Source organism: Elgaria multicarinata, chromosome 4 (assembly GCF_023053635.1).
Source record: "Elgaria multicarinata webbii isolate HBS135686 ecotype San Diego chromosome 4, rElgMul1.1.pri, whole genome shotgun sequence".
NCBI lineage: Eukaryota > Metazoa > Chordata > Lepidosauria > Squamata > Anguidae > Elgaria > Elgaria multicarinata.
In genome coordinates, this window is record NC_086174.1 from 127,077,670 (window position 1) to 127,366,027 (window position 288,358).

Genomic DNA, 288,358 nt, shown 5'->3' on the forward strand with positions numbered 1-288,358 from the left:
AAATCAACAGATGACCCAATCTGATTCAAATTTGGTATGCTTAAAGCTCTCCTTAATATCTATTACTGTGCTAATTTGGATGTTTCTATCTTTAAAGCTTACGGAGATATAAGCATTTGTTTATTTTTTTCATATCCTGCTCCTGCGCCCCAGTGGCCGCTCGGAAGATACGCTCAAAAACTAGTGGCTAAATACAGCGAGGCTTTTCCCTTTATAGCACAATTAAAGCAGGATGCATGGGAGTACTTCATAGTCAAAGCGGATTATAAGGTGGAAAACTTCGGAGTCCTTTGCACGCAATTCGCAGTGATTGCACAGTAGAACCCTGGTGTGATAAAGCTCTTAAAGGGGTGGGGGTAGATGGGCATGGGAGGAGCAGGGGGAATGTGGCTCTGTTGCCCTTCCTTAGCAGTTTCCCCACCCTCACGCCCATACAGATTGTAGATCTAACCGCGCACTGCATGGTCCAATGTCTGCTGAGAAGGAAGAACCATCCAAAGGGGCGGGGGAGGAAACACAGGAATGCTGCAGTCCTAGGGTGGAGAAAGGCTCACTGAACTCAGTGGAACTTAACCTTTATATTTATATTTATATTGTATTTTATATTATGGTTTTATACTGTTGTTTTATACTTTGAATGTTTTTAATTTTTGTGAACCGCCCAGAGAGCTCCGGCTATTGGGCGGTATAGAAATGTAATAAATAAATAAATAAACTGGTTCCCCCCTGTGGAATCCATTTTAATTGGCTGAGCGCCGTTTCTGCAGACAAGGAGGGTGGGGATGGAGCAGCAAAAGCCCGTTCAACCAGCTCAGAACCACCCCACCCTCTTTCATCAGCAAGCACACGTTCAAAGCACACGCTCCCAGCAAAGGACGTAATGCGAGGACAGCAATACATGGGGCGGAAGGGCGCTTTAATCCTTCATGGAGGAAATAAACCAGACTTTCCCCACTCTAGAAAAATGTGAAAAATGCAGGGTGGGGGGGGGGGGAGGCAGAGTAACTACAGGATACGTACAACGTCATGTGAATACCGTGCTTGAAAACAGCAAACCAGGCATGACGAGAGTGCGATAAAATGCTGGTGTGATGGAGTTCTACATGTTCATTGACACTCTCAAAGAATTCTAGAAGATTAGTGAGACAGGACTTGCCTTTGCGGAAGCCGTGTTGATTCGTTTTCAGCAAGACAGGCCCTTCTATATACTTACTAATTTTGTTTTTAATAATGCTTTCAATCAATTTTCCTGGAAGGGATGTTAAGCTAACTGGCCTGTAATTTCCCAGATTTTATCTGTATGCTGCCCTAAGACCCAATGGTATAGGGCGTGATACAAATGTTTCAATAAATAAATAATAAATAAATTAATGCTTATAAGTAAGGAAGACTGCTGTTTGATTTCGTAAGCTGGGGCACTTACTCACAGGGAGCTGTTGTGTTCTTTGTGGGCTAGACTGTGACTCTTGGAAGATCAGCATACTGAGACAAAAGAGGCGTGAGAATGAAAGAAATTAAAAGATGAACATTTCTAGACTAGGTGGACACCGCCCAATGTAACAATACCTAAGGGTTTTCATGGAGATCAATGTGCGCCACATAAGTACTTATAAAACCAATGAAATGTGGGGTGGGGGGGGAAACAACCTTTCACGTTGTGAGATTTGCTATATGCATAATATTGCTCTGTTTGCTTAGTCATGTTCACAGTGTTGATTTAGGGACCATGCCCAGCAGTATGAGAAATATAGAAGCTGAGTGAGACAGTTAAAAATAAGCAAATCTGGGTGCGGTCTAATCTGTTGCTAAGGTGGAATATTCAGAATATTTAGAAGGCTCAAGGCGAGGCAGAGTGACTGTGCTGACCTTTCCCACTCAATTGTATTTGTGAATCCAGGAAAAGGTTGGACTGTGTTTGTACAGGCTGAGAAAAGTATGTGTTCATAGTTAACGTTGGTGGTCCCCACCACCACCTAATTTCAAAATTAACAATCAAACTGAAATGCCAATCAAATAAATGGTCATTCATTGGATTGGCATTCAGTTTAACCATTCATTTCAGATAGTCATTCATCATTCAGATTGATAACTGGGACTAGAATGTTCAAGCATATAAGACCCACTCTGGCTCACTTGCATTGGCTGCCTGTATGTTTCTGAGCCCAATTCAAGATGCTGGTTTTAACCTACAAAGCCTTACACGACTTGGGACCACAATACCTGATGGAACACCTCTCCCGACATGAACCTACCCGAACACTACATTCAACATCTAAGGTCCTCCTCCGGGTGCCTACTCCAAGGGAAGCTCCAAGGGTGGCAACAAGAGAGAGGGCCTTCTCTGTGGTGGCCCTCCAACTGTGGAACAATCTCCCTGACGAAGCCCGCCTGGCACCAACATTGTCATCTTTTTGGCGCCAGGTCAAGACTTTTCTCTTCTCCCAGGCATTAAGCAATATGTAATGAGCCTGGGTCTGTTTTTTTGGCTCATCGTTTTTAAAGTTGTTATAGTGGTTTTAAATGTATGTGTATTTTGCTTGTTTTTGTGGTTTTTAATATTGTTTTTAAGTGTTTTTATCTTATGTGAACCTCCCAGAGAGCTTCGGCTATGGGGAAGTATACAAATGCAATAAATAATAATAATAATAATAATAATAATAATAATAATTCAAATAGTCATTTAATCATTCAGACAGTCTTTAATCTCTAGTACTTGCCTGTACTTTAGAGGCTTTTAGTGTCACGCTCAGCCATTTTATTCTAAGTGACAAACCACAGCTATTCAGACTGCTCTCTAGGAATAGGGTTGTCACACCTGTATTCCCCATTCCACTTAGGATAAACAGCAGCGGAGTGGGTGGGTGGGAATGATCTGGGACAGAAAAATGCAGTGAAGGGGAAAGGAGAGCACCCTTTCCAGCCCCCAATGAGGAGATGCTGCAGCTGCTGAGACGCCAATTTTATTGCGAAATATCAGACTTTAGTGTTGATCTCCAGCTTGCAACCTCTTCAGGTGTAGAGCCACTCTTTTAAAAAATATATTGCTAGATTATCTTCAAAACAGATGTCTGCAAGACTACTAGAAAATGAGTAATTCCCTTCTGTCTGAGAAATGTGTCTCATTAGCATCTTATAATCTCTTTGCTGCTGTAGAGTAGCAGGAGTGGAGTAGGAGGGGAAGCGATTTCATTGTCCCCCTTTAGCAAACAACACTGTGCAAGTAAGGAAAGTGTTGCTCAAAGGCCATTGCAAACTTAGTCCTTAGGAGTGACCCTGTACGTAACCCATGTTTCTACTTGAAGACACATGTGCAGGATAGAGGGGCCACTGCACAACTTCCGTGTCTTTAACAGCCCCAGGGGAGACAGAAATTCAACAAGTACTTGTCTCTGACTGCCTCATCAGCTTAGCTTCTCAGTTTTCCTTCCATGAAGTGGGCATTTTGATATGCTTTTGGGGGTCAAATATATGGTTTGTGGTTTAAATCCATCCTAGATTCTTCAAGGTGTTTTTTTTTTTTTTTTAGCAAGCTACTTGTCCTAGGCAGGCCGCCACTGCAGCCATTTTATGATTAGCTGCACCTCACGTGGCAGCCATTTTGGGGTCGTGTCCATAACAATTTCTCAAATTTCCAAATGTGCCCATGAGCCCGAGAAAGATGGGAACCCCTCTGCAATGCACATCCTTCATGTACAGGAAAGGGAGAAGAGGGAACAGAGGTAGGCTTTAACTTGTTTGGGGAAGGCAGTCCCTTCTGGAAATGGGCCAAAATGTATCTCTTTCATCTAGATTTCTACCTCTAAAGTACCTTCCCTAAGAAGGTACTTCTACCTAAGAAGGTACTTCTACAACTCAAGTACCTTCCTTAAGAAAGGCAAATAGCGTGATTTGCCTTTCTTAGGGAAAGTATTTCAGAGAGTTGGGGCGGAGCAACTGCAGGCACTCTTGGAGGACACTGATCATCTAGAGCCACTCCAGTCTGAGTTTCGACCTGATTATGGGAATGAATCATGGTCGCCTGATGGATGACCTTATCAAGAGAGGGACAGGTAGAATGCAACCCTGTTAATTCTGCTCGATCTCTCATTGGCTTTTGATACCATCGACCATGATATCCTCCTGGATTGACTCTGCAAAATGGGTGTTGGGGTCACTGTGTTACAGTGCTTCCAGCCCTACATATAGGGAGTAACATTGGGTGACCATTTCTCGGCCCCTTGGTTATTTATTATTTATTTATTCAAACTGAATCTGAAGCCAAAAGCCATGGCAAGTGGTTCCTGAGTCCGGAAGATAGGCTCATTGCCTGTTCTAGATGGGGTTGCCTTTGAAAGATCAGATTCGTAGCTTGGGGTACTCCTAAATCCATCACTGTTGCTGGAAGCCCAACTGGCTGTAGAAGCTTGGAGTGCCTTTTACCAGCTTTGGCTGGTTCACCAGCTACTCTCTCTCCTGGAGGCTGTCTTGACAATGGTGCATTGGCACCATGACCTCTCAAAGCCCTGTGTTTGCACTCCTGTAGGGTTGTCCCCACATGAAGGAGCATGCGTGGGGTCTTGTATCCATGGGAAGGAGGAGGAGCCACTCTGTTGCATCTTCTCGAGCTGGCGGGGAGCTCTGGCTTAGCTCGCCTGGTCACACACACCCCAATCCCATCGCTTTCCATGGAAAACAATTGCTCTCCTAGCAGCCCTCCTTCTCCCTACCTCGTGCAGCTTGAGTTCCCCAAACGTGGAGGCGTTCCAGCAATGATTCAGCTTGCTGCCCCCCACTCCTGCCCGGCTGACGGCAACAAATCATAGGTCCCAATTGGCAAGCCATGCCTCTGCTGCAACGCCAGAGTAAAAGTTGACAGACACTGATGAGCCAGCGGTGCCTTGCTCCACAGAAAAAAGTCAAGGTATATCCCTGACTTTTAAAAATTCGGACCTGGAATGGATCTACAATGGCTGCTGTGGCTTATAAATGACCTAGTGCCACTGTGGAGCCACCCTGGGGCTTTCCCCATGTATAGACCACCACCCCTGAACAGGGATAGCTTGGCCACAGTGGTACAGGTGCTAGTAACCACAAGACTGGATTACTACAATGCCCTCTATGCAGGGCTGCCCTTATTTTATTTATTTATTTATTGCATTTTTATACCACCCAATAGCTGAAGCTCCCTGGGCGTTTCACAAAAACTAAAACCAGTCAAAGTATAAAACAAACAGTATAAAAACACGATATAAAATTCACATTAAAACTGCTCTGGAAGCTGGAGCTAGTGGTATTCTGGTGGGTGTGTTTTTAAATAATAACTTTTAATATTAATATGTTATTCTTTTATCTTCTTATCTTTTATTGTTCACTGCTCTGGAATCTGTGGAGCAGTATATAAATGTTGTAAATAAATAAAAGTGGATAATCTGCTACTGACTAGTCTGCTTAATGATGAAATATTTCTGTTTATATTTATTGTAATCATAATGTTTTTTATTGTAAGCCACTGTGAAGTAAATTTGAAAATGGACAAATATGAGAGAGAGAGAGAGAGAGAGAGAGAGAGAAGAGAGAGAGCGACTGGAATAGTCCCACTGGCTCTAGAACTAATCCTTGGACTAAAAAGAACTTAGGACATCCCAGGTCAGTGATTTGCTTAGCTTAAGGTTGAGAAAATCAGGATGGTCCTTGGTAAATAAATATAGACAATTGGAGATAAATCTATAATGACATATGTTTATAGAACATAAGAAGGGCCGTGCTGGATCAGACCAGCACTCTGTTCACACAGTGGTCAACCAGCTGTTGACCAGGGATCCACAAGCAGGACACAGTGCAACAGCACCCTCACACCCATGTTCCCCAGCAACTGGTGTATTCAGGCCTACTGCCTCTGATCCTGGAGGTGGCACATATCCATCATGACTAGTAGCCATTGGTAGCCTTCTCCTCCAGGAATTCATCCAACCCCCTTTTAAAGCCATCCAAATTAGTGGCCATCACCACATCTTGTGGTAGTGAATTCCATAGTTTAACTATGTGCTCTGTGAAGAAGTACTTTCTATCTGTCCTGAATCTCCTACCAATCAGCTTCATGGGATGACCCTGGGTTCTAGTATTATGAGAGAGGGAGAAAAATGTCTCCCTCTCCACATTCTTCACACCATGCCTAATTTTGTACACGTCTATCATGCCTCACCTTACCCTAGGGGATCAGGGCAGGGTGTCTATAAGGCTAGAGCTTGGTCAGTCAGAAGTCAAGGAGCACATAATCACATCCTTAACAGTTGTGATCTCAGAAAAGTTTATTTTAGAAGAAATGATTTTTTGTATAGCATTACTGCCCATGTGCTTAACTCAAGCTTATATATGGTTTAGTCACTTGTCACATTAATAAAGAAAAGAGAGCAAACCTCATTTCCAGTACATTTATTCCAGTTCTAATGTGTGATTCATCAAATAACCAGAGGATATTAGTGACATAACAGTGAAAGAAAGGCACATAGTACTAAACACAGATCATTAGGGCATTCAGATATGTTAACTTCTTTTCATCTTATCTTAATATAATAATTTCATCTTCTAGTAGCTAAAATAAACCTGTCAGCCAGAATCATGATTTGAGTTGACATACTAATAGGACTTTTTAGTTCTCGTGACTCCGTGTTTTTTTTAAAAAAAAAATCTTACACAAAGCCTCAAGAGCAACGTTAGGTTTAAGCAGCAGCCCACTGGCAACACACTAATTCTGCTTTATCTGCTAAATATACATCTCACTCATTGCTTGCAAGAAACATCAGAGTGGATGTTTTCACCTCCTGCAAGAGTCCTGAAACATCTGGGCCTAATGTGTCACATTACTTTATGTCTACTCATTTATTTATTTATTTAAAACATTTCCTGGCCATCTTTCAAGGTGGCTTATAACAATAAAATACATAAAATATTAAAAGCAATAAAATATAAAAAAACATTAAAAGCAATAAAACAGCAATTAAAAAAATAAAACCAGCAGGAATAATATGTATTAAATGTGTATTTCCCATTTTCATGGTTTCCCATACAACTCCTATATAACATCTATAATTACAAAGAGTGCTTGGAATTCTTGAGAAAACCCAGTTCTGTTTTCTGAAAAAGGAACAGAGTATATCTTACCCCACTGTCCTATGCAACTTTACTTCAATGGTTCCTTCTCCTTTGCAAAGCACTCCCTAGAAAAAGCTTTGGACCACGATACCTGATGGAACGCCTCTCCCGACATCAACCTACCCATACACTGTGCTCAACATCCAAGGTCCTCCTCCAGGTGCCTACTCCAAGGGAAGCTCGGAGGACGGCAAGAAGAGAGAGGACCTTTCTCTTGTTGGCCCCCCAGTTCTGGAACAATCTCCCTGAGAAACATCCTAGTGTATGCAAAGAAGGTAGATTTTTGTTTTTGTTGTTATTGTTGTTTTTTACATGAGGGAGCATTCAAATGTACAATCCCCACCCACTGTCTGAAATGGTACAGTCCTATGAAGGCTGTATCACATGGTTTCTCTGAGTGTGCAAACCAACCCATAGTCATAGATTAAATGGCTAGATAGCCCTACCCTAGGCCTATCACTCCCTTTTTCTTTAGGAAGTGAGCTATAAATGTGTTTTTCACATGCTTTATTGTGTTTATAGACTTGGGTCTTGTCTATACGGTTTGTTTACCCCGACCTAAATGCACAGATTTGTGTTTTAGGACACATGATGCAGCTGTCCATTCGCAGTAGTGCTGGGTTTTTAATGCGATAATGCGCATGTTCACATTTCTGATTTACTGCGACTTTTCGATCACGTCCAAGTTTGCACTGTGTTATGGTTATATGCCTTTGGGGGAGTTAAATCTCATTTTGACAAGTGAGCGGAGCTTTGAGGGTAGGACAACGTGACTGACCGATTTCCCACCTATTGGCTGCCTCATTCCTTTGCACTGTTTTTACTTTGATTGCTCTGCTTCTGCTGCCTCAATCCTGTCTGTTATATGAATCTGCGGAGCTCTGCATATAAAATTTATAGCTTCCATCGTCTCTACTACGTAGCATCATACCATCGTATATGCGTATATGCGCATGTGCGCATTTATAACTGCACTATAAAAAATATATCAGGAAATAAATCGCTGTTGCTGCTGCAGTGTGATGTTCTTTACCTAGATTTGAATCAACGGAAATTCAGGTTTATATTTAATGAGAAGCAATCCTGTTGTCGTATAGATGGGGGCTTGGATTCAAAGGGCCTTTTGTATGAATGACAGCCATTTCCCTTTGTACAGGGGGGAGCAAGGTTGAGGACCTCCACTGACTCCTCCCATACCCCAGCTGCAGTCCTCAGCACTGTATTCCATACCATTTCAGGGTGAGTGGCTTTGTGTTGAGGGGAAGGTGCTGAGAGGCTGCAGCAGAAAGGAGGAGACAGGAAAGCCCTGTTGTACAAGCAGAAATCTGCCTGCAATAGTTTGGATTCAAGCCAAAGATAGCAACAACACTAGGCCCAAGAATGCTAAATTATGCTGTTTGGGGCTTGCTTTCTGAGTTCTGAACAATGTTGATGGTCTGTTTTACCATGGTTGTGGATTGTGGAGTGCACTATAGAGTGTCCCAGGCTCTGTCTTTCAGTTTTGGAGATTAGAGGGCTTGTGAGGTTTGGAGCAGCAGCAATGACTGTTTTCTCAAATTGCTCCACTCCCTGTCAAAAGTCCATTTAAAAAAACATACACACCCTGATGCTTTCTAGTTTATGCATAAGATAATCTTCTTCTGATGAAGCAGAAGCCCTGGTTTGTTCTCATAAGAAAACACTGCTGGTGAAAAATATTTCACAGAAAAAGAAAAATACTTGCTGACCTGAGTTTTCAGCAGCTATGCAATCATCATGACCTGGATAAAAAGAAGAAGTTCCAGTCAGCACTTTCCATTTTGTATGGATTCCATTTTTTGCACTTCCTTTCAAAGTAGCTCATTTTTCTTTTAAGCTATTCATTCCATAAGTGACAGAAATAGGGAGAGAGGAAGGGAGGGAGAAGACAGAGTAGCTAAAAGAGCTAAATATTCTCCTAACCTCTACTATGGAGAGTTTCTTTTATATAAAACATTCTCCAGCATATAACAGTGGCCTTTGCTAGACCTAAGGTTTATCCTGGGATCGTCCCGGGGTCATCCCTGCCTGCTCCCGGGATATCCTGTGTGTCATTTACATGAACAGGGATGACCCCGGGACGATCCCGGGATAAACCTTAGGTCTAGCTAAGGCCAGTGTGTCTGTGTGTGTGTGTGCGTACATCTCGGTGTGTGAGGCCATGGCTAGACCAGGCCTATATCCTGGGATTGTCCCGGGGTCATCCCTGTTCATGTAAATGACACACAGGGGATCCTGGGATCAGCCAGGGACGACCCCGGATCGATCCCAGGATATAGGCCTGGTCTAGCCATGGCTAGGGTGACCATATTTGGGAAACCAAAAAAGAGGACACCTAGTGTGTGTGTGGGGAAGCAGCTTTCTGAGTCCTGCAGAAAGTACGTTATTCCCCCGCCACCTTAAAGAACCTGATTGGAGTGGAGGAGGGGAAAGGATTTCATTCTGCACCACCACCATCCACTCCAATTGGGGCCTTTTCTATAATGTCCATGAATGACCCACTTTCCCCTTTAAGACCTCAATTGGAGCTCAGGGTGGGGGAATGATGTGCCTCAAGAAAGCATGTCATTCCCTCCTGCCATGCTAACGGCAGCCTTAAAGAGGAAGGTGTGTCATTCCAGGACATTATTGAAAATTATAGGAAATCCCCCCTGACACCATGGAAAGAATAAAAACCAGGACAAATCCGGGGAAATCCTGACAGTTGGTCACCCTAGCCATGGCCTAAGTGTATATGCCCTTCTAGGTCTTATCTCTACCTTCTTTTATCTGGAGTGCTTTCAGACAGATGGATCCTCACACTACCAATAAAGGACATTGTGCAGCAATTTTTCAACAGTAAGAAAAAAGATGGAAAAAATAGTGGGAAAAACACAGGAAGGTTGTAAATGGAAGATGTTGAAGTTGATTAGGTCCCCTGCAAAATTCTGTGAATTGAGCTGGTTGATTGCACAATAAAAACCTTGTCTGGAAGCAGCACTCTTAGGCCCTTTCTACGCTTAAGGATTATCCCAGGAAAACGGAGGGATTGTCCCTGCCTGCTCCCGGGATCCCCTGTGTGGCATTTGGATGCGCAGGAACAATCCAGGGACGATCCCAGTTTATAGGGCTGGTGTAGTCATGCCCTTAGAATACATTTATTATTGTATTATTTATTTGTTAGGTTTGATTTTTACCGCACCTTTCCAACCAAAAAGTGGCGCTCAAAGTAGCTAACAATCATAGGAACTAAACATTTTAAACCATCAGTTATCAACAGTTACATTTGTATCCCACTCTTCCTTCCCAAAGCTCTGGGTGGTGTACATGGCGCATGGTGGTGTGATTATCTCTTTTTATTTTAAATATCTGGCTTTCAGAGTCTCCCTTTTTCAGGCATTGCCTGAGCTGCTTTGAAATCATGGAATGTTCTTGAACATTCTAATTTCTGAAGTGAAAGTCTTAGTCATCATCATAAGCTAAAAAAAAAGGGAGGGAACCACAGAAGAGAGAGGGAAGAAAAATTAATAAAGAACATAATAATAATAATAATACACACAATAATAATTTGCAGCACCCTTAATATAAAAAGAAAAAGAGGGGGAAAAGAGGATAGAAGACATAGGATGTTGACTAAGGTTTTCCCTAAGAATTGAAATTGTGAGAGGGGTGTTTGAATTTTCAGGGGGATGAGACCCTTTGCCCTGACAAAAGTGGATCTAAGCTATATGGCAGATAGTAATTTTAAAAAAAATCATAATCATGACAATTTTATTAGTTTGTTTTAATTTAAGTTTGAATTAAAATTAACAATATTTTCCATCCGTCCTGAATGCACAACCTTAGTTTTCAGTCACTTGTCACGTGCCCAGTCATTCCAAACTTTTGGCTCATATATTCATAGTTTATTCACATCATGAATGAGAGAGTTTTACATTTAAAGGTGGCTTAAAAAGAATTTTAAGTAAATGAATAAATAAAAATCTGCAGATAGAAGGCAACTATAAAATTATATTCAGCAATGAACCATAAGCAGACAGAGATGAATTCCTGCTTTGTTCATTCCAGGAAACATGCGATCAAAATTATTCTTATTTTCCCCCACTAGAAAATGACAACACTGCATCAGACAAGTTGATCTCTTGGATGTGAGTATTTAATAATAATAATAATAATAATAATAATAATAATAATAATAATAATAATTTTATTTGTTACCTGCCTCTGTGTGTGTGTGTGCTTGTAGGGGATTCCCTGATGTTGACAATTCCTGGAAAGAACTGGCAGGAAGTGAAACTTCTGTAGGAACTTATATCATCCTTCCCCAACCTGGTATCCCTCCAGATGTAAGCCAGCATGACAATGCTGGCTGGGAATGATGTACATTGTAGGCCAACACATCTGTTTGGAGGAGACTGCCTTATATAGAGCCTAGCGGTAGGACAGTTTGGAGGAGACTGCCTTATATAGAGCCTAGTGATAGGACCGGACAGAGCTGTGGGCTTTTGACAAGAAGCAGTCATGCTGGAGAAACAGAGAACGTGTGGTGGAATGTTCTTGCAAAACAATAGGGAATAGGAATTGATGTGCATTGTCATAATCCTGTAGAGAGATGCCATATTCTTTTTTTATTTATCCATCCCTTCCAATAAGTGTTTTTCTTTGCTTTTTATGCAAGGCATCACCCCTGAGGTTCCAGAACCGTCTTCAGTATTTCCTGGGTCGTCTGAAGTGACCTCTTCCTTGGGGACATCTGGCTATAAAAGTTCAAGCTCTTCCTCTGATGAGGAATTCCCCAGGGGAATCATCATCCTGGGGAGAAACTAATTTGGTTCACATTTTAATACAAGGCAACCTAATTTGCACTTCCAGAGCTTATACAGAAACCGGAACTCAAGGATCAAATTTTCCAAATGTTCCAAATTTTGTGATGCAGTTCTCTGATTTTTTAAAAAAAATGCATTAGAGGAAAATGCATACAAAAATGTGTATAAAAGCACATTGGGACTGTGTCAAAATGTATGCACTAAGGAGAAATGTGGACAAAAGTGCATATGAATTTTCATGCAGACGTTTTACCCCAAAATTTGCAAAGTGAGGTGGAAATGGGATGGATCGAACGTGTGCTACAAAGGATTTGAAAGTTGTAGAACCCAAAATACACAGGTTACTCCCTCCCTTGCTATTAGTACTGCTACTATTTATATAGCACAATCAGCATGCATGGCATTTTACAGCGTACAAAAGGAAAGTCTCTGCTCCAAGGGGTTTAAACAGTCAACGTTCTTGACATGGAAAGCATCAGAGAAAGGAGAGGGAAGTTGGCAGAAAGGTAAACAGGGACGTGGGTGTGATTGTTTCAGTTTGACATGCCCAGGCTTGGGCACATGCTGAGTTAGAATAGCGTATAACTGCTAGAGCATTGTGCCAAAAGCTTCATGAAAAAGATGGGTTTTAAGGAGGGATGTAAAGGAAGTCCAAGAGAAGGATTCATGCTGGTATCATGGAAGGCAGTTCCAAGCATATGGGTTAGCAAGTGAGAAAGGACACAGCCTATGAAAGAATGTGTCATGTAATGTGAGCACAGTGAGAAAGGCCAAACTAAGTATAATCTAATTAGTGAAGTGTAATGGTTAGAGTGTCGTGTTACAGTTGGGGGAGTTGCAAGCTCAAATTCCCACTTATCCTTGATCCTCACTGGATGACTTTGGGCCAGTCACTATGACCTCCATCACACCAGTGATTTAGTGCAGTCTCGCCATGGCTGGTGTGCGGATTTGCAGCAAGGTACTCACATGATGCTGTGCCTGTCCTACTGACACCCCACTTCTTCCCCAGCCTTTTCTGTCTTTTTCTAGAATGCCTAAAGTCTGGATCATTTTCCCTAAGCGTGTTTAATGCGCCCTTAAGCCTCTGTGTAGTGCTGTACTCTCACATTTTCCTTTGTTGGGGGCGTGTGCTGTGACGGGAGCCTTGCTGTTGGCTTGAATGGATTTATCAGGTCCTGGCATGGAAAAACAATCTCTCCCAGCGGCTGGCTCCAAACCTCAATATAAAACCCAAACCTTGCATTCCAGGCTTGAAAGCGTTTTTTAAAATCCACTGAATGGCTTCCATATAGTTGTAAGTTAAAATACGTTTCTTTTCTTTTCTTCCTTTCTTTTGGTGCACTCCCTCGGATAGTTTAATTTAGCTTGCTCAAAAGTCAGTTCTTAACAAAACAAAACAAAGAACAGATATGAGGAGGCAAGATAGCAGTGTTTACAGAGAAGTCCTAATTCACTGACTTCACAGGCATCTCGAATCAGATACTCAAGGTTGAGCCGAATTAAACAGACTGGTGTTAAAATGTTGAAAAGTTAAAACAGCAACTTTAAAGATTAAAAAGTTTTAAAAAGTTAAAAGTTAAAACAGCACAGGAGCATTTTCATGCATGGCCCTGGAGAGTCGGAAACCAGAAGTTTTTTAGTACAATGCTCAAATCTCTGCACAGACAGTATTGTACTTCCTTGATGCCCCCCAAAGACTCTGACTAAAGGGTCGTCCCATTTTTGTCTGGCAAAAAGGCAGTCTGGTTGAAGTACTCATCTGACAGGACCTATCTTGTTAAAGGGGGGAAGGAGAAACCAATGAACTGGCGGGAGAAAGAGAAAGGACGAGGTGGAGTGGAAGCGAAAACAAGCGAAAGAGCATGAGAGGTAAAAAACACGGAGACAAAGCAGGGCGGGGGGAAATACGTGTGATGGAGCCCTATCTCTCACTCTAAACTACCTCATAGGGTTGTTGTAAGGATAAAAGGCTGGGGAGCCATGTATGCCACCTTGGATTCTTTAAAGAAAAAGTAGCATTGTTCTAGAAAATCACTTCTGAAACTGCTCTACATCTAGTGTGGAAACAAAGTACTAACTTGTAATACCCAGATATTTACTTCTGTTTTCACATATTCTGGTTCCAGATCTTAACAGAATTGCTACTATTTTTAAGCTGAGTCATATAATATTCTACAGTTTATATCTTGTGCAGCCGGTTTTAGAATCCATGAAGAAGAAACTCCGAAGTAAATCCAACTGGAAGTATAAAACGTGCAGAATTTGTTTCTACCACTAAGAGGCGCTGCTGTATAACACCTTACTTCAGTACACATTGAGTGTGGGTATAGCAATGGGGAAATGGAACATGATTATATATGTGCTCAACAGTATCACATTTATGATAGGCAGGAATGAACAGATTTCCCCAGTTGCAATCCATAATTGTGCTGTGGGTTTGCCGTGCCCTACAAATTGCTCCTCTTGCCTTCTGGTCTGACTTAGAGAATTCCTAAAATTAATTCTGGATTGGTGCATGCACAGTTTGCCAAAGTGCATCTCAGTTCACATCTCCTTTTTTCTTACCATTTACCAAGGCGCACACATGCACACACGCGCTTTGATTAAATCCTAGTGCAAAAAGGAATCTAGATGCGATAAGGTGATTGCATCAGCATTTATATTTGCATTATGACCTGGCACCTCCCATCAGCCCCAATCAGCATGGCCAATAGTTGGGGCTGATGGGAGCTATAGTCCAAAACATCTAAAGGGCAGCGGGTTCCCTATCCCTGATTTAATCCCTTTGTTCAGGCCTATCCAGTGGAATTTTAGGATGCTTTTAGTATGCTTTTAGGATGTTTTAACAATGTATACTATGTTTTTAATCAGTGTTTTGTGTATTTTATACTTACTGTTGTTCCCTGCCTCAATCAAAATGGAGAGGTGGGTAAGAAATAAAATCATCATTATTATTATTATTATTATTATTATTATTAATCAATGTGCAAGTGTGAGCTGGAGAACCTATGTAACCTGTAAAGAAAAGAAGAATACATTGTAGTAAACTGCAAGGTAAACTTTATACTTTGTAGTAGTATAAAGTTTACTACTACTATAATAAACTTTATACCTTGTAGTAAACTGCATGTGTGCGATGGGCTGAACAAAGACCAGAAATCAAATATGGAAGAATAACGAATGCATTAGTCTGGTGTTGTTGATCTGCTTTTTCACTTTGTTGGGTGAGTAATGTAGTCTTCAGAATTGCAGATCAATACATCTACAGTTTACGCTACAGACACACAAACATATCAATAATGATCTACAGCCTATCCTGGACAATGACACTTCCCTCTCACAGGCCTTGGATTATAGGCCTCATAACAGAATCTGTAACCTGCAATCATAGACACAGGAACCAGATCCTATGGCAGACCCAGGTGCCGACTTTATTCCCGTGCCTACTATGGCAACACTGTTACAGGACCTAATAATGTCATCCACAACTTCAGGGGTTCGTACTTCTGTTCATCTCCCAATATGATAAATGCCACCAGTGCCTCACTGCATTCTAAATTGGACAAGCAGGCCAGTCTCTATGTGAAAGAAGGCATAAACACAAATCTGAACACAGTTTGGGATCGCTAGGTTAGGTTTGAGTGGATCCCCGCCCTCACCTCCATTCACTCTGTGTAGCAGCATCTTGTGTGCAAGGAAGAGGCAGGTAGGCTTGATGCCTTGCTATGCCAAACTGCACAAAGCTTCATGTTTCAGCTGTAACCTGGGGGCTAAATTGGGGCAAATGCACACAGCTGCCCAAACCTAACGCCCATTGTGGTTCCACGTCAGTCTACCACTCTTTGCTCTCAGCAGGTTAAATACTTTGCACAAAGCTGTGGATCTGCCAGTTAGGCAATGGCAGCCAGTCAATTCAAAATAACCATACTTTAAAGGCTGCCATGTTTTCTTGGAGCGAAATGACTCTACACTCGCTTCATCTTGGGAAAATAAAGTGGTCTGTCATTGAAACCAGTTTATGAACCTTAGCATAGTAGTTTGGAAACCATGTACCCAAATGGAGCCCTACGAAGAGGAATTCCCATCCACCCCCTGGCAAATGGGTGACTGAGCCACATGATCAGCCTTGTCCACATTATATGTGTGCCCCTGCTGTGTGGGATTGCATGAGGTGGAAGTAGCTCCCACACTGCTGGGTGGCAGCATGTGTGAAGAAGGCTTGAGCATAGAATACAGAAAGCTGCCTTGTGGTCCTTTGCCTTCATGCAGCCTGTGATTTGGAACCAGGCATCCTATCAACTCAACACTGTGTGCTAGTCCACACATAACAGCAGCCCATGGTTTAAACAAACAATGGGTTGTTGTGCATTAGAGACCAGAGTTGTTATGCATTAAGGTGCACTGCCTTCAGTGCACCCACCAATTCTGCTTTTAATCAACAACTTACAATTGCCAGCTCATAGATGGTTGAGTGTGATGTGCAAACCCAGACCACTGGATTGTTTAGGGTCTAAACCACCCAGTTGTTAACCCAACAACAAATCATGGTAAATGTTGCTTGACTCCATTTCCTATCATCCCCGACCATACTGGCTGGGTCTGATGGGAGTTGGGATCCAACAATACCTGGAGGGCCACAGGTTCCCTACCCCTGCGTTAAAGGATCCATTAAGAAATTGGATGTGAAAAAGTACAGAAGAAACAAATTGAAAAACTTGGGAGGGAGATTAATGGTGGTATATGTTGAACCTCTCAGTGTAGTAGGAAAAGTTATTGCAGATTAACTAGAGATGTGGATTTAATACATACCAGTAAATCTACATTAAGTCTCTCATGTGGTCTTTTATTTATCCTTGAGAGTGGATTGCGGCCTATTTCTTTAACCTTGTTACAATGTGTAGACTAATCCACTAAACCATTTTTAATCTGAAGTGAATGTCCACATGTGGGATAGAATACAGATTAATTGGTTTGATTCAGTTGCAGAAAAAGTATAATAATAAAAAAAAGCTATTTGTTTTTCTATGTGATATGCATTTGGTAATCTTTCAAGGAAAACTAGCCTATGTTTCCTACCCTGTGTTGTTGTTGTTGTTGTTGTTGTTGTTGTTGTTAGTTTCGTTCATTTGAGGAACTCCAATGTTATGATTACAGCAAATTACTAAAAAGTGTGAACAAATAAGTACCCAAGCCCTACCATTTTAAAATACTCCTTACAATGTAGAATTCCTTTAAAGACAAAAACCACGGCTGTACATCTTCATCTTCCCTAGTTTAAGGATTTATGCATTTGTCAATACAAAGAGTTTGGTCTAAAGAGTTTTCAATAATAATTAATTGATGGTCTGAAGTCTGTATTTGTGAAACCACTTGGATTTCCCAAGAGTGTCGGCTAAAACCACATCGCCCTGCTGTAAAATTAATCACGTCTATCTTCTGGTTCAAGCATTGCCAGTCTTCCTTGTTTTCCTGATTGCTGTTATATTAGAACTGAAGAGTTCTGTTCAAAGGGGGAAATGTAATTACAACTCATTCTGTCCTTTACAAAACAGAATTCCCCAATATTATTTGAACTATCTTCAAATAGAATATTTCTTTACATAACATCAAGTTCCCTCCTAAAGTAAGTTACATGAGAATTTTTGCTGAGGTTTCTAACCATGCAAATTGCTGACACAGAACAAGTTTTTCCAGTATTCTGGGTAATTTCTACTCCTTTCCACACAAATAATCAAGCTGCCTTGTACTTGAAAGCAACACCCACACACCCCACAGGTATTTGAAAGTAATACATCAGTAAAAATATTTCAGAAAAAAAGCCAGATCATGCCTTGGAAGATGGAGTCCATTCACTATGATTTCTATTTAAGACAACCAAATAAGATCAGTTTTTTATTAATATAAAATGTAAGGGCAATATCCAATTTTGCATGAGTAGAGGGCAAGCTCACACAATAGATATTTCTTGCCCCCTGATGTATGCCCTCACCTAACCTAGTGATCCCAAGTTGTGTTCAGATTTGGTGCAAGCACAAACTGCTTAGCACCTAAGAGAGACTAATCCCATTATGTCTCCTTCAGGACGATTACATCTGCAGATTGACATACATACCAGCATACACTGTATGCAATATGTTTACATTTGATAGGGAAGGCTTCTAAGTGACCTCCATAAACTTACACTAGAGTGGTCATGTGTCCTACTTTACAGAAGACCGTCCATCATTTTGAAGGGCTGTCAGCCCTCTGTTTGAAGTGCCCTGTGAGCAGTTAGTAGAACCAGGTCAGCAGACTTTGGCCTTAGCTAGACCTAAGGTTTATCCCGGGATTGTCCCGAGGTCGTCCCTGCCTGCTCCCGGGATATCCTGTGTGTCATTTACATGAACAGGGATGACCCCGGTGATAAACCTTAGGTCTAGCTAAAGCCTAAGAGTGTCATCAGATGGTCCACGTGGTCCACCTCCCGCACGACTCCCGCGCCTTCTGCTCATTTTTCCGTCACAAAAAAAGACCCGGAAAATCCGATTTTGGAGGGATGTAACGAAACTTGCTGCCATTTCTTGCTGTGTGCAAGTAAAGCAGCACACTGAATGGGCCACATGCTCATTGCTTGATTCCTCTTTCTTCCCTGTGTGAAGAAAGAGGAAGCTGATCACCCCTATTGTGGGACAGAAGCAGGAGGCAAAGCGACGGTAAGGAGATGTGATTCCCCCCCCTTCTGATGATTCTCTAAACAGGCACACAAGTCACCTGGAAGTGTACTGCAAATACTTTATATGCAAATTTGATGAACAGGTTACCTCGGGTAATCTCAGTCAGAATTATAAGGGGAAACAAGGCCAGGATATGCACTTCGTATTAAAAGGAGATAACAGCAGGTACAGCACCATAAAGCCAAACTATACGCTTAGTCCTAGTTAATCTAATTCCAAACACATCCCTTGGAATCCCTAAAGCCAAATAGTATTAGATGAACTTCTGCATGAGGAGACTTTACTGCCTATTAGCTGACATTTGCTTAAACCATCTCACTTCTCTGCATCTTAGGATCACTATCTCCCACTCCCCACCCCAGCCTCATGCCTGTGCTTTTAACAGCAGCCTGACATACAGTATATAAAACAGGAGGGTGTTTTTTCCTATCATGGAAAGCTTGAGGTGCATCATTTCTACAGAACAGAATGCACATTTAAATTGTAATCTTATGTATCCTTATATGGGACTAAAGCCTATTGAACTGAGTGGAACTTTCTTTCAAGTAAAGAGGATAAATAGATAGATGATAGATAGATAGATAGATCAGAAGAAATGCCAGTAAAATAAAAAGTCAGCTACTTTACAGCCCCTTAATATTTCCTCTGTGTTTTAGATCTTCCAGTTCTGAACAATCTCTTCTAAACAAGCAATGTTTCATATAGAGAAATTCATTCAAAGAGATCACAAGGGAAGTATCCGATGCTGCTGCTGTGCTCCCACTGTTTCTGTTGCCCTAGCAGGACACACCGTGAACGCAACAGGAACTAGCACCTCTGACAGCAACTTGGAAATGACCAGAAATGCTCATTTCCAGAAGAGGACAGATCAGCGGAACTCCCTCCTTCAAGGTCTGCTGACTTTCCCCAGTATTTCCACTTGTATTCAATTGCTGCTAGTTCTGCTGGTTTCCTGTTGTGCTAGCAGTGGGTATTGCTACCACGTGAGCAACATTGAATACTGCCCAGAATATTTATAAACAGTCACATTTTGTTTCCAAGAGTTCACAACGTCAAGTCAAACTATAATAGAGGAGATGGGCAAAAGATTAGGTCACCTGTACAAACAAATCAGGGCCATGCTATCTTTTTTTGATTGCACAGCTTCAAGATTTGCTTTCAGATGGTTGGCTCCAAGCACTACCAAGTATCGTGCAGCTATCCTGTCTTGTTTCCTCACCTCTTCTTTCATATCACATCTTTTTCTTCTGTTTCAGGGGTCCCCAACTGCTTTTTGGCTCGGCAGGCACATTTGGAATTTTGAAGGAGTATCGTGAGTGCTCTCACAATATGGCTGCCATGAGGTGGGCTTGCACATTCATAAAATGGCCAACAATGCAAGCATGGCCAGTGACAAAATGCTTATTACTCAGAAGGCAAAACTGGTGAGACAAAAAGAAAAATAACTTCTCCAAGGTCCTAAGGACAAAGCAGGGGTGGGGACAGAGCTCCAAAACATGAAACCACTCTTTTGAATCCAAATACAAAGGCCAGCACTTTGTTGCAGCATATCAGCCTTTCAGGTAAAAAATGATTAATTTTAAAAATTACACAGGGTTAGGGGCCTGGTAGGGGCCTAAAGAACTATCCACAGTAACCATGCTGTAGACACCAGGAGTAGCTGCACAATAGCTACTCAACATGGGAAGGTTACAAATGGAAAAGGATGTCCTTTGGGCCACCCTGTAAAGTTCCATGAATGAGACAGTGCTATTGTACAACAAAAAACTCATCTTGGAAATATATATCCAGGGGCTGTCTATACGCAAGAATAGCCCCGCCGTGGCTGTGGATCTGTGCTAAATCAGTTATACAATGCAGCTGCAGCTTTGCAGCCACCATAGGGTTTTCCTGTGAAGCTGCGCATTGAAAAACTCGGGGACTTATCCCTGACTTTTTCAACGGGAGTGATGTCAGTACGGCTCTTCTGCTGTCTGCTGTCGCTCTGGGGCCAATCCAGGGGCAGTCCCTGGTGGAAGGTGACTGGCGATTGGTCGCCTTCCACCAGAAAGTGGACAGGGGCAGCTCCGGTACCCAGATGGCTGCCAGAAATCCCATGTTCCCTCATCAGTGTCAGGATTACTCGATGCAACCCCAGGAGACAAGAACTGTGGGGTTTTGGAGGCTGCTGGCACCAAACCTGGAGCTGTGAAGAAAGCCCCCATGTTCTAGGACATATGGGTTAAAATGTTTTCCTTGGATTGTTGATCAAAGTTCTCCAGTTAGGAGACTGATTTAATAGCCAATTAAAAAAACAGAATGTATTTTAGGCCCCCGGCCAACATGTTAGTGGTGCTAACAGCAGTATGGATGCATAAATACGAGGTAAGCAATTAGGCAGCTCCTTTGCCAGTTTACTAATCCCACATCACTTGGGGTGAGAAGGGTCAGCATGATTAATCCAATTGAAGAGGTGACGATACTGAGGTAGAGAGGCCAAACAGCTTTTCCTAAGGTGCTAGTAGCCTACCAAAGAACTCTGTGTGGCAAAGACAGGATTAAAAGCAGCTTCTCCCGTGCAGTCCTTTGATTGCCTGTGTAATGTTCCCATCAGACACAGGGGCTATTTTTACTAGCACACTTACAGTTGCAAAGCTGTTGAAAAACAGCCATGGTGGGGCAATAGTGAGAAACCCAGTTACTGTCTGCTCAGAAGACAAAAGCCTTTTCAAGCAACTTATCTGTGTATACACAACACATGGATTGTGCGTGTGTGTGTGTGAAAGAGAGGAGACTGAGGATTGTGCCCACTGCCCCTCTTCCTCCATGGGAATTGATTTAAATCTCTGCACAAGCTATGTGTGCATAGGCTCTGCATGTCGCATCCGTGGCCTGCAAAATACAGGATGCACAGCACTCTGATGGAGCTTATGCATGTACAGCTTGCATGCATGCAGGCAGGCACTGTTTAGAGGGTCAGATCAACAGAGAGCTTGTGCAAGAGGTTGCACCGTTTGAGATGGTCAAAACCACTGCCATCTGTCCCACCCACCCCTCTGCTCCGGCATTGACCTGCTAGCTGCTCCCATCCTTACCTCTTTAAATAGTTTTTTTACACCTGTGTTAGCAGTGGCAGCACAGGAGCTCCCAGAATCTCCAGGGGCATCTCACCCTAGGGATGGGTGGGTCTATGGATTTCAATCTCATCAAAGTTCTTGTTTTCCACCACTGAGCTCATCCGCTCTTAGTTCTGTACAAGGTGTGTAGTTTCCCCCTCCCTGCATAGAAATCGATGCATATTTTTGTGTTTCTTTTTTCAACTGTATGCATTTTTGTATGCATATCACCATTAACTAAAGCGGGTTTGTGCACATTTTAGAAATGTATGCAGTGTTTTTTGCACATTTTTCAAATGTGTGCATGTTGTCAAATTCTTATTCTTTTTCTTTCGTGGAGCAAATCACAAGCCTGGAAATATGTGGATTTCTGACTGCAGATTGTGTTCAGTTCTATATTTGGTTCCAAGAGGTGTCAATACTTGGGTTCTTCTCTGGGTCCCCGTCCCCCCCCCAGCATCGGTAACGGAGCAAATGACCCACTGAATTCAGTGGGTGTAGAAATGCATGAGGTTACGCTGAAAATAGTTAATTAATGTGGAAGATTCAGCATCACCTAAAAAGCACGCTGCCTGTCTGTAGGTAAGTCACTGCTTCTTGGCCTTACATACTTTACAAGGTAGCTTTATGGGCAAAATGCTATTGTGAGCTCCTTGGGGGGGGAAATGGGCTATAAATGTAACAAAATATTATCCAGGTATTAGTCAATATCATATCTGTAGGTTTTGCTTCATGAAGCCAGGGGAGGGGGATAATTTGGATTACAGAAATAGGTACCCCAGGGAAAGGGGGGCGGTCTCCCTCCACTAGCTCTATGACTCCGACCCAAATTGGGGTACCTGCAGTTGCCCTTTAAAAAACAGAGGCAATAGTGTCACAGATCTCTCACTGACCTGAGAGCTTGTTAAGGGGGATGAATGTGTATATCCCTTTGGAGGAATGGCACATGTGCTTAACTCTTTCTCACTGAAGCCAGTGGGATTTCAACACTGGCTGAACCATTTCCAATTATGATGATCCATTAAATAGAGATTCCATCTTCCTGAACATTAAAACTCTGCATTCCTCTCCTGCCACATACCATACTCTAAGAAAGGGATGGGGAACTTCAGGCCTGTGGTCCCAATTAGCTGTCCTGGGGTTCCCCAGATGGCCACTCCCATTTTCTTGGTCACACTGCTTTCCCCCAATCATTTGCTAGATTTCCAGCTTTTATAAGGTTTCTTTCCCATTCTAAAAGGTCAAAATGCCTCTCCTAAAGCTTAGTTACTGGCAGTAAGAGCTTAAGGCTAAAATGTGTGTGTGGGGGGGGGGTTGCCCTTGGCCCCACCCACCACTGGAATGTGGACATTGAGAGACTCTCTGAAACTAAATTCAGCTCTCTGGTTGGAAAAGGTTCAACACCCCTGCGTTAAGCCAACCTTCCCTAACCTGGGCCCCTCCACATGTTTTGAAATACAGCTCTCCTGTCAGCCCCCATTAGCAAGGCCAATGGTTGGGGAAGTTGGGATTTATGGAACAAAACATCTGAAGAGATGGAGGCAGAGGAAAGCTACTCTAGAAGTTATTTATTTTAGAAAACACTTTTAACATTAAATCCCCACCCGCATGCCAGTTTTATGTTCTACTAGCTGATATACCCAGTGTTTACCAGGTCTATGAATAACTTTAATATTTTGAACCTAACAATGATTTCTGTAGTCCACTGTCTTCCCCAACTGTTCCAAGAGCATTTTGAAATGAAAAGGAGCAACTGACAATTCTGCTGGAATTCAGAGCATTATTTTTACCTCAGAGATTCATACATGTCCTCATTTTAAAGGGATATGCAATTTTTCCACTGTAAGCCTATGCGGCAGGGTCTTGCTATTTACTGTGTAATCTGTACAGCACCATGTACATTGATGGTGCTATATAAATAAATAATAATAATAATAATAATAACAGCCTACAATCCAGTTTACCAATATGAAGTAAAAATTACAGCAATTGATGATATCTGATTTTGGCTGTCTTGTTGCTAGGCTCTTTGTAGGCTCCAGTGCCAAAGCATTGGGGGAAGTGCCTCAATCATGCTTTCTATTTCACAATGGCTGTCAAAGACTGGTAAGTCTGGCCTCTCACCCAAGGCATGCTGGGGCTTCTGTCCAAGGCATGCTAGGAGTTGTATGCATGAGCCTATGTTTTTATTAAAAAAAATTAAAAAATACTTAAAACCAAACAATTCATGTTTTTAGATTTTTTTTCCTATGTTGTACAGTCAGACCTATCAGCATACCAAATTTCAAGTTTCTAACTCATCTGGAAGTGGGTAAACATTTCTGGACATACAAACCTGCATACATTCTTTCAGCTTTATAGGTAGAGATTGACATCTCAACATTCAGTTGGTGTGTTCCTGTCTAAAATGCATGGCCTTTTTGGTTTGGAGAGCCAGGACTAGTTCTCAGACAACTCTGTCCAAGTTACTGCAGCTGCAACAGACCATGAGTCAGGCAAAGCGTAGTCCCCAGAGAGGAGAAAGGCAGAAAATGTTCATATTGTTCATTTTCCACTGCCAAATGCCACGAAGCATCAACTGACTTACTTCAGAGCTGGAGCTAAATGATAAATAAACCAAGGTCCCTTGGGGAACTGTATGCTTTTCTGGTAATTGCTATCCTGACTTAGACCTGTGGATTTACCCTTCTTGTTTTAAATCAGAAAATCTGCAAACATTTTTCTTTCCCTCTCATTGCATCCTCTATTTCCAGATGCAATGTCTGCTTTCCTCTATGTACTGCAGCACAGGACTGTTTAGGGAGTTGAAAATGGAGCTCACAGTCCAAATCTGCATTCCTTATCAGGCTGACATAAGTAACTCTGGGGTCCACTATTTCAGTTCAGTTTCCATTCCTGCTTGGTTTGTTATGGTGTTCAACCATTTCTGCATCATTCAGTCAATAATAACTTCATTTTCTCTGGGGTCTATTTTTAATCAGTTTTTATTGGCTTGGTGGGAGTGATCATGAAGTCTTGGAATTACTCCTTTGTACAAGCTGAGGATGAGAGGACATTTCAAAGAGAACAACTCCCACCTGGTTTCACTTCCAAATCTGTGTTTACCTCCTAATATTACTGTTTGTTTCCCCACCTTCTCTCCAAAGAAATAATTTCATCAAAGCAATTTGTGACAACCAGGGTGCCCATTTGCACAACATCAAAAAAGAGGACAAAAGAGGACACCAATTTGCATAACATTCACATTTAGAAATAAACTGCTATAATTTAAATAGAAGTACATCTCACCATAGTGAGATGTGTTTCTCACTGACTAAGTGCCAAAACAGATATTATTTTAAAATGTAGCTATGTCTTCTTTTCATTTTTACTTTAAAGAGGGCACACAACCCTGACCTGAATTTTAAGAGCCCCACTATGGCCCTAATCCAGATTGGGGTGTGTGTGTCTTGCACCTACTCTAGAGTAAATCTGAGGGGAAGAGAGATGAAGCTGCTAAACACACATTTAAAATAATGATTTGGTGGGGGCATGGAGCAGCCCATGGTTTGTTGTTGGATTAACTCTTAAATAGATTTTCTTGTTTTAGAAATCATGAAACAACACAAGAATGGGGCTTTCCTGGACTGTTAACTGAAAACAGAAGTGGTTAGTAGCACACTTATTTGCTACCACATGCCTTTGCTAGTTCTCATGTTAAACAACCCAGGAAATGTCTGTGATGTGCAAACTGGCACGAAGTCTATTTTGGCCCTAGATGACCTCTATGCCTGCTCAGTCTGCTGTCCTGTTGCTGCTGTTGATGGGCATCCTCAAGACTCCTGCTTTCCCCTTTATGGCTTTTTAAATTTAAACCAGACATGGATTGAAGGACACATTCAAATATAAAACTGTCCTCTGATAGCACTCCATAATAGAGGACTCTCCTCTGTAAAGTAGAACGCCAAACTGAGATTCACAGAAAACCGAACTGCAAGCCTAATACTACTCTTGCATTATAGTCCTATGCAGATACAGATAGAATATATAGAACGAGACTGATTTGGATATAACATGCATTGCACACCCCAAGAGGAGACTACAGGCATATAGATGTACAGTTTGCAACAGGCCTGTACCACTTGTCATCCATGGTGCTGAACCTGGCTAGCATCAGCAGCACACAGGATGCTCATCTAGCTGCCAGGCCATAGCACCCTATTGGGTCCCACCACTGCATGGATGCCTGCCCCTCCAAACCAGCCCTGTTCCTTGGATTCCCCACTTTGTGCAGCTTGAAGCCACCATTTCAGCTCCCCACAATATCCCTCTCATAGTATTACTGTAATGCATGCTGGGAAGTTAAAATGTGGTCTGAAGTTGCCCAGCGTTGGTTGCAGAGCTGCTGCTGTTTACTACTGGTGCTGCCAAGGCCAGGAAGACCCACTAGGGCCCACCATTGTAAGAGAGGGCCTAACAGGCACTTCATGGTAATTGAAGGTTGCCACTGGATTCAACTCCTTGTTTTTCCTGCCTGCTCTGATTTTCAAAAATAGTGGCATGGCCAAGAACCTCTCAGGTCACAAAGCAGGACTGCTGGGATACATTGGGCTCAGTCAGTTCAGGCTGTGAAGGCCTGTATTAGAATCAGAGCCAGCCATCAAGGTATATATAAGAAGAAATGAGAATGACTGGATTCATACAACATGCTAACCAACACACAGTGGTTGAGTGTGGGTTGTTGTTGAACTGTGGGTTGTTTGTTGAACCGTGGGTTAGCATGTTGTCTGAACCCAGGACATTTTCTGCAGGATGGCTTGTCAACTATGCAGTGTGACTTGTTAATCACACTGAACAACTCAACAACTAACCATGGGTTCTCAAGGTGGCTTGTTTGAGAAAAATAAGCCATACTGCATCGTTAACCCTGCAGAAAATATCTTGGGTTCAGACAACATGCTAAACCATGGTTCAACAAATAACCCACAGTTCAACAACCCACACTCAACCACTGAGTGTGGGTTAGCATGTTATGTGGATAGCCCCAATGTGTGTCTGTCTGTCTGCATCAAGACCCTGAGACTTAGACACTTGCAATGTGACATGCGTACTAAAGAAACCTGTGCGATTCAGGGTTATTTTGATTTTAAAATGAATTAGAGATGCAATCCTATACATGCATAGACTGAAAAATGTCCTATAACTCCGAGCTTTCCTCAGCCAGTTCGGAATGCTGGGAGTTGTAGGATGTTTTTCTGTCTAAACATGCATAGGATTGCACACTGGTTGATTTTAATTAATTTAAATGTGTCTATGTGGTAACGCCCGTAGTGACATTTTCAGTCACTAGGGGCAGATTACCTAACCAGCGCATAGCTTCGCAGTCGATACAGTTGGAAGCCAAGGGGGATTAGCAAACTGAGGGATAGAGTTATATATCTTCCTCTCCTGCATGAAATGACAGACTCCTCTGTTAGGGGCTATAAACATACACCATGACAGGGGCCATTCTTAGGAGTGCCAACAGACCAGCCCTGGCACAATCTCTCTTGCCACATGAAGTGGAAAAGAACATGTGCTACTGCCACATCACACTGTTTCCTCTGACCCCAATCCTGCCACATTGTAGCCCCTAATTGCACCTCTCTTCTCCCATCCTCCTTCCTGTGCTCAGTGCTTCCTTATCTTTGCCATACAGAGCTATGCGGCTGGAAGAAGCAGCCTATTGGATCTTGTGAGAGTCCCACAGCCACGTCTTCTGGCTGTGCAACTCTCAGTGAGGGAAGCAGGGGCCGCCTGGAGGTGGTGGAACGGGCAGGGGCCCTCCTGGCAAGGACAGGGAGGAGTGACACAATTCGCTGCTCCTTCGCCTGATGCAGGCGCCTCACCCTGCGTTATGGATGAGCTGGCCCTGACTCAATCAGGGTGGGCACAATGTGTCCGCCTCTGGCAGCTATGTAAACTTGCTTGAAGGCTTTGCTGTATCAACCTAAGGGCTATTCCGACCCATGTGAAACCAGGTCCATTCACTAGTACTTAATGAATGACGTTTTCTTGCCCTGTGGGCTTTCCTGTCATGGATGCCACTTGTTTCCTCCTGAACTCTGACTGCACTGGGAGTCTGGAAGATTCCTGCTCAAGAAATGCTCCCACACCAGCATGTTGTCTGCTTGTGAAACTAAAGAAAAAACTGCTGAGTTTAGTCTAGCTATTCATTTCATCTTAAAAGTTGCTTAAAAATCTGGCTCGGGAATGCAAGAATGTTAATGTGGGCCAATGAGGAAAACACTCTTGGAACAAAAGCGCAATCACTTTAAATAGACAATCTCATGGAAATAATAAATGCTTTGGACCACAACAGAACAGCTTTCTTAACAATACCACTTAGACATTAGAGACATTAGGGTAATTGGTTTTACATACAGCTGATCACTGAAGATATTGGATCACTTTGCAGGAGCATGTTGGAATATCTAATCAGAGAAGAGTTTCTTTAATAGGCAGAGCAATCCTATACATTCAAATTACCACAGGTACACCAGAAGAATGGCTGCAGTATCTAATACATACACAGTCAAGAAGCAGAAGGCACACCACTAAAACATCTCCAAACAGCACAAAAATGGCAGTCAACCCCTCCATGTCCATGGATACACTGTCCTGGTTCGCACGAGTGCAGGGTGGTTAACAAGCCACCATGGCTTGTTAAGCACCATCCACATGCCAGTCACATGCTGGATGGATTTGCATAATTACACTCACTGGTGTAGCTTCTCATGTAGTTGTCCAAGCTTAGACAGAGTGACATTACTGCCAGTCCACAGGCATCCATACAGTCAGAATTTGAAGTCCCACGATGCTGCTCACAATTTATTTATTTATTTATTTATTTACTAAAACATTTGCATCCCTCCCTATATCACTGGGATCTCACGGCGGCATACAGATACAATCAGAACAATGTAAACATAAATATACACAGCTTAAAACATATAAAACTGTTAACAACTAAAACCAGTAGAAATTTTAAAAAAGCAATAAAAACAATTAATTAACACAATTAAAACTATGTGTGCCCATGGAGAATTTAGCCCTCAAAGGCTTTGTTAAAGAGTCATGTTTTAACATGGAGCCAAAATGAAGCCAGTGTTGGCGCTAGTCGGGCCTTCAAGGGAAGGGTATTTTGGAGCACAACACACAGCAGGGAGGAAAGAGAGCCCACACAACACAACAGCCAAATTGGACCCTGAGCAAGAAGCCTGCAGAGAGCACACACAGTCCTCCTGGGGTAAGAATTCAAGTCCCACTGAAAGGGGAAAGGTCTCTTTTGACAAACAGCCAAAAGGGAGAGAGGGACTAAACTTCAACACTCTCTGGCCCATCTCCACTGCAGCCTTTAAGAAAGGCACCAAGAATGACATAGTGCAGCATGACAGATGGCCCAGATGTCATTGTCTTTCACTAGTAGCCCTCCAGTATTTTCCCACCACCACGTCTTCCATCTTTTTTTCTTAACAAAGAAAATATATTAAGGAGAAAAAGATGAAATTGCTGTAGCAGTAACTTCGGACAACTGGGCACGTGAAATGACTGATGCCCCTGGAAGTTGATGTGCATCTCAACCATTTGCATCACCAGATGCATCCATTCAATTCAAAAGGGCTCAGATTAGCATTCATTACAATATGGACTGGGCTTTGCATGAAGATACAGAGCAGTGTACGCATTAGTAACACAGAGAGATCTCTGTATAGTACGGGCTAAAGTATGCCAGAAACTTTAACTATTATGGTTGCATTTCATTATTATTTTTGTAGCATCCTTTACACTGCAATTCTATATGTGACTACTCAGAAGTACGTCCCACTGATTCCAATGACACTTATTCACAGTTAAGTGGGTATAGGAGGAATGCACCCGTTAATCCTTAAAGAATTTGAGCTTTAGACTCCAAAGGTATAACTGCAGATGTAGTTAATACTTGCTTCAAGCCCAGTCATGTAAACTCTAACACGTCTACTGTTACATCATATTAAAATATCAATAAATATCTTGAGAAAATAAAAGGTAAGGCTATTCCTTTGGGATGTGCTTGATCCAGTAACTGACTTGCTCTAACTTGTTCTCTCTGTTTTATTCCTTCACAATTTTTCACCTATTATATTCAACTTCCTGGCACTTGGGCAGATGACCTAAACGTTTTTATGTGCAATGTTAAAACTATCCGTAAATATTAGAATGGCTTGCAAAGCATATTGTAGCAGCTCCACATTAAGAAAAAAGAAAAGAGAATGATTTATCATGTAAATCAATTTACTTTTAAAAAATAATGCATTTTCAATAAACCTTCTTTCCCCCTTTTTCCCATTCAACGGAATGGAAAATATATTGCTGAATTCAAAGGAGATGAGAACTAGTGTATATAGCAGCCTGGTGTACATCCACAGCAGAAAGAAGTGGCAAAATGTTGATGTGGTAGAATGGACTAAATCACTTCCTACTGCAGATATATAATAACATTTAAAATGGTCACCTAGGTGAATCGCTCCCTGAAAATAGAAAATCAGCACAGTAGACAAGGGGCTGGCCTTGAACCTTTTCTTCCACTATGTTAGTTTTCTGTTTCCCAGGCATTCCAAAGTGGTATGTCCCATGAGGAGTCTGAAATCCACATCCTCAGAATTGTGCCATCTCATCCCACATTAATTAAGAGGGGCAGTTAAGAGGGGCATGGGTGTTGTTGTGTCATTTGGATTACAGTGCTGGAATGTTCCGCCATTTATAGTGAACAGATGAACTTATCTGTAGATTTCTTTGGTCTAACAATAATAGCGGTATGGCCCTGCCTTTGCTGATGCTACTTTTGAAGGATGGTGCAGGACACACATAGAAAATTGTTTATAACAGTAGTTATAATGCCATTAGAATTCCATCTTTTAGAAGCTGAAAAAGCACTACAGTCATTACATAAGCAGCAGTCATAATTGCTGCAGTTCAGCCAAAATCAATTCCATGTTCAAAAATGATCTCTCGTTATCATTGGTAAGGAATAGCATCATATTCACACGTATCCTGCAAAGCATGAAAGCACCCACTTAAAACAAAGGACCTCAGCAGCCATGTGCCACAGTAGCCATCTTCAAGCATTTGGTAGGGATGTCAGAGAAATCTGCAATAGATTCCAATGAGTTTAGATCTCTATGAATCCGACCTGAGGATTCTGTAGAAGACCAGGTTTTTCATGGATTCAGTGGACCTTCAGACCAGTTTTTCACTTTGGGGCAGTAATCTGCACTAATGCGCATTAATGCTAATTTGCATGTAGGATGGAATTATGGTTTTAAAAAATCTGATTCCGTCAATGAGTGGGTGACGGGATGACAAATGCCTGACAATCCATGGGCAACCCATATGTACTACAGGGCTTATTGCCACATGTATTAATAATTTATTTATTTATTACATTTTTATATTGCCCAATAGCCAAAGCTCTCTGGGCAGTTCACATTGCTATAACTGCCAATCAGAAAGCAGAAAAATATTACTATGTGGAATTTAAACCCTCCCCCTGCCCCCACCTGCATGTGGTGGTCCTCACACTACACTAAAGTTAAAAAAAAAGTTAGGATCAGCTTCATGCTACACATTGAACATCGCATGTAGTTTAGCATGTGGTATATGGAGGATGCCAACTGTACAATTCTCCTAATATGAGAATGATGGCAATCATACAATTTCTTCATCGGAAATAAGGATGTTCTCTCTTGCAACTCCTGCCCATCTCTCACCAGTATCTGCCTTAATTTCTGACATTCTATTTTTGTCATCTCGACTGTTAGCAATGTCATTGCAGCTCTGAAATGACATTTGCTTGCTTATCTTCAGGAATCCACCCATTTTATAACTTACTCAATCTAGTTATTCAGTAACATAACAACATGCTGGATTTAGTATTCAAATAGTCAGCAACACATGAAGCTCCTGATGATAACTTCAGGAGATGTTTGTGGCTTCAGTATATAGTAGAGCTAACTAACTGTGTCTTGGGATATTCACACATGGGTCATTTAAAACACATATACTGCAATGGTTTGTGCACATGATTATTTTTATTTAGATTCCATTTGTAAGCCTCTACAGGATCATACATAATTCTAATGTATTTTTGCAACGGATTTCAGTGTCCCTACTAATTAGCTCCACAGCTGCCTCGATATTTTGCAGGAGTTCCTGTTTTTATTACTGTTATCCGGTGGCCTATTTGATTTTTTGGTTGTTGTTTAGTCCTCCCCTTAGAATCCAGCTGCATTTTTTAAAATGTATATGGCAGATTGCCAAATTGCCTCAGAGTTTGTTTTCATAATCTGGAATACCCAAGGTTGATTCAAAGGTTGATTGAATCAGCAATCCAGTGTTATGTGGGATGGGAATTGTCCAACCTTTCTACCTACTACTTCTGGCTGTAACCATGTTGCCTGGGTGTCCTTGCAATTTCCCCAAACCAACATGCTGCACATGCCTATCATTTATGCTACATATAGTGTTTTTTCTTCAGCTGGAAAAAGAGCAACAATAATGGCGGAAGTCTCCGAAACAACCAGGTAAACAGCAATTGATAGTTAAAATGTGTGAGGCTGTGATTATATACAAACTTACTCAGTGACTGCAGCAAGTGAGGAATACTCATTTTAAAGAAGATATGATGCCACCTTGGTTCTTCTTATTTTCTGGGTGGAAGCAACTCCCATAATTCCCAGATGAGTTGGAGAAGTTTGCTGTGAAGCATTCTGAAATACCAAATGATGGGAGCAGGAAGTCTCTGCCATTGCTTTCATGATCTCCTTAAAACAGGGTTGCACAACAGTGGCCCGGGAACCATATATGGCCTCCAAAGGCTTAACTGTGACCCCTCAGCATCCTCTGACCCACCTCCACAAATTCCCCCCATCCAATTTCCCATTAATTGTACTATTGTAGTTGCAGTCACCGCCACTTCGCCTACTACCAATTGCTAGTCTTCTCTCCACCCCTTCCCAGCAATCCTGGTACAATGCTGGGAGTTGAAGTCCAAAACATCTGGAGATCTACTTTCTGTCACCCCTATCCTACACCATTTTCAGTCACACATCCAAACTGATGTGTTTGGAATGTGGGCTAAACAGATGAGGGTGCAGAGTCATGACTGTAGAGAGCACGACATGCTGCAATAGTTAGATAGCTGACTCAAGCTGCAGCAGCCTAACCCGTATTTCTTCGTCACCACTCGACCCAGTTTCAGCGATTGTGATGTGATGCAATAAAAGTGAGCTGACTTGCAAACTCAGGAAGGGCCAAACTCTGCACAGATCTATCCTGGCAACCAGGCTTGCTAGGTAATGTTTATTAGCATGAGGTTCCGTTTTGGGTGCTGCTCTTGTTACATTGAGTTAGGTTGGATCCAGGATCTGTCTTTCCGCAAGAAGAACTTCTGCCTGATTTGGGGGGTTCCCCACATACCAAAGCTCACCCATTCAGCAGGGTTTCCTGACTGTCTGTAGTATTTTCTGGGGATGGGAAGGAGAGGGTGGGAACTCCATCTAGACTAGCACAGATGCAGCATAAATCTGGATCCAACCCAACTTCTTCTTGCAGACTGTATGGGGCGTACATATTCAAACGCTTCACAAAGTTGTAAGGATAAGTTAGTATAGGTAGTATTGGCAAGGGTGCTATCTGAAGATGCATTCTGATTCATTTAAATGACTAATAAAATGGGAGATGCATTTCCTGATGCCCATTTCTTCCTCCAGTCCTTTAGTCCATGAGGAAGAAAGGCAGATCAAAGGACCCATAAGGGAATGTGCAGGGGAACCTAGAGGTACTTAACCTTCTGCTTCCTCAAATGATCATGTGAGTAAAACCCGAATACAAATAGCATTTTTAAAATGTGTATCTGACCATTGATACTGATTAAAATCCTATGTAAAAATGTACTTAGATTTACAGCTAAACACCAACAGGGGAAATGTGATCATCAAGCAGCAAAGTCCCTGGCAAATAATAATTAACTAAATTAAAATACACAGTTACTCCCACAAAAACATTATTTAGTTTAATTAATGGCTTTGCTGGATGATCTGATTTAGACCATGTGTACCGTGTTAATCTCTGAGTTTAACGTTTACTAGTCTCTGTGTTATGCCATATGATAATTAGTCATGAAAAAGACCAACCTTATTTGCATGAGTAAAACATTATCTCTCTCAAAAATGCTGAAGGCAATCAATGAAGCTAATGAGATTTTATGTGAACCACCTGCTGATTGCATTCCCTTAGATCAAATGGCTTTGATGGAGGTAGGTAGAACCTTTAATTAGGTGCATAATATTCATGTAAATACCCAACTGGGCAAGAAAATCCAGGTTGCTAACATGAAATAAAACATGTAAGTAGTGAACCTAACAGCACTTAGATGTGGAAAGAACTATGAAGTACAGCCACCAACTAGAGGCTTAGGGTACTTCCAGACCAGGCATTTACTGTACAATTGCTCACAGTATGTTTTCAGGATGTCCAGGGCCAGATCTACACTACTGCTTTAAAGCGCTTTATAACTGTTATATAGCGCTTTAAAGCAGTAGTGTATAGGGTGACCATATTTGGGAAACCAAAAAAGAGGACACCTAGTGTGTGTGTGGTGAAGCAGCTTTCTGAGTCCTGCAGAAAGTACGTTATTCCCCCGCCACCTTAAAGAACCCGATTGGGAAAGGATTTCATTCTGCATCACCACCATCCACTCCAATTGGGGCCTTTTCTATAATGTCCAGGAATGACCCACTTTCCCCTTTAAGACCTCAATTGGAGCTTGGGGTGGGGGAATGATGTGCCTCAAGAAAGCATGTCATTCCCTCCTGCCATGCCAATGGCAGCCTTAAAGAGGAAGGTGTGTCATTCCAGGACATTATTGAAAATTATAGAAAATCCCCCCTGACACCATGGAAAGAACAAAAACCAGGACAAATCCGGGGAAATCCTGACAGTTGGTCACCCTAGTAGTGTAGATCCTGCCCAGATGACATCATCTTCAATTGCTAATCACCTTGTTTTCCCACTACTTTTTCCATCCATTTTCTTACAAGAAAAAAAAAATCTGTTAAGGAGGAAATTACAAAATATATGTATATTGTGTTTTGATTGGTAGTGCTTGGGGCCTTCCATCTATCCTGTGCTTTTCTACTCACAAGTAACGCCTTTTTTTAGGCAATGCTGTTAATCCGCTGTACCTACTTTTGTTTTTTGTCACAGTATTAAGATTGGGGCTGTACATGAAAAGCTTTTCTTTTCCTGCTTTTCTGTTATATAATTGTGGTACAGCAGAATTATTATTATTATTATTATTATAGTGCAAATACATGTGAAAAAAGCATTTTCTTTCGCTTTTACAACACCAAAAACGCTTTTTTCCTGCTCTAAAACAACTTGCTGAAAGTGGTCTTTAGACACAGAAGTGAAGCTGGGGGGTCACACTGCCAAAAGAACCTGTAAACAACCTAAGTAGGGATTGACACGTGTACAATAAATGCTTTGTGTAGCCCACTGAGTTTAACTGGGCTTCCCACATAATCGGTATAGGATTGCAGCCTTAGGGTGTGTTCCTCTGCATATTTAGACAGAAAACGTCCTACACTCCCAGCATACCCCAACCAGCATGAGAGTTGTAGGACCTTCTTCAGTGTAAAACATGGATTGTCCCCTTAATGTATTACAGCCTGCTGAGGACTTCCCTCACGAAGGACTCTTCTCCCTCAGCTGTCACCACCAGTAGCCATTCCAGCAGGCTGAACTGAGGAGGATGAGGGTGAGAGGCCTCTCATCCTCCTAAAAGAATTAATCCCCCCTCTTCCCTCGTGTGTCATGTCTTTCTAGATTGTAAGCTTGCGGGGCAGTGACTGTCTTGTTTAATTTACTGTTTGTAAGCCACTCCGGGAGCCTTTTTGGATAAGGAGCAACATGAAAATACTTCCCGTAATAATAATAATTAACAAGAACAATGGTAACAAGTTAGCAATGATTATCCCAATTACTCGGTGTTCCTTTGGTCTGTTACTGCATTATATGATGTGATAGATGTGCAAATATATCAGAAAACTACTAATATTAGAAAGTAGTGGCCTCACTAAACCTTGCAATTCAGAAAAGGGAGACTGACGGCTTATTTATTTATTGTCCCTTGCATCAGCTCTATCAGTGAATGGCCATGATAAATGAGTCGCCTGATTAACAGTGAGTAAACAGGGAAAACAACCCTTAAAATGGATTTCTCTTTTAAAGTTGCATTATGGCTGGCACTGAAAAAGAGATTGACAAGATCTCAAAGTAATCTATTTATTGTAGTCAGTTTGAGAATAGATGGTCTAATGTTCTTGCTTCGGAACCTTGTCCTTTGTCCCCATTTGTGTTATCATCCTCTGGAAGAGGAAAGCTAAAGATAGTTACAGATTAGGTAAAGCATGTCTGACTAATTAAATGCATGGAGGGGGCAATCCTATGGCTCCTAGACAATATGTAGGGATAGGGGTTGGAGGCAGGATACTGGGAATCCCTCCCTCCACGTTTGGAGACAGCATTCCAACCTTGGAAGGGGGAGTCAGAGATCTGACACCCACACACACCCCTACCTACCTTGAACCAGCATGGAAACGACCGTGCTGGCTCACATCTGAGGTTAGACAAGCCACCTTTGAGAGGGGGGAAGGAGGCTTTCCGGTGGGCAGGAAGGGAGGAGACTGGAGAAGCCAGGAGACAAGCTATCCTGAGGATGTGCCAGCCTCCTTCCCTCCACCTCTAAAAAGCCCATCTAGCATAAAATGCAGGCCAGGAGGCCAGGGAGGTGAAGATTGCCTCTGCCGCTTCTCCTGCCCTGCATTGGAAGATTGGAAGCCTCAGAGTTCAGGTGGGGTGTGTTAGGAGTGGGGGAGAAGAAGAACTGCAACTGCAGAGGCCTGCTCTGTGCTGTCCCCCCCACCTGTTTTCAACATCAGCTTACCAGCTGTTCCATCTTCCTCTTGCAGGTACTTAAGGGCAAGGCTGCCAGAGGCAGCACCTATGCGCGTGCCTCGACATCACGCTAAGTGCAGCACACTTAGTACACCACACTTAGTACCACATAGAGGAGTCCACAACCGACTTGCCCTATTTCCTCTGCGGACATCTCCAACGAGTTCAAGAGAGCAACCAGCAGCAATTTGCAGCATTGGTACAAAACAGGGCAGCGTGTTTGTTAACAGGGACTGGCCAATGAGACCCCATCACATCAGTCCTTTTCCAGCTTCACTGGCTGCCAGGCCAGGTCCGGATCCGATTCAAAGTGCTGGTAGCCCTAAATAGCTTGGGGCCGGGTTATCTGAAGGAATGCCTCCTCCCATATGTACCTGCCCAGACCCTAAAATCATCTTCAGGGGGTGCTACTCCATGAGCCTCTGCCAAAAGAAGTGAAGCAGGTGGCTACCAGGAGGAGGGCCTTCTCTGCTGTGCCTCCCTGGCTGTGAAATGAGCTCCCTAGAGAGGTTCACCTGTCACATATGTTATAATCCTTTCGATGCCAGGTGAAGACCTTTTTATTTCCCCAGTACTTTTAACAGTTTAACATCTTAGTTTTTTCGTTTTGCTGTTTTAAATCTGCATTTTAAATCTGTATAAAGCTCTGCATTGCTGCTTGGTTTTATCCTGGCTGTGCTTTTATATTGTAGTTTTATATTGTGTGTTTTATACTGTTGTTTGTTTTATACTTCATGGTTTTAATTTTTGTAAACCACCCAGAGAGCTTCAGTATAGAAATGCAATAAATAAATAAAGGATGCAGTTGATTTCACCCTAAGAAAAAATAAGCTCCAGGGGTAGAAATTATTAGAATACGTTTACAATTATTGTAGTGTTCTTCAAACTCAATTCATTGTCTTCAAATTCAATTCATTACCTTACCTTAGCAACCAATTACATGGCATGATTACTGTTCTCTGACATAAGAGTTGGACAGGAACGTACTGAGGGATTTATGGACTGACAGAAGAACCCTATCCTTCAGATGGCCAGTCTCATCCTGAGACTTGCAAGCACTGAGTGAGATGTGGTTTTTGACTTGGTGGTGCTCTGTGTGGAGTGAATCAGGACAGGTCCCCCCCCCTGCTTTTTCCTGCATCAGAATGCTTTTAGTCTATAATTTGTTCTCTCCCAAATATGAACTTAGCAGATTTTGCTCAAGTATTATAAAAAGCAACTAACTGAAACAAAATTCTCACCCATCAACACCAGCCAAATTAAATTGGTTCAGCTATTCCGTGCAATGAGGGGACCATGTTGTACCTGCCTACTATACAGTTGTTACAGATGAGGAGCCCAGAGAGAGAGAGAGAGAGAGAGAGAGACCCAAATTAACCATTAATATGGCTGAATAAACAGGGATTCAAACCTCCACATCCAAAGCCGTGGATCTGGATAGATGAATCTGTTGGTTTCAGTTTTTCCCACATGCTTTTTTAAAAATATATATCTTAAGTTCTTTTGGTCCCAAATATGGAGAACTCTGCAATTTTTTAATAAATTCTTATCAAAACTGAATTGAAACGAAATTCTCAGGTGTTGTTAATGAAGTAACAAGAAGCCCCAGAACTTCTGCAATTCAGTGTCTTCATCTACCCCTACCCCTCATAGTGCTGTCTGAAGCAGGTCTCTTCGCCCTGCTGCATGGCAGGAGTGGCACTACCCAAGGGTGTTCCCACATGGCTTGCCCTCATTAACTAAAGGGTTAACACCCCATTGTGCTGCTGAATTTTAAAAACAAAACAAAACCAGACTGTTGGGAGTAGGGTGGACACTTAGAGATAAACTTTGCATGTGCTGCAAATTTATAAATACTTACCATCATTTAAATAGAAGTATATCCTGCCATAATGGGGAAGACTGTGACCAGATGACCTATTTGCTCAGTTTGCTGTCCAGGTGCTATTGATGGGCAGCTTCAAGTCTCCTGCTGTCCCTTCTTATGGTTCTTGGTCATTAAACCAGATTTGAACAGGGGGCTGTCTATACATGGCGAAAGCCCTGCGGTGGGTGTGGATCTGCGCTGTGTATCATCAATTAGATGATGCAAGCACAGCTTCACAGCCACTGTGGGGCTTCCCTGTGATGCTGCGATTTGAAAAAGTCAGGATTTATCCTGACTTTTTCAAAGGGAGCAACAACAATACGGTGCTTTCGCCATCTGATGTCACTCCAGGTCAATCTGGGGACGGTGCCTGGTGGGAGGCAACCAGCAATTGGCCACTTTCCATCAGGAAGAGGGCAGAAAGGCTTCGGTACCCAGATGGCTGCCCAGAAACCCCACACTCCCTCCTTGGCATCGGGATTACCCCACACTGCCCTGGGAGAAGGAAAGCACAGGTTTGAGAGGAAGGCGAAGCCAACCTGGCACTGTGAAGACAGTCCCATGGAGAGCCCTTCAAATGGAGGATTGTCCTCTGCAAAGTAGGAGTCATGGCCACCCTAGCTAGGAGCGGAGTGCTTCCCCAGGTTTATCTCTATCTCCTTCTCTGTATACGCTACATACTTGAATCACTGTGAATGAGTCAGTATTGCTTAATGCAAAAGAGGCAACTGCCTTCCTGGGAAGTCAGCTGTTAGTATACTAGAGTATTGCATGAATGGAGGGGACCACGGGTGGACACTTTTTAGCCCAATTGCATAGTAGAAAAGCTTCATACATGCACAGCAAGAGAGGTTACTTTTCAGGACAGCCATTTTGGATACAACAGGTCCCAATTATTGTCACAGGTGGATCTGTCACTGGAAATAGCATAGGCAACTAGTGTACTAAACACCTTTTCCTGTTTCTTATCACTGATTAGCACTTCCCTTCCTTATTTTTTTCTTAAGAAAGTGATGGAAGTTGAAAAGAAAAAGTTGCCATGAGGGAAATCAGTCCAAATAACGGTAGTCCAAAACCTCCCCCTCGCCTCCAATAAAATTGGTTTCAGTGCTTAGTTTATTGTTAATTCTTAATTCATTTTGTTGTAAACCATGAACTGTCTGGCCGAAGAGCAGTATATATAAATGTACAAAATAAATTTAACATAAAACAAAGTAAACCGTGTTGGTCCATATAAGGGAACATTTCTCAGTCCATAGGCAGTCAATACCAAAGACATCTGTAAATCTTGAAAGGTTGCACTCACAATTTTGTGCATTTTGGGTTGGTCCAAATAAAGGAATTGCCTGACTATGGAATTTCCAATAAATTTGCTTCTAAGAAGAGCAGTTGTAGTTCAAGATACATTAGAACAGGAGTGGCCTGCAATCTTTGGGCCTTGATCTCCATGACAAAATTGTTTGGGAACTAGTTCTTGACCATGATGTTGATGTTGCTGAGGAGAGGCTAGTCCCTCAAGGTGAAGAAGTTGCCTTTGTTTCTCCTTTTGTGTGGGGTCCGCCACTTAATTAGAAGTGGAACTTGGTAGGTGCCTGGGTAAAGTGAAAGGATGTCCCAGAAGCTTCTGCATTAAGAGGCCTCTTGGTGTTTTTCATTTTACCTAAAGCAGGGGAGCAGTAACTCATGCCCAGGGGGCAAATACGGCCCTTCAAGGGTTCCAATCAGGCCCTCCAGAGTATTCTAGTAGGCCACACCCCTTCCCTTGAGTCTCCCTAGTCTGAGTCCAGCACTTAACCATTATACCTTACCTCACTGTTCTCCCCACCATCACCAGAGCTTTTTCTGGCAGGCAGGCAGGCAATCAATGTGTGCCAGTTCCGTTTTACCCATGCCTTTTAATGACTGTGCCCTGAGCAAGGGTCTATACTGTCCATCTTCTAGGTCACAGGTGGGTAATCTGTGGCCCTCTAGATTTTTTGGGTGACAGCTCCCATCATCCCTCACCATTGGCTATGTTGGTTAGAGCTGATGGAAGTTGTAGGCAAAACATCTAAAGGGCCACAAGTTGCCCACCCCTAATCTAGATAGAGCTTAACATTGGCTGTTAGGAATACATACAATGGATTATATACCCCATTCACAGGGGTATATAATCCATTGTAGATGCTCCCTTGTGCTATGAGTCTATGCTGCTCTGGTATGTACATGAAAACTGGGCCAATTTTGTGAGTTTTCAGTCACTACTCTCCTTCTAGGCCTGATGAGGAATGGATGAAAAAAGGACCCAATATTCAATATTTGATGTCAGCTCGTACCATTGTTGTAGGGTAGCAGCCCCCATTGTAGGTGCATGTGAATGGGGATTTCAATACAGTTCAGCCTTCAATTGTCTGCCAGGTTGGTATGGGATCAGGTGTTCCCAGCATGCATGCGCATAGCTAAAGGCTGAGTTGCACTGAAGTAATCTTTGGACCCTCTCCTCCAGGTGCCTCTAAACTCTGAGGTAAGATGGGGGGTATGGAGAGAGTTGTCAGTGATAGCATCTTATTTGTGGAATTTCCTCCTTGTGAAGTCCTGTCTCTGCTGCTATTCTTTCAGTGTCAGCTGAAGTAATTTATTCTCCCAGGCTTTTTAATGTATTTTTTAATGTACAATAAACATGTTATTTATTGTATTTTACTTATGATTTTTTTCTTGCTTTTGTAAATCACCCTGGAAGCTCTGCTGAAGGGTGGTATAGAAATCTTATAAATAGATAAAATGAAAAATAAAAAATCTGGACGGGGACAGAACTCAGGCAGAACACGTGTGTTGCATGCTAAAGATCCCAGTTCAATCCCTGCCATCTCCCAGTAAGGCTGGAAAATATTTGGGTCTGAAACCCTGGAGAGCTGTTGACAGCCAGTGTAGCTGTAAACAATAATTTAAGCTAGGTGGACTAATGCTCTGACTTAGGGCAAGGCAGTACCTAAACCTTTATTAATTTCTTCCTCGCTCTTTGGGAGAGTGAGGAAGACATTTGCATCTTCTTAGGTCAGAAATCTTTGACTTGACACTCAAACTGTTTCACAGATTAACTGCTTCATGGGGCAGTTTTGCCAGTACATGTAAGTGTATGACACATACAAATAGAAATTTGTATTTGCCAGTTAAATATGTCTGATTTATCACTTATTGATGACATCATCAAGTGGTGACTAAGGCCATGGCTAGACCAGGCCTATATCCCGGGATTGTCCTGGGATCATCCCTTTGCATCCAAATGACACACAGGGGATCCCGGGAGCAGGTAGGGACGACCCCTCCATTTGCCTGGGATAAACCTTAGGTCTAGCTAAGGTCTAAGTTGCATGTGTGAATGTGCTATCACAGATATTACTTTAACAAATCTCTTATCACCTTAAACACAAGATTCACCATTTTCTTGGTAGAAAGGTGGGATACAAATCAAACAGTGTGGAGTAGTGGCTAGAGTGTTGGACTGGGAGTCGGGAGATCCAGGTTCTAGTCCCCACTCAGTCAAGGAATCCCACTTGGTGACTTTGGGTCAGTCATGGACTCTCAGCCCAACCTACCTCACAGGGTTGTTGTTTTGAGGATAAAATGGAGACCATGTACGCCGCCTTAGGTTCCTTGGAGGAAAAAAGGCAGGATATAAATGAAATAATAAACAAATAAATGTGTTTTCAATGGAGTATTTTCACACATTCATCAAGCCCTGGTTCAGACATTCATTGTTGTTAAAATGTCATGTTAATTTAGGTTTTCAAAGCACAATAATAGATAAAGGAAAATAATTTTAAAAAGCAAAGTCAACACGAATCAAACCTTAAAACAACAACTAGCAACCTGTCTAGGGATGTAACATTCACACATTCATATACATCATTTGACTTCCCTACAACTCAGCTTGCATATGTGATGTGACTTCACTGAAAAATATTTGATCTATGCTGTTGTATCTGTACTGGCCCATTTACACATACAAGCCATCACTTGATGTTACAGCCCGCAATGAATTTAAGATGTATAAATATAAATTTATATATGGTGTGGAGAATGTGGATAGGGAGATATTTTTCTCCCTCTCCCATAATCCTAGTACCCAGGGACATCTCATGAAGCTGATTGGTGGGAGATTCAGGACAGATAAAAGGAAGTACTTCTTCACACAGTGCATAGTTAAACCATGGAATTCACCATCACAAGATGTGGTGATGGCCACTAATTTGGATAGTTTTAAAAAGAGATTGTATAAATTCCTGGAGGAGGCTATCAAAAGGGATATGTGCTACCTCCAGGATCAGAGGCAGTAGGCCTGCATATACCAGTTGCTGGGGAACATGGGTGGGAGGGTGCTGTTGCACCCTGTCCTGTGGATCCCTGGTCGTCAGCTGGTTGGCCACTGTGTGAATGGACTGCTGGTCTGATTCAGCATGGCCCTTCTTACGTTCTTACACATGCATGAACTAGTTTCAATGCACAGTAACCAAGTTATGTCTATGCATGTGTGAATCAGGCCAAACAATTACCATGCTTACAGGTACCTCTAGAATCTTTTTTGTGTATCTGGTTGGACTGTTACCCAGGTGAACCATGTTCAAATCAGACATGAAACTCACTGGGTGACCTCGGGCCAGTCACTATGGCCCTTTCCACACCTATCCCAGGAAAATGGAGGGATCGTCCCTGCCTGCTCCCGGGATCCCGTGTGTCATTTGGACGTACAGGGATGATGGGGGGGGGGGGGGAGAGGCAAGTGTAGCCTAACCAACATCACAGGGTTGTTGTGAGATTAAAACGGGTAGATGGGAGAGAATGATGTGCGCTACCCGAAGATCCCTGGTAGAAATGTACAAAAATAAATTAAAAACAAAAATATGCTGTGTGAAACAGCCCTTAAAGAAGGCCAATCTGAATGGAGCTCCCCTGGTTTTGTGTAGGGGGGCGGGAGGCTGCGTCTCTACAAGCCATGCCCCCCCATTTCCCCCTCCCCCTCCTCCGATGTGATCACGGAGAGGTGAGCACATCTGCCCTCTTTCCTCCATCCCCCGCCGCGTCCAGGGAGGTGTGTCTTGTTCCTCGGCCTCCTTTGGCGTGGGGATGGGCGTGCATTGCGCTAGGTTCTCCCTCAGTACGTTATGGTGGGAGGAGTGTTTGTCTGGTCTGCCCCCCCCCCCATCCCTTCTGCGTGTTTAGAGGGGAGGGCTGTACGTCTGGTTCTCTCCCCCCCCCCCCTCCGCCACCCAACCCTCCTCCCCAAAACTAGGGCATTTCCTTGTGTGTTTCTCTCTCTCTCTCTCGTAGTAATTCTCTTGACGCTTGCCAGGTTGCTGCTTCCTAGCTTGCAAGGAGAAAGCGAGTAGCTGCTGGTTGCCGAGCGATGTGAGGCGGGGAGGCTCCCAGCCTGCCTGCCTGCCTCTCTTTCTCCTCCTTCCCAATCCGTTTTCCCCCGTCCCCTCCTCTACTGGAGCCGCCCGCCCGCCCCGCCGCTCTCCTCTCCCTTCCCTTCCCTTCCTTCCCTCCCTCCCCGCCATGCCGGACCAGATCTCCGTGTCGGAATTCGTGTCCGAGACCAATGAGGATTACAAGTCGCCCACCGCCTCCAACTTCACCACCCGGATGGTGCAGTGCCGGAACACCGTGGCGGCCATCGAGGAGGTGAGCGCCCGAGCACCGAAAGTGGGCAGAGCCCAGCCCAGCCCCTCCGCCGGCCTGCAGAAGGGCGGCTCACCCGCGCGTCCTTCCCCGGTGGAGCCAACGCTGGCTCCCTTCGGCAGCCTGGAGAGAGAGAGAGAGAGAGAGTAGTATGGTGTGGTGTGGTGTGGTGTGGTGTGTGAGTGAGTGAGTGTTTCCTTGCCTCTTGCAAAGTGGAAAACTGGTGGCCTGGAAGGGGAAAGAATGGAGCCACGAGCCAAGCTCGCGTTCCCTCCATTCCCTCTCCTCTCCTCAGACCTGCGTCCCTCTGCCACAAAGGGGGCGTCGTGCCCGACTCGCCCCCCTTGATTCCGTGGGGATCGTGCCTTGCGTGGACGAAACAGGCATAAGATAGCCGTCTCCTCTTTCTCCTGCTTCCCTTGCTTTTGCCCGCCTTTTTTGGAGGGGGGGGGGGAGAGAAACGGGACACATGAAATCCCTCTCTAGCGCCTCTTTCCTATCGGGAAATTATTAGTAGTATTCGTATTATTTTATTATTTAAAAATCCCCACGCGTCTACCACAAAGCATTTGGCTTCTCTCGGCCCTTAAGGCGGGGGTGCGGGTGGCATTTATCCACCTGTATTTGGCACATCTCTGGCCAACCATTCCGCGCTGCCTTCCTTTCTAAGCGTGCTATATTGTCCTGGCACAAAGATATTTGAGCCCCTCAGCAGTTCGTAATACCCAGAAGGTGGAATATTTGGGGGTGTGGGTGTGGGCTGACCAAATTTTATATGTAGTTAATCTTTCCCTTCTCCAGCACAGATCTTGTGTTCTAGATGCAGCTAGATGATGGGATTTCTGATTTAGTTCCGCTCCAGAACTAAATCCCACTTTGTTCAAAGGGGATTTCTCACAAACCTGCCATTGTGTGCTTATTAGAAAGGAAGCCCCATGGAATCTAGGTGGTTTACGTCTGAGTAAACATGTAAAGGATCAGGTTGTACATTCTGGATATGTGTTTACCTTCCCCCTGGAGATTGAGGGAAACATAGGGATACAACAAAGTACACATCCATGTGGGACTATATTTCTGTTACTCCTATAAGAATTTTTCACCTCTATTCCTCTCTTTAAGCACCTCATGATCTTCAAGAGGCATGCAGTTTTCCATCCTGTGTCTTCTTTCTAGGAATTGAAATGTATTCTGTTTCCAAAACAAAGGGGTTAGATCCCTGACCACTAATTCTAGGTTTGGGGCTGGTTTTACTAAAGCATCTGTTCAGCTGAGACTACACTTTGGCTGACACCACAGATTTTTTTCCACTTCTTGCCTTTAGTAAGTGGTGTGGTAAACCCTGGCACATGGATTTTTAAAAAAAGTCTTCTTCCCTTCAGACAAAAGAAGTGAAAGGTACATGCTTCCCAGTTTGCACAGTTTTTTAAAGGCGAAGGGATTTAGCATTGGGTAACAACTGCTTTTGTTCATTACCACCCCCTCTTGAAAAGTGTATCTATGCTAGATATTAAACACTTTGGGAAATCTTTGTCTCTTCATCAAGATTTATAAAAATAATACCTGATATGTGAACTATTTAGAAATTCCAACACTGGTTGCAAAACTCTCCCTACCTAATAAAAAGATAACTACTGCTTGGATCAATACAATCCTGCTTCCCACTCTAAAGTTACTTTGCATATTTATTTGAATATCGGCCTCTCTGGGCCTGCTTCATAACAGTGTTCATTTATATAATAAGCTGGAGTGTCCAGTCTGTCTTTTATGCCGCTTTGTTATGGTAGATTCAGATAGTTCCATCTGCCCCGTACAAAAACACATACACTGTTGTATTCAAACAAGCCTGTCCAGATTTAAAGAATTACTATTTTGCTGTTGAAGTAATTTCCACCTTACACACAAATTAGATCTTGAACTGCTGTAGCCTAATTATCCTTCTTTAAAATTTTCAACCTGTATGTTTTTAGAATCTTGAAAAATACAAAGCAGTCTTTGGGGAAAAAAGAGGCCTGGAATGTGGGTTTTCTTTGTAGGATCTGCTACTTGAAAAGTTGGAATGAGCTTTTGGTGTCCACAGCTATAAGCCCCATTGGTTACAGTGGAATTTACTTTAGAGAAAACATGCATTAGATTGTGCTGTAAAACTGAAGTTAGCAACATATTGCTTGCAGGAAGCCTCCCCACACCTCCCCAATAATTTTCCTTCCATCTCTTTCGCCAAGATTAACTGGTCTGGAAGTGAGTTGCCATGTGATGGGGAAAGAGTTCAGAGGGGCCAATGGTCCATATATTGCCTAATCACAGTCTAAAACAATGATGAAATGGTTCTTTAGAATCTATGGATTTTTCTTGTGACCTTTGAATTGCATGATTGGAAGAAATCCAGACATTTTTTGTCCCAACCTTCTACTCTTAGACAGAATCCTTCATGCACCAACCCATAAATAACCCTGTTATGTGAGTCCTGTGTCTTGAGGCTTTGTGAGAATCACTGGACGTTATTTTTAATTTGAAACATGTTTATAGTGCTTGGAGAACAGCTCTCTATCTGTCATTCAAATACACTGGATAGAAAGCCTAGTTCAGAGAGATACCCTTGTATATGGTACCACAATTCAAGGTGCATATTCCAGAACAATGGGTTGTATTAGTTGGGCCCTTCTGTCAGTAGACACTGCTAGTGGATAGACGTGCAACTCTCTATCCACTTTCTGAATCTGTTCTGGAGTGTTACTTATCATGACATATGTACAAAGCCACGTGGGTTCTCACAAGACACACATTCAATAAAAGGGACCTTTTAACATTGGCAAATGAGAGTGTCTATGGCTATAAAGGTAATTCCCACCCAAGAGATCCACACTCAGGCAAGATTAAAGATGATAATGCTACTTGGCACATTGAGTTCATAACAGGAGGGCCGAGGAATCCTCTGGAGAAAATTTGGGGGTGTTTGTGAAGGGCTGCAGGGGGGAAGAGAGGAAGGGAAACTCTTATGTTCTCTCTTGTAATGTTGGTTTTAGTCAAATGTCCAAAATTCAAAATACAGAAATTGTGGCTATTGGTTATCTGACTCTAATGTTAATAATACCTATTCCAGTGACAGCTTCTTCATGGCTGGAGCCATAAAGGCTGGAAAGACTAAGAGACAAATAAAAAGTGCATTCAAATGGTCATTTTGTAGTTTACAATCATGAGATTTCTTTTTTTAATCTCATGAGTCAGACAGCAGAACATCCTGATTTGTGAATGAGCGTCATTCACAGTTCTGATGTGGCGATAAATTTAAAGCTTTCAAGTGTGGAGAGATTGCTCTAAAAAGGATACTAAAAGCATGTTGCCCTTATAGTTAGGAGAGCAGACTATTTAAATGAAAAACTTAAACATGCTTGCTTCTGACTTAATCTGTCTGCCAGCTGTTTGTTGCAGGTCATCAAGCAGTGCAATCACTATGCCTTTATTATCTCAACCATTTTCTAGGTTTTGGATACTGAATAGCTATTTTCGTTAGACTAATAGTGAATTGTCATATATCTCAGCCTCTTACATCATGCTGTGTAGTGAAGGATGATGCTCATAAAACAAATATTTTACTGCTCTGTCAAGAATTGTTCACTAAGGGTGAGTAGAATGACGCAAAGCTGCATTAATTAAGGCGGTGTTGGCAGTATCTTTGTTCCTTTGCTAGCATTAATTTTTTCAGCAAAGTTGGCAAAATATCAGCAGTTCTGAATTGGCCATGCTGAGATTCTGAAATGGCTTAATTAAACTGAGCACTTTTTATTCCAAAATCAAGTGCTTAAATAGCAATTGCTTTCAAAGTGTAAATCTTCGGCCCTTCTCCTGCACCATTACAGTTCACAGCCTTTATAGTGCTAACCCACATTTAGCAGCCTGCCTGGTTTTTCAAGATTGCAGATGCTGCTGCCACCAGAAATAGGCTATCACCTTCCTAATTACGAAAAAGAATCAACGGTTTGATAGAAGTTATGTCAGCCTGATGGTACACAATTCTTCCAAGGCATATTTTGTGAAGGGTTTTAAAACCTATATCTGTACTTCATGATTTTTTAAAAACTTTATATATATTACATGGGAAAAAATGACATCCAGCTGCTTGCACCAAGTAAAATAGTAACTAGGCTACAGCAAATGATGAGTCACGAAAATAATGGAAACCTGTTTAGGTAATGCGTCTGTGGACTGAAGGTCTATTTTTCCAAGTGGGGGATGGTGAAGGAGTGTTCAGTCTGTAGGTTCAGTGGCTTTCGCATAATAATGGACACTGAAGAGCCCCACGAAGGAGATTAATCTAATTTTGTGATGAGTTTTGTATTAAATCCTTTAGATTATTATAGCTCCAGTCTTGCCTCCTTTGTAAAGTTGTTGGAGCAGTTGTCCCTGTTTATCTGTCTATTGTGGTGTGCTCACACACAGAAAACATTAAGCTAAAAGTCTTTTTGTGTTGCTTTTCTGGTTTACTACAATTGAAGCATTCAAGGAATTAATAAAAACCTGCTGCTGGAACATGTATTAATGATAACATTACTAAAACATGACTACATCCCAGGTACTGACCAACTAGGGGTTTATGATTGGCTAGGGAGGCTTTGTTTGTGGTGCCCTTGAGGAATATGGTTCATGGGGCTATTTTATTTATTTATTTGTTTATTTATTACATTTCTATACCGCCCAATAGCCGGAGCTCTCTGGGCTACTCCACATGGCAGAGTCTTCTTGGTGGTGGCACTCCACTGTGGAACTCCTTATAGAGATTTGGCTGTCCCACACACTTGTCATTCAGACGCTAGTTAAAGACGTATTTATTTGTACAAACTTTTAGGGTATAGGCAAATCTTTTATCTGTTGTTGTAGTCATGGTTTTATTGTGCTTTATTGTGTATTTCTGATTTCATAATTATGACTTGAACAATACAACGATATGTTGTATTGTTCTTATATGGGTTTTTAGCTGCCCTAGTCTCCTTGTGAGGAAGGGCGGGTTATAAAAATAAATAAATAAATACAAGATGATTGATAATCACAATGTCTGTTACTATTTTAAATTTTGGGCATCATTTTGGAGAATACACCTGAATTAGTTACCATATAAGAGAGCACCTCTCTCTACCAGACCATCCAGGATATTGCTTATTCAGTCACATATGGGCATGTTCAGTATTGGTAATGTAGCTTTTTAGAAAAGATGAATACTTGTAAACTTGCTGTGTTTGTTGTGAGTTCTACATGCTCACTTCCTAGCAAAACAGAAACATGTGGAGTGTGTCCCTGGCACATATAACATTACAAATATCATTGCTTTGAAATTGTGTTTAATTTTTCTGTAATGTGCTCTAATTGAAAAACAAACAAATCCTTAAGTATACCTATGGAAGAGATCTTATTTAGTCCAATCTGCTTAGACCAAAACAAGATTCTCTATACTGCACACACTCTTCAATGATTAACTTCATATCATTCAGATTATGTGGCATTGCGAGTAGGAGTGCAGGAAGGACTGAAATGTACCGCAGCAGAGTTCTCTGCAGTTAAAATAACATGTTTAATAAAATAAACCTAGATTGTTCGAGTAAGTTTGCTACAGTGAATTTGACCTGGAGGAGATTCCTTTCTCATCCTAGATGAGGTGATCAGATAAGACACTGAATGCAAAAGAAAAACCTGTTGATCAAGCTTCCTGAAGAGAGGAACATTCTTAGGGGTTTAGGACTGGTCAACCTTGTCAGACATCCCAGGGTTACTTACAGCGTTAAATTTTACTAATTTATATCTTGAAACCTATGTGTTGGGATGTGTGTAAATGTGCAGCTGTAAAGTAGCTAGGTTGGTTTATCGGAATATTTTTTTGGCAACTGTGCAGTGGGTATGTAATGGGAAATCTGAATTTCTTTCTTTTACTGCAGGATTTTTAAGTGGTGAAATGAATGTATTGTTTTGCTGTTCAGATATGTGTATGGAAAAGTTCTGTAAGCTACTTAGCTGAATGTGTATCTTGGTCTTGAAACCTATTTCAAAACCATGCTGGAAGACAACCTCAGTAAGGGGCATATTTTCCTTCCAGACACCAACAGGGTCATCAGATTAAATCTTAAACAAAAGCCCTTAAACATTTGATGCCCAGTTTCTTGAAATCACAACAAACAAGGAATCCTCTCTTCCTCTTTTAGCATTTCTTCTTATTAAAGTCTGGCCATATTCCTAGATACTGTACAAGTTTTAAGTAAAACTACATTTTGTTATTAAAGCATTTGAGCTATTCCTTTAAAACTCCTATAACTGTATTGTGACCAGTTTCAATACAAGTGATAGCATTTTGTGAACTCTTGCACACTTTATTTTTAATTATATTTTTATTGAGCATCTCGGAGTTACAAATTCAAAGAAAAAACAATGACGTTCAAACAGACTGAACAGCATCAATGACAAAGTGCTGGACCACTAGAAAACGTATAAAAAGTCATGCTTTAAAGTATAGTTCTCAGATGCTGTTATTGAATATTATGAAGAGATAACATTCTTCATTCATCAACTTTCTCTTTTATATAATTTTGTAATTGGTTCTATTCCTATTCCTGCTTCTGCTTAGGCGTTATAATCTTCTTTCACTGGCTTCTGTAGACATCATTACAATAAATATACATGTTCCTTCTTTTAGCAGTTCTGGTGGGGAAAAGCGCACCAAGTATAGATTGAAGCTCCTGGGAGGCAGTATAGCCTAGGCCAGAAGGTAGAACCTCAGATGGTTTAGACTTCAACTTCCAGCATTTCTGATCATTGGCAATATTGGCAGGGGCGTCTGGGAGTTGAAGTCCAAAACAACTAAAGAACTAGCTTCTGTCCAGCCCTGGCCTAGGCTATGTGTTGAAAGGGCCATGAACAGAGGACTCTCTTTGTGTTTTAGCTAGCAACTGTGAATGTGTTACAATAACTGAATACAAAACTATTATAAAAGTGCATTTTTGCTTGTATCAAATGTAGTGGTGCTTGGGATGCAATGCACTCTAGCAGTTTTTTATTTGACGAAATAAGGAAATGGGAGGGGGGGATATTGGACCAGTAGACAAGACCAATGAATAAATTCTAGAGGAAATAGACAATCCAAGAGTGAAGCATCCAGGACATGAATGAGGTGTTTAAAATCCAGAAGTAGCAACAAGAAAACTGAAAGTTTTAAAGGAAACTAGGGAAAGAACTGCCAGTACATGCCTTGCATAAAGTAACTCCTGCCATGTTTCCTTTCAAAGAATTTTATTACCAAATCCCCAAACTCCTTTTTAAACTCCATTGCTGCTTGGATATGTGTGCATGGCCTTTGGATGGCTGCCTGTGGAGTCATCTTCTAGCCTGTTATTAGTTAAGTGTTGAGAATTAAGTATTTATTGCCCTGTATTTTAATTGCCAGTCTTACTTGGGCTGCAATCCAATGCATACTTATTTGGCAGTATGTCCCATTGAATGTAGCAGGGCTTACTTCTGAGTAAACATGCATAGGATTGTGTCATTAGTACAGTCTAATCTGATCATGTTTCATACCTGCAGCAGCATTTTTAAGATTAGATTTACCTTTTGATTTTAGCCATCAAGGCTCAGGTTGACATGGAGTTCCACACTACACAGATTGTCTTAAGTAAGTGCTTAGATTTGCTCACTTGGAAGGTAACACACACAAAAATTGAGCACCAAGAAAAAAGTATCATAGAATAGGGTTGTAAAAATATTTTTTTCTAATTCCATTTTTCTTTTAAAAGTTGTACTTAATTTCCCCTATACAATGTTAGGTGCAACACTGGTCTGTTCAGGTACATGTTCTCTGAGGCCAAAGACATTCCAGTTGCTTAACCCTGTGGTAAGTAGAGAAGTGTTAGCAGTGTTAATTGCTGGCTGATGTATGTGGGGTTGCATGTCTCAAGGCAGAGAGAGCACGACATGCCATTTAATGAAGAGAACAATATATGAACTAATCAGGGCCACGCTTAGACTAGGCACAGGGCTGCCTTGCAAGGTGAAATGTGACCTGGTATAATAATGTGTCCTTTCACATTAAGCTTAATTATACTCAAAATGAAATTTCATACTGCCTTTAAACATAGCTACCATATTCATAATTTTTTTTTAAAAAGAAAATATTGATTTCCCAAGCTGGATTGGTGACCAAGATGCTGCTATTTCACTAAAATGGTTTCTGATCTACAACCCAGCTAAGCTTGATAATTAGGGGGGGCATTTTTGGTGGGTTTGCATTCCACTCAGGGGGGGGGGGCGCTTTTGGCACGTTTGCATTCCACTTCTGTAACGTTAAGTCCGTGTTGCCAGCTGTTTTGGGATGGCAGAGATACCGTGCCTTCTGTATGTTTTGTTAAGGAATTAGCTCCTATGTAACAAAATCAATAAATGGCTGTAGCATCCTTCCCACTAATTTTATCCTATGCACAATTGCAAGCTGTCTGGATTTAACACCCTAGCAAAACACATTGTTGGTGAAGCCATGTATGCTGACGATGACCCAAGACTTAATCCGTAGGGATTCAGTAGGATGGCGTTTCTATGTCAGCAAGGCAATATGGACAAGAGGATGCGCATGTATTTATTAGGTATGATGTCATTATTAAACAGCAGAGTTTATTCATTTGGCTGGGAAGCTGTGTTAAGAATTCATAAGCTGGGGCAGGAATTGCCTTGGGAAGTCACTGATTTACAAGGTGGAGAGGAGCCGAGAGCTGCTGAGGGGAGTGTAATATAGTAGTATAATGAAGGGTGTATTCTTTGCTGTTTTAGTAGGGTTGGTTCTCCAGTGATTTTTCCCCCTTAAAGGTTTTTAATGCTTGGCCAACATTTTAATTTTTTTCTAAGAATTTGTGGTGGAATATAGTGTATTTGTGCAAATGTTACAGCTGTTCTTCTTGGCAGTCCTATTTCTTTAATGTCAATTCCTGCAGCTGCATCCTTCGTGTTAGCATCTGACTTTAAACCAACAAAAGCCAGAAATTAGAGCGTAGGCTGTGACTTGGTTTGTTAATCCTCAGCATTGTCTAGGAATTGCAATGTGCTGTATAAAACCACCTGCTGTGCAGAGACCCATTTTTTTTTTTTACACCAGAGTAAAGAGTAGATTATCACTGTATTTTTTTCCAGCTGGAACTCTATAATTTTGTCTAGGCATTATGTTAAGTATGTATGTGACTACCTCAAAACAGCTGAGGAGATTATAGTGGAACAAATTAGTTGTGCATTCCTGAAAAGCTTTTGTTATATATTTTAAAAGACACACGGAGGGAAATAAAGGGGCGTGAAAGCAAAGTGAACTTCTAGCATGCATTATTTGCTCTGGTTCATTTTCAGTGAAAACTTTCTTTAAAAAAATACAGCTCTAGTGAAATCTATTTTGAGGAAAGCCATTTAGGAAGCAACGTTCATCCACTAATCATTTTAATCTGTATCAATCAGACAGGATTACTATTTGAACAAAGGCAGAGGAGTGGAAATTTCCTTTTAATGCATACATCCCTCTTTTGATCCCTGGTCCTTGACGTGCATTATATTATTGAATTTTGCCAGGTTTTAATTTTATTTCATTTTGTTTCTTGGATATTTAAGATGCCTGTTGCACATAATACAGTAGAAAGTGGAGTTCTCCCACTCCTTCTGTTTCTATAGGATTGACCTCCTTAACAATTGAAGAGAATGCTCTGGTAGCAAAGATAGTCATTTGATGTCTTCTTTCAAGCAAGATTCATTGTTTTAGTCAGTTCAGTGCAATACTCAAACTCCTTTCAGTAGTTGTTCATTATAGAGTAACTGATACAAATCATCCATCTATTTTGCAACTTCTTTTTCCGAATGTCCCGTTGAGTGAAATGCTATAGAAATAAAAAAAAGTAGGTCCAAATCTTTAGCACACTGCTTCCTACTCCAGTTCTAAACCACACAGACTGGGTTCAGGCAACACGATAACCAGTGGTGGTTTAAATAGTCAGTGGTTGGTTATTTTACTGTGTTACCATGTTGTGTGGAGGGAGTTTTTTAACCAATGGTTTGTGATTTGGCCAAAATAACCAACGCAGATAACTAATGCTGTGCAGAGTTGGCTGTTTGAATCACCATTGGTTATCATGTGGAGGGCACCATTGGTTATTTCCTCAACCACCATTGTTATTTCGTCAGCCAAAGAGTTTCAAGGCAAGAGTGGTCAAAGCAGCGGCTGCTGCTCTAAGTCCAGCCAACAAGTGGCTGATGGGATACCTCTAGGAGGACTGATGGGGAGATAGAGGGTGGGGGATGAGTGAATCAACTCAGTATGGGTTAATAGTCAACTCAATGCTGATCCTAGTCCCCACCATCGAGTATTACCATGTCGTGTGGGGAGTATCCCAAGATAAGCAACTGTTGAATTGATTATTACCCCACCGTTGTCTATTGTGTTGTCCGAATATAGTCACAGAGAAGCAAGTGCTACATATTTATTTTTTACATACAATCTCTAAGTAAGATTCAAATTGCATGTGCATTTAAACCTAGTTCTGCTCTTCCTCAAACAAGTATAAATTATGTGTGTATATATGGGCCTGATCTTTAGAGGAAAGATGGGCAAACATGCAGTTTTTGAGCTCGTTGAGATTCTCCACATTTTTCCTTGAAGTTCGTTTCGCCTTGTTTGCATTCCTAAATGCCAATGTCTTTTTTCCCCCCTTGATCAGGCAAAATGTGCATTTTTTATTTGGGGAAAAAATTGTATTTTAAAAAGTGCACAATTTTTCCCACTTGAAACTACACATTTTTGACATGCACAATTTCCTGATCGAAAATGTGCATTTCTCTGACCGAAAATGCACATTTGTCCCATAAGTTAAAGTGTGGGAATGTGGATTTGAGTGGGAGGATTTGCTCAAGTGCGTACTTTTGAACCAGAATGCAAGTTCAAGAAACTGCAAAAATGTCCTGAGGATTGCCTTTCCGGTTGCGTTCATGTTTGGAGTTGCAAATGGAACATGGTTGCATGATTTATGAACAGGAACAAAATTCTTGTACATCCCTGCCTGCCCTCCTCTTACCAGTGATTTAACCTCCTTGTAGTCTGCCTCCTGATACTGCTTTCCCTTCATCTGGGTTCTGAGGCTGAAACTGAACCAAGTTGGGAGAAAACTGCTTGGGTGGATGGATGGGCTGCAGGGAGGTAAATAGCACAGGAGGAGAGGGTTCTGTAGTCCTCTCACCATTCTGTCCCCATTGCCTTTAAAATGTGGAGCCCACCTGTGCTTCATACATTTACATACATGGATCTTCTGCTGAGTAATTTAATCCTTAGTGACAGTAAAACCATAGGCAGCTTCCTTGTTCACTTGTTCTCTTCATGTGTATACTGTTGATGTGGAGGAGGAAATAGGATTGCACTTGTTGGGACCAGTTCTGCCCTCCATGAGTTCAAAGTCGCTTCTATGCATGTAAAGCTATACACCCTTAGGTTCCTCCACACAGCTGGAGACTCTGGCCGCACACTGTTACCAATGGTGCGTATGTGTGTAGGTGTCGAATGTAAAGATGGGGTACCTTATTTCTCTTTCATCCATGAGTAATCAAGGAGGGCTGTGCTTCCATAATATTCTTTTGGCCTCTTGATCATATGCAGTGCAGCTGCCCTCCTGCACAAGTAATATAAAAAGTCCAAATATTGCCTAAATTATTACGCTGTATAAATCCCAAATGATCGACTGTGTCATATAATCAAATAAAATAGTATATTATAAATACAGTCTTCCTTAAACTTCAGGAATGTTCTCAAAAAATCCCTTGGAAGCAAATGCTGTTCTGCGATACGTTACAATTACTGGTAGTGCAGCCTGAGAATAGGTGCATCTACTCCTTTAGATTGTGATATATAAATACAGAACATGGACAGATACAAATTATGACTGTGGGCAGTTTGTTGATTTTGTTCTGCAATGGGCTTGTATCAACTTTTCCTTAGTGCTATATTAATTCTAAAGTCTAATAAAGTCATCAGGGCAAGTATTCTTGAATTGAGAAGTGCCCAGTGGTGTTGCAACTATAAGCATGCAATCAATCATCAGTAATTCCAAACCTAAACACTGAGTCAACTGCTGAATATGAAAAGTATATTGCACGTGTGTGGCATTCCCCCCTCCTCAAAACCATTCCCTTTTCTGCTTGCCTGCTCTGTCAGAATTCATGTGTTCTAAAGACCTGCTAGTAGAAGGTGGGTAGTCTGTTAACCTTGTTTGCCCTTTATCTCAGAATAGTATTGAAGGGATGGACTTTCATATCTTAATCTTAGATCATACTGAGTTTCAGAGGTCATTGCTAACAAGCAGGAGGGAGCAGGAAGCCAGTGAAAAATGAAGACTGGAGATTGATGACTAGAAAGAATCTATGTGGACAAGCTATTGATGAATTTGTCCCAGGTGCTTAAGGCTGTTTCCATTAAAACTTTGCTCACAAAGCCAGCAGTGTACAGTCTGCAGCATGCTGTGGTTGATTTATTTTTGTGTGTACATAGAATGCCAACACTAATTGGTGAGCGGCTGCATGAAGATGACTGATTTAGCGCTTGACTTATTTTCAGTTCTGTATGTGGGGCCCTTGCCATTTCGATCAGGTTGTGATTGGGCTCTTACTTTTCTCCCACAGCGTTTCAGACCACAAGTGATGACACCTCAGAACGCCCTGTACCTCTAGCCTCCATACCACAGATCTGAATGATGTCGTCTCCTGCTTAATTTGAAATGGTGTCCTTTCTTGGGCTTTAGCTCTACTTGTATAAGAACCTAAGTAAAGCCATGCTGGATCAGACCAAGACCCTTGTAGTCCAGCATTCTGTTCACACAGTGGCCAACCAGATGGCTGTGGGGAAACCACAAGCAGGACATGAATGCAATAGCACTCTCCTACTCATGTCCCCCAGCAATTGGTGTATATAGACATCCTGCCACTGATACTGTAGGTAGCAGATAGGCATCAGGACCAGGAGCCATTGATAACCTTATCCTCCATGAATTTGTCTAATCCCATTTTAAATAGCCATCCAAATTGGTGGCTATTCCAGATCTTGTTGTAGTGAACTCCATATAAAATGAGGGGATGGCAGTAATGGTTGTTGCAGATCAGAAATGGGTGGTGGTGGGGAAAATCCCACATAATTGCTAACAAGCAAGGTGGTTAGTTCAGTGATGTGGACAGGGGAAAACTGGTATTATAGCCTGACCACTTTTTACGTCAGTTGTTTTAACACCAACGTTACATGATATGTTCACATAAAGGCACATTATAGGCAGTGTATTTCACATATGCACAAGTTGCCACGGTTCTAGTGATTTCCAGGTCTCATTTGATGTGGCTGTCATCAGTGTGCATCAGGAGCAGGTCCATAACCTGAAAGTTTATGGAAATTAGAGGTCTAAAGGTAATCTGGGTAGGAGGGTATTGTAAGCCAGTGTAAGTCAATATCAAATAGACAAACCTCAATATACATCTGATGTGAATTACTCAACTGATTAATTAAAATTGAATTAGATTTTTAAATGCCAAATACTCCAGCGTGCATTCTAGGGCTTAGATTAGGATTAGGCAATTTGTAAGCCAAAAGACAGCATGTGGAGGGCCACACCTTCCATCAACTCTAACGAGCATAGCTAATGGTGAGGGATCATGAGAGTTGTAGGCCAAAACATCTGGAAGGCCACAAGCTGCCCACCGCTGCCTTAAATTCTACAGTTACCGCTGACTGTATTCTGTTCAAAAAGGAGGGGTTACATCTATCAAATGTAGCTTTATCTGACTAAAAACATCTGCGCTTCTTCAGAAACGTAATACCACAACCGTTAGTGGCAGTAACAATGTATCATGCAGCTACATGGTAGTTAACTCAGGCTACAATGCTATATATGCTTACCTGGAGGAGGTCCCATTGAATTCAAATGGGACTGACTTCTGAGTAGATGTGCCTAGGATTGTACTACATGGGGCCTCTGAACAGTTGAAGGGTTGAGAATAATGCAGAAATGGAAAGGTGTCATTCTGAATTCCTTCTCATTAGTAACAACTGAGAAGAGCTTGGTTTTCAGTTAATAAGAAGGAAAAGAATAAGGAAAACGGCCAGGGCAGATATGAATGCGGTGCTAGAGTGTATCACCCAGTTGTGCCTATTCTGTCTATAAAATATTGTTTACCTTTCTTGCAAACCGCATCTCACATTTTGCTGGTGATTTCTTAATTTTTAAATTCTAAAAAAAACTAACACAGAAAATTATGAGACCATACAAATTATACATTGAAGACACTAATTGTGCAAATCTATGCGTGTCTACTCAAAAGTCAACCCCACTGAGTTCAATAGGGCTTACTCCCAGGTAAGTGGATCTAGGATTGCAGCCTTAGATGTATAAAGATGCTTTGGGGGTTCGTGAAGCTTATATATTGGGTTCTATCCAATGGTGTCTTTTCGACAGTGGAATGGACACCGTTGGAGGATTAAATTTCCCCTCCCCCTGCAGCCCCCTGAAGGTGTTCCAAAACTGCTCCAGAAGGTTCCCTCCAGTGCAGATTGAGGGGGCTGCAGGATGTAGGAGGGGAAAGGAAACTCCCATTGTATGAGTGGTAATCCACCTTTGTAACACTGGATATACCTCCATTGAATTGTATTATATTCCATTGTTTATATCATAAACTGCCTTGAGGCCATCCTGGCAAAAGGAGGTATGAATTCTATAAAGAAATATAACATGCCATACCATCAGATATCCACGGAGAAGCAATTTGCTTATAACCAAACTATGATCTCCTTTTCATGTGTTCTTTCTATGAAAGGTGTTGGGGCATAAGCCTAAGGTGATACGTATGCTAGGATGGGATGGTATAGTCAGCAGTTGTTAACTAGTAGATTAATTACTGAAATGAAAGATGCCAGAACTCCATTTGCCTGCATTATGCCCTGTAACCTGAAAATTCCTTTCCTAATGCCAGACCGGTCTGGATATGTCATTTCTGTGCAATGGAGGAAAAACACTCTGCATATACTCTTTTTACATGTTTGCAAACTTGGCATTGAGAGTAGAACTTATTCATCTATTGACTCAAATTTATTTAGATCCTCACTTCAAAGAGTTCTATTTCTGTAGTGAGCGATTCTTGAACTGGATATTGCATCTCCTCAGTCCTTTAGCCCTAAGATAATTAAGGGAAGTGAGGACAGGAGCTTTTGATGGTGATTATTCAGTGGAAGGCATTCTGCATGCTGAAGAGGAGCATAATCCTCCATACAGGTGTGTTTTAGTGAGGTGGCTTGCAATGAATGCATAAAGTAAGCTATGGGACTGAGATCGGAAGCTTGTTTTTCTCCACCCTTTCATGGATTTTAATCCTAAAGAGATGGCCATACTGCAAACAGAAGACTCCACAAAAATATTTTAAATCTAGCCTAGATGTGCAGGTGTGCCTTCCTTCTATACTGTTCTCATTCTATTTTGATAGGTATGGAAATACATTGCACACTTTTGCCCCATAAAGAGGATCAGTCCTTTCCAGTGATGTCATATGGTGGTGCAGATTCGTCTCTGCTGTGGTTTCTAGAAGAGTCAGTCATAGAAAGTTATATTTGTAAAGGGCAGAGGTGCCCCTGCACTAGTATTATTCACCTGAACAAACAATTTGCATGAGTATATACTCTTTACTCATCACTTTACCGTCTTTTTCAGTGAAAGGGTTTGAAGCACTCGAAGGGTTTGTTTAAATAGCTTTTTTGTCATCAAGAGTCTATTGGTTTTACAAAGTACTGTAGATACAATAATACAGAGTAGAGTTGGATCTAAAGGTTGTGTGAGTGGAGGATTGCTCATGCAACTATTCCCCACGCACACACACTTTGCCCCTGAAAGCCTTTCTGGAAGGTTGGGATTCTTTCTGAGTAGACTGGGGTAGGTGGGCTATAGTAGAAGGAGAGAATTACCCAAAATCAGGTGGAGAACAAAACAAAGCAAAACATGTTCTCTACAGTGTGTTAAGTTTATCAGCCTCAATGCTGTAAAAAAAGAAAAAAAGTGCAGTAACTAATGAAGCTCTAGCGATCAATATGGCCAAGATATAACTTAAGTTGAGATGACTGAACATGAATTTTAGTTTTAAAGGAAGAATCCAGATAGTTCAGTCAATAACAGTATTCCAAAAAGTGTTAATGACTAAACAGCTCCAGAACATATTTGCCTTTTTAAATTGCACCATCTGCAGCAAATCTTATTCCACTAAAGACCTTTTTGGAGGAGTGCATGAAGCATGATTTTCTGTTCAATGAATATAAGTTGTAAATTGACAAAGGTTGTTTTACAAAGCAATCCTCTGGTATTTGGGAAGGTCTCCCAGGGGCCATAGGATATAGTGGGTATCCCTCTCCAAGGGCAGAGAGATAAGTCCATTCTAAAGGGCGGGGGGAACCAAGCATAGAATCCCCTCGCAGCCACCACAGAAACTTCTGCAGTGACTTCCTCCCCAGGGTCAGAACTCCAAACTCAGGGGGGCTGGATTTGGGGATATGCCTTTGTGCGGAAAGGGAATGGTTGTGAGACTTCAGGATGCACAGCTCTCCTAGGCCCCAACTATACCTCCAACACAGGGGAACATGTGGACCAACAGTGGAGGTGATCTACATCAGAGTACACAGGACAGCATGTTTGTTAACAGGGACTGGCCAACGAGACCACATTATGCCAGTCCTTTTCCAGCTTCACTAGCTGCCAGTCTAGGTCCGGGTCCGATTTAACATTCAACACCCTAAACAGCTTGGTGCCAGGTGATCTGAAGGAACACCTCCTCCCATATGTACCTGCCCGGACCCTAAAATCATCTTTAGAGGTCCTACTCCGTGAGCCCCTGCCAAAGGAAGTGAGGCAGGTGTCTACCAGGAGGAGGACCTTCTCTGCTGTGGCACACCGGCCATGGAATGAGCTCCCTAGAGAGGTTCACCTGGCACATACGTTATACTCTTTTCAATGCCAGGTGAAGATCTTTTCATTTTTTCAGTATTCTAACAGTTGCCATCTTAGTTTTTAACTTTGCTGTTTTAAAATCTGTATTAATCTCTGCATTGCTGCTTGGTTTTATCATGGTTGTGCTTTTATACTGTTGTTTGTTTTATACTTTGAATTGTCGTCATGGTTTTAATTTTTGTGAACCGCCCAGAGAGCTTTGACTACTGGGCAATATAGAAATGCAATAAATAAACAAAGCAATGTGCTCATGCACACCAACGCACCACTGGATACCTTATTTGGCACCTGCCAAAGTGCCCTACCCTTCCCAGTTTTTTTTTAAAAAAATTAATACAATTTCTCACTGTCAGCTGGGATTGTTCTGAAATGAGTTTCTGTTGGTGCTGAAAACTGTGGGATAAAAAGAGTTGTTTAGTGTATTGGTGTACAGAACCCACCTCTGCATTGTAGTCAATCTTCTGGGCAGGTCCTTTGTCCTGCCTCCAATGGCAGCCATTTTGTGGTTTTCTCAGATTGCCAAATGTGCCCATGGCCCAAAAATGTTGCCTGTCCCTGGTCTAAATGAACCCCCTCCCATCCCCTACACCCAGAAAACCCTGTGGAGAGGGGATGGAGCTGAGGGGACAGTCCCTGCTCACTCCTGCCCCGTTGGCAAGAACTTGTCTGCCATGGGCTTAAGATAGATCAAAGGCTCCAATATCAGAGCTCAGAAGAACACTTCATCAAAGTCAGGGAGTTTAGGATTGTTCTCTTAGTTGATTTTGAATGCAGCCTTCTAGAGAGGATACAACTAGATACAACAACTAGACTTCTGATTTCTATTTCATTCTTAACTGATTGGGGTCAAATTTTAGATACATTTGCTAAGTAAGTGTATCTAAAGTCTGAGTGCATATGACAACGTTGCTAGGAAATCAATTATTTTAAGCATTTTGGAAGCACCGATAATATCAGGCTCATGTTTTAGAGAGAGAGAGATTGAAGTAGGAAAAATAACGTTATTTACATGTGGCCTTGTTGAGGACAGGCAGTAAAGTGGCGACTCTTTAGCCTTTTTTGTTTGGGTTCTGATGCATCACTGAAAGGAATTTATATATTCAAATGAATTTCAGGGCTGGTGGAATGGAAAGGGGAAGCTCCTCAGCTTAACTCCCCCAAAATCTGCATTGAATGGAGAAGGGAGAAGGGGTGTGTACATGAGTGATTACTTGCTAGGTGGGCATTTGAACGAACTGGGAAGTTTTCAGCAACAAGCCAGTGGAGTACTGAGTAGATAAGGAAGTATTTTTTTAAAATATATATTTATTGGAGTAGTGTTCTGTTTGCTGATGATTTGGCAGTTCATGTATGTGTTGTTGTATTGTTGTTGTTTTACCTTCCTTCCTCATTGAAGTCTGTCAAGCTAGGGCTACTGTTTGGTGGCTTCGTTTTGCTTATTCATCCCCTTCAACTACTTAGCATCTCCTCTGTGTGGCTAGACGCAGTCTTGACTAGACAGTTCACTGACGTGACTCATACGTGTGAGTTCAGACCTTTCCAGTCGATATGTTTCAAATAGTTAGCAAACAGGATTTGTAGGGAAGAGGGCAGGGCTAGTAAAAAATTAAAGAAAGAAAAATTGGGAGGAGAGGGGGATGTGAAGAATGAGAGAAAAATAGCCATGTAAGAAAGGAAGACTTGGGCTGTAAAGAGCTTTACTCAGTATTATTAACAAAAATAAAATAAAACGCACCATTTCAAATGGAACTATATACTTTCAAAAATGTTTGAATGGAAATAGTTTCATGTATTTTAACAACACTTCTTGTGTGGTATTGTGAGAGAACACAGCAGTGACCTTATCAGGAAGATGCCCTCCAGAATTGGGTCCCTTTAGCTTGTCAGTGTATGGATATTGCCAAAGTAATGATTTCCTCACTATTTATGTCAGTTCAGGGAATCCTTCCTTGTTTTCTTTTGTTTTATTAGGATAAATTAAAAATAACGTTTTAAAAAAGCTTAGAGATAGGTCCTTTATTTGCTAAATCTTAACTGAAGTATGTTTTCATTCCTCTTATATGTGCACATGTAAAGTCATCATAAGAATGTAAGAAGAGTCCTACTGGATCAGACCAGAAGTCCATCGAGTCCAGCATTCTGTTCACATAGTGGCCAACCAGCTGCCTGTGGGAAACCTACGAGCAGGACATGAGTGCAATAGCACCAACCCGCTCATGATCCCCAGGAACTGGTGTTCATTGGCAAACTGCCTCTGATACTGGAGGTGTTTTCAGTTCCTTTTTTAAATTTTGCCAAACATGGAATTTGCCGTTTTCACAGCAGCCACACACTGGACTGACATTTCAATGAGCTGTCCACTACAACCCCAAGATCTCTTTCTTGGTCAATGATGGCTCAGATTTTTGCCCCAAAGTGCATCATTTTGCATTTGCTATTTTGATGCCCATTCTCCCAGTTTGGCGAGATCCTTTTGGAGCTTTTTGCAATCCCTTTATGTTTTAACCACTCTAAATAATTTGGTGCTGTCAGCAGACTTGGTCACCTCACTGTTCTCTCCAAATTCCAGATAATTTATGATAATAAGTAATGTAGAGATCATGACCTTCTTCCATAGGTGTCTGTATTCACCATATGTTATCCATACTACCAGATTACCCTCTCTCATCTATCTATCTATCTATCTATCAATCATGCAAGGCTGACTTAAAGCAGCTCATCACTTGTGCTGTTGCTGAGTGGTTATAGGGATGGCTGGAAGGATAATGGCAGGAGCAAGAGGATCTTTATATCACTTAGGGCACAATCCTATAAATGTTTAGACAAAAAAAAACAAGTCCTGCAACTCTTAGTATGCCCTGCCCAGCAAGGATGGCTGAGGAATGTTGGAAGTTACGGGGCTTTTTTCTGTCTAAATATGCAGAGAATTGTTCCCTTAAGCTGCAATCCTGTACTCACTTACATGGGTGTAAGTAACATTGAATTCAATCAGGCTTACAAGATTGCATTGTTAGTGAATACTTGGTTCTGTAATATTGTACCAAAACACTGTTAAGATGGGCCAAAAACCAAAGCCTGCAACTGCAAACTTCTACCATAATCTATGCCATTGCTGATGCTCCACTTTTCATTAGTGTTTGATTTACTGAAGAAAGAAGGTTCATCTCAAGTCTGCTGTGTGATTGCCACCCAGCAACACAGTTTGTAACTAGGAATCTTGTGGGTCAGGTAGATTACTACCCCACCCCCTGTCTATCCCTGGGTGCCAGTGGCAGTGGTATAAGAGATAATTACTTCCTCCAACATGATTCTAGTTACAGATGTTACTGCTGTACCTCCCTGCTTGACCACATTGAAATGGCAACCAGATGACAATGGTCATCTAAATTGCACCTTAGAATGTTGATGGGGAGCGCAGCTGCTACCAGAATTGGCAGAGGGGTGGGTGGGAAACTTAACATGGATGCAAGGAATAAGGAAGGATTTGTTCTGCAGTGAGACTGAGGACTGGGGAGAGAAGATAGAACTGGAGAAAAAGAAATCCTGGGGGGCCCAAATTTAAGAGACGTGTGTGTGGGTACAGAGGAATAAGAATGCTATGGACTAGAAACGCTGAGAGGTTACAACTGAATTTGCCATACTCAAATAACTGGTAAGTCCTGTTGAGTTCAATGGGGAGTTACCTTCCAAATAAGTGTGTAGAGCATTGCCGCCTAAATGTATTTATTTATTTAAAACATGTGTATCCTGCCCTATATCATTAGGATCTCAGGGCGGTGTACAGGTAAAATCATATAATGTAAAACAATAAATATACCCAGCTAAAAACAAATTAACAAATCTCTACCTGACATTATAGTTCTTAAGTTAATGCTTTCTACTTCTGAGTTTGAGTTTCGAGGCTTTTACACTTGGAATACCCTCCTCAATTTATAACTTAAAATATCTTTGTAGTGTATGCCAGAGCTAAGGTTGCTGTGGAGACTATAACTTCTAATTATGTCTAATTATCCAGAACTGCTTACAGGAACACCATCAACCTGAAATGTCGTCACTTAATTGGCAGCTAAAAATAAATGGCTACACCTGTGCCAATCTGTACAGCTTAGTTTCTGTGTTTTCTGAAATGTCTCACAGATGTAAAACCCTTAATATGCAGCACAAATGGTTACTTTGGCAGTTGTAAAAAATGTGTCAAATTAGTCATCGAAAGAAACAGGACAATGTTGTGATTGTCGTGGTGGAGGTTTTTTTCCAGGTGTGTAAGTTACTCCGCCTGTCATGCATGTAGACTTCATATCAGGAGGAGGGAAAAGCTCAGGAGAGCAATTTTCTTTATATGTTTTTTTAAAAGTGTACTCTAAGAACAGATAAACTTTTATATTTCTTACATTAAAAAAAGAAAAGAACGTGACTGTTCAGTATAACAAACTTGGAACCTACATAGAAAATTTTAAGATTTTGAAGTATTAACATTTTACTCATAAACCAAGGGTGGAAAAATCTAAGGGAGAAATTGTGAAATACATTTTAGTTAAGGCTGGATAGTCCTCAGTGCCACAGTCTATTAATCTTTGCTTCATCAGGTGTAGGTAGAACATTTTATACTTCTTGGGACTTTGAGTTAGATGATGAATACTCTTTTTTGTGCAATGTAAGTAGTCATGCTGCCAAAGTTCAAACTTATTTATTTATTTATTGCATTTCTATACCGTCCAATAGGCAAAGCTCTCTGGGCAGTTCACAAAAAACTTACTGGCTTGGATTTAGAATTTGTCTAGATCATAGTTCTTGGCTACATTACATTCCCCCCAGATGTTCTGTTGCAGTTAAGCATGTAATCAAGCACATCTGTCCCTTCTAGTACCTTGAATGCTACAACAGCAGCATTTTGAGTAACAGGGACTGGGGGAAATGGGGTTTTCCAGGAACCTTAAGACATCAATAATTTTGTGCATGCCTGATATCCATTCATGTCCCAATATATGACTCTTTGTGCGTGGGATGCTGTTGTGAGCATGCTCAGCAGTGTTCCAGCTGCAGGAAGCACTGGGATATTTAGTTTGCAAGGCATTTGATATGCATATTAAGGACTCCGAAGCTCTGGAAAACTATATTTTCCAAGTTCCAGGCATCTGGGATACTGCTTTTCAGGTGTGGAGGGGGAATAGCTTGGTTTGTTGAGCCTAATTCCAAATCAAGCCAAGGTAGTTTGTCCAACACTGATCTAACCTTGCTTATATGTTGTTGCTCCTTTTTTGAAGTTGGAACACATTTAAGGCTGTCAAGCTAAATACAGCCTTGCCTTGTCTATTGCCTTGTATGTTTCAGCTGTCAAAGGGAACAAAGTGTTATAGGAAACATACAAGGTAATTGACAAGGTGGGGCTGCAAAGAGGCTAGTTTGCTAGCTGCTGAAAGTTAATGGTGGGGAGGGGAACAGGAACCAGTTCGGCCCCTTAGAAAAGTTATCTACAAGTTTTGAAGTGTGGAACTGATCCTTGGGGTTTCCCCCCTTGCATTATATGCTTCCTCAAGACTCCAGCAAATCATTTTAAGGGTGTTCTAGGATCCACCCCATTTTTGCAGCTCCAATTCTTTGTAACAGGGGACTTGTGAAAATGGAGTGGACCCTAGATCATTCCTTAAAACACCTGCAAGATGTGCAATGCAAGGGAGAGCATCCAAGGGTCTGTTCCAAATTTCAAAACTTGAGAATCACCTTTCTAAGGGGGCCATCTTGTCACCTTCTCCTGAGCAGTTAGCGAGTAATTGTGTGCAAATCACACACTAACAGCTCAGGAAGAGGGGATTAGATTGGCTCCCTTAGGAAGGTGATGTAGATTTTTGTAGCTCCCATTCCCAGTAACAGGGAGCCGTGAAAAGGGGGTGGACCCTAGATCACCCTTAAAACCACCTGCTGGAGATTTGGGGCAGTGGGCAGTGGGAGGGGTAGACCCCCAAGAGTCAGTGCAACACATAAACCCCCCTTCCCACACCCCACCCCATCACTGGCTATCAAACTAGCCTATGTGCAGTTCTGCCTTGTCAATTACCTTGTAGGTTTCCTAGTGCACTTCCTTACCTTTGACAGCTGAAACCTACAAGGCAATAAACAAGGCAAGGCTATATACATCCTTTTACAGCAGCAAGTGTGCCCTTTTGCAACTGTGAAAAACTGTGGAGGGGAATAATAAAGAAGAACTTTGCACAAATTCCTAGGGCCATTTTTTTTTAAAAAAAATTATGGCACCCCCACCCACCCCAATGAACAAATGCCAGGGAACATGACCAGGGTTCTGATTGGAATGGGGAGAGGGACTCAGTGGCAATCAAGACAGGTTCTGCCATCAATTTACCTAGGATATGGGTTGGAGCTGGCTGGAGGGCCAAGGAAGAAGGATGGGGAAAACAACCCATGGTAAGCTTGATCATCTGTAGGGCTCACCATGAGTTTTTCCATAGACAAGCCACCCTGCGTGCCTTATTTGCAAAGGTGGGTTGTCATGTCGTGCAAACTCACCCATAGCTTTTCTGCAGTGATCTTTTGATGAATATGAAGCATCAAATAGGACCTGCTGCATATCAATGAAGAGTGCAACCCTATGCACTCAGAAGCGAGCCCCGCTGTGTTTGATGGGACTTCTGCCCAGATAAATGTATAGGATTGCAACCTAAATGGATTTTCTGATCAGTGTTTTCTGTAGGCTTTACTCTATAAATACTAAGTTAAAGTACTAGGTGTGGAAGTACTATGTTGGAAAGGGGAGGACAATAACAAGATTTCTACAAAACGGAAGTGCTGTGTCCTTAGCACTACATTTATACAACTGGGAAGTCTGACATCTGTTTAAAGCTGGTGTAGGAAGCCTTATCTGCATTTTGATAAAACAAGCCAGATGCTGTAACAAGCAGTAAAGTGTGATCTGATATTTGAGCATTCAAAATAGCAAACAACAACAACAAAAAGTGGGAAAGATGAGACAACTACCAGGTAGTGGTGTTAGTCTGTTGCAGCAAAAAACGACAAAGAGTCTTGTGGCATCTTAAAACTAACAAATGTATTTTGAAAGCCTAGGCTTTCATGGACTGCAGTTGACTTCATCAGATGCTGTTCCAGTTACGTAGCTATCTTCCTTCCAGTTTAAAAGAACTGGTGGGGCATGGGACATAAGTGAACATGGCTGTGCCAGAAAGGGTAACATCAGAAGGCATTTTTCATATTGTTCATGATGCTTGCTAGAGAACAAAAAAGGCAGGCAGACAAAGTGAGTAGTGAAGAAGATGGAAACTGAAAGCATTTTGGCATACTTTTATTAGAGTAAGAATGAAGCATCCATATGCTTTCAGAAGTAAATCCGAGGATGAAATGCATGAGCTTTCCTGAAAATGATTTGCAGGTGCTGAAAGGGAAAAGGCCATAGAAAATACTAAAGGGGAATGCTCTTCACACAAGACCAGAGAAACACAAAAAGCCAGCTCCATTAAGACATTTTAAAGCCTTACTTATTCACCACTCAATTACCCCTGGTGCCACAAAAGAAAGTATTCCACAGAAATCACTTGAGAAAACTGTCCTGGGTCTTCATTCAAAAAATCTTGTTTATTTTTTTTTTTTTTAAGTTGAAAACAGTCGAAGAGAAATTCAAAGCACATTTTACAAAACTGCCATATAAAATAAGGGTGGGTTGTTTTTTTTTTGTTTCATTTTGTTTTGTAATGAGTTAATTATTCATTATAGAGAAATGCATAACCAGCAGGGATTCAGCATGATTTAAATGCTTAACGCATCCTGGGAAGAACAAAACAAAACATGCATAGAATTGCCATCCATGACAGTTAGACATGTATCTTGTTAGCCCTAAAACCGTTGTATATTGTAAAGATATGAGAGTATATGTAGAGTGTCATTGCTGGGTTGTTTTTATACTGAATTTTAAACAATTGAACACATGCACAATTGTTATCTTTTCCACCACATTTTGAGTTTTGCGGTAATTGTGTGAACTCAGTATTTGTGTATTTGGGTTTTTTTTATGTGTAGTCAAAAACTGTCATGTTGTTGAAAGCGTTTTCTTTTCAAGATAAGGTTTCTAATCTATATTTAAAGATTTGAAGTCCTACAAGATAGCGTTTAAGGGATTCACTAGTAATATTTTCTATATTTCATCAAACAATTCAGTTTTTCAAAAATTACCTTGAGTGGGGGATGAAGAAAATAGAGTGCCTAAGCACTAGATATTGGTTTCTTTAAAAGACACTTTATCTCACTTTGAGGAAGTTCCCTGGTGTCACACACAAAACAACCTTTGTGGATATAGGCTGCCAGCCTTCCAGACCAGATGAAAAATTGCTTATATTTTAATAATTAAAATACCCATTTGCCTACTCTTTTGCTTCTTACAGTTCGAATGTGCGTAGTTTGTCTTTGCTCTCTGCAAGTATTGTAGACTTGTCTTATTTTACTATTCATGCTTAGAGGCAAGATCATTACGGCATCTTTTCATTTCCTTGAGAGGGTGTTCATGATGCTCTTGGAAGCTCATGAATATAATTCCGATGTTGTCTTGGTGAAAAACAGGCCATTGCTGAACGATGGGTCGGCTTAGTTGGCATCACAGCAGGCAGCATGTTAATATGGTCACGTATGCTAATAATAAAAAAAGTAAATAAGCATACAAAACCAAATGAAAGTCTGTTGTTAATGCCGCTCTTAATATTGTGGCCCAATTTGCTACATCAGCAGCATGGAAGTCCAGGTTTTATTGGAAATTTCAACATTAGGTTCAGCATTGTAGGAACACTAATGATACTGTTGATGTTGGGGCTATTAATCCAATAGTAACCATTTAAAAAATCTGTTGTGTGGGTTGAAAACATGCAACTCTCCCCCTCCCCCCGGAAGAGAGTAGAAACTAATGCAGAGTGTGCTAACCAGATCCCTCTAATGAAAATTCTATATTTTCTTCAAAAAACAAAAACTGTTGGCTAGTATTATTTTGTAGATTTTTTTTATGTTTTCCTTTTAAGTGTTTAAATGAGCTAACTTATTACGATTTATAAATATTAAATATGACCTGAGCATTCTTTTTTTCATTTTAGGCACTGGATGTTGACCGAACTGTTCTTTATAAGATGAAGAAATCTGTAAAAGCCATAAATATTTCTGGTTTGGGTATGTATGGTCTTCTTACTGATAGCTTGTATTGCTAACACCATGTATTTGAATATGCAAACATTTCTATATAAACCATGTATTTGAATATAGAAGCGTTCTCGAGCTTCCATAGGCGCTGCTGCAGCCAGAAGGAGGGGGGAACCCAAGGATGCAACGCAATCTGATCCCCTGACAGGGGATCAGATTGTGTCACGTCCTTTCCCAAGGGCTATCCCACCTCCTTCTAGCTGCAGTGGGTGCCATGGGCGCTGCCACACCAAGAAGGAGGCAGGGGAGCTTATCTCCCTCCCTTCCCATGGAATCGTGGAGACCTGATCAGGTAAGGAGGAATTCGGTGGGGAGTTGGGAGGGAGCAGTAGCCAACCCTGCCCTTATAGCTAACTCAACAGATGACTATCTGCATGTCTCCCAAGTGTGATATGCAAATAGTCATCCATGGAGTGGACTATGAGGGCAGGGTTGGCTAATATGTCGTCTGAACCCACCCAGAATTATGCATGGTGCAGATGTAGGGCTGACTCCCAGTAAGCCCTAGTTTGTGAACTGGGAGCTCATGAATGAGCATTCACTCCCTCTTCACTTTTCTGAAGCACTATCCCTTCCTAGTATTAATCTTGTTGCATATGAGGTGACATAGAACATGCTTAACAGAAGCTATGTTTCTCTCATAAACCAGAGATTGAAAAAAATGGTTTGATGTGGGTTTGCAAATGATGTTTTTGCATTGGTACGCATGCAGTTAATACCAGGACGGAAGAGAGAAATGGCTCTGGTTGGAGGGAGAGGTAACGCTAAACTATGGTGTAGTGTTAAATTAATGAACTTTGGGCTTGTCAGCTGCTCTATCTCCTCTCCTTCTCCAGCACAGCTGCAAGGAGGAAACTGGAAGTTTTCACTTCCATTTTTAACTAATCACAGTTTAGTGTTATGTCCAAACCCGGCCAAATTGTAGTTAATTGTAATTTTGGTTTAGGGAAACAAAGAAGTTCAAACTATGGTTTATGAAGTTGGCTTGTTGCCTTAAACCATAGTTAAGATTACTCACAGTTTAAGGTCTAATGTGTTAACAGTAAATAGTAGGTAATTGAAAACGGAAGCAAAAGCTTCTATTCATCCCCTCATGGTCATGCTAGAGGAGGGGAGGGGAGGTGGAGTGCCTAATTAATGTCACATTTAAACCATAGTTTAGCTTCATTTGTGGTCACAGGACTGGTCTCAAATTTGGAAACCATGATTTGCCAGGAGCTAATGGTATATGTGCATTGGACTACTGCAGATAAATTTGTAGGCAGTAATTTTGCATCATAGACCTAAAGATGAGCCAATGTTTTGTGAAACACCCATGCTTGGTTTTAGGGAATTCATTAATTGAGTTCTATTTTTGTCCTAATGTGGATGTGTATATAGATGGGGTGTTTGTAAGGGTCAGGACGTATTAGCAGGTGGGTGAAGAATGCTTCACCCTTCCTCTTGCCCTTGGTTCTCCCCTACAAATACCCCTTCTGGCCTCAAACCCAGCGATAAGTCCGAGTGAGGAAGAGTGCCCCCCGGAGGGGGGGGCGGTACTTGAGGAGAGTCAGCAGGCATGAGAAAGGTTTTCCCTCACCTCTTTCCCTCACCCTTACATTGCCATGGCAAATGTGGGTTTGGAACGCATATTTTCTAAGTTAACAGGTAGTGCACCCTCAAGTTTAAGGGCAGCAGCAAGCAGTACTGGGAAGGAGCAATGCCAGGCACCTTGGGAAGCCTGCTAGAGAGAGTAGAAGGTACTGACCTAGACATGCTAAGCTTGTGGTCCAGTTCAGATCTCATATTGCAGTCCTCCAAGTCATGGGTTTGTGCACTCCTCCCTTCTATCTTGTGTGTCAGTTCTCTTCTCCATTTCCAGTTTTTTTTTTCTAACCATAGTTTTCCATGATGTCAAATTATGGTTAGGCTTAACCACGATTAGCTCCAAATGATCCTTTGGAATCTACTTCAAACCATGGTTTCGAATCATGGTTTGGAAGCAAGTACTAACCATAGTTTGCTCAGTTGGGACGCCATGGCAAATCCTGGTTAGAAGTAACCAAATAATGGGGGTTAGAATTGGCTTTTGAGATGGGCAGACCAGGTAATCGGCAAATGAGCCAGTGGCATGTTCCTGATTGTTACGACAATTATCTGAATTGAGCCTGAAGAAACTGAATTGAAGTTATTGTGGTGAAACTGTGTTTAAACCAGTGTGCTTAATCTGACAGCTTCTATTTGCGAGGGGTGGGGGGAAATAGCAACTTTGGGTGACAATAGCAAGCCAAGGTGGGGGGGGGGTGATTCTCAGCTGGCATGGAGCCCAATCTGGATCAGAAGCACATTCCGGATCAGGACCCATTGCTCCTTTTTCTCTAAAATAAAAATGGCCAGGTTAAGCATGCTTGTTTATTTTATTTATTTATTTATTATTAAATAAATAAATAAGCCAATTATAGAGAGACTAACAATCCTTATTTGTATTTGTGGTGGCTGAAAAAGTTAACTTCCTTAGAATTATAGAAGTATTGCTTTGAATAGTGTAATATGCCTATATGGATTCTAACTGTTTTGGAGCTGACATTATTTACATCCTTGTGTGGTTTGGGTTCCCTTTTCTATTTGTGTGTGTTTTACCTCTTTAATAACTTAAGCATTTATTTGTCTTTGCCATGTAAGGTCTGTCTTGATACTCTTGACCCTCAGCAATATATGCCTGGAATGCACATGGAAGTACTTACGTCTGCAAGGTGCTTTGTTAATTTTGTTGCAGAGTGACAGTCCCCACTGAAATGAATAGGAAAGCTTGCGTTAAGGGTGTGAGCTTTGTATATACACCACGGTGCCCACAAGAGTGCTGGATATGGTCATGGAGAGAGGAGCATTTTACCGTCCTGGTTTAAAATAACAAGTATTTGTTTAATTTGTAAATGTGAAAGAAATTTAGAGGAAGATTTTTTTTAAAAAAAAATACTGATTTTCAAGGAGCTAAGGAATAGTGGTTGTTACGTGTGTGTAGGGAGTTGTTCAGTTGGAATCTATTTAGGTTTTCCATACTTATTATATCTTTATAGGCTTATTTTGATCCATTTCAGATAAGATCATTGCCTTCTTTTTCTCTGTTGATCACTGTGTAGAACAGTGGTGGGCAACTTGTGGTCCTCCAGTTGTTGCTTTTGCTGCAGCTCCCATCAGCCATAGACAGCACAACCAATCGTAAGGAATGATGGGAATTGTAGGCCAACAATATCTGGGGGAGCCACAAGTTGCCCACCTTTGGTCTAGCGTACAGCTTTGAATGTTTGAAATTGTTTTTAAATATATATATATATTTAAAATGAATGTGTTCAAATGCACTTGTAAAATAACTGAAAGGAACAGCTCCTTTTACTTCAGTAGGGACTCTATTACTAGTTGTGTGTTTTTTGAATTAACATAGCATTTGTTCTCTTTGAAGCTCATGTGGAAAATGAAGAACAGTACACTCAAGCATTGGAGAAATTTGGAGGAAACTGCGTCTGTAGGGATGATCCAGATTTAGGAACTGCATTTTTAAAATTTGCTGTATTTACAAAGGAGTTGACGGCACTCTTCAAAAACTTGGTAGGAAATAATTTAGATCTCCTTAAAAGTATTTTATACAGAATTGAAATTGAATGGTGTGGATTTAGCTTTCAACTGAAATATATTCCAACTGCAATACTTGATCCTATACAAAGTCCAGGACTTTGATAGATGCTAAGCTTGGCTGCTCTACTAATTTTACAGTAACCCTCCAGTGACATCTGAGGATGTAAATTAGAATACGTTTTGACTAAGTGCATTTTTAAAAAAAACCCGAATAGCTGCTTCTGAAGCTTAGCTAACAGAGCTTTAAGTTGGAAATTTTAATGTCTAGAGTTAAAATCTGATTACTGTGGGGGAAATGTTTCATGTGTGTACGCAGTGGATATTGTAAGTGGTTGTAAAGACAACTTTGTTATCTAGCTCACTCAAGGAGAGACTTCCAGCCTTGTATAATTGGTTTCTTTCTAAACCCTTTATAACATTAATTGCTGTCCTCCGACTGAACCCTCTCATGGGGTTTGAGTATGAAAGCCTGGGAGAGGGTGAGCCATTTTGATTTGAGTCTGCATTGCATCACAGTATAACTTCCTTGAACTGTGTCGGTAGTGTTTGTACTGAAGGTAGAATGGGGTAGATCAAAAAGGCATTACCTGGGCCCCTCAGAACTCCCCACCCTTTCCCAATATTACAGCAGTTAAATAATATTTAGTGCCTTGTGAGTAGGAAGGCTGTATTCCCCCTCCACTCCCTCAATGTTCCTCTCTAATTTTCTAAATAGTAAAAAGGCTGAAAAATGGTTTTCCCAGTAACATCAGAATCTAGCTATATGCCGCATATCTGCCTGCAGTGCCGGCCTAGTATCCCTTCACATTGTGACAGCACATTGGCAAGTAGACCCTACCTTGAGAGCGTAGTTGCTGTCATACCCCCTCAAGTCTGGCTATGGCCATAAGATGTCAGATGACTGCAGAATCAATGTCTGCATGAAGGGAAGGAACATTACACCTCAAACACCACTGACCAAGTTGGCATCATGTTAAATGCAGTAAATTTCAGTTGAATCAATTCATGCGCTGTGCTGTGGGTTGTCAAGTATTCAGCAAAAACAGGTACAACCCTATGTTTTCTGCAGGTATCTAGGTTTAAACCATTTTAAAAAAAACCCAACAACAACACAACTGCATATTTACCTTTAAGCAAATTACAAAATTAAAGGTATTACAGGAAGTGGTATAAGGGCAAACTTTAATATCCTCTCCCCCATATGTTTCATTTTCTTTAAGTACACCTTTTTCTCCACCTCCCTGCATTTCTCCTGCTCAACTGATTTCTTTTGTTGCTTTTTTCCTAATAATTAGACTGCAATTCTATACACACACAGCCTGGGAATAAGCCCTCTTGAACATAGGATTCTGGTGGTGTTAGTTAAATTACAAAACTCTTTAAATGATTTCAAATTTCTACAACTTAAACGTTTAAATATGACTCCTAGTTTTTACAAACTCTAATGCAAGCCTTTTTTGTGTGAAAACCTTTTTACCCTTTTTCTAAAATGTTTACTTTAGTTTCAGTGCATGAAAACAGTATTTTAAATACAGTCTAGCTTAAGTGTGTGGGTGTGGGTGTGTTATCAACTTGAAAATAGATACATTGTGGCTTTTCCTTTTTTTCCCCTTTTTTTTTGAGAGCTGACTTTTGTAGTTCTGGGTATTGGGGCTATAACATTTCCCAGCACTTCCTTTGAATTAGAAAAGGTCTTTGTGAAACCCATTTCATTGTTTGCTTTGATATCGATACATGAGGCACTTTCCAGAAAAAGTAATTAAACACGTTCCTTGGCAATGCATAGGCAGTTCTTTGCCAAAGGTTCTGTTCATTTATTTGGCGCTAGTCTTTGAATACAGTAGTGTCAACTGCCTCCAGCTTTATTGAGGATAAGTGTATGATGACAGCCTCAGGTAACTCTAGGGTACTTTGTCTTTGTATGGATGTGCAGACAGGTTTACTTTATTAATTGCCCTTCAACCATCCCGTCATGCTCACACTGTATTGGTCCCTTTTCATGCACACTGTATCACATAGGGGCCATTTCTCTGTGCTGCCATCTGTATTAAAATACTACAGTCCAGTGGGTAGTTGATCTGATGGTCTTTCTCACTTGGTTGTAGTATTCACACATATAACACAAAGGCCTGGTTCTGACAACATGCTAAACCATGCTGCTTAACCACAAAATGGTTACGGGGATGCATGCATTCCCGTAACCATTTTGTGGTTAAGCGCCATGATTTAGCGTGTTGTCTGAACCAGGCCAAAGTGAGATAGCACTTTGTGGAAGCGCATGGCTTCCCACATGGCTGGGTGTGTATGTGTGTGAAGGGGAGCAAAGTGAGGTAAAAAGGTATGCTTTTTGTTTCCTCTTCGATACATGCTTAGGATGACATTGTGTTGATTTTGACAGAACCAGGATGTGAAAATTTCAGTGCACTTTTTAAAGGAAGCCGAAGCACAGTTCTGGCAAGATGCCTTGGCAAGGGAAGTTTTTCAGTGCAATTGGGCACTTTGAGCTACCTCACTGAAAGGTCGACTGCAGAGTGATGGAAAAATAAAAGGCAAAGGGAAAATCAGAGAGAGGATTTCAATACTGCAAACTACAGGTTGTATCAATGGTGGCTTTGCACTAGCGCAAAGCTTATGTTCATGCAAATTTTGCCACTCCCCCCTATGGCAGACTCCTGTGCCATATCTCCTAGTCTTCTGGAGGGTCATCTGACACCTTAGAGCTGCTTTTCTGCAGATGTGTTGGACTGTAGTAGGTTACAGGAGTTGGTGAAAATGAAAATTGGGTGCCCCACCCTGCATGAGCAGAACTGCATTCTGCTAGTACAAAGTCATTGTTGGATACAGTCCCATGGCTCCAGTCAAGAGAAAGTTAGTCATACTTAAAAAGTTCCATTGAGATCAATGGGAATTTTTAAGTTACAACTAACTTTCCTGGGACGGTGGCTCATATGTATCTGAAGCATATATATCCTGCCTTTCTTCCAACATAGAACTCAAGGCAACATACATGGAGTTTCCAAGCAACCTCTCATCCAGGCACTGACCTGACCTTTAGCTTTAGCAAAATAGTTGCCAGATAGATGTCTGTGGATGTGATTGCTCCTTGAATCCTCCTTAATAATGTAGCAGTTAAATAAAACAACTTTTAGAAGGCCTGATTTACTTTTGCATTATTTCTCAAGAAAATAGCTTTGGTGTTATTTTTTCTGTCTCTCACACTCATTAGGTTCAGCTTCCCTTCTTGACAATAGTATTAGATTGAATTGCTGTTATTGCCTGCAGATGTTAATTGGCTTTGTGCTGCTATAGTCTGCATTGCTTCGACACCTGTTTCAACATCTTCATTTCCGTAGCGCTTACATAATTATAGAGAAGACAGCTCGTTAAGCAAAGAAGGATCATAGACTAGTATAGAGTTCGTCAACTGAAACTTGTGAATTAAAAACATAGAAAAAGCTGCAGTCAATAAAACTTAAGTATATACCCTTTGCCTTCAGTTTTTTTTTGGAATGAAAAACCAACTCAAGGTAATAGTAGATGTGTTAGATGTTTTTGCTAGGAGGATGACTTAGTTCTTGTCTGTGGGTGCAAAATCAATGGCAGAATAACTATTAAGATGTAGGGCAGAGAAGACTATCATACATGAGTTGGGTGAATCAGTCATCTTGATTTTAAATTCAGCCTGTCATTGAACTCATCTGCTTCCACTTATAAATGAAGTATTTGTTTTGTAGTTGCAGGGGGTGGGAAATCTAATGAGGGAAATAAGGCTGCTATTGCCTATATTCATATTTTTGAATATTCAAAGCTGAAGCCTGCTTTGAATAAAACAGTGGTGTTACCCAAGAATGGTAATTCAGATTTATCTAAAAGTTGTGCAGAGTTTGGTTTCTCTTTGAAAATATTTGCTTCTACCAGGTCTGCTTACCTTGTTGGAAGCTGCCAGATGGAAACTGGTTGTCAAAGAGGCTAGGAATAGCATTTATTTTTTAACTTGAAGAATGTTGCTAGTATTATATTAGGAGATGAAGCATTGAATTTTGGGACTTCCTTCTTAGCAAACATGGTTATAATTAGGCTGCAAGTCTGCCTAGGAGATTTGTTTTCTCGTTTATCTTTTTCAAGGGAAGATTTCCTATTCACAGAATAGGGAACCCCATATTCAGGGTTTTCTCTGAAGGTTTTGTTTATATTGCAGAATTAAATCTTCCCTGCCTTTAATATAGCAGCTTGACATGCAGAACGTAAGCATGTGACACTTTTCTAATTGCTGAATCTGTACGCTGGGGAAACCTTCAGCTGCTTAATTTCTGCATGCCAACTTGCTGCTGAAGGCACAGGTCCAAGAGCGGGGGCGGTAATTTGGCAACACTTACAATGTTTGAACAGTTGTGTTAGAATATACAGAATTCAAGAGGACAAAGCGTTTTGGAACATTTAATGTGAGAGCCAGACCAGTCCTAACTATTAGGGTGCTCTTGCTTTTTTGAGGGGGGGAATGAGTAACAGTTCTGTTTCGCTCCCCAAACTACTCCCTCTTCTATATTCACAGGTGCCTCTTGGCCCGCTCTTTTTTCTCTCAGAGGGAGAGTAGGGGGGGAGAGAAAGAAATAAGTAACTATTCTAATTGTGTGGTTGTTGTCCCCACAAGATTTGACCCCAAAAAGGGAAACGGTGCAATTTGGAAGCAGCAACTAGAGGTATTTGCTTGAGAGTGCTAGCAGCAGTGTTCAGAGGACAGTTTTTCTGGATGTTGAGCATCTGGGCCTGATTTTAATGCCTTTGGTCCAATGGTCAAGCTGTCCCCATGAGAGAACTATAATATCCTGCTGCTTGGTTTCTTTTATTGGATGACTGGCTAGAGCAGCGTCTGTGGCCTGTGTCTGTCCAGGTCCTACTTTTACTGTAGGTCTACTTTGAGGAGGAGGAGAAGGAGAGGCAGCCAGGGTCCTGTGCCCCCCAGAGTGCACTGTCATCAAGATCTTTGCCAATCCCAGGTCCCCTTCCTGATATGGAACTTGAGGAGAGCAGTTGATAATATTTGGGGGTGGGGGCAGCTGAAGCTTTCTGCCGTCTAGTTGTTGTTCCCTGTTACCAATCCGTTTTGCTGCTTTAATACATGCTCTTGAGACTACTTATGCAATAATATACTTCTCACTTAAGCAATCTGGACTGGATTTCCTGAAAAACCTCTTGACATTATTACTGTTCAAAGATTTGCAGTGGAGTGATGTAATGTTGATTCTATAATTAGTAGTTTTTCCTGGATGCTGTGTACAATTAGACCTGGCAAAGTTAGGTCAAAACCTGTTAGGAAAAAATGATCCAGTTAAAATATCTTATGTTGTTTGAAACATTTATGCCAGGGTTGAGCCAAAGGAGGGGCCATTTCACAAGAATTGTGGTCAAAATTCCTGGCCCCTTTCAGTGTTTGATTTTTGAGGTCTCTTTGAAAGGGCTGTACAATTGTTTGATTGATAAGTGTGATCCCTGATTGGTTCGGATTAGCCACATTGCCCTTAGTGTCATCAGCACATAGACAAATCTGATTGGTTACACAGTATTGTGATGCCATCATGTGAACCCCAGCTGGCTGGAATGATTCAAAGAATAAAATGAGGGTGAGGGTGGGATTGCATAGCAGCAACAGAGAGAAACAGTGGGTTTAAACAGCCAAACAAAAAGGAATATTAAGGTTGCCCTTCTTAAATTGCTACTGTCAAGGTGAAAAGCAAAATGGGAGAATATTTGGTTCAGACAGTTTATACAAGTATATATTCTGACGCTTCTATTTTTAAAGGCAGTTTTGTTTTTGTTGATGAATATGAACTACTGTTCAGAGTATGGATCTGTCGTTTGAATAGCATGCATATATCTTGCTCCACCTGTTACCATCATGCTTGTTACCTTATTTGTACTAAGTTAAAATTTAACACGATGGCAAAACAGCACGGCCACACCTTGAGCACTGTTGCTTTATAATAATAAGAATAATGAAAGAATGCATTCCCAACTGCTTGCAATCATCCCCTTTTGCTTTCTGCAAATGTGGAAACTGGTTGGGAACCAAACTCCAGGGTTGTGGGCAAATGAAGTCTTCCGAGGGAATCAGTGTATACTGAGGCCCTGCTTCATCTGTTGTGTTTCTCAGTGATAATGACATTATGTACTCATAATGCTATATCTTGACTTGTTCACTCTTAGAGCTACTAGATCTACCTGATAAAGTAGTGGATGTTAATCTTGAGTATGAAAATGTTTTAAAAGCATCACATTTTTTGTTGTAGATCCAGAACATGAACAATATAATCACTTTCCCTCTGGACAGTTTGCTGAAGGGAGATCTAAAAGGAGTGAAAGGGGTATGTTGCATAACATATATTGTGAAAATATATGGGGTTTTTTGTAGGTCCTGTTATAAGTGCATTTTAATTTCAGTTTAAGAAAAGCATGTTCTACCACCACCCATTTTCACCGGTTTTATCTATTATGTACAGAATATCCTTAACATTAGGTATGGTGATTTTTTTATTTTTGTGGGTGTGCTAGTGCTTACAGGTGTTGAGTATCTAATACAATAATCACTTGTTTATCACACATGTTAAGAGTTTGGGCTTCCAGGCAGATGGGCCCCCTAAATCGTTATTTATTTATTTATTTTGTAGATATTATGATCATTTTGCAAATCCAAAAGTTCTTTGTGGATTTTTTGGTGAAATGTCTGACACATTTCACAAAAATATTCTATATTTTTATTATGTTGTGAACCACTCAGAAAGCTTTGGCTATCAGGTGCTATTGTAATGTAATAAATGAATGAATGCAACACAACACGTACTTTAAAAGTGTTGAAATAAAATATAGGCCTAGAGGTGCTTACAAGTGACCATAAAACAATAATCACATTGTTTTGAAAGGTTTACTGCCCATTTAAAAACATGTGCATCGTTTTGCAAAGATGCTCTCTCTGGGTAGACAGATTATGTTTATGTTTAGGCTGTCATGAATTAACATGCACAAAGTGCCTGTTTAGATGCTATTTTCTGCCCAGAATTCTCCTTTGAGAGAGATCAGGAAGGGGGCCTTGGATTCCTATACTATGCCTCATGCTCCCTTAGCATCTCTAAAGAGAGCGCAGTGACCCAGTCATAGACGTTTCATTGTTCAAATAACCTTGCAATTTCCCAATTTAGTTGTTTCCCCTATCATAGGAACATAGGAAGCTGCCTTATAGTGAGGGCATGTCTACACCTAAGGGTGTATAGGGAGGGACGGGGGAGGATCGTGGACTTACCTGCTTCTGGATCCTTCCCAGCATCTAGACAGCTGCGTGACATCCCAGAAGGGAAAGGGACGTTGCAGCAGCCATTTTTTAAAAAGAGGAGCTGGTCGCGATGCCCCGATCCCGGGGAAAATACAGATAAAAAGAAACCCCACACCCAACCCCAACCCCCCGCCATCCCAGGGATGGCAAAATTACTGCTCCCACCCCCACTGGAGGGCACGGTGCCCCCCAAACCGCTCTGTGCCCGTTTTAATAGTTGCGGTTACTCACATATTTTCAGTGCAGTTAGGGAGCAGTTATATTTAGGAAAAACATTAAAAAGGTCATGGAAATTGTGAATATTTTTGAATATTCTTTATAGTCAGCGGCATGTTCTTTTTGTACAATGTTGTGATGATGATGATGATGACGACATTTTTAATCTGCCAATAGCAAATGCAGATTACAAATGGTTCATGAAACTCTTCTCAGTGTAAGATTTCACAAATTGACCTATTAAGTGGCGATGTGCCTGCTTTAGTATTTAGAAAATGTAAATAGGCTGAGCTAATTTAGCTGTTAGTTACTGATAGATAATTCTACAAGAATATTTTATCCTAAATAGTCCAAATTGTTATATCTTAATTTGGTTCATGCATGTGAGCTGGCAACTTAGCCTCCCCCCTGCCCCATTTGACCCATGTATGCGAAGAAATATCAGGGTGAATTCAGCCCTTTTCCAGGCCACTGCAACCATGGTAAAAGCTGCTGGCCTCTGAAAGGCCTATACAAAGTGTGGCCCACCAAGTCAACAGCAGCCCATAGCAGCCTTGTCTTGTGGCTTGCGGGGTGCTCAGTGATCCCCCTTCCTTTAAGATCCAAGCAGGAAGAAGTAAAACCAAGATGTTTATCAGGCCCTGGTGGGTTGCCATTCTTTGCATTTTGTATGGTGGGTTACAGATTGTGCAGACCTGGTCTGTTTCAAAACGGTGTCTCAGACACTGTTTGGATCACCAGTCTGGCTACCACATTATAAAGGATCCCTTGAAAGTGTTCAACATCTATTTTTAAGGATAATATTTGGTGCCCCAAGATGTGTCTCTAGTGCTGTCTTAAATTTGGAAGCAGGACTTAATTTGCTAAATTGTTTTGCGCGGAGCCATACTATATACTACTGGCTCCGCTGTCATTTAGCTACCACCTCAAACTCTTTAGTGTCATTGACCCTGCTAGATACTTGTAAATCTCTTTGGGCAAAAATGATTGAAGCAAAAATCTGCACTATAGGGCTCTCGCCTTCCCATCTGCTATCAATGGATCTAGTAAAGGCTAAATCGACTGTTAGACAGCGATTAATGGATATAGATTGCCAGGAACTACAGGGAGCTGCCTGTGGCTCATGCTCTCCCTACTCACTAGGCTTAACTAGTCACCTTGATAAAGGTGTCCCCCCATACTTACGTTGGCTGACTGTCCCCAAGTATAGGAGGGCATTTACCCTGGCTAGATTTAATGCCCTCCCTACCAAGTTGATGGAAGGTAGATTTTAAAAAATCCCTTTATGTCAAAGATGCTGCCCTTGCAATAAAACTGAAGTAGAGAACATTACGCATGTCCTGCTCTTTTGCAATTTTTATGATGATAATTAGAAAGGAGTTGATACGTCCTATCACACAGGCTCTGCCCAGCCAATCCCCGGAGACCCTGATGATTAGCCTCCTCCAGGGCCAAAATAAAACAATTACCATACAGGTCGCCAAGTTTTTGAACCTGGCCATCCTTGCTAGACCACGTATGATTGTATAATTGTTTGAATATATTCAGCCCAAGACCTAATGTTAATTTATGTATCCTTCTTTTGATTCTGCTCCCTTCCACTCTTGATCCCTATGTATTATTTCCATATATGTTTTAATGGTATGTTTTCTGTAATTAATTCAATGTATTGATTCCCTGTTGAAACAATTTGTATTTTTCTCTTTCTGGTCAATTGACTGCAAATAAAGATGGTGATGATGGTCTGTTTCAATCTCATACATGAGATATTATGTGGAGAAAATAAGCAGCTGTTATGTATGAACAGGCCCTTGGTTAGCTCTGTAGTAATTGGAGGTATCTGGAGGTCATGTTGGTGTTAAACATCGGCGTTGCCGATTATGCTGAGCTTTGTTCCCATAGCAGTCAATGAAGGGTATATATTGGACTTCCAAATGTTTAAACTTCCATTGAAATACGTCATAAAAGTCTAGAAAGCTAGTTAAAGCTAGAGTGTGTGTTAAAGGGCAACAAGGTGTTCCTGACTGCAAAAATCCTTTATCAGCATCTAGTTTGGGTGATTAGAAGGAGAGAAAGACTCATAACAAATAGTTACCCACTTATTTAATGTCTTTTTCATTGCATTTTTGCAGGATCTGAAGAAACCTTTTGATAAAGCGTGGAAAGACTATGAAACGAAAGTGTATGTATTTCCTCTCTGTTACACAGCAAATTAGGATTTATTACTAATAGCTCTTTCCTATGCTCATTTTATTCAGAAGAAAGGGTCACTGAAGGCCAAAGCATAAGTTACTTTATAGACATAGTTAGCATCTGTGTTCTTTTTTTACTCTAGGATCAACACAGCCCCTGCCCGCCACCAGCCTAAATCAGGGCTCTAGCATGGGCAGGAGAGGGCAGGGGCTGGTATGGGGCTTTATCCTTTCCCCCCTGCTGCAATTGCAATCTGGATTTCCGCTCACTCCTGCAATATATATGTGTAAATAGGGATCTATTTGCCTGATTCTGATCAGGTCCAAACTTGGAGGGGTGAGGGTTGACACCCCACCCCCCCACTCATCATGCTAGAGTCCCAACCCAGATTGAAGGGCCTGCACTTATCCTAGAATAAAAAGATAACATGTGCTCACTGAGTTCACTAAATTCAGGATCCTATAGGGTGCAGTCTAAATGTTTGATCCGTGAGGAATTTATGACAGTGCTATCTGAGGCTAATTCGCTCGTGTGGGGGGTATTACGTGGTGTTTTGCAGCTGAATGTGGGAACAGCCTCAGTTGAAAAGTATGTAGTCCATGAGGTGAGGGTTATATGAAAGCTCTGTCTGTGTCATTGTGAGTTGTGGTGTATGCAAGCTGCCACTGGTTGCTGCAGATAATATCAGTTGCATTGAAATCAGTCTGACTTAATAGCCTCTCTTGATTATCATTTTATGTAATTTCTTTTACGGCTTAAAAAATTAGTTTAAATGTTCTGTGGACTGGGAATAATACTTTGTGCACTCTTTATAGGTGCATACATTGGGTTTATGAGTATATCAGTTTTCTGCTCAGGTGCTCTTGGTACCAAATACCTAAACTGCTGTTTTGGGGATTAGCACTGGCTTAGAAAAGAGAGGAGGGCATCACCAGCAATACAGGAAATGAAAAATGAGGAATCCTCAAAGGTGTGCCGGAAGCCGTTTTTCATTAAGGACAAATGCATCTGGAGACAGGAATCTCTTCCTCAAGAGCAATTAGAAAGAAATGTGTAATCCACTTAGCATTTTGTATTAAAATGATTATGAATACACTCCTCGTCGTAAAACACCAGCATGTTGGGCTGGATCCAGATTCCATCCTATGCAACTGCAGCAGCCTTTCCTCCTGTTGCGCAGTGTTGTTCTGCTAACACTAAGATCCTGATCCAGCATACTCGGTTCCACAAGTGCTAAGTTCTTGCACAATGTTACACAACTTATTGTGTACTTTTCATTTCATTTATTACATTTATATACCTTCCTATAGCTGAAGGGAGGTATATAAGAGCAGGTCACAAAAATTAGAAAACATTAAAACACATTATGTAAAGAACAAAAAGAAAAACATTTACATCAAACCATATAAACAGCTAACACACACAGAGGCAAAATGTATCTAAAAACAATTTGTTAAACCATCAGCAAAAGATGATCCAAGACTGTTTGTATGCTGCCAAATGCCTGAGAGAAGAGGGCAGTTTTAACCTAGTGCCAAAAAGATTTCAATCTGTGCATGTTACACTATCGTTTCTGCAGTGTTTTCATGGATCTGTGCCCTCGCTACAGCTGTTCCACAAGTGGAAATCTGCATCCAACACTATGGCCCTGGTTCGAACGATCAACGAAGGAAACAGTGCAGTGTTGATTGTTTCCCCGCCCCCACGTGTGCCAGTCTCGCAACTGGGACTACCCTAATTACTCGTGCCATATTGTTCGAACCTGGAGTGTGGTGCGGGTGTACTGTCTTCTCACCCACCCTACAACCCCTACACAAGCTATGGATTGTAGGTTGGGTGAAAAATTACTACACCTGCACTGTGTGCTAGATTTGGACAATTAGAATAATCCCAGTCACACGACCGGCACGTTTTAGAAATGGGGGAAATAATCAACACTGCGTTGTTTGCCCTGCTGATCGTCCAAACCTGGTCTATATCTTGATTTTCAACAATTTTACATGACTCGTTCAAAGGAATATGTAATCTGACAAAATAATATGACAAAAGCTGTAGCACAGGAGCACTAAAATATGCCAAGCTAAAATAAATTAATGCATTATCATAGTATCTTTTAAAATCCAAATATGTCTTATAGACTAGGTCTTCCAGAATGTGCCCTATCTTTGGCATGTGCTGAGATGAAAGAGGTTCTATAAGAGCTACACAACCATTGAACATCCCTCTTTAGACACCCTCATTGCCTTCATTGTGCACAAACAGGTTTATACAATCTAGTTGGGAACCCAGTATTTCATAAAATGTATTCCTATAAAATGCAAATGTCCTTCAGGTAAAAAGACAAGTGTGTTAGGAAAGATTACTCTCTTGCAATATGAATATCAGGGGAAAGGGAAGAATCCCATCATATTCCAGCAGGACAAACAGCCAAATTTAATTTAATGTTTTTGTAAGAATAGAAGAAACAGAAGGTAAGCAGGAGAGGGAGTTTAGAGGAAGCCTAGGTCAGCGTTCCCCAAATGGGTGTCTTCCAAAGGTTTTGATTACAACTGCCATCAGCCCCAGTCAACATGGCTAGTGATCAGGGACTATGGGAATTGCAATGCTGGCCCAGGCCCTTCTATCTTTTCACTCCTCTTTTACCCTTCTGTTTCTTCTATTTTATAACCTTTTCTTTTAAAGAGTTTTCATGCTTCTGTTCACCATGTTCTGTAAATCAAAAGTCTTAATTGGTAAGCTGTTTTAGACAGATTTTGAACTTATTTTAAATAATTGCTTTTCTGAGCCAAAGTTCAAGGTCATCATTTCCCATCAAAGTCCTTTTAGAGAGATTAAGGGAGCAATATTCTTGCCATTTTGTGGATACTTCGTTGTATTTAAAGAAAGAAAAAAGAGAGCCTGTGCTCTCGCTGCTGCGGTGCACATCTGCTTTAAACAAATCAACAAAAAACAGCAAAAAGCACACATCTGCAGAAAGGTTGCCTCCATTTTCTATTACATGGGGGTGAAATATATTGTGATTGGTGCTGGATTTGTGATAGCTCCAGTATAGCATGAAGGGAAAAGCTACTTGTGCAAAGGCCTCAAACTTTATGGTTAATTAACTTTGGGCCTGTGGCTGAATCTGGCTAGTGTGAAGAGTTGAGCTTTTGCTTTGCTTTTGTTCTTCCACCCCCTTCCTTTCGATGTTTAAACATTAACAGCATGGTATGCAGAGACAACATACACAAAAGAAATGCCTGTGACAAGGAAAAGGAAAAAAACAAACATTCTCACTTGAAGCTGGCATGGTGGCTCTGAAGGTGTTTGGCCTGCTCACTTAAGAGCTAAAAGTGAGGAGAGAAGACAGGTGTGCGTATCTCCAACCTTCCTCCATTGAGCAGGGAGCATTAAGTGGGCTTCTACTTGCGTTGGCAGGAAGCCTCCACATGATTGGGAACCCTGAAGCAGACACTGAGGGTGAGGTTTGTGAGCACACTCACATCCCCCTTCACTTTTAGCCTGTATGTGATCAGGTTTAATGCCTGCATAGGGCTAAAGTTATTTAGGAATAGGCTGTAGGTCAGTAGTAGAGCACAGGCTTTGCTTGCAAAGGACTCAGGTTCTGTTCCTGGCATCTCCTGGTCATTCTTGGAAATGCCCTATTCTGAAGATAGCCTCTGTTAGGGCTTGGAATGCTCTAGCCAGTCAGCCACTGCCAGTCAGTGTAGACAGTACTGAACTAGATGAACCAAGAGTCTGATTCAATCTAAGGCAGCTTCTAATATTTCCAAAGCTGGGTTGCACCCACTCACTAAGCCATGGTAAGCTGTGTTTTCAAGGCATTGAATGCTAATCGTCTATGAGGATTCTAAAACAAGACCCTGTCATCTTTTCTTTGGCCTGTTCGCGATACTGAAAATTCTACAGTATGATTTCAGAATACACAGTTCTGAGTTACGTTGCCGAAACCGAGAACTGAGGGGCTCAGAGGCAACCTTTGAAATGGGTCATGAATTGGAAGGCTGTAGTAAAGGTGTATAGGAGAAACATGTAGTTAATCAAATTCAAACGATGAATTCTTCAGAATATGCTGTTTACATTGCTGCGCGCTCCTTCGAAAAAGTCAATTTCCAGAAAGAGAGAGAGAAGAGTGCCCCCTCTGCTAAAAGCAGATTGTGCTAGATTGGCTCCAAACATCCCCTTGATGTACATTCTTGGGCAGAGCAATCCTTCAGCTCCCACACGGCATCTGGGGAGCCATAGGAAGGTGTAGATCTTTTCCTCTGCAGCCGTAGACAGAGCTATGATTGCGAAGGAGGAGTTCCAATTGTGGATCTTCCTTCCCTCTCCCAGCCACAATGGAAAGTAAATGCAACCTCATAAGAGAAACCAGAGGGCGAAATCAGAGAGGGACAAAACAGGACGTGTGCTGGTGAGGAGGAAGGAGGAGAGGCCAGGATCCTACTGTCCCACCAAGCCAAGTAGATAAGGCAGGAGCTGTTTTTGCCTCTGTCCTCCCCCTGCCCTCTGCTGGTAGGGCATAAGATATTATTATTATTTATTATTGATTGCATTTTTATACCGCTTAACAGCCGAAGCTCCCTGGGCAGTTCACAAAAACTAAAACCATTCAGAGTATAAAACAAACAGTATAAAAACAAGATAGACAGAAGGCTCCAAGGTCCCTTGGAGCCCTTCATGTATTGAGTGGCAATCCCTTAGGATTGTGCTCTCAGTTGATTATTATTTTGCTCAAGAGCATGAACTACAGCTGTGGAGATTAATCCCAGTAAGCAATGGAGATTTAATAAAATGCACCCCATTCTTAGCTCAGCAGCCTTAGCAGCAGCAGATAGTGACTAAAGTGGTGAATGTTGTCCCCTCTTCCACTGAAACAATGGAAAATCTCTGCCAAGGTTCAGTGCCCTTGTCTCTGTGTTGGCACTCTGTTTTCAGAAAACGAGCTGTTTACCCTTTCATAGAGGCCTGGTACAGAAGTCATGCCCAATCTCCTAGCTAGGGGCTTGCAATCATGAGCACCTTCCAGGCTTGTGCACTCCCTCTTCCACCTCCACCACTCCATTTCAACTTCAGAGCTAACTACCGTTAGTATTACATCTGTGTTAATGCTAACCATAGCTAGCAGTCTCCATCCTCTGAAGAAAAAAGGCTTTTTCAGCAGCCTCTTCTTTAGCATGGTTTTGCCTATGTCTGAATGTATAGGTATCTATGAAAGCATTTGTATTGTCAGGTACAGAGCTGTGGTGTGGGCAACTTCATAGAATCATAGAATCATAGAGTAGCAGAGTTGGAAGGGGCCTACAAGGCCATTGAGTCCAACCCAATGCTCAATGCAGGAATCCACCCTAAAGCATCCCTGACAGATGGTTGTCCAGCTGCCTCTTGAATGCCTCTAGTGTGGGAGAGCCCACAAGCTCCCTAGGTAACTGATTCCATTGTCGTACTGCTCTAACAGTCAGGAAGTTTTTCCTGATGCCCAGCTGGAATCTGGCTTCCTTTAACTTGAGCCCGTTATTCTGTGTCCTGCACTCTGGGAGGATCGAGAAGAGATCCTGGCCCTCCTCTGTGTGACAACCTTTTAAGTATTTGAAGAGTGCTATCATGTCTCCCCTCAATCTTCTCTTCTCCAGGCTAAACATGCCCAGTTCCTTCAGTCTCTCTTCATAGGGCTTTGTTTCCAGACCCCTGATCATCCTGGTTGCCTTCCTCTGAACACGCTCCAGCTTGTCTGCGTCCTTCTTGTATTGTGGAGCCCAGAACTGGACACAATACTCTAGATGAGGCCTAACCAGGGCCGAATAGAGAGGAACCAGTACCTCACATGATTTGGAAGCTATACTTCTATTAATGCAGCCCAAAATAGCATTGGCCTTTCTTGCAGCCATGTTGCACTGTTGGCTCATATTCAGCTTGTGATCTACAACAACTTGTGGTCCTCCAGTTGTTGCTGACTCTAACTTCCATCAGCCCCTATCCAGCATAGTCCATGGTAAGGGATCATGGGAGCTGCAGACCAACGACATCTGGAGGACCACATGTTCCCCATCCCTGGCCTAGGGTAGTAAGTTCTTTCTTGAATCCCAGAAGCTTGAACCTCCAGTTTAGTGTAGGTGTGCCCTGAGTCTGTCTTCCTTCTTGAGAATCTGCTTCCAAGTAATTTCCAGGCATACTATATTTCTGTGTGCAAATAATTTTGAAAACACAGCACACCTTGAATTTTAGGCCACGTGGTTCACTGAATGCATTTTAAAAAGAGTAATCTGGGGACCGATATACAAATCTGACTGTGAAATGAAGACACACTCATCCCAGTATGGGGAGCAGCTAGTACAAAGAGGAGCTTCTGAGATCCTCTTTCAGGAAAATCCCGTACATACGCTTGAAGGGTTTTGTGGGGTTTCTCTTGGATCTTAGCACTAGATTTGTGTTAAAAGTGGGACTGGAACTACAGGAAGCTACTATACAGACATGCGCTGTGAGTAGTTAGATAACAGTGTTATGCAGAGGGTTGTGGGTTTTTTGCCTTCTATAACAAAATTAAGAATATTCTTCCTTTTAGGCTGGGGAGTGGGAGCAGAAGGCATTAATTCTATCTGGTGGTAGGACTACATGGCTACTAGAGGAATCCAGTGCAGTTGTGAGATTCTTTTCAAACATTAAAAGGTGCAAGTAATGTTTAGAAAAGTGAGGCCGATTGTGTCTTCAAATTGCCAGCAAATCTTTGAGCTGTGTGAATTAAAAACAAATATTTAAGTTTTAGTTTTCAACAGGGCTACCTTGTGATGATTTGATGAAATAATGGCTCTCACTGCTTGCCATCTCGCAATAAATTACTCCGTTTGTTCTTGGGATTGTATGATGACTTGGTGAAGATGTTCTATAATCTAGCATAGTTGCATTTGGCTCTAGCTGTATCTTTAGCCAGCTCTCATTGGCCAACCTTTAGTGGAGGTATAGTAAAAAAAGGAAAGAAAAATGTATTGCTTTCATGTGGAAGGAAAAGAAAAAATGACATTTGATGTCTATTTTGTTGATATTTGTTTAGATTGCAATCCCATGCACTTGTTAGAAAAAGACCATTACCAATCCCCATATAAACGTTTCTTTCAAAAAATTAATTAGTTACTCCCTGCCCTCGCCCTCATCCCCTGAAATCAGTGACTTAATATTATTCAAAGACCTGTGTAATAATAATAATATTTATAATAATAAATTTCTTAGCCACCTCTCCATTTGGATTGAGGTGGGGAACCATAAGTATAAAATATATACAATTGAATTAAAAACATCGTATACATTATAAAAACATCCTAAAAACTGCCGGAATAGATCAGTCTTTAAAGCCTGCTAGATTATGTTGATTTATTGTAGGGTAGGACCACATATAGGGAAGGGGGTCGTTTTGGGGACCCATCAGGATGTCTGTGGAAATTAGTCCTGCCTCATCAACAATACAGAAATTGCCCATCCCTGATCTAGCACATCTGGTGTGTTTAGTTAGGAGTGTTTCAAATTGACTATATAACCCTGTTGATCCAGGATTAGTTCTATTAAACTCAGCAGGACAGCTGCGCCAAACTTGGTGGATAGTTGTAGTTTAATTTAGACTGTTTAGCACCACTCTAAAACAAACAAACAAACCAAGTTCATGAATGTGTTTAGGCTGATGGCATGATTTTATTGATTCTCTTCTACACAGGACAAAAATAGAAAAAGAGAAAAAAGAACATGCTAAATTGCATGGAATGATCCGCACAGAAATAAGTGGGGCAGAAATAGCAGAAGAGATGGAAAAAGAGCGAAGGTTCTTCCAGTTACAAATGTGTGAGGTAAGAGTGGGCATGGAGCCCATCTCATTTTTCACAAACAGTCATAAGTATATCTTGATATGCACTTGCTGTGGTGGTATTTGAATTTTTCAAACTACCTGGATGGTCCAGTTTCAGGAAGGATTTTCTTGCTTTTGACAGAAAGAATTGAAAATGTGAGAAGGATAAATTAGTAAATCACATAGCCCTGGGGGCCCCAGCGTGGTACCTGTGGGCACCAGTGGGCACACAGACACAGACACCTTCCTTGGCACCCACCAGGCTCTCTGCCCTGCCTAATTTTTCAAACTCTCTTTAATTTAAAAACCTTTTTAAAAAAACGTGAGGCTGGCATGATGCAGAGCAATGCATCAGCTTGTGGCACCATCTTTGTTTCCATGAATGCTTCTAGTCACCATGTAAGCCCCAGGGGAATACGTAGAAAATAAAAATGGCGGGTGGCTGCAGCCCAGTGTTTTGTTTTGAAGGTTGCTCACCCAGAAAAAAGGAAAACACAAGTTAGCATGGTAGGGACAGTCCTAGGGTAGTAGAGGGCATGATAAGGAACAGGTTGTGGTACGTGGTGTGTGTAGTGGTTGAGTGTGCTATTTTTTAATATGGTGTTTGAGGTGGCTTGTTTCTTTTGGTGTGTGTTTTGCCTCATTGTTAGTGTGTGCTGTATGTTTTGCCTGAGGTTTTTTTAAAATGTTTTTGGGTGGGTTTTGCCGTGTGTGTGTGTGTTGTCTTGTTTTTTTGTGGGGTTGGGACTGCAGGGTGTGTGTACATGGTGTGTGTGTCTGTGTCTGTGTATTACTTGTTTGTGTTTCTCTAAGCATCACCAGGTCACTTTTTGTGAAATGGGTATTTTGTTGTGCTTTATGAAGGCAAATATGTAATTTGGCATTCCTGTATCAGATCCCACCTCTGCCTAGTACTCAGCTTCTTGGTCAATACAATTTGCCTTCTGTGAAATGGGTGTTGGCACAGAAAACTGTGGGTTCAAAAGAGTGGTTTTGTGTTTGAGAACTCATACCCCACCTTGACCTTATACTTAGGTCCTTGGCAATTTACTTTTCTTTTAGCCTTGCCAGTTTGCCTTTGGGGAAATAGGTTTCAGGACTGGTCACACCTACCATTTTATGACTGGGAACGCCCCCACCCACCTACCCACCCAATGATCATTTTGTGAGAGCGTCCATTACATGCTTTGAAAATTCCAAATGTGCCCATTAGCCCCCAAAGCCACAGCCTATTATTTGTAGATGATAAACAAACCAAATAGGGGAAGCCTTTATGGAACTATCCCATCTCGGCTTAGAGGATTGTCTCCTGTGCTCATTCAAGTTACCATCTGCTGCAGTATTGTTGAGAGATGAAAATCTCATTTTACTTGATTAAGTAGGGACATTTAACAGCTGTTGGAAACAAGCTGCTGATGCCTTGAAGGGTTATAATGAACTTCCTGCCTATGGATTGTTCTATAACCGTGTTTTAATTTTAGTTTAAATTTGGTTGCTCTTTGGTCTTGTACAAACATAGCTCAGTTTGGATGATCCTTGAAACCACATTTTAGAGAATTAGGAATGTGCTATCTAACCCATCCTCCTCCTGCCCTGATTCTCTCTTCACATCTTGCATACCAATTCTCTCCGTTTCTGGGTTGCTGTAAATCATGGTTTGCTGGGATATTTGATTCAGGCAAATTATGGTTGAAGCCGTGTTTTGAGGCTGATTTGCAACTTACGGTATGAAGGTTACTATTTATTTTGCTATTTAAAGCAGGATGCCAGCACCAATGTAGCTCCTTGCTTAGGCCTGTTAAATGCCCGTTTCCATAGTTGATAGAGGATGACATGATTCACAATCCAAGCATATACCCATTCACTTAGATGTGAATCTCAGACATTTCAACTGAGCTAATTTCAAAGTAAGTATACTTTAGACCAGACTTCTCTAACCTAGTGCCCTCCAGATGTGTTGGGCTGCAATCCCTATAATTATGGTCATGCTGGCTAGAAATGATGGGAGTTGCAGTCCAGCACATCTGAACGATTCCAGGTTGAAGGAGGCAGCTTTAGGTCTTAGCCTCAAGCTTTGCAGCGTCTTTTCTTCATACTTGGGAAATACGCCTAGTACTCCAGGAAGTTTTGGGTGCGAGGATCTCAGGAAGCCTCTGTCTATATATCACAAACTGTTTAGAAGGTTTCCTTGCTTTCAAAAGTGGTTTGCCATGTGGCAGGGAGAGCTTCTGTTTAATAAAGTCTTAAACATACAGAGCAAGTCCTTTTTATCATCACCTGTAGCATCACTTGACTATGTTGGATGTCGGAAGCAATATTTATTTATTTATTTATTTATTACATTTCTACACCACCCAATAGCCGGAGCTCTCTGGGCGGTTCACAAAAATAGCATATAGCTTGGGCGATTTCATCCCCAGTGTTGATATTCCTAAGATTCACTAAAGTGTATTAAATGATTTAATTATCACTAGCCCTATGACTGTCGTTCTGAAACAGTGATTAATATTCTTTTCGTGTGCATTGTTGTTTTAACAGTACCTGTTGAAAGTCAATGAAATCAAGATTAAAAAAGGAGTTGACTTGCTTCAAAACCTGATCAAGTACTTCCATGCACAGTGCAAGTATGTTTTATATATGACTTGGCAACTGTATGCTCTCTGAAAACATTGTTCCTATTAGTTTCTGTGACATACTGTAGCACTGGCACTTTTTGAAGAAGCATGTACAAATCTATGCAGCTCAGCTGTCCATATTTCACTGCTTGTCATCCATCAGACTTGAATGGTTTAAAAGGTCAATTATTGTGTTGTTGGTGTATTATTTCAAATGAAATGAGGCGTTAGACTGAGATAATACCATGGCACGCAGTTGCCTTTCGTTCATAATTTCCACATGGCCATTTGGCATGATTAGCAATCACATTGTGAAAGGGAGCGACAGAGGCTGCTGTGCCAGCTTTCATGTTTTGCAGAGTGTGTCTAGCAAGAGACATGAGTTTCTGTTTTTCAGGAAAAAAAATACACAATTAGAATCTGTGTACTGGGAGCCCTGACTCACTCATTTTAACTAGTCACACACCAGAGGATTTATGTTTGTAATGTTGCAGTGGAGTACACCGCCAGCAATCAAGTAACCAGGACATTTTACATTCTGTATGTTGTTCCTTGCTTTGTTGTTGAATGGTTAGCAGTGTGAGTGAGGATCATAAAATCATAGAATAGTAGAGTTGGAAGGGGCCTATAAGGCCATCTAGTCCAACCCCCTTGCTCAATGCAGGAATCCACATTAAAACATACCTGACAGATGGCTGTCCGGCTGCATTTTGAATGCCTCTATGATGGAACTGCATGTTACTTCTTCAGACTTGCGGTAGTTAAAGTATTGCAGGGCAGGGAGAAAATGGCAGAATCCTGGTTTTCATCCTCTGACATCCTAGCAAAAGGAACATCACTCTAAAAGCAGCCCTAAGGAATCAGTGGTGTCCTTTTGTATTGCATGTCCTCTTCCTGCTTTGAATCCTAGCTTGTCATGAAACTCTCTGAAAATGAACTCCCATAAGAGATGGGATTTATAGGCTGACCATCATTATCCCAAGAGGACGGAATCTTGCTTGTCGCTGTGTCTTTCACCCCTGTACCGTGGAATGTATAAATGTATGCTGAGCAAAGCATTTGTGCCTTGTCTGCTCAGAAGAATTCAGGCATTGTAAATTAATCGTTACAGTTTTCTTTTTTTAAAAAAAGTTTTTTTTCTTCCAAAGCTTCTTTCAGGATGGTCTGAAAGCAGTTGAAAGCCTCAAGCCCTCAATAGAAAAGCTCTCCACAGACCTCCATACAGTAAGTCGCCACATGTCTGTCATATGACTTATTAAATATGCATCCTGCTTTTTAACCAAGTCTTTAAAGTGGCTCACGAAACTTATTCTTTTGAAATTGAAATGAAGCAGTAACAACAGAAACACCCCTACACGTAAAAAAAAAAACCCTCACTGGTTTCAAGTCCTGGTTATCATCAGTCTTGGTGTTGATGTAACACATAACTGCAATTAAGGCCAAGTGGGAAAGGCAGAAGGAATTGCCTCATAGGGAGGAAGGAGCTGGAGATAGTAGAATATATTATCCTGCAGCCAGCTTCTGCCATGCTTAAGTGATCAGGAGCATTACTTCTGCACAGGTCCAAATTGTGCACCAATGAGAAACTGTCCTAAAATTTTATTTCAAATTTATGCTTATATCTCCACTTCAGATAAAACAAGTGCAGGATGAAGAAAGAAAGCAACTGATTCAACTGAGGGATATTTTAAAATCTGCACTTCAGGTTGATCAGAAAGAGGTGAGCATGTAAGGTGATTTAACATACTTTTCTAATTTTAATGGGAGCATTTGCAATTTTATTGACTGCATTAAATGATTGCCCTTTGTTTTAGGTTCAATGTGATCTTGTTAAGGTTTCTTAGAGAACTTCCGAAAGGCTCCCCCCAACCCCTTTTGGCACAAAAGCTTCCTTTTCACTGAAGAATTATAGTACAGATTCTAAAGCTGCAGGGATTTTAAAAAAAAAATATTCAGGGAGAGTTCAAATATCATGTTTTGCATCCATGTGATGGCTTCTGGAATAGTTCCCAGAAATGCATACAAGTGAAAAACATTTTTGGTCAAATGTGACAAATCCATGTGATTTCTTCAAGGGCAAATGCTGTGCGGTGGATCCTGTACCACCTTTGAACGCATTATGTGGATGGCATGCTTAGACAATAAAATAAAATAAAAAAGCCACCTGCATACATTTCACTGGTACCATTTGGGGAAAAAAATTGCTAGGGATACAAAATGGATATTGGAACTAGGCCTCATTCTGAAATTGAAAGCACGACTTAACAAAGAGCAAGACTGAGCAAGCAGTATGTTTTTTAAAAAATTGGATATAGTAAGAAGACTGGTAATTAAAAATTAAAGAATTCAGATACACTTTTTACCCAAGTATACATCTGTCATTAGGGCAGGTTCTTGGTTACGAGATAAAACCTTTCAAAGATGTGACCTGTGCAGCTTTATTGAACGCTAGCGAACGGACCTGGCTTTGCATGGGTGGGAATAGCACTTGGTTTGATATAGCAAAGCCTTCAGCAAACTTACACAGCTGTCAGAGTTGGACACATTGGGCCCACCCTGTGAGTGTAGGTATGCCCACTGGCACCCCTAAGGTCAACTCTATTCCCACGAGGGAAGCTGCCCCATAGCAGAGTGGAGGATGCAGTATAACTACTGCAAAGGCTGCTGCCTGCTAATCTTATATGGCTTCAAAGTGTATCAGCTGCAAAGCTGGGCACTGGTTAGGGAAAGGTGCTCTTAATAACTTAAAATATTACTGCTTCAATCACATGGGCACATTTTAATTAACAGTAATTAATGCATTATAAAAACAAAATAACCCTAAGCTCCCTTAATATGCAAGCTAAGGTTCATGGTCTTGAAGCTATGGTGCTGACGGACGGACAGACGCATAACCTCTTTTATTATTATAGATTCAATATAGCGAGTGTAGATCTGTGGGCAGCAGGGGTGGGGGGAATCACTGTTTCATGAGTGTGATCCATGCGTACGTTTTGTGTTGTTAAATCCTATCCCAAAAAAAATTAAGGGCAGGGTAAAGTCAGAGACAGTGGCCCCGTTCAGACAACACGCTAAACCATGCTGCTTAACTAAAAAATGGTTAATGGAATGCATTAAGGTTAATTCATTCCGTTAATCATTTTGTAGTAAAGCAGCATGGTTTAGCGTGTTGTCTGAATGGGGACATTGTTTTCTCCTTTTAACCTCCTTTTCCACCCTTCTTCTATGCTTCCTTACCTGATCCAACGAAGGAGGTTTGCATGCTGGATAAGGAACCAGAGGTCTAAATGGGATGCAAATCTCAACGTAGATGCTTTCCATCCACATCACTTTCAGCGGAAGGCCTGTCCAAATGCACATTCCAACATGGTTGGGGGAAGCGCATTTGGATGTGAGTAATCCATGGGAAGTGGTTCAGGGCAGATAGACTGCATCTGCTCTCGGGTGCACATATGGATGATGACTGAGTTTATGCTGCATTACTTTAACTTGTGAGGGGGCATTCTGTTTTGCAGTTTTAAAGATCCAGTGTGTGTGAGAGAGTTAGTTAGTGTGGGCGATGAGTTGGGCTTGGAAAAGGCATGCCTTGGGGAATGCACGTTCTCCAAACACGATTTCGGATCCAGGCTGAAGGGAAACAAGTGGTGTGCTTGTCTTTAATCTTAACTCCCCACTCCAGCAGGTGAAAGTACACACCTGTGCTGCTTTCTGATGCCAGTGTTCCCATGTGCAGCTCTCAGTCCTTGGCGGTTTCTGGGGTTTGGGGGAGGGACACAGTTAATTTTTTGAAGCAGGATTTTCCTGAGGTCTCTTTCCTCTGTAGAGATCCCCATCCTTTCCCCTTTAGTGTATATTCTTAGTGTGTACTGCATACAAACAGCAGGAGTGATGTGAGGTTCCTGGTTTGAGCCAAAGCCCTGTTCATGTGCAAAGTAAAGTGAGTCTTAGCTGTCTGGTTTTAGTATTTCCTATCACCATTGTCTCCCTTGACAAGTTTACCGTGAGCAGGAAGCCAACCCATGCAGAAGTTTCAAGTAAATTAGTTTATAATCAAGCAAAATTTAAATGGTTGGATCAATGTGTTCAAAGCCTTAAGAGTTTATTTTCTGGTTATAACTAGAAATGACCCTTTCCCCACTTGAAGTCATTCTGGTTATACCTATGTTGGAACTAGAGGTCCTTAATCTGAATAAGGGATGGTTATGTTTTGTCTTAGCAGTAGGATCTTCTCTCATCTCACACTTTTGTGAATTTTCATAGCCAATATCCAACAGTTTTATATGTGATTGTCCAGTCATGGCAAGCTCAGCTCGCAGAATAGTTGAGACTAGGAAGCAGGTTCAGCAAGGGTTTTTTGAGTTGGCGGTGAGAAAAGTTACTATATTGCCAGTGGTGCAGGTTCAATCCATGATACATGGTCTGAAGATCAGGGTCAGTCAGAGGCAGGTCTTTCAGTACCTTGGACAGATCACAGAGAGCAGACAACTAATTCTGATGGGTTCTTGGGTTTGTAGGCCCTTATATACTCCATGGCCTTGAATACCCTCTTGAATTCTTCCCCCTTCCTGAGATTGGAAGGCTTTAAAGGGCCAATAATCTTGCCTGGATCCTAGCAGTCCATTGTGTCTCTACTGTTTCCTGCCAGGTATGTTGCCTGTGATAGGTGAACGGGCCCTGAGGAGAATGAAACTCTTGGTGGCCTAGAGGGTTTCTGTCTCGGATGGTTGTTGCTCAGAGGTTTCTGCTGTGGTGGGTTCTTAGCTGATCTGTTGAGGCCTGGTGTTAATGCCAAGATTCAGTGCCTCTGCAGCCTTTTCCACTGCCTCTCTCAACCTAGCTATCCCCTCTCTATGTGAGAAAGTGTGCAGGTTGCTGATTGTAAGTCACAACAGTAGTGAGGATGACTTCTGTGCATAGGCTGCTGCTGAAATGAAGTAAAAATAATTGGAGTCTTCAGCACTGTTAGTACAGTGGGAACTTCAAAGAAACTTCTTGGTGTATGTTTAGTACGCCCTTGAACACGCATTTGGTTTTGTTGGGTTATGGTAGCTAACCCCATCATCCAGGTGTGGTAGACTACAATTCCCACCATCCACACCCATTGCAAACACTGGGCATGCTGGCTGGAGATGATGGGAGTTGTAGTCCTACATAGCTGGCAGGCACCAGCTTGGGGGAAGGCTAGCTTTAAGCTCTAGACAAAGCATCCTTGGGGGGTAGTTTCCTTTTCTGGTTGGGATGAAGCAGCTGGTGCTCATAAGCAGGAAGTTGAGCATTTACAACTATATGTCTAATTTGGTTTTGTAGTATTAACCGCTGCTACATATACAATGAAATGTTGAATGGCTTTCAAGTGCATTAATCCTGAATGAAGGTCTCTAGAGTACCACCAAGGGTACATTTGTAGGCACGTAATGTAAACTACTCCTAAAATTAATGGGATTTTTGGGTTGTTGTTTTTTTGGAGGGGGGCTTGGGTTTTTTGTTTTTGAGGATAAAATCTGATTTGAAATAACTTGGATAATCTGTCTTAACTTGGGAAACCAGTCATGAGTATATGCACAAAAGCATGGTTTCAGATCTGTATGTATTATTAGGTTTTTAATATATATTAATCTGTTACTATATCCCTCTGGTATACTATCTGATACTGTTTGTTTTTGCACTGCAACTGATCTTCTTTTCTTCCTAAAATGCATTTGCCTTTTGTGACCGAAGTCTAGGAGAGTAAGTCCTTTGAACATTTTTATAAATAGTACATTGCATGATTGTTATGTTTCATTTAAAGTAACTGGCCTTCTCTTCTTAAAGGATCTGTTTGTCCAATTGTCTCTTCTGTTTTTTGTTTTGCAAATTGTGTGAACAATTTAATGTGGATGAATTGGATGCAAGCCAAATCATTGTATATACTAGTAGTTACCTGAATTCTCCAAGTGCCAGTACTTATGTAGCCAAAATGGCAGCATCCACACAAAAGAGGGAGGTATTAGAAGGGTTGGAGGAGCCACCAAGGTTTTCAGAAGTACAAAAAATCTTTAGAAAAATACTTCCAGGAGGGAGAAACCCCCCAAACAATAGCCCAAATGAGAAATGATCATGCTCAGTAGGCATGGAGGTGGGGGAACCAGAAAAACAGGAGGGGAGCAGAAATAGAATAGAGTTTCTGAAATCCTGAAGTGGAGCACTCCATACTGCAGCAATTTGTTGCACATCTCACTTGTTCAAAAATCTTTTTTGAGGAGGCTGAAATCCAGTTGCTTGGCTTTTGTCATCCTAGGAATCCCTTGGGGCTGTCTTGTGTTTTGTGTTGTGTTATGAGAAATGTGTGAGAGATGTATTTGTTTGTTGATTTCTCGAAATGTTGTCTCTGTTCAGTATTTATTATTTGAAATATTGAGAGTAATACTTCTTACTCATTAAGATAGTATCTGCTCTTTCTGCTTATAAACAAAAGGTATCTCACTAGAGCATATATCTCATCAACTTGATAAATGAGTTAGTGGGAGCCTATTTTGCAAAATGTATTGTAGCATAAGAGTAATCTGATAGATTTCTAAATCTTTGAGCTTAGCGCACTGAGAGTCAGCTAATCTTATGCTTCAATTAATCGTTGAGGTTTTCTACAGTTACTTATGTGTGGCTGTAACAAGTAGGACAAATCTTGGGTCACCACAGTCATTCCATCTGGGCATCTTGATTAGTATTTGAAGGAGGCTTTTTCATATCTGTGGGATTGTCTTAATATAACGCTTGCAGAATATTTGAGGGTGTTGGTGTCCGGATATTGCACCAGCATAAACTGGCACATGTGCAATGGAACTAGAGTTTCCTAGGGCAATTTGCTGCTGGGTTTCGACAGCAAATTGCTGCTTTTCCCCATTGCTCTAACAAGTGCTAGTTATGTTGTGTAAACACTGGTTTACGCTAGTGCAGCGTCATACACAGTTGGATACTAACCTAAATTGCCCATTTTGCTGCAGAGGAGAAAAATTAAAGTTGTGTGTGCATCTTTTGTAATCTAAGCAAGTCTGTCTGTTTCAATTGGGCTATCTATGGTTATGAATAATGGGTTCGGGAGAATTCATTATAGTTGAGCCGAAATGATATGAGGCGTAGTGCTCTGTAACCAGTTTCTGTACCCCCATTCTTGTAGGATTCTCAGCTCCGTCAGAGTACAACGTACAGTTTACATCAGCCTCAGGGAAATAAGGAGCATGGCACTGAAAGAGATGGCAGCCTCTACAAGAAGAGTGATGGGTATGTATAATCGTACTTCAAAAACAAAAAGTAGAAAATTGCTTGAGATTTTCTGCAACAATGCAAGTTACACCAAAATTTAGATCGCTTTGTCTCTTTTTTTAATAAAAACAGAATCAGAAAAGTGTGGCAGAAGAGGAAGTGCACAGTTAAAAATGGTTTCCTTACAATTTCCCATGGTACAGTAAGTATTTGTTTATAGTATTCTATGCACACAGCCTGTTGCTAATGCAAAAAGCCAAATTAGGCTGCAGTTGTATTTATAGATATGGAATCAGCTAGATTCTTTACAGAGCATATTCAGTGAAATGATTATATCTTTTTTTTAACTTGGCAAAATTGCTATGAGAATTAAATACACTTGGTATGAAATATGCCCACTCATTTGTTATTATGCCTGATGATGGATTATGAAAAACAGTAAAATATTTTACTATGCTGATAAAAATAATGGGGCCTTATTCTGTGCAGATGAGTGAGGAGAGTACAGGCCCATTTGCATGTAATGGTGTTAAATCGTCACTTAATTAACCAACAATTTGCCCAGGTGCAGCATTGTGCACATGCCACTTCCTGTAAACAACCACTGATTTGCCTGATCAAAGGTTGTGAGCATGATTTGCAAACCCAGACTGATGGATTGTTTAGGGGCTAAACAACCCAGCAGTTAACCCAACAACAAACCATGGGTTAAATGCTGGGTTGTTTAGCCCCTCAATAACCAGTGTTTCCAGCTAACACATCACGCTCAACAATTTACAAATGGACCAAGGTTGTATGCAGAAAATGGAAGTGGCTTGCAGGTGGCACACATCCCTGTGAATCATGGGTTAAATAACCCACAATTTGCCACAGTGACCTGTGAACATGCTGTGAAGTTACTTGACTGTTGATGTTTTTGAAAAACTTGTTATTGTAGCATCCTGTATAGAATAAAGGTTCCTTTCAATTCATACTTTAAAAAAATGTGGAAAGAGCTGGAATGAAAGTTATTTCAATCTTTCTAGGTTAGCACATGGGGAAGACAAATATTTTTGTCATGCGATCAGAAAATAATTGCTAAGGAAACAAAATAAATTCTGATCTTGATGCTAGTATGTATTCTGCTAAATAAACAAAGATGCTTAATTGTTGGTTTGAATCAAGACTAGGCAATTTTAGGGGGTCCAGGAACCACTTTTGACCCCTCCCCTGTGCTGCATTTTGTGAGGCGCCAGTAAAAACCCCACCCACTGCCTTGCTGCCAGTTTGTTCAGCTGGATTTTTCAAATCTGGGCCCCTCCCCTCCCATCTCCATCACCTGGAATGTCCCCCTTTTCTCCTCAACAAGGTCCTTCGAGGCTGCAACTGTGACCTTGGAAAGCTAGCCATGCACTTCTTTCTGTGGTGGCTGCAAAGGGGCGGGGGAGGAATTGGATCCTGTAGTCTCTCTCCCAAAGTCGTCGTGGTTTCTATGACTTTGGGAGGGCAATCCAAACAATTCTGTAGGATGCTCTCCTGGGACCATACAATTGCACTCTAAGAAGTTCATTTGCTTGAAGTCTAAGTGCGCAAACATTTCTAGAAACATGGACTTGCAATTACTGGGCAGACTGTTAATCTGCAAATGAAAAGTAAACATTTAAGCTGTTCAAAATCCCAATGTTCATACAGTCCATAGATACAATATATCACCTACTGTGTCAGGTTTATAATGCTTGGCCTTTTACCATAATTGGTTCTTCCACATCGAAAAGCAGACAGCAGGGCCTGTGACAAAAGGTCATGGATTGTAGACCTTAATATGTTTGTAATATGTTCAGATATAATTTTAAACCATGTTATTTAAGGAACACATATAACTGATTTAATATATAATTTAATCGACTTTTCAGTGTTTATTTTTATAAAATTGATTTTCAGTCACGCTGCTTGATATCCAAAATGGAAATGTTAAGCCATGAAACCACCTCTTCTCCTTTCAGTTAATTCTAAGCATCTTAGCAAGATGCTATTACAAATTGGTTTATCTTAAGGGCACACTGTTTCTCTTTGCTTTGATTGTTTCTGCTTAGATGTAGTTTCTAAAATCAGCGGAGTAGTAAACTGGCCATTTCTTTTCATTTGTGAGACAGTGATCTCTCTGGTTGCTGTTACTTCACACTAGCTCATCATATTTGGAGGAAATTGAACAAATTGCAAGCTTGCACATTCTCATCTCCCCTTCTTTTTCTCTCTTCCCAAACATGATTTAGCACTGATCATAGTTTGCCATGACATCTTAATTGCCAAACTAGTTAGTGCATGTCCTCCAAAACCCACTTCAAATTATGGTTTCGAATTTCTATTTGGAGGCAAGTACCAATCATAGTTTGCTGATTTGGACCTAACAGCAAGCTGTGGTTAGTACTAAACAGGAAACTAAAAGAAGTGGATGTGAGAAGGGAGGTGGGAAGCCCATGAGACTGCAATTTGATTCTAGTCCTACAAACCATGGTTTGGAGATTTGTCTGAATTTACCCACTGTTAGTTAAAGCAGTTTCACATGGGACTAATTTCCAGTACTCATGGTACAATCCTGTATATGTCTACTTGGAAAGTAAGTCCCTGTGAGTTCAACAGGACTTACTCCCAGGTAAGTTGGTATAGGACTACAGCCTTATAGAGCTTCTGTGTAGAAAAGTGACCATAGGTATATTTTTGACATGCGTTTCCTTTCACAAAAACAATCCCTGTATAAAATAACGGTCACTTGGAAAATGGCTCATTTCCAACATTAGATGGATTTTAGATTTGATTTAGAAAGTAAAATTATTTTGGATCAGCTTTCCACCCACCGAGTACAACTACAATTCTCCTAGGTGAGAGGAAAGTAAAGGTTAGGGTTATGGCCTGAATTCCTTTGGTAATCAGTACTGGTTTTTGAAACCCTGACTTCTGTCAGTGTGTGTACGCTTTGCCTTAAAATTGGACGGATTGCTTGATTAAGTGTTCTCTTGGTGCAGGGGTGCTCTAAGAACTTCTCTGCTAAGGTCTGAATATTAATCAAGATTTTTGTCATGTGTAAATATTACTAGATTAGTGCCTTCTACGTTTTCTGGGCTTCCCATCTTTAAAGCAGGCATGGGAAGAATTTATATGCTATGTACATGATTGATAAGCCTCCTTTTCAGTGCTAAAAATGTTTTCTTCATTGTTATTAATCCTGAATTAGTGCAGTCTTTTTCTGACTAAACGATTCTAAATTACCAGAAAAAATAAGCCTAAAATATATCAAGCTTTAATGAAACAAGTCTTCAAGAAGCATAATTAATAAAAGAAATACCACTGCAATCATTTTTTGTTTACCAGCTGATAAATATTCACTAGTATCCTCTGGACTGTCTTTTAATGTGCAAGAATTAAGATCAACCTGGTACTAAATGTTAGTTTCATATCAATATGAGCAATTTAGTGGTCCATGGGGAACAAATCACTACATATACGTCTTTACAATCCACCCTATTCACTTGAGCATTCATGATCTCTACCCAACTGTGTGGCCTTCCATTTTTCCTGTATGCAGTTAGAAACGCTTACCAGAAACTGAAATTCTGGTATTTGCAAAATCTGCACATGTCCCGGATATTGGAAGAGCCTCTTCAAGGCTTGATCATTCTTTGCCTTCATGCATATTAAGAATAAGCACAGCAGCTACCTGCTCTGAATTTCTTCCTTGAATAAAGGCTTACCAATATAGCCTTGTGGCTTTTCAGGACAGGCCTCAGTCAGTCAGGCCTGATTGGCTCTTTTATGGTTATCATAGCTAAAACTCCTCTTGCTCTATTTGGCACCTTGGTGTGGTCATTCACAACCTTTTTTCTGAAAAGAAGACAGTTTCTTTTCATTCACAGAGCCTTTTGGAGGGCGCCTCACTCGCAGAGATTATTGTACCTGGAGAGGTGCTAAAGTGCAGGCCTACCAGATGCTATTCCCTATGACGTATAAGCCTTGCCTTTAATCCCAGATGCAGCCATGGCTATTGTATAGTGCCACGCTGAGAAGTGTTGCCTTTATTAAGACAGGCCCAGTAATTGGGCAAAAGGCGGGATACAAATACTACTACTACTAATAATAATAATAATAATGACTGTAGATGCCCTGGGACTGGGGACTGGATCAAATTAGCCCCTGGGTTCTTGAAGAACTGCCTGGTGGGGTGCCATTTTCTTCTGACCTTTTACAATTGTGCCTCCAAATTCTTACGTCCTATTTAGAAGGAATGGTCATTTTCTTCTTCTTGTGCTGTTATATATAGATTTCTCTGTTCACATATGCTGTTACTATGGGATAACCTAAGTTTTTTCCAGGGCCTTTGGATAAGCAATGATGGGGAGACCAAACAGAAGCTAACTCATTATTAGAGACTCTGGAGCCACCACAGTTTGGTTAAAAGAGGCAATATATTCACATAGACGTGGCTTCAGACTCAATACACATGTTCTTACACCTTGCCACACAGAGAATCTGCATGCAATGTTTCAGTGCACATCAACCCATGATGTTCTCACAATGCACCTCTTGGAATTACTTTGTCTTGTGTTTTTATGGTCAGGCTTTATATGTAATTTTTTAATGTTGTGTCAGTGGCTATAATTATTTATTTGTCTCTAGCTCTGTTGATCTGCTCTAACAAGTAGGAAAGCCAAATGTTAAATGTATGGCTTTTTTTAAACCATGGGACCGTCACATTTCCTTCCTGTCCTTTTGGGCCCATTATAAGAATACAACTCTTGGTCAAAAGTACCTTATCACAAAAATAGGTGTTTCCTGTGTAAGCTAGATGCTATTAGTCGAGTGTTGCAGCAGGAAAATGGGCTCATAAGTAAATTCACTTCTTGCACAATTCTTTCATAAGACATAAATGGCCCCGGTATGAGTTGCACCTTTGTTTATAAGGATTTATTCCAGTGGAAATTTAGAACTACAATATATTTATCCATCCTTGACCATAGGCGTCCCACATCTCTCTGAAGTAGATATGTTAATATTGTAACATGGGAAGTGGCAATTTGACCTAATCTTTACGATTTAGATTGCTCTGAATTTGCCCTAGACCTAATTGTTTACACTTCTAGTTGCTTATTCAACTACATACCTGCCAACTTTGATAATTTCCATGGGCACACCTTGGATGTCTGCTACTTAATTGCAGGAGGAGTCTTCATTTCAAAACCAATGGTAACAGAAAACGTCTTTATTCTTGATGCATTCTTACTAAGGGATATTCCTTTTTGTTTTGTTTTTCTTTAATTAGGCAAACCGACCTCCTGCAAAGCTCAATCTGTTAACTTGCCAAGTGAAAACAAACCCAGAAGAGAAAAAATGTTTTGACCTCATATCACGTAGGTTTGTTGTTCAATTCTGTAGGTACTCTATATTAGTTAGTTCTACATACCTCCATATTGTTTCAAGAAATGAGTTAATGCTATAATTCAAAAATTCAGTCTTATACAATTGGAATACATTTCTATTGCAGCTTGCTTTGTTTAAGCATATATCTCAAATACTGTTTCTATATGTTTGTCAGTAAACCTATTTGTTTATTTGTCTCATTTTTTGTTTCTGGATCCCTCACTGGGTTGCAACATTACAAATTGGTTGTTTCAGGTATGACTTCTTACAGAATCAAATCTCAAAATGATTGGGATCATCTTACATAATTATAAGTAACTAAAATTTTGCATTGTGGGTTTTCTTGACCTTAAGTTTCCTTCTTTCACGGCAAAGCATTTTACATGTATAATAGGTTAAAAACTCATTGTTGCCACTAAATTCTCAACTGAGATGTCACAAAATATTCACAAGAATGCTCGCCAGTTGACACAGTGCAGCTTTTGTGAAGGAAATGAAAGGTCACTTTAGCTTAGGGTTAAGTCCCACACAGGGAGTTAAAGGTCAGAAGGGAAAGTAATGGGCGGGCCAGGAAAATTGGGAGACAGGGCAGTTTGGGCAAGGGCAGTGGGTCTTGAGAAAGGGTGTATATGTTGAATTATATACAGTGATTTAAACTAAATAAATGGCCATATATTTTGCATTGGTCCTCTAATTTCAGATTCTTGAATAAGCAATATTATTTGCTGAAGAAGCTACTAACTGTTCAGAGCAAATTCGCTTTTTGATGGTTCATTGGGTTTTACTGATCTGAAGGTTGGATCCAAACTTAGTCATATGTAGCGTAGACCAATTAAAATTAATGGGAACCTAAGTTAGCAACTTAAGTCCTAGTGAGTTCAGCGGGTCTACTCTTAAGTATGACTAAGTTTGGATCCAGCCCTGGATTTCTGAGAATAAATGGAACTATTTCTACCATCTCAAACAACATAGTGAAATCCAACATTGTATGAGCCAAAGTCCACTTGTATGACTAGACTTCCTGCAACCCTGAAAACCTGCTTTGGAGGGTTCTCCAACTCTCTGAAACAGATTTTGAGGGAATTCAGGGGAGAGAGTGAATTGCCCCTCCCTCTCCCAGTTCCACTGACAAAAGACGTTCTGTCAGTGGAACTTCACTGGATTTCATCAAAATTTTCTGTTGGTGTGCCTATCTGACAATATATATGTCAGCATTCTGATCTGGTATTCTGATCCTCTCATTTGGTTTTTAGGATTAAAGTACGTAGTTTTTAGTTGTTTTTCTGTGTCTGTTGAATCTTTCTACACACTTGCCATTTTACTACATAAATATTACAAAAGCATTGTGCAGACGTACACTTTAAAAAAACCCACCTAGTTCTCTTTATTTCTGATTGTTTTGGTAATGGTTCGGGGCAGATGTATTATCGCTAACGGAGATCAGGAGCAATGTCCTAGATTTAATCATTCCCTTCTCTCCCTCCTTCTACACTTGCATGCATGAATCTTTTCTTCCCTTCAGTTGTTTGACTTTGACCATTATTTAGCATAGTCTTTGTATCAGCATTAGCTGTACTTGACGCTTGTCCAAACTATGCCCACTTCAAAGCATTGTTACAAATCATGGTTTGTAGGCAATCCTGGTTAACCTTAGCTCTAGCTAGAATAAGTGCTAAACTATTGTCACAACAAGCCATGGAAGGAAAGGGGAAAATTGGCTTGTGAAAGGGAGGGGGAGAAGGAAGCATGCCAGTCCCCAGCACAATTTAAGGGATTTTTAATCGGTTTATCGTTAATCTACTGCTGATACGGTCTTTTAGCTTTCCTCTCTGTTTTATACTGATTGTTTTAGCACTGCTCTGTCCAGTTGTATTTGTGTTGATTTTGTGGTTTAATTTTTTTAATAGATTTGTAAGTCACCCAGATAATAACATTTAATAGGCAACCAGAAATAGAGCAAGTAAATAAAGTCACCAAACCATAACTTGGAGATTGGGAACATGATGGATTGATGTGTTAGAAGCTTTACAGATTACTCATACAGACTTATCTACTTGTATTAAAAATGCCGCAACCCATTTTTGTGTACTTACCCCAGTTATGGCCTGTAGATATACTGACTCTTACTTAGCCCACTTATAGCCAAAATCCTTGCCCTTTTCATCTCAATAGAAGCTGCATGCCTTCTAAAAAAAGAGGCGGACAACTTTGGGGGCTTTGGGAATGAATATAAACTCCCTGGAAGCTCCCAGGCCCTGCATCCCTAATATCTCCCAGATTCAGAAAAAGGGACATGTTTACTTGTTAACACCTATTTTCACACCAGTGATGATTTCCTAAGCTCCCTCTTCTTTTCTACTTGCTACACATGATATTCCTCTACTTTGCAGTAGCGTGTCCTGGACTTGTTTCTGATGCAGGGTAGAATTAGAAAATTGGCCATAACTATCTCTCATTTAGCAACTTTTAAGTACTGTCTTTACAGGATAAAGTATCAGTCTGCAAAGTTTGCCTTCTTCAGTTGGGTTGGGGCATTCCTTTTTTTGTTTGTTAAAATACAGTAAACACTTTCTGTTAATGCAACTTAGCCAGATTTAGCCTAATAACTGAAAGTCAAGACTTTAAAACTGGGGGGGGGATTCTCTCTCTCTCTCTCTCTCTTTCTCCCTCCCCCCTTTTACCTAACCATCTAGCTCCATTTTCACAATATCTTAGAAACTGATGTTCTTTTCCCCCATTCTCTTCTGGCTTCAAAATTAACACTGTTCCTTTAATAATTTATTCTATTTATTGTCAGCCTATTTTCTGTTGATCCCTGAAATCTATCTCTTAGATAAAAACATGCTCTAATCCCTGCTGCTTGCCATGTGGCTAATATCCACAGGCTACTACATCCTATAGGGATGCTTTAGGGTGGATTCCTGCATTGAGCAGGGGGTTGGACTCGATGGCCTTGTAGGCCCCTTCCAACTCTGCTATTCTATGATTCTATGATTCCTCTGCCCATTTTATATTTGGGGATTCAAATCAGAATGGCTGCCTTTTTGTTTAAGACCCTTTCTGAATGTGATCAGGTGCAAGATAAATGCTGGCCCTTGCCACAGCTTCAGCTATTGGGTGGTATAAAAATGCAGTAAATAAATAAATAAATAAATAAATAAATAAATAAAACATACTTCATCCTTCTTGGTTATTTAGTGCTAGCCCACCCACCCCAGCTGGTCATCAACTTGTGCTGTTGCAACTAATCTTATTTTATTCCTATGTTCTGAATGGTGTTTCTATGCCAGATATGTCCTAAGGCATACTTTCCTTACATGATTTTACAGTTAAATATTCTTAAGATTTTCTGGTTTATTGCTTTGCCAAATTACATAGATCATAATGTGCTTGGAACCAAAGGTCCTGCAAAGGGAGGGGAAGGCAACTGATATTTCCCCTCCCATCTGCAATCCCCCCCTGTGTCCACTCCTATACACATACAGACCTGTTCTTGAGAACTGGGCTGCCAGTTGAGAAAGGATCTGCTGTGACCACTTCCTCCTTTGGGTGTTGTGAGTGTAATTGGATTTTGGGTCCAAGCTATTTTTCCTTTATAAAGATAAACATTCCAGTTGATGTAATTGATTGCAAATTTAACTTCTGGACCCATGTAGGTTCCCAAATGTTTTCGCTGTGGAAGCAACATTTGAAAAGAAGTGCTCAGGTCAAGCAGTTTGCCCATGTGAACACTTCTCTTCAACTATATGTGTACAGTATATGCAGTACACATATAAAATGCAGTGGTTCAGGTAATGTATGAAACTGGTCTCTGTTCTGACCTGTTTTATACAGTGGCTGTAATCTACCACCCTCCGGATTCCATGGATCTGAGGCTAATGGAGAAAAGGAAATATGTAACTACTTTCTGTCAGTAGATGTGTAAAGTTTGAGTCAATACATTAACATAGGTGTCTTTTGTACCCTGAATTCCTGTAGATGGCAACTGTATGTGTATTTCATCCCCAATAGAAGACGTGGTATTTAAGATATAGTTATAGACTAGATAAGTCTCCTGTGATAGACCAACATACGAAAAATGTTTTAAAATTCCTGCCAATTAAAAATGGAAAGGGGTTGTTATAAGGCCTGCTTGAGGCATCATTACCTCTTTATTTGGCTTACAATATTTAAATCGGAGGCTTTCAAATTTTGCTGTGGAAATTAAAAGAGAGAATTACAAAGGAAAAGTAGCAAAGAAAAAAACAAAGGAAAAGGCATGTGGTGTTGCTACTGAGGTCTATGGAAGTAAAAAAAAAGCTTTTGAAAGGTAGAGGTTGTCCATCAAATTGCAGTGCCTATCATGGGAAGTTTGTTGGGACACCACACAGCCTATTGCATTGCCATGGTTGGAAGGTGGAGGGTTGGAACTCCACCTACTGGTCCAGCCAAGCACCATAGGAAAAGACAACTACTGTATGCTGGAGGTAAGCCATAAGGAACACATGCTGTAAGAATATAAAAAACACCTGTACTAGATCAGACAAAGGCCCATTTATCCTGTTTCCAACAGAAGCCGTTCAGATGCTTCTGGGAAGCCAATATAGTGCATCTAATCATTATAGAGAATAACTGCATTGTTATGGAAACACTTCCCCATTTGACCCAGAGCACTTGGATTAGGGAAACGGGATGAATGGAAAATAGTTATACAACTAGCAGTTATTGATGATGTCATTCCGTAACTCATATTAATGCCTGCTGTAACCTTGCTGTTTATGGTGTTTGATCTTATAAATGAGACCATAGTAGATTAAGTTACTTATGAACTACTTAATCCCAGCTGAATCTTCTGCACATGAGTAATTTTAACCCTGAGTTACCTTTTGTCCAGGTGTTTAAATTTGAGCAGTGAGATCAAGTATTTGATAGTTGAGTTACTGAAATGGTCCTAAATGCTCTGATGAACTGAACTATCTTCACATTTATTTGGATTAACACTGGAAATACTTTATCATTTTACAGATGACAGAACGTATCATTTCCAAGCCGAGGATGAACAGGACTGTCAAATGTAAGTTGCATTAATATGTTTTTCTTTGTTATCTCTGCTGTTTCACTTGCAAATGACAGTGGTGTCTACAGTAGATAAAATAACTGCTTCTTATGTGAGGAGAAGGATGTCCCTCAATTCTTGCCAGCATATGAACTCAGCTAGGAAGACTAAAATTTCTGTAATTACAGTTCATTTACAGGGAGCAGTGTGAAAAATGCAGAACCCTGACATTTTATGTTTAAGAAGCAAATGATCTTTAGGTTGGTCAGTTTCAAATATTGGAAAATTTTCAAGACAGTCAATATAAATCGGGAACAACATTTTTATACTTCCCCGTAACTAGAGGATGCTTTGCCATCAAGTTTCAGGCATCTGGAAAATGTTTAGTTTTACCTGATAATACATAAAATGCAAGGAATTGTGGCCTAATACAACAGCCTTACTTTGAATGGCCACCCGTGATAATTCTATCTGGTTAGGAGTCAGCTTTCTTACTGTTGAACACTAGCATCTTCTGCAGTCCATTATCCACAGTGGAAGATTCTTAGAGCCTACTGTGAGTGATTTCCCTCTTTCTCTAGCACAGGGATATGCAAATATTTTGGCACATTTTGAAAAAGTGTCCCAGGCACTATCACAAATTGCTATGGGGTGTGTGGTTTGGGGCCAGGTTATTTGAAGGAACGCCTCCTCCCATATGTACCTGCCCAGCAGGGCCAGTGCTACCATAGAGGCCACTCAGGCGGCCGCCTAGAGCGCCAAGCTAAGAGGGGCACCGGGCACAGCGCAGCACTCACGCGTGTTGGCTGTGAGCCGGCCCGGCCCGAGGATTCAGCTGGGCCTGGGTGGGCGAGATGGTGCCCCGCGCCCGCCCAGCCGAAGCGAAGCCAGGGACGCTGGGGTAGGGGTGGGGCGGCTCCACATTTGGACTTCTAGAACCACCCAGTAGAGAGAGAGAGAATGTATGGGTGAATGGGGTGCATGGGGTCTTTGAGTGAATGCATGTGTTCACGCGTGTGTTTGTTTGGAGTGAGTGATGCTGAGTGTGTGTGCGCGCGCGTGTGTGAGTTGTGGGGGATGATTTGGAGGTGATATTCCTATTAAATAATGCATTTTAGACCCATAGACATTCCTTTCCAATTTGTTTGCTATAATTGGCATGACGTATTTCTTGCACTTTAAAATAAATTTAGCAGTTTCAAGTTTTGTGCTTTTTATTTTTCCCAGGAAACATATGTTCTTAAAAATCAAAATTGGCATTTTTGGGGGTGGGGGTGAAAATAGCTCACCTTGCCTAGGGCGCAAAATAGTCTGGCACCGGCCCTGCTGCCCGGACCTTAAGATCATCTACAAGGGCCCTTCTCCATGAGCCCCTGCCAAAGGAAGCGAGGCAGGTGGCTACTAGGAGGAGGGCTTTCTCCACTGTGGCTCCCCGGTTGTGGAATGAGCTCCCCACAGAGGTCCGCCTCGCGCCTACACTGTACTCCTTTCGTCGCCAGCTGAAGACCTTTTTATTCTCTCAGTATTTTAACACTTAATTTTAACTTAAATTTAAATTTTACTGTTTTAACTCTGTATTTTAATTTTATATCAATTTTGCTGCGTGATTTTTATCCTGGTTGTGCTTTTTATACTGTATTTTGTATTTGTGCTTTTAACCTGTTGGTTATTTTATTATGGTTTTAATTTTTGTAAACCACCCAGAGAGCTTCGGCCATTGGGCGGTATAAAAATGTAATAAATAAATAAATAAATAAATAAATAAATAAATAAATAATAAAATGCTGGGAGTGCCCCTCTTTCTCTGGATTCTCACTTTTGTCGTGCCCTCCCCACTTTTGTCTCCACCTCTGTTGAAGTCAATGGAGCAATATTGCTCTATTGACTTTAACAGAGGTGTGGGAAAGGGTCCCCTGGCCAAAAAACACTGGAGGGAGGTGGCAGTCCACCCACCTCCAAGGACCTTGTTGCCCCAAGGGTCCATGGTGGTGGTGAGGGCTTCTCCCCCTCCTCAAGCCATTTTTCAGCAGGGCACCCTTTTTTTTACCTCTGTTAATGCAATTACATCACTCTGTTGACCTTAATAGAGGTAGAGAGCAGTGTGCGTGTTGGGAGATGAAAGGGCAGCCAAGCTAGATGGAGAACAGCACAAGGGGCCTTGCAGTCACATGGTGGGCGGCCCTGGGGGGAGATGTGCCAGTGCGCTTTTGGTTGCCACATTGCCAACCCCCTGCTCTAACCTATCCTGCGATGGGAATTTCATGCAGCCAACCCTGAAGTGTTGATCTGAGAACATCTTACCTCCCTTGAGTGATTATGTAGGGCCAAACCTCATAACCTTCAGCATGGTGGCTCCCCTCCTGTGGAATTCCCTGCCTCTGGAGGTCAGGCAGGCTCCAACGTTGTACTCCTTTCGGTGCCTCCTAAAAACATCTTTATTCCAAGAAGCCTTTCCTTAATATGCAGCCTTGAATCTCTGTTTTTGCTTCTTTTAAATTTTGTTTTAACTGTTTTATTCTGTTTTTGTTTTTATTTTATCTTGTACACTGCTCCGAAATTTTTCAATTTTGGGGAGCGGTATATAAATATTCTAAATAAATAAATAATAAATAAATAACTGTAATCCTTATCTGCTTTTGTTCAATCTTCTTCCTGAAGGATAGTAGCCAGATTACCAGGACCATTTTAAATGGGAAAAGGTGTGACTTTTTTGTTTTGGTTTTTCAAGCTGGATATCGGTGCTACAGAACAGTAAAGAAGAAGCTTTAAATAATGCATTCAAAGGTGATGACAGCACAGGAGAAAACAACATTGTCCAAGAACTGACAAAAGAAATAATCTCTGATGTACAGAGGATGCCTGGAAATGACATGTGCTGTGATTGTGGAGCTCAAGGTGACTTTAAAATGTTGATGTGATAATTTATTAATGTATTTTATTTTATTTATTACATTTATATACCACCCATAGCTGAAACTCTCAGGGCGGTTTACAAAGATTAAAACACGGAACATTAAAAACTAATATACAAAATTTAAAACCATAAAAAGTATAGAAACAGATTACATACAGTATTTATTTATTTCACTTATAATTTTTTTGTCCTCCCCCTTCCTAGGCTCCTCAAAGCAGCTAACAAATCATAAGCATATAAACACAATTTAAGCTAATTATACATAAACATCAGAAACACTGCTACTAAAGGCCGTTGATGTGCTTTAACGTATTCATATTATTATGGATGCTTCTTTCCCCATTTATTTTCAGTTTTTTTTTTGAGTGGCTGCATGATGCTGTCTTGTGATTAATGATTCTGGGAGTGGTTCACTTCCCTGTGCTCCTTCTGCCCCTGATGTTTCAGAATCCAGTCCCAAATCTTTAAAATCAGCACTGGTAGTATCCATCTCCCTTCATTTGTAAGACAGAAGTAAGACATTGGGACTGTTCACACAGCACGCTAACACACACTTAGTGGTTGAGTGTGGGTTGTTTTAAACCATGGGTTGTTCGTGGGTTAGCGTGTTGTTTGAACATGGCACGTGTTCTTCAGGTTGACTTATTGTGTTGTCTGAAAGCAGCCAGGGTGGCTTGTTAACCATGAGGTGTTTCTTGTTAACCACCCTGAGCAACCCAACAACAAAACATGGGTTCTCAAGGTGGCTTTTGAGAAAATAAGCCACACTGTATGGTTAACAAGCCACCCTGGTTGCGTTCAGGCAACATGGTAACAACCCACGGTTCAAAACAACCCACATTCAGCCACTTAGTGTGGGTTAGCGAGTTGTGTGAACAACCCCGCTGAGAAGCATTCACTCAGCCAACATGGCGCTATGCTTTATTTCTGCCTTTCTACACTGGGCTGATGCTGGATTGCTTGGTGGCAAACAGGAATAGAGTCAGCAAGTTAGGGTTTACCCTTTCGTCACATTGGCATTACCCACAAGCAAGAGGCCAAGAGAATGAGCAAGACATGGTACCTTTGCCTGTTAGGTAATTGCATTTTCCATCATGTATACTAATAGTGAGATGAAGTGTTGACAGCTATGTAGCCAAAACAGGGCAATTGGCAAATAAGAGGGAGATAACAGCATGCCTGCAGGAATCTCAATGTTGCAAAATAAATAAATAAATCTGTAGGAAAGGTGCCAATGTTCAATAGCCACAGAATACTGAGTGTCAGGGTGGTTGACGAGGAAGGGGAAATGGAATGGCGTATCCCGGAAGAGGGCATTTCTTCTGTCTGTCGGTACAGGAACATTCCACACTGCAGCACTGTGCTGCAGGGCCCACTTATAGTTTGTTTTATTGCGATTTAGTCAGAATAACAATCACATAGGAATAATGAGCCTATTGACTTAGAGCAGGAGCGGGCAGGAGGTAGATCTCCAAATGTTTGGGCTTCAGCTCCCAGAAGCCCTTGCCAATATGGCCAATGGTCAGAAATGCTGGGAGTTGAATTCCAAAACATCTGGAAATCTATTTTCTGCCAACTCTTGACTTAGAGGAGTTTGGGAGTTAATTTTTACTAGGAATGCCATCTTTCCTGCTTGTATTCACATCTTGTAATTTTTTCCTCTGGGTAGTAGTGTTCTATTTTAGGCTTCATACTTTTTATTACTTGGTATGTAGTTTATTATATTGCAGTAGAATGCCTTCACATCCAACATAAAGGCTAGGTCCCCATTCTGTGGGGTTGATTTCCCTTGTCTCACCATCCATTTATATTGGGTTGGATCTAAACTAAGTTTATTGCTCTTGGAATTAAGGGCAACTAACATAGTCTGGATCCAACCAACTGTAATTAAAGTATGAACACTTCTTCAAAAAGAGTGCAAAAAAAATCTGCCGTGTGTGTGTGTGTGTGTGTGTGTGTGTGCGTGCATGTGCATGCATGTTTCTCTGTCTCTGTATGGGAAGCTAGAGTTCTTAGTCCTGAATAACCAAGATCTAATTGTTGGGTGTATGAATCAGTTTAATATTCTTTAAGAAATTCTGTCATTCCACTACCCTGTGTAATCCAGGTTGTTTCCTTATTTCATTTTCAGATCCTACATGGCTCTCAACAAATCTGGGCATTTTAACTTGCATTGAGTGTTCAGGAATCCATCGAGAACTTGGTGTCCACTATTCCAGAATGCAGTCACTCACATTAGATGTGCTGGGAACATCTGAATTGCTGGTAAAACTAAAAAAAATGTTTCTGTCATTCAAAAGCTGAGTTTGTCTGGTCAGGGTATTTCTGCCCATCACTGCAATTATAGATTTAACTTTTACTTAAATGTCTTGGTGATTTCCCAGCTTTTGCAAGGGGTTTTTCCCCATTCTAAAAGTTTGTAATGCCTCTTTTAAGGCTTTATTTACTGCCAGTAAAAGCTTCAAGCTAAATTATGCCATTATGTTTGCTATTTTGGCCCCATCCCCTTTCAGCCCTGCCCACCACTGGAATGTGGCACTCGAAAGCTTCTCTGAAAATGAATTTGGCTGTCAGGCTAAAAGAAATTCAACACCCTTGCTCTAAAGGAACTGCAGATGTAATGTTGTAATATTAAGATGCAATATTTCCGTAATAAACTTGTTGAATTACTATTTGTTAAGGAACCTTGTTTGTAAAGTAGGACATTTCAGATGCAGAATTCAAGCACTCTGTTTTTCTGTGAACTTTACACCTTTGTCTTGGGAAATGGAGAAAATTCATGGCTTCTGAATTCATTTGCCTGACATGCTGGTATTTATCTTACTAGCTTGCTAAGAATATTGGGAATGCGGGATTCAATGAGATTATGGAATTTTGCCTGCCTGGAGATGAACTAGTCAAACCCAATCCAAGCAGTGATATGTAAGTATGAAAAATGGAAAATGCAGAGGTGTGAAATAGTATAGTGGCTAAGACTGGGTTCAGACAACATGATAACCAATGGTGGTTTAAATAGTCGATGGTTGGTTATTTAACCCATCATGGGTTGTCATGAGGTATGGAGGGAGTTCTGCTGTGCAGAGCTGGCTATTTGAACTATCATTGGTTATCGTGTGGTGTGGAGGGCGCCGTTGGTTATTTTGGCAGCCACAAAGTCGCAAGCCAGAAGCAGTCAAAATGGTGGCTGCCACTCTCGTCCAGCTGGCAAGATAGATTTTCCACAGCAATGGCTGATGGGATACTGGCAGGAGGACTGAGAGGGGAGAGAGGGGGGGATGAGTGAGTCAATTCAGCGTGGACTAATAGTCAACTCTACACTGATCCTAATCCACAACAAGGTTGATTATTATCATGTTGTGAGGGGAGTACCCCCTAGTTTAACAACTGTCGAGTTGATTATTACCCCACCATTGATTATTGTGTTTCATTCTTATTAGGAAACTACAGTGGCAGGGTAACTGAAAATTTGAACTCTCTGCTAGACCCAGACCCCTATTTTTGTTTTCTATCCCTTTTTGTGTCATATTTCTAAACACATGAGGTGGTTCATAAATTTCTAAGGAAATGATAGGGAAAGGTCAAATGAGGTGAAAACCAAACTGTGTTTTTATTTCTCAATAAAATTTCAGTCTAGTAGCAATAAGCATGTGTTCTTCACTTGCATTAAAAATAATCTGGTGAACAACCTGAATGTAAGTGATGAAACAAGAAAGTGTGTGTGTGTGTCTGTGTGTGTTAGCAAAGAAAAATACTGGATTTAATATTACCTGGACAAATGGAGACTAAAGCCTGAAGAACTGGTATTTGAATAGAGCATACTTGATTTGATTATTCTCTGTAGTCTGTAACAGACCTGATGTTAAAGCATACATGACAGCAAATTTAAACAATTGACCTCAATCTAAATAATGAAAAAGAGTAACAGATTATTATTTTTTACTGTTTAGCTGATGGAACATGTTGGCTGAATGACCGCACAGTTAGTTATAATTTAATTTGCAAAATATATTTAAAGTTTTCCCCCAAAGAGCTAAAGAAAATAGGGTGTTATAACAATGACCCAAATTTACGTATCTATTTTGTACTAATTAATCACTTCATTGTTTGTAATAGTCAAGTTAGTATTTGTTGACAAGGAACTGATCATTAATATAAAACCTTCACGTACATATCAGAGAAGAAAGGAAATTATACTAGAAATAAAACCCAAACAGTTTTTATGAATTTTTTTTTTGGCGGGGGGGTAAAGTTGCACTTAGAATAATAATTTTTAGTGAGATTAATGTCTGAACAGCTCATGTCGACTCATACCTTATTTCAGGAATGCAAGAAAAGATTATATTAATGCCAAATATATTGAAAGAAAATATGCAAGGAAAAAATATTCTGACAATGTAGCCAAACTACAAAGCCTCTGTGAAGCAGTTAAAACAAGAGACATTTTTGGATTGGTTCAAGTGTATGCTGATGGTGTGGATCTAACAGAGAAAATTCCACTAGCAAATGGGCATGTAAGTGTAGAAACCTTCTCTTATCTATTATATGAATATGAACTGCTGTATATATGGAAATGGGATCATAAGTAATTTATAATATTTTACTAATATTCATTATCACTCTTGAGATGTTATTATTTGCAAAAGAAGCCAACAAAAAAAGTTTTGAAAAATAGTGTCCTCCAATCTGTTAAAAACATTTAAAAAATGCATTATTATTCCCTGCTCTTGTTGTTTGTTCCAGATGTCAGTTTAAAAGCTGCTTTGCAACCTTTTAGATTAAGTGCCAGCAGTCTGATTTCACTGTAGTTCAGGTGAAGCCCATCTTTTTTGTACAGGTTCAGCTTGTCACAAAATGTTCTGTAGTGTATACTAAATTAAACCCCTCCTCCTAGCACCACTATCTCATCTATGAATTGAGATCCCTCAGCTCTGCCTGTCTAGCTGGCCCTGTGCATAAAGTAGAATTTTCAAAAATACCACTTTTGAGGTCCTGGCCTACCTTGCAACCTACATTTTTCTTCCACTACCTCATGATAACAATTCCCAATGTTCTTGGTGCCAGCATGCACTACAGCCATTGACTCTTCCCCCAAAATATCTACTAGTTCTGCACTTCATATCCATAACTTTCAAACCAAGCAAGCAAGTTAACATATGGAAGGAAGTCAACATATGGTCAATAAACCCTTCCTTCTCAGTTCCCAGTTGATGAATTTCCCACTACTAAGACCCCATTAAGCCATAGAGGTATATCTTGAGTGCAAAAGTATATCAGTAGATTATCTGTGGGATGGGTCCCTTCTAAAGCATGTTTCCCCCTTACTCAGATTTTTTCTTTCTTTCCCAAGACTCACAAGATGATGCTTTCGTTCTGTATAAAAGCCAGATTTTGATAGGATGGCCAAAAACAGTCATGGTTTGTTTTTTTAAAAAAAATTGTTTAGTACAGTGCAACAATAAACATGGTGTTTTAAAATATTCAGATTTTTTTAAAAAAAAATATCACTGTGTGCTATCAGTCAGAAGGCACGTAATGTGTTTGTTATGATTCCAGGAACAAGATGAAACTGCCCTTCATCTTGCTGTAAGATCAGTTGATCGAACCTCACTTCACATAGTTGACTTCTTAGTACAGAACAGGTGAGTAATTCCAGAATGATTCCTTTGCATTTCTATTTCAGTACTCAAACTGAGGAAGTCAAAATCTCAGTCAAATTATTTGTTTGATTGAGAACTTGGTGAAAATGTGTAATCATCTCATATAAAGCACATACACATAACTTTATTGTATGTAGGCAAAGGCCTTTACAATACATAAGAATGTTAAAAGGGAAGAGAGCTTTCCCAGTGTAAACTTTGATTTAATTAAAAACCATTAGAAAATTCTGCAACACAGATTTTGTGGTCTGGACAACTATATTATTATCTAAAGCTTTTACCTTTCTCCTGTATAGTGGCAACCTTGACAAGCAGACATGTAAAGGTAGTACAGCTCTACATTACTGCTGTTTGACAGATAACGTTGAGTGCCTCAAACTGCTGCTGAGAGGGAAGGCTTCCATTGAAATAGGTAAAAGGGTAAAGAGTGCCCTTCTACTCCTGTATTTTTCATTTATTGTTCCCTGCGAACATACAGGCTTGCAATATTTTTTACTATTTCTTTCACATTTAATATAGATCTTTTTAGAAGGCAATACTCTGCCTATAGACACCAGTAGCTGGGGAACATGGGCGGGAGGGTACTGTTGCACCCGTGTCCTGCTTGCGGATTCCCGGTTGACATCTGGTTGGCCACTGGGCGAGCAGCGTGCTGGACTAGATGGACCCTTGGTCTGGTCCAGCATGAGTCTTCTTATCTTCTTATGAGAAGTGCAAACTGTTGAGCCAATATTGTAAATGTGTATTTTTAAGTTAGTGTTCCAAACTTTATTTTTATTTTGCTACGCTGCTTTAAAAGTTTTCCTGGTTTCTGTGAGTTGTTATTATACAGTAAATTACTGAGTTAACCCAATGACACAGGAACAAACTGGCTAATACTATTGAATCTCAGCAAAACGTTCAGCAAAGCTAAGGCTTTACATCTTACAATGTGTGCATGGTCAATTAGTGCTAAACATTTTAAGTCTCATTGATAATTTAAGCACTTGCATAATTGGCTCCTCCTGAAATCAGAGGGTCCTTTAAGTGTGCATCTTTGGACGGATTGCACCCAGTGTTCAGTTCTTTCACTTCAGATTTGAAAGCCACTTCCATTTTTAGTAACACAATTTAAATTGCAAACAAGAATATAACATTTTCCTTCCATTGATTTATAGCTAATGAAGCTGGGGAGACACCACTTGATATAGCTAAACGCTTGAAACATACACACTGTGAAGAGCTGGTAAGATTTATTTTTTCGAACTGTTCTTCAGTGAACTCTGTTAGGTTATTTAATAAGGCTATGAGAAAAAGAGGCGGCTAGCTCTGGTGCTATGAAATGTCAAAAGAGGTTTCTTTATTTTTCTTATTCGAAATATAAAAATGTTCAAAAAACTTTCAACCAAACTTGTACAACGCTCAACGTTTCGGATCTGGAGATCCTTTGTCAGGAGCTTATAGATATTTCTTTAAGACTGCAGTCGTGTTCGTTCTGTCTCCGTCAGCAGTCAAACTGTTCTGGTAAGAGCTGGTAAGATTTATTTTCTCAAACTGTTCTTCAGTGAACTCTGTTAGGTTATTTAATAACACACAGTGGACAGTATCCACTGCTGCTCGTCGACGTATGCTGTTGGTGAACCTCCAGCGGTATGTCAATAATGTAAGCTTGTATGACTGGTTTTCCTGCAAAAGTTGTTACACTGTTGTTATAACAACGTTACACTGTTGGTATAACGCTAGAGGTCAGTAATGCTAGCAATGCATTAAGAATGTAAGTAGACTGAAAGTGTTGGGCACTGCCAGTGAGGTTTTCGTGGCACTTTCTTAAGAATGGTGGACACTATCTAATAAATATTTGTTTAGTGGATCTCCTTAGAACACTACCTGCTTGCTTTATATTTTGTAATCTAGCAAAGATACCTGAATACAATATTTGAAATGCTACATGCATGTTTAAGTTGCTGCTTTTCTCGATAAACAATATTGAAGCAAAATGCAATGCTTTTGTCCTCCGATACTGCTTTAAATATTTATTATTTTATGTTGAAACTTCGGTTTGCAAAAGTGCTTTTTTTCAGTGAATCTTTGTTAACTTCACAAAGGTGGTTTTGAGGTAGGGAAATGGACAGGGAACCTAATCTGGGTGTCCAGTGCAACTCCCTGAATCCATAACTGGGATGAGATTTCAGACCTGATCCTCCTGGGTCCATTCTGTCTGTTCAGCCCTGAATTCCATTGTATTCAGTTCTGGATGGTGCTGCATCAAAACCAACTGTTTTCGATGGGATAGTTAGTCTTCGTATAATTTCTAAGCTGCAGGAACTACTTTCATAATTAGTCAGAGCTTGGTTATCTCAGGGCGTAGCTACATGTTCAGAGGAATCATGTGGTATTCCTGGGAATGCTGGAACACAGATGGATTTGACATGATTGTATGAGCCTAGAATACTTCTCCTTGACACACTAATTTTCCATGGGCAGGAGTTATCTTTACATCTTTTCCACAGGCAGGAAGGGATTTTCTTAAATCTTTTTTACTTGGAGAAGCATTCAGTCACAGTCTTAGAAATACTGTATCATCATTTTTCTGAATGCGTAGCTCAGAGATCAAGAACTGAAGGTAGTCAGTCATGGGTCCTTTTCCTACCTCCATAGGTGTCCCTCGTGTACAATATCTGAAGACCAGTTTTTGGTGGTGTGGGGGCGTTGACGTGGTCCTTACTTGAGTGTGCATTATTAGCTATGTGGGCAAGACCTCACTATCACAATTGCCATGCAATCCTTTAAAATAAATTCAGCATAACTTTGCACTTAAAAAAGAGAGAGAGAAATGGAAGGGGAGTAGAAAGGAACCTGACGCCAGATCTGTTTAAAGAAAGCATATTTAAACCATTGACATTGACTTTGCTTCATGATGCTTAATTTGGTTCCTTAGCTCACGCAAGCCCTGACTGGAAGGCTTAATTCTCATGTTCACGTTGAATATGAATGGCGATTACTTCATGAAGATCTGGATGAAAGTGATGATGATGTGGATGAAAAGTTGCAGGTATTAATTTAGATACTTGTGGCTTTATTGTACTATTTTAAGAGTTTTAATTTTTTGGGATAAAAGGCTGTTTCGAGCTGGGGCAGCAGGTAAGGAAATAGGTATGAAGAACGATGAATGATTCATTCTGCTAGATCATCTCTTCCACTGCTACTTCTCTGTATGCTTGTGTATGTGTTGTCATGGGCAGCTATCACATGATGTTTTCTTCTCCATATCTTCCTTTAACTGAGAGTGCTTTCAGACAGAGGGCTCCTAGCACTACCAATCAAAAGGCATTGGACAGCAATTCTGTCTTTTTTTCCTTAAAAATTTTTTGCTGTAAGGAAAAAGATGGAAGAAATGGTGGGAAAACACAGGAGGGTTAATGAAAGGAAGATGACAATGTCTGGAGCCTATGTAAAATTATGTGAAAGAGGCAGGGCAGTGGCATGATAAAAGCCTTATCTAAAAGCATTCTGACCCAGCCATTTGTTTGTTAAAGTTCAAGAAGTTGGGATCCATAGTGATCCTTAGGACAGTGTTTACTCCTGTAGTAGTACTGCAGTAAAATAATATACTGGCCACACTTTGGAATGAACTGCATGACAGGGAAATAGAGTTAAGTCCTTTCTGGTCTTCTCATATTCTGGCCACTGGGGGAAAGAGTCATGATATCCAATACAAAGAGCGCCACAGGGTGTGGCTCTGCCTTCTGCAAGCATCTGTGCTTAGGTTATTGCTATCAAACAGTGTTGACAACATTTCGGTGAGCAACACAGATCCTGCGTGATGAAGAGCATGAAGACCTGGGATCGGCAGTGAATGCCCTGCCTCTAAGATTATATTACTGGCACTTGTCTGTTGCTGCAACTCAGCACAGATGTACTGCTCTGTGAACAGGGGAGCCATTGCCTTGATGGAACCCTCCCTACAGTGATCTGCCTTTCCTTGCCACACAGGAAAACACAGAGCATCAAACCAGGCAAGCACAAACCCTAACTATTGATCTGATATTTAGTAATTATCTACCCTTGTCACAAAACCTTTTAGACGCTATTGGTAGTGGCAATTTGCTCTGCAATTCATTGCATGCAGTGCATGACATGTCTTTCAACCTCTTTACTGCAGGAATTTCTGGAATAGAAGCACTTCCAGGAATAAATCCTATATTCGCTGCTGTTACAAATAACCCAAATGTATATATTGATGTAATTAGAATATCAGAAACCCAGCATCAAAAAATAGGAAATGTGTCTGCTCTCAACAAGAGTAATTTTCATCATCGTTATAGTTTTTTTTAATGTTGTTAAGGAAGTTAGGGGTTATGCGCTACTCTTGCAAAAATCTGTGCTGTGGTGTGACATCAGTGTACCCTAATGCAATACATAAATGAAACTCTTTCACCAGGATATTCCAGATGAAGACAAAACTTCATGATGGATTTATGTATTGTTTAGAAGAGACAGGTTCAATGGCAGTGCCTTACCATTCTATCTGCAGTGCCCTTTTGCCACAGCCACCTAGAATAGGAGCATGATAAAAAGTTCCTGTTTAAGCGGGAAGTGGTGTGGTAGGTAAAACCCCTGGCTCTCTTTGACGTGTGTTTATTTGGCCTCAGCTCTGTTGCTGTCCAGCTCAGTGATGAAGTTTGGGATTAAGGCATTTCACTGCTCACTCACTATTAATAGGTTTTCAGATTAAAGGAATGTGTAAAAAGGAGATTAAGGGTTATTAATGACACAATTTATGTCTGAAGGCATGGCTGTACATTGCTGCTGCATGTGTATACGCCTTGAGACATGTTGGAGTTGTCTTCATAACAGACTGCAAAATTGTTTTGCTATCTGCAAAACATTTGATGGACATTAAGAATACAGTAAAAAGCCACAAACATTTCACTTTAGTTTAGCCAAAAGGAGATACATTTTGAACACCTGCCTTTCTGAAATGAACCTTCTGCAAAACCAGTTCAAGGTTGGCAAACTTCTTGCCAGAATGGGCATGCTAAAATTGAAAGATGGCAAGTGCCTTCTTTAAAGCAGACGTGGCAAACTGACAGTCCTCCAGAAGGAGTTGGATTCGAACTCCCATCAGAACAAACCAGTGTGGGCCACAGGCTCCCTACCCATCATGTAAAACAAAAGTCCCTTTCCTCCATAAATGTGTGTATGTGTGTGTGTGTGTTGATGCTTTGGCTTTTATTTTTAACTGGCTTGCTTCATTGATACTGGACCAGTGACTTTAAATATATATCCAGAAGAAATGTAAAACAATGCTATACTGCTGCTAGAAATGCTTAGTAATTTGATCACAGCGGCTACAACATGGCCTTACAGCACAGTTCTATGCATGTTTATTCAGAGGTTAGTCCCACTGTGTTCAATCCTTAGTAAAAATGTTTGGGATTACAGACTTAGTTATTGTCAATAGATTTCTGGTAGATTTTTAAAAAAAATATACATTAGAATTACATTTGAAATACTTCCCAATGTAGCCATTTTCTTTATTATTTTCCTTTTCTTTTCTTTAAGCAACCAAGCCCCAATAGAAGAGAGGACAGACCTGTAAGTTTCTATCAGCTAGGATCAAGCCAACTTCAGCCTAACGTGGCATCTTTGGCAAGAGATGCTGCCAATATAGCCAAGGACAAACAGAGAGGCTTTATGCCAAGCTTATTACAGAACGAGACCTATGGGGCCATACTCAGTAGCAGCCCACCTCCCACCCAGCCTGCCGCACCTGTTACAAGTGCACCTCCGTTGCCTCCCAGGAATATTGGAAAAGGTATGAATCCCCATAAGGTTTTACAAGTGGTTTAAATGCAGATACTTTGTTTCTTTGGCTTCGGAGATTTTAATTTTACATTTAATTTGTCCAGGTTGGTATTAGATCTATACATTGCTGGGGGTTTCTCTGTCTCATCATACCCCACCCCACCCCGCTCCTCTGTTTTAAATTGAGCTGAATCTGCACTTTCTGTTTATATGTGCAGGTTGCAGAAAAGGGGGAAAAAGTGGTCAGAGTTGGAGTTAAATGCTATATGGAACACAAGCAGGCAGTCTTAGCAAGGCCTAGTTTTGAAAGGAAGCTTCACTTTAATGGCAAAATTGTAATAGCTAAAGTAGTTTTATTATTTATAATTAATTTTGTTGGTGCACAATTAATGTAGTTGGTAAGTTTATATGAGATGTCTATTTCACAGTGATGAACAAATGTAATGTTCTTTGGTTAAATTATTTTAATTGCTTGGATGTATAGGTAAAGAACAGTTCTAAATTTGATTGGTAATGCAAATATTGCCATCATTTTTAAATGTCGAAATTAGGCTTTTCTGGCTGCGATCAATAAACCCACTCTAAACTGACATGTTTGAGCTAAAGTTTAATCCTATTGATTTTGATGGCTGCTTTATTATGTACAGTCACTTCCTTTGAAAGTAAATGTGAAATATGCAGCTTGCAATGGAGGTAAAAAATACCTCCCTCTCACTTTGAGATATAGGTTCTCCGGGGTGAGCCTAAGATACATTTTATTATTCATTTCTATTTACAAGTTATCCCACATTTCAAAATGGCTGTCAATATTTCCATTCCTCTTTTATTCTCACAACTGCCTGTGAGTTACTATTCCCAACTTCACAGACTTTTAAAGAACTTTTATAGGACCTTTAGAGGACTTTTAAATAACCTTTAAAGAACTTTTATAGGACCTTTAGAGGACTTTTAAAGAGCTTTTAGAGAACCTTTAAAGAACCTTTTGAGAACTTTTAAAGAGCTTTTATAGAGGACTTTTAAAGAACCTTTAGAGGACCTTTAAAGAACTTTTATAGGACCTTTAGAGGACTTTTAAAGAACTTTTATAGGACCTTTAGAAGACTTTTAGAGGACTTTTAAAGAACTTTTAGAGAACCTTTAAAGAACTTTTATAGGACCTTTAGAGGACTTTTAAGGAACTTTTAGAGAACCTTTAAAGAACTTTTATAGGACCTTTAGAGGACTTTTAAAGAACCTTTAGAAGACTTTAAAGAACTTTTATAGGACCTTTAGAAGACTTTTATAGGACCTTTAGAGGACTTTTAGAGAACCTTTAAAGAACTTTTATAGGACTTTTAAAGGACCTTTAGAGGACATTTAAAGAACCTTTTGAGAACTTTTAGAGAACCTTTAGAGAACTTTTATAGGACCTTTAGAAGACTTTTAAAGAGCCTTTTATAGGACCTTTAGAGGACTTTTAGGGAACCTTTAAAGAACTTTTAGAGGACTTTTAAAGAACCTTTAGAGAACTTTTATTGGACCTTTAGAAGACTTTTAGAGGACTTTTAAAGAACCTTTAGAGGACCTTTAGAGGACTTTTAAAGAACCTTTTGAGAACTTTTATAAGACCTGTAGAAGATTTTTAGAGGACTTTTAAAGAACCTTTAGAGGACCTTTAGAGGACTTTTAAAGAACCTTTTGAGAACTTTTATAAGACCTGTAGAAGATTTTTAGAGGACCTTTAGAATACTTTTAGAGGAATTTTAAAGAACTTTTAGAGGACCTTTAGAGAACTTTTAGAGAACTTTTGCCTTTAGAGAACTTTTGCTCTTTGGCGAAGCACTTCCTCTCAGCAAACCTGGCTGCAGTTCTTGCTTCTTCATTAATTAACAAACATTACCATTTTCTTTGCTACTATTGTGGCTTTCTAAAAACTATTATTTCAATACTGTTCATAAGCATGCTATTAATAGGTTACTCTTCAATCATAAAAGAAGAGATTCGTGGATTGGCATATGCGTCACTCCTTTTTCAGTTGCTATATCTTACACAACCCTTCCTGAACCTGGTGCCCTCCATATGTGTTGGACTACAACTCCCAGAATCCTCCAGGCAGCATAGCTGACTGGCCGATTCTGGGAAGTTATAATCCAACACATCTGGAGGGCACCAGGTTGGGGAAGGCTGTGTTAGACAGGCAAAGACCTTTAAGTCTATTTCTGCTCCTGCCCATTCACTTCTCCATCCTGTTATCTACTCCCTTTCCTTAACCTACTGTATGGCAGGCCTGGAAACCTACATGCCCTGGCAGATGAAGGAGAAGGGCCAATGAGTGGATGCAGGAGCTCAGTAGCGGAAGCATCCAGTACTGCCTTATCTGCCACCACATCAGGAGGTTTTTTACAGAAAAAAGTCTTACGATTCCCCAGCATGGCTGGGAGTTGTAAAACATGCATGTTATTGCTCCCTTCAGGTCTAGTTGGTGGTAAGAGGAATTAACTGTATTTCCCTGCCTATTCCAACCCAATAACTTGCTTTATCAAATTATATGGCAATAGCAAAACACTTTATTTTAAAAGGTGATTAAAAAAATTGGGGGAAACACTTGATGATACATCACATACTGATGTAGTCCATTGAAAAGTATTGTTCTGAAAGCTTCACGTCCGTTGGCTGATCTGGAGCCTCACTCACATGTGCTTATCCCTTGATGTCGCAGCCCTCAAGCCTTAAAAATGCCCCAGTCCTTATGCCATTTCGAAGTGCAAGTGCCTCCGGATCACAGCCAACCTGGTTAAGTAAAGGTGCTGTTTTCTCCTCACTTCACAGCCAGCGGTAATTATTATAATAATCCAGTGTTTTCCTTTCTTTTTAGTTCAGTCTTCATTTCTTGGCAGTGCTGTTCAGACCACGCCTTCACCGAACACACTGTGGAAGACAAATTCTTTAGGAATGGAAAGCATAAGCAGGCAAAGGTCCTCATCAGATCCACCAACTGTCCACCCCCCTGTTCCACCATTGCGTGGAACGTCTACAAGTATGTTTGCACTTTGCCACAGATTCCTTTATTTTTGCTGCATCTAATCACGGTTGGCCTCAACTTTCCATTCCACAGCTCATGCTTCTTCCTCTCTGGTGGATGTAGTTTTAATAAACCTGCTGCTTTGGTTACTTGAGTATAAAGCATAGCTGAGGAATGGGTATCTCAGGGAAGTTTACCAAGGAATTCAGGCTGTCCCCACAATTTTTGAAAGTTTTTTTAATTGTATAAAATTACTGATTTTAATTATACCTATCTCATATTATTCTTGGTATGATCTATTAATTCTTACTTCTGAGATATTGTTGCTGTTTGTTTTTTCATGAAAATAGGATTAAAAGTGTGACTTAAAAATTATCTGGTAGTGTTAAAACACCTCTCATGAAGGTTAGTATGTGTACTCCAAGTTATTTGGTATGCTTACATTGCTGCTAGGTCAGCTTTTAATGTATGAATTTCCAAAGCAGTAACCATGTTTGCCTGTTGCAACAAAAATAGCAAAGAGTCTTTTCGCACCTTAAAAGACTAACAAATTTATTATGGCATAAGCTTTTGTGAGTCCATTTTGTAGAGTCCACTTCAAGGTGCCACAAGACTCATTGATGTTTTTATGTATGGGTTCAACCAGGGATAGGCAACTCTGTTCCTTCCAGATGATTTGGACTAGATCTTCTATAAACCTGCCCTTTGGCCATAACACCAGATTGCTTACTCCAGACTTGGTAGACTTTGGCTGAGTTTGAATGTGACAATAAACTAGTTTATCGTTATAGGAATGTGTCTCAGGCTTGGGTGCTCCGCGCTCCCCTCTTCTCCTTTGGTGTGGCTGCATGGAGATTGGAAGCTTATTCTTCCAGTTTTGATTAACCACAGTTTAGCATTATGTCCAAACCCAGACAGACTGTGATAGTCTTAACTATGGATGAATGAAAGAAGTCAAGCATCCTGGCGCTTATCATCAATATACTATTATATGTGCATTCTTATAGATCTACTCTCTTCAGCACCACCTCCAGTGGCAAAGACAGCCAGTGTTCTTGAAGCTTTGAACCAGCAGTCAAAACAGCCAGCTGTGCCACAGGCCAAACCTACACCACCACCACTTCCTCCACAGCCCCCAAGTAGAATTTCTCAGAAAAAGCCTGCTTCTGGGTAATTTGTCACATTTAATTCCTAAAGCTCTGCAGACTGCGAAAAGGTTGTATATCAGATTATTTCTGGATGTCAGGTCCGTGTTATATTGCATGTGTACAGAAATGTCATCTGCACTTTCTATTATGTCTAAGACTGTCCCCTTTTAACAGTTTTTTGGTTGTGTTTTGTTTAGTTCAGTTTTTCTCAAATAAGAAGCAGAGCAGTGGGCAGGCCCCATCAGCCCCTAATAGCATCCCGAATATGGTTTCAAAAGATGAATGGGATGGAACAAACTTGAGAAGTGATGATGGGTAGTAATGCTTGCTTCTCTCCTGGACAGGACTGACAAGTCATCCAGCTTAACTAACAAGAATAAAGGATCTGGATCTCTGCAGCAATCTTGTGGTGATTATTATTTTTTAAATCATAGTTTTAATTTTCTGCTCTTTTTAGCAGCAACTTTTGGCCAACTGACTTGTTTATTTTGTATGTGATAAAACCTGCATGCAGTGATGTAGGATACAGTCTGATGCATGTTTAGGCAGAAAAAAAGTCCTACAGATCCCAGAATTCCCTTAAGATTTTCTGGGCTGTCACAAAGAATGCGTGACAGAAAAAAAAAGAGATGAATATTGATTCCTTGACTTAAGGATTTTACTTACAAGGTTACAAGGCATAAGACCATTCTTTTCAATACTACTTGCATTAGTGTGTTCTGGCCTGCAGCTAAAAGAACATAAGAAGAGCTGTGCTGGATTAGACCAAAGGCCTATCTGGTACCACATTCCATTCCCCTAGTGGCTAATTCTAACCCTCCAGGAAGCCCATAAACTGGAGATGAGTGCAACAGGACCCTCCTGCTTATGTTCCTTAGCAGCAGCTGGTATTTGGAGACATACTGCCTCTAGTAGAGATAATACATAACCATCATGACTACTAGCCATTGATAGCCTTGGTTCTGACCCAGTAGCTGAGGGGCTTTTGGTGCGAGAAATAATTGATAGTTTGGAAACCGCTACAAATGCATTACATTATCTAAAAATAGAACAGTCTGTGATTTTAAAAATCAGTTATAACTAAAAATCTTTCTTTTAATAGCAGGAGAGTCTTCATCTGATATTGCAGGATCACAAATTGCCCCTTCTACAAACATGTCAGTACCAATCCAACCTCCAGCTCCAATGCCAAGAAAGTCCCAAATAGTAAGTCGTGACGAATCTAGGTCAGTCTCTTAAATGTTTGTATTTGGCAACTCTTTGCATTGGGAATAAAGGCATTGTGTGGACTCAGGTGACTTTAAACAGGGAGGCCAGTTTCTTTTGATTCCATTGTTCCACTTTTTCTCTTCCTTGCCATCCTTTGAATTTGAATTGACATTGGACCGAGGAACGACAACGAAAAGGAGCATCTGGTCTTTTATCTATCACTTATTTTGAAAGAGCTTCACTGAAGTCACATGCAAATCTGGGACTACTCCCAAGAAAATTGATTGAGTGGTGTAGCTGTAAACCACAGGCAGTGTTTGTTGAACAAGTTGTGAAAATCTCGCCTATGCAACGATTCTTACTTATCAGTCAATCCTAGATTGGACCCCTCTGAGTAACCTAGTTTCACTTGATTCCTATCACAGGGTAACAGCAAAAGTCAACACATAGTATTTGTACAAGGAAGGGATTAAGCTAAATGGATTGTGCAAAAGGCAGGATAATAATAATAATAATAATAATAATAATAATAATAATAATAATAATAATAATAATTTGTGCTAAAAGGATATTAATAAATCACCTTAGCAGAAACTTTGATATGAAAAGGCATTAGCTAGATGAACAAAAAGAACAACAGGCGACCACTTAATTCAATGTATTGATTGGTTTAATATATACAAATTTGAATAACAATTACTTTACTGGTTTAAAGAAATTTATTTCTTTGGTGGTCGCCTGTTGTGGTTCTTTTTGTTCATATTAACTCCACCATTGCCTTGCATTTATTTGTTATTAGCTAGATGAAGCCAGCCAGCTAAATAACTCACTTCAGCCTCTTGGCTTCCTTCCAAAGTTACCATAGTAATGAGCCACAAGTTAGATACTTGAAGCAGTATTAGCCATAGATGAGAGATGTGAGAATAGATGTAGGTGTATACTTAGGTTTTCTAGAACTGCTAGACTAAACCTTTCAGTTATAAATACAAATGTCCAATATTTTGTGCCTCAGTTACATAGGCATTGCTCGGATGTAATGGTGGTGTCCAGTTGCAAATTATGAGTTAATTAACCCATGAATTGTGGGAATGTGTGCTGTGTGCGAGCCACTTCCTGTTTTCATTGACAGCCCTCAAATGGTATATTTGTCGTGGGTTAAACAACACAAAATTAACCCAAGAAAAACAATCCCAGTATTCAAGGGTTGTTAATGCAAGCAGAAAGCAGTATGCATCCCCACAATTCATGGGTTAATTAAACCATGATTTGCTGCTGGACGCTGCTGTTACATCTAAACAGGGTTATGATTTAGTATATCTAATGCTTGGCCAAGTCAGTATGGTGCAAATGTGGGTCCCAGCTGCAGCCACACCGTTAGATGTTGCCACTAGTGGGTGGGGGGAAGGGGATGGAGGCAGCCAATCTGGGGGCATGAGGGGTGGGGAAGGGCTGCCACATATGTAAATTAGGGGCAGCTCACCATTTTCTACTGCGCATGAAGTGGTTTGGCTGTGTGGGCAGGTGAGACTGCCTTTGTGGTGATGAAGTGGGAATAATCTTGGCTGCATGATAAAAGGCTTGAGGCACAAATTGTGACGTCTTTCCATTAACACCAAGTGAATGTGGCTCTTTCTCATCTTAGACTACTAGCACAGATGGCGTCATGGGGTTTACACTAGTAGTAAATAATTATTCTTTGAAACAGAGTTCAGTGAAATGCTGTGAGTTTTGAGCTTAAATAGTTCTTCATCAGAGGAAAATCCTTCTGCATGCTTCAAAAGAAGCTGTACACATCCTTTACTTACAAACAGTAATCTCAATTCATGTATGAGTACTTTAATTAATAAGAAACCAGAGTATAATCATTTTCCCACCTCTCTTCCTTGACACCATAATATAGGTGATGTCCATCTTCATAAAAGCTGCCACATTTCAGCCTTTTAAAAACTTTTAAATCTTTTAAAATTTATTTGGATTTTTTTGGTCTTGCTTTTCTTATTTTATTGATGTTGGTCTCTTTTGCTTGAATTATGCTGTATTATTGTTTTATAGTTGGTTGCTCTAGTTTAATATTTTATTGATATTGTAAGCTGCCCAGAGAACTTTGTTGCTAGGTGGCATAGAAATATGGTAAATAATTAAATAACTATTGCATTGTGGACATTGCATGAATTTCTTATTATTTTTAGCGATTTCTGTGAATTGCATTGTTTGTAGAATGTCTAAGAGAGTAATCAAAGAATGTCATTGGCAATTCTGGAAAGTAGAAGTTCTTGTAGTTGCTGGACAATAGATGACTTGGACAAACATCTTAAACAGCTTTGGTTCCCAAAGGTTTGATGTACTTGATTCTCAGAGATAGATGTAGTGAATCTTGACATTAACGTTAGTGACTGCTCTGAAAAGATCAAGTGCTGCATAAGGGCGAACTCTGGTGGTGTTGGATGTCTGGTCTACTATGTCCATAGCTCTGGAAGCTGTAGCTGCTGGCCTGTGCACACAATGAAATAGATGTGTAATGGTATTCCCTAACTAAATGCTGTTCATATGTGTTGTTCTTATCTTTGCGGGGCGGGGTGTGTGTGCTCATATAAAGCGACTTTGTACACTGACTCCCTCAAAAAGCTGCATCACTGCTGTGAGGTGGAATCAAGAAAGCTAGATGGCAGGAGGTAGCACGGGCTATCCGGCCATGAAAACCTTCAACACCAGCAGCCAATCGGCTTGCCGAGACCACTCCCTGTCCTGCGTTCCCAGGCTTACCCTGCACTGGGAACTGCCCCTAGGAACACCCCTGAATCGAAGCCACCAGAGACTGCTGAAAGAAACAACGTAGTGGCATCGGAGCAATGGGGAAAGTTGCAGTAAAATGACACCGCGGAAAAGTGCAGTTTTGGGCGTAAAATCCCGATGTGGCTGCGAGTTTGCTGCTGCATCGTATAAACAACGCAGCACCACTTTGCAGCCACTGCAAGGTTAATAGAGTGAGATGACTTGTGCTAGAAGGCCAAAGGGGTAAGGGCAGCTTAAGAAGTTACTTTCCTACGTGAGTATTAATGACTTGTGGTGGGGAAGGTTGCATCTCGTCATTTGTGGACAGCAAAGTATTATACATGTTTCAGTCCAGATGCACACATTTGGAAGACAATGTGAAATATGTATGCATATTGGTAGGGGAAAGTAATACAGGGAGGGATGTAGTTCAGTGGAAGAGCATCTGCTTTGCATGCAGAAGGTCCCAGGTGCACGCCCTGGTATCTCAGGTAGAACTTGGGAAGACTCCCATCTGAAACCTTGGAGAAGCCTCTGCCAATCAGTGTAGATGATACTGAGCTAGATGGACCAGTGATCTGACCGTATTAAAGCAGCTACTTGATGTTTCACGTCCTATGTTCTGCTGCCAGAATGTCTTGCATACTAAGGGAAGCAGACCACTTATGTCCTCTCATTGACGCCAGTTACATTTCTGTTGTAGCTGGCTAATGTTTCCAAAACATTGCCTTCCTGTTTTTGTATTACAGTCAAAAACAAAGCCCAAGAGAGTAAAAGCCATTTACAACTGTGTAGCAGATAATCCAGATGAGCTAACGTTCTCAGAGGGCGATGTCATCATAGTTGATGGGGAGGAAGATCAGGAGTGGTGGGTAAGTATTTTTAAGCTAAATCATATCAAAGGGGGTATTGTGTGTATTTGTAAAAAAAAACACGTTATCAGGAACTTACCTGCAACAGTCAGTAGAACTCAATTGCTGGCCAAGTATTCTAGAAATATCTACTAAGAAAAATACAAGGAAGGACATTCTTTGTCTCTAATTGGAACTAAAGGCATTCTTAAGTCCTTCTCTTTCTACAAAATGCACATCTGTGTAGATCAATACAGGGGATCCTCTAGTCCAACAGATGTGCCCAGCAAGGCCCTTGCAACTGACCAGACCTCTGGGGAGGTGTGGGGCAGTGGAAAGTGGAAGCTGCCTCCTGAAGGTGCCTCAAAGTGGGGCTTCCCGTGTCTGGATTGGCAGAGCAAAACACTCAGTTCTTGCTTCGCCAGCAAGTGTAAAAGGAGATCAGGCTGGTGAAGCAAGGACAGGACTTTCTGTCTCTCCATCCAGCGCTGCGTAGCTGGTGAAGTGGCTCCTTATTCATTACTGCCTGGCTGTTCCCAGAGCTGGGCTGGTGAAGTAGCTCCTTCTTCATTACAGCCTGGCTGTTTTTCAAAGCAGCAATCTTGCCCCCTTCCTGTTGCTCAGGAAACAGCTAGTAGCAAAAAAAAAAAAGGAGCTGTGTGTGTGTTTGTGCTTGAGAGAGACTTGGTAAGTGAATGAATGTGTTAGGCCAGGATCCAAAAAACTGCACAACTAGTTCTGCATGTCACAGGAAGCTTGGTTTGGCTTTTCTCAAACAGCAGTTCCCTCCCCACACTATCACAATTCAAATTGCTTTTAAAACTCAGGGAAGTCCAAAGCAGTTTGTGATAAGGCATGTGAATCAGCTGTTGAAAGAGGGAGGGGAAAAAACATACCATGGCGATACCTGAAGCTATGCCAAAATTACATGTTGGATCTTTAGCTTTCATCTACAATCTGGATGCTGAAGTATATTTTTTTTATATTTACTACATTCATAAAAGATCTTATGTAAGAATACGGTAATGTAAGGCTTATTATTCAAGATCTACCAGACTGATTTTGCTCATTTTTGTTTTAAGCTGAAGCTTGAGCAGTGTAAACATGCAGAAAATTTTGAAGCTTAGAAACAGATGAAAGTTTCTGGACATTTTGAGGCTGTGGGAAAAACATGGTTTTTTCCTGGAAAAAAATAATAATATTTTTTTTAGCTCTCTTTACAGACCTGAAGTCACTTTATTGCTTGAAGACAGCCTTTCCCAACCTGGTGCCCTCCAGATATTTTGGACTTCAGCTCCCTTCAGCTTCAGGCAACATGGCCAATGGTCAGGAATGATGGGCACCATAGTTCAAAATATCTGGAGCACACTAAGTTGGGTGGGAGGGGGCTGCTTTTCTGTTCCTAAAGTCTTTTTTTTTACATAACTCGGTTTGCATTTTAAAAACATATTACCATTATATTTTTAAAATGTTAAAAGTAAACTCAGTAAATTTATAATTGGTGTCTGAATAGATTAGAATTGCATTAATGACTCTACAGCATCAGAAACACAGACTCCATAGAACAAAAACCCAAACTGTCAAGAATGCACATTTACTGTCAAGAATGTACAATGGTGACTCTACTCACACGTTGGGAAACTGAACATAAATGTCTATCAATAATTAGATCAATAATTTTAATAAGGAATGAAAGAACTAACTATATGGGAATCTTACAGAGAGGATTAAAAAATCATTTCCCGCCCTGACTTCACTATTTCCAGACGTTTTACATCTCTAGGCTTTCTATAAAAGTGTTATTATTACATAGTTTTTAGAAATCATTTTGTGGGGAGTAAAGGCTGGGTAAAAATATGTACATACTTTCTCTTAAATTCTAAAAGAAAAGATTTCATAATCAAAGCTGTTCAACTTTTCTGAAAAAAACAAGAATCGTCCTCAGGGGGGGAAATGTTTCCCCCCCACCCCCCCGGCCTTTCACGTCTTTGCTTTGGGCAGCTCAGGAAGAGAGAGGGTTGAGGCAAAGGGGAAGTTAATACCTATGTCCCACTTTGTGCATGTGTAATAATGTTTACTTCTGTAAGAGTGCCAAAGAAAGGACAGGCACAAAATGTTGGGGAAGGGGCAGAAGAAAAGTCAGTTGGAGACAGTTAGAGGAGGAGGAATAGCTGAAAGGGCACCAGAGGGAGAAGAGAGAAAAAAACTTTAATCACATGTTTTCAACCCCAAAGTTCAAGAAGTGGTTAATGGACTGTGTGTGTGTGTGTGTGTGTGTGTGTGTGTGTGTGTCACCTTCGCCGTTTTATTTGTAGCACATTCATTTTAAAAGTCTAAAGTTGTTTAAGTTGCAAGGGAAATGGGCAACATATTTTTATCCAATCATTCTCAGACTACTGGTCCCCGTGGTGACACAGGATTTGCATTAGGAATTGAATAATGTTGAGCTAAACAAATTGTCTCTAAGAACAAAACACAAAATATTTGTCTGCCCCTTATTGTCTTGTTCCATATATTTAAGAGGGATCGTTTGACTGGAAATAAGCAAACTTTGGATTCTATATGTAAAACTTTGAAGACAAATGAATCTTATTTCCAAAGGAGGGATGGCAGTTCTTAGTTTTCAGATGTGGGAAATGTGTCTATTGTACAAGTATTTTGATAGAAATCTTTTTTCCATTTACTTTTTTGCTTCAGACTGTCTTGCTTTGGGTGGCTAGAAAAAACTAAAAATATGTTAGCATTGTCTTAGTAGCTTTAAACATTATGAACTGCAAACAAAGAATCAGCATTTTATACTGTAGATAGTACTTTCTATAGCTGGAGATTTGTTGTGTCTGAGCAATTTGCACATGGCTACAACTTCTCCATTGGAGAACAAGTTTCTGTGGCTACTACCTAAATGCAGGCAATTTTCAATCTTCTCTACTTTAAAATCTTCTCTCTTTTCCAGATCGGGCATATTGATGGAGATCCTAACCAAAAAGGAGCTTTTCCAGTATCATTTGTGCACTTTATTGTTGACTAAACTGCTCCTTGCAGGTGGAGAGATGTTCCATTTCTAGATTTCACTACAGCTCCCTGCCTGTAATTCGATGCTTTACCAGGATACTTCATGAACATTACGCCATAGTTGACTCTTTATTACTGCAGTCCTTTCAGCTTGTCCATGGGAGGGGGGTTGCTTTATAATAACAGATCCTCTCAAATATTTTCATGGTAAATTGGAACACACACACCCAAAACTAAAATCCAAGATCCATGAAAATGTAGTTTCAGGTGTGTTGACATCAAATCCCCCTTTTAAGCTTTCTTATTATCCTAAACACCATCGTTTTTCACTTCAGCAAGCAATAACATTTCTGACATACAGGGCTCAAGAGTTTTGAAAGTGTGCAGGCTAGCTGAATTTAGAGATTAATGGCTTGACTACACCAATATATTACATTTCAGTGCCAGCTGTAGTGCCCGTAATGCATATCTAACCTTTGTTTGCACTCAGCGTCTTGAGACTTATTTCGGGACAGTGTAGCTGCACTGAAAACCCAATTTTAAGATTCACACTTTCTGCTGCTTTTACTTAGTACAGTACAAAATGCGAGGCTGTACAATCTAACCATCCGATTCCTTATCACCCATGTCTGCATCCATTATTTAAGATAAGTTTTGCTGGGGGAAGCACTTGATTACTTTGTGAATGTTCACAGTTGTCCCAGAAGAGCCCTAATAAATGTCCCTAAAGGAAAATAGCACACACACACCATTTTTTATTAAAAAGAAAAAAAGAGATGCTTCTGAAGTCATAGGTCTCATTGCTACTTATCCACAATATTCATTTGATATATTTTTTTAATGCCTGGGTGGAAAGGACTGAGAGTGACAGAAATCAAACTATCTGTCCCAATGAAAGCTCAGGTGGACGTGAATAACCTAACCTCACAGAACGCGGACTGGTAATCTCTACAAAGAAGAGAGATGGGACACAAATATTATCTACATAGGACTGGGCTTTTGCAGGACAATCCTTCTACTGAAGCCTAACTGATCACAATGCCTTGGAATAGACTAGGCATTGTGTTACGTGTGTTAGATATGAGCTTTCAGATCACCCAAAGTCAAACAGAAATGCTTAGTCTTGCATAATTGAGTCCAGGGGACCAAAACCTGTTGCGTAAGCAACAATTAAGGAGTTTAAACTTTAATAAACTTAGCAAATGTTTCTGAACGATTAAACTATCTGTATTTTCCTGTTACTGTACTGAGCACTAACAGAGATCATGCACCCAATTTAGCTGCTACTAGGATCAAATATCATGTCCCCTTGTAATACAAAGGAAAAGATGGAAAATGTTCATCCCTTTATGGGGACAGGACAGAAAGTCATCCTTGCACGTTTCTGCCTGCCTCTCCCACATATACAGTAAGGAAGAAGGCTTAAGATGAAGCAGTCCAGTTGTACAACTCTGCTATAGAAGGTGCTGTAATCCTTGCAGGAAGATGTTTCTCCAGACTCGGACTGGCCAGTATAAAGTCCTTGAGCCAGCTAGAGATGGTGGATTTAGTAACTTTCTTACCAGAAATTTGTCATGAAGAACACAATTAAGAGTTTGGTTTTGTAACTGCAACCAACCCATCTAGGTAGAAACAGAGCCTGTCCTATCCAGCTTATGGCATTTTTTCCTAACTGGTGAACTGGCTTTGGGCAAAAGGATAACAATGTTCAATCCTGTGATCTGTGGGCATAAATTCTAGTAAGGAATATTACTTTTCCAGCTGTTTGAATGTTGACAAAATACAATATCCTAGCAACAGTTCTACAAGAAATGAATAATTGCATATTTATTTATGAAAAGGTTTGTCTAGAAAGGCAACTCGTTCCACTAAACAAGTATTTTAATAATTTGATGTATTTACTTTAAATCCGGAATTGGTTTACTTCATATTTTGCAGATATGAGGTCATACTTTTCTTTACTAAATATATATTTAACATATATTTTATTTCATTTAGTTATCTTTGGCAAAACAAAAAGCCCATTACATGCTATTGGTAAATAAATTTAGATGTGAATTACTGTTCATGAAATTTTACTTGCAGTCCTTTACTTTGAAAACACAAATTATAGTGTCTGGTCTTTTTCTTCTTAAGAAAGCACATTGTGGTATGTTCACACACAGATTGTTATGATGGGACAGTGTACTAGGGTACTGATTGAAGTTCTCCCTGTTTTAAGGTATACACTGCTGTCCTGCAATCAAATCAATATTTGTTTGCAAACTCATACTGTGTACTTAAATACATTCTAAAATATGGTAGTTGACACTGTTAATAATTGTGAATAGATTTCATAATTCCAAAAGGATAACAGATTACAAAACATAGCAATGTCCTTTTAATGTTTGTATATTGTGATATTGTTACAGTTTTTATTTTGCATATGCTACCAAAAACGTGCACTGGTAGCATAGGATTAGAATATCAATGTCCAGGTCACATTGGCTTTGATCACAAGTTTTGTGACTATCGTATCTCTAGATTTATCAAGAGAACTTTGAATTTCTGACACAGAAATTATGTATATATTGGCTAGCATAGGTTGAAATAGATGGGGAAAAGGGCCAATTGGTATATTTATATTGGGGGAAAATGCTGGATCTCACCCTTTCCTACTGCCTTGCTAAAGTGGTACATTCAAGGCAACTTGTCATATGTGTGGGTGCAAATCAATTGGCTTATATTAAAAACTCACTTTAATACAAGCTGTTGCAGTGTATATGGTTGCGGGTGGGAGCAAACTGGAATGTTTCAAGATAGTTTTGTTGCAAAATTTAAAGCTAAGTCTGCCTATTCAAAGTTCCCACTAAATATATATGTATATTAGAAGAATAGTTTGCCACTACACATTTATTCAGATGCTGATGGTTTCCGTTTGGCTTTCGACACTTATTTTTTATGTTTCTATGCCTGGTAAATTCTAGAAAATAAATGGGCACATTATTTTGCACAGTTCACTTATGTACAGTATTTTTAACACAGAATCTTTCAAATACGATCATGTGCAAAGCAGCCTTTGGAAATTTATTTCGCACTTAAATGTCATATTGGCCAAGTTCCAATACATCCTTAGAAGAGGCTTGAAAATAGCTCTCATGCCAAACACCTTCGGAATGGAAGTCTCTCAATTGGAGAGGTTGGTCAGGGGAAGTGTCAAATTTTACAGAATACACCTGAGAGCTTGGGAGCACCTGAAATAAATGTTTGAAGGCCAGTCTTATTTTAGAAGTCTTCCAGTGGGCTGGGGAAAAAACCTAATCATAGTCACTGGAAGATTTTGAGTAAGACTGTTTTCTCACACTGCAGTATGGTGGCAGTAGGCTTATAACAAAGGCTTCTATATTAAGAGTTCCTATTTCAATGGCATTATTTGACCCCTCTAATTTGGGCAGGGTTGTGATCCCTAAATGTTTTGGCCTATAACTCCTATCAGCCGTAGCCGGCATAGCTGATAGGGAGGAATGAAAGCAGTTGTAGGCCAAAATATCCGGAGGACACGTTGCCCTCCCCTGCTCTTACTCAAAGATATTCTGGATATTTTTTGTTCAAAATCAGATACTGCAATTTCCGGGTCATGTCATCTTTCATAGCTGACAAGAGGAGATGATGGTATTCAGCAAACTATTAGTGAGCACATAAGATTACTGTGTTAACTATTTTTAAAAGGAGCATAAGACACTTAAAATGCAGCTCAGAATGCTACTTGAGATGTACAATTTTCAACGTGATGGTTTTGTTTAGTTGCAGAGCAACTGTATACATTATATAACCTAAATCAATTCTTATTTTTAGTGTCTGGATGCAGTGATTTATAATTGGAGCATGATTAATTTTACTTTTGTTAAGCCAGTCACTTGACTGGAAAAATAAACTACTTTTAAGCCTCATCTTGACTCTTGTTTTTAATTGTTTGGGGAAGAACCTTAAACTAAAGTGAGCTAAAATGAGTAGCTTTAGAACAAAATGAGTGTCTGCATAGATGTATAACTACAAACTCTAAGGCTAATAAAGAAAAGCAGGTCTTCTTAACCCCCTATACAAGCTTATGAGGAATCACTCCACAGACCTGTACAGGGAATGAAAAAGCCCCTCTGCTGAAAATCAGTTGTGTGGGGGAGGGCAAAGCTCACTCCCTACCAAGGAGCCTGTTGCCCCAAGGGTCCTTGGGAAGGGGTTGTACTTCCCCAACCAAGCCATTTCTTGTCAAGGACTTTTCCTCCCCTGTACAAATGAATAGAGGAATCACTCCATTCACTCACACAGGAAAATTGCTTAACAGACACCTCAGAGTGGTTTGCAGGCACCACATTGGGAAATGCAGAAGTAGAATAATACAAGCTAGTTAAAATATACAGCCATTATTTAGCAAGACACATCTTGAATTAACTTTTTTTATTCAGATGTATAAAAATGGTAAAAGGTTAAGTGCAAGCTGAAACTGTAAGGTCATAGATAATTACTGTAATAAGAACACTTAATATTAAAGTGTTGGTTGGGCTCTCGGTCGCATAGTTTGAAACAAACTATATTTACAAAAATACTTTGTTCCTTCATATCTTCAAACAGTTACTTTAAATACTTTCTATCTTCAAGCAGTTATTTAAAAAGTTAAAGTTCACATCTGCTCCAAAGTACTTGCTTCGTCTCCAATTGCTGAAGTCACAGCAAGTAGTACTTCCTCTCAGTATGAAGTGCAGCTGCAGACATTCAGGACTTCTCAGATGTTAAAACTGAGTCAAAGGCTGTTGACAACACCTTACAGATTGCTTGTGCTTGTTCCTGCATTGTAGAAAATAAAAGCTTCTCATTCTTGCTTTTATCAACATGCAAGCACGTTCAACCTTCTAGAACCCTTGTCAAGATTTGTAGTATTTCCCTTATGATAGGTGTTCTGCTGTGATCAAATTTCACGCTGAAGAGTACTTGTTATGTGAAGCATCTTATGTGGAATAGCAGTGTCAGCCTAGGAATGTGACTTGGAACTTAAGAGTATACAGACAACTTTTAGAATAGTGTAGTCTGTGTGGAATATCAAATTGCTTTTTTTTGTAGAGGGACATTTGAATGGACTTTTTCCTCATTTATCAAGCAATCACAATTGCTTGTATAAGAGACGACAGAACACTTAAATTTTAAAACTAATCCATCTTCTCCCAAGAGGTACTAATGCAATGTTTTCTAGCACATGAGGACACACTCTCCTATTACAATGGAATGCCAGGCTAGTAAATTTAACATTTTAATATACTGCAGCTACAAAGCTGTGATTAAGGTCAGCCCTCACTTTTATGCTACATTTGACTCCCTTACTCCTCGTGCTTCAGATCTCCACTTGCAGTTAGGCTGGCCAGACAGCTATCCTGCATGTGACAGCTAGCTATTCTGCCCCTGTGCTTTATTGGGTGGAGCTACAACATTAGTTGATAGAGTTACAGCTTTAGTTCAGCAGGACTTGATCCCTCAAATCTATAAGTAGTTTTAAGTCGGACAGGTTGATAAGTAAATCAATGTTTTTTTTTAAAAAAAGCATATAAAATTATGTTCAAATAACTTGCTCCTGCTGTGTGTTACTAGCACTGCTTCTACTACCAAAGATTAGGGGTTGTGGCAGGAGCAATGTATGCGAGTTTCAAAGCATTATTTTATTAGTGCTTGTCTTTGTTTTTTATTGTTTTTAATTGTAAACTGCACTGTGACTTGTTATGAAGAGCAGCATAAAAATTAAACCAATAAACACACATGCAATTTACTTGCTTGAAACCAAGTGTCACTCTTAACATTTGTACATATAGTGGTGGCAGGTCACTTCGGCGAGTGTCCAACAATGTCTTTAAGCAGGCGGTAGTACTAGTAGAGTGCATGAATGAGATTCCCCAATGTTTTCATTTTGCCCCTAATCTAGTGATCTGGAGAGCAGACAGTAAAATATGGGAGTAGCAGACCAAGGTACGGAGCTGACTATGCCATAGGTGGGCCTATGGACAGTCCTGCCACAAACGATTGATGCCCATACTAAGTCTCGGTCATTCATGCAACAGCATTTCTTTAAATAGGACCCAGTGGAAGAAATACAGCTTGTTATGTTTTGATCCAGTACATGTATTGGGCCATAATGCACAAATATAACTGCATAGAACATATTAAATAGCTTCTAGTCAAGCTAGGATGTCTGATAGATAGTGGGTCTTTTTTTCTTTTCTTTTTTTTAAGATTAAGCATGAACCTTACCAAACTGTTACACTGGTATATCCACAGGCTGTATTCTTCGTAGTTTGCATCTGTTGTCTTCAAAGCCAGTAAACTCTTCCCCGCCCCTAGGCCATCATCATAGCAGACCATCCGAACGATTAGGTAGAGCGCATGTCTATGTAAGACATCCTGAAAGTTCCAAATTGTGAATTTAGAACTTCACAAAAACAGATACTTGTTCTTTCTATTGGGCCTTCATCAATACAATACTTCCAGATCTCTTGTCACAAGTTTTTTTGGGGGGAACCAGGCCTTATTTGCAAAACTGTTAGCACTTAGTAGCAGAGCTATTCATAGGTTAAGGCAAAGGTTTATCTCCCTTATCAATAAGCTAGTGATGAAGCTTTATATTCCTCAGGGTAAGAAATAATTTCAAGTGCCAGGAATACTGCTCTGGTATTAAAAACCATGCTGCACATGGCCAGTAACACAGTACAGTAGAGTGGCAGGAAAGAATTGAGTATCATCTTATCATTTTCTGAGAATGGGCACACATCACAGATTACTATGAACAATAATGGGAGCGGCATTTGCCCGCTGTACTGAAGCGTTCACTGATGCTGAATTTTGAAACCGCAATGCCAAAGAAAATTCCAATTCAGCAGAGGGGCTTCCAAGTACATAATACAGATATGCTGCAGATTTGATTCCCTGTCCTAAGGACAACTAGAGAGTCCCAATTCCCTGAAGGGTTTTTGTTTTGTTTATTTAAGGGCAATGGATGGGGAAGAACTGGGCCTGTTCAGACAACACACTAAGCCATGGCTAACCCTTTTGTAGCAAATGGTTAGTGAGCATGCTTAAAACATGGATATGTAGCTGCCATGGTTAGGAATGGTTCACACGACACGCTAAGTCATAATGTTTAGCTCAAAATGCTTAACCTCTGTGACTTAATGCGTTGTCTGAACAGGGTCACTGTGTTCCCAGGGGCTGGATTTCCCCGAGGGAAGCCTCCCACAGACTGGATGCTAGTAGTGGGTGTTAGGCTGGATCAGTGCCAACATGAGGAAGGTTCTTGGCAGCTGCTGCTGTACCTGTGGGTGCAACATTGCCAACCCCTGGTTGACACTGACTGGCAGCAGCTCCTCAGGGTTTCAGGTACGGGTTTTTTCCAGCTCTATCTGGAGATACCAGGGGTTGAAGCAGGTGCTCCAACATTAAGCTACAACCCCTCCTGGAGGATGTTGGGAGGCACCAATATCCTCAGGATAACCCCAAGGTTTGCGTAAATTCAAAAAAGGAGTTTTGGGGAATGGAAACTAATAGGTTAAAAAAAAAAGAACCGAATGAGGACTAAGCATACTTGATAGACACAACATGCTGAATGATTGTTAGGGGAAAATTAATGAAAAGCCATTAATATACAGTGGAGTATCCTGCAAGAGGGCATGACTAGCTGGCACACTGAACAGAAGTATGACACACTGCAACATTTTGTTCCAGGTCCAACTTGTATACAGTTAATCACAGACTCAGTTATGAAATGAAGTCTGGAACTGATCTCTGATGGTATCTTTCCTACCTTTAAACAAGCATATAAATATACATATTTTTCACCAAATCAGCTTCTGGAAGTTACCTGCCTTGCCCATATTTTAAATACACTGAAGAGGGGATCACGGATAGCTCCTATAATTCATATTAATCATACAAATAGCATCTTTTAAAACCACCAATCACTTACATACTGGTCCAAAGTTGTGACTTTAATACCATATTTGGAAACTCCCATAATAAATTCTTCCTCCCCTGGAACAAAGGGTAGCTTTCCATCTTGCTTTGGAAAGGAAAAAAAAAGAGGTATTATGCATATGTGAGGATAACTGATAAGTTACTGAGCATTCACGCTTCAGATATTTTGGTGATGAAACAAATCCCTTACATTTTTAAAAAAGTTTTAATTATGTATTATAAAAATAGAAATACAACTTGGTAAATTTTCTAAGTCCAGCAACATTTTACAAGATTTGTAAATATTCTAATATATACAATTAGTAATGTGATTAATGTTTCTATGTGGTTTTTAAAAATATATATACTATAAATAGAATTTAATTAAAATAATTTAATTAAAATAGAATTTAAGGAAAGCTCATGAAGGGAACTTTATTAGACCTTTGCTACTTTTGCAACTAAAAAAATTAAGTCCCATGTTTCTGGAGCATTTTGTGCCAGCAACATATTAGGATTTGAGTTGTATTCTGATCAAAAGCCACACTACTATATCCAAACTATATATATATTGTTACTGAAAGAAAAGAATAGAGAACCTGCACAACTGCTATCTAGCAAAAGCAGACCTATCTGCATACTTGCTGTACAATGTGAGGTCAGCCAGACCTATTAGGATGCTTCATGCATCACAATGTTCTAGACAAAACCCTCATCTACACAACCAACTTTCCTGCCTTCCAACCCTGCTTGTGATACAGGCTCAAACATGGCAGAATTGGAGACAATTTTTTTAAAGAATGGTTTGACCAACGATCAGTTCTAAGGGCCACATGTTGCCTATAAAGACACCTATGGTGAGATGTTCCCATTTAACTTCAGTTCAGTTTTATTGTTTCTAAGTCTAGATCATCATAACATAATAGAAAATATCTAGTATATTACAAGAGCAAACATTAAACACAAATCAAAGAAAATGACTAATAATTTGGACCTAGCAAACTGAAGTTAATGATAAAATTTAACATTAATTTCCAACTTTCTATAAGTGCCAACCCAAGAACATTCAAAATTAAATTTTTAGAACAATCATATTTCTCCAGTGCAACCTTATACACCTCTGGCTTATTAAGTCTGCTACAGACCTTAGCTAATGCCATTAAAAAGTGGCAGCTCTTTCTCAGAACCTTTATGTCTTTATTGTAGAGCCAAAAGTGTTTCTTTTGGCAAACTGATAAGTTTGACCATTTCATTTAGAAATGATGTATTGGAAGAAAGTCTTTACCTGTGCCACATCTATGTAGTTGATCAAGTCCGGTGGCCCCTCCAAAGTCTTGCTTTCATCAAGCTTCAGTTTTTCAATGGCACCAACATATTTCACTCTAAATTCTGCACAAGTATCTGAATTGCTATTGCTCTGACCTATAAAGAAACACACAGTTAAATAATTGCTCTTAACTGTATTGTTCTACTGATTGGCAAACTCATTGGACATTTAGCCACTAAAACAGACGCAATGTCAATGTATGTTCCCAGTGGTCTTAGAACTGCCGCACTAATGTCAGAAATATACATAGAAGAGAAGAGTCCTATGTTAGCATAAGCATATGTTAATATAAAAGCAGAGGAACATGCCAAAGCCCTTAATAAGTCCAATTTAACTGATATTATTTTAAGGATCTTGGGCCAAGGCTGAAGGAGAGGGAATTGGTTGGCTTCCAGCTTTAGGTGGGATGGACAGCTGGTGGATTTTGTGTAACATCTTCAGTTGCTTAATTCATTTATTTCAATATGAACATGTTGAGTTACATCAATAATTTTAGCATTTTAGTAGATGGATGAAGATTCATAGGCTTGATGATGGGGTTTAATAACAACACATAAAGATGTGCCAGGTATTTGGCATCTGTGCTATGTTATGAGGTTTTCTAAGATTCATATTATCTATATGAACTAATGACATAATCACTAATTCACAATGTTTTACATCATACACTTAAAAGAAAATTTAAGCTCAAATTTGAAAGTCAAACTTTCAGCTTTCCCAGCCTTAAGATCAACACTGAGGTCAAAAGCAAAATAATATTTTTCTTACTGAAATACTAAAAATGTATCAAGTTATCCACACATTCAAATTAAACTTTCAGGATAGCATAAGCTTTCAAAAACATGTTACTCTCCCACCATAATCTCTATGCAAAGTATGACAAATCATGACATATAATGAACAGAGGGTTGGGAGACTTTCCAGAGCAGATTTTGGGGCAGCGAAGAGGGGAGAAGAGAAGGGCAAAGCCACATTGTGCTAGTGGACTTGCACTACTGCAACGGTGACTTTAACCCAATGCGCTAATATATCAGTTTATAGAGGTTGCAGAATTTGGATTGTTTTCTGCCTGCACTTAATTTTGTCTTTAAAAAATTAAGTGCAGAAAACAATCTTTAAACAAATCTTTAAAGAAAACAATCTTTAAAAAATTAAGGTAAATTTCCTTGCCTGATCCTTGGATACTTCTGCAATTACTTTTAAGCACTCACCTCCACAATCCTAGAGTTAACATATAACACCTTTGGACCATCATCAATTTCATACCTGAACTTTTTGTGGAGTCTGTATCCAAGCTAGCAACAGTACTAGATCTTGAAAGCCCTCCAAGACTGGAGTCCACTGACTACATATGGGAAAATAGGAAAATATTATGAAGTTACCAAAGGTTTGAAGTTGGCTTGTTTCAGTAAACCATAGCTAATACTAAACACAGTTTATTACAAGTTTATCCTGGTTCAGAGATAATATTAAACTTGTGGTTAACTGAAAGCCAAAGACAGGCCATAGAAGGAGAAGGGAGGGAGGGAGCACATGAGGCTCAGACTTGCTTAGGATCATTCCTGAACCAATAAACCATGGTTTCTCATTATGTGTGAACACAGCCATCACAATAACTTTCTTTAGCAATAAGAACATTTTAAAAGAATTCTTCCCTCCCTACTCCCCACTCCAGCAACAGCATTCACCACTTTCAGTGGATCCACCTTTGCTGAGAGCATTTAAAAGTCTTACTTAGTCATGACACTACAAATTTAATATAACTTCTAGATTTATCCAGTATACTTTAGCAGAATCAAGATGATTTTTATTTTGAACTCCATGCCCGACTGAAGAAATGCCAAGTATCGGGCCATTCAGGCACCTGAACATTTCCTACTGGTATTTAACCATCTGAAAAGTATGTTCAGCACTAACTCCACATAACTGCAGGAAGTACCTCTGAATACCATCAAGTTGACACCAGACTCTCATAACATCACACAAAGGAAAACCGAAATGAAAAGTAGTCTGAATTTAGTTTGAGACATCCCAAAAACTGATGTGAAAATATCTTAAGGGCACAAGGCCCCCGAACTTGGAGGCTTCTGAAATTCCTATGTCCTACCAGACTAAAGCCAGCAGGGAGGGAAGAGCAGCAGAAGTGATCTTCACTTTCCCATCGTCCATCTTTCCTGAGGACACTTCAGGGGAGGAGAGGAGGCTGCAGGAGGCTCAGGACAATTTGTATCCTGGCCTCTTGCCTCCTCCCTTCCTACCAGAATGCCACCTTTCTTCCTCCTCCTCCGAGGTCGCTCTTCTGACAGTAAAGAGGCAGCTGTTGTGGTTCTCTCTGCGCTGGCTACGAAGGGGAAGATTTGGGGTTGGTTCCTGGACTGTTTGCCTAGGGACCACAGGATTGCTCTCTAAATTTGCTAAAAATAATAATAAAAGGCATACCAAATTCATCTTACCTTGCTTTTAGTACTGATTTCGCTGCTTTGAGAGCTGCTGCTGCTATGCCGCTTTTTTACTTTCCTGAACATTTCTTATCAACATAGGATCAGAGACAATGCTGTAAGGAGAGAAAAGAAGTTCTTGCTTGTCACGCCATTAAGGCTGCAATCCTAAACACATACCTTAACTCCTCATACACTTGTAATTGGATTTAGAATGGAAGCAAGTGTAGCTTTCATAGCGTTTCGAGTATAAAACTGAAAAACAAAGTACGTATATAATATTTAAGGCATCCTGATGTCTGAATATTAGTACTGAACATATTTTTTAAATGAAAAACATGATTCTTTAAATTAATGTAAAAAATTATAGCTTACGATCACTCCTATTTTAACAGTATGAGTACTTATAGAACCTTCTCAGCTGGATCAGAGCAAAAGCCTACATCAAGGGTGTAGAACCATTTTCAGCTCAAGGGCTGTGTTCGATTTTGGAGATCTCAGGGTTTGCATTCCAGTGGTGAGTGGGGTTGAAGGCAAAGGGGCAGGGCCAAAATAGAAAGAAACCCACCCACCCCCAGCATATTGTAGCTTAAAGCTCTTACTGCTAATAACTAAGCCTTAGGAGTGGCATTTCAACCTTTTAGAATGGGGAAAAAACTACATAAAAGCAGTTTGTTTAGGGGGAAAGAGGTGGACCCATTTGGGGGGAAGGAGTGTGGCCTTCCAGGAAACTGGAGGGTCATATTCAACCCCCACGCCTGAGGTTCTACACTCTTGCCTATGCAAAACAGTGTTTTGTTCCCACAGTAGCCAACCAGATGCCTCTGAGAAACCCTGAGCCAGACACCACTTGGAGCAGGAAGGGCAGATTGCTACTGGTGTCCCCCTCCCACTATCCAAGTCAAACTCCCAGCCTACCGGCCAGACAAACAACAACTTTCCTTTCACAGCGCAGCTGCCATATAGTTCCAACTCCTCACTATATCAACTCTTCAGATCTGTCTTGGGAGTCCTGCCACTCTGTTAAACTTCCAGCCCAGCAGGCTGCAGCCACATACACAAAATGCACCTTTTTTTAAAAAAAACCACCTTCTCAGCTCTGTACTCGTGGTGAGTACAGACTCCATCACCTATATCATGTCTTGTAATCTCTCTCTCAGTACTCTTTCACCTTCAGCCAGGGAGCACAAATGCATAGACAGACAGGGTGCCTGGACACCATATGTGGTCATAAATTAGCATCTAAAGGCAGTAGTGGTGCAGGACATGTGCAGCCCTCCAGATGTTGTTAGGCTGCAACTCGCCAGAATCCCTTGCCATTGGCTGTGCTGGCGGGTGTTGATGGGAATTGCAGTTCAATAACATCTAGAGAGCTGCAGGAGTGGTGGCTGGTGCCCCCTGGAGTTGGTGGGGCAGAGGGTGGATCACCAGAGGTGGGAAACCACAGCAGCCAGCAAAGGAAAACTGAGGCCGTAGCTAGACCTAAGGTTTATCCCAGGATCATCCCGGGTTCCTCCCTGCCTGAGCGCTGGATGCCCTGTGTGCACTTAGATGAACAGGTTTGGCCCCAGGACAATCCTGGGATAAACCTTAGGTCTAGCTACCGCCTGAGGCACCTTCCTGTTCATATTCCCCAACAACTGATATTGAGACGCTATTACTTGAGGTAGCATAACTGTGGCCAAATAGAACCTCCTTTTAAAGAATATCGTCAATCGGCAAAGGTGGCAAAACTACTACTATTGCTCCTGATCTTACCTCCCGGCAGCTTGGAAGAGAGGAAACGAATACGCCCGGGTGGTTTCAAAAGCGGTTTATTCTGCACAGAACCGTTTCAGGGGAGATTGGTTTGCCTCCCTTTTCTCTCTCTCTCTCTCTCTCTCTCTCTCTTCTTCCGTGCCTTTAACAGCAGCATTACAAGTAAAAATCCAGCAAGTGACGCTTCTACACCTCACTGCGCTTCCACGATGGAGAAAAGTAGATAAAAGTCACCAGGGGCTCTACCACAAAAACAAAGCCGCAACCCTCTTCCGGGCTCTAACTTAATGCTAAAGGGGCCCAAGAGGCCTCATCCGCTTCCTCGGGTTAAATATACATCTACATTTCATTATTCCCATAGCCCTCACCGCCTGCCTAGACCAGCTCCTCTTAACAGAAGCAGCAGCAGCAGCAGCAGCAACAACAACACCGAGCCTAGACAAGCTTCCTCTTTTCCTTCCGGGTACCAGCCGTCCTAGTGTTGAACTTCCGTTCCTTGTCGCCCCTCTTTGTTCCGCTCTAGGAATTGTTGACATCTATGCTCTAAGCCGCGTCTAGTGAGCCGGGTCTGAGGCGGAAGTGACGGCAAAATACGTTCTTTCCGGGTCGGGCGGGGAAGCAGGGGAAAGTGTAAACGAAGTACAGGTGCCGGTGAAGGCGCCCTTCCCCGACCCGCAGGGATGTCGGCGAGGAGAAGAACCGAGACGTTTGTCCCGGCTGAGGAGAGCGACCAGCTGCTGATTCGGCCCCTGTGAGTGGCTGCGACGCCCCAGCTGACTTCCCCGCGCGCCGCGGCCCTTCGCCAGCCAACGGCCCTTGCTCTCCGCGCGCTCCCGCCCCTGTCGGAGTCGTCTGATGTCTGCTGATGCGCGCTCGTTTTAAACCTCTCTTCGATGTCTGATATATCAGCCTTCCCCAAAGTGGTGTCCTCCAGATGTGTAGGACTCCAGCTCCCATCATTCCCAGCCAGCATGTGTTGGGCTGCAACTCCCAGTATTCCTGATCATGGGTCAGGCTGGCTGGAAACTATGGGAGTTGTAGTCCCAAACATATCTGCACAGCATCACGTTGGGGGAAGTGTGTGTGTGTGTGTATATGTGTGTGTGTATGTTTATATATGTATGTGTGTGTGTGTGTGTGTGTATATATATATATATATATATATGAGATACCATATTTCTTTGATTGTAAGACACCATTGATTGTAAGACGCACACTAATTTCAGTAACACCAACGGAAAAAAAACACCTAAGACACACCCGTGATTCTAAGACACACCCCATTTTTAGAGATGTTTAAATGGGGGGGAAAGTGTGCCTTCGAATGGAAGAAATAGGGTATGTATACAGACACACATTTGTACATGCAGGTTTGTGTGTGAGCTTTGTGATGGTGAGAATCCTGAACATATTGTTAGGCAGGTTGCCTATTAATAGTCCAGGGTGGTTGGTTGGTTGATGTTTCCAAAGGGAAATATTGTTTAGGAGATGGTCTCTTGAATAGTGGGAATCTTTCTGTAGTTTGGGAAGAGAATACCCATCAGGGCTTGGAGGAGGTGGTCAGGTGTTACAAAGTAGGTATATGAGAGAAATGGGTGTTGTTTGAAGGTGCAGGGCTTCTCTGGGCATCTAATGTGGGGGAACAAATCTGTTGCCTACTTGGAATTGCCTATTATTTGCCTCTGCTTATGGTCTATTTGTATATTTTCAAATAAAACTAATATTATAAAGATGCAGCAAGCTTCCAGTGGTCTCTCTCAACCAAAGGAACTAAACCTAGTAGTGGGAGATGGGGAGTACATACCACTAAATCTTCTTGGCGTTGGTGGTCCTTGTTTCCAAGTAATTGTATAATTCTTAGCACGCTTACCTGGGAGTAATCCTCACTGAACATAGGACTCACTTTTGAGTATGCTAGCATAAGGGACAGCTGCAATACTATGCACGCTGACCAGAGAGTGACAAATTCCAGATGTACAAAGTTGTTAATCTGTTGCAACAAAACACAATGAAGACTCTTGTGGCACCTTTATAGTGGTGCAAAACTCTTAGCTGTTTCACTAGAGAGTGAGACTCATGGAATCAGAGGGGCTCCCTTTTGAATTCAGCTACAATTTGTGTTCTCTTTCTTGAGAGTAAACTCTGTTGAAATCAGTGGGATATTTCTGAATGCATAGGCTCCGTGACACCATGAAGCAACGCTGATAATAGGCATTGCATTTTCTTTTATTCATGGTCTAATGGAAGGAGACAGGAGTGACACTCATTTCAGGCTGTTAGACATCCTCAAGCAAGGATGGGGAATATGTGGCCCTCTAGACGTTGTTGGACTACAACTCCCTAGCCCGCATAGCCAATGGTGAGGGATGAAAGGGAGTTGCAGTCCAACAATATCTGGCGGGTCACATGTTCCCCATTCCTGCCCCAAAATATTTGGACTTGGATCCAAATTTAGGAGCGTGCAATTGGTAGAAGTTGACTTCCCCGCTCCCTCCTCCCCACAGTAGTCCCCCCCCACCTGTAAAAATGCTACACAGTGGGTCGAGAGGCCCTGCTGAATGGGGTGAACTCAGGTGCTGGGTGAAGGGGAGATCCTTGAAAACCATGCAGAAGCACCTTCCCTGATCGGAGCCATTTCATCAGTGGAAGATCCTGGATCCAGCCTGTTGTTGTTTCCAAAGCTTCTAGTCAGAAATGTGGTGATATGGAACAAAAGGGACAGTCGGCTAGATCCTGCCCACATGTTTTCCTATTATGTTTGGGCTTGAGAGTTGTCCTACTTGCCCTACAAGCCCCCCGTCCAATAGCTGTGATTCTCATCAGTTGCTGATGGACAAAAGCTGACTACTGGTGAACCGCTGCACTGAGTGGATAATTTCTCAGTAGACTTTTCTTGCCTAAGATGTTAGGAAGTAGGGCTAGTGTAGTTTTATTGATAGCTTGCTAGAATGCTGTTATTACTCAATTTGAAACAGGCTGAAACCTTAAGACCATTTTTAAGGCATTATTTGAGAATTGATGTGCAAATTATTTTATGGAATCCACTCGAGATCTAAACTGTTAGACACCAATTTCTCTTAATTTTCTGGCACTTGCTTATATATCCACCAGCAGTGTGTGTAATTTACAATCATTGTTAGGCCTCTATAAATCACATAGTAACTTTCACTCTAGCTGGCTAACCTAAATGGATGGACCATCTTTGACTTAAAGGCAGGATTCAATATCATCTTAGTCTAGACCAGTCTTCCTTAACCTGGTGGTCTCCAGAGGTTTGGAGTACAACTCCCAGTATTCCTGTCCATTGACCATGTTGGTTGGGAATGATGTGAGTTGAAGTTCAAAACATCTGGAGGGCACCAGGTTGCAAAAGGCTGGCCTAGACAAGGCCTTAATTATAGCATCTCATAGGGAATAATCCGTCATCATCCCTAAATCGTTTTCCTGTCACTTTTCCAGCAAAGAACCCTAAACATGACCTACAATTCTTATTACTAGACATATGACTTTTCAATCATCTGTATTAACTTAATGTATGTCTGAATGAGCCTGATTCAGTTTAATCCCGGATTGGTTTAATCTCTATTACTTTATTTAGTTCTACTATTTCAGGACATACATGTTTATTTTAAATGTCTATTTTATATCTGGCTTGTAAATAGCCATTGGCCTAGTTGCCTAGGGCAAGTAAAATGTCTCCCAGACAAGCAGGCAGAGAAACTAGTAAACTGAAAGAGTTGTTTATCTGGCTTTTAGGACAAAATCACTAGGATTGGTTTATGTTGTCAGGCAGGCAAGCTAGCAAACATTCTTAATGGACTAGCTGGAGTTTGTAGTCATATTTGCAACTATGTTTGATATTATGAAAATTAGTGTTACAGGGGTGAACCTTGGGCTGGCCCACTCCTTTCTCCTCTTGCGTGGCCATGAGGTAGAGATCGAAAGCCTTCGCTTCCATTTTCATTAAGTGTAGTTTAGTGTTATGTCCAAACCTGGACAAACACTCTTAACTGCGGTTTACTGAAACAAAGTTAATTTCACATTCTGGTTTATGAAACTATAAACTATAGTTAAGATTAAGCACAGCTTAGGGTTTAGGTGTAACACTAAACGCAGTTAATAGAGGACAAATCTCATAGCCACACCAGATAATGAGGAAGTACACTAGCCCAATGCTTGCCCAGGCTTGAACACATAATGCTAAATTATAGCATTGCATCAAAAGTCCTCATGTTGCTCAGTCAGTTACAGCTAATTGTTTTTACATTCAGGGATTGGTGATAGTTTCTGTAACTTGTCCCAACTCTCTCTTCATAGAGGTGCTGGCCAGGAAGTAGGAAGATCATGCATCATCCTGGAATTTAAAGGAAGGAAAATCATGGTAATCATTGTGCTATGTTATTTATAAACATCCTTGATTCCAGTTTGCAGTTTGTATAAATAGGTTGTGTTTTTATTCCCAGCTTCTCACCTGTGTGCAGTATTAATAATCATTTCCTCTTTATAAAAGCTTTGCTTGTTAGAATAAAGTTTTCATAGAATCATAGGATAGTAGAGTTGGAAGGGGCCATCGAGTCCAAACCCCTGCTCATTGCAGGAATCTACCTTAAAGCATACCTGACAGATGGCTGTCCAGGTATTTCTAGGGAGCATAATAAGTTAGATAGGATTGTGAGATTGTAGTAAAACATGCTGATTTATCCTAAAGGAGAATTTTGCATTGTGTAAATCTGCTTATTTGGTTGTATCCTGATTTTAGTGGATCCTCTGTCCGAGATTTTGTACTCACAAAATAAATTCTACTGGAATTATAAATCTCCATCACACATCTTTTAACACTTCAGAATATCTTCTCAGTCCTTCCCCAGAGTTTTTTTGCATTTGCAGAAGTTGGCGAGCTACTTAACATTTTGTCAGACCCACATACCTGTGACAAGAGCTTCTCAAAGCATTCCACCAATGCAAGCCTCTTAAGGTCTCCCCCCCCCCTTACATAATGAGCCTGCTCTGGTGCTCTTGTCAACAATTGGAGCCCCATTAATTGTTCTCCCACACCAACTGAAATTTGAATATGAGATGGGCCTTTTTTGACTGCAGTACACTGACTGTGGAAAGCTCTCCCTGCGTGGTTTGAATGGCTCGCCTTTCCCTGAGCAGCTAAAACACGTCTTTTTAAAATAAAAATCTGTTTGATTGGACTAGTCATATTGGCTGTAGATTTTCTTTGGACTGTTTTAAATTTTCTGTTGTGGATATTTTATATTAACATTTTAAAAATGTATTATAAGCTGCCCTGAGGGTATCTGATGGAAATGCAGGGTGTAAACATTCTAATAAATGATGTCACCATTTTTATGGAAGTCCAGCTTAAAACTATTTTGAAGGTTCCAGTGACCAGCTTAGAGAATGATCTAAATGTTACATCACCCCACATGGAGAATTTCCACTCCAGTGCTGTACATGTTTGGCTGTAGTTACCTTCAAAGTTTGTGTGCAATCATACCTAAACAATTAGATTTCCAAAGTTATGGTTCTCGTGTGGAGTACTACCAACAATGCTAAGGTTTTTTCCCAACATCTCAGGTATAACATTTGAGTTGCCCCCAAGAGTGTAATAAATGCTGAAACATGCATTATGAATGTTACTAGTTCGGCAATGAGAGCAATTATAAATTTATTTTAACTATAGATATACACGCACACACTATAAGACAGGTGCTGATATAAAAGATAATAATGGTAAGCTGATTGATTGGCTTTTTATGCATTTTTTCAGCTTGATTGTGGAATCCACCCTGGCCTAGAAGGAATGGATGCACTTCCTTACATTGATCTGATAGACCCAGCTGAGATTGATCTCCTCTTGATTAGTCAGTAAGTGAAGTGAGGTGTGAATCATTGTAGAGCAGCCTTGAATTTAAGCACTAGCCTGGCAGCTATAGGTAACAAGGCATTGCATGCAGGTGGGCTGGAGGAGGACAAAAGAAGCACTTCATCCCTCATCTGCGCCCAGGATTAAAATAAAATGGGTTGCTTGGGAAGGGAAGTCCCCTTTTTCACTTCAAGCATAGAAATGCAGCAGGCTGTTGCAACATGATCAAAGCTCTCCAGCCTTACATTGCCAGTTCCCAACTTGTAAAAACAGGCAATGATGATTATGATTTGATTTTATTATTCAGATTATGAGTTGCCCTATAGCTTAAGCTACTATAACGTTTTTGCAGGCTGCTAACTTTTGTGGGCTTATTTGCAGGACTTGTATAGAGTGCTTGTACAATCTGGCCTGAGCATATTTTTAATGTGTGTATGTGAAAACACTAAGGATGTGTGACAGATTTGTCAGCTCTGATGCTGCTGATGTGATTAGTGTTAGCATTTTGTTTAACCTTTTATCAAGGCTACAAGTCATAGTTTCAGTTATTTGATTCTAACATCAGATCTTCATCTCTGTTTCAGTTTCCATTTGGATCATTGTGGGGCATTACCATGGTTTCTGCAAAAGACAAGTTTTAAAGGAAGAACCTTTATGACCCATGCTACAAAAGCAATTTATAGATGGCTTCTATCAGATTATGTTAAAGTTAGGTGAGTTAATCTTCTTAAACTGTGGGAGAAAACTATTGTGAAATAATACAATAATTTGAACAATGTGAATGCAATCTTTTTACCTCTCACATTTTATTTTTTAAGTGCATCTTATGTTGAGTGTCTTTCAGTCCTGCACATTCTTTCAAGTGATCTAAAATACTGCTGAATGGGATATTTTCTTTATTCTCTTATATAGCAATATCTCGGCGGATGACATGCTATACACGGAAACAGATCTGGAAGAAAGCATGGACAAAATTGAAACCATCAACTTCCATGAAGTAAAAGAAGTGGCAGGAATCAAGTTCTGGTGTTACCATGCAGGCCATGTTTTGGGAGCAGCCATGTTTATGATTGAAATAGCTGGAGTGAAGGTATTTCCTTAGCACATTAGAGAAATACATACAGGCTTGTTATCACTGTACATCTCTTTGTATTAGTTTACCACTTCAGGTTTCAGAGAAATTGACTGGGTTTAAATAAGCCACAATGAGCCATAGCGCTTACAGGTGCCAATTTGCATATCCATCTCCCACTTAGGGGTTGTGGTGTTGTGTGAACCTATCAGGCATGGTTTATGCAAGGGTTGTTTAACCTTTGCATAACTGGGCATAACCTCACTCGCTGGGTTCGGATAACACAATCCCCAAGCAGGAGCTGCAAATTCCCCCTGGATTATATAACCCACAGTTAAAAAACTCACAATGGCCTATCATATCCAACAACCAGCCCAATTGACCAGATTTGGGCGATATACCACAACTTGTGGTGGCTTATTTAACTTACAGCAAGCCACGGCATCTGCAGATGCCCAGTTGCATATGCAACCCCCACTTGGGGGGTTGACCCACTTGGGGGGCTGTCGTATCATGCAAACCTGGCAGGTGTGGGTTATGCGAGGGTTAAAGCAGACCATAGGTTATGCAAGGGTTGTTTTCTGGGTTTGCATGACACAATAACCCCTGAGTGGGGGTTGCATATTTAAAATGGCGTCACACACGCCGCACCCTCACTATGGCTTCAATAATCCATGATGAATTATTGTGTTGTGAAAACAGCGTGTGTACGGCAGGGGAATTTATTCACTGTTGTGATTCTATTGCACCAGCTACATTGAGATTTAAAAGCCTATGGTATAAGCTGTTGTCATTGCCAGGGGAAGCTTAGGGGTTTCTACCTTTAAACACACTACCTGGAGTGGTGTGTTTAAAATTATGATGTGCTGTCATCTTTTGAGATACAAGCCCCACCTCAAGTGGTTTTTTGCTGGTCTGTCAAGATCCAAGGATGGATCAATAGAACACTGATAATCAATTGTTCTGGTGTATATTAGTTTATCTGTCTAATTATAGTGTAAATTGTTTGTTTCTTTTACAAAGCTTTTATATACAGGTGATTTTTCAAGACAAGAAGACAGGCACTTAATGGCAGCTGAAATTCCCAATATTAAACCTGATATTCTTATCATTGTAAGTTTCTTCTCTTTGAATAATTTTAAATGAATATAGTGTAGGGAAGTGTGAATTCTTTTTGTAACTTAAGGCTTCTCTATTTTATATACTTTGGAATTTGTTGTTGTTTAGATTTATAGAGAAACATACGAAGTTGCCTTATACCATCCCTTGGTCCATCTAGCCCAAGATGTGCCACCCACCCTTTGGAAAACCCTCCCTCATGCAGTTCAGGAGGCAGAAAGTGTGACATCTTTTAAATGCCTCCTGAAAACACACTTGTTCACCCTGAGCTGTAATAAAATTAGTCATGCCATTCTATTTCACTGTTCCTTGTGTTACTTTTGACATAATTAGAAGTGTTTTTAATGTTGTGTTTTTAATACTGTATTTTAAATGTTTTAATGTTCATTGTGAATCACTGAGGCGTTTTATTTAGAGGGATAGAAATGTCACAAATAAAAAAAAATGTGGTTCACTTAACACTGATGTGGCATAATTCCACTATTTGACATTTGCTGTTAACCTCTGTTTCAGTGTAACACCCCCTGTTATGCTGCTCAGTGTTTTTTCTATAGAAGAATCGGAAGAGCAGAAGTTCAAAGGTGTGCGTATATTACTGTTTTAATTGTGCACATTCTTTCCTTAGGAATCCACCTATGGTACACACATCCATGAGAAACGGGAAGAGCGAGAGGCCAGATTCTGCAACACTGTACATGATATTGTAAACAGAGGAGGTAGAGGACTAATTCCTGTGTTTGCTTTGGGAAGAGCTCAAGAATTGCTTTTGATTTTAGGTATGTGCCTCCATGTTACTTTCTAACTTGTCAAAACACTAGTAAACGTTAAACTGTTCTGCCTGAGTTTCTGTATTGAGGGGACGGGGGGGCGGGGGACATCAACCTGTAAAAGGGGACGGGGGCATGTCATTTTGTATAAAAGTGTATACATTTTTATTTCATATTTGTCCAGTGGAGGAGATTATGGTGGGTTTAGCTGACATGCCCTTTTTCAGACTTTTGAGGAGTTTTGCCATTTCTGCCATAAGCAGCAGCTCTGCCTAATTTTAGTTTATTTATTTATAGTTGTGAAAGTCATGATATCCACATGTCTACAGAAGAGAATCAATAAGGCAGCTCTCCAACCTATCTCCTTTGCTGTAGTTCATTACTTTAAGTTGCAATCCTATGCATGTTTAGACAGAAAAAAAACCTACAACTCCCAGCATGTCCAGTTGGGGAATGCTGGGAGTTGTAGCACTTTTTTTTTGTCTAAACATGCATGGGATTGCATCCTTAAACACTTTACTCTAAAATTAATTGTTCATTTGGAGGTGTTTTCTTTTGTTACATGTTAAACTCAATGCAAGGAGTTGTGTTAATGTAAAGATTTCTATCACTGAAAACCTTAAGGCTGCGATCTTGTACCCACTTACCTGAGAGTAAGTGCCATTAAACCCATGGGACTTATTTCTGAGTTGACATGTGTAGGGTGGCACTGTTACTGTCCATTTATTTTTGAGAAAATCATGACAATTTATCAATTGTCTTGGCTTTTAACATTTCATTTTTAGCTTTGTAATAAAGAAGGATATTTTGAGATTCTGTTTGATATTAATGTTTTAGAAATAAATAAACACTGCTTGAGATTTTCCACAAAAGTAAGTCCCAATTATCATCTTTTAAGGAAGTTGGTTTAGGGTTAAAGTACAATTTCCTATATTGTAGGATGTGTGCTTTTCAGAACTCAAGAGTGTTATACATATTGATTTTGGTTTTTTTAAAAAATATTTATTTAGATGAATACTGGCAAAATCACCCTGAGCTACATGAGATACCTATATACTATGCTTCCTCTCTTGCAAAGAAATGTATGGCAGTGTATCAGACCTACGTTAATGCCATGAATGATAAAATCCGCAAGCAAATCAACATCAATAACCCATTTGTGTTTAAACACATTAGTAATCTGAAGGTCAGTGTGAATAAGGACACATTACTAATACAGGAATGTCTGAAATGGTTATAAGTAACTAGTTATTGTTTACAATCGGGCATTTAAATCTTTCAGAAGAATCCAGCTGATATTTCTAATGAAAATTGTATTGCTGTACTGCAGGACTGAGTAGGATAAAAGATATCAATTCTATGAATATATGTTCTTCATTATGTATTTAGTTCAGAGGTAGAAACTAGTGACAAAAAAACTTTTACTATAGACATATGCCCTAATCCATCTGTTAATAAGCACTCCTGTGCTTGTTTCTGCTGAAAGGGGATTGTTGGGAGGGGTGCCTGCACAGTCACTTACAGTAGCTGTAACATCCACTTTGAGTGAGCTCTGCTTCCGGAATACAGACCCACAGAGCCCCTCCTGAATTCAGATATCAGAAGCTCCATGGGACTAGCTGCAAACATTCTAATTATAAGCATTATTCTGTGATTCTCATCTGTGCCATCCAATCTTGTTGCTAGAGCCCTCCAGAAATATTTGGAGCTCACTGATCCCAGTCTTCTATAAAACAAAGATAGCCACAAGTTCTCTGGGCTGTAAGAACAGGCTTAACCATTCTTCAACTTTCATAAATTAAAATAATAGCTGCAGATGTTTTTGTCTCTACGTATAGAGTATGGATCATTTTGATGACATAGGCCCCAGTGTTGTCATGGCTTCCCCCGGCATGATGCAGAGTGGTTTATCCAGAGAATTGTTTGAGAGCTGGTGTACTGATAAAAGAAATGGAGTCATCATAGCAGGTTACTGTGTGGAAGGGACACTTGCAAAGGTGAAGTTTCCTTTTTCTATAATGATACTTTAAAATGCGTTGCAGGCTGCTTAAGATGCTAAATTATTTTGCCATTCAATCAGTATTTTGTGATTTTACTGGACGTAATCTGGCTGCATTTTGGATGTCTCTGTGACTGCACACTACCAAGTTGATAGCACTGTTTGAAGACTACTTAAAATAATCACAATAGAGAGTTAGTATGAGAAGGCTGAGCTATGAATCAGGAAGTCTCAACTTAACTCTCACCTCAGCCATGAGCTCCTTAGATGAGCCACTCTCTCTCCTAGCCTCAGTCAACCATCTGCTTAAATTATAAACTTTACTATTGGAAGGGACCTTGGAGATCATCTAGTCCAACCTCTGCTCAATGGAGGAATTTTGCAACTACAACTTCCCTGATAGGTGTCCAACTGCTGCTTAAATACCTCCAGCAAAGGAAAGCCCACCACCTCCAGAGGCACTCTATTCCATTGTCAGACAGTTCTTATTGTTAGGAAGCTTCTCCTAATTTTTAGCTGAAATCTGCTTCCTTGCCATTTCCACCCATGGCTCCTGCCTATCTCTCCTCTCTCATCTCACACGATTGCCCCGCTCGTGCTCTCCGCTCCTCTGATGCCATGCTTCTCGCCTGCCCAAGGACCTCCACTTCCCTTACTCGGCTTTGTCCTTTTTCTTCTGCTGCCCCTTACGCCTGGAACGCTCTTCCAGAACACTTGAGAACTACAAACTCAATCACAGCTTTTAAAACTCAGCTAAAAACTTTTCTTTTCCCTATAGCTTTTAAATATTGAGTTTGTTCTGACTCTATACTGTTAGCTTCACCCTACCCGGTGCCTGTTTACCCTACCCTGTGCCTGTTTGCATTCTCTTTCCCTCCTTATTGTTTACTACAACTTTATTAGATTGTAAGCCTATGCGGCAGGGTCTTGCTATTTACTGTGTAATCTGTACAGCACCATGTACATTGATGGTGCTATATAAATAAATAATAATAATAATAATAATAATAATAATAATAATAATAATAACAACAACATGGCCTACATTACAGAATTGTTGTAAGAATTATAACAAGATAATGTATGTGACACACTTTGAATACTAACAGTGCAATCCTATGAAACTTGACTCAGAAGTAAGTACCATTGCATTCATTGTGGCTTATTCACATAAGTGTTCATAGGATTACAGCCTAAGAGTACAAAGTAGCATGATTGTGATTGATATATATTAGACTGTTCAAGGGATATTGTCTTCAATAAATGTGCTGAAAATTGATGAGAAGGTCAAACTGGTGATTGAATTTTTGAAGCATAGAATTGGTTTTAATTTAACTTCTGCTCTGATATCTCGATCTTCAAGGAAGATTATGTACTACGATGTGATTTGCATCTTGGTTGAACTGGTAATTGTCCTTGAATCATAGAATTATGTCTTGAAAGCATGTACCAAATTTCATTCCAATAGCACATTGTTCAAGAGAATAGATGCTGACCCTGTTCAGACAACATGCCAAACCATGGTGGTTAAGCATTTTGAGCTAAACATTGGGCCTATTCAGAAGATACCATAAAACCTGCTGGTTAAAGGCTTTTGGTTAAACAGCGAAGTTTAATGTGTCTTGTGCGAACCCTGCTCACTCGCCAACCACAACTTCTGCAGCAGAGTTAGTGGCTCTAACCATGGCTTAAAGTGTTGTGTGTGACAGCACAGCTTATGTTTAGTGCTAACCCCAGAGAGCCACAGTTTCGCTAACCACAGAGCCTGAAGTGCCATCTGAATAGGCCCAGTATGGCTTAGCAAGTTGTGTGAACCATGAGCAAGTGGTGTGATCCATAGCTTAGCATGTCATGTGAACTATTCCTAACCGTGGTGGTAACATAACCACAATTTAAACACGTTCACTAATCATTTCCTGCAAAATGGTTAGCGGCCTGACCATGGCTTAGTGTGTTGTCTGAACAGGCCCATTGTATTACAAACAGGAGGGAGAATGTGAAACGGGCACATTAAATCAAAAGTTAGCAGCTTACCTATTTTTAAAATAAACAACCTGCCTTTCTACCAAGTAGTTCTCAAAGCAGCTATTAACGATATCTTCACTTTCTATTAAGTTACAACTAGTTAGAAATATTGTGGGGGATGGGCCTTTTTATCCTCCTTTGTAACAATTGTTAGACTTTGGCCATTTTGATGGGCTCCTCCTGTTAATGATAAACTTCTTAAATTTTTATGGCTGTTTGATCTATTCCTGTGCTGTTTGTTGTTTTATGTTGTATTTTATTCTTTTAAATATTTGTAGTTTATATTTTAACTGTTTGTATGGCATTTTCTTCTTTTAACTATTTGAAAACTGCCCAGAGAACATTGGTTATTGGGTAGGTTAAAATATAACGAAATAATAATTAAGTTTGAAGAGTAAAATCAGGACGCAAAGGATTGTTGTGCCAAACTTCTAGGATGCTCATTCAAGATTTATGCTGAAGGAAGTGTATCATTTTTATTCTGAATAAAATAACATAACATTTTATTGGAATGGATGCATTTTGTGTTGTTGTTGCAGCATATCATGTCCGAACCTGAAGAAATTACAACTATGTCGGGACAAAAGCTCCCGCTGAAGATGTCTGTGGATTACATTTCTTTCTCTGCTCACACAGATTACCAACAAACCAGCGAGTTTATTCGGGCCCTGAAACCTCCCCATGTGGTCAGTATCTATGTTAGTTATTTTCAAGGAGTAAAATAATTATTTGTCAGATTCCAAGATAAGTTCAAGAAGTTCCATTTCAGCTGGCTTTGAATTGAACAAACATTATTGCTTCAAATCAAGATGCATTATTGTTTCTCTGTGATAATTTGTGCTTACACTTTTGCTGCCAAGTTTATAAAATGTTGGCATCCTTTTAAATCCCTGCTGAAATTGTATATTATGTACAGAATGATCTCAAAGTGGGCTATATTCACTATTGTTCTGATGCTTCCTAACAGTATTGTATTAAACAGGGGTGGACAATTTCTGGCCCTCCACGTAATTTGGCATACAACTCCCATCAGCCGTAGCCAAATGATCTATTGCAAGAGCCGATGGGCGTAAAAGGCCAAAACATCTGAAGGGCCACCCCTATTTTAAAAGCTGTTTCTGGACGAAAACTGGTGTGATTTCATATTAATAAAACGATTTGGAAATTAATTCCATGCAAGCTCTCACAAAGTGAAGGAAGAAATGAGAAGGAGGAGGAAAATTGAGTGGCGGAAAAGGGAAGAGGAGGAGATGTGAGGGAGGGTCATGCAAAGGAATTATTTAACCATGAGGGCTGAAGTCCAATGGGCTGTGCATGTAACTGTTTCTTGCAGCTCACTGCATCCATTGAAAAGGTGCTCCTTGGGTTTGGAGACTCTGAAGGGGAATGTGTAAAAAGAAAAGAAGTTAAGGATATGATTATAAATTAAAATTTAATACAAATGAAGTTAAATTGTTAATACTTCCAAAGAGCACTCTTACACATTTACAGATAAAGTAATAAACTAAAAATAGCGCTCATTTGACTCTGGCCATCCGCGTTTCAACTTTTGTCTTTGTCAGTGGTCCAGTCACTAAAAATATACAAAAATACATTTGTTAGTGCCTTAGAAAGAGGCAAAGGGATTTTATCTTATTTTCTTTGCTTGTTTAAATAACAAAGTTTTTTTGGACCTACCAAAGCTGTAGAGTACTCAGAGCTATTTTGTCAAAAGGGGGCTGACTTAGGTGTTCCCAAAATTAGGGGGTTTTATGTCACTCCCCAAGGTAGAGTGCAAGCACCCTGAAATAAAAAATGAAGTACTTGATTATACCTTTGTTTTACAGGAGTGCACTGCCATATTTACCGAAAATAAAATAAGGGCTACTCACAGGGATGCTGGTTTGGGGACTGAAGGGGCTGGGTATACAGGGAATCTGTGACACCCCCACGGCTTTGTGTGCACATAAGTGCTTTCCGTTCTCACATTGGGATCTCTGGATCCCAGCTGAGAAATAGAACCAAGAATGTTTAAAACCTGAAAAATGAAATGGGTGGCTGAAGAGAGGAAGACTAGCCTCAGATGACAAGGAGGAAGATGTAATTTAATATAGTCAAAATCATATGTAAAGTGGTTCAGAACATACTCTGTGCAGCTCTTCCGTCCTCTTAGCCCAGCTACCACTTTCCTGGCAATGCATTGAATAAAGAGGCCCTCTATTTTGAGAGCATTTCCCATACCTAGCATGACTTTTTCATGTAGATACTGGTGCATGGTGAGCAGAATGAAATGGCCAGGCTGAAAGCTGCACTGATACGTGAATATGAGGATAATGATGAAGTTCACATAGAGGTCCACAATCCTAGGAATACTGAAGCCGTGACACTAAACTTCAGAGGAGAAAAGCTTGCCAAGGTAAAGCTAACATTTTCTTCACTAAAATATATTTGCCTCATTTTCAAAGTTGTCATTGTAAGACAAAGTGCCCATAAAACCTTCATTATTGGCTGGTACCTAAATAAGTAAACAAATAGATATGTATATTTCTTCTGTGGCATGAAGGCATTGCATGCCATCTGTGGTGGAAGGCATAGGACAGTTAAGGTACTACTTTGTTTTCTGCTTACAGACCATGTTTGCTCTTGTTCTACAAATACAAGGCTCAAAATATTCCAGAGTTTTCTGTTAGATAGTGCATGGCAACAGTAGTTAGAAACTTTACCCCTCCAAAAATGTTAACTTCACAGCACACACACACTTCTTTAGTCTGTGAACACTCTGAGAGCCGCTATTCAGAGAGAATGTTGGAACTAGTACTGATTCTGAAGAGGGACAAGAAAATAGCTTTATCATAAGGTAAAGACAATCGCCTGGGGTTGTCAATGGAATATCCGTTGTAAAGACAACAGTTTTCCACTGGGAGAAGACAGGTCTTATGTCCTGTGAACCCAGTTGTACTCCCAGGGTAGCCTTGATGCTGAGACCATGCATGTACCTTGGCTTTCTCCATATTTGAATCTAGTTTTGTTCAACAACCCAGCCATGGGCCAAGCTCAGGCCAAATTAAGGCATGATGTCCTAGGGAATATGAAATAGGTATTTCTGTCTTGTAATAAATACCACTAGCTGGGCAGTTATTTATCACTTGGAGAAAAAGATAGAGGAGTACTCAAAGGATGCTGTGTAATTTACAAGTACGTTTTTGTTTTTGTACTTGATGTGTACATTCACCTGTTAGCAAATGGCTTAGCACACAAATTTAGAGCAGAGACGCCCTCTTCATTTGTTTAATTGGTGTCTGTTTTTCTTCCCACAGTTTAATTTCTTTTCTGTTTACCTTTCTGTATGCCTTCTCTCATCAGTCTTGATTTCTCGCCTTTTCTCAGGTTATGGGCTCCCTAGCAGATAAGAAACCAGAACAAGGACAGCGTGTTTCAGGAATCCTAGTTAAAAGAAATTTTAACTATCACATACTTTCTCCATGTGATCTCTCCAGTAAGTAAAAGTGACCAAAGCATATGCAACAGAGCATCTAAGTGTTCTGTTTTCTAAGCCAAATCACTGTTCCTTATTCAGTGTTCATATTCAAATCATAGTGCGAATGCTTCATGATAGATGGGAATGATTAGGTATATCAAACTAACAAGCTAAAATGTTCTGAGATGATACAGAGCCATACTGTTTTGTCAGGGTAGACCTTCCTGTGGCACTGTTGATAAGCAGTTCTCTATTTTTCTATATAGAGTGTAGAGAAGGTGCAATTCCACTTGGGAAAAGGAAAGTACATGGGGTTGCATAGTAGCAGTATTAGTAGTGGCACCTCGTATACAGAGGGGTTCCTTTTCCTAAGCAGACCTAGTTGACTGCAAAGGTGATATATTAAAGGCACAAGGCTAGCTGGGGAATTCTGGAAATTATAGGACCTTTTTTCCACCTAAACATGGATAGGATTGTTCCCTAAACTGATGATCTGCAATTTGTACGGATTTTCCTAAGTATTACATAAATTGTGGTATGTGTGTTGTCCTTTATCCCTCCTTATTGCTGTCTAGTCACTACTGTCCTCTCATCTCTGTCCACTAGGTGGTGCCCCCCTCTCTCTGGCAGGAGGAGGAGAGGCTTGGCATGAGGCTGGACTAGGCGGCCTCTTCCACTTCTTCCATTGCAATAACTTTGCTTAAATAATAAATGTAAATACCTGTTTTTTTAAAACGGAGGAAAATCCCAAATTGAATTGCGTTTTCTATAAACATAAATTTAGACTAAAACACTTACTTGAAAAAGAGTGCAAGGGTCTGGGAAAAGCTGCGCTTTGTGATTTATTTGTTTATCCTTGTTTTTTGGCTTAGATCCCCTCTCTCTGTGAACAGTTCACATTCACAGAATGGGGCTTTTGTGTCTCTGCCTTGCCCCTGCAGCCCTGCGTGCCCTCCCAAATCTGCTCCTGTGGGCTGGGAAACCCTTGTGAATGATATGGGGGGCTGCAGACGAGGGGGCTGGCCGGTATTGCACCACCAGCCTCACGTGAATGGAGGAGCAATTACGGTCCAGGCTACATATAACAAACATTGTCTCTTTCCCCCCACTTTCCACAGATTACACTGATCTCGCCATGAGCACTGTGACACAGACGCAAGCTGTTCCGTACACAGGCTCTTTCAGTCTCCTTTATTACCACCTGCAAAAACTAACAGGTAAGTAATGGAAGAGAGATGCTTGAGATACCACCATATATATATATATATATATATATATATATATATATATATTCAAGTTTTTTCCTAGCTCCAGTGTTGTAATATGCAACATGGTTTTGAAATCCTTAGCAAAGCCATTCAAGGAGGAGATGTGGTGAATATACAATAGGATAATGGGTACGGAAGAAAATATGCCACTTCTACACAAATGTTGATGGCTCTCAGACCCTGGAGTATTTTGGAAGCTCATGAGATGTTTCTGGATGAGAAGATCAATAATGGCAAACAAGCATTTGCAGAAGACACCTGCTATGTGCAGCTGGAAGAAAGGGTTGGCCACATTTTGGGACTATTTTCAGTTAGCGTGTTGTGATAAATAAACCCAAGTGGCCAATACAAACTGAGAGCCTTGAATTCTGTGCAACAGAGAGGGATTCCATGGTCAGTGCAGAAGGGTTCTTTGGCAGCATGGAAAGGGTTTCCTAAGTATAGGAGCTTAGAAAAGAAACAACTCTAATTCATTTCTTTGCTGGCATCAGATATGTCATGATGTTTCTAAGTTAAATCATTGTAGACTTGCCCCAGTTTGCCTGCTTACTGTATATTCTTTTTGGCAAGCTTGGAGTAGGCTGCAGTGGAGACAGTCTCCTTCATCCTTGATTGCGGTGGGAAGTAGGCAAAGGAAGCATGGAGCTTCTTGTGTGATGTTAATGTACATAGAAGTCTTAATTATCCATAATATTTTAAGTCAGGTGGATTGGTGTGAAGCAGAAAAATACCCGTGGGATGTTGCAACCTGCTGTGTGTGTGTGTGGTTCTTAAGAATCTGTTAACTGTAAGCCCTTCAAGACTGATGGTAGTTAATATAGTAACTACTATCTGTCTTATTTCAGTGTTTTGACTAACTGTTCTAAATTGGGCTTTTCCAGATAAAGTGAGTAAGTTGGCACTGCTTCATACCAAATTCTTATACAGAAGAGATTTCCCTGAAGGAATTCATGTAAATTATATGTGTAGATTGTAAACGTGTGCTGAATCTACTTGTGGGTCTGTACGTTACAATTAAAATATTTATTTAAAATATACACACACAGAGTTTTGGGTTGGCTTGTCTACTGACCAACAGAACCTCTGTTTTGCCTGTATTAAGCCTCAGTTTATTTGCCCATATCCAGTTCCTCACTGCACCCAAGATTTCCAAAGCTTCCTTGGCATCAGTTGAAAAGGAGGGGTAGAACTGCCTGGTATCAGCATAGTGATAAGGCCCCACCCAAAAACTCTGTATGATCTCTCCCTGCAGTGTTATGATAAACAGCATGGAGGACAAAAGAGTCCCAAGTAATTCCATAGGCCAGCAGTCAAAGAGACAATCAATACCCACCCACCCCGGCACCACCTTCTGGAAGCACTTAACCAAATAGGGCTGGAACAACTGCAGCACAGTGCCTCCGAGTCCATATCATCCCAGCGTCCAAGAAGAATGCCATAATGGATGGCACTGAATGCCACTGAGAGGTCCCACAGAACCATCAGGGGGACACACACCCTGTCTAGATCCTGACATAGGAGATTAACTGAGGTGACCAAGGCTGTTTCCATCCAAAAGCCCGGTCTGAACTCAGATTGAAAAGGATTCCAATAATCAGGTTCACCCAAGTGAACTTGGAGTTGTGAAGCCACCAGCCGCTCCAAGACCTTACTAAAAAATGGGAGATTTGAAATTGGCCAATAATAATCAAGTTTGGAGGGAGCCTGTAAAGGCGTCTTCATCAGCTGATTCATCAAGACAGATTGCTAGAAGATGCAATAGTAGGAGAAGGGGAAAGCAGTACATTTGGCTAACAAATAATATGTGTCGGTATAAAGAACAGATAATTTGTCCTTGTGAACAAAAAATCATGCCGAGTGCACCTACTATTGCCTGGTTCACACATTGTGTGCATATCCAAGTTGCTTCTGTTCTATAGAAGGAAGTTATCCCTTTCAATAACATATTTTAGTGGAGCATATGTTTATTAAACAGAATTTGCTTTATTTTTGGTGTTAATGATGTTTATTTTTTTAAAGGTGACATAAAAGAAATAGAAGTCCAGGATAAGCCAGCTTTGAAGGTTTTTAAAAACATTACTGTGGTCCAAGAGCCAAACATGGTAGTGCTTGAGGTGAGGACAGAATAAAGGTTCCTGTTATTTTTAATATCTTGCTAGTGGCTTTGATACAGATTTAAAATTAGGAATCTCTATTTTGCTGCTTATCAAGCTAATGGCAGTGACCTTCTGATCATTTCATTTTTTTTCCTATTAATTTTTTCGTTGTCATCAGTCACTTTGTAATATTTGTAACATACAAAACAGTCCTTCACAATGGGCCAATGCAGGCATAATGCCGGGATATCTTTGACTGTGAGCTCAAGTGCAGGCCACAGGTCTTGCGCTCTCTTCTCTCCGATGCAATTTCACCCCCATCCCAATCCTTTTCTTACTGGGCTCAACAATAAATATACTGTCATTGTAATGCACATTTTCTTTCTTTCTTTAAAATATATCCAAACTTTTGATTGCAAGGCCCCTAAGATGGCTTACAACAGTTAAAATAATATACAATAAAAATCTATAAAGTACACTTAACAGTGCTAAAAACTGGAGCAGCGATAGGCAATCCACAGTGGCAGCAAATAATTGGGACAAAGCCAGCGAAAGGCCTTGTGAATTGGGCATGTCTTCACTGCTCCTCTGAAGGCCAAAACAGAGGGAATCTACAGGACTTCCCTAGGTGAAGGACTTTCAGAATCTTGGTGCCACCAAAAAAGGGCTCTGGTGTGTGTCCCAGCCAGCCAAACTGTCTGATGAGTAATATAGCAGGCAGGACTGACCTTCAAATAGCCTGGTTCCAAGCAGCAGAATTTGGAACCAGCTGCAAAACTTCATAAACGTCAAAGAAATAATGGATTCAAATAGAATTTGAACAGTTGTGGTTTTAAATGATGCATGAATTTAATACTATTTTTGCCTTTTTCCTCCCCAGTGGGTGGCAAATCCTGCTAATGACATGTATGCAGACACTGTAACAACAGTGATACTGGAAGTTCAGTCAAATCCCAAAATTCATAAAGGTATTTATCTTTTTATTTGTACGAGTGTGCTGTTATGAAAGGATGTCGATTAATTTCATATGACAGAGCACAGTACAGCCCAGAGTCCTGAAACACAATCCACTCAGCACAACTTCCCATTCGTTTCAGTGGGACTAAAGTAACCAGAAATGATATAAACTGTTTTCTTTAATGAGAAAGAGGATTTGGGGCAAGTTTAGTGTAACGTTACTATTAAGTCAATTTCATGTCCATGCAAATTCTAATGAAATAATTTCAATCAAAAAATATGTTGTTATTAATCAGAAATTTATATATTAGAATTGTTCAGAATATAAACTCTTAGGAAATTTATCTTCATTGCAGAAAAATAAATGGCAAAGTTGTACAAGATTGCCATACCTTTCTATAGCCTAAGGTGTTTTTACGAATTCAAGAATTATAGCATGAAATTCATATCTAATCCAGCTGTTTCCCCCCTCAGCATTACCTGAATTATAAAAGACTAATTTCATTTACATAATTTTGTAAAAGAGATAATTCAGATTTCTAGGAACTTAGTGGTGCACCAACATTTTTCTTGGCACTTAAAATCTGTTATCAATTATACTGTCACAAGGAGTAACTGCATTGGAATGTTAATTCTATTTTTCAGCTGTAATACATAAAATTCCTAAAAAAGAAGAAATTGATGCCTATCATAAGAAGATGGAGATTATGCTTCAGTAAGTTCTGACATCACATTATTAAAAAAAGTTCTCTGTTACGTAATTGTAGTACCGTTACACTTCTTTAAGAAACGTTAACGATCCTGTGTTTTCTGGGATGGCTATGGGGTGGTATACAAATGAAATAAATAATAAAAATAGCACTCTTAATAGTATAAAGATCATTCTTAGAATGTTTGGGGGGGAAATTCTGTAGAAATCGGTTTGAAACAAAAAGTCGTCATGCTTTGGCTGCAACCCTATATACTCTAACTTGGGAATAAGACCCATTGAACTCAGTGGGATTTATTTTTGAGTAGAAATCCATAAGATTGCACTTAGACTTCTTGAATAGAATATGTTTTAGGTATATTAACTAGTTTGTTCCCATTCTACATTTGTAACAATTAAGACCTTCATTTATAGGGACATATTTGGAGAAGAATGCGTAAGTGCAAAGAAAGATAATATACTGAGCATCACTGTGGATGGAAAAACAGCAAATCTTTCATTGGATACACGGGTATTTACAGCTACGTTTGTTACTGATATGCTTTGTTTTGAAGAGCTTATGAGATGTATATACAGAAATGTTTAACCCATCTCATGTTTTTTTTTAAAAAATCTAATACTTAATATGTATTTTGGTAACCATTATCATAGTAACTATTTCCAGAAGTCTTCCAATTCAATATTTGGAGCAGTATCTTACACTGTCCGCACACTAGCAGGACCCATCACTAGTGTAATGAGAAGCTAGCAGTTCCTTAAGCAACTGGAAACAAGTTGAAATGCTAGTTTTTGAAATGGGGCAAGTCAGCGGAGCTCACAAAAGGGAGCTCCCCTGACCTGTTCTATTCTGGAAACAAGCATTTCTGCTCATTTCCTGGGCAGCTTTAGGAAGCGCTAGCAGCAGGTCTCGTGGCTACAACAGAACAAGCGGAGGCACAACAGGGTATTGGATACTTCTCTGGTTTCCACTTCCAACAGTTCTAATTTTGAAATTGAGATTTGCTGAAAGTTAGTATGAAATAAAATAGAATGGTGGAGATAATGTAAAATTGTTCCTTAAATTTTTAATCCACTCTCCAACCAAAGTTCTTAAAGCAGGTTACAGTTAGTAAAAAGTATGGACAAATTAAATACTTTGAAGTATTACGTCATAGTCATTACAGTGACTGATGTTTCATAGGAAGTGCAGAGATGTATTGTGTATCAGTCTAATAGAAATATGATCTATAATATAAGAGGATGTTTGGGTCTCAGTGCCATATGCAAAGACAACTAAAACTTGGTGTGCATACTAAGGTGAGACTATAGGTGTGCGCCTTTGGGTTGTTTTTTTAAAGACCAATGAGGAGGAGTCCAAGGGACTGAATTATATGGCTCCCCCCTCCCCTGCTATGAGGCAGACCACCCCTCAGGGAATGGAGTGGGCTGACCGTCCTTCAGGAGACAATAGGGGTGCTAAAGGATGTGGCTTTGCGCAGATGGGGTGGGCACAATGTCTCCAACTGCCAGCTGTGTAACTTTGTTTAAAGGCTTCACCATATCAAACTAAGAGCTGTTCCAATCTGTGCAAATCCAGGTCTATTTTCTAGAATAGAATAAGAAAAGTTTAGAGGAATTGTAAGGTGGGAAATTGGCAAAAGTGAGTAGATATTTACTACTAAGATAGTCTTCTCTCACCCTACCAAAACATAAACTGCTTTTTTGATTCCTGTATGTTGAATGAATTCAGCCTTTTAGTGCATGTAGACAGGATGTTAGTCTCTCACTATGCGGGGTCCTTTCACATAGGATGCTGTCTCATAGCCTCTGCTACTTGGGGACAGATGTAAGGAAGGGGGGAGTGTATTCAAATCTCCTTCCAATCTTCAGATGTTTGAGTAGACTAGGTACTTCAGTGGAAGTCAGGGGAGGGATGATTCTGACCATCTGTCTTGAAAAATACAATAACTTAGATCCAGGTTATTTTCTGCTCACTGAAGAATTGCTTGAGTAGAGTTCCCCTCGGAGCGCTCCTGAAAAGGAGCGAGGTGATCCTTGCCGATAATCCTCCCTTATATTTTGATCCAGAAGTCTCAAAAGTTTGTTTTTTAATGGACCCCACAATTGTTGTTTTTAAATGGATACTGTTGTTTTTATACTGTTTTTGTGTGTGTGTGTGTGTGTGTGTGTGTGTGTGTTTTTAAATTGTATACTTTTAATGTTTACTATTTTTAAATGTTGTAAACCGCCCAGAGAGCTTCGGCTGTGGCGCGGTATATAAATGTAATTAAATAAATAAAATAAATAAATATTGCAGGTACCTGCATAATCTTAAATTGAATTCAGGTGAAGAATGAATTGATCATGATAGTTCTAGGAATTATGGCAACTGAAGTTGGACTTGCTTAAGGCTGTTAATTTCAGTAGGACTAAGCAACTCCCTTCAATTTCAAAAGTAGTTTGCCATGTCACAAGACAGGCAGCTGATTTAGAATAAAATGAGGCTAAAGTCCCCTTGGGCTCATGGAACTGGTATGGTAAGTTCCATACACCTGTATGGTAAGAAGACAACTTTTACAGATTTTTTTTTTAAAGCTAGTGGAGTTCAAATAAAACCAGAGATTCTCTCTGTTCTGTTCTCTCTTCTAGACTGTTGACCATGAACCAGGCTGTGAAGATGATGATGAAATGCTTCGAGAAATGGTGGAGCTGGCTGCACAACGACTCTATGATGCCCTCACCCCTGTACAATAAACTGATTGATCATTGAATATATTGGGGACCGGGGGAGGGGGGAATTACCAGTTTGTAGTAATTGTTTTTTAATAAATAAATGTTGCCCCAAAATAGACAAAGTGTAATAGCTACTTTCTGTATGTGTAACATAGAAGTGTGTTATAAGAAGTGGTCTTTTTAATACCTTAAGGCCTAGTAGCCAGAAACATGGTATCACATATATTACTTAGGTAAACTTAAACCATGATATTGGGAGCACTTTAATAAAATACTGTATTTTTATATTGTATTAATAAAATACAATATAAAAATACAGCATTAAAATTACATACAAAACTTAAAACAATTTAAACAGCTAAAAACAGTTCCAATAAAATGCTAGACCTGTTTAGATTACTGGAAAACAGGATTAAAGTGTAATAATTAAATAGTTATAGAGTGTGTGTTTTTGGCTCCCCCCCACCTGCCAAACCCACTGGCAAAACAATGGTGGACTATGAAGAAGTAATGTCCATTTCCCCCACTAGCTCTAGTCTCAATGTATTGACATGCAGAAATGAATCCTCCCCCCCTTTCTCCTTAACACATATCTCCTTGCAAGGAATGGCTTTATTTCTTTGATTTTTGTGTGGCAGGCTGCTGTTAAAAGCACAGCTACTAAAAGAAAAGCAAGCAGTGGCAATTCTCTCCATGCAGTTTCTTCAAGTTGTGGGCTGAGTACACAACAGAGAAGGAGCCGATGGAGGCTTTTTTCTTCCAAGTAGCTGTACCCGGCGTAACATACTCCATTGTAGCATATCTTAAAGTTAATTAGAGATCGCAGGGGCGCGGGCTGCTTGGAGGCCGCCGATACAGCGCTGTCTGGCAGACCTGGGGGGGAGCAGGAGCAGTTTCCCCCCTCTCCCCGGGGTTCCTGTCAGCCTTGGGCCGGCCGCCCAGCTCGCATGAGATGGGGCCAGGGCTTGCAGCCTCCTACCTGGCCACGCCTCGCTCATGCTCCAAACCGTGGCACTGCCCCCTTCGTGGGGGAGGGGGGGGAAGCAAAGCGGCAGAAAGGGGTAGGATTACCTTGGACAGTCTGGAAGAGTCGGGTGAGGGGCTTAGCAACCTGTATCAGCTGATGTTACTGTTGCTTAGCAACCTTTATCAGCTGAAGCCTGTACGGAAACATATCTAAACATTTTTATATATAAAGAAAGGTATGGCTTACTTTTCTTCATAAAATGAACTCCAAGCACCTAACAAAAACAGAAAACACAGCCAAAACCGTTCACGTTACAGTAACTACAATTCCCAACGGCTCTCAGCAATTTCATACCTATAAAAATGCTAGCACTTGAGGACACTCCAATGTTGATCCAACTTGTCCCACTTACTTCAATAGGTCTACTGTAAATAATAATGTAAGGGGATACAACCCGTTGGCAGTAGATTCAGGATGCATAAGAGGAAGTACTTCTGCATACAAGGGGCCTGAACTTATTACAGCAAGGTTTGCTAATGGCCAACCTTGGTTTAGGCGGGCATTAGACAACTTAACGGGAGCAGAAGGCTACCAATGGCTACTATGCAGGATGGCTGGGCAAAATCTCCCTTATCAGCTTGCGTGTGGACTTCGCCGGAGACTGATCATTGCGGGAAACAAACTGCTGGGCTGGCTAGGCCTGGGGCCTGACCCAAGAGGCTTGCTCTTCCGCTTTTATGCTCCCTTTGTCGCCTCCAAGGAGCAAAAGGAGGCGGGCCGGAGCCCGCGCTGCACCTCCGGGCCTCAGCTACGACGAGCGCGACTCCCCGCCTGAACGCACGCGGAGCACAAAGAAGCTGCCCAGCGCTGTCGTCGCTGCCCCGCCCGCCTTTCCGCCTTCTCGGTGTAGGCGAAAGGGGAAAGGGCCGCCTCCCGTCCGCCCCTTAAAGGAGCTCCGCTGCTGCTGCTGCTGCTGCGACGGAATCCATGGCTCTGCCTGAGGCTGGTGCCTGCAGCCGGCTTCTTCTGCGACCCCGCATCGTTCTTTTCGGAGACTCAATCACTGAGGTATCCCCCGGGCCTGGGTGGGCATAAGAGCCGGGAGGTCCACGTAGTCACGCTCGGGCTAGCAAAAGGCCCCGTCGTTCGCTGCCGGCTTTTCCCTTCTCAAAATGCTGCACCGTTATGCTGCCACTGTGGCCTTCGCCTTTCCTCCCCCCCCCCCACAAAATTGCACGCGCACGCACACTCACTCACTCACGCAATAATTGTGACTGCCTCTCCCCTATTTAAGAACTGCTGGCAAGCAGAAATTCAATGGATAATGCATCTCTAGAGGTGGGGAGCAGCAGCAGCAGCTCGTTCTGACGGGTGTCATCATCATCATCATCATCATCATCATCATAGCAAGCAAAGTATGGGGAATCTTGAAGTGCTCTCCTTATAAATCAGGCTGGGTGGATTGGGGCACCTCGCTTTCCTAATATTGGTTTTAGAGAGTTGTAACTCCCTCAGGTCGCTCCAGGTTTGAGGAGCTTAAGTAATGAGTCCTCTGATGAATAAATAGGCTCTGGTGGACTTACCTAGTCGCAGGTCTTGTCTACCTGGGTCTAGCCACCTTTTTAATTTCTCAGTGCTCCAGAGCAACACTAAGAAGCATCCACCCGTCATGGGCCCCTGATGTTATATATAGCTCATAGAAGGCTGGGTGGTGGTGGTCACCATAGGCGTGCGCAGCACATTTCATTAGATGGTTCGGCCAGAGATTAATATTTTTAAGGTAAACATTGATTGAATATACAGTAATAAAGGACTTTTTCTTCATCAAACAAACAAACGAAAACTGAAGTAAACTGTATTTTTTTAATTAACAAGTAATCTGTACTGCACTGTTGTAATTATTTGATTAGGACTGAAGTAGAGGAGCACAAATTTTACTGTACTTATTGTCTTTAAATATAGTTAAATATCCCACAGTTACCTTGTTATTCTATTTCTACAATTCTTTTTCTCCTGTCTTTTTTTCATCCTTTCTTTGTTTTCAGGCTGCATCCTATGCACATTTACCTCAGAGTAAGTTTGATTGATCTCAGTGGGGCTTACTTCTGAGTAGACATACATAGGATTGTGCTGCAGCTCTGTTTTAAAGTGACACAAGATGCACACATACCATGTTTACCAAAAGAACGGCTTGAAAAAAGGGGGTTGGACACCCTAAAATAAGCAAGGGCAGATAGGAATTGTTTTAGCAAGCATTCTGAAAAAGGTGCTGCTGAATGAACCCTCCTTAGCCAGGAGGTCCTGGGGGGCATTGCAGTTCTCCCCCCTTCCCCCTTTCTTTTCTCTTGCTGGAGGCCAGACTGGGGTGGGCGGTGGGGCAACGAGGAGGAGAGAAGGCACGTAAACATACAGCTTCTCTCTCTCTTTCTCCCAAACATTACAGTACCTGCAGGGCTGATGAGGAGAGGAGGGCAGTAGCAGCTCCGAAGGGGGGAGGGCCCCAATCCGCAGCTCCAGGCAATCTTACTACTTACAGAAACAGTCCCTTCCTCGGCATCATGTCAGCATGGCTGCTGCTCCCACCTTGAGCAGGGAGCGGCTGAGTGAGTGAGTGAAAGAGCAAGCGAGTGAGCTGGGGGAGCAGCGGCTACACCTGGTGAAAAAAGCCTTCCAGAGGAGGACTGGGGTGGGGAGCAGCTGAATTTGTCGCTCTTTCCTACAGCTAGCACCAGCCCTGCTACCACAACATGGCGGTGGCAGCGAATTAGGGTGTTCAACTGAACCCTTTGAACCTGTTGTCTGCACGCCAATGGTGGTCACACAGCCCACCCCCCAGCCCACCCAATTTTATTTCCCTACTCCTGTGCTAAAAAGCATAATTGGCACATTTCCTACACCCCCTTGCAACCATCACCAAAGGAAACAACCCCACCTGTTACGTAGTTTGATCATGGCCAAGCTATCCTAAATTTTAATTGGGATATTTGTTTCCATCATTGATAAATGGTGTGGGTCATTGTGGGGTGATGATGTTACCCCAGAAACCATAATCTTATGTGAACTGCCCAGACAGCTTTGGCTATGGGGCGGTATACAAATGCAATAAATAAATAAATATAAATACTGCTGGGAGTGTGCTGGGCAATAGAAAGGTCTTGTGACTGTACATTTATTTTAGTTCAGTGTTCATTGCCTCCCTCTCTTCTAGTTTTCCTTCCAAGAAAATGGATGGGGTGCATCTGTTGCTCACAGACTAGCTAGGTAAGACGAGTTGAACTCCATGTTTCATCTGTATTTTCAAATTGATGTCTCAAGGCTCAGTAAGATATTTGAGGTATAGCATCAAAAGCTTCAATGAGTTATGTTTTAGTGAATGTAGATTGAAAATATTAAGCCTCAGTTTTTAGGAGACCATTACTTAATAGAAAATGTATGAGAGCTGTATGTGTAGATACAAACACACACACGATGAAATCTGCAATGTTGCTTCTTTACTCTTCAATGTGAAATGTAGTTTACTTAGGGGAGGAGAGGGAGAGACCTGGTGCTTCAATCCTTATATTTACTTGGGTGTAAGTTCCAGTGAGACTTCTGAGTAGGCATGTACAGGTTTGCACTATTAAACAAGTGTCCAACCAATCTTTAACATTTCAGCATGTGCAGTAATTACACTGTGGTGTTTCTTTATATATCTATATATGCTTGTTTTAGAAAATGTGATGTTTTGAATCGTGGACTTTCGGGTTATAACACAAGGTGGGCAAAAATCGTTCTTCCAAGACTGATCTACAAAGAGTCTAATGCCAAGAACACTATTGCAGTAACGGTCTTCTTTGGAGCCAATGACAGTGCTTTAAAAGGTGTTGTGTATTATTCTTCTCCCTCCACAAATCTTCTGCTCCGGAATGTTTCATTAAGGTTGGAGTTGAGAATGCTGTCATACTATGCCCTCCTTTTTATTTTATTTTTAAAAACTTTTATTTTTAGGCTTTATATGCCATCTTTCAATGAGAGTCTTTTCAAGGCTCTTGATATGCCAGCTGCACCCCTTCTTAGAGTCAGAAGACCTAAAGACAGTAGTGCACGCGCTGGTAACCTCAAGGCTTGACTTTTGCAATGCGCTCTACATAGGGCTACCATTGTACCTAGTTCGGAAACTTCAACTAGTTCAAAATATGGCAGCCAGGTTGGTCACCGGTACACCTAGGGGTGACCACATTACACCAACATTAAAATCACTCCACTGGCTGCCAATTAGTTTCCGGGCAAAGTACAAAGTGTTGGTCATTACCTTTAAAGCCCTAAATGGTTTGGGTCCAGGTTACTTGCGGGATCGCCTTCTCCCATATAGTCCGCCCCGCACACTCAGGTCCTCTGGGGTGAACTTACTTCAGTCAGCTAAAACTAGGCTGACTTCAGTTTCCCAGAGGACCTTTTCTTCTGTTGCCCCCAGATTGTGGAATGGCCTGCTGGAGGAGATTCGTAAAATTAACTGTGTGATTTTAATGCAGCTTTAAAGACTAGCCTTTTCTGGCAGGCCTATCCAGATCAATGTTAAATCATGAATTTTTAAGATGTATTGATTCCTGTTCTAAAAGGAGGCGGGTAAGAAATAAATTTATTATTATTATTATTATTATTATTATTAGGCAACTTTCAAATAAGACAGTAAAATATGGAGTACAACAACCTGTGGCCTACTCTGGGGCCCAATCCACCCTGCAGAGGTTGAGCAACTTCCATAGGCCCCTGCTCATGATATCCCCATCTGTGATAAACTGGGGATTCCCAGCACCACTTGGCTCTCAGGGGAAGCAGGTGGCTGCAGGACACTCACAGAATGTGTGGCGATCCCTCCATGGACTGGTGCATCCTGGATTGGGCGGGCTGGCGATTGCACTGGCAGCAATGATGCCATGAGTGCCCACTGTTCCTGGGCCCTGGTCAATGCAGCCCTCCCAGACAGTGCATGCTGGGAGTTGTACGCTCGTCTTCCATTACGGAGTCCCAGGCCTATGCTTTAGAATGGCGATTCTGTCATAAAATAGCTGCCAATGCCTCCGATTTCCTAATCTGAGGCCGAGGCTTGCACAGCCCTAATTTTCTCCCCTTATCACACACCTCAGCACAGATGGTGGGGGCAGGGGGGAGTTCCGATGATGGGCTCAGTATATGGGCAGGCTTGTGTTTGCTCTCATCAGTCTTTTTGTTTTTACTTGCTTCTGTCTCCAAACATATGGAAAATAGGAGGCTTATTTGGGTAGCTTCCTATGCACTCGGTGCATGAACAGTAATCTGGAAGCTTAGGAAGTGTAACAAAGCAGGCAGCCTTAATTGCGGTTTGAAGGGGTAATTCTTCCCATGTGGGAACTCCACAGCCTGGATTGGTTGCAGTCTTGCTGCTGCATGCAGTGTGGACAAGGGGACCAGTAAAAGATAAGGCCATGAGCATGTTTTCGCTGTGGTTCTGCATATCGATCCATCAAAACTACCCTGCAGATGCTTTTGACTCCAGTCTATATAAGCAGGCTGACAAGTTAGAGGTAGTGCAGATAACTTAGTGAGAGGAAGGGCTGGATTGAGGTATGGGAGGATTTATTTATTTATTACATTTTTATACCGCCCAATAGCCAAAGCTCTCTGGGCGGTTCACAAAAACCATAAAAAAGCATAATAAAACAACAAATACAAAATACAATATAAGAAGCACAACCAGGATAAAACCACACAGCAGAAATTGATATACGTTAACATAAGGAATTAAAACAGCAAAATTTAAGTTAAATTAGGTGTTAAAATACTGAGAAAATAAAAAGGTCTTCAGCTGGCGATGGAAGGACCCACTTTTCCGTTCAGTTCTACCTGCCTGTGTGTCTCTTCTCAAGAATCCATAACTCCAAATAGTTTGTTTATTGATAAGCATTCATGCTCACACACCCTGTTAGGGTAATGCTGCTTAGGCAGGTAGTGTGACTTATTTTACCTGAACGGATCTGTGACTGTATAATTTATTTTTATTTGATTGACAATTTTATCTGAATATAAACTCTCTTCCCTGAACAGATGTGAATCCTAAGCAACATGTTCCACTGGATGAATATGCCGACAATTTGAAAAGTATGATACAATACTTAAAGTCTGTGGACATTCCAGAGGATAAAATTATTTTGGTGACACCACCACCCCTTCATGAAATGACTTGGGAAAAAGAATGTATTGCCAAAGGTAAGAGGTCTGCTCCTCATTAGCACACCAAGGAAATATACTTCCTATGTTTTGGAACAGTTATGGCAAGCATAATTTAAGAAATGATAGGAGTGAAGTTTTTGTTTGGCCTCTTCACATGGGCTCTGCCAACTTGGATCCGGGAGCACTCCATTTGACCCACACAGCAAAGCCAGGTCCCTGGGAACACATGATGCCAAGGGATGTGGCCTTGTCCCCCTGACGTCATTTGACCCACTGAGGGCTAAGTCGGCAGGATCACCCAAAAGTAGTTCCCCAACCCTGCCCTAATAAGTAAATCACACTGACCCTGTTTAGATGACATGCTAAGCCATGGTAAGGCTGCTAACCCTTTTGCAGCCAATGGTTAGTGAGCATATTTAAACTAGTTACGTAGCCACCGTAGTCCCCATTCAGACAACATGCTAAACCATGCTGCTTAACCACAAAATGGTTAACGGAATGCTTAACTGTGGTTAACGGTGTTGTCTGACACACGTTTCACCTAACCATCTGCCCCATTAACCACATTATAGTTAGGCTCAGTAACCATGTTGTGCAGCGTGGTTAGCGGCACTAACCATGGCTAAAAGTGTTGTCTGACACGTGTCTGTGGTTAAGGGGTCATGGTTAAGGCATAGAGTTTCCCGTACAGAGTTTCCTAACTAGGTGGGGCCGCTCTAGCCAGCGAGCTCTATGGTTGCTCTGGACTGCTGATTGATATGCTTGTTGAGGCTGCCATTTCGTGTTTCGCATTAGTTTTTTGGAGCGATTTTTGCTCTAGTAGAGCATGCTTACAGCAGAGTTTTTAAACTCCCCACTTGCAATTTCCCCATACAACGCATCCGTTTGTCCTACCTCATTGAAGTGCCATTACACACACACCCCAGGTTCTGATTATTGTGGCGGCACTGCCTGATGACACATCTAGCACAGCCGTCCTGGAAGGTTTCCGCCTCCCCTGTGATGACTGTAGAGGTATAGCAGGCATGGCCATGCAGAAAGCAAAACGGGGCGATGAATGCATGCAATTGCTGATTTCATTGGTGCCTGCTCTAAACCGATGGCCGTAACTGCCAGGGCTCCTAGCGCTAGGGCTGCTGAGATACAGGGTGGATCCGTTGGAGGAATCACTAACCACTTAGTGGTTAGCATGAGGTTAAGGAAAACTTAACCACAAAAGGATTAAAAGTGTTGTTTGCAAGCATTCTGCACGTGGTTAGCATTAACCACAGCTGAACATGGTTAAGCTAACCAGAAAGCCCAGAGTGTGGTCTGAACCAGGCCATTGTTAGGAATGGTTCACACAACATACTAAGCCATAATGTTTAGCTCAAAATGCTTAACAACTGTGGTTTAGCATGTTATTGGAAGTGAAGCCTTAGCAGTGCAGCCCTGTACCTGTCTACTCAGGACTAAATCCCATTGACTTCAGTGTGGCTTACTCCCACATATGTGGGCATAGTTGTGCACAGTTGCACTCAAAGGTCTCTGGATCTGGACCTTGATTTATAATTATATTTATTATTACATTTGTATACCGCCCCATAGCCAAGGTTCTCTGGGCAGTTAACATAGGATCATTTTACCCACAGGCAAAAATAAAATGAAACCCCAAAGCACTCATTTCGTTGTAACCTGAACTTTGTTCTGTCGTCATTCATAGTTTGTCTTTTCTCCCGCCGCCCCCACCTAATTCTCAATAGGTGAAAAATTAAATCGCTTCAACTCCACTACTGGTGAATATGCCAATGCATGTGTTAAAGTAGCTAGAGACTGTGGCACTGATGTCATTGATCTGTGGACACTTATGCAAAAAAATAACCAGGTATGATATCCCAGAATTTTAACATTGTGTTTTCAGAATGTGCTGTTAGAAACAGAGATGTTGCCCATAAAAGTAAGTAGTAGAATAATTCTAAAAAACGAATTTCTTTAGTTGGAGCCAGGATTGGTTCCAAAAGTCCATATTGCAGATTGGCAGTAGATGATCTGAATATTTCCTTCTTGAATGTCATCATTTAAGAGAGCCAGTGTGGTGTAGCGGCTAAAGTGTTGGACTGGGAGTCAGGAGATGTGGGTTCTAATCCCCACTTGACCATGGAAACCCACTGGGTGACTTTGGGCCAGTCACAGACTCTCAGCCCAGCCCACCTCACAGGGTTGTTGTTGTGGGGATAAAATGGAAAGGAGAAGGATTATGCATGCCGCCTTGGGTTCCTTGGAGGAAAAAAGGCGAGATATAAATGCAATAATACAATACATACCAGAACAATTTATCACATCTCCTGAAATCTTTATTCTAGGGCTTTTCCTGTTATCTGTTGGATGGCCTCCATTTATCAGGGGAAGGAAATAATTTTCTAGCAAACCAGCTCTGGTCACTTCTGGAACAAAGAACATCAACACTTCCTGTGCAGCTTCCCTACTGGCGTGATGTAGATCATCTCCACCCTGAAGCCAGTCTTCTGGGGGAATCGTCATGATTAGAAAAAGTAATAAAACACTAGCTCTTGTATTAACTGTACACATGCAAAATAAAAGTTCCTTTTTTCCATTTGTTTTTTTCCCCCATTCAACAGTAATACTTAGCCATAAAAGTACTACTTATGCATATGTGCACTATCCAGCATGCTCAGTCACTAAATTGAATTTGAAGCCATATTGCTAACTAATCTATCTGCTTTAGTATACCACTGAGATGGTTGTAATGCTTATTTGCTTAATGCACAAGCACGAACCGTATATTTAGTCTTGAATACTGCAGAGAGACGACAGAACCATATTGCAAAAATATTTCATTGCCAGCTATGTATTGCAAGTGGATATATAGCGAAATTGTCAGAGCAAGCATGAGAGTGACAAACCAGTCCAGATGGACAAGCTGCCATCAGCAGCTGACAACTCTGTGATCATGCTTATGACCTTGGGGGGCCGAGGTAGCAAGGTAGTGTCCTCACCATGGGGCAAGGGTGGACACTATGCCACAGCCCTCCCCCCACCTTTGGAGCCGGAGTGGGGGAAATCCATTTTTTAAATGCATTACTTTGTAAACTTAATTAGCATATTTTTCAAATGACTTCCTTTAGAAATTATATATAGTTAAGAACACAGCTCTTCAAATATGCTAAAATGAATTTACCATTACTGTGCTTACATTAACAGTTTTCAGCAACTCCATTTTCTCCCATAAAATCTAAATCACATCAGCGAAGTGTATGCTATTGACCAGACCGGACTTAAAACATTTAGACAGTCAAATAAAAATAAATTTGCAAATAGTTCTAAATTTGAACAAAACACTTAAGCCACACTGTACTTTATTGATTTCTTCTCCCTAATCAAATATTTCAGTTCAGCTGCTTTTGGCTAATAGAAATAGCTTGAGGTATTTAGATAGCATGCAAAGGTAACACTTTTCTAATATATTCAGTAAACGTAAATCAAATGAATATGCTAAATCAAATCAATTGATTTACGGCAGCAGAATTATAAGTCTTTGGCACCAAGTCTGGAGAAGCTTGCTCAGGCCTTCCTTCCTCTGTGCTCTCAATTATCTACTGATGCAGCTTCCTTGCTTTTTCTTTCTTGAAACAAAGGCATGATAGTGCAAGACAAAGAAAAGGTAAATGGCAGTTCTGTAGTGCTAGGCAGCTGTAGCAGCTGTCAGAACCGGTTGCCTCCAGGCACCTAGTCAAAATTAGAATGTGCATATCAGTGCAAGCCATATTCATAAAAGGTTTGGCAATGAAGTATCCTCTCATTAGATTAGCTCCAAATCAAGCCTTAGTGCAAGTGTATCATTAATTTCCCCAGTACTCTACTTCTGGTTGTGTTGCTGCATTCTAGCACTGCCAGAAGTTGGCTTCAGCTGCATATTTAGGAACAAGAACATAGGTCCCTACCTTATACGGAGTCAGACCATCAGTAGATGCAGCCCAGTGGTGTTGACACTGACTGGTAGCGGCTTTCCGGGGTTTGAGGCACAATTTTTCCCAGCCCTACCTGGAGATGCTTAGGATCTTCTGCATCCAAAGCAGGTGCTCTACCATTGAGTTACAGCCCTTCCCATGCCATTGCTGCCATGAACCTGAGATGCATTAGTAGTGTAGGAAAGATTTAATCAGGATGCTTATCAGTCTTCTAAAACTAAAAAATTCTGTCTACCAATTTTCAGAGTCCAACAACAGGTGGAGTTAAATCTATAAAGTTGCATCCAATGGGTTGCAACCAACGTTAGCCTCACTTAAGTCCCATTGCATTGGATGCAGCAGCTTTGGTGGAGCAGTTCTAGCCCATGAGTTCCTTGGTCATTACAGGCATACATGGCAGCATACACTTAAGTTTCAATCACATGTTTGCAACAGAAAGAAGTCAACCTGCACACATAGGCCTGGTTCTGACAACATGCTAAACCATGCTGCTTAACCACAAAATGGTTAATGGAATGCATTGACCTTAATGCAGTCCATTAACCATTTTGTGGTTAAGCAGCATGGTTTAGTGCGTTGTCTGAACCAGGCCATTGTCCTTCTGTAAAAGAATTCTATGCTTATCAGCACGTTTTGAACCAACATTCCATTAAAAGTACTAGGTACAAGTTCCAATTATCAGAAGCAAGTTATAGGTTTCAAATAAAGCACTTGAATTTTTGTAAAAAAAACATTTTATTACATTGTACTGGGAGTTTCCACTCCTCACACAAAGTTTACAACTGTGTATGAAATCTAAAAATTACCAGACTATAGGTACAAATTCCAAAAAAAGGCAAAGTTCAAGTATTAGTGCAACAAGTATCCATGAAAAATGCACATTTGTCACAGGTTTGGTTAATCTCCATCAGATATGAAAGAATACAAGATTTTCATAATTAAAGGTTTTGGTTTTTACATTTTTAGCTGGCATTTGATCCAACTATTAAATACTTATATTTGTACAAATAAAACTTTTAATGTGGCAAAACAGCTCTCCAAGCAGAAATAATACTATGTTTTTCACTTTATTATGGCCGGTGCATTTCTATAGTTATGGGCCCTGATCCAGAGATCAGATCTCTTTCTGCCAAGATTACAGGGAGAGAGGATATTTGTACCATCTCAGTTCTCACCCCTAAGGGAAAAGAAAAAGGGATGAATGCAGCAAGAGGCATACGACTTGTAGATCTCAGGAGAGGGATGAGAACTGCTAATTCAAGCCAGGCTGCTGGGAGAGGTTATCCATGTACAGCAATTCGTTTGCACCTCTGTCCTCACTGCATCAGGGACTAAGACGTGCAATCCAACAAGCACAACTCCTGGAAATAATGAGTTGCACAAATGCAATGCTAAATGGATTATAGTGCAAGCATGCAAATGCCCCAGACACTGCACATCTATACACTTTCAACCGAAAACTTTACAAAGTCTTCTTTCTAGATTTATATTACATGAAAGCTTTGATCATTTATTTTTATCCCTTAAATTTTGGCAGACAGACATTTGTTTAAGCACACTGGAATAATATTCTCTCCCCCACAGCCAAAGGAGTGAAGTTACAATACACATTTTAGCCACTTCATTTTCCAATAAAGGCCACAATCAGGCACAGTGCTATGCACACTGCTAAAACACACACACACAAACACAGAAGGTAAGGTTTGTTAGGTCTATTCTGGTGAAAAGCTGCATAATTAAAAAGCCTTATTACAAATTACCATGAAAACATCAGGTTCTAAGATCTGCAATTAAGTAATTAATTGCTGTGTTGCTCTAAAGATTGAGCTCAATCTCCTTGCACCCTTCATAAGTCTCAGTTATGTCAAAATGTTCACCTCATTTTTCATTTTAAAAGAAAAAATACCGTGTGTTTTAATGGTAATTTTTGACTTCTGAAAGCTCCAATAGAGGAAGAAAAGTCATTAAATTTTGTGCTTTTATATTCTAAAACAAGAAAATTTAATTAGTAGTGCTGCTCAACTACAAGAAGCTATATTATAAAAATACTAAGTATGCAATCTTGTGTTAGGCAGGGTATGCCTCTATGCCACAGGCTGAAGGAAATGTTTAAATCAAGACTATAGAAAAGATTCAAAAAGGTTCAATATACTTGAGACTTTACTTTGTGTGTTATTTCTAAGTAGTATCTTGAAACCAAGGAAGATCATACATATGGCCAGCATCTGCAGTAGGTCACTTCCCCGTTTCCATTTCTCAATACATATATACACATCCAAATGATATTTAGACTGAAATGGCTTTAGATCAACTAGTTCAACATGATTTTGCACATCAGAGTCATCAGCTCAAAAGGCAGCGAGGGACTAGCATTCTGTTTCCTTGCTGTCCACTCTATGTTGTCGTTGTAATTTGAAGGACGAAGCTTTCTCACTCCTCGTGACAGGATGATCTGTAAGATCTTCAAACGACTTGGCAGTTGTGGTGTTGTTTGGAAAAGGATCCTTATCAAAACAATCGTCATCCTCCATATGAGAGTCTGTGCTTGGATCCTCTTGAATCGTGTCCATTCTTTGGTGGTCCAGTTTTGGAGCCGCTGGTGCCACAGACACTGGGACAATAGGTTGCAGGGGCTGATGCCGACTTGTAGATGGTGCAACAGGAAAGGGCTTGATGATTCGGACAGAAGCTGAATCCATGCTGCTTAACATCTCGACATTCTGCAATGAGACAAGCAGTAAGTATAGCTGTGCAAAGCCCAGACTTTTCATTATCTGAGGTCGCTCCCTAAGCTGTTTGCAGATCATCTGTCTGGAAACGACCTTACCTTCAGAATACGTTTTTAAGTGGAAACAAGTCCTAGTACCAGGATTCAAACCTGATGGTTGAAGATGGACTACTACCACTTTCAACTACTATTACTTTCAACCTCAGAATTCTGGAAACCAACAATCCTAGCATTGGTGGTGAGAAGAGGGTAAGTTATCTTTAAGAATGGTAATTTACTATACGCCGTGAGTCTAAATAAAACACTGTGAAGCAACTACAGATATAGGGCAGAGCAATGTGGGGGTAGATCACTGAAACTAACTGTCTGAACATCAATACAGTAGGACCAAAATAACAGAACTAGACAAGAGCAAATGCACAGGGTACAGAATCTAGGTATGGTATCCCTAGTACTTGAGAAAGAGTATTCAGTCAAACAAAATGCATTAAAACATCAAAAAGGAAAATCAGGACTTAAATACATGTATGATTTGCTGATTTATTTATAGAGCTGTATGGACCACCCTTCAGCAAGGCTTTGTCAGTTTACAGGAAGTACATCTAGCTGTGGAAGAAACATTTCTTCAGGGAAAGACATTAAAACGTAAGACCTTGTTCTCAGTACTTAGAAATCTTTATAAGCCTCTGTTGGTGTATGTTTTCTAAACAAATACTGTATTGAAGACGTCCTTCGCACAAAGCAAACTTACACTAGGACCAAACAGAGATTTGGTGTTCTCTTCATACTGCCTATCCAGCTTCTTGTCCTATTAAAAAAAGGAAAAAGTAACAAGTCAGCTGCGGAAGCAACCGATTACAAAGCACACACATCCATTATCTGACTATTTTATAAGATGTGGCCAAATCAGAATCAGAGCCAGTGTAGATATTAGTGTAGCCAGTTACCCATGGAGACAAATGCTCATGTGAAGTGAGCAGGTTTCTGTAAGCAGTGAAACAGGAGGACAGGACTTACAGAAGGTCACATGTCATTGTGGGCTCTCCCACATTAGAGACATTCAAGAGGCAGCTGGACAACCATCTGTCAGGGATGCTTTAGGGTGGATTCCTGCATTGAACAGGGGGTTGGACTCGATGGCCTTGTAGGCCCCTTCCAACTCTGCTTTTCTATGATTCTATTTCAATCATGAGAAAATCAAATCTTGCAAACAACTCTTTTTGCACAGATAAACCAGTTGTTGGGACCTTTGAATCAGCAACCAGACATTCCCCTCACTGTCCCGCATAGTATACATGTAATTTCCCTCCTGCATCGAAGAATAACACAGAGTTTGATTTTCATAGGGATCTTTTTACTGTTTTATTCCTATGTTCATCACTCCAGAATCTATTTTAGATAGGGTGTTATATAAATATTGTAAATAAATAATAAAATAGGGATATTAGAACTTCTTTTTAAATGACTCCTCTGCAAAACTTGAATACGTTCTTTTTTAAAAAAGCAGCAAATGTTTAGAAATGAAACATGCCCAGATTTTCAGAGGTGAGGAACGTCACATTATTCAGAGGTCCAAGAATCAAATGTTTAAATACCCAGAATAAAGTCTATGTGTAAACTCAAGGTAAATATATCTGCACATGAGCTAAATATGTTGGAGTTTATAATGATATAAATTTACTTCGTTAGTTAGAACACTTATATCTATTACTGTGCAAATGCACATAACAGCACACTTTAATTTAAGACATTTTAAAAATCTGATTTAACTTTAAACTTACCACAAAGTGTACAAGAATACTTAGAGGAATCCAAAATATTAAGGAGAATACAAGCACAGATCCCACTATGTTGTCTGCTAAAAATTTCCCTGTTTAAAAAAAGAAGAGATAACCAAAACTAATAATCTGAGACAAACAAAATATCTTCAGGTACAGAGTTAAGAGCCCAATCCTACACGTCACTTTCAAGTGACTAGTCCATTTGATGTCACAGGATCACATAATTAGCTCAACACTGAACAATATGTTAAAACAATGTAATCTTCAAAATGCTTAAAGCCAGGCTCTCTCACTTCTCCAGGGGTTGTGTTTTACTGCTGTGTACCTCATTACATGCAAATTTGCAAAATTATAGTATGATCATAAGCTTTGAAATGAAATTAAGATCTACTTTACCTGTGCTGAGGAAAAGAAGTTACACACAAGGAAATTATGTTTCCTACTTTTTTTGTTTCATGAAGTTCAGTGAAAGGCTTCTATAGTTTATTTCCTTTTTCTAACTTAAATCAACTGGTTGTCCCGTCTTCTGAGACTATGAATTCTTTCCCTCTTTTTAAGTATGCATGCAATATTTGCTTTCTTTTTCAAGTGAATATGACCAGTTACCTTTGCTATTTACAATACTACATATTTAGATCTGTACAATGCCCAACACCCTGCTGGTATGAAATAAATGTTTAGTAAGTACTGAGTTATTCCACTTATGAGCTTTAATTTGTCACCACAGATTGAAAATATTTACATCTCCAATGCATATATTTTTATACTGAAGACACATTATATATTTTTAAATTACAATGTTGTTTTGAATACTATAAAATCATGAATAGCGAGTGTGAGTGCAAGATCTCACAAAATACTAGAACGCAGAGACCCAATTCATGTGTCTCACTGCAATTCCTGGGTTGTTTAACCCAAGAATTGCTGGGGATACGCAAAACAACAAGTATGCTGCCTCCAGCACACTCAGCATTTCTGCTTTCAGTTATCAACTCCTTGATGCATGAACCCTAAACTCTGGGGTATTTATGGGTTAAATAACCCATAGTTAACCTACAATTTCTGTTTGAGTTAGCTCTGGGTTGTTTAATCCCTAAACAACCCAGAGCTAACCCAAACAGAAATTGTAGGTTAACTATGGGTTGCAACCCAGAGTGTCCAGGTTCACACATCACACTACCTATAAACGTTTGTAGACATTCATAGGGTGTTTTTCAAACCAGAAATCCACAAAGTGCCACTGTGACATGTGAACTGGGTCTCTGGGTTTTTTAATCCATAAACAATTCAGAGAGTCACCCAAGGATCTGGAGAGAGAAAAAGGAAGTACTTCATCAGTCCCTCTACACTAATAGCAAACTCAGTGTCTGGATGTGGATCTTTACGTAGCCAAAATGACAGCACCACTGTGAAAGAAGCAGGTAGAAGCAGTCTTGGGGGAACCCCAAGATGTGCGTAAGTATGGGGGAAAGCTTTAGAAAAACCCCAGTAGGGAAACCAGCCCTATGAGGACTGAGCATGCTCAGTGGTCACAGAATGCTAGCTGAGCGTTGAGAGAAAAGACTAGAACAGTGAAGAGGAGCACAGCACACTACAGTTATGTTGTGAGGCCCACTTGTTCAATGCATAAAGAAAATTATTGAATTCATGGTTACAAGATGTAGTGATGGCCATTAGCTTAATAGAGAGCTTTGGAAAAGATGGGGCAAATTCATGGAGGACGGTCTACTAACTATTAACCACCATAAGTAAAATAGAACCCCTTGTTCAAGGGCAATATACCTCTGTGTGCCATGGAGGGACAGATATACACACACACACACGCACACACCTTCATCCTTGCTAGAGAACCTCCAGAGTTATCTGGCTGACCAGTGTCAGAAAACACACCACAGACTAGGGCCAGGCAACACGGTGCCCATAGGCACCAATGTGCTCCCAGACAACTTTTTTGGCACCTGCCAAGGTGCTCTACCCGCCCACTTAAAATAATCACACATTTTGCTATGAAACAGATTTTCATTGGGGCTGAAAACTGTGTGTTCAAATGGGTTGTTCAGTGTGTCGGGGATCGGAGTCCACCTCTGCCTTGTAACCTGCCTTTTGGGCATATCACTTGTCCTTTGTCATTCTTCATATGGCAGCCATTTTGTGGTGGTGCCCAGGACAGTTTATCAAATTGCTAAATGTACCCAAGGGCTAAAAGGACTGCATAACCCTGCACTAAGACAGATATTGGCCTGATTCAAGCAAAGAAATTCTTAGTTTCTTACTATTCGCCAAACAGATGTTCTTTGAAATAACCATGAAACATAGATCAATGTTCTTAAATATGATGCAATTTTTTTAATTTGATTTAGATCCCACCCGTCCACCAAGAAGACAGCTCTCAAGGGCATCATAGAAGTAAAGTAATATGCTCAGCCCTTTCATGATCTGATTACATTATGAGGCAAGAAGCATCTCTCCAGTTTGGAGAAAGTATTCAGAAGGGTTGTTTTTTTTCTAAAGTGCACTATTTTAACGCAACTACATATATAAAAATGCATGTAGTTTTGCACTTTACTTCAAAATCAGCATCACCACCTTACGTCAACATTAATTATCATTACTCATGACATTAAAGACTAACAATAGAAGTACCCATTTTCAACACTCATACTCTGAAATCAAAGATATCAATGCATTAAATGGAGAATAGGAGGCTTAAGAACAGGACTTGTGGATTTCAAGTTGCCGAATAAGTGTAGCTTACCAAATGTATTGATGCTAAGTTGATCAATGAAAACCCAAAGTCGTTCAATCACATCCTGCACACGCTTCTCACATTTACCCTGCAAGACACAACGTTGGCTTAGAAAGCCACCTTATGCAATGCGAACTTCAACCACTCTATCAGGAGGAAATGGGACATGTTTTGCAGGGTAGAGAGAGATAAGAGAAGCTCCTTTAAATGCAGCAGAAAGTACGGGTTTATTAATACTATGGTTTTAGCATAAATGTCATGCAATTATTAATATGAAATAAGAAACAAATAGGGCTTTTGGTAGATTTGTATTGACTATACTGTTGTTGCAAAGCAGATTATGAAGGGGAAATATAATTGGAATTAAAGACAGAAATACAGAGCATTCTTAAACTAGTGCTTTCTGCCCCTGGGGAACAAGTAGCTACCTTCTGGGCCTGCTGCCTGACCACACCCTTCTGTGTGCATACGATGTGGCTGGAACACATTAACCTGGTTTGCATGTAACAACCAGCTATGGGTTAAATAACCCATTCAGTTGGGGTCATGCTGGAGCAAGAGAACTGCCTTCCGTGTGTCACAACTTCTGTTTTACAACAGCTTTTGTAAACAACCCCATTCTTGAATTGTTCCGCATGACATGCAAACCTAGAATTCTACGCTGTTGAGGGGGAAACAACACAGAGTTTGAACTCATGATTTGTTGTGGGAGAACCCCAACTAACTTATAGTTTGTTATGTGCGAACAAGGATGTTGAGTGCAGTCCACTACTTTAGGCATGCTCCAATTTAAGTTTTTTTCTCTTTAAACAGTAGACCCCATGCCACATCTCAGATTGCGTTGGAAAGTTTTGGAAGCAGTTCAACATGTGGATGTTCGAGAAAAATCAGCCTAAAGGCACTTTTGGTATGTGAAACTCATCGGGCAGTTCTTTGGACCCTGGCTACTATCCACAGTAAGATGTGTTCCTTAGATAGAGGCTATGCAGCGTGGGGTGTAGGGGGAAAAGTTACTTGCTCCCAGCGCTATGCAAAGACAAAAAGACAGGATCTCACAAATGATAAAGAGAAAGGGAAAAACAAGTAGATGGAACAAATAGTAGAAAAAGCCAGAAAACACATATACCGGGCAGCAGATACATAACTATTGTAACAGAATGTTTGTTCTCACAACAAAGAACAGTCAACTATTTTAGATGGCAAATATTTAGGGTTTAGTGCCAATATCCAAGAGCAGAGAAGAATAGGGTGCTTTGGGGAAGCCAAATATCATACCCTGGTGATGTATATATACTCACATTCATGTCACAGAATCCCACAGTGCATGGCTTTCCCTTCCTCAAATATAAGAAGTTTTGGTTGGCATCAACATATGGGCTGCATCTCCCAAGCCCATCCCGACAGCAGACCTTGCAGGAGTTATCCGTTTCTGAAGTAAAGCAAAATATCTCAACTAGAGGGTTACTGTTGTTGTTGCTATTAATGCATTACTTTCTTTCATGCATAAAGTCATTTTCAATCACATGTCTTTTCAATTAAATCAGGAGTAAGCAACTGGTGCCCTGCAGACATTTTGGGACTATAATTCCCAGAATCCTTGACTCCTGGCCATGCTGGCTGAGGGTTTCGAGAGCAAAGGACCAAGGCATATGGAGGGCACTAGGCTGCCTACCCCTGAATTAATTCATCCTGTTCCTAAAGAAGACATGATTTTATGATCAAGCTTTTTTCGTTACTCAAACATGAGCAACCATAAAGCTTGCAAAATAGCCCATCCATGAGGGTGAGAAAGGCAAAAGGACCTCATTAAACCTTAGCTTAAAGTGGAGCTATCCAAGACAGGCAGGACTTAGTCCCACTTGCAACAGATATTTAAAGCTTTCCTATTGATCAGTCCAACTAAGGAAGAGCCATGACAAATAAAACATGGCATTTAAATGGGCCCAAAGAGTGGCACTAAAAACTTCATGTGGATCTCTTTCATCCTGCTCTGATTATTTTTCAGAGACAAGTAATTGAGCCCTGGCCTGAGCAGCCCCAGCTCTGAGTCCAAGGAGGAAATCCAGAAGAGAATGTTCTCCTCACCGTTGCAGGCACATGAACGCAGGTTTTTCTCCCTCTCACAGAAAGGTACGCATCCCCCATCTTTGCACTTGCCCAAATCCACACAGACGGTGTCATCCGGAGCATTCCCAGGGGGAGGGCAGTCACTGCTATTGCCTAGGAACAGACGGCATTAGGATATGCACACTTAGGAAATGACAGACTAACTTCTATGACCTGGTAGGGGCAGGGAAAAGATCCTCACAAATTCATTCATGGAGAGAGTCTAGAGGTCTCCCTCAGGAAGCTTCCTAACATAGATACCAAGAGGAGGAGCTGAGACAGGGAATGGCTAGCTAAAAGAATAGCCTAGACACTGCTGCAGCAGGAAACTTTGGGCTAAGACCTCCTAACAAGGTTACAACCAAGTTTGACACCTGCACACACACACCCTCTAAAAGCTTGCATGTGTATGACCTGGACTCCCACCCACCCAAAGACCTACTTTTCTTTTTCTTCTCTTCCTCTCCTCAAATATCTGGTTGGAGGGGAAAATGGGGGCAGGAGGCAGAAGAGATGCAGCAATGGAAGGAGAGGGGGAGCCCTCTGCAAGCAAGCAGTTCAGATTTCTGGTGGAGAGGGAAAAGAAGGGGGCAGGCAAAACAGACAGACAAAGGGATCCATAAATGGATAGGGAGACAAAACAGAAATATATAGGGCAGTATGGGTGCCACACAGACGGAGAGGCCATTATGCAATGCTGCAAATTCCACCCACTTTTGGCTATGGCCCTGTCCGATGCCACCATGTGGGCCTTCACAGATTATACCCGAGGGAATGCAGCCCTTGACAGAAATTGTTCCCCACTCCTGTTTATTGCCATGCATATTTTTCAAGCAGTTCCTATTTCAGAAGCAGACACCTCTTTGAATGGAGCATTCTTGGGTCACCATTAAAACTCTGTCCTCTATGTTAGGCTGTACTAATGAAAACAGAAATTAGGAAAGTTGCAAAGACATCAGCTTAAAGAGAGGCCTGGGACAAAATCATAAGTAAATAAAAACATATAAGGATGTACCTGTGCAATAGGACTCTCCTTTACAAGTAGCATTGATGGCTTCCTGGCACTTCTTTTGTGCACTTTCAAATTGGCATCCTTTACAGCAGGGACTGTTCCGATCACTGGGAAAGGAGGAAGGGAGAAAGAATAAGCTAAAGTCTGAAAATTTACAAATCCGTAGAAACAGCCAAAGGAAGAGTGGCACAGAAATGGGGTCTCAAGTAATGCTAAATCAAGGGAAGTTGCGGTCATCCTTAGCCCGCAGCTGGATTTTGTAGTAACCAAAACACTAATGGATAAAGATGGTAGGTTTGTGTTTGTTGAAGGGAAATTGGAGGGGGATAAATTGACAACATTGGATTCAATATATGCACCAAATACAGGACAATTGAAATTCATAAACAAGACTTAAAAAAAGGTAAAGGTGTTTTCTCAGAGGGAGCTGCTGCTGGGAGGGGATTTGAATTGGAATGTAAAAAGGGCCCTCAAGTAAGGACCTTTACAGTACAGGAAAAGAGATGAGAGCAGGGTCAAAGCTGAAACAACAATTAAAGCTGCTAAGAATTTTTCAAAAATGGGATATCTAGGACTTACGGGGAGAACTGCACTCAGGAGATCAAAGTTTTACATTCACATATCAGAATAACAGACCATGCTCAAATTATAGCAATTTTAGGACCCCTACACCTTACACAGGCCATGCCAACATGGGCATTTAATTCCAATCTAATGACAGAAAACAGTATAAGAAAGTGGCTATTGGAGGAGCTAAAGAATGATTTCTGAGACAATGAAGATGAAAATATTTCAAGCAGCCTTCTATGGGATACAATGGAGGCAGTAATGAGGAGCCATTGTATGAAGGCTGGGGCAATTCTGAAAAAAAGAAGAGAGTTGGCTGGAGTGGATATTAAAAAGGAAACAGAAGGTCTTCGGGATAAATATAAGAGGCTTGGATCAAATACGGTATATCAGCTACTGGAGAGAAAATGTAGGGAGTTAGATGTCATGGAAATTAATCAAATAGCACACAGTGTGATTTATTTTAGACAAAAGTTGTAGGAATTTGGAGGAAGGGGATCAAAAATAATGTCTAATATGAAAAAAACAGGAAAAGAAAATGGTCTGGTATTTGAGGGGGAAAGGAGACAAAAGGATATCTTATTCGGACAGATCTGCAAAAAATATGCAGAATTTTATTCGGATTTATACAAGTCATCCAACCCATCAGAAGAAGCCATCAAACAATATTTAAATCCAATAAAGTTACCAGCTTTAGACGGTAAAAAAGTGAGATCCATGAGTGCAGAAGTGAATTTAGAGGAGGTCCAAGGAGTAATTAGAAACCTTAAAACAGGTAAATCACCAGGGCTGGATGGATATACAGCAATATTCTATAAACATTTTCAAGAAATGTTTAATCCATACCTCGTCAGAATATTCAATGATATAATAAAAGGGATGCCTCTCCCAGGGACTTGGAAGCACTCAAAAATGGTGGTGATACCCTAACCTTTTCAAAGATCCATCATGTGTCGAAACATACAGACCAATAATCCTGCTAAATTTGGACTACAAAATCTTTACTGCTGTTTTGGCCAATTGTCTGAAGAGGATTATTAGCAAGTATATCCACCCAGACCACACAGGTTTTGTTCCCTGACATCAAATCTCAGACTCTATTCAGAAATTATTAAATTTATTATATCATTCCAAGATAAATAAATCAACTTTACCGGTAATGTCTCTAGATATACTCAAGGCCTTTGATTACGTGGAATGGTCATATTTGTGTTAGGATTTGATGAAATTTGAACAGAAATTTCTTAATGTAATAGGTAAAATATATAGTGACTCCACAGCAACGATTAGCGTAAACAACGTAAATTCATATAAAACAGATCTAAGGCAAGGCACAAAACAAGGACACCCTCTTTCACCATTATTATTTATACTAGCATTGGAACCCCTGGCACAAAACCTTTGAGACAATCCAAATATTACAGGGGTAAAAATAGAAAATGAGGTTCATTTGCTAGGGCTTTATGCAGATGACATGGTTCTGACCACAGACTTAGCTCAGCACCTCACTTGAAACAAGAACTAGAGAACTTTAGTTTGGTAGCTGGTTTGCAGGTAAACTACAGTAATTCAGAGATCATGTCATCTATTGTTAGCGGCAAGATGGTTGATAGCCAAGCATTGGAAAAATGGTAAAGCGCTCTGTATTAAAAATTGGTATCAGAGAGTATGGCAGATCACTCTGTTAGAAAAATTGACTCAAAAGTTAAAGATAGGGCAAGGACAATCAAGTGAAGACAAATTTGAAGGGGTATGGAGGAAATTCATTGCTTTTGTAAATAAAGCAGAACATGGGAGACTACCTCCGTCGACATATATAGAGTTATGGAGAACATAGGTTTAACAAAAGGAGGTCCCGTCCCTAATAAGGGAGAAAGGAAACACAGTCTGTAAAAAGGTGACCTAGGGTATTAAGTAAGTTAATTATTAGTTATATTAAATCCAGGCATAGTATTTAATAACTTCATTAATTCACAGGCAGTCTTACTGCAAGATAAACAGCTGGCAACCAATAATTAAATCTATAATAAATAATTAGGAAAGATCAGTTTCTTTCATGGATGCACCTGTTTTTCAAACTTATGATTGAACGTTGCATGGTTCATGCTAGACATTATCAAAAGAGCATCATAAAAAGCAACAACATGGAGGCACAACAATGATTTTTCCTACTTGCAAAACAGGAAAGAAAAAGTTATTTGGCGAGAAACACATTTCTTCTTTTTTTTGGTATGGAAGACTAGTTAGCCACCTCACCTGCATGTTGAATTTGGCCTTAGCTTGCATTCAGATGTGCAGCACAGATCTTGATGCAGATGCAAGAGGCCAGGATCACACTCCTCATCTTCATCCACTCTGGAGTTGCCACATACTTTGTTGTTACGCTCTTTGAAGCATTCTGGGGCCTTGGTCTCAATAGTCCGAAGGATGGATACTTTACTGCAGTCTGAAAACATCTGAAAGCATTACAGGAAGGGAAGGGGAGAACAGCAAGAGTGAAGAGAAATGATTCAGGATTGTAGGTATCCTGCATATATATTTGCTTCCCCCATAAGTACAAAAAGTGGCATAGAATTCAGCCTTCTGGGGTTGAAACTATCTTTTCCTGCTAAGAAACAGCTTCCCAGCCTATACATTTGGTGGAAACAAGTGTATCTGGCAAAGTCTCAGAAGTCAGAGTGGCCACTGAGGCGGGCTTCAAGCACCTACCCTCCAATGCCTACTACTCCCTGTCCTTTGGCCTCTCCTCACCACCTAACTCCTGGTGCTATATCCTTTTTTTTTTTAATCCTCCATCACAAAAAAATGAAACACACACATTTGTTTAACAGTTCAGATGTCAAGTTCAAGAATACAAGATAAATGTCCTATGCTTCTCTCTATTTTCTCAATTAGCACTATCACATGCAGGTACCCAATTTAGGGAGCAATGCACACACAGACACATATAAATACCTTGTTGTTTTCATGATCTCCACTCACAGCAATTGGGTACATAACATATTTTCCTCCCTGATCTTCAGTGGGGGCACATTCTGGCATGCTATCAGGATCGTGCTCTGCTCCAAAGTTATGTCCCAGCTCATGAGTAGTAACCAAGTCAGCTTCCTGGTTATATAATAACAAAAACACATCAGACGTATATCCATTTAGCATGGAATAGATTTTGGGAGGGGGGCGGTCAATGAATTAAAGTCTTCTAACATAGGTCTGCCTTTGAGAAACTGCTTTAATATATAGCGCTCCAAATGCTTGACCCCAAAAAGGGCAGGGGTCTTTATATGTGTATATTGTATGTTTTTGTGGTTTTTAATCTTTGTATATTGTTTTTAAGTGTTTTTATCTTATGTAAACTGCCCAGAGAACTTTGGCTATGGGGCGGTGTACAAATTCAAAATAAAATAATAATAATAATAATAATAATAATAATAATAATAATAATAATAATAATAATAGCAGTCAGGAAATTGGTCCAGGAGAGAGGCTATACTGGCACCCTAAGTGATAGGAGATGCAATATACCACTTTTCCAGATATTGCCAGATCAACATTGAAGTTAATATTAATGGAAGCAAACACTTCCCGCAATTTATCTTACAATACCTTGGTAAGGATAGTTTTGCCATAGTTCTTTGTGCTGGTTAAGCCACTGTTGAGGTAGACATCCTTTCCAGCCGCTGAATTAAAATAAGCTACAAAAACAGAAGGTAGAAAATGAAGTTACAGCACTGCATGATTGATTCATATTGTCATTATTTGAGAACCTACGCTTCTCAAGTGAAAGGAGTTGAAAAATTGCCCTTGCCCATTACCTAAAATTCAGAATGCAGTCCCCCAGTAACTTGCCAGATTATGCACTCTTTAATGTGGCTTGTCAGATTTCATGCTGTTTAATGCATTCTCTAACAACTGTAGCTAACATATGACATATGAGTGGCATTCAGAGCAGGAATGTTTTGCACACCTGGACAGGAGGCGACTAGCTCTGGTGCTACGAAATGTCAAAAGAGGTTTCTTTATTTTTTTCCCCCGAAATTTTAAAAATGTTCAAAAAACTTTAAACCATATATTGTTTTAGACTATGAGTGTTGTTTCCTTTTATTTAATTTTAAGTTGGATGAACTTGTTTATAATGTAATATGACTTTATATATATATTTTACTTGAATGTCTTACAGCTCCTGACGAAGGATCTCCAGATCCGAAACACTGAGCGTTGTACAGTTTTGGTTTAAAGTTTTTTGAACATTTTTTATATTTCGGATAAGAAAAATAAAGAAACCTCTTTTGACATTTCATAGCACCAGAGCTAGTCGCCTCTTTTTCTCATAGCCTCTTCGCGGTGCTTTTCCCCTTTTTCCACGACACCTGGACAGGAGCAAGAGGGTTTACGGGGCCAAACAGGTCTACATTCTTGACCACCTCTCTTGCATCGCTGCCTGTCTCGGTAGACTCAAGGCACAACCCCACCCAGTTCCTGGAGAGGGTGAGGGGAGGGAACTGCATCTATAGAGTAGCGTGTAATATCGCCGGGTTCTGTAATCAGAATGAGGAAGGGCACATTGGCAATCACTCAGAGGTCAATAAATATATACAAATTATGTACAGCTTGAATGCTGGACTCACTGAAATTCTTAAGTAAATGACAACTGTAACAATACAGACCAAATGCAAGTAAATCCAACCCTAAACCACCAGTTAGTGACAGCTGCTTACAGTCTGCGGCTCCTGGCCAATGCTGCCCAGTTTTGCAATTCCCCACTGGCTGAGGGCTGCTCTTCCTGTCCCTTTCTCTTTGTCTTCATTGTGCTGCTTATCTTTCCCTTGGCTCTGCTTCATTCCGCTGCCTTCTTTTGTATTTCTCCTCAGCTGCACTCCCTTTCCCTCCTTGGCCCTTCCTGCTTCTCCCATAACCATTTCTTCCCAGCTCCAACCATCTTTTTAAAAAAAATCACACCCAGCTCTCTTCTCTCCCCTCCATGCCCCTCCCCCTTTGCACAGCTTGCATTCCAATGTCCTTAGGACAAGGCATGATAAGTGGCCACAAGAGTATGTGTTCCTAACTGTGAGCTTCACTTTGCAAGTGTTGGCTGCTTAGACTACTTGAATATCTGCAAGCAAGCAAGCAAGCAACCAGGCATTTTGACGAAATTAAGATGTCTTCTGAGCTTCAAGGCCTTTTACAGAAAATCTTGCTTGCATTCTTGTTAACTGTAGCACATGTATATCATTAACAGCACCTGCTCGATACAGGACTGAATAATGTACATCTTGTTCCCAGCTAAGATAGCCTCTTCTATAGCAGCCTTCTCCAACCAGGTGATCTCCAGATGTTTGGGCTACAACACCCACCATTCTTGACTATTAGCCATGCTGACTGGGAATGATGGGAATTGAAGTCCAAAATATCTGGAGAGCACCAAGTTGGGGTAAGATGCACGATACTATTGATGTTAGCTCCACAGAAGCAATAGGGATGCTAAACAGAATTCTTGCTCACGCAAGCAACTTCTCAGTTCAAGAATGAGTTTACAGACCACAACTCTATCTGATGAGTACATATTTTGGATGAATGCTTATTGTCATTTTTAGACATTTTGACTTGGATACTAGAAGAGAAAAAACAGATTCAAAGAAGGAAAAGAGTTACCCTTCGGACAGATGCCACCATGACTGTTTTGCCTTTGAGATCCCACGTAAGCCAGTCCAAGGGTACCCATATCAAAGTCTTGGTATGTAAAGAGGTGAGCAAGGCATACTTTAGATGCTCTCTCAGCTATATCAAAGCTGAATTGCTGTGTAGGACAAATATCAAATACATTTTAGTTTAGAGAAAATGTTTGTTCCATAAATTAGAGACTGTTTAACAAACTAGATTCTAGTTCCAGCATCTCCCACTCCACCCTTGAAGTCTAAGAGTGCTTTGCCAGTGATGGTCCTTTAAATTTTGTTTACCACCCAAGACTGGAGTAAGTATGTGCCACATTAATACGGTTTCTGGGTACAGAGTATTGTACAATTAATTAAGACATGCTTGAGAGGACATGAAGGTAACAACAGCATTTTAGCTGTAAGCCTGACAAGTTAAGCAAATAGTAGTTTAACTAAACAGCTTCCTTTTAAGTTCTTCTGTTGAGTCTTATTTTTTTTAAAAGTACTATTTGCATCTTATACCTTACAAACGTTGTTTTTCTAGATAACTCCTGTACCCAGACTTATTTACCTAAGGCATAATCCAATGCATGTTTAGACAGAAAAATAGCTGACAACTCCCAGCATGCCCCAACCAGCATGCTGGGAGTTATAGGCCTTTTTTTCTGTCTAAATATGCATAGGATTAAGCCCCTAATGTATTTCCATGTATGCTTCTTTCGACGTAACTGAAGTTTCTATGGTCACATATTTGCTTGAGTAAAAACATGTTCTGAATCTTGTCAATGGGATATTTAATTTTATATACCATATAAGACACACATACAGAGAGAGAGATTCCCTACCTCCAATAGCTGCTTCACTTCCCAAGCATCCTTCTCCTCATTTGGCTGACTTTTTGCCATGTTATAGTGCTTCGTCCCAGGGGGTACTTTTTCTGGCTCCCTGTGAACTATGATCTACACACACACACACACCAAAAAAGAAACAGTTTAAACCTTTAAATTAGAAAGATTCAGAAAAGTAAGAAAAAAACTTTAAACCCTTCAAAATTAGAGAGGGAACATTGTCCAAGACCACAAGTTTCAAAAATATATATCGAGACTGCCTAAAGCAATTGTTTCCTGTCTTAGGCAAGATTTGGGGATAAGGGAGAAGTGACAAGAAGGAAGAATGAGTCAGCATGCTTTTTCCTCATGATGGATCTTGTGACTCAAATTTCCCAGAACGTATCCTCTTTCAAGAGGAATTCTCTCTGTCCTATTCCCTCACCTATTACAGTATCCACTGAAAAAGCCACCAACTAGATTTGTTTATTCTTGTCCAACATTGTTCCAAACCTTTCAGGGACCTACTGCTTAGCTTAAACTATTTAACAAGAAGGCAGAGCCATATGTCTGGACCACCTGGAGTAGTGGAGCATAAACTTTTTGGCTCTGAGGGCTGCGTGGGGACTGGGGGTCAGGCCATGCACACATGCAATCCTGAAGTCAAGGAGCTCACAGCAGCTCTCACTTGGCCTTCCATAGACTTGTGATGCAGGCCCACAGAACTACAATTCCCCAACAAGCAAAGCATTTTCCAAAAGACCAGTTGGGCTGCTGAACTATTGGTACCTGTGGTGCTTCTTTGGTTCCTTGAAGGGCCTGTATGCCTTGGGAAGAATACAAGTCCCATTGTATCTTGCAGAGGCTACACTTCCCTCTCCCCATCCTTGAAGCCCAGGTGACAAAGGAGTCCTTCCAGCACCCGGCTCCCTCACATGAGGATTTACCAGAGTGTCGAAGGAAAAAGCACATTGATCCTTATGGACACAGTGTCCAACTTTTGGCACTTGAATGGACAGAAGCACACAGTGCAGCACTTGGCTCAGTTCTGCCGTGATGGCTGCTTTCTCTGATCCAGGCCACAGCCAACCTCAAGTCAAAGAACAACATATGCCAGGCTTCTCCACTCAATGAGCCCAGCATAAAAACTAGGTGGAAGCTAATACTTAAAGCCCTGAGGCATGAACAACTTTGCTTGATTTATCCTCCTGGCAGAAAGGCAGAAGTGGGGGTGATGGCACATGCGGACTGAGGTTTGCACACCCCTGACTTGAATATTTATTAAATGCCATTATTTCAGCAATTAGCGACTGAACTCTTCAAAGAGAATTGCAAACCTATTCTGCTTTGCAGAATCTTGCCTATCCTTTGACTTTGAGTCCCAAAAAACTCTACAAGTGTCATGATAGCTATATATACACTGTACGTTGAAAAATTAAGTCATACGCCAAGAAAATGGATAAATGAATACAACCCTGGGGATGGAGAATGGAGCCAGCAGTGTGTGTATGTGTGTGTGTGAAATAGCAATGTTCACAAACTTCTTACTATATTGCTATTTTTGCATGCATCATTTATGAACTAGATTTTTCTTTCTTTTGGCTCAGTTAAATAATTCAGTAAAATTATTGAATTATGTCTCAATTTAATAATTCAATAAAAATAACTAATTCTATGCATACCAATATCCAGCAAACAGCCATGGTGCCAAAGATTCCCAACCCTTTCTGGTAATTATTTAAATACCTGATCTATCTGTATTCCATATCCGTTGAAGTTTGCATTATCCCATGAGGTGTTGCGATAGATGTCATCCACTCTGTCTATTAATTCAATCTATGCACAAAAAGGAAAAGAAGTTATTCAGGTCCAGCCTCTTATTTATTTAAGCATTTGAATCCCGCCCTTTAACCAAAAAGGCTCTCAAGGCAGATTACAAAAATATTTCTTAAGACAGTCCCTGCCCACAGGCTTACAATCTAAAAAAACATGAAAGGAAGGGGAATTGGGAGGCGGGGGGGGGGGGGAAGAAAAGCAAATTCAGGCACTAGATTCTTAGCCTCTTGTCATTAGATTCTGAATGTTGTAGAATAGGTATAAGTGAATGTATTGAGGAATACAAACTGGAACAACACTGTTGCCTCATAAAATAAATGTTTTAGGCTCAGTTCAGATAACATGTTGGTCAACGCAGTGTGAAAACTCCACTCCGCGATTCAGTTTTTAGGAAGTACTCCCCACGCATCACGTTCTAACTCCAATGTTGAGTGACTGGGCTACTGCAGAGTTGAGTAAAATCCACTGCAATGTTTGATTGACAGTTCCTCTGCCATCTCTCCTCCCCAATCCTCCTGATCGTACCCTAACAGCCATTGTTGCAAAAAAACAATCCCAGCAGCTCTCCTAGAGTGACATTCGGTCCTTCCGCCACTCTTGCCAGGGAACTCTGTAGCCACTGGGAAAAGTCAACTCAACACAACAGGGAACTCCATGGAACCCTCCACACAACACACAACAAAACAGTTGTGCAGGAACTCTCCCCTGAAGAGTGGATATTCAGTGTGGAGTGTTTTCCAAAAAAACTCCACCATGGGGTGGAGGTTTCCCGCCAGACAACACGTTTCTCAACGGTGTTCTTCAGTCCAGAAAAAAAAGATGATGATAAAAACAGTGATACCAAGGCCCTTTCTACACCTAAGGGTTATCCCAGGAAAATGGAGGGATACTCCCTGCCTGCTCCCAGGATCCCCTGTGTGGCACAGGAACGATCCCAGGGATATAGGGCTGGTGTAGACATGTCCCAAGTCAACAGTATCACCACAAGATAGAATAAACTCTAAGCAAAACAAGATCCATTAGTGCACTGTATCCAAAAGTAGGCTACACAAATCATAAATATTTGTAAAGTTACATCGTATCAGCCCCCTAGCTATAACTATTGTTGATGTGCAGTCTCATTTTATCAAGCAACTGACAGTATGCAGTTATACTTACTAAGTAGTTAATTGTAGTACTTTCCTCACTACGGCCCATGTGCTGAAAGAATCGATGATCTGCCACCACTAACATCTTGCAGGTATCCTTTAAGGGGTTTGGCATAGCTCTTTTCCGCCGAGGGACATTCTCTATTATGACAATTTAAGACACTAAGTAGCCGCTACCACCAATAAAGCTTCCAATAGGATGGATCAAATATTACAGTAACAGGTGATATAAAAACAAGCATTGCCCGAGTAATCCTTCACTTTAGGTGTTATAGGAAAAGATATGTAGGCCAAATATAGAACAATATCATTAAGCACATCTGTGAAGCCTGAGCGCCTCTTGTATAGGGTTAGAGTTAAGTGAACATACTGCATCACTCATGTAGCTTGCTTAATTTTTCTAACTTGTTGGGAGGGGGGAATTCTGAAGAGCATATAAATTTAGTTTATTTGTAGAAATATAGAGGATTTTTTTTTAAAAAAGCACTAATTTTAACATCTGTCTTCCTATATCAAAAAGAAGGAAGTAGGCAGAAAATCCATTTACTGGTGGTTGTTTCACTTAAAATGAGAAGGAAAAGGTTACTTATGTTCTCCTTTTTCACACCAAGAAGACAAAATGTTGTCTAAGTCCAGCAAAGTGAAAGAGGTTTATATATAATTTAAGAAAGACACTGAATCATTCACAATATTGTTAGACACAAATGTTTCGACCTCTGTCTTAAATAAATCATACATAAACCTCCTTCACTGTGCTAGAAGGTGGCAACAGCTGAGTTTGCATGACACAACAACCCATTGTGCAAAGTAAGCCAAGCAGTATGGGTTGTTGTCAGAACAACCTACAATGAGCCTGAATATACAATGGGGCTCACCGTGGGTTGTTCTCCCCTTCCTTTCCCGGCAGACCTCCTGCCAGCTCTGGCAGGTGACCCAGGGGACATGGCAGAAGGGAACCAAAAAAGGGGCTGTGTATAGATCTCTGTGAAGAATCATCTCTATGAAAAAGAGAAGACAGTTTCAGAGAGATTTACACACAATCCTTTTCAGTCACCTTCACACTAACCTTTGATACCTCTGTTGGAAGCTGTGAAATATAGCAAAAGGGGGTGAAAGGGGGGGGGTTGTACATTTCTATGAGAACGATGTGCTGGGAGCTCAGGCAAGTGGGGCAAGCAGGGCATCCCCAAGGGTCAGGGCAATACTTAAAACCCTGGGGATCCCCCTGCTAAGGGGTGAGCCGCATCCCTTTTCCCTACCTGTCAAAGGCTTGTCAGCTAGCTTGTATGTTTGACAGCTGAAACGTACAAGGTACCAGACAAGGCAAGCCTATCTATCTTGGAAAGACCGTTAAAACAGTAAATATTTTTTTTAAAATGGAGGCATTTCGGCACGTTAGTGAGGCCAAAAGAATAATAAAAATTTAGGGCCCAATTTGCACAAATGTGAGAGAAAAATATTTTAAAATGTGTTTAGTAAATGAGCGACAACCCCTCCAAAGTGACACATAGGCACCATTGGCAGGGCTGTCACTCACCCACAGGCAAGCTCACTTGGCATGAGTGGCAGGGGTTTCTACTGCACTTGCTGAGTAGCTCACTGCCCAATGCCAGCAATCCATGACGAGCTGGAAGTGCCACGTTCAGAAGACACACCATTGTGGGTTGAATAACCCCAAGAAGAAACCATGCATTGTTAGGGTGGCTTATTGTGCACATCAGTCCAGATTCGCAAGACACAACAACCCAATGGCTTATCACCCATGAAGGGTTGTCATGTCATGTGAATCTAGTCAACATGTCTCCTTATTGCGCAAAAAGCTCACTACATGATTGTATAACTTGTGTACAACTTTTGTACAATTTTGAAAGAATATTTGAAGTACACGGACACTCACCTTTATTTAATTTATTATCCTTCAGCCCTCCAAATAAAAGCTCATCCTCCTCTTCTAGTTTAACATAGCCACATACTTTTGGGGACTGTAATCGTGAGAAATCCTTGATGTCTTCTGATCTGTACACCAGAAGTCTTTGATCTTGCGTATCATTGAGAAACCTCCATAGGGGCTACAGGTAGAAAAGAGATGTCTGAGCATAATTAAGAGCACAACCCTATATATGTATACTTGGAAGTAAGCCATATTTACACCCAGGTAAATGTGTATAGGTGTGTAATCTAAATGGAGTAGCTGATCAAAATGCCTCAGTCTACTAACCTCAAGAATCAGTAAAGCTAGATGTAAAGGTTGGTAGAGAGAGATAGTTTGGTTTTATGAATGTATTATTTTAACAAAGTTGTACGTCACTTCTGGAAACTCCCGTAGTTGCAAGGCAGGATATGCATTTTTAAATAAAGGTGTATTTATTTTGCTAAATCACTGAAAATAAGAATCCAAAGCAGGCTTCCCAAACCTGAGGCCCGCCAGATGTTTTGGACTACAGCTCTCTGCATTCCTTGCCAATTGCTATGCTAACTGGGTCTTATGGGAATTGAAATACAAAATATCTGGAGGGAACCAGATTGGGGAAGGCTGTCCCAAAGCAACCTTCTTCCCGAAATGACCATTTCCCTAAACTCATTCCTTGTTTCCAAACCTGCAGCACTCTTTTAAGATACATGCTTGAAAGTATTTAATTTCATTTCTTTGTTGAACACTCAACTAGTCAAATAAAAAACACTGGACTCCATGAGGACTCTATAACTACTATAGGCTGCATCATTAGGCTATTACTGCTCTTGCAAATGACCTGGATTTATAGTCAGCTTTGCTTCCATTCTGTCAAAATTCGTTTACCAATCACAGAATTGATAAACGATCTTATTGCGCACTAAATTATGCTTTGGTTATGTCCGACCGGGGCCATTGGCTTTTTTTTTTAAAACCAAAAGTGCAATGATATCATTTGATATAGAACTATGGTTTAGTGTTATGTGAATGAACCTCAGGCTTGTGTATTTCCCCCCTCCCCTCCTCAAGTCCTGGCTTCATGGAAGAGATCAGAAAGCTTCACTTCCATTTTTAACTAACTGCAATTAAACTTTCTGTCTGAACCCAGACAAATTTTGGTTACTTTTAACTATGGTTTAGGGACGTAAGCCAACTTCATAAGGCATGGTTTGACATTGGCTCGTTTCTCTAAACCATAGTTAAGACTAACCACAATTTTCCTGGTTTAGAGATGACAGACCAGAGTTCAAACTAGACAAGAAGGCTTAAGAAACCCAGCATTACTTTTGCCAGCTGAATATAATATTCAGAATACCCATTTCTTGGTTTTAGCTCCTATGCCTGATTTTGCGTTCGTGAATAAATCAATACACTGACTTCTTCCTATACCATTTGAGATTAATTTCAAGCACTTCAAAGACTCAGTTACCAAGAGAAAGAACAAATGATGGGTTGTATGGTCAGATGGGAAAACAATGTGGGGCATAAAATCCCAAAAGAACTATGGAAAAACATGCGGACAAAAGGTTTAAAGTATACATTAAGTACCAGATTAAAGGAGAATTTTTATAAGATGATGTATAGATGGTATATGTCCCCCTCAAAGTTAGCAAAAATGTATAGTGGTTGTTTGGGGGACTATTGGAAATGTGAAGAGCAAGAAGGAACATTTTACCACATGTGGTCTTGCAAAAGGGCAAAGGCTTACACGCATTAATGCAAAAAAAAAAAAAATTAAAATAAATGTAGAAATGAAACCAGAAAAGTTCTTGCTTGGACTGATGGATGATCAATTAAAAGAGAAAGGATTGTTATTCCAATATATGACAACGGCGGCAAGATTATTATATGCGCAATATTGGAAAAAAACACAAGTACCATCAACGGAAGAATGGCTCCTCAAGGTGTTGGAATTGGCGGAGATGGCGAAATTAACAGCGTTAGTAAAAGAAAGAACAATAGCTTCATATGTAATGGACTGGAAACCTTTTATTGAATATATAAAAGAACTGCAAAGGGATGATTTATATGTATGCGGATTTTATATATATCTTGTATACTTGCCTTTGTTATATATACTTGCTTGCCTTTATTAAATTCGGATCTGGTAAACTAGAAATATGACACTTGCCGTCTGACACGAAGATCGCTTTAAATGGAATATAGCCTTATGTATTTGTGACCATTTTAGTAGCTGTTTACGTTGTGATGTAGTTTGCATAGTTTGTATTGTTGTTTTACCTCTCTTTATGTGTTCTGTCTTTGTGGAAAATTAATAAAAGTATTAATGGAGAAAAAAAAATCAAGAGTTACCTGAATCCAGGATGGTAATTCAAGAGTGAGCTCTGACATCATACACTTTGCATGGGTACCATACTCAGGTAGTGATATTACTTATCACTAAATGGTAGTACATGCGATCTTTCTAAACTCATGTGACAAATGATCTATGATGCTACCAGATCATTTGCATGGTCTTATTTTCAATCATTTAAAACTGAAATCTCTATATTGTGACACATTTATTTTCTAAAAAGCAAATGCTGTCTGCATATGTGTGTCTGCACATGAGCATCCCATAGCTGTTTCTATCAGTCCACAAAGCCATGTATGTTTGGCCCATGTGGAAACAATTCTTACACAGAGTAAAAATAAACAGAGTAATAATTTTAAAAAGCAATCTCATTTCTATTATCTGAACATCTTAGCAATATTAAACTTAATAAAATGAAAGAACGACTGAAAGTATAATTTCTTTAATAAAGTTTATATTGGCTACATCTAGCTTCTAGCAACGGGATGTACCTCAATATTGTATTCTTCTTCATCAGCATTGATCCTCACTGTGAAGTCATCTTCACCTATGTGTGCTATAACCTTGGAATTACTCTGACCTGGGGGATGGAGGGGAAAAAACTTAGTAGCTGATTCTCGCAAGTATCCATCAATTGCAACATATAATACTACTTTCTAATCAGAAACTACTTCGTACTACCCCATACATTACAGGAACCAAATTAACATATTATTTTTGTAAACACACACACACACCTGGATATTACCTCCAATTTGCAAAGAATGTATGGATAATTTGAGTTTGTGGGGTGTGTAGGACTTGAGATTATACCTGCGTAAAATGTTTGGTTAATATGCTCCAAAGAATTTTCTGGTGGAATCAGATTTCTGTTATACTAACTCTAAGAGATCCAACTAGCCCCCTTAGACTTCTGAAGTTCTCATGAAAATTTAGAATACCAACCGAAGATCCTATTCAACATGTCTATTAAACTTTATCATCACATAAAAATCCAGTAAGATTTTTCCCCATGCAAGCAAGAACTCCAGAGTTGAACTGCCTCCCACAACCGTATATTTACCTACAACATGTCCTTTGAAAAATTCTTGCCACTGTACATGATACTCCCTTTCTTTGCCTTGGCCATCCAGGATAACTGCTTGAAAGTTTTTCGAAAAGTGTTCCACTGTTGAAGTTAAGTATAATTTAAAATGCCTGTAAAAGAATTTGCTTCCATTTAGCGTTAAGATGTACTTTAGATCTATTCAAAACAGCGTAACTGGAAGACATAATCTCTTCATGCAATACAATTTTTCTGCAGTGAAGTGAGGGAAAGGGGCGGATCGTGTCACTATCCGTACTCACATGTATTGCAGAGGCAAGTGAGATATTATAAAAACTTTTTAATATACTGATAAGTTACACTAGTTCCCAAAGTTCAGGTGTACTTCCACTGTAAAGCTGTATATTATATCATTAAAAAAGCACAGTCAAGTACTGAAAGACCATTTAGAAAACACTCTAAATGTTGTGGTGTGTTGTAAATGTTTTCTAAATGGTCTTTCAGTACTTGACTGTGCTTTTTTAATGATATAATATACAGCTTTACAGTGGAAGTACACCTGAACTTTGGGAACTAGTGTAACTTATCAGTATATTAAAAAGTTTTTATAATATCTCACTTGCCTCTGCAGTACATGTGAGTATGGATAGTGACACGATCCGCCCCTTTCCCTCACTTCACTGCCTTGATTTTAAGGGGCCTGGATAGGCTTTTCTTTGCTTATCCATACAATTTTTCTGCTACAGATTCCCTGTTGAATTTAAGACAAGGAGCAGAAACATTGTTTATTAACAAAATATATCTAAATGAGCCCCTGCAACTGTAATCCCTCAGTTTATTCATAAATGGCCTTTTAATTCACAAACTTCCTGAGAAAGATTTGCAAGAAAATGTAACTTCAAATTATTAACAGAGATTCTGAAACTTGGCATGAATATTTAACATTTGCATAATGAACAGTTGTATTTTCCACAAAAGCCAAAGATGGGATTCTTCTCTTATGTTTCAAAGGTCTTAAAATCATGTCTTCTTCATTCGTAGTAGATATATCGCTCCATGCTAAGATTTATCCCTGACTCATACGATACATATGTGTAGGAATATATGAATGTTATTCTTTGGCAGATTAGATTCTGCACTTAAACCAGAAATAGATCATACAGAATTTAGAGTTCCAAACTTATTCTCATTTGGGGTTGGATCCATATTTAGGCACATGCAATGGGGCTGATAGAAGTCACACACCCCTCTGATGGCAGCCTCTCAAGATGCTAAAAAATGCTATACGTAGACCTGGTTCACATCACACAACAGCTCACAAAGGCTTAATTTACCTATGGGGGCTGTTCCGTCATGCCAGGTGCCCATGGGCACCATTTTTGCATGGCACCCACAGGCAACCAGCTTGCTGTGGATTGGTGTGTCATGCAAACCCAGGAGGTAGGGGTTGTTTGAGGGTTAGATAAACCTCAGATAATTCATGACTTGTTTTAGGGTTAGCTTTTTACAAGAACAGTTGAGGAAGTAAGGGTTTTTGAACACCACAACCAACAGTATTCCTCTCTGCTATAAATCTACTTCTTAATTCAACACATATGCAATGCCACTATACTTAGGCAAATTTGCTAAAAATGTGTTATGAATTCCAAGAATTTCCAGCTGCAGAATTTCTGCTTCTATCAGGTATTTCAGAGCATTAAGCACAAAGTTGGGAAGCCACAAGTTGTCTCAGAGCTCGGGAAGAGGGCAGGGACAGTGCTTTACTCACACAGTTGCTCTGTAAGGCTTAGCACCTCTCAAGCTGAACTTGACACGAGAGATAAAACCCTATCCAATACTTTCTGAGAGGCAAGAGGGAGAAGAGATGGCTACAAAGGCCAGTAAGATATGTGAATTTCTGCTTATGCAATAAAAATAATAATGACAAACAGTAGCGATTGAGTTGCACTGCAGGAGAGGTAGCTGCACTTGAAGAAGTGAAAAATTCTTGATTTTTCTATATTGGGGTGCAGAACCTCAGGCCCAGGGGCCAAATCTGGCCCTCCAGGTTTCCTCAGAATGCCCTACCCCTTGCCCCACCCCCAACCACTAACTGTTTGGTCATTTCTTGACCTTTATGTAGTTTTTCTCCGCCCTTCTAAAAGGTTGGAATGCATCTCCTAAGGCATATTTACTGGCAGTAAGAGCTTTAAGCTAAAGTACACCAATATTTTTGGCTTCAGCCTTTTTGCCTTTGGGGCCCCCCTCCCAAATAGAATGCTACATAGAATGAAGCGCTGAGAGCTTCTCTGAAACGGAATTTGGCCCTTGGGCTGAAAGAGGTTTTGCACCCATGACCTGTGTGACCCATCTATACTTCATTCCTACTTTCTCAGAAAAAAGGCAGACCCATAAGGACAGCTAAGCATTAAACAATGAAAGCGACAGGCATTTGTCTCTGGGCAATTGTATGCTACTGATCTCTAAGGAAAATCAGAGTACATTTGTTTAGCCAATAGGCAATACAACTTCGCAAACAGAAACAAAATACTGAAATTAAAATAGGACTGAGAAAATAGCATAAGAGCCAACTGAGTATATGAATTAAAAATAATAAAACATTACAGAAAACATTTATTTAAGGAAATTCAGAATGACCATATTACCTATGCAATGCTGAAAAACTTAGGAATCTCTCTACATGGGACTCTGGTTGAAGATCTCTTTTTCTTACGGAGTGCTGTTGGATGTTGGACAGAGAAAGAATATCATAATCTGAAAGCACAGATTCCAGCCTCTCTGGAAAAAAAATACACAAGTATATATATTAAAAAGCAGAACAGCTAGAAAACCATAATATTGCCCAAGTTAGTTGTAACTAAGGTCCATGGTTCGAGTTTAATGTTTAAAAAAACTCCAGTTTCCCAAATTCAAATGTAATGGAGAACTGTAGTTTGTTTAAAATCCAAAGCAGAAGCTTCCAATCTCCTCCTCCTGACCATAAAAGAGAAGACAGGAAAAGAGAGGGGCTGCACTTGGATGTCACTTTAAACCATGATGGGTTACTAAGCTACTCACAGCACCTTCAAAAATTATTCCCAACACGATCAGACAAATAAGCTACTGTGCATAGTTTATTAAGCTACCTGTTTTAACCTTCCACAATATCCCGGGGAGAGGTTAATTCAGCACTTCCAGCATCACCCTGACAAGGGATTCTAAAGTACTGCAAGTATGCAGAATTAGGACCAAACATTATACACAGCTTCCCCTAGCCTGGAGGCACCCATGCACTATCAAAACCCTGCTTGATTACACACAAAGGAACGAAAACCCTAGGTGCACCAAAAAGGGGCTGGCACAAATAAACCCTGGAAGTTTGCAGGATTGGAACCAAACCTCATATACTGCCTCCCCTACCAAGGATGCACACGAGGTGCATTAAAAACCTTGAGCAGTGACAAAGCTACATGAGTGAAAGCACTTTTTTTGCCAAAAAGGCAGTGACAGCTATAAATCAATGGACGTTTGCAGGAGCAGGAGAAAACTTCATACACAACATCCTCTGGCAAGGGTGCACACAAGGCAAAATGAAAAACCTGCGTAGCTGCTGCTACCGACCAAGATGGTGCTTGACACTTGGGGAGGTTGCAGAATGCAATTGCCAGGGGAAGGGGTCGGGCTGCAAGCACAATCAGTGGCTAGGCAGGTCATGGAAACAGAGATCTGCCAGTTGGAGGAGTGGCAGCAGCGGTTTTGACTGCTCTTGCCAAGCAACTCTGTAGGTGATCAAAAAGAGCCGTTGCCAATTATACTGTTAGAAAATGCTGGGCTAAGCGGACCAGTTAACCAACTTGACATAAGGCACCTCAGAGGCTCATAAAAAGAAATTATTTAGTGGTCCAGAGCATGCACCTATTTTGTGTGAAGGAAAAGGCATTTATAGATGCAGATGCTGGTAACTGATTACTTAAAGAAAAATCTTTGGAATGGGGTGTGGAGTGCCTGGTTTCAGTTCCTGGTTCTGCCATGGCTTTCCTGTATAACAATTTACTTTATCTATTCATGTTCCTTGGGCATAAATAACTCCACATAACTCTTGAGAGAATAAATTCACTGATTTTTACATTTCAGCTCAGTGCTTACTTTGATTCCTAACTAATAGACATTAAGTGGGGGGATTATTCTACATAACAAAAATTAAGGTTATTCTGCAAAGGCACTAATAGTGAATATAATACAATTCCCAGATCAAGAGAGTTCAAATTAATTAGAGCTGAGCTACATGATCAGCAAAAACATCAACTGATGCAGTTTAATTGGACCATTTTGCACTTCAAGTGGGAAATGGCATGTTTGAATGTTCTCCACGTGTTTAGAAAATATTTGCATGATGGGGACAGAGGATTTTACATAGCTTTCTCCCTGGGATTCAATTTTTGTGTTTTGTGGCACCTTAAAGACTAACACATAAGTGTTCATGGACTATTGTCCACTTCATCAAATGCATGAAGTATTATGGAAAGTTTCAAGTTAATACACAGTACATATGAGGGGGAGCAGGAGGAATTGTAAGCCGTGAGGTCAGAAGTAAATTAAACGAAGAAAGCAACCCTTCAGTGGCTCCTTCCCCCATACCTCAACAAGATTCCCCTCAAAGATCAGAAACAACCCCTTCCTCCCAGAGCCTCAAGACATACACCTGACAATTTATAGTTTTCAACCCCAGTCATCAGCGGCTATTAGTTTAGTACCCCCAAATGAAAGAGTTAAACTCCAGAAGGGTCGTCGTGTTAGTCTATGGCAACAAAAACAAGGAAGAGTTGTGGCACTTTAAAAGTCTAACAAATTTAGCCTGGTATAAATGGACTACAAAAACTCATGCCAGAATAAACGTGTTGATCTTTACAGTGCCACAAGACTGTTTAGAGTTTAAAAAAAGAAAAAGGCTCAGGCTCAATCCCATACACACTCATCTGGAAATAAACCTCACTGAACTCAATGGGGCTTACGCCTGAGAAGACCCACTGTCAACAGATGTATGACCTTTTACTTGTGGTTTACCCCACCACACACCCCTGCCTCAGGTCTATCTCCTTCTGTCTCCCGTTGCCTTAAGTAGACCCAAAGGGCACCATGAAGACAGCTCATCTTTCACTCTCCTAGCCCATATCCTAAACACACTCCCTTGGTTGTTGCATTATCATTATTACCATTATCTCCATCAGTGGAGAAAGAAGAAAGGCAGGCTTGGTCGGGCACTCTTCCCTTCCGCGCCTCTCTGGGAGACGAGTCCGTCTTCCTTCTCTCTCACAGAACTCACCGTATTGCGGCGGCCGATGCCTGCCCCAGTGCCGTGGGGCGGGATGAGGCGGGGAATGAAGCGGGGGCCTCGGCGCCCCCAGCTCGGGAATCCCCAACATCAACAGGAGAAGGGCGGGAAGCAGCCGGGAGCTCGGGCGGAGCTGAAGCTCCATGGTCCTCCGACAGCAGGCGGGCAGGTGACCGACCAGGTCTTCCCTTTCTCCGCTTCTCTCACATAAGGACACGCGTCTCTGCCCTCCACAGCACCACCAAGCCCAGGCTCCTGTTTCGACTGTGGTTGCCGCCGTGGCTCCCCTTCAGCCCAGAGCCCGAATCCGGAAGAGAAGCCCGGCTGTTTGGGATACCCGCGAAGCATTATGGGCACGGAGGAACGCCGCCATCTTGTTCCGCTCGGGAAGGGCGCGGAGGGAGTTTCCTACCGGCCTTTAAAAAAGGCAAGAGGTCGCTGTGGAGCTGCCTTCCCGTCGGTTCTTGAAGCGGGGCAGTGCAGAAAGGTGTTTGAGGAATGGAAGATCGTGGTGCTGACGGTCGCTGCCTGCTTTGGTTTCATTTGTGTTAAAAGTTTTATTTCGTCGTTTTCTCCTGGAGGGGCTCTTGTGCCTTTTAGCAACGAAATTCACTAGCGCTGTATGTCTATGCTGAGGAAGGGCTGTTGAGTTGTTTTGCCTCTCATGTAGCTGTGAAAAAACGCAGACGCCCCCAGCCAGGTAAGGGTGGCAAAGCTGTCGGGGGATATCTCAGCCTGACTGGGGGGGAAACGTATAGCCTAATGTTTCCCCAGAAGTAAATCTTCCCGTATTCAATGGTGCTTACGCCTTAGCAAGTGCGATTAGGATTGCAGCCTAAGAAAATCTAAGGGGGCTCAGATGGGTCTACAAAAGTGCGAATTTATTATAATTGATCAGTAAGAGCGCGAATCTTTGTATTGTTAGACAGGAAAAAAAAACCCTACAGCAATAGAAAAAGCCTCAGCCAGCGACAATGAGAATTGTAGGACTTTTTTCGGTTTAAACATGCATAGAATAAGCCATATTTTACACTAAATGTCTTCAGTGCTGTTTTTATCAACTTTATTACTGTGCTTCATTCCTGCGTTTCCTTGATTTCTTTTTTGCTTTTTAAAAAGAACTTGTATTGGTATATATTGCATTTATTAGTGTTTCTGATGTGTTTCAATATTGTTTTGTTGGCCACCTTAGGCATTTCCTTTTGAAAGGAAAAGATAGAAATGCTTTTATAAATAAACATTGTGAAGTGAGTTACTCCCCTAATAAATACAGATGGTACTCTGAGAAATAAAGACTTGTTGAAATCCACTAGGATAAATTGTGTGCTTGGAAAGCTAGATTTTACAAAAGAAAAGCATGTTCCCAACCCCACATATCTATCATAATATTAACGCTGTGGATGGGTTGGGGATTTTTAGAGGACAATCTGTATGGGGGAGGTATACATCCTCCCATTCTAAAACAGCAGGGAGTCTAGATGGGGAGGGAGACATGGGGCCAAGGAGAATATTCACTCAAGGAAGGGGATAGGGCAGTACACACACCAATAATTCTTATTCCCAGCCCCATGTTTTCTTGTATAAGCGTTTAAAGACATAATGGCTCGTTTGGTCCATGTGCAGCTCCTCACAAGAAGATGGCTGAGTTTTGCTTTGGCTTTAGATTTAACCCCATGTCTTCAAACATAGATATCAGTGGGAAAAGGGAGGCTAGGATGAGGCACATAGAATAAAAGAGCACGTAGGTGATAGCAACCTTTCTTTCTTCCCCACTCAACAATCTTAAATGAGCACCCTGTGGGAGAAACTATCTGTTGCAGTTGCTATCTGTTACTCATTGACATCTTGTCATTCCACAAGCAGATTACCCCTAATGTTCAGACAAAAGGGTATATTCCTCACCCAGAGACTAGTAAAATGAGGACTAGAATAACAGCCATAACCAGTAGGAAGCCAACAGTTCATACGTGGAACTGTGCTACACTTTTGTTCTCACAGGGTTCTTGTGCATTTAATGTGCATTTTCATACGACGGGCACACAGTGTTACCCAGCGTAGATATGGAGCCAATAGCAGCTGTTCTCCTCAGTCTCTCATACAACTTTCCAAGGAACAGGAACCAGAAGTTGGCAACTCCCATTTTTTCTGTGATGCTGCCAGAACTTACTCCACACATGATGCAGTTCATCATAAGTTGAGATCATTATTGTGTTGATTAGCAGACGGGGGAATCAATTGCTGCATTCCAGTTGCATCCATGATGTTCACACAGGGAACAGTGGGAGAATTAGTTGGTGTTCTGTCACTGCACCACTAGGATTGAGGGTCTGTATCTGACCCATGGCCTTGTTGATGGGAGCATGAATGACAGGATTCAGCAGCTTGTTTTCCTGTTCTTCCCCCCACCCCATTATAATTTTTGTGTTGATTAAACCCAGCAATTGGATTGCACCAAGTTGAGGGTGGGATGATAGGTGGTAGATAACAAGTTGTCCTGGGAGAATAAACTGCAGGTTCTGGCAATCAACCAAAGGAAGTGGGATAATTGGGCAAAATGAAAGGTGTCTTGTGTATAAATGGGTCATACTATTTTGTGTAGCGATATTGGGCTCAGGTGTGTGGGTCACTTTCATGTCCTTTTTCCTTGGGAGAGAGGACGGTCTCAAATCCAGGACATATCTGCCGTTCAGCATAGCTCTACATAGGACCCTTGTAGTACTGACCTGCATGGCTGGGTCCATACTTGGCTTGTATTTGAGTATTGCTTTCTAGAACAAGGCATTAGGGTTGTACTCCTACTGCATCTCCTTTTTCCATTTAAAATTATTATTGCTGTCAGGAACTCCAAAAGATGAGTCTAGCTTTCTGGAAGTCACATGTGTGTTATCAGGGATTCAAACCTCCTCCAAGGACAACCCTGCATTCACCTTACATAGGGCTAACTACAGCAACTTTGTAGCTCCTATGCGGGGAGGCACCATGGTTTGTTTCTGGCTGCAAATTTTATGTGAAGGGTGTGTTTACTGGTTTGGGTGATATAAGGGGGTGTTTGGTCATTGTCATGCACTGTGTGGTACCTTCCATATATGGCTAAAAGTGAGGCCGTCGATAAGGAACATCATTCTGGGGGAGGTAGGCATTGGTAGATTTTTGTGCTGTTAATTTGCAGCTGGGAATGCATAGGATGGCAACTGGCATAGCTGCAGGCTGCCTGAGATAATTTCAACAAAGAAGGAAAAAGGTTTGAAAAACTGCAGGCCTAGCTCAGTTGGTACACAGACCAAGAAAATCCTTCTGGTGCTTCTACTGTGATCACGAAATAATGGAAAAGGCATAGGATCCACCCTTTTGGGCATGTGTACGTAGAGCTGAGGGGCATACCTGCTGCCAGAAATTATTATAGTCTGTCTTTAGAGTATTCTGAAAATGTACTGTACAAGTGTGTTCATCTGCACAGAGACTACAAATAAGAACCTATGTATATGTTAAAAATGTACACAGACTTGTGGGTTCTATATAAATAAGTATATACTACATATTATGTTTTTATTTGTGTTGTACCCCGCCTCGATCCAGAGGGAGAGGCGGGGTAACAAATAAATGTATTATTATTATTACTTGTGGTTGTACATTTTCTTGGTTGTATCTCTTTCTACGGGTGGAAAGATATAATAGGCCAGAAAAAATGCATAGAATGAAGAGCACCATAGGGTAAAACTGATAACGCCAGGTTAATTCGAAAGCAATCGCATACATTTGGAAGTAAAATAAACTGATCAGTGCGAGAATACCATTAATGATTAACATGGGAAGTGAGCATAACAGTAAATGGAAAGGGGCATCATTTCCCTAATAATGTATTCAAGCTAGGGTCTTTAATTTGCATATAGGAAAAACCAAAGCCTATCCCATTTCATGCACGATTGATCATAAGGCAGGCAGAGCTCCTTAACATCAAATCAACAATGCTGAAGCTCTTCCAATTACACAAATAGTCTCAGGCTCCTGTATAGAAACTCTTTCCTACTGCTAATTCCTCTAAATTGGTTCACTGGGATTAAAGCAGATAAGCAAAGTTATGACTACTATTATTTATGAAGATTAGATTCCCATCTTTAGTCATAGAAATTCTTAGTATTAGGAGTGTCCAGGGTTTATGGCAGCTCCTAGAATTCCAAGTTGAACAGAACACGCCCAGTGAAAAGGGTGCAAACTTTTTGAACTGTTGCCAAATTATCACTTCACAATCAACAATAATTAAGGTAAAAGCTACTTGACTACACCTCTAGCTATTGTATTTTGCACTGAATTTGAATGACCTACCTATAACAGCTTGGGTCAAAGTTATTTGAAGGACCAGCTACAGCCATATGAACCTGCCTTTGCTTCCAAGATAACTTTTGGAGGCACTACTTATTGACCAACCTCTAAGCTCTATAAGGTTGGCAGGCAATAGAGCGCTTCATCAGTGGTGGCTTCTACCATATGGAATTTGGTAAAATGCATCTATGACTGCTTTTAAGTGGACTTAAAAAACATACTTATTCTCATTGACATAATTGAAGCTGTAGTAGCTTAATTTAAACTATTTTAATTTTAAGGTGCTTCTATAGTTTGTTTTATATTGTATGCTGCCTTGGGAAGTATCGAAAGGCAGTTAAGAAAGTTATTAACTAAAGAACACAGGCCTCAAGGAACATAATTTTTCTTCCTTCCACCCCTTAACTGATAAGGTTGCTATTGCTTCAACTAAAATATTATAGCTAAATAAAACAGCTCCACCCACTGGCTAGGAATGAATGATATCACAATTTCACTTCTTGCATGATTTCTAGCTCTACATCCACATAACCATACAAGCCTTATATTGGTTTTAGCATAACCAGTTCACAACTGCTACAAGTTTATGTTCGTGATACCAGTTTAAAAGAATATTTCAGCATATATATTACACAGGCCTTCAGAGACAAGGGTGAGGGCTATGTTTTATTTAAACTGATTTTTAGGCAACTCTTAAGGGTAGAATCTTCTCAAGGCAATGTGCAACTTGTAACAGTCTTATCTGAACTCGGAACACCTGCAAACTACCCTAATTATACTTACAAACTCATATCCTAAACACAGACTACGGTTGGTTAACAGTAGAGAATGGGTACTGAAAAGCACATCACCACTCATGACAATTCCAAGGTCATTTGAAGGTGGTGGTGACAAACAAGAAATGAGCAAGCAATGTTGTTTTAGTCATTTGCTTGCTTTGCCACTTGGGAGAATCTACACACTGAAGAAACGGTGATTCATGCTATTAGCAGAGGCTAATACAAAAGCACCACCCATTTAGTTGTTTCTCTTGGGCTGTAATCCTAAACACTCTTACTAGGAAATAAGTTCCACTGAGCACAACTGACATATATTTGAGAAATATGCACAAGATTGCACTTCTTCTCCATTTTCTACAACTTTCGCCATTTAGGGGTGGAGTATATATTGTTATTGCCACAGTGCAACTGCCAAAAATGGCCTCCCTTTGTCAGTCATAACATATGGAAACAAATGCTATATGGTCTCCACTATCACGTTGACCTTTTCCCACTTGCTGCTCCACACTGTAGTAGCCACTGGGAGATAGATGCTTAAAATTATTGGCCCAACAACCCAATCCATCAGCACACTTCTAGTGACTCCAATACATGCTGAACTGTTGCCTTTAGGCCAATTGTGCAGCATGTATGCAGAAGATCACAGATTCAAATGAGTTCAAAAGTTTGGGCAGAATCCCCAACAGGATGCTTACATTCCCACTGATTATCTGCCTCACCAATTCCCCTTCCATATAGTGGGACCCACCACTTAACAGAAGTTATCACTTCCTAAGGGAAGCCCCAAAACAAGTGGAAAACACTATTTCTGGAAGGAAGCAGGTCAGCAGAGCTCGCTTATGCAAGCTCCATCAACCTGCCTCCTTCCAGAAACTAGTGTTTCAACTTCTTTTGGATAGCACCAGAAGCAGTAAATTGCCATTGCGCAAGTGGTGGGGTAGAAGAGAATCAGTGGGGGCAAGCCAATCCCAAGCTACAGCAAGCACATGGTAATACTACTCCATTACTTTGTTGCTCTTCCTAGAGCAAACCTGAGATCTTATAAGTGCCCTTTTGTGCATTTAATTTAAATGGTCATAGACACCCTGCCAAAGAAAAGTTGCCCAGCTGAAAGCCAAGTTAAACAATTTGAATATGGTGGGGGGAAATGGATGTTACAAGTATTCCTGCTCTAAAACCGCTTTGGAATACTATGATCAACTGGCATTCTAGTGATGAGATGTCAGAGTACAAGACGGTATTAAGAAAACTCTTGAAACAAACATTAGACAAGAGTTACAGTGAGGTTTCAGATACAGATAGAGGTTTTATCTATATAAGCTTTCCATGCATCCATTGGTTCCACACATCACAGGGAAAACCTTTCCTTATGTTGTCCTAGATGTGAACTGCAACCGTTTTCTGAGGCCCTACTCTTACTACCATTTCTACGTGAGAGAAACATGATTTTAGAAGCAGAGTTCTTGTGTCAGTAGCCCCAAGAGTATAGAACAAGCTTCACGTTGCACTTTATATCTTCCCCTCTCTATTTGTAATCTAGAGAGAACACAAAATGTGTATTTTTCCTTTAGTCCTCAGTTCAGCTGGCTAGTTCATTGAGTGCTGAATGTGTTCTTTGCAGAGGTATTTTTGGTACACCTCTTTCAGGCAGTGGAGAGATGGCTAATAGACAGTTTTAATAAATAAAATTTAAGAAAAAACTTCCAAACAATGTAAGTGCATGTGGAATGCTCTCAGATGTTTACTTCCATGACCCAAGTTGTGCCTGTTTTAGCCCTCAGTATGTAGTTATCAAGACAATTTATCCTACAACAGATCTAGTATGTATATATGGACTCAAGACCTTTGGCTTTTGAAGGTATTCACTGGACTAGTTGGGTCCAATGAATGGTTTAGGAGTATCTGAAGCTGCAGCACCTCTGAAGCTAATGAAATATGGACAGGAGACAGGAGCAAGTTATAAGTATGTTCAAAAATCCTTCCATTTACCTATATGGAACTCTTGTAGCAGTAGCATTGCAGTGAATTAAGCAGAAGTATGGAGGATACATGCCACATGTTAAAGACTTCTTCCCACTGCATACCCAACAGCAATTTCACTTCATGCAATGCATCAGAAAAGGACACACTTGACGGAAGCACTGTTCTGTTATAGTTCTGTTATAGTTAAAACTATTTAGACAGAAGACATATTTCTAGAGAAAGCTGCATGCAAAATGTTACAAAGCAACAGTTTAGTGGTTTATAAAATGTAATTTTATTTAATGTTATTTTGTTACATAGGGCATTAACATTTTCACAAGGCTTTTTTGGGACTACAATCAATGATTAGCAACACACAATAGTGGTCCATCTATCTACGGAACAAATCACTGGACAAACTTGACACCTTCATACATGTGCACAAATCTGCATGGAAAAGTTTCATACTTGGACATGTGACCTTTCCCCCCACCCCCATTCCAGTGTTAAGAAATGACATGCAATTTAGTCTGCCAAAAAGGCACTCCCTGTATTCTGGCAGTAACATGCTGCTTCTAGTACATAATCAAGTGAATACCAGAACTACAAAGGCAGGAGTGTAAGTGAATTTTTATTGGGAAGGGATAGCAGTTGAACAGCAGCAACTGAAGAGTAAGAAGAGTCCCTGTATTTAAACACTCAGTAGCTCCTGCTGTACACACATATAGGAAGCCACTTTGCCATGCTTCCCATTTGGCCCAATGCTCCCAAATCCTACAGAAGGGAATACACAGTAGCATGTGACCAAGTACCCCTGCAGAATAAAAAGGGAATGTGGAGAATTGAACTGTGTTGAAAACTCTTTAGTTGCATTAACTACATTTTCATGTATTTACTGTAATACAAAAACAGTCGCTTGTAGGTACTGGTTCAGATTTCTTTTTAAATACCAGATAACTTTAGTCCGCTACATAAGTGTTTGGAAGTTACTTATGTTTATATGAAATTAAGCCAGTATTAATACTTTTCTACAGCAGTAACCGCACACCAGGAAGGCCAGGACAAACACAAAATCAAGGAATGGAGTTTTCCCAAAGCTGCAGTGTGAAAAGACTATAAATTGATTTCCATACACATGGATGGGTTCTCTTTGCTATAGGAAATCCAAGTGGAGCTATAAGGAATGAGACGTGTAAAAAGGTTTCTTGAGAAGGGGAATGACACTCCATATGCAGTTTAGTTTTCTGCACCTTCTGCAGCATCACATTCTTCTCCTGCGCTGTCTGATGTCCATAACTAGAAAGAAGAATAGCCACATTCAAGTACAGCTCACCCACAAATTATATTCAAAACTAATATATCCCTCCGCCCTCAACAGCCGCCTGAAGCAAAACAAAAAACCTGTTTCAAATGCTAAATTAGAGGGAGAAAGTAATGGTAAAGATGACAGGCTCCTCCAACAAACATTTTAGTACCTTAACCTGCACCTTACGATATTGCTAATTTTACATGTTAAAACAAGCCTAGATATCAGAAATGGTAATACAATCTCAATTTTAGTCATGAGAAATATTCTTAAAAGCAGGCAATATCAGAATTGAGATGTCTAGTTTTACTCCTATAACAGCCCCAATGCACATTTTATATTTTTAAACTTATTTGTTGTTTATTCGTTCAGTCGCTTCCGACTCTTCGTGACCAGCCCACACCGGAGTTTCTGTCGGCTGTCACCACCCCCAGCTCCCCCAAGGTCAAGTCTGTCACCTCCAGAATATCATCCATCCATCTTGCCCTTGGTCGGCCCCTCTTCCTTTTGCCTTCCACTTTCCCTAGCATCAGCCTCTTCTCCAGGGTATCCTGTCTTCTCATTACGTGGCCAAAGTACTTCAGTTTTGCCTTTAATACCATTCCCTCAAGTGAGCAGTCTGGCTTTATTTCCTGGAGTATGGACTAGTTTGATCTTCTTGCAGTCCAAGGCACTCTCAGAATTTTCCTCCAACACCACAGTTCAAAAGCATCTACCTTTCTTTGCTCAGCTTTCCTTATGGTTCAGCTCTCGCAACCATAGGTTACTACAGGGAATACCATTGCTTTAACTATGCAGACCTTTGTTGTCAGTGTGGTGTCTCTGCTCTTAACTATTTTATCAAGATTTGTCATTGCTCTCCTCCCAAGAAGTAAACGTCTTCTGATTTCCTGGCTGCAGTCAGTGTCTGCAGTAATTTTTGCGCCCAGAAATACAAAGTTTGTCACTGCCTCCACATTTTCTCCCTCTATTTGCCAGTTATCAGTCAAGCTGGTTGCCATAATCTTGGTTTTTTTGAGGTTTAACTGCAACCCAGCTTTTGCACTTTCTTCTTTCACCTTTGTCATAAGGCTCCTCAGCTCCTCGCTTTCAGCCATCAAAGTGGTGTCATGTCCATATCTGAGATTGTTAATATTAGAGTATATCTCATGATGATGCCCCCTAAAGTTGGGAACCTAGGGTCAAAGCACAGTTACTCATAGGAAGGTCAATAGGCACAACAACTTACTGTGAGGTTGTCTCTAAGCAACTGCATGATAAGAGTGCTGTCTTTGTAAGAGTCTTCATTCAGTGTATCAAGTTCTGCAATGGCTTCATCAAAAGCCTAGAAGAGAAATTTAAATAATTCTTACTCTTTTTAGGCAACCAATTTTTTAAAAAAGCAAAGAAGCCACCAAGTGAAATGAACTTATGAGCCTCCTTTGTAAGTTTGGGCTGTTTCTTCTTAAGGGAAATTGCTTTAACATAGACTTAATGAGTAGAATCAATTATCAGCACAGACCATTATACAAAGACAATTCAGGAACAAGTTTCAAAACATGAGAGAAATTATACTCAGTCGCAGTGAACATTTCTTGCTACACATTTACCTAGGGAAATTATACAGGGTTAAATGAAACATGTGAACAGACTTTGCTTGTGCAATAGGTCCTGGAGCAGATTTTTGGGGGGGGGGGTGTGGGGGGGGGGGGGAGAATACATTCCACCATTGAATGGCCAGCACTGGATTCAACCCATAGTAATTATATTTTCTCTGCTCTGTACTTAATTTGGGAGTAGAGGTCTGTGATTAGTTTCCCCTGAAGAGCAAGAATACATTAACTTCTGTGGGGGAAATACTGCAATGACATTCAGTCCAATCCTAAACCATGGATACTCAACTTAAGATTTACTATGATCAATGCTGCTTACTCCCAAAATATGCCTAGGATTTCAGCCTTTGAGCAACAGTAGCATCAACTCCCTAAAATAAAGTTGCTTTGCGCATCCAGGTGTTCTTTAATAAATTTCACTTAGCAGGTAATAAATGCCATAAGAAGGGAACAGAAGGAAGGTATGCCAATACCATACTGATAGTGTCCCTTGAACAAGTGAGCAGACTCACTTAAGTTCTTTAACTTTAATATGAAAGAAGGTAAGCAGATATAGTTATGAAATCCTGTTCTCTTACTAAAGCTAGCTTTCACACATCCACACCCAAAATCAACTTACTGTCTTTGCCAATGTGCAGGCCAGCTCTGGGTTGTTGAGGATCTCATAGTAGAACACAGAGAAGTTAAGCGCAAGACCCAAACGAATTGGATGGGTGGGTTGCATCTCTTTCTTGCTGATGTCAAATGCCTCCTGATAAGCTGCCTGTGAATTTTCTATTGTTTCTGTGAAGAAACAGCAAAAAAATGGTAAGGAGAACAAGCTGAGAAAACATCCAGGCCTCAACATTTTTTTAAAAAAAAAATCCCATGTGTGGGGGTGTATTACTACACTGCATTTCCCCATACTGAAAAATAGATTATATGAATAAATTACTCACGTTTTCTGTCATCTCCACTTGCAACTTCTGCAAGGTATCGGAAGTAATCTCCCTTCATCTTTAGGTAGAACACCTTGCTCTCCGGGTTAGTTGCATTAGCTATTAAGTATTTGTCCAGCAGCTCCTAACAAAAGAAAAACCAATATTAGTTTGGTAAAGGCAAAGTAATGTTCTCCAAAATTATTCACATGATAGGTATGAATACACATACATACACACACACATATGCATGATCTCTTACAAAGATCATCTAAGATAATATGCAGTAAGTGGACACAGCATGGTACTTTAGCAAGAGAAAAGACTATTCAATAAAACAGTGACATCATTGGCTGTCTTGCTAGTTCAGTAGTACATATATAACAGAGCCAACAGGAAGAAATTGCTGTGACCAAATTCCTTTTTGAAACTAAATAGTGAAATCAGACTCAAGTATGAAGCAAATTGTATCCAAATTGGTAAGAGGGAATTAAAGACACATGCCTACACCATCCTTTCACTATTTGATACTTCAGATCATGAAGTAGCTTTTAAGCCAGGGAAATAATCGCTCACAAGAAAAAAATGCTCCACAAATATTTGACCCAACTGTCTTGAAGTGAATCATTGGCAATACAATGATTCTAGGTGAACTTTTCACTGTTTCTATTTTGATTAGGCTCTTTTCAAGCTCAATACAGAGCTACATACAGACGTGTTGTATAAAATACTGCAACAGTAGCTTTTCTACTACAAGGCCGGTTTAATACACATGTTACATCCACCATCTCTGCAGTTACACCCCGCCCCAACTCAACTGTGGTTCATCTGGCAATCTTACATCAGATCGCCTCCCGGCTGCAGTTTCTCATTAGCCATGAGTCCCGAAGATACTCAATGGTTACTTATTTTATTTATTTTGCAGTTTTTAGGTAGTCATCTCATTGTATAACTATAATTTTGATTTAAAAATTAACTACTTGCAATTTACATGATCATGGTAAAAGCCTGGCACTGATCTTTATTCAATGGTTTTTAAAATCAGAACATAAATCACATTTAATTTGCAACTGCGATTTTTGCCAAACTGCATTTTGAACAGCCATAGCTGAACTGTTACCCTTGGCTGAAGGCTCTGCCAGTTAGTCTCCTCCCAACACACAATTTAGAAGATTGCAGCTTCCCTATAATACATTCCTGTCTCTCCCCCAAAAGCCTGTTTTCTGTTTAGTACCCAGTTCAACTGCTGTATCTACTGGTAGATCTGCAACCTCTAACTCCTAACTGCTTAACAACAATGTTAGGTCTAAATTAGGTTGTTAGGATTCCTAATCTGTACTAACTCAGGTCTACATTTGTATTTGTGAATACAGGTCATCCTGGTGTGTCTCTATTGGGTTCAGCAGGTAATTGGCTCTTCCCTCTGGAAGCAGTCATTTTGCATCTGGCTCCAGTTGATGGACCTTGGGGTTCTACAGTAAAAAACAAAGTAGATCCCATATGCCTGAAATCTTCCCTCCCGTGTTGTACCAGATTCACAATAATCATCTGTTGCAGCCTGTTCAATTCTGCCTTTGAATAATCACTAGTAGCTTGATGTCCAAAGGACATTTCAATCATATGCTGCAGACTGGATAGTAGGAAAGAATAGCCAGTTGATCATTGGATATTACACGTGCACATCTACAGTGCAAAGTCTCAAATAGCTCTGTTAAAGTTTTGATACACCTCTGCCACTGCACAGCCAACATTTAGCCATTACACATTGTAAAATAGGGGTGGGGAACCTTTTTTGGTCCAGAGGCCAGCCCTCCCCTGGACCAATCTGATGGGCTAGATGATGGCTGGTGAGGCTCTGAACCCCTACAAACGTCACCTAACCAGCCCTCCCATTTTGCCATTCTCTGTGCAGAGAGGCACAGAGCTCCGTGCCTCTCTCTGCATGGACAGAGGGACTTGGCTGGAACTTGAAGGAACTCCTCCTCCTAGTACTGGGTGAGGCATGTGCTGGCTTTACACACTGCTTGTCATCTCAGTAAGAACAGTGCATGAATGGACCTGGTAGCTCTTTACCCTTCCTTCATATTCCCTCTGCCATAGCTCAGTCCTACTCCTAAGATAACAGGGGTTTGTGACAGGTGGGGACCTTGCCTGAGGAGCTGTTGGCTGGAGTTTCCCCATCCCTGGGTTAAGAGAACCAAGCAGCATGGCAAAGTCTGTAGGCACCTGGGCAAGAGAGGCCATAGCTTAGTGCTAGAGTACATCCTATACAAGCAGAAGATCCCAGGTTAAATCCCCAGTATCCCCAAGTAGGGCAAGGAAAGAATCCTGCCCCAAACTCTGGAATGTGACTGTTAGTCAGTGTCAATAGTGCAGGGCTAGATGGACCAATGTTCTGACTCAGTATAAAGCAGTTACATATGTTCCCAAGATACAGGAATTATCTATAGCCTTCTTTTGAAAACTAAAGTGAAGCAATGAACTTAGAATTGTACAGCCAGAAGTCTGCCTAAAAAGGTAGTTCTAAAGATAATTAGTTAAATCTTGAAGGAGTAGATAGATTTTCTCTGAAAGATACACAGACACCAAATATTTGGGCTTTACCTGCAGTGAGGTATCTTCATTCTAAGTGGATTTCCTCCAATATACTATTAAGTGCAATTGTACCAGAGCTGAGGCATGCATCCAGAGACTGAAGAGATTATTATGTTTTGCTCAGTACACAAATATCTTTCCCTCTGTTTGCCTCCCCCAATTCTTCCAACATGAGCCTCCACTGGTTTGCAGTCACTTCCATGAATGGAAGGAGCCGTTTCATTTGCAAAACAGATAGTCTGGATACTCTGCCTTTCTATGGAAGTGTACTGTACTGCAGTGTGTTGAAACCCCGTTGTACTTTTTATGCTAAGAAAATGTATACCATATTTTTAAATGCATTTTTTTTACTATCACTGTCATTCCAATGACTTGATTAAAGAAAAGATGCAGATTTCAAGAAGTTTGCATGCTACAAAGTATAAGTCATTTGTTGAGCAGAAGAGAAACGTGTCTCAGTATAGGCTTATATGATGATTAACCCAGCTGTACCAAAATGGATGGAGCGCCTTTTTTTTTTGCCAGAGGTTAACCTTGTTCTACCACATATGCAAAGCTACAGCCAGATAATGTAATGTATTTGTGCAGGGACTATTTGGGATTTTTTTGTGTGTGTATTATTGTTTTAGTACTGACATGACTTAAAACCTAATAATATGTATGTTCTTAGAGGCCAGGCTAAGAAGCAGGCTTGCTGTTTGCTAAGAACTCTGGCCTCCCCCTGGACAGTCTACCCCAGACATCAATTACTACTCACCTCATGGAGCACAGGCTTTTTCCAACAGAATTTATGAGGATGCAATTTACATTAAAATGTAAACATGACAATAGAGTGGTCTGAACTATCACACTTCCTGGGATAGTAATACACAAGATGGCAGTTCAGAATAATTATTGCAAAAATGTTCCAGAATCTATATTGTCCAGTACCCTGCTTAGCCCATCAGTTTACAAGAAAACCAGCAAGAACTGGCCACCTCCCTACCTGTACTAATAAGACCAGTTTCTCCATGGAATTCTACTGTCACATTACAACCAGCTTCATACCAACAAGAAATGTATTCATGTGAAAGACAGGGAGGAATTTGCCTCACAGACAGCCACATGTGTCAGCTTCAGGTGATGGAGAGTGACATCTACATAATTCTTCCAATACCCCACCTAAACCTCTTATTTCTAAGAAACATCATTGTTGGCATTGACACATGAGTCAGCTGGCACTTGTGTGCTGAAGGTGTGGTGTAATCAAACAGTCATTCAGACGGGCAGAGGACCAAAAGCAGCTAGCCTGGAAAGTGCTTGTTGTTAACCTTGAATGTGGTATTCCTATACCAGGCCTTAAGAGGGCTTAAGTCACAGAGGATCAATTTCACCTGTATTTTCTAATCAATAGCAGGATTTTTCAAGTCTGGGGTATTTTAGATGTTGTTCTCAATATTGCAAGGAGTCCAATTCTAGATTACTTGTGTCTTGAACATAGCAAATGCAAAACATATGCATGTTCTTTGTGGCCTGTGGGCTCTAAAAATAGCCTTAATATATAAATGGAATCCACACACTCTGAATCCTTTCAGGTTTGGCATGGGATACAGATACCAAACCACAGAATTCACATCCATTTTGTTTAGATGGAGCATCTCTCACTTTTTATTTTAAGCTTTACATGATTCAGTGCATTTCTGCATGCAAAGGTCCATTATTTTATAGACTGTCACTTCTTGCAATCAGGGTTGATCTGCTTCTCTGAAGGACTCAATTTTAATGACTGAAATCACAGTTTAAATCATTAGTGAGGAAGCTTCTATTTATTTTAGTAGAAGTACATTATTGTTTAATATGACCTTAATACATATTCAAAGATGTAGGTTTCATCAGAAGGTAGGTACACACTAAGCAATTATTCTGAATTGTTTTCAAATTAATTTTCATCAAAATTTAATCTGGTCATTTTAGTACTAAAGCAGAATGAACTTGTGAAGTCATTCAGGGGATAAACTAGTTCCAACTGTTCAATTAATCATGATATTTTTGTCATGTGCCAGAATCACCACCACCTAACAGACTTTTAAATTGTACTAATAAGATTGCTGAAGAAGAAAACTAACCAGAAGAATAAACAAACAACATTAACAAAACATGCAGATGGATTTTTGAATGGTCAACTATTTCCATTTTTAGATAAATGTAAAGTTCTTTTTTAAAAAATAGGCAATTTCAACCACAGCAGGTACAGAAACAAAATATTCCCAAATGGGGTCTCTTTTATGGCCTGCTGCTTTCATGCTAGGTATTGCCCTTCTACAGGGGATAAGTTTCCATGCAGCAGACGTTTTCAGGAGTCAGGACTGCATGAATATGTTGTGTTCAGTATTGGTTTCACTTTTATTCCCCTCCCCTATCCTTTGCATTTATATCCAGACACCTCTTTGTTCAAATCTACTCCATCTCCCCAAATTCTCTATTCATTAAACTTCTCTATCATTGTACTTAGAGAGAAGCAAGGCCTTGAAAGAGAGAGCATACATTTCTGTATACCACCAGCAGTGAAGAATAGGACTGAGCAGTTATCTCCTATCTCCATTAATTAATGGTAACATATTCATAGAATATAATTAGAAATTGTATAATTAGTATTCATGATAGTAACTTTGACCTGGGCTCTTTTTTTACTAATTGTTTTAAGAAACTTTCAAAATCTAATTTAAATATAAAAAGATTTTTTTTAAAAAAAATCTAAAATTATTTTTTTTAAATATATATATATATATATATATATATATATATATATATATATAAAAACCCTGAATGCAACATACTTCCTAATCAAGTCAGCCCCTCACTTTACCTTCATTAAATCCTCAATATGTACCCAAGTTCGTTTAGTTGTCCTTGCAGTATATGCAAGGTACATTACCATACACCAGGTTAATTGTTTCAGAAAACATGATAAAAATATCCATGGATGAATATGATTTAATAATTAAATTAACCTCAAACAAGTGCTCCAGCAATTGAGGTTTACAGTCAAAGCTCAAATACAGTTACTTGGAAATAGGTCCATTTCAACGGGACTTCCTTCCAAGTGAACATGCTTAAGAACACAACTTATTAACATATCAGGACTGTGCATAATCTTAACTAGAATATCCTGCATTTAGTCAATTCAAATTCTGTGCAAACAGAAACTAAATCCTGCATAATTCAGATTTGTCTACTTATTCTGGTTTTTCTAGTTAAGGGAGGAGCAAGGATACCAGATAGTGTGATTGGGATGAAACTTCATTCAGCTCCTTCTCTAGATTCTGAGATGATAGCAAACATATGCCACACATTTTCAAACATCTTTTCACAGCTGTAGGACTAGAAACTTTACGAAGAATTGCAGGTTCTCAAGAAGACAAGTTCTGCATCCATTACCACATTCTAGATATATAGCTCTACCATATATTTCTTTAGTATGTTTCTGTTGTACTTCAAGTCTGAAATATTTTATTCTAAAACCTAATTAATCCCCACACAACTGTACCACCCCTGACAGCATCTGGTCTGGGGCAGGGGGGGGTGCAATTCAGCCCCCAGGCTAAATATGGTTACCCATCCCTAATCTAGAAGGACTACATTAAATATAGGTATTAAAGTGCGTTTTCATATTCAGTCCCATTGTCAATCCAAATTAACATGTAACACCACTAGATAGCAACCTCATAGTCAGACTATTACCAGGGGGTCATCTTTGCCTTGTGCAAATAGCAGCATCTACAGTGAGGCAAATGGCAGCATCTATGAGGCAAATAAACACAAGTGCTTGCATCCCCTACCATAGAGCATCTGGCCCTTGCAACCCAAATTAGGGTGGAGAGACATTGTAAGTACGTCTAACATGCTGCTTTCACTGAAGCTTCTTGTTCTAGCCCCAACAGTACCCAATAAGCAATCAAGCAATTTCAGCCTACCATTTTATTATAGAGTTTTCTCTTCCTGGATGAAACTGATTCCTTTGACCCCTGGATAGGTATAAAAAATATCACCCTCATCCCAAATTTAAAAAGTGCCCCCTACCAATTCGTCAAATTTAGGACACCACTCTTACTAGGACACTGATACAGTATTAACAGTAGACAAAAGGCTATCCATCCTATCAGCAGCCAGGGTTCAAGAAGGCCACATGCTGCATTCTGCTTGTGCAACAGAGCTTACCTGCCCCAACTTTTCAAGCTGCTCTTGAAGGTCAGGTGCACAAACTAGTTATGCAATAGAATGAGCATCTTCTTTTCCCTTCCCCATCCATACAGAATGGTTCTCCAACATGGGGATTTTTGGATAATAGGGGAGAACCAATTTTTTTAAGGGGTTTTCCCGACACTTTTTGGAAATGAGAAAAAGGGGTTTTCTCAGTTTCTCCCCATAAGCCTTCACATCTCTATTCAAGGTGTCATATTTTAAGTATTTTAAAGCAAGATATAGTGACTCAACTGTGCCATCGTCTATATTTGATTCAGAATCCATGGTTTTCTTGGTCATTATGATAGTTAATTAGCCCTTCAACTATAAATCTTTTTACATGTAAGCGGTATCCATATTTTGCCCTGTTTATTTCAACAAACAATTGAGAAGATGAGCAAATCTATTGAACTGATATGATTAACTACATGTGAAACTTTTAAGGCAGTGAGTTTTAAACCCCACTGATTTCAAGTTTAAACACATGCTCAATTCTCCCACTGTGCGCTTAAAAGTGATTGACTCTGGTTGGATTGCATCCCTTAGTACTTTATTTTTATAAAATCCAGTGAGGAAGCAGTGGTCTCCCCTCCTTTTCCTCTCCACCCTTTATAGGAGATCACTACTCTTCCTTATCTGCCTAAATTCCACTGTGTGTGTACATGACTCACTGCTATAACCTGCAGGTACTAGTCATGATCCAGGGGCATGTTCAGTATACTGGAGGGAATAGGCCCCAAACTGGGGTACACTGGAGGGAATAGGAAAAAGATAGGCCCAAAACTCTGTTTTATAAGAAATTTGGTGTGAAACGCTTACAGCACCAGATTTCCCAGGTAGGATGCACTCGTACTAACTTGCCCAGATATTCATGTCCTAATAACTGACAGACTGGATTACTGTGATGCACTTTACATGCGGTTGTGTTTGAAATCAGTTGAAACGCTGCAACACGCCTGCTAAAAGCACCTGGGCAAAGAGATATCTCGCCTGGACTGAGAACTCCCCTGGCTCCCCAGAAAATTTTCCAAGCTCAATTCAAAGGGCTCATCTTAACTTTAAAGACCTACATGGCTTACGACCCAGATATTTGTTTGATCAATTTAGCTGCTTTTTCTGGATGCCCCCTGCCATCTGAATTGCAATGAGTGGCAACTGGAGAGACCTTTTAAGGTAGGTGGAAGCTCCTTTGGAATGCCCCCTGCCCCTCCCCCCCAACCCAGAGATCCACCTGGAGTCCTTGCTGCAATTGTTTAGACATTAGGAAAAAGCATTCATTTTTCAAGGCTTTTAGGAATGGTTAATATTAGCATTTTTAACTTAGGAGCAACTAGATTTCACTGTCTATTTAAATGGACTGTTGCTTTTTTAAGTTCGTTGTGCTAGCTTGCTTTATTTCATTAATTTTAAATTGTACTATTACTGACTACTTTGTTAGCCACCCTGGGAACATACATTTATGTAATCATGCCCAGTAAAGTTTGTGATTAGGAATATGAGTGTGTAATGACCAGTGAGGGAAGAAGCAGCAGCCAGGCACCTCTCCACCGTGCCTGGGTCCAGCTCCAGCTGAGAGCCCCCTCCCTCCTGCCACCAACTGTCTCTGCAGAGGCCACCAGTGAGGGAGGAAGCAGCAGCCAGGCACCTCTCCACCGTGCCTGGGTCCAGCTCCAGCTGAGAGCCCCCTCCCTCCTGCTACCAACTGTAACTGCTGAACTTTCCAACTAAGATTGTAGTGCCTGAATTTGCTTTCCTTTTCCCCCTCCTCCTCCTCCCTCCCTCCCAATCCCCTTTCCTTTTGTGTCATGTCTTTTAGATTGTAAGCCTGTGGGCAGGGACTGTCAAGAAATACTTTTGTAAGCCGCCATGAGAGCCTTTTTTGGCTGAATGGCGGCATAAAAATCCTTAAATAAATAAATAAATAAAATAATGTGCTTTAAAACAGCATTTAATAGGCATGTGTTTACCAGATAAGTTTAAGTGGGCTTGTTTTACACTGGGGAAATATCACTTTACTTATTCTATGCTGAGTGAACAACCAACCTGGTATGCTTTCTATGTACCTCTGGGCAAATCAAGTCTAACAGCAAGTCTATACTCCTGGCAAATTAAGGACTGTGACTGGATTTGGCGACGAGCCATATCAGCCAAGTTGCACATCCAAGCGCTGCTTGGCAGTTATGTCATGCGAAGCCAGTGAATGTGTGTTATGCGAGGGTTAAACAACCATCACATAACCCTAGAACAGACCATGGGTTATGAAAGGGTTGTTTAAACTTCACATAGCCCATGCCTGCCAGGCTCACATGACACAACAACCCCTCAGTGCAGGTCACATATGGCAGTGGTGGCTGAACACTCCCATGCCTCACCCAGGTGCAGCTGCCACATACACCTAAACAGGCCTAGGAGTTTGGTCAACTGTTACCTGCTACTAGATAATATTGGAACACAATCTGTTCCATTATAGGCAGATTGCTATACTTCAGTTCCAAGTTATCTTGCCAATTGTCTGCTTTTTCCTTTCTTTTTTACATTTACCAAGTATCAGCCCATCAGAAGAATTAAAATATATCTGCTATACATTCAATTATGCAGATCTCCAACAGTACATGGGTATTGAGTACACTGCTCCAAATACAGTTTTTAGAGTAGAAGAAAGCAACGTAAACATGTTTAGAATACAGCTAGTCTTGAAGCAATAACATTTAAAACACTTCCTGCACTGGTGGGAAATTACCTAATGATTAAAATGCCTACATTACTGTTAAAACAAGACCACATTGGCAAAGTATTCAATAAATAGCAACAACTCAGTGCTAAGCATTTTATAGGTTAGGAGAGTACACCGTTTTTAAGGAAACATTAATATAGAAATGTCTGTATTCCTGGAGGAATAATCCAATGTCAAGAAACAGGTTTTTGAAAGGTTAGAAAAATCCACTACTGTCACCACTTCTACCCCACCCCAGATAGCCATCACTTAAATCAGAAACATCAGAATAAAAATCAAAAAGCATTTCTATATATATATGTGAAACTGCTAATATGCAATAAAGGTGACTAAGGACATTGGCTTAGTTCCAGGGAGCTACTGTAGGCACACCCAAGGGTTTGAGCATGCCTAGTGGGATTTTTGACTCAGAATAGCAGACCCTAATACCATAGCAAACTGCTTTTGAAACTCCCATAAGTTCCAAAAATCACTTTTTTATGTGGCATGAGTTGCTGCTATTTTAGAAACAAAAATCAAAGCCCTCTTTGGTGCAATCAGTGCAAAACTGAATTTGCATTTGGAATTGCTATATGCCTGACAGGATCACATAAGCATGTTCTTGGTTATATGTAGAACAAAGCACCAGAGGAGAATTGCCTATCACAATTCCAATTAAAGTTTAGTTAGCATAATAGAAAATGGAGCAAAGCTTCAATGGAACAAAAATACACAACCATGCAGATATGGAACATCAAAAACATGTTTAGTCAAAGTACTACTACTTCAATTATCAGCACCACACTCTATTTAGCTATCATAAAAACAGGTTAAAACCTATCTTCTATTCAAATAAATTGCTTAGAAATAGTAAGTACTTGAGCCTTGTCATGCCAACATTACCATGAGTTGTTAATATATTTTTAAAAGAGACAGCATATTGTTAGCTGCTAAGCATTGCCTACTACTCTGGACAGATTTAGCCAGTAGGCAGTTTCTTCAATCTCACCTCCTCCTCCTCCTCCTATTACTCCTGGCAGTTCATCATCACTTCCAGTAGGTGATGTTAAGCTGATGCCAAAACACACAGTAGTAACAGACAAGAGCAAAGCTAGAGATAAAAGTTTATCCCATAGATGAAGGTTTATACCAAATAGGCTCCATGAACTTTCTCCTACTCAGTGGATTTAGAATAAAGCACAGAGACTAGCACCTTCTATATATTAAGAAGCAAAGCAACAGTTATGGCCACAGATGAGTTTATATGAAGGCTTTTCAAATTGTCAGTTTATTGAAGGCAGTTTCTTTATACAAGGCATTACATTATACAATTATTTTTAATGAAGAGTATGTACTCAATTTTGTCAATAGATATATTAGTAAAGGAATACCTTTTAATTAAACCCAGATTGTTACAGTTTCTTCAGTAACCTTGTCAGTCTTAAACAGTTCCCTAGTAACTACTGGAAGCCCACTTTTGTATCAATTTACACTTTATTCATCAATTTGTTTCAGACCAGTATTAGTATTTACACCAATATTTCACAAAAGCAATTTATCCCTCCTTTAGGCCTTAGCCTTTAACCCAGTGATAGCTTATCCATATATAATAAGTTGAAGCCTAGCCAACTCACCAGAACGGTAGTGCAGATGGACTTAAGCTCAGACTCCACTTTCTCTCGGTAGTCCTTGACAAGTTGCATCTTCTTGTCATTGCCATCGGTTTTCTGCTCAATGCTAGAGATCACCCGCCAAGCAGAGCGTCGCCCCCCTACAACATTCTTGTATGCCACGGAGAGAAGGTTGCGTTCTTCATTGGATAATTCAGCACCTTGCTCTGTCACTGCCTTCATGCAGGTAGCCATATCATCATAGCGCTCTGCTTGCTCAGCCAGCTTGGCTTTCTGGATCATTTCGGTCTTTTCCATGTTGGCCAGCAGTGGTATAAGCAGCAAGGCAACTGATTTAGTAAAAAGAGTAGGGTCTTTCACACAGTAAAAAGAAGGCACCTCAAAAATCTGCAACAACAAAGAGACATTCTGAAACCTGCACTCATTCTAAGAAATCAATTGCTATGAGCAGTGAGCAGTAGGAGGAGCTACTATGAATATAGGAAGTTAGACTAAGGAGGGAGACAGTGACTTAATGAAGGGTATTGAGAAACCAGTCACTGAAGGCCTAAATTCAAACAGCCAGCCAGGAGGCTGACAAAAGAAAAAAAATGCTTTCATCTAAAACAAAAAATTAATACTGCCAGTCTAGACACAAGAACATCACAGGCACTGATCTCCAAAACAGGTGGATTGGGATTCCCAAGCAGGTCATGAAAGCCTTGTGGATGGGACTCCAGGCCTCAAGAAATGGTGGCCCGAAATAGTGCAGTACACAGGTCCCAGGTAAGCAACTTCTTGGTTGGATAGCAGAGATGGCTCAAGAAAGACCGAGAGAGAGAAAACCCCTTTGAGGAATCCCCTTATTTCTTTAAGCCGAACATATTTGCAAAAAAAAAAAAAAAAAAACCAAACTCGGCTTGTAAGAAAGCGTGATCACAGAAAAATGAAAAAGGTACGATAAATGACCCCGTGCCTGGCAGATGTGCGGGAGGGGTTCGGGGAGAGGGCGAAGACATGCGGGGCTGGGGCTGGGGGAGGCCGGAGAAGAAGAGCGCCTGCGAGCAATGAGGGCGAGGGCAGGGGCAAGTGCCCGCGCAGACTGGCAAGGACGGGTAACTCTCTCTCTCTCTCGGAGCGCAGAGGAAGTCAAGAGCGCAGCGGTCCTTACTTGGCACAGGAGCAGCAGGACGGTGCGCAAAACGTGCCGGATCTTTGTCCGCAGAAAGGGAAAGAAGCCGAGATCAGAGAAGGCGGCCGCTTTCCCGGGGAGCGGCAGGAAAAGGTGGTAAAAACGGGGGTGGAGAGCGAGGCAGAGAGGCGAGGCAGGGCAGGGAGAGGGATCAGATGCCCCCTTTCCCCCCTTGGCGCCTCCCACAGAGCCACGGGAAAGCCGCGGCGACTCCACGCCCAGGACCTAGCTGCCTTTGTCCCCGGAGGAGGGACCAAGACAGAGGCAGACGCGGCGAGTACGAACGGAAACTATCACCCTCCCCGCTGCTCTGGCTTTCCTTTCCCGCCGTCCTTCAGGAAACGCGGCGGCGAGAAAGAGAGAGAGAGGCCGGTACGAAATGGCGGCGGCGGCAGCGTCTCCCTCCCTCCCTCCCTCCGTCCTTCCTTCCCCTCCCCGGCGGGGGACTCCCAGCTCCGCGCCGCCTCCACAAAATGGACGACGCGGCAGAGATTAGCCAGGAAAGGCACCCGAGGCGGGGACGCGCCCTCTCCTCTCCTCTCCCTTCGCTTCGCCGAGGCCACCTTCGCTCTCACCTGGATCCGCTGAGGCGCTAGGCCGGGCCGGCGGGCGCCTGCTGGGTCGACTGCGCTCGCTCCGCTCCCGGGCTGGACCAAGAAGGTGGGGAGGAGGAGGAGGCGGAGGGGGGAGAAAGAGAAAAAGCCGCTCCCGTCTCAAGCGAGAGAAGCAGCGTTGCTAAAGGGCGTTGGCACAAAGCAAGCCTCTTTGCAGCTAGGCCCGCGCTCACGCGGCTTAGCCTATCGGCGAGCGCGATCTGAGCCCCGGCTCCGCCTTCAGGTGTCCTGTAGCCAATCCCGCCTCTGCGCGCCGCCGCGGAGGTGGGTCGAGTCCGGGCACAAGCTCGGTTGGCCCGTGGGCTGCTGCAGCTGGGGCCACGGGGTTTCCTCCAATTAGATCCAGGGTGAGATGACGTCACTGTAGCCATGGTGATGCTGCTACAACCCCCCCCCTCCCCGCCTTCCTCTTTCCTCGCCCATCTCTTTCTCTCTCACACACACATAGACACAGCCCTGGAAGTCTGGGCTGGGCGAGGCACGAGACAGTGCGGAAGCGAGGCCAGGGGGAGTCTCGTGCTGCTGCGGTGGCTGCAGGGCGGGTGTGAGGGGAGGAAGAGCGTCAGGAAAGGGGGGAGCGGGCTGTGGGTTTCGGGTTTCAGCGGCTACCACAGGAAAGAAGGTCAAAGTCTTAGTGGGAGGAATGCGAGCCTGAGATAAGGCTTGCAGAGGCTCTTGGAGTACTGCAGAGAAAAACGGGCGAGTCGTGCAGAGACTGCCCGCCTCCTAAGCAGGGCAGCGTGTGACTTCCAGGTTTTGGACACAGCAGGGCTTACACGATGTCACTGTTCCACAGGGCGGACGATTATGAATAAAGGATGGCCGTAGCGCATTTTATTATTATTATTATTTTTGGAATTGAGTTTGCTTCTGCACTAGCGCGGTCAGTCATGCATTGCTTCCACATTCAGCTGGAAGCAGAATTAAAACAGAGGCTCCAAGCCACACTTAGAAACATAGGAAGCTGAGTTAGACCTTTGGTCCATCTAGCCCAGTATTGTACACACTGACTGGCAGCAACTCGCCATGGTTTCAGGATCCTTACCCAGCCCTGCTGGAGATTGAACCTGAGGCATTCCTCATGCAAAGCATGTGCTCTATCACTTAAACTATGGCCTTCCTATACTGCTACATTATCTGGCAATGCATTTTCTCATGGGCAAGATCCTTGTAAAAAATAATTTTATTTTACTTATTAGTAGCTCCCTTGCAATGTTAGTGTTATCAGGTTCAGCCAGTTTTATTGCTTCCAATTTGAACATGGCTTCAGGGGGTTACTGTTGAATAACCAGTTAATTCACTCTTCAGTATCAGTTCCTGTTTGGGGTTAAGGGGTTCATTGCACATTTCCTTTCATTTTTTATTCTTTTCATTTTTATTTGCAGTATGTAACTTCTAACTCCAACATGCCTTTTAAGTGGGAATATAACTCCACCCAAGGTAGGTATTTCCCAAGCTAGCCAGCCCACTGAGGCCCTCACCATATCTGACATATCTCAACTGAGCTTGCAACTGTTCACTATTACCCAGCTGATAACAGATTTCAAACATTCATTCAGGACCACCACCATCATAACTGGACCAGATAAAAACAAGCCAGATCTGGGTGTCACCAGCATAGATGGCTGACATAGAGAATGTAGATCAGTGGTAGAGTCCCTGCTTTGCATGCAGTACATCCGAGGTTTGATCCCTCACATCTCCAGGTAGGAGAGGAAAAACTGCCTGAAATCTGCTGCCAATCAATGTAGACAATACTGAGCTAGATAGACCAAGGATCAAACTCAATATAAGGCAGAGTCCTATGTTCCTATTGCACCCCATCACTCTGGATGACTTCAAGCAGTTCCATATAGATGGTGGGTATGCAGGTCTGAGCTGAATGGCTGAGAGAATGAGAAGGAGGGAAGTGAAGTGTGTGTGCGCTATATAAACTGGGAGCTGTGCCTGTGGGAGGCAGACAGGATAAACAGAGGGTTTAGACCAAGATAGGATGGGAGAGGGACAAGATGAGATTAGGGTTAGGTCAGAGATAGGATTTTGGGTTTGAGGACAGAGAGGGAGGTCTGTGGTGATTGTGCAAGGATTGGTTGAGAGAGTAATCTTGGAAGAGAATATATTGATTGGACCATAGAGTCACTTGTTTATTATTTAAAACTAATTTACTGTAATTACTAAAGCATTCTTTGATTATAAAATCCTACACCTTCTGCTCTTGGTTGTGCAAGAGAGATGTAATAATGGACCCCAGAACTATTGTTGTTTAAATGGATACTGTTGTTTTAAACTGTTGTTTTTATATTTTTGATGGTTTTAAAATTTTGTATACTTTTTAATGTTCACTGTTTTTAACTTTTGTAAACCGCCCAGAGAGCTTTAGCTATGTGGCGGTATATAAATTTAATAAATAAATAAACACATAGTTATAGAATAAAGTCTGTGTGTCTTCATAGCTTGAGGACAGAGTAAAGGGTTGGACCTGAGCCTTAAAGGTCCTAGTGACAGCAAAACCAAGTGTGCTTGGGAGAAGGTGGTTCCTGCTTGGAGTGAGAAAGGCCTTAGCGGAGAGGAATTCTCACTGGAAAAGCAGTGAGAATGCCACAGAGGTCAATGAAAATAAACAGGGACATACTCTGTCTTCTGCCTAACAAGACAGGTACTAGGGTCCCAGCACTCTGGCAGGACCCACTGCTGACACCTACTCAGGGTCCCACTTTAAATGTGGTGCTCCAACAGATGATGCTCCATAAGAGGCATTGTGGTAAATTACAGTGGCAATTTCCCAGTGCTGATCAAAGTGTTGCTGACACTACTACTGCCGCTCGCACCAATATAGGAGGGGCCTCAGCAGAGGGAACTTCGTTGAAGTCCCCTTTGAACCTTCAACTGGCCTTGCTCATCTCCCAGGCTCAACAAAAGTATGTGACCTGAAACCAGGCTGAGAATCAGGAGAAGGCTATGAGCAAGAGTATACCTATGTAGACCCATTGCTGGGAAACACAATTGGGAGAGTGCTGTTGCATTTATGTCCTGCTTGTGGATTGGCCACAGGCAAGGGTCTGCGAGCAGAATGCTGGCCTAGATGAACCCTTCGTCTGATCCAGCAATAGCATTTTATGTTCTTACTTTTTAAAATGATGTTATATTTACATTTCTGGGAAGGATAGTACAAAGCATTTTCTGCCTCGATATTCCTGAGAAAACTGCTTCTTCAAATGATGAGGTTCTAGATAGAAAATATAACAGAAGCTGCTTCCTGAAGGAGAAGAGAGAAATTAGTTGTCCCCAAAACATACAGTGATTGGACGATCACAGAGTGAAAAGAAGCCAGTGTTGCTTCTTTTCCCACCCTGTGCATGCTGTCTTTTTTCTTTTCTTTACTCCCCACCCTACCCTTACGGGGTGGTGGTGGTGGTGGTAGAATTTCATGGGAAAACAGGTGAGGAGGGGGAAGTTTAACACCCCCTTCCAGAGTGTTATGGCCCCAATCCATATTGTATGCTTACATGGAGATAATAAAACTAGTATGTTCCATGTGCGTTAGACAGAACTTTTAGTTTGGCCCACGCTCTAAAGTTACATGTAATGCTATTAATTATGCAGCCATTGATTAACAACCACTCATTTTTCCAATGACTTAAATTTGGACATGGCTTCCGTTACACACTTTCCAAATGAAATTACATATATTTCCAAATGCTGGCTCAGAGAGCTGCACAGTACAGTTTGGTATAACTAGTCATAACTGATACTAAGCAGTTCTCAGAATTCCCCCTGGCTTCCATGGAGTTCACTCCCTAGTAAGTATGTTAGAGCTGCCAGGACCAGTGTTGTGAGGGAAACACAATCACAACCCCCATGTTTTACTCATAATACTAATGGTGGGGCTGCAGCAGTCCTCACAGACAAGATTTGGCAGCCAGAAGCAGCTGCCTAACATTTACACAATTAACACAACTTTTCTCCTAATCCCCCCACCCAATTGCTTTTCAAGGGGTTTTCCTCTCTGGAGAGGTCATTTGCAGTGTGAAATGGACACAGGAGAAGTTCCATTATAACCATGATAAGGCAAATAAATAAGAGTGGCCACTTGGAACATATTGGAGATGACACACATTTTGTAAAAGTTGAGCCCAACCTTTGACTTTGATACTCAGAGTTTTGTGTATGTTTATCTCATGTTAACATGTGAGCTATCTTTATAATCTATTCTACTTTATCAGATTAGTGGAACTGGAAGGGAAGCTGTGGTTTATTGGACTGTCCCCTCTACTAAGGAAGGACTCAGTAGGTTTATTAATCCTTTCTTCTTTGATATCATGAGCTCTTCTTCCCTGTTCCACAGAATTGCTTTAACTTACACTTAAAGAGGACAAAACAGTAATGGTAGGACGTAACTGCTGTGCAAAATGTTCAATTAATAGATTTTATTCATCCCCCAAAAATTCCATCTGTCAGAGGCTCCCATCCTAACTATAACTATTTCCAAATAAATCTTACTTAACACAATGAAATCTGTTTCCAAGTAGCCATGGTTACCATAAAGCTATTTGCACATTATGACTAAGTACATAATGTAAGTTCATAGAATTTTTAAAAATGTCACAAGTTACTTTGGGTGGATGCAGGCTGAGTTCTTTTAAGTGCCAGGACAATTTTGATTTCCCTCTTTTGAAGATGTCAGAGATGCTCAGCGATGACTTGTTCATGCAGTCATATACCAAATTATGTTTTAATAAAGTAGATTACTCAGAACGATGAACCTGAACCAATACTGCATGGTTCTATTAGTTCTCCCAAGATCCATTAACTACACTCCTTGCTCACAATCTCATTGATTATTAATTTGCAGGTTAGAGTTTGCTTGCATTCATTTCTGAACTTCACTTGTGACTACCTAAGAGAATGACCATGCTATAATTATTATTTTATATCTGATCCGTTATCCTGAAATCAATTTTCAGTATCTGAACTTCCATTACAAGAGTATTGAAATAGTTGCTGCAAGTTTGATGTGATGTCAGAGAGCTGCCTCAATTCTAGCTTAGTGCAGTGATTTAACTGGCTAGCTGGGATTGCCTCATTAATCTCAGCAGATGTACAGTTGTGTGGATTGATGATCTATGATACGCCCTTATAACAGTAGTGGGAAAGCTTTTTCAGCCCAAGAGCCACATTGGCTCTGGGGAAGCATATTGGGGGCTGCATTCCAGCAGTGGGTGGGGACAGAGGCCAAAATGGGCAGGACCAGCCCTATCCCTACTCATTACATTCCCACACACAGCTCTTGGCAGCTACCAACTGAGCCAGGAGAGACAAGGGGCAAGCAGAGATTTAGGGAACTACTGCTTGAAGGTGCTCCTGGCACCTTTAGGAAGAGGCTTGGACAGAAGACTTTTTTTTGCCCTTGATGGAATTTGGCTTTGGTGGGAGTAGGATTGTTCACTTGATAAGGAAAAGCTGCTGATTTGTTGTCTTGTGATGTCTTGCATACTGTCAGCAAAACCACACATTATGTTTTTTTCTATGTGTGTTTTTAAATGGCAGCCTTTGGGGATTTCCAATCTGCCTTAGGACCACCCACACCACAGTCATGATCAAGATCTGGGCCCCCACATGCAGCTACTATTTTAAAACACACAGAAATGCAGAGATTAATTTATGGAATGTGTCTTAGGGCGTCATCAGACAAGCATTTTATTGCACGCTCGTTGCTGGGCACCCACGGATTTTCGCGGGTCCCTCTCACTTTGTCGTCTGCATCCCACGCATCTCCCACATCTTCTAGCCTTCTTCATGTGATAAAAAAAACACCCCAGTAAGTCCAACTTAAAATAAAGACAGAAGTTGCTGCTATCTCCTGCTGTGTGCAGGAGAAGCAGTATGATCAAAATGGGCCATGTGCATGTTGTTTACTTCCTTTTTCAAAAGAGGAAATAATGAGGGACAAACGCACAGGCAGAAAAGCAATGGTAAGGAAACGCAATTCCCCTCCCCCCAATGTGGTGACATTCTTATTGAAACAAGTTGTGTATGTTCATGCAAAGAGGACTTACTGTTCTAAAGCAGTAGTTGTTGGGACTCCAGACAAATATAGGTGCTTATGCATGCCTCCAGCTGGAGAATAGATATAGGAGCAGAGGTTAGAAAATGGATTGGATGTCTGAGTGCCTTTTTTTTTTTTTTTTGGCACCAGTTTATTTTTGCTCTTAGGGAAATGGACTTGTGATGCTGCAGTTGCTGCCACATATTGATCACTCCTGGTGCTGTGGGCTGATGTAATGAGTTCCATATTGATGACTGATTAGCATCAAAATAAATGGGAATCTCACGCCCAAAGCTGAAGCATTTTCTTCCTTCCCTATTATTATTCCAGGGTAGCTGTCCTCTCCACCTTTTCCACAATGCAATGATCACTTTGATGATCAGCTCTGTAGGGATGGTGATAAACTTCTCACAATAGAAAAACGAGATTATTTCTATTTAAAAGTACATCAGATTGTCCCCACTGACCTTTGTGAGGCATACTGTGCACATCCAGAACTGAAAGGAGGCAAATAACATCATGCTTTAAAACAGCCTTCCCTGACCTGGTGTCTTCCCATTGTGACTATAACTCCCATTATCCCCTGTCAACATGTGTTGAAGTTGTAATCCAAGACATCTGGAGGGCACCAAGCTGGGAAAGGTTGCTCAAAACTATGGGATTGGCCCAGGGGAAAACACTATATTGTTCATGTTGTTAATTCCTCCACCAAGACTGATGTCAGTAAAATTATTTTTCTTTTTTTCCTCAGGTACTTCATAGAACCATTGAAATGGTTGCAGCTGTGGCTATTTGTTTTTTTGGGTATATACAACCTTATTGGTTTTAGCTGATTGAGTTTTTATGAATTGTACCTCACTTTGGATGTTTTAATATATTTAATAAATAAAATAATAAATAACCACAATAATCTAGGTGGACAGTCCTGTGTTGAATGGCCTGTTTTTCATTCTTGTCCTAAAGAGTTTCTTATGTTCAGTAGTGTTCATGGGGTGTTTGTGCAATTAACTGTCTCCTTAACAGGAGAACTTTGTTTCTTTTATTACAACTTTATTTATTTATTTATTTATTTATTTTATTTATTACATTTCTATACCGCCCAATAGCCGGAGCTCTCTGGGCGGTTCACAAAAATTAAAAACATTCAAAGTATAAAACAACAGTATAAAACCATAATATAAAATACAATATAAAAGCTCAACCAGATAAAAGCAGCAGCAATGCAAAATTACAAATTTAAAACACCATGTTAAAATGTATTTATAGATTGTTAAAATGTTGGGAGAATAAAAAGGTCTTCACCTGGCGTCTAAAAGCATATAATGTAGGTGCCAAGCGAACCTCCTTAGGGAGCTGATTCCACAGCCGGGGTGCCACAGCAGAGAAGGCCCTCCTCCTGGTAGCCACCTGCCTCACTTCCTTTCCATGTATCTTGTCTGAATCCATCTGGATAGTTAATTATTGGGTAATAAGTATTCAAATGGATGGTTGTACTGTTCAAAGCTGTTACCTTATGGATTGTAAGTTGATGAACGTAGAGCCAAAGTTCAGAAATGATTGAAACTGTATTAGATGAATTAAATGCTATGGAGCAATAACTATATATCTTTTTCTGACTCCCTTGCTGCCATTGTAATGAAGATGTTACAAATACCAACAAGCTTTAGATACAACCTCAACATTGTAATCCAGCAGTGCTATAACTTCTGTTCATACATAAGAGGCTTTAGAAACTCAGCACTTTCTACCATGAGACAAGAATTGATCAGTTGAGGCCCAGCATTGGGCAAAAGGCGGGATAATAATAATAATAATAATAATAATAATAATAATAATAATAATAATAATAATAATACCACCATACTTTGTAGACCCAATGCCTGAGATAGTGAGATAAGGTGGTGGGATAACCTGACAAGAAACTGTTTTCTTGTTGTTTTTATGCTTTTTATGTTTTTAAACTTTTTATATTTGTTTTTAATGTTTACTGTTTTTAATTTTTGTAAACCGCCCAGAGAGCTTCGGCTATGGGGCAGTATATAAATGCAATAAATAAATATAAATAAATAAATTCTTACTCTCTGATTGCTTGCAACACTGCTAAAGTTAAAGAGTACAGTGGAGATCTATATTTTAGGGCACAGTCCTCTGGATATCTAGCTGAAAGGACTGAGGGCTCAGATCTCAGAGCCCTCTGTCCATCCTAAGCCCTGCTAGGCTGTTGTCAGCAGGGCAGAAGGAACAAGAGACCATTTTTGCCTCTCTACCCTCCTTTGTAGTCTTTTATGTTAGATGGGCCTCTGAGTTCATCTAATGTGTTAGTTGGTAACTGAGAGGCCTTTGGATCCAGTGGATCCATGGCCTCTCCCCTCCCTGCCCGCTGCTACCCCAACACACCCATTTCCTTCTCTTCTGAGCTCTGCATCCCAATGGCTAGTGGTGGGGGAGATCTCTGAGGATGTAGCTCTGTCCATGGGCTTGGAGGAGGTAAAAGCTGCATCCGATGACCTCTCAAATGCCGTTTAAAGGGCTTGGATTGCTCTGTTTATGTAATAACTGTATACCTTGTGCTTCACAGTTGATGGAGGTTCAGTCACAATAGTTGCAGAAGGCAAGTAGCCTTGGCAGAGAGAATGTTTTCTGAGCATTATTATCCTCTCACCTTCACCACAAGGACTACCATAGTTGGGTGTTCATAACTTCTGAGCACCAAGATAGTACAAAACTGCAACTTCGGCCCTTCAACAACTTCTCTTATTATTGCTCTCATTAAACTGCTATGTTTCTTGGTCAGGAAAACACCCTCAATAGGAAGGAATTATTACTACCAGTAAAGTTGGTATTGCATTGCAAAACAAAACAAAACACCAAAATAAACTTATTATGAATGATATTTTGAAGAGTTTTGGCCAGCTGTTCATTCACAATCGCCAAAAGTCCTCGGGAGTCACTGTATTATATATAGATTGCTTAAAATAGAAAATATTCGGCATCTTGCCATTTTTTTTTAAAGAAACTCTTAACTGCTTCAGTGTTAACAGTTAAACTTTGACAGAGAGGAAGCCTTTTGTGTTGAAAAGATTGCTTTATTTAGTCCCATGAAATCCCATGCTAATAACATTCATAGTTGTTTTCCATGTGGAAATACTGGCTGCATGTCAAAAGAGTCTCCAGATGCGCACATTCAGCAGACTCTCAAACTAGCAGCAAATTACTATTAGTATCTGTAAAATGTACTAATAGTAATTTGGTGCTAGTTTGGTGCTATAGAGTGTTGACCAGCAGCTGCTAAATTAGTAGAAAATGAGGAAGGTTGAAATTAAATACAGTATATATCAACTGCAGTGCTGTCATCTAAAATAGAGTTTTGGTCACAAGTCGTGCGTGTGTGTGTGTGAGAGAGAGAGACAGACACAGACAGTCACACACACACACACACACACACACACACACAGACACAGAGTGAGACAGAGAGCCCATGGTTTATTTAAACTAGATTTAACCCATGGTTGGTTGCCCTACCCAGGGTTTGTCTGGCAGACAATCGAACAAACTACAATTTCTTTTCTCAAACGCAGAGTTGTTTCCTTCCTTCCTCCTTCCTTTATTCCATCTCTGTATCCCAAATGCCTTTGTGGCACTGTAGTACTGGCATGTAGAGTGGCTGGTATTTTTTTAACCACTCTTGCCCTCCACCTCTGTAGCCTGGTGAAACAACCCATGGTTCTGGTTTCACACATTCTTTTTCTTTTTCTTTTATTGCGAATATTAACAAAACACACCCGTTCAAATGTTGATAACATTGTTAAGTATGGGAGGTGAACATTTGTTCTTCCAATGTGATAAATATAAGTCTTTTAGCTGTTGTAAGGGCTCTGAAAATCCATCTGCGCTGGCCATGTGTTAACTTCCAAGAAGCCGGTAGGTAGTTTAGGAGGCCATGCACATCGTTCCATATTAAAGATTGTTTCAGTACAAAATTTATCCTTACTATAACCTCCTCCCAAAAGGAGACCACTACTGGGCTTTGCCAAAACATATGAATTAAAGGAGCATTAGGTGCATTACATCTCTAGTAGTTATGCAAGTTAGACAGAGTCATGTTGAAAAAGCATTATGGACTCCAATAAACCCAAAACAAGATTTTTTGCTGAATAAGACATAGCCTCGTGTGGTGCAGAGCGGTAAAGCAGCAGTTTCTGCAGCTGAAACTCTCCCCACGGCCTGAGTTCGATCCCAGCGGAAGCTGGTTTCAGGCAGCCGGCTTGGGTCGACTCAGCCTTCCATCCTCCCGAGGTCGGTAAAATGAGTACCCTGGGGGAAAGGTAATAACGGCCGGGGAAGGCAACGGCAAACCACCCCGCTACAAGGCCTGCCAAGAAAATGTCAGCGAAAGCTGGCGTCCCTCCAAGAGTCAGTAATGACTCAGTGCTTGCACAAGAGGTTCCTTTCCTTTCCTAAGACCCATAGAAGCTTTAGATACAGACTCTAAGGCAACAATTCATTGATTAGGCAAAATAGAACACTCCAATTCTCTATTCCAATCCTGTCCTAAACCATGGGTATCATATTTATTTACTACTACTAATGCTTAATATATATGGGTCATGGGTCAACGTGTCTATTCTGCTGCTATAAGTGTTTCTAACAATAATGGAGGCTCTGAAACTGTAAAAGTAGCTGGACCAAACCTAGATTTCAGGATGTGTTGCAATTGCAAGTATTCCCTTTCAGCCGTAGTAGGTTGATTATATTTAGAATGTAAATCAGAAAATTACAAAAACTCATCTGGGCCTATTAATTGACTACTCACACTCAACCCTTGAGTATAGGTTTTTGTGTTGTCTAAACCCAGCTAAATGTGCTCAGGAGCATTAGCTGTCAAATTCCAGCACTTGGAGTAGACATGAAAGGGTAAGCTTCCAGTTTCTTGTCTAATTCTGCATTATTATTATTTTGCATGATCACATAATTTTAAATTGCATTCTGCCTCATTTCTTGCAAAGGCCAGTTGCAGGAATCAGCAGACTACATTTATTTATTTATTTATTTATATTGCTTGTATGCTGCCCCATAATATGAAGTTCATCAGGTGGCTTACAATAAATAAGTATAAAATGATTTAAATACAAATTAAGACATGAAACCATAAAATCTAAAACAGCATAGTTTCAGCAAATCAAATGAATAACAAAAGAAATGTTATTTTAATGCATGAATAATAAAATGAATAAGGAAAATGATGAATAACAACATGACTTTTTGCTTTGCACACCTCAAACACAATTTGAAATTCTGAAAAGGTTTCCCCCCCACTTATTAAAATGCAATATTGCTCAGCCCTTGCTGTAATCAATGTTGTTGGCTACAGGCTCAATATTCATTGTTTTCTCACTGGTCAAATGTGGAGCTACAGGGCAGGCAACAGACAAGACGAATGAGTCTTCTCACCCTAGGAAGAGGCACTGCTAGAGCCTGGTGAAAGGAAACAAGGAGCTGAAGTGTGCAAAAATAGCACTCATCAGACTTCCTGATTTGTTGACCCAAAAGCAAATATAATTTGTACAGCAGAGGAAGGAACAGGAAGTGTCTGTGCCAAGAAACTTATGCAGAAGTGGCTCAAGGTGAATGAGCCCTTCGCTTAATTATTGACAGGCTATCAATAAGAGAGGGGGAAATAGGATGGTTTTCCGGTAGCAAAAAGTAACATCCTCTCAAGGGATAGATTATGTATTCATTTTTCTTTTACATTTTTATTCTTTAATATCAACAATTTAAAAAGTGCATGAACTCAAAGTGTACTTATATAAGCTCAAATTAACAATAATTATGTGCAGGTCCCTCCTTCCTTCGGGGTAAAATGTTCCAAGGGGAGCCACTACAGCTTCCATTTACTTTTAAGCGGGGGGGGGGGGGAACCTCTGATGAGTTGTGGTGCTGTTATGAGAGCTGCTTATTTACATATACACAAGGAATGGCAGGCACCTGCCCCATTAGTACTTCTCTTCAAAGCAGCAACAGATTCTCCCAAAGCAAAGCCGCATATGCTCAGAGGCCCAAAGGCTCTTTCTTCTAGTCAGCAGAAAAACTCTGATTTCTGTCTTCTCCACTGGCTTCCTTGCAACTTAGACTATTTCTCTAGCCCTTCCCATAAGAGCATGTGGGCCATGTCACAATTAGTAGCCATCATCCTTGGAGGCACAGTGGGGAGATAAACGTCTTTGCATCAATACTCAACCATCCCTTATAAGGAGTTACAATGGAACTCTGTCTCCGGTGACTGTTTGTTCTGCTCCAAGAACTCTGGCTCTGATCCTTTAAGGAAGAACGAGTCATGAATGTTTGGTCAGCAGTACCAATGCATAGAGCCAAGTTGCCTGCTATTCACATACAAAACCGGCCATTCTCCTCATTGGCTTCATCCGTTCATGGCGAGAGCTTACTGGCAGTGGAAGGCTGTGGCCCACACTGACATCTTTTCTGCAGTCTTATTCTCTGTCACCTGTGTGGAAGATACTGCTGCAACCTGTGAAGTAATGGAGGTGAAGTAATAACTCTGTTATTGCCATGTGACAGATATTCTGTGATGATAGGTGTTTGACAGGATTTTCTCTTGTGTTGCTCCTAAACTCTGGAACATTCCCTTTGGCGTTGTGACTGGTCCTTACTCTGTGTGTGTACAGGAAGGGGGTCAAGACTAGAGATGTAACATTTCCAGCAATTTTTCCCTGGTTTTTTTTTTTTGGGGGGGGGGAATAGAAAAATAAGAAATAGGTTGTATGGGGTTTTTTGTGGTTTGTTTTTTGCATTCTTTACAGAACTAAAGTCATTTTGTTGCTTTAAGACAACCTTCACCAACCTGGTGAGTTTCAGTTCCCATCAGCCTCAGACAGCATGACTAATGGTCAGCAGTGCTGGGCATTGTAGTCCAAAGCATCCGGAGGGCACCAGGCTGGGGAGGGTTGCTTTAGAAACATAAAGCAGCTTTTCTGTTCCGAAAGTTATTTTATGTATAACTTAGTTTGCTCATAAAATTATCATTACATTTTAAAACTTCTAAAAGTAAATTCAGTTAGTAATTTTTTTTCAGTTAGTAAATTTGTAATTATTGTCTGAATAGATTAGAATTGCATTAAATAACTGCTGCAGCATCAGAAACATAGACTCCATAGAACAAAGCCCACACTGCCAAGAATGTATATTTATTGTCAAGAATGCACAATGGTGACTCTGATCACATGTTGAAGAACAAAAGTAGTCCCCCAAGGTGACAATCTTTTGTAGCATGATATGTTCAATAGTAAAGCAGACCTAAAGCATGATTTCTATGGACCTCCGTCCAAACTGAATAGCAAGCTCATGGTGTGGCTGTTCAGACAACATGTTAACCCACACTTAGTGGTTCAATGTGGGTCATTTTAAACTGTGGGTTATTTGATGAACTGTGGGTTATTGTGTTGTTTGAATGAGACCAGGGTGGCTTGTTAACCATGCAGTGTATCTTATTTTTCTCAAACAAGCCACCTTAGGAACCCATGGTTTGTTGTTGCATTGTTCAGGGTGATTAACAAGCCACACTGCAAAGATAACAAACCACCCTGGCTCTGTTCAGACAACACAATAACTCACCCTGCAGAAAATGTGCTGTGTTTGGACAACACGCTAACCCATGGTTCAACAAATAACCCATGGTTCAAAACAATTCACACTCAATCACTTAGTGTGGGTTAGCATGTTGCGTGATCAGCCCCGGAAGTTTCCCTGGTTGGACAGCCACCTTATTGTGAAAGCCACACGGTCTTTCTTCAGTGGAGACAGGCTCATGCAGGATCATTGTCTGTAGCTGTAGCTATGAACAGAGTAGATCTGCAATCTCTCAGGTGGCAGCTTTGGACATGCAGATTTCACCTAGCAGTGGGTCATCATGCCAAAAACCAAGAGCATCTCTATGCCGCCAGGGGCTACTTTTAGGGAATAATCACCACCAATGTGACATTGCACCACAGGCAAGCATGGCTACGGTGGCTGCAGAATTAGCAGTAGTAGCATTCATTGGCCTTTCCTGGAATGCCTATTGCATATGCCTGAATGCCTGTGACTGCTGAAATGATCTTGTATGGAAAGGAGCATCAACAGGCTGTAGTTCCTCCCATTCCTCCTCATGTTCAGCAAAAACACTTAACATTGCAGAGCCATAACATCAAAAAACAGACATGAGAAATATGATATATAATTTCAGCAAAAGGAGTAAGGAATGCAGCTCTATTTTTTAGGGTGACCATATGACAGATAAAACCCGGATTTGTCAGGACTTTTGGTAACAAATCCAGGGGCTCATCTTGACGATGGTGCTTTGGTGCCACGAGGTGCCTGGCTCCCACACTTGCATTCCTTCCCGGCATGTGCACAGGAAGGAACACAAGTACGAACTTTCCGGGTGGGGCTGAGGGGAAAAGGAACATGGGGGCAGGAATGAGGTGGCCATGGGCAGCCAGGAGGATGGGGAGAGGGATGCCAGGCTCCCAAACCACCTCTCCTACCTCTGACCTCCCTCTGGTTGTCCGTTCCTTCCCCCTTTTTTATTTTCATTATCTGTATCTGTGCAGCTGTGCAGATACAGATAATAACAATAAAAGGGGGGAGGAATGGACCCCAGCCCTCCCCCCCATTTTTATTTTTAAAGAGGTGCAGGGCCCGTTCCTCTCCTCCCCCTCCTGTTTTTTATTATTAATATTTTCATGGGTACAGGGCTCTCCTGAGGTCTGCCCCCTTCCCTGTCCAGCCCAGGGTGACCAATCAGGGGGCACCGTGAGCTGTGCCAAGCCTCCACTGCCAAAAAAGTCAGGATAAGTGCCCAACTTTTTTTCAGCGGGGTTTCTGGGGTTTGCCCCTGGATGGCTTCGCAATGGCGGCTGTGTCATGTAGATGACATGCTGCTACTGCGAAGCCACCACCGGGCAAACCCTTTGTGTAGACATGCCCTAGGAGGGGGGTGGAATTATGAAATTTGAAGAAAAATCCAGATTTTCTCCATCCTCCCCACCCAAAGGGCAGCTCTACTTTAATTAGAAATAACAAAAACACTTACAGCACCATCATTTTTAAAGCTAAAGAAATGAAACTTGGCACCATTATAGCTCTTAGGGAGGGCTTTAGCCATGCCAAGTTTGAAACAGATCAATTCATCCATTGATTTTTATGATTTTTTTTTTTAAAAAATTGAGGTTTTAACCATTTTTCTTTTTAAAATACCACTGGAGCCATATCCTTCAAGCTCAGATTGTCAAACCTCCTCTTTGGGGTCTTGTACTTTGAGCAGTTTCAGTCCTTGGCATCAAGGGGATCTCCAGTTTTTAGCTAAGAAGTGCTGGGCAAGCATTGCACCTTTCCTGTTGCAGATTTGGTGGGCAGTCGGGCACCTGGAGCTCAGCAGAGGCGAGGCATCCACAGAACAAAATGTGGGAAAGTCAAAGCAGCCCACAGGGCAAAACAGAATGGCCCAGAGGCCCTTTTCTCAGAGTTCCACATCATGGGTGATGAAGGGTCATCTTTAGAGAAAAACTCTCACAACCAACAGTGAGGTGCCAGTCGAGAGAAGGCTCTCATCTTTGCAGATGTCCTGTTGCTGCGGATGTTGGAATCTGGCATGTCATTGCTTCGCTTCGCTACCCCTTCCCTTCCACTTCACTTTGTTCACTTGTGAGCTAGGCTCTGTCTGCACTCCTGGCATGCAATGCAGAATGTTTGAAGTGCATATCAGAGAAAAATAGATTTGCAGATTTGGCTGGCTGGCATACCTCTTAGAGACAAGAGATAGACTGAAGACACAACTCATAGATGGCTGTAGCTGAGCCCTGAGAGGTTGGTGTGCCACCCAGAGCCTTTTTAAGAGTGTTTTAGAGTCCAGTGTTGGTGCAGGCAGAGGCAGCTGGTGGTGGAATTTTTTTAAAAAAACAAGTCACCGGATGTGACCAAGCTATAAGCTGCCTATATGGGCGTCATCAGACAAGTGTTTTATCGCACACTTATTTTATTTATTTATTTATTTATTACATTTTTCTACCGCCCAATAGCCGAAGCTCTCTGGGCGGTTCACAAAAATTAAAACCTATCCACTCACAGTTTTTCACACATCCTTTTGATGACGCTGTCCACTTCCTGCGTGTCTCCTACCCCTTCTGGACTTTTTTCCATGACAAAATAGACCCCAGTAAATCCGACTTATTTTTTAAAGCAAAATTTGCTACCATTTCCTGCTGTGGGCAGGAAAAGCAGCGCAATAAAAATGGCCACTGAATAGGCCAGGTGGTTGTTGCTGCTTCCTCTTTCTTTCCCCATGTAAAGAAATCATCACCATTATGGGACAGCAGCAGGAGTGCATAGCAACAGGAGGGAAACATGATTTTCTCCCCATCTGATGACGCTCTAAGGTGCAGGTTGCCACTACAATAAGTAAAACCATGCACTTTTGCTGCAGAAAAAGCATGGGGTTTCCAACAGCCAGGCCTGCCCCCTGATCTTTGCCCAGACAGATGGTGACCAATCAAGTGTCGCCATCTGCCCGGCCATGCCTCTGTCACAACTCCAGAGTGAGGATAGACAGCAGATTCACTGTACTCACCTTGCTCTGGAGAAAAATGTTGGGGTAAGTGTGGCGTTACACCCCACAAGTCAGTTCCCAAATGTATGTCTGACGTTTGTAAGTCTGTGGTTTTTAGAATGTTGGCCTGAGTGGGCGGAGTTAGAATGTCTGGGGAGGGGGAGGAGTGATATATAAGGGAATGACTGAGGGGATTGTTAGAGACTTTTGGGTACTCTTAGAGCTCTCTGTGTGTTAGCTCTTGGGGTTTAGAGTACTTGGGTCTGGAGAATTTGAGGTTCAGAGTAGAGAGTAGTGTCTTTGGAGTGTGGAGTGCAGATAGTTGATGTATATTAAACAATACTGACAATAAAGAAAGCTCAAGAGAGATTGTGTGAGAGAAAGGAAAGCATGTATGTGAATGGGTGGAAGAATTGGATGAAAGGTTTCAAAGAGGTTTTTAAAAGTTTTACTTTGAAACAAAGCTTGTGAACTTTTTAAAATAAATTTCAATTATTTTGTTTTAACTACCACAAAAATCCCACGTGTCTGTTTGGTATTTAACATCTGAAGTTTATTCATTTAACACCCACTCTGTCAATAATTCCCCTCAGCACATATAATTCACAGCACATTATTTTATTATTGAAATCCTTCTCCATTTAAACCCCTTGCTCCACATAGTTTGGAGAAAGGCGGTGTTTGTCCCTCGCCTCAGGCATATCAAGCAGTGGTGCTTGGCTTGAGCAGGGAGTAGCTGCAGCCAGGCCTGGTGTCAGAGCCTGTGTCGTGGCATAGTAAGTCCCTTACTTTTTCTTCGCAGCTTTACAGGAAAGCCCCAAAATGGCTACAAGGTGGCTGCTGCATTGTATAACTGATGCAGTGCCATTGTGCACCCACCCCAGGGCTTTCCATGTGTATAGACAGCCCTCAGGATAGAAACTATGCTGCCATCTCCATTTCATACTGAATTCCTATTTTAAAAGTATTTCATTTAATAGATGGAATACAATATACTGTCATATTTTGCATGATTAGGAACTATTAACACTTTTAGCTAAACTTAGCTATGGAATTACTTTTTTATTATTATTTTCAGATATCTAATTATGGATAGCATCAATGCAGCTTCCTCTCATTCCTGAGGCCACAGAAATTGAGACAAGTAGAGACATATTCCTCATGTAATTCCCAAGGCACCACTCCCAAAAGTCCATGATAATATCTCAACAAAGGAGCTCACACCCTGTTTAGAAATGAGGCGTTTGTCTTTGTATAACAACTATTTCTCTCTCTGTTCTGAAAATCTATGTTGAGCTTGCACACCTATAAGTATGTTGAAAATCCGAGCAAAAGGAGTGTCCAAAAATTCTTTTTCAGATGCCATTCATACAGAAATAGAACTATTTTTGACACAAGCAAAATACTGTTGGCATTCTGGTAGTGATCTGTTTATATGACCAAGAACTGCAGGAGTGATTAGCATTAGCTAAACTACTGTGGGGCACAGAAGACCCTTTCAATTACCAAGGGGCTCGCATACTAACACTTTAAGCTGTTGCAGACGATGGTGTGTGTGTGTGTGTGTGTGTGTGTGTGTGTGTGTGTGTGTGTGTGTACCTTTGTGCAGCAAATGCACAAAGGTTGCTTGGCCGTTCCATGGAACCCAGATACCTTTTCACAAGGTAGTGTTTCTGTTGGAGGAGACCACATTTTCCCAGCACAGAAGCCGCAACGTTTCATCCCTGAAAACAATGCCACTCCACCAGCACCAACTGAGCGGATCTTTTTGTCAGAGCAAGTGCAGCTTCAATTGTGATTGTACAAGTGCCATGGGCTTTGATTGGATGGCACCTGTGACATTTACTGTTCATGAGGAATACAAGCTAAAGCTCAACCTGTCTCAGTGTATATCTTTGTTTTTAAAAATCTTTTTTCTTTTCAGTGCCTTTGTAGAACTTTAGCTCACCCTGCTATAGCACCTGGGTGATTTTATCTCTCTCGGCTGATTTTATTTATTTATTTATTTATTACATTTCTATACCGCCCAACAGCCGAAGCTCTCTGGGCGGTTCACAAAAACTAAAACCATAATAAAACAACCAACAGGTTAAAAGCCGGTTAATGTATGAAATCAGATTAATGTATGAAAACAGATTCTCTTGGTAAGTCCAGTTATAAAAATTGATAATGGAACACCACAAAAGGCTACTCAAGTCTAACTTTCTACACCAAGGGCAGAACTACCGGTCTACAATTCAGACTAGAGTGTGATGGAGACTGAGGGTGTGTCTGCAAAGCAAATCCTTGAGATGATTCCAAGCAAACAGGCGAAACTTCAGACTACAGTAAAAGAAAAGCAGATAAAACTCCAGTGTCACTAGCCAATTTGACCTGAAATAAATTCCTAATGATCCTTATATTATTATACTACAAAAGCTTTACATTCCAAATAGAAGACATTAAGGCTGCAATCCATGCTGCGAATAAACCCTACTGAAAACAATGGGATTTACTTCTAAGTAAAGATGCATGGGATCAAGCTGCATGTATCAATCACATCAATGGTATATGGCAGATGGACTGGGTCTCAGTTGTTTAGGGAGACTGGAATGCAGTGTGTAAGAATTATGTGGCTGCAGTGTAGACACAAGAAAAGAGTTTTTGGGACATATAGTTGAATCTATAAGAAGTTGCCTCTATAAGAGGTGTCTCATCTAAGAACATAAGAGCCCTGATGGATCAGACCAAAGATCTATCTATTCCAGCATTCTGTTCCCACAATGGCCAACCAGATGCCTATGGGAAGCCCACAGGCAGGACATGAGCACAATACAAGTTTTAAGAATGACATCAGTATCTGTAGAATTAATCCTCGCAAGGTTTGTTTATAATCTGTTTGTACAGTTTGCTCCAAGGTAACACTTAGCTTAGCTTTCCTTGAGGAGATATTATAATTTTGTACAGATCACATTGCTGACACCATTTTGTGTTGCAAACACTCCCGATGCTCACGAGGCTGTAAATGCCCTTATATGTGCAGCATGTAGAGATGGTATAGCTTTATCTGAATTCATTCTAATGTGGTGATGTAACACGGCTAATGAGTTTCCTACAAACTGCAGTATCCTCTGCCATTATTTCCCATGGAAGCAATGATTCACAGGCTTTGCTACTGATTGTGTGGGGATCTCATGGGCCTTTGTTGTATATTTTATGGAACAATAAAATATTTATTCCTGCTTACTCTCTGCCCATAACATTTGATGTGACACTGAAAATGTAAATTGGTTTAAGGTGGAAATATCTGAAACGACAAAGGATTTTCTCAGATCACTTCTGTTCAGTTTTCACATGTCATCTTTCCTACAGCAGGAAATTTGGGACAGACCTAAGTTATAGCCAGCCTTTATGCTTTCAGAAAAGAGGGTCAGTTATTCTTTACCACAGAATACTGGGTGTGACGTAATACCTGCAGCAACTGGAGGGCGCTAGTTTGCGGGAAGGATAGACTACTGCATTCAGTTTGCAATCTCCATCTTGAGACAGACCACAACATCTGGCCTCATTTTTTACTTCCTGTTACTTTCTCCATCCCCAACGTTTTTGTACCATTGAGGTTGCTTACAGATGGAAGGTTCCTAATGCTACCAATTAGGCGGATTTCTGCAGCTATTTCATCATTTTCTCCTTAGCAAATTTTCTGCAGTAAGAAAAATGATGGAAGAACCGCTGGGAAACAATGGGAGGGCAACAAGTGCCAGCCAACAATATTTAGACCTCCTGTAAGAATCTGTGAATGAAGCAGGGCGATAGCAATAGAAAAGACTTGTCTGGAAGCACATCTAGACATATGAAGTACTCTGGAGGACTCAAAAACTTGCACACTGTTTTGCAGCATTTTGGTTAGTCCCAATAAGGGTATAGCCCAACTTTCCCTGACGTAGACATTAGTGGTGGCCACTAATTCTGATGAACTAAAATTGCATGAAAATGGCCAGGGGTGCCAGTGTCAACTGCATTGATATTCTAGGTCAGTCTTCTCTAACCTGGCACCCTCCAGATGTTTTGAACCATGCCTCCCAGAATTCCTGCAGCTGTTGAAGTCCAAAACATCTGGAGGGCACCATTTTGGGGAATGCTGGCACAGCCCAACTGCAGATTTTCACATTCCCCCACTCCCCTTCTCAGTATCACTTAACGAACACAGGTTTGCTGTTCAGTAAGAGCAAGAAGTGATAGAAAGACAAAGGATCTTGCACTAAAGAGATAAAAGAGAAAATAACAGGGAACCGGCAAAGGATCCCAATGTTACAGGAAACAAGTAGCTGGAGGAAATCAGTGGCTAGGAGCTGGGAATAGGGGATTGGTAAATGCCAGCAGCGCTTTGGCACCTGCCACGGAGCTTGCTGATGTAAAGGGTGGTTTTTTTTATTATTCTTTCTCCCATGTGATTTCTTTTTAGAAACAGATAGAATGAAGGCAATTTCCTCCCCAAATCTAAGCCAAGACATTAAAAGCATGATGTGCATAAATTGGTCACCCATTTGCTAGGGAGTATTAGAGAGTACTTGGGGGGATATGAGGATATTTGAGCTGAACACTAAAGGATCTTCTGCTGCAATCTGCTTCTAAAGTAGTTGGGAGAAAGGGAAGGTGGGAGTATGATAGTTACATTTCAAGAGAGAGACAGGAAGACAAAACTTGGGAGTTTTCTGATTTATTATCAGAAATTTATTATGGGATACGTTTTCATGGATGCTTTAAGGTGTCACAAGACTCTGCTGTTTTTGATGCAACACAGCTACCCTTTTGGAAATTCATTATTCTGCTCCACCTGCCTTGTATGTAGCAACCACATGACTGATTAGAAAAAAATATAACATCTGATTGGGTTGTAAGGAACAAACTAGGCACAGCAGTGGCAGGCCTGGGTATCAAAACTGAATTGCTGTCAAATTCCTATAAAGCAGCCTTCTCTAACTTGGATTCTTACAAACATTGTTGGGCTGCAACTCCCATTAGTCCCAACCAGCATGGCCAATGGTCATCAATGATGGGAGTTGTAGTCTAAAACATCTGGAGGGACTGAAGTTGGGGTCAGCTAAAGAAAGGGTGGGGTAGGGAAATTTAAAGCATCACATGCGTAGGTATGAAGGGTTCCAAGAGAAGTGGTGGGGCATTTGGAGAGGGAAAGCATGGTCAGGGACAGGTTCAATGTCTGCCTCCCCTCTACCCTGTGCTCCACTTTAAATCGCCACCCACCCCAGCCACTTTGTAGGATTTTGGCACTGCTCACATTCTAACACATGGACCATTGCCCATTTACATTTCTGTTGTCACGGTGTCCAGCTCTCTATCAAAATTTCAAGACTTCCTTAATATCGATTTTGTACAACAGGCCCAAACTAAGAGTATTTGGCAGAGAAATGGGGGTGGGCAGAAGTTTAATCAATTAAACCTTGGGTAAATGTTGACATTTCCTAAGCATCAGACTTAAACAACAGCTGTGTGAATATCTTTATTGAATAAGTCTTCTGACCATTTCAAAAAATCACATAATCATTAAAAACAAACAGACGTTACTTAAAATTTATGATTTAAATTTTTAAAACAACAGCTGTACGTGGAACATAGGACAGTGTGTGTCAGGGCATCCAGCTTAAAAATGCTCCAGTTAAGCTATATCATCAAGTAGAATGAGTGAACAGGAAGCATCAGACCTACAGCGTCATCAGATTAACGTTTTATTGCACCCTCGCTACTGCCCACTTACAGATGTTCACATGTCCTTTAGATGACGATGCCCACCTCCCATATGCCTCCTGTTTCTTCTGCTCATTTTTCCATCGCAAAATAGACCTTTTTTAATCCGCCTTTTTTTTTTAAAAAAAATGGAATGTGCTACCATTTCCTGCTGTGTGCAGGAAAAGCGGCATGATTAAAAAACAACCCCTGAATGGGCCATGTGATCGTTGCTTCTTCCTCTTTCTCACCCAGTCTAAAGAGATGGTCACTTGTGGGACAGCAGCAAGAGGCCATAGTGACAGTCAGGAAACGCAAAAATCCACCCATCTGATGATGCTCCTAGAGTATGGTTTAGAGAATCATCCTCACTTTAATATTTTTCTTAAAAGGGCAAACTGCCTTAGATTTACACTACTTGCAATAAAATGGGCAGATCTACTGGGCAACAACAACACTCCCCCTTCCTGCCACCCCATTTCATTAGGCAATGGGCCTGCTCAGACAACATGCTAAGCCATAGTTAGGCCACTAACCCTTTTGCAGCAAATAGTTAGTGAGCATGTTTAAACTGTGGTTATGTAGCCACCATGGTTAGGAATGGTTCACACGACCCACTAGCGTGTCATCTGAACAGGATCTTTGTCATGCTTTTCTTGAGTTTGACTTCCCAAGATTGAACATTGCCACTGCTTTAGAATTATGTTTGATAAAGGCCAGCATGTGTAACTGCCACCAAGAAGCATGTACTTACAAATCCATAATAGGAAAAGGAACTAGGACTGTGTGTATGTGAGCTGCAAAGACTTTGATAAGTGGCATGCAGTGAGGAGGTCTTTTTGTTCAGGTTTGACTAACTTAATATTGCTGTCTCACTCCTCACCCTTGCATTTATGAGTGTCAGGTGGCAGACGTTGAGGACAAAGCAGGACTGGCTTCAGAGTTGACACTTGCTGGATGACATTGGGCAAGACACTGTGTCTTAATCTAGCCTAGCAGCTGCGGTGAAAAAATGGGGATAGCCCCATGTACTCCACCCTGGACTCCTTGAAGGAAGGGTGGGACAATACATCAATAAAATCCTTGCATAGATAAGCATACTTGAATGGAAAAACAAAATCCTTGCACAGATAAGCATACTTGAATGGAAAAACAATCTCCTTTTACTAGCTAAATCATGGAGGCTCACCTTTGTTGTTTCACAAAACAAAATGGGTTTAAGAAAATTAGCGTAATACAAGGTTGTAATGGACCTACCACTATGGATGTTGAGATAAAGTTTAACAAAATGAGTGATCCATACTGTTAAGCACCAAAAATAAATTAAAACTTAATTTAAATTTTTAATGATTTTAACGCATAACATAAAGTTATACCTGAATAAGAACTAGGTAGCCCACAAGCACTAGATAAAAACTACACACATCAATTTTTCTACTGATCATATGAAAAGCTATACACATCCACCTGTCCCATACATGTTTCGAACACAAGGGTCTTCGTCAGTGGGATAAGAAATTGTTCAACATTATAGCCCCCAAACACAGAAAATTTAGATTAACTTAATTGTTCCATTCAGACCAAACATTAAGTCTTGTACAGCTTATCTGGTCAGTTTATGGATACATCAGGAAAGGAAGGGGGACTTGGCGTTCCCTCCCATCTCATAGCTGCTGTATAGCTGAAGCATCCATAAACCTGGTCTGCAGTCTAAGCAGGCTTTCCATAAAGCACTGCATGTGAAGAACCTGTGCACAGCTTTGTTGTTTCACAGTGAGATATTTGGCAAAAACGTATCAGCGAGCTCATCGTGAAAACCACACCTTCCCCGCCCCCTGCTCCTTTGAATACAAGCTGCCTTTTGAAAATGGATTTGGAAGAGTAGGAGTGGGAAATTTATTAGACAGGTAGTGAGAATAGGTTTTGTGCTAATCAAGACTTATCTGCTCCCTCCTAAATCCAGAACTTGCAATGTACATGTTTGTTTATTTTAACATTTTCAAGACCACTCCTCACACACAAATGTGGCTCCCAGGGCAAGGTCTGAGCACAATCAAGAAAGCTGTTCTGTCTCAGGTAGTGGTGGCCTCAGTCAGATGAGGATTCAGTCCACCCAGAGTGGGGAGGTCTAGGCAAAAGTTCAGGTTCCAGTCAGGTAAGCAAAGCTAGGCAAAGTTCCATTCCTGGCAAGGCAAAGCTAGGCAAGTTCCATTTTAGGCATGGAAAGGCAAGATTAAATTCAAGTTCCACATAGCACTCCGCATAGGTTCACCGCTTCACATGGCACTCAGGTTGGAGATCAATACAAGACAACCCCAGACTAGGACCTAAATAGAGCTTCAGCGCAGTGTAGGTGGTTAACTCTACCTCCACTGGCAACAGTCTCTTCCAATTAAAGAGGCCTTGTCAGATCAGCAACCATGGCTGCTGACAGTTGAGGGGGACTGTGGCTTCTCTGGGACTTCTGGCCCAAAGTCATCAGACTCAGGCAGTGTGACCCTGGGACCCAACTCAGTGTGTCCCAACTCAGGCCAGGAAGGTGGTAACAACATGGGCTCCTGGTGCAGAGGGGCATCTGAGGAAGCAGGGTTATCTGGGATCATCATTGACCCTAGACAATCCCACCCCAGATAACAAATCCCTCTCCCACTCTGGACACTTCTTAAAATCCATGGTTTCATCCCCTGAACAGGAGCTTTGCAAAATTCTTTATGACCCAGAAAAATGTAAAGTGATTAAGGCAAAGCCTGGTTTCATTAAAACAACTTTGATACAAGCAAGCATTTTAGAGTGAGGCCTCCCAGAATTTTTCATGGCTGCTTGACAAGTTTTAACCTGTGGTGAGACAAATGAGTTGTAAGTAAAACCTGGAGGCTCTCTTGATGTTGTCTTTGCCCCAGGGTGGCTCCGAATCCACGCCGCATCGGTTATATGACACAGCCGGAGATTCAAAGCCACCCCGGGGCAAAGATGTGTGGCTGAAAAGTCAGGGACTTACCCTGACTTCTCCAGCCAGAGTGAGGTCATCCCAGCTCTTCCACTTGTCTGTCCTTGCTCAGAGTCACTCCCAAGAGCGTTCCCAGGTGGAAGGAGACCTCTTATTGGTAGCCAGAAGGCATGGGACGGGGGAAGGCCCAGTGAGCCTAATGGCCGCCGGAAAGCCCATGCTGCCTTCCCCCATAAGGGCAATTTGCTGCCACCCGTACCAGCAATAGTGTGGGGTTTGATGGCAGAGCAGTGTCAACCCAGCGCCGTGAAGATAGCCCCCTGGGCTGGGGCTGCTCCAGATTCTAGGACAATAGAAAACATGGAGTGGACCTCTAATCATGTCAAGTTTCAAGAAATCTGTGGCAGCACCTTGTTCTTTTATCAGTGTACATAGAACATTACATATGACTGGTCCCTGCCCCAAAGAGGTTTATGATCTTTGTAGACTATGTGGGGCATAATAGTGAGTATAAACAATACCAGAGGGAGGAGAGAAATAGGAAAGTCGGAGTAATGAGCAAGTAGAGTTGCATGCACTTAAGCTTCATTTCAGTTGCAGATAGGTTGGCCATGTGCCCTCCTTTGCAGAGGACAGCCTTCTATTTGAAGATGTCCTCTACTTGAAGTACTGTCCAGTTCAAGTCCAGTTTAAAGATCAAGCACCATAAGAAAGGAGAGCAGAGAGGGGCTTCGAGGTTGCCCGTCAACCCTTAGCAAATGGAAATCACACTGAGCAGGCATCCAGATCACTTAGGGGCTGCCTTGATGGCACTAGTTTGCCCCCGCTTCCTGAAAAGCCCCACGTTTTTGCTGCTGTGGGGTGGCGTCAGGTAATCCCAATGCAGGAGGGAGCATGAACTTTCTGGTGGCCATCCAGCTCACCACGCCTGCTCCCTCCTTCTCGCTTGGCTTCTGGCAACCGATCAGAGGTCGCCTTCCACCTGGGAATGCCTCTGTCTCAGCACCAAAGCGAGAACAGACAGAGTAAGAGCCGTATTGACCTTGCTCCAGCAGGAAAAGTTGGGGTAAATCTACTGCACAACTTCGTGAGAAAGCTCCGCAGTGGCTGCAAGGTGACTGCTGTGTCATATAATCGACATAGCACCACCACTCAGCCACCGCAGGGCTTTTAATGCAGATAGTTTGCATTAACCCTACCCTGCTTTTACCCTACCCTGTGCCTGTTTGCATTCTCTTCCCCTCCTTATTGTTTTACTATGATTTTATTAGATTGTAAGCCTATGCGGCAGGGTCTTGCTATTTACTGTTTTACTCTGTACAGCACCATGTACATTGATCGTGCTATATAAATAATAATAATAATAATAATAATAATAATAATAATAATAATAATAATAGTAAGCCCCCATCACAGTCTCCCCCCTCCCCACTTCTCCCATGATGAGATGTAGTTCTATTTACATTCTAGTAATTACATCTAAATTTACATCTATACATCTCAAATATCATATAGTGTCCCCTTTTGCCTCTCAAGTGGTGCCCTATTTTTTGGTAATGCATTTCCTCTTTCTTGCCAACATGTAAGCGGCCATTCTAGCTGCAAATGATGTCTCATTGAAAAAGTAAAAGTTTGAAGACCCATTTGAGGGAGGTGTTTGCACATGGGTGGGAGATCCACATATAAGGAGAAACAAGGGAGAACAGGTAGATTTTTTTAAGAAAGCAGGAGGGTGTTAGAGTGAAAGGTGTAATGACTAATGGAGAAATTAGGGGGGGGAATTCTACCTTGAGCTTTATAATAAAACACCCACAGTGAGTCAAGATTAGTGATGCATCTCTCTGGAGTCTTTGCATCTCTTATGCATGCTTTGACATTTCTCCTTGGTTTGATGGCAGTAATCCTACAGTGGAATTGCCTTAACTTGTTGCTGTGATTATGTCCTGCCCAAATTGCTTCTACAGTTGAATATGAATGCTGTGTTGTGCACCAAGTTTACATGGGTATATTTGTTTTCCACACTGTAATTGAGCAGAAGATTGATTTCTTTCTTTATTCCTTCCCCATTAATTTGCAATCTGCATTTAAGTAAACAGGTGGGGACGTCGAAGCATACCTGCACACGTGGATTACGTCAAAACTGACATAATGCCTCAGTTAAGAATGACAAAAAAGCCAAGGTCAAAGAGGTAGAGAAAGATGTTTCAGACCGTCAGGTCCTTCTGCAAGGTACTTTGTTAGAACGCAACAGGGATCATTTGCCCCACACCCCCAGAACATACCATAGGCAACTGAGGATATGGAGTAAATGATCCCCATTGGGTTCTAACAAAGTACACTGAAAAGGCCCAAAGGGTCTGAAACAGGTCATAGCTCTATTATATTTAACATCTTTTTCTACGCCTTTGCCCTTGGCATTTTTAGCAGCTCTTACGGGTTTTTCCCTTTTAATTGGCTTTAGTTAAGAATGAACCTGAGCAAATGAACAAGGATCTTTTTTTAAAAAAAGTTTGAGACTTCCCTCTTTTCTCCTCCACTGCATTTGGCGACTCCCATATATGGCAGCAAATAGTCCCTTCTTTTCTAACTCGTGTTTCAGAAAGAGGACAGAAGTTGGGGACATTTGTATTTCCTAGATAGAACATGCCTGAATTGGGGCATTCTTCCATTTTCATTCCAACGCTTTGATACCAAACCAGAAGTTCAGGAGCACAGCCACCAAACAAGAAGTCACAATGCAGCATGGGAGAACCTCATATTAACATTCCACTTCGGAATACATAGACAACACTGCCTGCCCTGGTCCGGCCACTGTTGTCCGTGGCAGTCAGACCAGACACAAAGCCCAGTTGACCAGTGGTGTAGTGGAACCATTGCTCATAGGGTTAAAGCACCAGGACTTTTTGATTACAGGGATATTGATGTCATCTGCTACTCCCTTCAGATTTTCTTGTTCCCTCTGAACTTAGCTGCAGTTGTTACAGTAGTTAGCAGGGTGAATGTGGGTGTGGATTTCCTGGCAGAAATTTACAGAAGCACAGGAGATAAACAATGTTCTCATGAAAATGGCTGACAGGAAGAAATGCACTCCCATTATCTCATGCTCTACTTCTTCTGTGCAGCTCTGGCTACAAGAACATTCCATGTCAGGGATTTCTTAGCATGTGAACCAGGCCTGAGAGGCACAAGGATGAAAGGACTATATGCAGTGAATAAACATATCTGATCCCTGAAGGAAACCCCAAGATAGTAGACAGGGCTGGCTCAAAACATTTTGCTGCCTGAGGCAAAGGGCAAAATGGTGCCTCTCCCATTCCATGTATATAAACTGACCAAACTAGTAGTCAAATCTTGCTTCAGCACTGGGGATGGGACAGTTTCTTCCACTGCACCTGAAGGCAGCAGACTAACATAGAGCATGGTACCGATAGCTCTGTCCTCTAATACCTCACCACCGCTCCCTGTTCCTGAGTATCTGCCACCTGAAGGAGCTGCTTCACTCCGCCTAATGGTAAGGCCAGCAGTGAGAATAGATATTAAGGCATAAAAATCCTTAAATAAATAAAATAAATATTAAGTTTCCAAAACAGAAAGAAAAGAAATAATAAACACACACACACACACCATGCTGTTTGTGGATGAGTGGAAGAATTTAAACCAATTCATGCTACATTTTCTGGTGTTGTGCTCAGTAGTGTAGATAGACTCAAAGCTCCATCACACCCAGAGTTAACATGCTCCCTACCTTTGCTTCTCTGCCCGTGTTTTCGTTCCACAGTTACTTCCTCTTTCAAAAGAGGAAGTACACAACGAGCACGAGGCCCACTGAGTCCGCTGTTCTAATGGCGCTGCTTCTCCTGCACACAGCAGGAGAGAGCAGCAATTCCGAGTTTAAAAAAACATCGGACTTAATGAGGGGTTTTTTTGTTGCGCAAGGAAGGCCAGAAGGGGCGGAAGGCACATAGGAGGCAGAAGACGTCATGTGAGGGACCTGAGAAAACTCTGAGTGCCCAGTAATGAGCGTGCAATAAAACACTCGTCGGCTGGAGCTGTCAGATGGATTCTGAGATCGTGACTCGCTCTGATATTTACAAAAACAAATAAAAAAACCTTTGCATCCAGGACATGGTTGAGCCACAGTTGTAGCATGTATTGTCTCATCCAGGTTGATCTGTGAAGGATCTGATGGATAAGTGGCCCTGCTTAGGCTTTTATAGCATCATCATTCTGCCTCATTCTTAGAATATTATGGGGGCGTCTAGACAACATCCTGTATTTCCCACACCTTTTTTAACCACTGAAAATCCATAAAGGACAGAGTTAATCTGTAATATGGAAGGGTAACAAGTAAAACACGCTACATCTGGAAGCCCCCACCCCATAAAAATTCCATGAATGAGGCAGGGCAACTATACAATAAAAACCTCCTCTGGCAGTACCTTAGCAAGATGCTTTGCTTTCCAGAGTGTGGTCATGCTTCAGTTCTGTGAAGAAATTTCCTCTTCTGATCACAGTGCATTTCAGGGCCAGCCCTACCGTTAGGCAAAGTGATTGCCTCTGGCAGCAAAAGCTGGCAAGCAGCCACAAGGTGTGGGAGGAGAGAACTGTTTGCCATATGGCCTGCCCTGCACCCGCTAAGCTATCCTGCTGCCTACAGGTGTAGTGAAGGATACTGTCCCATTTCCAGTGTTGAAGAAAGATTCAGCGGACAAGTCTAGTCACCTTTTGTACATGGAATGGGACGGGGGGCACCATCTCGTCCTTCACTTCAGGCAGCAGCATTCTGTAAAAATGTGCAGCATTAAATTTGAGGTTGGGATCTACCTAGTCCCAACCTCAAATTGAACTGCCCAGAGAGCTTCGGCTATTGGGCGGTATAAAAATGTAATAAATAAATAAATAAATAAATAAATAAAATAAAATAGTAAGCAGCTTCCTGACATAGATTTGCATTCCTCTTATGGTACAAAAATGGTCTTATCTGCTGTTACATCCGTTCTCTTTTCCCATCGCCAACTTTCTAGGAAAAATAGTACTACCCAGAGAGATTGGGGAGGGGGCACTCACATTTGGGCTTGTGAAATTATTCATAATGAATTGCTTTCTTATGTAATATGTTTGCATAATATTTATATTCATATCAGTTTAGCATTATCCTGTTGTGTGGTCTTCTCACCCACCACATCATCTGCACATATTGCTATCATTAAAGTGGTGGTGGTGGGAATACACCCAGCTTCTGACTCATCATGGAAGTAATGAAAGAACTGCAAAGTTAGTGTCATTAACATCTCACCATTCAGGAGCCATGGTGAAGAAGGAAGCCTTGTTCATCGGTATAATTGCTCTGAAATACATCTATGTTTGTGACGTGGGAAGAGAGGTGTTGGCTAGAGGTATAAAAAGAAATGATTTATGTGTAATAAGAAGTTTGATCCTCAGGGCGAAAAAGGAAGATTTCAAAGGTAACAAGGTAAGTTGTGCAGATTTCCCAGTTGTAGAACAAAACCAGATTATATCTTCCCAGAAACTTTCGGGAAAATGTGCAGACCAAACACTTCCAGTATTTTCAAATATATAGTTTTGTACAAAATGAAAAAAATAAAGCTTGGTTCATTAAGGCAACACTCTATTCTGAAGTCTTATTGAAGAGTCATTCCAAACACAACTTGGCTGTCTAAACGTTGTCGTTGCCCAGAGTGGCTGCAAAACTATGTTGCACCGGTTATATCCCTCTGAAGGAGCAGGTCCATAGTTTGGGGGTGCTCCTGGATCCATCTTTGACACTGAAGGCCCAGGTAACCTTGGTGGCCTGGAGCGCTCATTATCAACTTTGGTTGGTATGCCAACGATGCCCGTTCCTGGATAGGGATAGCCTAGCCACGGTCATTCATGCACTGGTAACCTCACAAATAGACTACTGTAACCACCCTCTTCCATGCTTTGTGCTCACTCTGGCGCTGCGCTGGGGGTGTTCCTGGTGGAAGGCAACTTCCCATTGGTCACCGAAATCCAGGGGCGGGGCGGGCACAGTGAGCTTAATGGCCGCTGGAAAGCTCTCGTTGCCTCCCCCAGTAGGGATTATTCACTGCCACCCCGCAGCAGCGATACTTAAGTTACTCCAAATGTTTTGTACTACAACTCCCATTAGCTCAACCAGGATGGCCAAAGGCCAGGAATGCTGGTAGTTGTAGACCAAAGCATTTGAAGGGCACCAGATAGCCGGATCTACACTATTGCTTTAAAGCGCTTTATAACAGTTTTATAGCGCTTTAAAGCAGTTAAAGCGCTTTATAACTGTTATAAAGCGCTTTAAAGCAGTAGTGTAGATCCGGCCCTGGTTTAGATATAACAGATTTGATCTCCAGAATTCAAAACACATCTCACACAGCCAAACGGAAGACCAGCTACACAGTTAAGTGCGAGGTGATCCTCCACTCTCATTGGACTGCGAAAGTGCAGGAAGAAATTTGGCACAAGCATCATTTCTTTGCATGTGGCTTAGAAAGAAGAAGCCCCTAAGGCTGAAGAATGGACTGTTTTTTAATACAGAGAAGACTTATGGAAAATTGGGAACAGTGATGAGACCCAACTCCCACTTGCCTGATTCTTTTTGGGATGGCAGCCCTTGCTCCCCCAAGGAATCCTCCTTATATCCCTCTCTGGTTTCCCTTGGATTGACTCACTGGCCTGGTGCACACATTATGGGTGCCCAGGGTTTAAGCCCTGGGCACCCATGATATGTAAACCAGGCCAGTTTAAACAAACCTTGGGTAGCATTGAACAAGCTGGAGTGAGCAAGCACCCACCCACTACCACTGAGTTCAACAACCCAGGAACATGTCTTCTCTGGGCTGTTTATCATGACAACTGAACTCAGAATTGGTGGTTGTTGGGGAAAGAACAATCCAGGCTTGTAAACTATGGTTTGTACTTGAGTTACTAGTCTGAGTTGTTCCTTCCCCAAAACCTCTAATTTCTTTTTCACACATCATGATAAATAACCCAGGGATGGAGTGTTCATGGACTGTTTAACTCCGTGGAAGTGGACAGGCAGTCTGGAGCCAGCATACTCACTTGCTCTCACTTCATTATCAACAACCCATGGTTAACAAACTGTGGGTTGTTCATGATGTTCAAACCGAGTCTATATCTCTGGGAATTATCTCATGTCCTATATTATCTCATTTTAAACAGCTGCCTTTTAGGCTGTAATCCTATTCATAGTTACCTCACACACTTACCCAACACAATTTAATGTGACTGTACAGGTTTCCTGCTGCTACATTTCGATGCCTGCTCTTTACTTCAGATCAGCTCCCCTTAGACTTTGCAAGTACCAATGTGTTTTCAGCCAGCTAGAAGCATACAAAAAGGTGTACAAAAACTGTGGACCAAACATGCACACTGTCACTGTTGAAAAAGTGTGTCTATTTTGTCACAACTGTACATGAAGTCACAGCAGTTTCTTACCAAAACAAAACTATATCCAATTTTCACCCATGAATTTCACCCACATGTGCATCAGTTTTCACAGTGCACATATTTTGCATGAAGTTTTTCTTACACCCATGAAAATTTGTGGGGAAGCCAACCTTTAATTATGAATTTTCCATCTTCTATATGTTTCCAGCCTTCAGTAGAGTGCAAAGCAATTTGTCTCTTGCCTATGATTTATGATGCAGCAGTATTATCAATGTCATCATGCCTTCTGAATAAAGATGATGAGTATCATGCCTTCTGAAATTTGGTTCACCTCCCATTACTGGGGAGAGGGGGGGGAGAGAGAGAGAGAGAGAGAGAGAGAGAGAGAGAGAGAGAGAGAGAGAGAGAGACTGAGTAACATCAACAAGCCATTTCATCACATCTACAGATCAAATCAAACCACCATTATAACTACATTTGAGAAAATGGCTGACACGCACACAAAACCACATCAGTTTCTTTGTCAGTGATTATCTGCCTTGACATTTTTCCATTGGTCGAAAACGTATTACAAGCTTAAATGTACACAGTAGGATAAATTCTACACTGATATATATGGGGAAATTTCTGTTTATTTTCCATTAAAATAGCAGGAGCTTCCTGAGAACTGCTATGTAGTCAAAGTGTTCCAATAGTTTGCATAGTAATTGTGAGCTTTCCTAATCTTTGCAGCTGTTAGGCTGAAGTGCTTCATATGAAGGGGCACTAGATATTATTAAAAAAAAAAGTCGAGCATATAGTGGATTTTTTTGCTTAAAAGGTCTGCTTTGTACTGTATAACTTATGCTTTGCTTTTAAGAGAATATTGGTTAAATCTGCCTTCCCCAACCTGGGGCTCACCAGATGTTTTGGATTACAACTCCCAGAATCCCTGACCACTGGCATACTGGCTGGAGTGATTGAAGTTGAATCATAGAATCATAGAATCATAGAATAGCAGAGTTGGAAGGGGCCTACAAGGCCATCGAGTCCAACCCCCTGCTCAATGCAGGAATCCACCCTAAAGCATCCCTGACAGATGCTTGTCCAGCTGCCTCTTGAAGGCCTCTAGTGTGGGAGAGCCCACAACCTCCCTAGGTAGCTGATTCCATTGTCGCACTGCTCTAACAGTCAGGAAGTTTTTCCTGATGTCCAGCCGGAATCTGGATTCCTTTAACTTGAGCCCGTTATTCCGTGTCCTGCACTCTGGGAGGATCGAGAAGAGATCCTGGCCCTCCTCTGTGTGACAACCTTTTAAGTATTTGAAGAGTGCTATCATGTCTCCCCTCAATCTTCTCTTCTCCAGGCTAAACATGCCCAGTTCTTTCAGTCTCTCTTCATAGGGCTTTGTTTCTAGACCTCTGATCATCCTGGTTGCCCTCTTCTGAACACGCTCCAGCTTGTCTGCGTCCTTCTTGAATTGTGGAGCCCAGAACTGGACGCAATACTCTAGATGAGGCCTAACCAGGGCCGAATAGAGAGGAACCAGTACCTCACGTGATTTGGAAGCTATACTTCTATTAATGCAGCCCAAAATAGCATTTGCCTTTCTTGCAGCCATATCGCACTGTTGGCTCATATTCAGCTTGTGATCTACAACAATTCCAAGATCTTTCTCGTTTGTAGTATTGCTGAGCCAAGTGTCCCCCATCTTGTAACTGTGCATTTGGTTTCTATTCCCTAAATGTAGAACTTGGCATTTATCCCTATTAAATTTCATTCTGTTGTTTTCAGCCCAGCACTCCAGCCTATCAAGATCACTTTGAAGTTTGTTTCTGTCTTCCAGGGTATTAGCTATCCCACCCAATTTTGTGTCATCTGCAAATTTGATCAGCATTCCCTGCATCTCCTCGTCCAAATCATTAATAAAAATGTTGAAGAGCACTGGGCCCAGGACTGATCCTTGCGGCACCCCACTCGTTGCCTCTCCCCAGTTTGAGAAGGTTCCATTGATAAGTACTCTTTGAGTCCGATTCTGTAGCCAACTGTGGATCCACCTAATAGTTGTTCCATCTAGCCCACTTTTAGCTAGTTTGTTAATCAGAATGTCATGTGGTACTTTGTCAAAAGCTTTGCTGAAGTCAAGATATATGACGTCCACAGCATTCCCACAGTCCACAAGGGAGGTTATCCTATCAAAAAATGAGATCAAATTAGTCTGACAGGATTTGTTCCTGAAGTCCAACACATCTGAAGAGCACTAGGTTGGGACCAGCGTTGAACTGAAAACAAAGGACTATTCCAAATGCATGATTGTGGGAAGTGATCAGAGGTAGACCTACCCCATGGATGGACACATATCTTTTTTTGTAAACAATATATGTCTGCAGTTAAACAATGGTTACATATTCTAAACCAGACTTCCGCAACCTGCTACCCTCCAGTTGTTTTGGACTTCAATTGCAATAGCCAGGAATGCTAGGAGTTGTACACCACATCAGGAGGACACCAGGTTGGGGAAGGGTGGTTTAACCAATACTCTCTTAAAATCAAAGCATAGGGTTGGTGTAGACTTCATCGACAATAAAGGGACTCTTTCCAGGCCAGCAGCATGAGAAATGTGGAATGAGTGCTGAATCGGCTTACGAGCTGTTACCAGCTGTGTTGACTGCTGGTGGAAGGGAGTCTGCCTGGTAATGTTGTTTTTTAACCCTTGAGTTCTTGTTTATCTTTTATGTACACACTAGGTGCACTCCAGAAAGCATTAGGTGCACCTCTGTTCTGTTGAAGTTAATATAGCAGAAGTGAACAGTTAAATGCTTAAAGCTGCAGTCCTATGTACACAGAATAGGATGCAATCCGGACAAAGTTAGATAATTCTAAGTCCCACTGCCTTCAACAGAAGACTGAGATGAATGTTTAACTCTCCCATTGAAGTCAAGGGGTTCTCCAGTGGTCTAAACTGGAGCTTTCCTTCTGATGTAAATAGCAGGTAAGGGGTGTGTGATAAGGATTCCCATTGGGCCCAGCCAGCATGACCAATGATCAGGCATGATTGGAGTTGCTGTCCTACAACATCTGAAGGGAAATGGATTCCCCACCTCTGTCCTAGAGATATTTGTTTGATTACCTGTATTGAAACTTTGCCTTAAACATAAGACACCAGCCGCTTTAAGTACTGTCCAATGCTGTAGAAGGGAATGTTCAATCCTATACACACTTGCCTGGGAGTAAGCACCACGGGACTAACTGCAACACTCCTATACAGTGCAATCCTATGCAGGTATACTTAGAAATATTCAGTGGGTCTTATTCCCTAATGAAGGTGTTTAGAACTGCAGCCTTCTTAAATGTATCTGGTTTATTGTAATGAGTTTTAAAAACTTCATACATACAAACAGTAACTCTGAAAAAAAACAATACTTTCTTCATTTTTAGGTAATACCTGCATATACCACAGCAGCAGGTACCTTCTTAGATGGGGTATTTCACCCTGAATGGGAGAAGGAGGAACACTTCTACTAAGACGGCATTTGGCACCTACGGTTTTTGTAAATACATTAAAAATAATTCAATTATTTTTAAAAAATCTGTTGCTTCATTAATTGGGGGCATCTTTTCATTCGAGCAAAACCTGTTAAATCAAGTACTTCAATGTTAATCAATGTTGTACTGATTAATAAATGTTTAACTGCTTAATCATTCTAGCTCTACACACAAGTCATCTAAATTCTGCAAGTATTCCTCTCTCCTCCCTGAAACATGGCTCTTTTTATTACTAAATTTAAAGGTTTACAAAGCATTAGACACAAGGCAAGAACACACATTCAAACTAAAGCAAAGCTTCCACCCTGAAACTTGTAATGAGTAATGCAGCTTTATCACAAAGGAAGAATCACAAGTATAAATCCACAGAAAAACATACTGACATGGTAAAAGTCTGAAGCAAAATTGTTGAATCTCATTAATAAATAAGCATCCCCATCTGTACAATAAAGTTCCACTACCTGCCCAATCTAAAACACATGTATAGCCCTATACACTGCACACAAGAGGGAGAACAGGAATGAGAATTATAGTTCTGGCCCCCTCTGTCACTGTCATTGGCACCCTCCTGGTGGGGAGCATTTTGTAGCAGTGTAGACTCGCTGCATGATGCAGGACCCTGATTTTTCAGAGCTTGGGCTCTATTCTCTCTCCTTGCATTTAGGGTTTCCATAGGAAATGAACACCTTCATAGATCTATTCAAGTATATGGTGTTCAATGAAGAATAGGTAATTTGATTTGGAGCCTTAATAGCTAAGGGAGGGTGGATACACAGGGGTTGTAGAGCGTCATCAGATGAGCGTTTTATCACACGCTTGTTACTCCCCACTTATGGATGTTCACAGGTCCTTTTGACAATGACATCCAGCTCCCATACGTCTCCCGCTCCTTCTTGCCTTTTTCCTTCACGAAATAGACCCCTTTAAATCAGATTTTTAAAAAACAAAGTATGCTGCCATTTCCTGTGTGCCGGAAAAGCGGTGTGATAAAAACGGCCAATGAATGAGCCATGTGGTCATTGTTTACTTCCACTTTCTTCCCCTGTGTTAAGAAAGAGGAAGTATTGTGGGACAGAAGTGGGGGGGGGAAGCAACAGTAAGGAAACGTGATCCCCCCATCTGATGACACTGTTAGTGTGATATTACCTTGATGTGAGTAGTGCATTAACCTGCCCACGCAAAATGGGGAGGGAGGAAGTGGCCTTGGTGCTGGTACATGAAATTGGGGGTGCTTTCTGGGATGGGGACTTGTGAACATGCCTTTTAAAAGGATGCATTAACATTCCCAACACTGGTTCAGGGGCAGCACCGAATCCTTAGTTACACACAGTTATTATGAGAGCATTACATGCCTATTACAGGAAGTATTGTATTATCCCCATTAGTAGATATTACAATTTCAGCTCAGCACCTTGAAAAATGTAATACCCTGCAAGAAAAAAAAGGTACTTAAGAGAGATGAGAAGCAGGCTATGCATGATAAAATGAGACACGAGTGTTCATTCATTGGACAAAAATGTGCTGTGCCATAAGACTGAAGCATTGCCCTAGAAGGATTTAGCACAGTAAATCAGGTTGCAAAGGAAGTGACATATTCTATGGGATTTGTTATGTTTTATCCTGCTCTTCAGCAAGTAATTGCCATAGCAACGTCTCTGTTGCATAACTCTGCCTACTTTCTACAGATTTCAAAACAAAGACATTAACCGTGACTTATTTTAACTACTTGTTGAAATAGCCTATTTAAGTAACTCTGATTAAGCGATTAGAATTATTTAAACCACGAGGTGCATGGCAGTAAAGCATATAAAAAGACAAGCCCGAGAACAGCCTTCCCCCACCTGGTGCCCTCCAGATGCTTGGAATGTCAGTTCCCATCAGCCTCAGCCAGCATGGAATGGCTCAGCAGGAATGCTGGGACTTGTATTCCAAGACAAGTGGAGTGCCCCAGGGGGGTGTCTTTATGATGTCGCTTTGGCTGCCCGTTCCCTCAAAAACTGCAGCATCGCTAAATCCTGATGGCAGGAGGAAGCACAGGATATCCAGCTGGAAAAGTCACAGCACCAGCGGCCATTCAGCTCGCGGAACCTGCCCCGCCTTCCCGCACGCTACCCTGGGCCTCGATCTGCCCCCAGCCTCAACCTGAAGGTCACTACTGACAGACAGACGAAAGAAGGTGCGCAACCAGAATGGGCTAAACAGGGCATATAGACAATGCCCTGGGTTAGGAAAGGTTGACATGAAATACTAATCCAGCAGGCATCACTTGCCCATTACGATACAATTTTAGCTTGTCATAACAAGTGGCCATCAGCGAAAGTCTAGATTTGAAAAAGCAGCATTACAACACAGCTTGGAATGGAAGGTTGGTAGGTCTTGAAAGTGGACCGGAAATATATTAGGCAAAGTGGATGTCCTAGGAAAGGAGATAGGGCCAATATGGGAGAGGCGGCAAAGGCCTCAGAGATGGTGGCAGATGATGGAGGCAACTGTAAGAGAGTCAAGAGGAGGAAGGATGGAGGACATGAGGTTCCCAACATCTCCTTGTTAAGATGCAGCCCATATTTCCTCATACATTCCCACCATTTTGTGGGTGTTCTCCTAGTCAAACGTTAAATGGCCGGAAAAAGTTTTCTTTTCTTCATGCAGCCATTTTCTCATAACCAAATCTTGAGCAATTGCCAAAAGCAATCACTTCAAATGATGTATCTGGACAATTTCTGTTCTGAATACCTATAATCTTGATTCTATTGTCATACAACAGCTCTCATTATAGCAGGAAAGTGTAACGGCAAAGAGGTGGGCAGGGTGGGATTTTGAGAAGGGGTTAATTGGCTGGGACAGTGCCTTACTAAAAGAGTGTTTGGCAATCATGTTGACTTTCAACTTTATTATCCAAATATACAACAATATATTGGTATTGATGGAGCTACAGAAGATAAAAAACCCCAAACCTAAATAGATTATTTTAAAAAGTGAGACACTGGACCCTAATTTTCTAGTGTGTTTTCTAGTGTGTATTCTAAAAATAAGGTTACTCCTGCGCCTTGATCAGCTGCATGGCAGGCAAAGATTCAACAGGTGAAGCATTCCCCATCCACCTCTTGTGTCACTCTCAGCAGCACAGTAATTTGCCAACAAGGTGGCAGGAGGGAGTGGTGATAGTAATGTAGCTTTGTATATAGCAAGGGTGGGAATCGCTTTCAACCTGAGGGTCAAATTCAATTTCAAAGAAACTCACAGGGCACATTCTACTAGTGGGCAGGGGAAACGGTCAGGGATCCAAATACCAAAAATATCAGCATATTTTAGCTTAAAGCTCTTACTACCAGTAACTAAGACTTAAGAGAGGCATTTCAACCGTTCAAAATGGGAACAAAAATGGACAAAAGCTAGAAAACCACCAAACGATTGGTGGTAAGGTGTAAAGGAAATGTGGCCAGAAAGGGAGACTGAGTCCAGTAATCATGTGAGTTTCCCATAATTCTCCGGAACAACGCTCTTGCCACTACCACCACCACATAATCCCTGGAGCCAGAAGACCCAGCGATGGCAGAGGGGTCCCTCCACCAGTTCCAGGATTGACAGGTCCCTGGACAAAGTGCCAACAGAACACACTTTCCCCAGGGACTTGTCAAACCTGGAGCCAGCTCTGACAGGTAACATTCCAAATCATGTTGGGTCTAACACATTTCACATAACCATCTTTTATCCTCAACAAGGATTAGCTTGTATTTTGTCCTCAAGAAAAACATTAGTTAGAATAATTTCTAATGGGATTTGGTGTGTGTTTTTCCATATTAAGAGTTGTATCTACTGGTGTTCTTCTGCCAATGGAAAGGACACACTGCTAGTGGATCAAATTCCCCCTCCCTCCTGCAGCGCCCCACATGCCCCCCCCCCCATATACTACAGAGGGTTTAAGGGCTCCAGGGCAGATTTAGGGGTGGGTGGGAAGGGAAAGGAAAACTCTCACTGCACAAGTGGAAATTTGCTTACATAACATTGTATTTTGCCCACAGGTTGCAATGCTAAACACAAGCCCCACTGGACACAATAGAATTTACTGCTAAGTAAATATACATGGGATTGCACTGTAAATATATGTTTGAGCACCTTTGCAGTTTGTCTCTTTGTATCAGTACTGTTTTGCATTATTGAAGATAAAGGATTCCCTCTTACTGGCTATCAAGTCCAATGCTGTAACTACTGCTGTGTTATCATAATTTCTGCGTAAGTATTAGCTTTCTTCTTTTCAAAAGTAAAGACCTTGATCAGCCTTGGTTCTCTATCTCCTCTCATTCTCCTGCCCCCACCCCACAAGCCATTGGAACTTTGCAAATATTTTGTGGATTTGTTTTAGTTATGTTTAAGCCTGGCTTACGAGGCATAGAAAACGAAGTTGCCCACTTCTGGCTCTTTGATAAAATGCTCAGTCTCCGTGATCTGCTGCAAGTCCCTGTTTCTGACTGTACGAAACAGTCCAGGGATGTGATGTGGTTGCAGCTCTTTCTGGATTCAGGATCTACACTACTGCTTTAAAACGGTTTATAACAGTAGTAACAACTGTTGGGGCCCAGGACACACTCTATATACAGTTTTCAAAGTGTAGTTTACAGTACACTCTATATACAGTTTTCAAATCGGTGTAGACTCAAGTATAATTAATGTGCTCTGTTACAGGCTGTAAAAGACTGGAAATTTCTTTGCTGTAGAGGAATGAGGATGGCAAGAACTTTGCAAAGGAAACGAAGTGCAGCCACGGAAAAGGAAATGTCAAAACAAAAAACTCCGTTGGAAGGGAGGGGGGACATGACCACTTTCCTGGATTAGAGGTCCTTTCCCTCTCTCTCTAACACCCCAGGAAAGCAAATTCCTGAAAACTTTACTCTCCTGACTGGATAGATCCCTCTGCTTCGGCGCAAGGGAAAGGAGAGAAGTTGCATAAGTGTGCGGATGTTTTAATTTATATTTTTGCACGGACTCTTTTCAACTGAATGATATCACGGACAACTGCCTGCTTCCCTTTGCCGGTCGAACTCCCCACCCCCGACTTTTTTAAAAATTCTTTTTACTTTTAACTCTATTGACCAGGGGGAAAGCTGAAGCGGCGAGGGCGGCGACCCGACAAGCGAGGCTGGGCTGAACGTTATTTCCCCACGCCGCCGCCGCCGCCACCTCAAGGGCGGCTGCGCATACAGTTCAGCGACTGCCTCACCCACACATGCAGCCTCTGCACTTGCCTTGCCCTTCCCCTCCTTGCTCGAGACGCGGCCTTGACAAACCACAACCAGCAGCAATTGCAGTCGAAGCAAGGAGCCGGATGCCCAACTCTGCCGCTCGCCCCTCCTCTTCCTCGGCAACAGAAGCCGCGGCACCACCTCACCCCGCGCGCGCGCGCCAAGCGCAATCAGCATGGCGGCCGCGGCCAGGTTTTTTTCTCTTGGACTGAAGTGTAGCAGCTACTGAGATTAGGGCGCATGTTTAGAAAGAAGGAAAATCCTACAACTCCCAGCATTCCCCAGTTAGCCACGTTCTCTGGAGGATGCTGGGAGTTGTAGGACTTTTTTTCCTGCCTAAATATGCGTAGGATTGCGCCCTTAATCCACGAGAAAGACAGCCAGCTCGGCTACTGGGATTCTGGAGCCTGATCAGAGAAGCAGGGCAGAAGGCGACACAAGACCTCTCTCTCTCTCTCTTTAGCCCCTTTGGAAGACAAATTGTTAAAAATCATGGGTCGAAATTAGTAAATCTGGGAGGCACTTAAAAAGAAAAGAAAACAAACAAGACAGACAACCTGAACCATGGGAGCAGTGGCAAGAGAACAGTGTTGCATCCACAGTGGAGGCTGGTGACCCCGATGTCAGTGCAGTGGTGAATTGGCTCCGGGCTTCAGTCAGAACCACTCAGAACTCTAAAAATGCCTTGGATAGCTACCCTATTTCTTCGATTCTAAGACGCACATTTTTCCCCATATAAACATCTCTAATAATGGGGTGCGTCTTAGAATCACGGGTGTGTCTTAGGTTTTTTTTCCTGTTGGTGGTACTGAAATTACTTAGCGGGTGGTTCATCTGTCTTGGATCCAGAACTGTCACATGAGGCACAGGTGAACTCAGTGGCAAAGAGCACCTTTTATCAGCTTAACCAACTATGCCCTTATCTGGACAAAGATAGCCTAGCTACAGTTATCCATGCTCTGATAACCTCTCGCTTGGATTAATACAATGCGTTATAAGTAGGGCTGCCTTTGAAAACGGTCCGGAAACTTCAGCTGGTACAAAACAGGGCAGCACGGTTACTAACAGGGACTGGCCGACAAGACCACATCACGCCAGTCCTTTTCCAGCTTCATTGGCTGCCAGTCCAGATCCGGGCCCGATTCAAAGTGCTGGTATTAACATTTAAAGCCTTAAACGGCTTGGGGCCAGGTTATCTGAAGGAACGCCTCCTCCCATATGTACCTGCCCGGACCCTAAGGTCATCCTCAGGGGTCCTTCTCCGCGAACCCCTGCCAAAGGAAGTGAGGCAGGTGGCTACCAGGAGGAGGGCCTTCTCTGCTGTGGCACCCCGGCTGTGGAATGAGCTCCCTAAGGAGATTCGCTTGGCACCTACATTATATGCTTTTAGACACCAGGTGAAGACATTTTTATTCTCCCAGCATTTTAACAGTCTATAAATAAATTTTAACTTGGTGTTTGAAATTTGTAATTTTGCATTGCTGCTGTTTTTATCTGGTTGAGCTTTTATATTGTATTTTATATTATGGTTTTATACTGTTGTTTTATACTTTGAATGTTTTTAATTTTTGTGAACCACCCAGAGAGCTTCAACTATTTGGCGGTATGTTGTTGTTTATTCGTTCAGTCGTTTCCGACTCTTCGTGACTTCATGGACCAGCCCACGCCAGAGCTTTCTGTCGGCAGTCGCCACCCCTAGCTCCCCCAAGGTCAAGTCTGTCACCTCCAGAATATCATCCATCTATCTTGCCCTTGGTCGGCCCCTCTTCCTTTTGCCTTCCACTTTCCCTAGCATCAGCCTCTTCTCCAGGGTATCCTGTCTTCTCATTATGTGGCCAAAGTACTTCAGTTTTGCCTTTAATACCATTCCCTCAAGTGAGCAGTCTGGCTTTATTTCCTGGAGTATGGACTGGTTGGATCTTCTTGCAGTCCAAGGCACTCTCAGAATTTCCCTCCAACACCACAGTTCAAAAGCATCTATCTTCCTTCGCTCAGCTTTCCTTATGGTCCAGCTCTCGCAGCCATAGGTTACTACGGGGAATACCATTGCTTTAACTATGCGGACCTTTGTTGTCAGTGTGGTGTCTCTGCTCTTAACTATTTTATCAAGATTTGTCATTGCTCTCCTCCCAAGAAGTAAACGTCTTCTGATTTCCTGGCTGCAGTCAGCGTCTGCAGTAATCTTTGCACCCAGAAATACAAAGTCTGTCACTGCCTCCACGTTTTCTCCCTCTATTTGCCAGTTATCAATCAAGCTAGTTGCCATAATCTTGGTTTTTTCGAGGTTTAACTGCAACCCAGCTTTTGCACTTTCTTCTTTCACCTTTGTCATAAGGCTCCTCAGCTCCTCCTCGCTTTCAGCCATCAAAGTGGTGTCATCTGCATATCTGAGATTGTTAATGTTTCTTCCTGCGATTTTAACTCCAGCCTTGGATTCGTCAAGCCCAGCACGTCGCATGATGTGTTCTGCATACAAGTTGAATTGGTAAGGTGAGAGTACACAACCCTGCCGTACTCCTTTCCCAATCTTAAAGCACTCCGTTGTTCCGTGGTCTGTTCTTACCGTTGCTACTTGTTCGTTATACAGATTCCTCAGGAGGCAGACAAGATGACTTGGTATCCCCATACCACCAAGAACTTGCCACAGTTTGTTATGATCCACACAGTCAAAGGCTTTAGAATAGTCAATAAAACAGAAATAGATGTTTTCTCTGCCTTTGTGCGTCTTAGAATCTATGGCGTCTTACAATCGAAGAAATAAATCAGGAGGGGATTTATTGCCCCGCTGACATCGAAGCCACCAGTCTCCACTGGCATCACGAAATCTGCCATTTGACAAGTGATTGGAGGAAGGCGCTTAGCCAGATTTACCTCACAGCAGAAAGACTCGCACATGCTTCTGTTTTCAGGTACATCTGTATGCAGCCTAAGATTCAGCATCAAAGGAGGACCTGTAAAAGCGGCATTTAAAATCCAGTCATTTAGATCATGTCTGACACAGATAACTGCCAGTGAACTGGACCAGATTATGACTGCAGAAGCAAAATAAGGTCAGGCAGCATAAAGACAGTGTGGAGCCCTGCTTATTGCACAATACAGCCATAACTGGGGCAGGGAATTAATCTCCCTGAACCACTGGAAAGAAAGGAGGTTTCGCTGGCTGTGAATAATGGCGCTCTCTTCTGAAGGGTGTGCCCTATGGAAACATAAGGCTTTCTGTGTATCACTCATCATAATGTCACTGCAGCGTTAGTCAGCATGACACAGGCGGAAAAGGAGGGAGTGCCAGTGGGTAGGGAGTAGGATTGCTTGTGTCAGCAGCTTTCTCTTTCCACCTTCCACAAAGGCATTATTTCAGCTTGGGGGGGGGGGGGGGGCTTACACCAGGGAGAAACCCAGTGAAGAATTTGAACTGAATTAATCTTTACCCCCGTTTCCTCTTTCAGAAAAGATCCAAAGCAAACACACACATACTGTTTGATTTGAAGTAGTACAAATCTAATTTTAGATGTGTGTTTTTTAAAAAATAAACTTAGTCTCTGCATGATGAACCACAAGAAAAGCTCATCCACATGAACATCTCAATGCATGGCAGCATTAAGTCAATCCACACTGATTCCTAGGCACACCTACTAGACTCTAATGTAGCTGTGGGCATGCAATGCCATGCACAAAATCTCAGCATGGCTCAGCATTTTTCATAGCGGCAGGAGAGGAGTTTTTCCAGTTCTTGTGGCTATGTGCAAAAAACAAAAAAACTGGTCTGTGCTGAGTTCAGCCCATAGCATTTGCATGTACATGACTAACTCCGCCTATGGCAACACAACGTGGGATGACACAAACCTGTGGCTGCCAAAAAATATCAGCTGCTTCCACACTAGCTGTTTTTCTCCCAAAACTGATATCATTAATTCACTCAGTTTATAATGATAATCCAAACAATGCTGCTACCATGCCACTGCCATTCTAGTCTTTTCAGATTTGTGGTGTACTCTGCCATCACCTAAAACAGTATTGCAATGCTAGTCTGTCTGCTCTGGGCTGGTAACATGCTATTGTGGCTTGGCTTTCCAACTAGTCCTTTAATTAGCTGTTTCCCCCTTGTCCCTTTTCTTTAAAGTCAGCTCCTGCTCCTTTAATTAATTTTTTTTATTTTTAAAAGATCTCTATCCTTTTTTAAAAAAAACCTGTCTGTTTCTGTCCTCAATCCTCCTTGTGAATCACTCCCACCTGATTTTCTGTTTCATAGGAAGCTGCCTTATAGTGGGTCCGACCATTCATCCATCTAGCCCAATATTGTCTATACTGGGGTATCGAACCTCTTTCAGCCTGAGGACCAAATGCAGTTTTGGAGAAGCTCTCAGAGGCTGCATCTCAGTGGCTGGTAAAAATGGTTGGGGCCAAAGGCAAAAAGTGGGGGACGAGAATACCCAATATACCAGCACATTTTAGTTTCAAGCTCTTACTTCTAGTACCTAACACTTGGGAGAGGCATTTCAGCCTTTTTAAAAATGTGTGTGTGTGTGCGCGCGCGGACAAACACTAAGAATCTACAAATAATAGGCCATCTGGGGGAGAGGGGTGGAGCCAGGGGAAGGGGGTTGGGCCTTCTGGGAAACTCTGAATGGCTGGATTGGGACCTCAGGCAGGCTGGATTTTGTCCACAGGCCTGACCTTCAACACTCCTGATTTGCACCGACTGGCCTCAACTGCTCTCCAGGATATCAGTCAGGGGCTTTTCCAGAACTACCTGGAGATGAGAGGGAGGGACTGAAGCTAGGAACTTAATATGCAGCGTAGGGCTCCACCACTGAGCTATGGCCCTCCCCGCCCCCTGCAATGGGCACTCTCCTCAGAAGGTCGGAAATTGAATGTAAGATGATGAACTGAAAGACATTGGTTCGTCAGCTGGCTCATCCCTCGGCCTTACAGTTGGCTCAGGGTAGCCTTCTGTGCTTTTAATATCACCTGCTGATTAATGTTTGTCACTGAGCTCTTAAACTTTAAAGGCCCAAAA

The 288,358-nt window shown here is 41.1% G+C and overlaps 6 protein-coding genes across 8 annotated transcripts; 3 read left to right on the forward strand and 3 right to left on the reverse strand.

Annotated features, from left to right (window-relative positions):
• The first annotated feature begins 43,946 nt into the window (after positions 1-43,946).
• Positions 43,947-142,245, forward strand: ASAP2 (ArfGAP with SH3 domain, ankyrin repeat and PH domain 2). 2 transcript variants are annotated; one of them, XM_063125143.1, is made up of 28 exons: positions 43,947-44,308; positions 70,416-70,488; positions 73,958-74,103; positions 80,418-80,492; positions 83,803-83,852; positions 91,566-91,695; positions 94,233-94,318; positions 95,458-95,533; positions 95,943-96,029; positions 101,463-101,566; positions 101,681-101,750; positions 106,842-106,929; positions 111,944-111,992; positions 114,703-114,869; positions 117,020-117,153; positions 117,716-117,810; positions 119,210-119,399; positions 120,442-120,527; positions 120,842-120,957; positions 121,703-121,770; positions 123,463-123,576; positions 126,090-126,342; positions 129,187-129,348; positions 130,341-130,503; positions 130,826-130,890; positions 131,584-131,687; positions 135,212-135,334; positions 138,267-142,245. In XM_063125143.1, the coding sequence occupies exons 1-28, from the start codon at positions 44,183-44,185 to the stop codon at positions 138,339-138,341; spliced, it is 3,075 nt and encodes a 1,024-aa protein (XP_062981213.1). In that variant the 5' UTR covers positions 43,947-44,182; the 3' UTR covers positions 138,342-142,245. The 2 variants fall into 2 exon arrangements, with proteins under 2 accessions (XP_062981213.1, XP_062981214.1); XM_063125144.1 differs by lacking the exon at positions 129,187-129,348.
• A 499-nt stretch (positions 142,246-142,744) lies between these two features.
• ITGB1BP1 (integrin subunit beta 1 binding protein 1) lies at positions 142,745-152,175 on the reverse strand. The gene is made up of 7 exons (XM_063125145.1): positions 151,814-152,175; positions 150,071-150,171; positions 148,884-148,962; positions 147,576-147,712; positions 146,304-146,396; positions 144,596-144,745; positions 142,745-143,146 (listed from the first exon to the last, which is right to left on the reverse strand). Exons 2-7 carry the CDS (start codon positions 150,140-150,142, stop codon positions 143,075-143,077), a joined length of 603 nt encoding a protein of 200 aa, XP_062981215.1. The 5' UTR covers positions 150,143-150,171; positions 151,814-152,175; the 3' UTR covers positions 142,745-143,074.
• A 238-nt stretch (positions 152,176-152,413) lies between these two features.
• CPSF3 (cleavage and polyadenylation specific factor 3) lies at positions 152,414-175,994 on the forward strand. 2 transcript variants are annotated; one of them, XM_063125146.1, is made up of 18 exons: positions 152,414-152,564; positions 156,131-156,194; positions 157,590-157,687; positions 158,270-158,398; positions 158,598-158,775; positions 159,781-159,870; positions 160,502-160,652; positions 161,654-161,829; positions 162,482-162,640; positions 165,207-165,353; positions 166,910-167,062; positions 168,034-168,142; positions 169,243-169,341; positions 171,412-171,506; positions 172,369-172,456; positions 173,091-173,160; positions 173,569-173,665; positions 175,783-175,994. In XM_063125146.1, the coding sequence occupies exons 1-18, from the start codon at positions 152,494-152,496 to the stop codon at positions 175,885-175,887; spliced, it is 2,079 nt and encodes a 692-aa protein (XP_062981216.1). In that variant the 5' UTR covers positions 152,414-152,493; the 3' UTR covers positions 175,888-175,994. The 2 variants fall into 2 exon arrangements, with proteins under 2 accessions (XP_062981216.1, XP_062981217.1); XM_063125147.1 differs by lacking the exons at positions 152,414-152,564; positions 156,131-156,194; positions 157,590-157,687 and having other exon boundaries at positions 158,347-158,398; positions 158,726-158,775.
• A 1,800-nt stretch (positions 175,995-177,794) lies between these two features.
• On the forward strand, positions 177,795-185,574 carry IAH1 (isoamyl acetate hydrolyzing esterase 1 (putative)). The gene is made up of 6 exons (XM_063125827.1): positions 177,795-177,901; positions 180,042-180,094; positions 180,545-180,693; positions 182,897-183,058; positions 184,765-184,886; positions 185,365-185,574. The coding sequence occupies exons 1-6, from the start codon at positions 177,821-177,823 to the stop codon at positions 185,542-185,544; spliced, it is 747 nt and encodes a 248-aa protein (XP_062981897.1). The 5' UTR covers positions 177,795-177,820; the 3' UTR covers positions 185,545-185,574.
• Positions 185,575-187,706: 2,132 nt separating this feature from the next.
• On the reverse strand, positions 187,707-218,409 carry ADAM17 (ADAM metallopeptidase domain 17). Its single transcript, XM_063125148.1, has 19 exons — positions 218,005-218,409; positions 215,348-215,480; positions 212,721-212,854; positions 212,149-212,237; positions 209,290-209,461; positions 207,403-207,533; positions 206,155-206,244; positions 204,427-204,540; positions 203,580-203,724; positions 201,534-201,622; positions 200,886-201,038; positions 200,187-200,386; positions 197,367-197,470; positions 196,331-196,465; positions 195,544-195,674; positions 194,255-194,333; positions 191,500-191,588; positions 190,470-190,526; positions 187,707-189,710 (listed from the first exon to the last, which is right to left on the reverse strand). The coding sequence occupies exons 1-19, from the start codon at positions 218,156-218,158 to the stop codon at positions 189,357-189,359; spliced, it is 2,553 nt and encodes an 850-aa protein (XP_062981218.1). The 5' UTR covers positions 218,159-218,409; the 3' UTR covers positions 187,707-189,356.
• Positions 218,410-225,345: 6,936 nt separating this feature from the next.
• YWHAQ (tyrosine 3-monooxygenase/tryptophan 5-monooxygenase activation protein theta) lies at positions 225,346-241,927 on the reverse strand. The gene is made up of 6 exons (XM_063125150.1): positions 241,796-241,927; positions 240,053-240,436; positions 228,911-229,034; positions 228,592-228,755; positions 227,609-227,704; positions 225,346-226,370 (listed from the first exon to the last, which is right to left on the reverse strand). Exons 2-6 carry the CDS (start codon positions 240,344-240,346, stop codon positions 226,311-226,313), a joined length of 738 nt encoding a protein of 245 aa, XP_062981220.1. The 5' UTR covers positions 240,347-240,436; positions 241,796-241,927; the 3' UTR covers positions 225,346-226,310.
• Positions 241,928-288,358: the final 46,431 nt, after the last annotated feature.

Excerpts from the sequence above, each read along its gene's own strand:
- ITGB1BP1 (XM_063125145.1), bottom strand. The coding sequence starts at position 150,142 with ATGTTCAGGAAAGTAAAAAAGCGGCATAGCAGCAGCAGCTCTCAAAGC. Across the intron at positions 147,713-148,883 it reads AGACTCCACAAAAAGTTCAG|GTCAGAGCAATAGCAATTCA; the intron begins GTATGAAATTGA and ends GTTTCTTTATAG. Across the intron at positions 146,397-147,575 it reads ACTACATAGATGTGGCACAG|CAAGATGGAAAGCTACCCTT; the intron begins GTAAAGACTTTC and ends TCCTTTCCAAAG.
- ADAM17 (XM_063125148.1), bottom strand. The coding sequence starts at position 218,158 with ATGGAGCTTCAGCTCCGCCCGAGCTCCCGGCTGCTTCCCGCCCTTCTC. Across the intron at positions 215,481-218,004 it reads GCATCGGCCGCCGCAATACG|AGAGGCTGGAATCTGTGCTT; the intron begins GTGAGTTCTGTG and ends TTTTTTTTCCAG. Across the intron at positions 191,589-194,254 it reads ACTTAGCATCAATACATTTG|GGAAATTTTTAGCAGACAAC; the intron begins GTAAGCTACACT and ends TTTTTTAAACAG.
- ASAP2 (XM_063125143.1), top strand. The coding sequence starts at position 44,183 with ATGCCGGACCAGATCTCCGTGTCGGAATTCGTGTCCGAGACCAATGAG. Across the intron at positions 83,853-91,565 it reads AAAGACTATGAAACGAAAGT|GACAAAAATAGAAAAAGAGA; the intron begins GTATGTATTTCC and ends TCTTCTACACAG. Across the intron at positions 101,567-101,680 it reads CTCTACAAGAAGAGTGATGG|AATCAGAAAAGTGTGGCAGA; the intron begins GTATGTATAATC and ends TAATAAAAACAG.
- IAH1 (XM_063125827.1), top strand. The coding sequence starts at position 177,821 with ATGGCTCTGCCTGAGGCTGGTGCCTGCAGCCGGCTTCTTCTGCGACCC. Across the intron at positions 180,694-182,896 it reads CAATGACAGTGCTTTAAAAG|ATGTGAATCCTAAGCAACAT; the intron begins GTGTTGTGTATT and ends TTCCCTGAACAG. Across the intron at positions 184,887-185,364 it reads TTATGCAAAAAAATAACCAG|GGCTTTTCCTGTTATCTGTT; the intron begins GTATGATATCCC and ends TCTTTATTCTAG.
- YWHAQ (XM_063125150.1), bottom strand. The coding sequence starts at position 240,346 with ATGGAAAAGACCGAAATGATCCAGAAAGCCAAGCTGGCTGAGCAAGCA. Across the intron at positions 229,035-240,052 it reads CCATCTGCACTACCGTTCTG|GAGCTGCTGGACAAATACTT; the intron begins GTGAGTTGGCTA and ends TTCTTTTGTTAG. Across the intron at positions 227,705-228,591 it reads CCTGCACATTGGCAAAGACA|GCTTTTGATGAAGCCATTGC; the intron begins GTAAGTTGATTT and ends TTTCTCTTCTAG.
- CPSF3 (XM_063125146.1), top strand. The coding sequence starts at position 152,494 with ATGTCGGCGAGGAGAAGAACCGAGACGTTTGTCCCGGCTGAGGAGAGC. Across the intron at positions 162,641-165,206 it reads TGGAAGGGACACTTGCAAAG|CATATCATGTCCGAACCTGA; the intron begins GTGAAGTTTCCT and ends TTGTTGTTGCAG. Across the intron at positions 168,143-169,242 it reads TTCTCCATGTGATCTCTCCA|ATTACACTGATCTCGCCATG; the intron begins GTAAGTAAAAGT and ends CACTTTCCACAG.